We start from the raw sequence: 218,504 nt of genomic DNA, 5'->3' as shown, positions 1-218,504 counted from the left end.
ATGACGATGGTACAGGACGATTACACGATGACACTGGAAATGAAGTAGCAGTTCTTGACATGGAGGTCGACGACGACCTTTTTCCTTTGGGCGAGATAACTGAATATAGACAATATCTCGATCTGAAGCCAACCGAGAAAGCTCCCAAACAACGCAAGGCACCTAAACGAGAGATAATTGAGGCAAGTCCTTCTCAAATAGCTACCGATAAAGGGGGTAATCCGGGAACTTATAGATCTTACAAGGATGAGGACAAGGAAGCTCTTTTTTTTTTAATTTATGAAAAAGGATGTAGCGTCCGTAGTGCCGCATCAAAATTAAATATACCTCCCACGACTGCTCGCAACTGGCTTAAAAAAGAAGAAGAGAACAACAATGTTGAAGTAACTGGAAGAAAACCTGGCAGCGGTAGACCAGCAGGAAGACCAACTGTTTTCAATGATGAACATGAAGGATATTTGACTGAGCTGATTGACAACAAGCCTGATATTGTGCTGGACGAAATGATGGAAAGCTTGACGACTCAGTTTATTGATCTTGACATTTCTAAGTCTGGTTTGCATAGATTTGTGACCGAAAAGTGCAATATCAGTTTGAAAAGAGCACATTTTCATTCAGTGGAACGAAATAGCCCAGCAAAACTTGAGGAAAGATATGAATGGGTCAAGAAATGGCAGGACACTGACAAGGATTATATGAGCAATTGTGTATTTGTGGATGAAGCAGCATTTCATATCAACATGAAACGCTCTTTTGCTTGGTCAAAAAAAGGTACTAGAGCAGTTGTGCAGGTTCCAAAAACAAGAGCTAGAATGACAACTATACTTGGTGCTGTATCTAGTCTCGGCGTTGTAAATATGAGAGTTAAGCGTCCAAAAGCGGTAGCTCCTCAAAAGAAAAGGAAAGCAAATGGGGGTGTAGTGAATTCTGCCAATGTGAAAGGGAGAGGTGGTACTGTTACAGGCCACTACTTTAACTTTATTGCCAGTACATTGGATGTTATGGACCAGCATGATGAGTTTAAGGGGCATTACATCATTATGGATAATGCACCCATTCATACAAATAAGGATATACAGCTGTATATTGAGGGCAGGGGTTACGGTTGCATTTATCTTCCGCCCTATTCACCTGAGCTCAATCCCATTGAACAATTTTGGTCAGTGTGTAAGAGTAAGCTCAAAAGAGAGACGCTTTTAAGTGAAGAGACCTTGACCTCCAGAATTCAAGATGCCTGCAACAGAGTTCTCTTGAGTGATTTAAAAGGATTCTGTAGGTATTCTGTCTCCAAGTTCAGCGATTGTATCGAGCGTAAACCTTTATAATGCATTCACAATTTGGTGCACTTGGCTCACCCTCAATCTGTTCCATTTTGGCTGCTCACATCGAACAAAATATATTGAGATCTTAAATAGGAGATGTACTAATATAGACAAGCGCCGTTTTTTTAAATTTTTTTTTTTTTTTTTTGAAGGTCAACCTTTTTCCAAAACCGGTTTTTTAAAAAAATATAAAAAATAAAAATAAATGTTATCCTGGAACTAGTGCAATTCGATTTTACTAAAATATCGGCAAGATTTTTTTTTTCTTTTGTTCCTGTTTTACCTTTTCTTTTTTCGTTTTCTCTGTTTCGATTTAATTTCTCAATGAATTCTCAAACTCGCCAACAAATTTTTCTCCTCTTCGAAATGTTAAGACAACAACAAACTGTTCTTTATGCACTTAGTGAAAGCATTGCAGCCGAGAACCAAGAAATTGTAGACTTGTTGCACCTTACTGTCAGTAATGTGCATTTGCTTAGAGAACAGCAATTGCAGTACTACTTTTTTGCTGCCGATTTCTCGAGTGAATTTGGAATGGCTATTACTTCCTTGCCTTTGTTTATGACCGGGGCAATTATCACCAGAACGCGAACTGTCGGTGTGGGTGCCACAAGAGTGTCTGAAAGATACACTTTTTGGGAGGTACAACATCCCAACCTCAACGACGACGACGAAAACCAAGTAGATAGCTTCCGTGCTACATATCGAATGGGAAGGGACTCTTTCAATTGGCTTGTCAACAGGTTGTCTACCCATCCCGAATTTGATTTCAAGACACCAAACCACGTTCCTATCTACATCCAGATAGCTACCTGTCTTTTGAGACTGGCCAATTGCCATCTTGGATATAGAAACATGTATGTCCTGTATGGTGTTTCGTATGGCAGCTATACCAATTTCACGAGGCGTACGGTGAAGGCCATCAAGGATGTGCTTGGCTATATGATCGATTGGCCTACCAATTCAGCCATGGTAGGTGCTATATCTGCTGGATTCAACAAAGGTCCTGGTGTGAGTATTCCTGATGCAATTGGTGCTATTGATGGAAAAAACTTCACCATTCATAAGCCAACTCCAGCTGCTTATGGAGCAGGGTTCCGTGACAGAAAAACAACTACACCATTAAACTTACCGCTGTTTGTGACGATACATGTAGGTTTACTTACATTCGTGTAGGAGACTCTGGTAATAATGACCAATATAAATATGAGAGTTGGAAGCTAATTTACTTTTAATACACTAGGCAGAAGTCATGACGCCTCAGCCTATAATTCCAGTGATCTCAGCCGGAAGATTATGAACAATCCTGGGCATTACTTCCCTAATGGATCTTATCTTCTCGGTGATTCGGCCTATCCGTCCAGTGCCAATTTAATTACACCATTCCCTGAAAGTGAATGTCTCCGGGATCCTCGCAAGAGATTATTCAACTATTCCCATTCAGCCAGAAGAATGGCTATTGAAAGAACTTTTGGTCAGTTCGTTCATCGGTGGAGATTTACACAATTCCACATTTACGTGTATGATCAATTGGATATCAATGATATCATCGGGTCGTGTGCTATTCTACACAATACATGTAAGGCAAGAGGGGAGCTAGGTTTCGATGGTGTGGTTCTTGAGCCTGCTGGTCTTGTAGTTGGAGAGCAGGGTGATACAAGTGCTATAGGTAATAGTGCCCACATGCGCATCTTTAATGCAGCTTTTCCTTAAATATGTTAAGTATTAAATTATTTTTAAAAAAAAAACCAAATTTATTATTGAAAAAAAAAAAGCCAATTATATTTTAGTCGATGTTATGAGGTTTATATTCATCGGACGAAGGATAAGTGATTTCAAGCAAGTCTGACGGAACAGGAGAAACCGTCGTGACATTGCCATCGATCGTCATGTCATTGGCAGAGGGGGTGGAGGCAGTGTTGTTGGGGAGGGTGCTGTTGACGACGATGTTGCTGGTGTTGGTGTTGTTGGCGTCGGTGTTGTTGGCGTCGGTGATGTTGTAGGCACTGGTGCTGCTGGCAGAAGGACTGTTGAACTGATAGTCATAGGCTGCAGGAATACCATTGACATCAGGGCGGAAGTAGTGGCTGGTGTTGTTGGTGTAATGGTAGCTACCGTTTTCGAACGCATTGTAGCTGGTGGCGTTGTTGTTGCTGGTGCTACGGCTGCTGCTGCTACCATTGTTGTTGTTGGCACCGTCGATGTTGTGGTAGGTGCTACGGCTGCTGCTGCTACCATTGTTGTTGTTGGCACCGTCGACGTTGTTGTAGGCGCCATTGTTGTTGTTGTTGGCACCGTTGTTGTTGTTGTTGTTGTTGTTGTTGTTGTTGCTTGGGCAGAAATCCCCTCTCATTACCATCAGCATCTGGCGCTGGATATCCAGACTGGCCTGCATCTGATCAGCGATGCGAGACTGCACCTGGTCCCGTCTCTCCATGGACTCCAACGTCTGACCAAAAAACGCTGTCGAACGAGCAAGGTAATTATTGAACGTTCTACGCTCAGGCTCTCCACGCACAAAACGACGTGCCTCAATCTCATTCATCGAGGTCACCAGATGCTCGATCGTTCGGTTGACCGCTCTACTTCTACTGGCAGCCCCACGAGTCACACCCTCCTCAGCACCATCGTCTTCGACGGATCTTCCTCGTCTAGCACCGACAGCTTCACCACGATTATCGACCGTCTCTCCAGCAAGAGAGGTATACACAGTGGGTGGGATCACGGTGGGCATCTCACTGGTGGCGTTCTCCATCGCATCATGGTAAGCCCAGTTTTCAATTGGTGCCGTACCAGTCGCATTCAACCTGTCATTTCGATGTCTGAAGGCAGCACAGAGAGCAGACCACTTAGACTTCAATGCACTCAAAGGTCTTCTTCCATTGGTGCTGGTGTTGGTGTTGAATGAGTGCAACATGACACGGTACAACTCATTTCGTTCAGCTAAAGTACCAGTAGACTCCAACCGGTTGTTGTAACTAGCATACAACTCAATCAGAGCAAAGGTGCTGGCAGAATTCCAGTTGGAGCGAGTGTAGCTCAGATCTGGAACATCATCAGTGGCATCAGCAGTGGCATCAGCAGTGGCATCAGCAGTGGCATCAGCAGTGGCATCAGCAGTGACAGTAGCAGTGGCAGTAGCAGTGGCAGCAGGTACAGCAGGGGCAACAGGGGCAGCAGCAGGAACGACGACAGGAACCTCTTCTTCTTCTGAGACGGTAGTAGCATGCGAGCGGTTGCTACCAGAGGCTACACCATTAGGTGTCACTTCAATGAATTGGAAATTGATAGGGTTGTTGTTGTTGTTTTGGTTGTTCATTTTAGAAAAAATTAAGGTAAGGAAACAGTAATAAAAATTTTAATTTGTTTTTTGGCATTTTAGTAGTCCATTTTAGGACCGTTTATTTCTGGAGGCTTCACATTCGATGCCCACAGATTTTTTCATTTTTAAGCAGTAAATTAATAATAAAAAAATATGGGCAACATTATTTTTCACAGAATTCAATTTAGGAAAAAAAAATTTATAAAAAAAAAATTTTTAAAAAAAAAAATTTTTAAAAAAAAAAAAAAAAAAAAAAAAAAACGGAGCTTGTCCATATTAGTACATCTCCTATTTAAGATCTCAATATATTTTGTTCGATGTGAGCAGCCTTTATTAAGAATTTTTAAGCCTTTTTTTTTATATATCTGAACCAATTTTATTTTTGTAAATAAACCTATTTTATTTCGGACTTTGAAGCAATTTTTTTTCTCTCAATGAACCTAATTTTTTTCGAAAAGTGCGCCAATAATTTCGGGAAATAGTGTATTATCCGGTCTGATATAAGTGTTACGCTTAGTTATAGATATTTAAGTAGAGTAGTAAAAGAGTTATCGTTTTATTGAATGATTGATCTGACATATTTATAACTATCTAAAAGCAGTCACGACAATATCAAGATCAGACCCCGACATTCCGAAAAAAAAGGCTTGTGTGACATACCTGGGGGGGAGGGAGGAAAGATTTTTTTTTTTGGCGGTAGCCAAAAAAAAAAAAAAAACGAGAATGCTACAACTAAAAAAAATAGAAAAAGAATGCTACAAGAATCAATAAACCAAAATATTTATTTTTTAATCTATTGCTGGGAAAAAATAATTTACATTGCACACATTCTATTTAATGATAATTGCATGAATGATATTTATTCAACTGTTAACAAAAAGGTTGAAGGCATAGGGTTTAAAGCATAAGGTATTGTAAGAAGCATAAATTAAAGGCATGAATTTGAAAGCATAAGTCGATAGGTTACTTGCATGTGTGATATAATATTTTGATCCATAGCCTAGATTGACTTAAATATTTGTACATTTTGTTCGGTTCATATTTCCTGGACACTGCTCGCGCTTGCAAATTTGACAGACCCTTACTCTTTTGGCACGTTTTATAGGAGGATCATTTTGTACTGTTGTTAATTGTGCTGGCTGAATTGACCGATATGTCTGTTCCTAAATTAGATAGTAAAATTAGTATAAAATAGTCTTGCTGATGGTGATTACTCTTACAGTAGGAGAACTTACAGATCTGTAATTATATGGGGTATAAAAAATTGGAGGAGAAACAGTAACTTGTTGTTGTTGCTGTTGCTGTTGATGTTGCTGTTGCTGTTGCTGTTGTTGTTGCTGTTGCTGTTGTTGTTGTTGTTGTTGTTGTTGTTGTTGTTGTTGTTGTTGTTGTTGTTGTTGTTGTTGTTGTTGTTGTTGTTGTTGTGTTGTTGTTGTTGTTGTTGTTGTTGTTGTTGTTGTTGTTGTTGTTGTTGTTGTTGTTGTTGTTGTTGTTGTTGATTTGAAAGATAATTTGAATTAGCATTTTGTTGAGGTATCATTGGATTAAATACGAAATTAGGGATAATTTGGTGAGGTTGATTGTATACAACGTTTAAAGTATTTAAGGAATTGACGGGTATGAGACTTGTTAAACTTTCTGCATCGGCATCTGAAGATAAACGATGAGAGAAATTGTGTTGGATTGCTGCAGAGGCATTAGGGATTATGTGAGGCCTCTCTGGGACCTGTACCCGTATGCATGCAGTGGTGTTTGTTTCTTCGATGGTGGACTTTATGGTGTTGAGTAAGGTTTCGAATGTACTTCTGGACTCAGAAACATCCCTAAACTTTTTCCATTGGCTATAATATAGTTTCAAATGCTCTGGTGTCTTATAAAATATAGTCGTTCCATTTACTGCAGGTTCATTACCATTTGTTTTTGGAGAGTTCCAATTAATAGCGATACTTTTGAAATTAGGCATGGAGCCAGAGCGCGAGTGATGGTCGAGTAGCATTTTGTGGAACATGGCCTTTTCCTCGTTCGTTATGATTGGAAGGACTGCATACAATGCTTGTTGTAAATTAGCAATGTATTTAAATCTTGCAAATTTGACACGCAATGTTGAAGCCACTGTATGAAAAAAAATGTCTTGTATGGTAGGAATAGTTGGATCATATTCTAAGTCATTATTTGAGGCGTTACAATTGCGGCCTAAAATAGAATTGTCAATTTTGTTTTTCGAGCGAGTTAAAAACAAACTTACATTTGTCAATACGCAACTGTTCCATCACATCATTTGGAAAAGGGCATATACCAAAACCTTCATCGGATCCACGGTACTGAGCTGAATTTAATCCAATTGCGATCTGTTCAAATTCTGTTGGAAGTTCTAGCAGAAGTCGCTTTTCATGTATCATTTGAGTCAACCAAGGATCATAATGTGAACGGTAATTACGAAGATACCTATTAGCTGTACCAACCTAAATGATGGTAGTATGCTTAATATTTTAGCTACATAATATAGGCCAAAAATTTTCATTAACACTTACGTCTAAATTATGTCTCATGCGGAATTCTGTTAGAGCGCTATCCGTTAAAGCAGGTCCAGCACCATATGACCCAAATTTTTTTATGATATGCCTATGAATACCCCCTTCAAGCGAGTTTGTTCCACGTAAACAATGGTATTTTGTAAGACCATGTCTATCTAACCCCATGGTTATGTAAAGAACAACATCTGGGGGATCAGATATGTGGCCCAAATTTACAGAATGCAAAATATTGGCGGCTTGGTTCCACGCAACCTTATCAAACAGACAACTTCCAGATACGGAGCATTTCAACGGGCCAAAAGTGATGAACAATGTTTTTAGCTGGGCAAATAAAGTTGACGGCTCTCTGACATTTCTTTTGACACGCTTCCATATCCACTCAGGGTTGCACTTGAGTTTCTCGTCCCAAGTTGTATTTAATTCTTCAATTAACACCTTTTCAACCCGATCTTTGTCTTCGGCATCCAGGATTAGCAAGGTATCTCGAAACCTTCTGGAAAAGTCAAGACGTAAGCCATGATTGGATGGTGTCTTGATAAGATCCATTAGATGAAACACATCTTTTATGACTCGACTAAAAACTCGATTGGTTTGTGGAGCAGCATTCAAATTTTTTATGGGCATAATGTGTTGGTAGCCGTACTCAAAATTGTCCCGATCAACACCAGATATACAATCATCAAACGTATTTCTCATAGCTTCCAAAATAGGAATATCTCCATTATCTTGCAGATCTAATGAATCATCTTGATTTTCTAAAATATCGCTGTCTTGCGTAATCGCGGTATCTTCTGGGCCAGTGCCATTGATTATCGAATTTACATAATCTTCAGATTCTGTCTCTAGATCAGCCTTCAAAAGTGGCAGTTTAAAAGGGACCGGAAGATACGAAGCCAACGGTTTACCATAATTTGTACCTTTGCGAGGTGTCTTTGCAATTCCACGGGGTATATATCCAGGTGCTGATACATGTAAAATGGTGACTATAACTCGACTTGCAGCTGAGTATTCAGATGTTAGATGGAAATGTTCCCTGTCTTCATCTATTTGCTCATCTACTCTGCCAAGTGCAACATAACTATTTGTGTCCCTCGGTCTAAATCTCACATAGGTTCCAGGTACAACAATACTCCTGAAAGAAAGACGTGTACCAACTTCTGGTATCAATACAGCTTTTTCGTAGATCTTTAAAGATGCCCAAGCATCTATGGCAGCGTATTTTTTTTGAACTTCTGACAAACAGGGTACACTCCAGTCTCCGAGCCTTTCATCTTTGTTAAGCCTATACCCCAGTACTTTTGATGAAATTTCAGACAAACTGAGTTTGCCATGCTCAATCAAATTTCTGCGTTTGCAAAACATTCCAAGTTCCAGAGGCGACTCACAAGTTACACCAGTAAATGACCTTTTAATGCGATTCAAATCACCAGAAACTTGCTTTCCAACTTTCAAGATATCTTTGTTCTTTAAAAGGTCTAGTAAGGATACAGGCAAAGTATTCCAGATATGGGTGACATGGAGAATGATGACCTCTTCACCATACGCAATTTGTATAGTATCAATTCCGTTGCTCGAGCTGTTATTTTCCCCACTGTAAGTCCATTCACAGTCAAATCCTACAGCCTTTACATTGTTACAGTCCAACGCAATTCTTCTATTTAAGTCCGCAATGCAGTTGTCCATCTCTTGAAATTGTCTCAAGTATTTAATTTCTACGGAAGCAGGCAAATCCATCTCCGGGTATGTTTCTATATTGGCATTGGATTCATTTCCATATCTTTGCTCTTGAACGCCTGCAGTCAAAGATGGGATGACACTTTCAAGAAAACGTCTATCTGCACGGACGTCATCTGTAAAAAAAACCGCAGGCAGTTCATGGCCATACATGTTATAGGCTTCCATCATCTTATCGAATGACCATTTGAGATAGGAGTGGGACTTTGATGGCACAAGTGACATTAAGCGAATTTCTTCGTATTCATTCACTACTGTATACAATGCTGTAAACGCACTAGATTTGTCAATCTTTGCAATGTGGTTTACTAAAATTGAAGGTTTCAATTAGGCATACATATACTTAACAATATATATTAAATGGATCACTTACCTATTTTAAAGGAATGGTCACCACGGATAATTTTTCCACCTGTTAACATAAGCATCTTATTCATATAAGGTTTCCATTTTTCAATGATGCTTGTGTATAAGGTTCTGAAATAAGTAGCCGTAGGCACATATCCAGCATAGGCCAATTGATTATCAAATGAAGAGAACGGAGAGTATACAATAGGTTGTGTAGAAAAAAATGCAGAAACACCTTTACTTTCTTTTTCTTTTCTAAGGAGCATGCTATTCAGATAAACCAGCTCCAATCTGTCATGCTCAAGCATATGTAGCTCCCTGATAATTTTTGAGAAACGCTTTGGACCCACCGAGTTTTGGACACAAGGTCGAAGGAGATCAGCAACCTGGCGAGATACAGCTCCTTTGTGAGTTAAAATTGCGGGAAAAGCTTCTTGTAAAGCAATAGGAAGCTGTTTAACAAATTCTGGGTCATGAGCGCTAAACGATTTCTTGCATCCATAACACGAATATCTGTATGACATGATGTAAAAACATCTTAAGTATAAGGGTATATATATTGTTAGTATATTTAAATAGAAGTAATGATTTTATTATGCAACAAATACCTTGTGATACCGACAGCACGTCTAGCATGTGGATCTTTATAATAACCCTTAGACCCAATCTTTCCAGAACAATGATCGGACGTGCATTTAAGATCACTAAACCCGTTTTCTAAAAGATGATGGGGTTGCCATAAAAATATGTCAGGTTTATACAATTCGTTGAGAGGGGTTCTTTGTTGTAATGCAAAGTAAGTATCCATGGGACGGATCCAAAAAGTTTTTGCCAAATATGGGGGTGGGATAGCTGATTTTGTCAAATCAGATTGCACCTTTTCGAAATACTTGAATAAAACACTGTTTTTTTCAATACTGTCTTGAAATTGTTCGCTTTCTAATTTAGCATCAGTACCATCATCTTCTTCTGAATCACTTTCAATTGAAATTTGGTCCTTCAATAAAGGGCCATTGTTATCAGGGTTGGAGATCTCAAACAAATCGTCAGCAATGGGTGCAGGCATTTCAACTTGTTCCATAGTACACTTTAGTCATTAAAAGAACGAAGGATTAATACAAAAAATTGCTAAATACAAAAAGGACTTACGTCTTGATCGTCGTAGTATAACTCATTTTGTTGAGAAGGACCAGGGACTGTAGAATTGGAACCACTGCTGAAAAAACTTGTGATTGAATTCTGTGTTCCAGGCGTTGCACTTTGTCTGTCCACAGATTTTCCTTTGTTCTTGTTAACTTTGTTTTTATTGGATTGTTTAACCATAAGTAAATTTAAAAGTAACTGGTAAAAGAAAGAAAAGCATATGTTAAGCTTCTTTACAATATATCCCATAAAGATTCCATATTGGGGATTATTCCTAATGCCATATTTCTTATTAAAGTTTGCAAACTGTGCATTAGCTCGTGAATTTATTAACCATCCATTGCACAGACAATTTATTAAATATGATCAATAGTTTATACTAAATTTTTAACATCAAAGCTTCATACTTTATGATCTGCATGCGGCATTATACACACAAACATTAAAACCATAAATGGGAATATGAAGGACAACTACAGAATTTTGAATTACAGCCTTTGGATTCAAAATGTATTGGCCGATATGTTTAATAACAGCCTTTGGATCAGAAATATATTGGCTGCTGAATATCAATTTGTAAATTCAATATCCAATCAATGAAGGATCCAAAGGTCTGAGTAACCCCCAGGTATGTTATTGTCGGGTCTGATCTTAAGTTGTGTAAGATATATATAAAAGTAGAGTAGTAGATAAAAGATGATCTTTATTGTTTTGTAGAATTATGAAATATATATTAATATGGTTTGTACTCCGACAACACCCCCTTCCCAAATAAGCTCCATAGTAAATTTTTTTTTTTTTTTTACGATTTGTCTTTTGCTCGGGCTATTCGAGGTATATACCAGGCTTTATCAATAGGTTTGCCGTCGTATTTTACTATATGGAGTCTATCCGTGTGGACCCATGATGAATATACTTTTCCATCCACCTCTTGGATTTGGTATGTATTGTAATCGAGATTCTTTTTCAATACTTTGTACGGGCCCATCCAGTTAAATTCTAGTCCTTTCTTGTTTTCATGCCTTAACATCACATAATCATCAATTTGAAATTCTTGAGCCAAACTACTTTTCATTTTTTGGTCCCAATTGGCTTTATCTTTTTCAGCCTGCAGTTTCATTTTTTCTTGCGCTTGGAATCGTTCCTCTCTTAGAATCCTGATGCGTGATAAAGTATCCTCCGCTATCAATTCTGGATCTTCTTCCGTCATAGGTTCCATAAATGGCCGTTTTGCATCACCTGGAAGGACAGGATCGATGCCATAAGTCATGAAGAATGGGCTGAGACCTGTAGTGGCATGTTTTCGGATCCGACAAGAAAAAAGAGCTGTATCTACAAATTCGTCCCAACTATGTACTTCACCTTTGACGTACTTGGTGATCATGTGTTTAAATGTTTGATTCAGTCTTTCACACTTAGAGTTGGTGCGTGGATGAAAGGCGCTGGTAAAGATATGCTTGGATTTGATCTTCTTCATATACTGGTTGAGAATCTTGGACATAAAGTTAGCTCCGCGATCACTCACCAATTCGACTGGACAGGAAAATCGCATAACTATCTCTTCATATAGAAATTTGACAATTTCATCAGCCGTTGCATTTTGGAGAGCTCGAGCAATTGGCCAATTGGTACTATAATCTACTGCCATTATAATCCATCGATTACCATTTTTTGTTGTTGGAAGTTCGCCTATAAAATCGATATGCCATCGATGAAAAGGAGGAGGTACTTCTAACGGCTTCATTGGAGCATGGTGAATATTTGATTCCTTTCGAGAGTGTAATTGGCATTCTGGACATTGAGATAACCATAGTGTAACATCATTGTAAGAGTTGTGTAACTAGGTACTAGGTACTTATACCTAGACCAAGCACATAATAATAAAACTCAGTTTATAACCTATCTTATTCCGCTACCTCTTACATTGGTGGAGTAGCTTAAATAGCGTTTATTGTCTTAAAAACAACCTTGATAATAATCAAATAAAATCAGCTTACTGTTAATTCTTGTCGATCATGTCTTATTCTAATGGAGGGGATCAACCTCATAATCCATGGAGCCTCGATTATAATCAGATCGTAGCTACCGAAAGAAGTAACGACGCCGAGATTCAACACATTCAGTATCAAGCACAACAATTAAAGATGCAATTTGATCATGAAATGGATGCATTACGTTTATCCAGTGTCGAACAATTACGTCAGTCTAACATGAACCATCAGACACAAATTGACAGTATGCGAAAGGAAGTGGAAGGAAGAGAAAGTCGACTGGAAACCACCCATCTTCAACAATTTGAAAATCTTAAAATATTTTATGATAGGCAACTTGCTCAACAAAAAGAGTTTTATGAGCAACTGACCACAAAAATTGATGAAAGAACCGAAAAATTGGAAGATAGAGTTTCGAAATTGCAACATTCATTGGAAATAGCTCACCAACAGCAAAATCGAAATGAGGCAACCATCGTACTTTTGGAGACTCAACTTAAAGAAATGACTACTCGTAGTGAAGATCTGTATGAACGTGCAGAAGGTCTGAATCGGGAAGTTGATAACCTTCAGCTCACTTGTGATACATTGAGAGCTGAAAATCGAAAGCTTAATGAACAAATCAAGCTTGGATTTCCTATTACTGAAGACGCAATTGTAACCAGAACGGATATTGAAAGGGCTACACAAGCATCAACACCATTCTCGAAGGAAAAAATTGTAGGGGAATATCACCGAGGTAACGAATCTTCACACCTGGAACAACATTCTATCAGTACGCATGGTTCACGCATGGAGGAGGATGTTAAATCAGAGAGATTCGAATCTGTCAACAACAGTTGGGATAACCAATCCGTAGGTTCAGCTACACCATCGGTGGTATCACAAGCAAGACATCTGGCAACAATGGCATCAGCCAATCGTGTCAACACAGGTCGGGCATCAGTGGTTAGAAACACGCAATCGCGTAACAAACACCCGACACCAGCTTTTTACGGCACGAATAAGCCTACTTCACAAGAATGGCTATCACAATTTCGTAAAGTAATTTTATATCATCAATATAACAATGAGGAATGCTTAGCTGAGTTTATAATGGCTATGCAGGGTCACGCAAACTCGTGGTGGGAAGCACAACCGGACACAGTCACCAAAAACTTTGAAGCGTTGATAATCGCATTTGAAAAGTTTTATGGTGGATCTAAGGCTTCGATGGCTCGATCCATTGCTACCCTCAAAACCTTAGCACAGAACAAGGAATCCATGGCTACTTTTGGCCCACGTATCATGAATTTGATTTCGACTGTCGCACAGGGCAATGAAGAATTGAAACTTAGTTTCTTTTACTCCGCGGTAGATTCCAAGGTCGCTGATACGGTAATGTCCACTAGACCATCTTCTTTGGTGGAGGCCGTGAATGTAGCTATTGAATTGGAACAAGGCCTTTTGTACAAGAATGGATCATCAGCTCATAGAACAGCTCCAACTACTAAGGTCGACTGGGCTCCAATGACTTCAGAAAACGGGGTAGATATGATGGATGTCGACGTAAATGCGCAATATCGTCATCGCTCGTCCAATCACAAGGACAAGAACTCTTCAGGTTTGAAATGTCATGTGTGCGATAAATCTAATCACGTAATGAAAGATTGTTTCGTACTTCGGGATGCCAAGGCTATGGCTAAGGAGAAGCAAGATAATAAGAAGGACAAGAGTCACCATTCCAAGAAAAAATCGAAAGAGCCTACTAAATCATCACATGCTCAACAAGCCGTTCCCATAGCGAGTAAGGATATTAGTCCAATTACGGATGAGAGTGATGAACTAGACATAGATATTACTGATAATTATTTTTATTTTTTACATCAAAATAATCAAGAAAGTTTGGACCCACTTCGAAATGACAACCTCATCCCAAGTATCGCAGGAGGTATGTCCGATGTAACCAATTTTGTTTTGGAAGCCACAACATCAACAAGTCCATCTGGTGATAAAATGAAAACAAATGTTCTGATTGATACAGGTGCTAATATCAGTACCATCACGCAAAAAGAAGCCGAACGACTATCATTGCAGTTCAGTGAAGCAGCACCCTTGAGAATTATTTACGGTAATGGATCAAGTGGATTATCGAAACAAGCCGTGTGGATGCCATGTTCAATTCAAGGTATGGACTTAGGTGGATTCTTTTTACGTGTTGTAAATACGCAGAACTTGACAACTATCTTGGGTATGGACTGGTTATTACAGATGGGATTACTTTTGGACCCGCTGTATAAACAACTAATCCCACGATCAAGTGTATCGGTCAACACACAAACTACTGGTAACGAATTTGAGGGAATACCAGGTGAAATTACGAACATTTTACTTCTATATCCTGACCTTTACAATGAAACCAATATCCAAAGTATCACGAATGCACCAATTGTTCATCACATTGACACAGGCGATAGTAACCCAATTGTATCTCGAAGTAGACGTTATTCGCCAAAAGAAAACGAAGCAATTGAAGCAGATGTCAAGAAGATGCTAGAGATGAACGTTATTAGAAAAAGTAACTCACCATGGAGTTCCAACCCGGTAGTAGTGCCAAAACCTGATGGAAGTACTCGTTTTTGTACGAATTTCAGACCGTTGAATGCTATTACCAAGAAGGATAAGTACCCGTTACCACGAATGGAAGAGCTTCTGGACCGGTTAGGAGGGGCTACGTGTTTTACTAGTATCGACCTTAAATCGGCTTATTGGCAACTATCGATTGCTGAAAAGGATAAATGCAAGACAGCGTTTCGAACAAGCAGTGGACTATACGAGTATAACTGTTTGGCGTTTGGTTTGACAAATAGTCCTGCTACGTTTGCTCGCTTTTTGAATACATTATTACAAAGCGTAACAGAATTCACTATTATTTATCTAGATGATATTTTAATCTTTTCGACCTCACGAGAAGAAAACATCCGTCAAGTTCAAGAAGTTTTAAGAATTTTAGCTCACTGGAACTTGAAGATAAACCTCAAGAAATGTCAATTTTTGGTGCCAGAACTGAAATTCCTTGGATTCATAGTATCTGCAACTGGTGTTCGAAGTAATCCTGTCAAAACACTACCCATACAGAATTGGCCTCAACCATCCAATGTAAAGGAATTACAGCAGTTTTTAGGTATTTGTACCTTTTACCACAAATTCATTGACAATTTGGCAGAAATGGCCGCCCCACTATACCAACTATTGAAGAAAAATGTTCCGTGGGATTTTACTGACAAGCGTAATAAAGTATTTCAACAGCTGAAAGATCGACTGATCAAACTACCGGAGTTAGCTTATCCACAAGTCAACTTGCCGTACGATTTGCATTGCGATGGGAGTAATTTTGCTGTGGGGGCGTGCTTAGTCCAACAAGGTCGTCCGATTGCTTTTGCAAGTTCCACTTTGAATGCTGCTCAGCAAAACTACACCACAACGGAAAAGGAATGCTATGCTGTTGTCTGGTCTTTGAAATATTTTCATTGTTATGTCCATGGAGCCACGCTGAACATTTACACTGATCATGCTGCACTGAAGTCGATTCTAGCCACCAAAGATCCTAAAGGTCGTATCGCTCGTTGGATTGTTGACATTTGGTGTTATGAATTCAACCTGTTTCATAGAAAAGGTAGTGAACATCTCGATGCCGACGCATTATCCCGAATCCGGGTGACGAATGAGGAAGGCGGATATGTGGGATCGGTAAATCAACAAAACGAATCTCCGGCCGATCAACTTCAAGCACAACAACACGAAGACCCAAAAATTAAGGCAATATTGGATCAAGATACACCTATTGAATTACCATTTGTAATCAACGGTGGAGTGTTATGCCACGCCAAGAAGAACAAGCCGAAAGTGCTGGTCATCCCTAGAACAATGGTCCCAAAATTCCTAGAGGCAATACATTGTAACCCCTCAAGTGGACATATGGGTAGGGACAAGACGCTTGCCAAAGCTCAAGCTAATGGTTGGTGGTGGAACATGCGAAGCGATGTTTTGGAGTTTATTAAGAATTGTCAGAAGTGCAAGATGTTCAAAACACCCACACACAAGTACAAGAAGATGACGAGCATTGAAGTAGGTTACCCTATGGAGAAATGGGCTGCAGATATTGCGATTCTGCCAGAATCAACATCAGGAAAGAGATACCTGTTAGTACTCATGGACTATTTTACAAAATGGACAGTAACTGCAGCATTGGAATCGTTTGATACCAAATCGGTCGCCGATGTCTTAATTTTCTCGGTCATCCTTGTATTTGGAAAACCTGGCCAATGGATAACAGATAATGGTAAAAACTTTATATCTGAAGCTATGAAAACAGTGTGTCAGCGTATGGGTATCAAGAAGGTCGATACAAGTGTAGAACATCCGCAATCCGATGGATTAATTGAAAGAATGAATCGTACCATCAAAGCATCTCTATCACTATATTGCGAAGCAAATCCACAAGCATGGGATTTATATTTACCTTTTGTCACGTTTAGTATTAATACTTCAGTACAGAAATCAACCGGATATACTCCTTTTCAAGCTATGTTTGGTCGTCAAGCGGTACTGCCAGCATTAGAAGATTTTCCAAGATTATCATCAAAGGGTTATCAGGCTGAAGAATGGATCGCATACTTAAATCACTATATTCCTATCATTCATGAGGATATCAAAATTAATATTCAAAAAAGCCAAGAAAATCAGCAGAAATATTACAACCGAAACAGAAAAGAAAAAGGGAAATTTGTTGTTGGGGACGAAGTTATCAAAATCAAGATGAAAGATAATTGGAAATTTAGTGAACCTAAATTTTCCGGCCCGTGGAGGATAGTAAAGGAAACCAACAAAAATGGTGATGCCTTTTTATTAGAACTGATTGATAACTCAAAAGCCAAAAGAAGAATTATCAAGACAACAACTGCAAACATTAAAGACATCTATAAAGTTTGAATTAGATATTATATAGAGCGTTTATTAGTATAGTTTAGAAAGTCCTTTTATAAGGGGGACAATGTAAGAGTTGTGTAACTAGGTACTAGGTACTTATACCTAGACCAAGCACATAATAATAAAACTCAGTTTATAACCTATCTTATTCCGCTACCTCTTACAATCATGTAGCATTTTTGGCCACCAAAATCTTGATTTCATCAGTTGGTATACAGTAGCTTTTCCTTGATGCCCAAATCCTTTATGGAAATCCTCTACCAAGTCTACTCTTCGTTTGAATGGTATAAACTTTACTAGTTTCTCTTTGTTGTCATTTACTAACTTTTTCCACACATGTTGATCCCGTATAACAAATTCATGTTGCTTCTTCGACAATTGTTCTTTTAATGATTCAGGCCACATATTAGCATCTTTAAAATAAAGAAGGGGCCAATCTTGTAAAGAATCAGCAATTGACACACCATCCGATTCCGAGGAAGTATTTGATGTGATAGCTGCTACCGTTTCGGCCGGCTCATATAGGAAGCGAGGTTCCATTGATTCGGGGTTAGGTATACAATCTGGACCATCACGGCGACTGAGCAAATCCGGAACAATATTATCAATTCCTTTCTTGTATAAAATTTTTGGGGAGTACAGACTTAACTCTGTCATCCATCGTACCAAACGGGGTGAGACTTTGGATGTATCTTGATATGTTTTAAGTGGCTCATGATCAGTGAACACTTCATAATCGTTTCCATCGATAAAACAGCGCCATGTTCTCAAAGCATGCAGTATAGATAAACATTCACGTTCTTGAACAGAATATTTTCTTTCCTCCTTGCTGAATTTTCTTGATTCATATGCTACTGGTTTCCATTCATGATTGGATTTAGGATCCTGTTGTAGAAGAACCATTCCAGCTGCAAAGTCACTAGCGTCACATTCAATTCGCCAAGGTAAAGTCATGCAAGGATTCAGTAATGTTGGTGCAGAGGACATCAAAGTCTTGATAGTTTCAAACGATTTCTCGCATTCACTTGTCCATTCAATATTACGAAGCTTGTGACCATTTCCTTTCGTTAGATCAGTAATGGGTGTCGCGATAGAAGCAAAATTAGGTAAAAATGCTTTATAGAATTGACATAAACCAATAAATTGACGCACTTCTTGCACATTGGAAGGACGGGGCCAAGTAGTAATAGCTTCGGTCTTTTTCTTGGCCGGGCGTACGCCAGTATTAGCAATAACATCATGACCTAGAAATGTAACCTCTTTACGATTAAATTTACACTTTGCTTTGTTGACTACTAATCCAGCATCATCCAGTTTCTTTAATATCATATCCACATGTTTCTTGTGTAATGCCACATCATTTCCTTTTGTAAAAATTAAGATATCGTCAATGTATAATAAGCATATTACATCGATGTAATCTTTAAGAATAACATTTAACATTTTCTGAAACTGAGCTCCACTGTTTCGTAATCCAAAAGGAATTACTTTCCATTTAAATTGCCCGTATCTGGTATTGATAGTTGTTTTTTCTGAGTCGGACTCTGTCAGACGTTGTTGATGGAAGCCACTTTGAAGATCCAATGTCGTGAAGAAATTGCTACCGTGTAACATCGATAGACATTCATCAATCCGAGGGATGGGAATACGATGACTGATACTTAGTTTGTTCACTAATCTAAAATCACATACCATTCTTAGCTTTTTATCATCTGCTCGTTTCACAAAAAGAACTGGCGATCCATAGGGAGATGATGTTGGTTCTATCAATCCTTGCTTCAATAATGTATCTAATTGTCGGCGAAGTTCTTGTAGTTCTACTGGGCTCATCCGGTAAGGAGGCCTAGATTCGGGCACTGTACCTGGTTTGAAAACGATCATATCTTCCACCGTGCTTCTTAATGGAGGTAAACTGTCAATAACTCCCTTGAAAACACTTGGATACTTAACTGAAAATTCTTTGCACCATTCTTGATCTGTTGTCAATACTGTAGGGTCTAGGTTTAAGTTCATTGCTGATTTATCATCAACGAGCACAGCTAAATCATCAGTTGTAGAAATTGCCGAAATGTCAATTAAGTAGCATTCTTCAACGTTTTTCTTTTTAAATAGATTGTCGAGTTGTTTAGCCGAAATCAAAAAATCAAGCTCAGCGGGCTCAAAAACTGGTACTGTTGTATCTCCTTTGAAATCATTGCCCCTTATTTCTTTCGACTCCAGTTCTATGCTATGGGTATTTTTGGCAGATAATTGAAGTAATTGAACAGGTAAAGGATGAATTATAGTTAGTTTTTCAGGATCGTTACGAACTTTTATAGTCCATGTCCCATTAAACCAATCAGGTATCGGCTGTACTTGAGCTAACCATGCTCTACCTAAGATAACGTCAAATTTTGTATCAAATACATATGCTTGAATACGGTCAGTGTAACTATTTAAAGAAATAGAAAATTCCGCTATAGATTCGATGAATGTTTGCTGTCCATTGGCTGTTTCTACAGATTGTCCATTCTGAGTACGAATTGTTTTGGAAACAAAAGGCAGCATGTTAGAGTGTACATAGTTTGCGCTTGCTCCGGAATCAATCAATACCTTACAAGGGTGACCATTGATTAATATACGATACAGAGGTAATTTGTATTGAATATTATTGGCATTTATTAAAAACTCTACATCCTTTTTGATTGTTTGTGAATCCACTGATAATGGCTCAACAAAAGATGATGAAGATGGCATCAAACTATATAACACAGAAGACGGGGTTGTATAAGATGATGATAATTTGGATTGAGTTTTATTTGACTGATCATTTGATTTACTAGAATGATTATTAGGACCAGCGGCTACTGGTTTATGCTGTGGCTGATAATCATATTCCTCATAGCTATCGTCATAATCCGATTCCATATAATAAGAGTCATGTTGTTGCTGAGTTGGACAGTTAAACTGTAAATGCCCAAACTGACCACAGCTCCAACAATCACGAGTTTCTGTTGATGAAGAATAGTTATCAGAATTACCGTTATATCCTCCTCGTGCGACTCCATAAAAACCACCACGACCTCTAAAGCCTCCACGACCACGCATGCCACCACGGTTACCACGAAAGGTACTGCTACCTCCCCGAGAGTGGCTGCCACGACTGCCTCGAGAACTGTTACCACGATAAGTTCCTCTACCTCTAGATCTATTATCATGTGAATTACGAACGTAATTCAGAACATCACGTAACACAGAAAGATCCATTGGGTCATCAATATAATCGGTACTACTGGTATTATTATTTCCATTTGATGTATTAAATTGAAAGTTGGTATTTTCCATGCGAGATGATTCAAAAGTTTGAGCTGCTTGTATAGCTTCATTAAGAGACGGGGGGCGTTCATTTCTGTATAAGCTACGAATCTGAGCACGTACGTCCTTACTTTTTAGACCTCGTGTAAATTTATCGACTGCTTCGTCATCCGTCATTCTTGGAATACCTAATCTTATAGTTAGGAATTCTTTGATATAGTCTGCAATAGTTGTCTTTTGTACGAGCGAGTGTAATTGTTCACGAAGTTGTATGACCGTATTGGTTGGACGAAACTGATTAATAATATATTGCTTCAGACTGGTCCAAGTAGTAGGCGCATTAGTATCCGAGTCATTAAGGTTGCGTAACCATATTGCAGCCATATCGATAAGTAGTGTTTTTGCGAATCGGTATGTCTTTTGATCATCCCATCCTCGAAATTCCTTGTAATCATCGACTGATGAAATCCAATTGTCAATTTTAAATCTATCCCTGTCGCCATTGTATTTAAAAGGCTTAGAGTAGAAATCTTGTTCGTCTTCTCGATCATGATTGTTTGTTTCAAGTGCTCGGGCAATGCCACTTTGGATTGCATCAGCTATTATTTTTCCAATAGCAGTATCGGTATTATTGTCTGCCATATTGATTTCGTCTTGTTGTTGAGATAATGTTGTGTCTTCTGTAATGTTTGATGCTGTCCCTGTAAATTCTTCTATATATTTTTCGACTAGACGGGTTGTAATTTTGTTCCAGTGTGCTTCTCTTGCTGCAGTTGATGGTATTCTTACAGGATTATCGGTTGCTGAAGTTTCTCGTAACGCTTTGTATAGTGTATGGTATTGAACAGGTAAATTAAACTGAACACGTTCTTCTATTTCAAATTTTCTTTGGTAATCGGTATACTTCTCCATAAACTAATAGTTCTGTCTTATTTCACTTTAATCGTATGTGTTGATACGTAATTATAAAGTGTGTGAAAAAAAAAGAAAACTGGTGCTACCAGATGTCGGGTCTGATCTTAAGTTGTGTAAGATATATATAAAAGTAGAGTAGTAGATAAAAGATGATCTTTATTGTTTTGTAGAATTATGAAATATATATTAATATGGTTTGTACTCCGACAGGATTTTATTTTTTTTTTATTTTTTTTGCATTTCTTGGAAAAGATGTTTTGCATCAGACATGATAGAGAAGAAGGGGAATTTATCGTATACACTTTTTTTTTGGATTTTAGAACTCTTGTATTTTTTTTTTTTCTTTCCGGCTAATTCAAAAGAAGAGAGGTAGAAAATGCAATCTTACAGAAAAAGAAAAAAATTGATTTCAAGACTTTTATTCATAGTACTGATAATCTTTCATTCTTAGATAATATGTATACAGTATGTATGCTTTAATTTTGGTGTATCGTTTAAAGTTTAGAGTTATAACTACATGTTGATAATTAGTATATCGTTATCTACTAAACTCACTCCTTTGTAATCAGAGGGATGGGGGGCTGTGTTTGTTGGATGTATCACTAATGTATTTTTAAAAAAGTCTAGTGGACTAAAGAAACGGGAGGGCGTTTTTTTTTTTTTTGTGTTTTATCCGTTAAGACGTTTTGCCATCAAAAGACAGAAACGTGACATCAATTCTGGCAGTTCCATTATCATGGCTATTATTCATGTGCTTTGTCCTCATATACAAATAATGCTGCAACAAAAAGGTAGTCGGGGCACTGCTTTTCTTTTTAAAAGGTTATAGGTTGCGGCGTTGGGAGAGAATGAGGAGGAGGGGGTGGGGCAATAAAAGCCTGCTGACAGGACTATTATTAAGGGAATTCTATACTAGCTATTATTTACGTTCATAACAGTTGTTACACGCTACTTTTTATCACATGAAAAGATCCCCCATTTATATGTAAAACAGATGCATTGGTTATAAAACATTGAAGTGGCAAATTGCGCTGGGGGAAAGGGGGCTAAATCTATTTTGGCTTTTGGGTATAAATATAATATTAATTACGCTTTGCAAGGTGTTATAATACAATAGATTGATATCATTTTTTCTGTAATGCAACTTGGTGATACAATTTTTTTGTTAATGAAACAACTGTCTGTGCGATATTTATGATTATCTTTCGTAAATGACGGAAGAAAGTTTTATAATGTGTACTTGATCAATGTTTTTTCTTTTAAAAGTTATAAACTTGACAAGGGAGTGACATTCCATTTTTTTTTTTTTTTTTCAAAAAAAATTTAATAATTTGGTTTTAGGTTACAATCCTTGTGAATTTCTGACTGCATTGTACTTCAATTTGACGTATTTTGAGATACAATTGAGCAAATGCTATTACCGTAGTCATAGTGAACCTAAAATAATGTGCATTACACCAAAAATAATTCGCTTTTTTCTTATAGCTCTGACATCTCAAGATTTTAAATAACGTAGAAGATCAGAAATAAGATAACCCAAAAAAAAAAAAAAAACTTTATGGTTTCTGTTATCAGTCAAGCAAAACGTAATCAAAGAGAATATTGCATGTCTAGTGTTACGTTTCAATATATAAATTCAAATCCCAACATGAATGCATGACACATTATTTTATGCCTGGGGAGGCGAGTTCATGTAAAAAAAAACTTTTTTTTTATCCAAGCAATAATAAGTAGGTTTCATCGCGATAAAAGAAAAGCATGCATAATGTATCTCTTGTATATATGATTGGTTCAGGTTCGAGTTAAAAAAGCTCGTTATCTTGACGATTCATCCCATACTGAAAGTGAGAGTCCTGTACCTGTAAACAATTCGGGATGCATTATTTATCTTGTCCTCAGGACAAAAGTGTACAGATCTGAGCGTTTAGATGACGTACGTATATAAAAAGTTAATTGGTCTTTAATGTTAACTGTTAATAAGGGGGTGGGAGGGAAAAGGGGGGGGTAGGTATTATAATTAAATATGGGAAGAGATGGTACTCTGACCAGCTCATTTGATTTATCAGATGTCTCTTCCGATAACCCCATTGGTTGGAAAAATACCAAATTATTGTTCAATTCCCGCTTTTAGATTCTCACACAAAAAAGGCTTTGATATTTAAATATCTTTTTTATTATTCTTCTTTTTTATTTTATTTCTTACCTTTTTATTAACATATTATGACAAGTACAGATAATAGCCACTTCAAGCTGAAGAACCCAACAGAGTATCATTTACTGGCATCATCTCAAACAATAGCCGAGCCGCAGCACTTTTTACAGGACGATTTTTCAGACTGTTTTACAACACAAGGCCATTTTTTATCACCGTCGCCAACGCTTCATGATTTCGAGGACACGGAATCCTTTGTGAATGGATCGTCTATTGGTAATATGATGATTCATCAAGCACAGCCATTTTTTGGTGCCAATCAAGAGTCACCTTCTGATTATAGCTCTTCTACCGATTTTCTTTCTCACCCACAACCTTCTTCCTTTTTGATGGACTTTCATCAACAACCGTTTTCTGCTCCTGCTCATATGGGTTATAGTAATCCTCTATTGTCTTCTTCTTCAAGTCATATTAATATGGCGGCTTATCACCAACCGCCTGAGCCACGTAGTCTGGAAGAGTACGAATCTATTCAAATAAAGTAAGTTGTTGTTATGATTATGAAACGTTTTAAGAAAAAAAAAAAATTAATTAAATTGCATTAGCCACCAACTGATTTCAGAAAAAAAGCGCCGCAGAAGAGAATCTCATAACGCAGGTATGTAGATGGCATGTTTTTTGATGGTTTATAAGTGAACTGACAACAAAACTTCTTTTTTTAATATATATAGTGGAGAGAAGAAGGAGGGAAAATATTAATGATCGCATACAAGAATTAGGCACGATGTTGCCTGAAATCATGCTTGAAGAACTAGCTAGTAGTGTAAATATAAATGGCGGCAACAACAATAAACCTAATAAGGGAGCCATTTTAAGAAAATCAGTAGATCACATCCGTATTCTACAACAAGAAGTGACCAATCATAAATTGCGTATATATGAATTGGAAAGACAACTGGCTAGTTTCTCTTTATAAGAACAGAAATTCATTACTATCATATATCCCCCCCCCCCCAACAACCCCCTTTTCCTCTATTCTTTTTTTTTTTCTTCCCACTGTACATATTTACTAAATAAAGTTATTTTAACTCTTCTTGGCGACTTTTTTTTACTGTGAAGAAACTCTTGGATGATTTTTCAATACACCTCCCCCACTCTTTCTCTCTCGGCATCTTTTTATAACTCATAACTTCTCGGGCTGTTTTGCATAAAACAACAATTATCATCGTTAACCCGCACTTTTTTTTTCTTTAAATAATCAGATGACTTTTCATCTTTTTTTATTCAAATATTTTAGCACAGCATATCACATCCATCTGTACATTTCACAAAGAGGTCATTTGTGAGAGATGTAAAAAAAAAAAAATTCTATTGTTCCAATATCGTACGACCCGAAACTTTCTTTTTTCTCAAAATGCTTTTGCATGAATTGAAAAGAGCCCTATTTGTTTTTCATGTATAAAAGAGATGGAGTAACCTTTCACAAGAAACGTTTCTCACAAGTTAAGGCATTTAAAATGTGTGTGTTTATCAATATTTTTTTTTTTAAAAAAAAAAAAAAAATTAAGGCACGATAATAGAATGACATAACCTGCATGTATTACTAAGCAGTTCCTGATTGTTTTTTTTAAAAGTGAGACCTTTCAGTAACGTAGTACGTTATTTTTAAAAGGCCAAAAAAAGAGTCATCTATTTTTGGCCTTGTGATTATACAAAAAACACTGAGGCATCTTTTTTAATAAACGCGGATAAAATAGGCTCCCCTTTTCACCTGCTCCTCAAGAAAATAAGATGGATGTATATCTAGCGTCCCTTATCCTTTTAACTGACCATTATTAAACATGCGGGGTGTCTGAAACGTTTTGGATACCTTGCCTGTATGATTTCGGCTGCACCACAGACACATCACGTGGACCATGCTGCTTGGGGACAGGAGGAGTGCTCAATGTCAATTTCGTGTTCCCTTTCTCTATTAATTTTTTTTTTTTTTTATTTATTTAAACATAAAAAAAAAAGAGATGGTGTCTAATTCTTTTGTCAAACGGTTTCGAAAGTTAGATGCGTATGCAAAGACCTTGGATGATTTTCGCGTACGAACAGCCACGGGTGGAACTGGTAAACAGATGAATATATTTTTCAATGTAGCAACGCAATCGTTTATTTAAACTCATGGGCATTTAGTTACCATGATTAGTGGATTCACCATTGCTGCCTTGATCTTGTTTGAAGTGGTTCGATACTTGACACCTGTGATGCAGTCCGAGATTATGGTTGATGGTGGTATTCAGGTAATCATACTTAAAACAGTATACTTGCGTATACTAAAACTCGTTACTTTATAGGAAAAACTGCCTATTGCCCTGGATATTACGTTCCCTCATATTCCTTGTTACAGTAAGGCAACAGCAAAAAAAGAAAAAAAAGAGAGTGCAGGTATTGACATGGAGTTATAGTTCTTAGTTTAGATGTAATGGATGAAAGTGGAGAACATGTTGGAGATTATGACCACGATGTTTATAAGGAAAGACTTGACTCAAGCGGAAGAGCTATTGTCAAAGCTAAATCAGAAGGTAATTCCCAATAAGCAGCAGGAACGACAAGAAAAAAAAAAAAAGTTAATTTTTTTTTATAATTGGACTCTATGAATAGATTTGAGTAACAAGGCAGCAAAATTGGCATTAAAGCATCAAGGGGAAATGCCAAGTGAGTACTGTGGATCATGTTACGGTGCCCATTTTAAGGACGAAGAGAATTCATGTTGTAATACGTGTGAGGATGTTCAACGTGCGTACACAGATCAAGGATGGGTCCCCGATACGGATACATTTGAACAATGTATTAGAGAGGGATGGAAGGAAAAGACCAAGCTTCAATCAAGAGAAGGCTGTAGAATGCACGGTACCTTGTCTGTTAAAAAAGTGCGTGGTAATGTTCATTTCTCTGCTGGTAGAGCTTTTAGTCATGGCAGCTCTCATATTCATGATATGAGCTCATTTATCAATAACGGCGACGGACAAAACTTTATGCATACCATCAAACAATTGGAATTTGGATCTCATGAATATAACACACAAAAGCAAAAACGTACAAAAGCAAGTGATATCATCAATCCTTTGGATAATACCAATTGGGGAACCACACAGAGTAAGAACCATTTTTATGATTATTTTCAACGGATGGAAGGGTGACTAACATTTAAATTTTGAGCAGCTGCTATGATGTATCAGTACTTCTTGAAGATTGTACCCACCGAGTTTGCATTTTTAAACGGTAAAGAAGTACGAACATTCCAATACTCTGTGAGTAAACAGGATCAGTTTATACGTCAGAACACCGGTGGACTCCCTGGTGTGTTCTTCATGCTTGATCATTCTCCTATGCGTATCATTTACTCTGAGACACGACCCACTTTTGGCAGTTTGCTGACTAGTATTTGTGCAATTATTGGTGGCATTTTTAGTGTTGCAAGTATTGTGGACAGTGTCCTTTACAGGGCAGATAAAATTACAGCCCAAAGAAAGGCCATGTAGGAGTAACCAATAAAAATATATATATATATTGTGTAACTCGTGTGAAAAATAGGCTGTTGTAACGAAATCACCCGCTCTTTCCGAGTGATCCATTATTTTTTTGTGTTTTTGTTTGTCCACTATTTACATTGATGCACAGACAATGACTGTTGCCTAAAAGTAAAACATCGTACGTGTTTATTTTTGTAACATAATTTGGGTGTGCATTAAAAAAAAAAAAAAAAAAGAGAGGGAAAAAAGAAGGCTGATTGAATTAAACTTTTTATTATAAAGTGGTCGGATAAAAACGTCATGAGGTTTTTTTGTGACATGTGAGAGTGGCCTTACATTTTTCAATCGTGGCATGGTGCTTCGTCTTTAAAAAAAAAAAAAAAAAAGATATATATATATGCTGCGTTATTTCTTTTCTTGGTTCTGGTTTCTTTTTTTGTTTACCTTTTTACCGAAATAATTTTCTGCCCTACTTTAATATGTCTGTAACCAAAGTTCACGCTCGCCAGATTTTTGATTCCCGTGGAAACCCAACTGTTGAAGTAGAGATCACTACTGCCAAGGGCATTTTCCGTGCTGATGTTCCTTCTGGAGCATCCACTGGTATTCATGAAGCTCTTGAACTTCGTGATCTTATCAAGACTGATTATCTTGGCAAAGGTAAAAAAAAAATTAAATTATCACCAGAGCACTTTTATGAGGAATTTAGTCATCCAACATTAATTATAGGTGTCCTCAAGGCCGTCGAAAACGTTACTCAAATTATTGGTCCTGCTCTTATCGCTTCAGGACTCAATGTCGTCGACCAAAAAGCCATTGACAACTTCCTTTTAGAACTCGATGGAACAGCCAACAAGAGCAAGCTTGGAGCCAACGCTATTTTAGGTGTCTCTCTCGCTGTGGCTAAAGCTGGTGCTGTTGAGAAGGGAGTTCCCCTCTTTGTTCATTTCGCCGATTTGGCTGGCTCAAAGAAACCTTTTGTTATGCCCGTTCCTTCCTTTAATGTTATCAACGGTGGTTCCCACGCTGGTAACAAGTTGGCTATGCAAGAATTTATGATTATGCCCACAGGCGCTTCCTCCTTCTCTGAAGCCATGAAAATTGGTACTGAAGTCTATCATACCTTGAAGAGTGTTATCAAGGACAAATATGGTCAAGATGCTACCAACGTTGGTGATGAAGGTGGTTTTGCCCCCAACATTCAGGATAACCGTGAAGGTCTCGAATTGTTAGTGACCGCCATTGAAAAGGCGGGTTATACTGGCAAAGTCAAGATTGCCATGGATTGTGCTGCTAGTGAATTTTATGTTGATGGAAAATATGATTTGGACTTTAAGAATCCCAACTCCAACCCTGCTGATCGCATTACCGGTCAAGAACTCTCTGAACTTTATAAGTCTTTTGCTGATAATTATCCAGGTAAGCTCTTTCTTCTTTTTTTATATATATATATGGTTTAGACTGTGAGTTGTTAAAAACAAAAGAAATATATTAGTGGTTTCTATCGAAGATGCTTTTGATCAAGACGATTGGGAGAACTGGTCTCATCTTTTGGAAAACTCTGATTTCCAATTAGTTGGTGACGATTTGACTGTCACCAACCCCAAGCGTATCGTTACTGCTATCGAAAAGAAGGCATGTAACGCCCTTTTGCTCAAGGTCAACCAAATCGGTACTGTTACTGAATCGATTCAAGCTGCTTTAGATTCTCAAGCTGCTGGTTGGGGTGTGATGGTCAGCCATCGTTCCGGCGAGACAGAAGATTCCGTAAGTCTTTTTATAGTATAGAATGCCATAACAACCCGGGCTAACATTTTCTATTCTCTAGACAATTGCTGATCTTGTTGTAGGTCTTCGTACTGGTCAAATCAAGACTGGTGCTCCCTGCAGAAGTGAAAGATTAGCAAAGTTGAATCAATTGCTTCGTATCGAAGAGGAATTGGGAAGCAACGCTATCTATGCTGGTGAGAACTTCCGCAAGGCCCACGAATTATAATTTTCTGTCATATCTCTCTTTTTATGATATGCCTTTTAACACACACACACACACACACACACACACACACACACACATACACACACATACACACATACAAAAACACGCGCGCGTATATACACATCAAAAAAACATTACTCAAAAACAAAAGCACATCAAAAACATCATATAAGATGTGAAAAAAATTTACAAAAAAAAAAAAAAAAAAATTATATTTACTTCCTTATCCCCCATTTCACTCTTAAAAAAAGAGTCAAAAAAGTGATTGCTACTTTTGTAAATAATAAACTATATTGTCGGATCTGTATACATTTTACTATTTTCCCCACTTTTTTTTTTATAATTGAATGTGACATCAATGCGGAGGTAGAATGGCCATTTTGCTGCTTATTTATCGGAGTGTCTTTGACTTTGTTCTCGGAACACAACTACCCGGGATCTACCTCATTTACGCGACCCTTATTTTCTATTTGCATATGAAAGATGACGGGTAAAAGGTCTTCACTATATTCCACAACTATCACGTAAAGATCTATTTAGTTAGTAGCACGTCGAGTGATAGGTAATGTTATAGATTCTCGGTGATAAATTCAAAACCGGGTGTAATAGAAAAAAAATGATCCATCTCTATTGGCATGTGAATTCACATATTTTTTTTTAGAACTACTAAAATGAAGCACTATTTTTTAATATGTATTTCGTGCTACCATGGATTTTCTTACTTGTCAAAAGCAAAAGTCTTATTACTATAAGCGTGGGAATTACATTGCAAGTAGACGTCCCTCACCCCCCTCCCCTTTTTTTTTCTATAAAAAAACATTTCCTACCATAAAAACTTAGTTAATAAAGTAATTGTCAAGCAAAATTGTAAAGCCATCCAAACCCATGGTTTGTAGGCTAAAATCAACGTTCATTTGTACTCTGATGTGTCCTTGTTGGGTATAGGCATGCTTAAAGTGGATGTCAATTTATTCCCCATTCTTTCCAAGGAGAGATGAAAGTGCGGCCACTAGTAGGTGGATCGTTCTTGAGTATACGGAAGGGGGGGGGGAGTATGGAGAATTGCAGTGCATTATGATAAATTAACTCTATATTTACATGATGCCTCAAAACAACAAACAACCATGTTAGATATTTAACTAATGAAGATAGTTAGAATACAATCTATTTTATTTCTTTATCCACCGACATGGCATTGAGGAAGTACGTAAGCTATCTAAATGTACTGTTATCGACGTTACATATAAGACGAATTCACTCAAAAATGGTGTTTTCGAACTTTGTTGTTGCTGCAAGTGTTCGTAGGCTAGGATATACTCAACAAGGCTAATGTGAAATCACCTTTAAGAGTATCCTCTTGGTCAACACTGTACGTGCTTTAAGTGTGAATGAATGAGTATTAGAATTGCTATTGACCTATTACGGCTACAAGTAGTACTTGTCTTGCTGCACTTTTTTTTTTGTGCAGTAGAGACAACGCTGTTCTTTGAATAAGGAGCATTCATACTCTATAATTTATAACGGTAATCACAAAAAGGTCCCAACTTGGAAGAATTGCTCTTTAGAGAAAAGGTGAATTGCTGACAAGGTATTCCTTTTTACTTTTTACTTTTCAGACTGTTTTTAATGCTACAAGTAGGCAAGAGCAGTCACTGTCCTGGCCCAAAAGAATGCATCAATAAAAGCTGCGAAGGCTTTCCATGGACCAAATATAGTTCACATTAACTAGGGCATAAAAGGTCTATGGGTGTTGTTTAAAGTGCAGCGTTGATGTTGCTTGACATGTCTTCGGACATCAAGTCTTTTAGTTGTAGGAAGAATAGCACAAAAAAAAATCTGCTTCTCAGAACAAAGAAAGAATATGGACTTTATTATAAAAAAGATAAAACAATCATAGTAAACTACAAGTGCTCCTCCTAGTTGCCAGCTATAAACAGTTGGTTTAACAGGTCAGACCACGAGAAGGTGGAAGCACGATCCTGACCCAAAAATGCTGGGTAAGCCCCTCAAGTCATAAGCCAGCGATGCTGGGAGAACCTGATTTTAGTTCAACCCCCATGCTGCCTGCCCACAATACACAGCATGAGAATCAACAGGACCAAATACCCCTTTACACCATTTATGGGGATGGTGCTTTTTACACCGGCAGCTGAGTCGTAGCAGCCGCGCCTGGACGAGCCTTTGGCTTTAAGGCGAACATTCCGTGTAGATGGAGATAGCTGTCCAAAAGAATGTCCATCTTTGGCTGCCTATAGAATACAATATCTCTAGTGTAGACGTAAACAAGGCAAAAGCACTTACAAGATGCATTCGGCGATTAAACTTCTTACTGCCATTCAGAATGACCAAGAGCGTGTAGACTGGCTTCAAACGGCTGCGACCATCCACCTTCTTTTAACGCGCTCCTAAACCCACCTTTCGGAGGGAGGAGTATGATACTAGTTTAATAGGAAATTCTTGGAACTAGGGTTACAAACCCAAGTCAGATGCAATCCGCATGAAGCGATACAGACAAAAGTCAAAGACCATTGCCTAGCAACTTTGACAACCAACAGACTCCTCTAACGTAAACCGATTGGGAAATAATACGGCCTTTGGATCACTACCCGATGTATTCAAGTAACGAAGACTTACCCGAAAAGTATACATGGTCCGAAGACCAAAGAGGAAAGAAAAATGCGGGGAAAGTTCCCCTCCTTTTATGCAATAAAAAAAAAAAAATTGTGACTTTTTTTTGCTGCATTGCGAAGCAAGCGCGTGATGATTGGCTAAACTTGTTCCTGTTTACGATTATTTTGCATTTGCGGATTCACCAAACAATAGCGAACCTTTTATACCATCAATTGTTGCTAAAAAGCTCTATCGCAAACAAACTTGACCAGTATCAAAAATAGGGGGGGGGGGGGCTCATTAAGTATTTTCATTTTCTCAAGAATTCTTTTCTCATCCTTGATTGGATGATCAGGATAAAAAATAATAATTTTTGGCTAAATGGAAATAGTTAATGAACCCCTAGTGCGATTAAAAAGTACAAGGTAAATCTGATTTAGACTTAAGACAATAGTTAATTTAAACCAAAGCTTTTTTTTAGAGCCGTAATGCAGTATATAGTGCCTTCAATAAAAGTTATACAGATTTCAGGAAAAGCGAAACTGTTTTCGAAGATGCCGTTTATATTGGAACGCTGGGTTCTCATGAGGCAGCAGCATTTATTTACGCGAAGAGTCGACAGGCGTCTTTAAAGAAGTGCAAGACTATAAGAAAGAGAGTGAGTACTTGAAACTTTTTTTTTATTTATTCAAACTAACTCATAACCTGATAGATTAAAGCGACCGCTACTACAGAAGATGATGCTCACGTTTTTTCTATTAACAATCAATCATCTGGCGGGGAGTTTAGTATTGTCAGCCATTTAAATGAAGGGGAGTGCACAATTTAAGCTGTAAGTGTGTTTGTTTTCGAAAAAAAAAAGACGGACCAAGGAACACACAGGTTTTTGCAGAAGTGAAGGCAGATTACCAAAAGAATAACGCGCATAAAACCCACAGTGATTTCTCAGGTTTGGTTTACTCTAGAGGTCAGTGACTTAAGCAGGTTAAAATGACTTATGGGTTCGATGATTACACAGTCGCCTTGGACAGTGCCATGTAAGATTGGCTTTATTTGCAAGCCATGGATACGATAATAATTAAAGTGAATGGATACTAGTACTATAGGCAATAGGTAAAGTAACTAAACAGCTTCCATTATGATTTCCACTTAGCTCTTTCTCTTCCCCAATTTAGGATTGAACATAACAGCCTGCGGTTGTACTGTTGCAGCTAATAATAATGATATGGTTTGCTGTCAAGCAGGATTGGATCTTTCCTATAAATACTCTTCTTTTTTTATACAAAAATAAATGATGACAAAAACAAGACGGTCTGCCCTTATTGAGGGAAATGTCTAGAACTCCGTATTTTTTCCAAACGTAGTTTTTAGAATCACGTGAAGGTCTACACGTCAATTGAAATGCCATATCGTCTAAACTTCATAGGATGATCGATTTCTGTTTTCCATAAAATCTGCTTCACTGTCATTACAAGCTACTACTGGAACGCAGATATATAACTACCAAGTTTTGATTTGCTTGGGGGGAGTTGCATATGTTTCTATTTTAAGTAAAGGCTCAAACATTATGAAAGATGAAACAAGCAATTAAATCATCCTGACATAAGCTTGTTTATCAGCCTATAAATAAAGCTGGTTCACACACTATATTCTTCTCCTTTTCTTTTCCCTTAACATACTTCTTTTATCGTATGAAAGTAACCGATCACGTAAAAAGGTTAGTTTAGTAGTGACTCTTGTTTCTTTCAAAAGATGTTAAATCGAAAAAGATATTATAGAGGTATTGCAGCTGCGGCTAGTCTTTGCTATAGGAGGGCGACCTCCTAAGCAGGGCTCTTGAGTTTTTTTTGGAACTCATAGGCTGTGAATAACAGTGGTTTGCACTGTGAATGGCTGTGTTCATACTGGCCTGCTGGTCTTAGCCAGAATTGCTGTAAGTAGTACAAGAAAAATTCGTTTGAAGAAAATACGGAGGTCTAGACATTTCCCTTATTGATTCATCTGCGTCCTTATCAGCAGAAAAAACATTGTACAATAATGCACTTAAGAAAGCAGGATTAAGAAAGCTAAGAGAAGAAGTAGTAAATTTATATATCTAAACACAATATAAGACAAACTTTTTTTATCTAACAATCTACTTTGATATGTCAATTAGGTATCAGGAGAGGTAAACCCTATCTAAATGTATTGACAAACTCGCGTACTGATATTTTTTGGTGATGCAGCGAACTAGAAGGCAAAAAAAAGGCGGCCCATTCCAAAAATACCGATACTTTGCTGGGTATTTATTAATATACATACTAGGCTCTCCCTACAGATGTATTAACTATTTGTATTTTGTAGTTTATTAAAAAATAGTATCGTTTTAACTTCAAGTTCATCAATCAAAATAAATAGTGGTCAAAATATCAAGAAAATTGCTAGTCAATTCAAAAAGGTCATTTTCACATGATATAAAATGATCTCTGGTGACTAATAAAACCTCTGCTTTTACATATAGATCAGGACTTCGAATAAACTTGGTGATGTTATAGATACTGTTAAAAACTATAAGCCAAACAACATTCAAGAGAAAGTAATTCGAAATATATATCTTCACATGTAAGTTAATCCAAAGTTATAAATATTAAGGGTATTCAATTGCCGTATTTTCGACGAATAAATAATTCAGCCAATCATATTTTTTTTTATGATTGGCTGATTTTTTTATTCCTCGAAAATACGGCAATTGAATATCCTTATTTTAAAGCTCTTATTAAAAATATTTCCGCTTAGTCTTGACATGCACATGGATCGTCCATGGGTCTTCTCAAAGCATTTTATAGAGATGTATTCGGAAGCAGATTACCAGTATAAATTTTGGAGTTACGTATTTGAATCGTTTTTAGGAAAAAAGCAAGATATTTTATTGCGATGGTAAATATCTTATTGAGACTTTATGCAGCTTATTCTTCGTCTAACTGTTTTTAGGGGCGACACCATTAGCGATAGTTGTAAAAAAGCCGGTCATAAGTTTAAGTTGGATTTGCGGTTGGTGATGATTCGAAATGATGAAAATATAGTAGAAAGCGTTTGTTTAAATGCTGATTTTCGAAATTTCAGGCGGGTTTCCAAGGTTTACGTAATACTTTTTACACTGTAAATAGCAGTAAATAGCTGGGATCAGACTATAAATGGCTGTACTAGACAGATGGCCAAGAAAGCAACAGTAAAAAAGATATACAAAGACAAGCTTGAGTCCGTAATTGCATCAAAGTGTCATCTTAACACTTTTATCAAAGAAGTACCGTATATCCATGCCCGAGATGTTCCTGATATCAAGATACCCATAATCCAAGTAGCTGGCTTCAGTGGAAAACTCTCTGTTTTGAGTTTACCTAAGAAAAAAGAGTACCAACTGGAGGATGTTTCTTCTTTTTGTTTTCCTAAGTCGTTCCGGCAAATTAAAACAGGATATTTGGAAAATTTGATTAATGTTCTATCTACAATTGAGGTAAGAGGATGGACAAGACAACCAGTAATTTGCATTATCTAATACTACCACTTTTTCTTTTTTAGGATTTATTGGATGATCTTCGTAAGATTTATTACGATAATAATTCCAGTACTGATAACGATATCGAGAACATCTTGACTGAAGTAAATCAAACGAAAAAGTTCAATTACAATGCTTGGGCAACAAAATGAGGGATTGTAGATGAATCTGGAAAATGATTGTTTTGACCAGAACTGGTAGAAAAAATGGGGGAATTTATTTTCGAAAGGCTGGGCAAATTGATTTCAAACATCTAGTCAAACAGTTTCGTTTTCCTGGGGAATTTGATCTGACACAAGTGTCAAAAATTATTCGAAAAAATGGGCAGGGTTTTCAAAAATTAGGTAAATTGAGAGTGGAAGCACAGTATATTCTCTTCTCATATCTCACTGTATTATTATCGATTTACATTTATTTGTCTTATCCATATATTTTATCGTCTAAGATCACTTCTTATTTATTCTTAATAAATAATAAATCTAATTTGACAACTAAAAGTCTGGTGCTTACTATGACAATTGTTGTATAATAATAATCGTCTCTTTTTAAATCTAAATCCGTACTATCACTGGGTAGATTTTCTATATCACCCAATCCCTCCCTATCCCATATCCCATATTATATACCATTAACATTATGGATTATTATTACCACTTAGTAGATGGGATATTTTATAATGCAATTACCCTTCTTGTCAATCAAGTACTTTACTCTCTTTTACTTCTAACCAAGCTGATATGCATTTGTGCGCGGTTTAAATACTTTTATGCGTTGTAAGAGTCTTGGTCCTTTGGACTGAAAGATCTTGTGCTCCAAGACATTTTAAGATTGTCAGAGACTTCAAAAGAAAAAAGAATTGCAGTGCACCAAATCTTTTTAGTGAGTGCACCAATGATTTCCGGAATTAGTATGGATAGGGCTTGAGGGGAAAATGATTAAAAAAAAAAAAACGAAAAGAGATAGATCTTTCTTTATATTTTTTAACGTTCCATGTTTCTTTTTCTTTTTTCTACACGTTTTAATTACAAGTTCTCCAGGCAAAAGATCTAATCGGCATGCTGGGTATTTCATCCAATCAAATTTCATTATTTAACACATAGTTACCATAGACACCTCATTTGTTGCCATGTGTGACTGCCTGTGAACACCTTTTACATTCTCGTGGTACCTAATTTAAACCGCTTATTGCAGGAAATGCTACCCACGTTTTGACCAGAAGCCAATTGATTTGATTAGGGACTCAAGATACCCTTTACCCGTATTTTTATTTTTTTTTATTTTTTTTTACCCCTCAGCCCTGAGATGGATATTGAAAGAGATTGTTGCTTTTTTTATAACCCTTTACTTTCTTTTTTTTTTATTGTTTTTGGTATTCTTGCTATTAAAACAGGATGGATTTATCAACCTTTCAGTTAGTTGATGCAATCAATGATATGGACATGTTGAGAAATCTATCGGATCAACAGCAACCAGAGCCATATTCTCACCGACAACCATCTAATAACAATAGCAACAATGCATATGATCAGCTACAAGGAGACATCGACCTATTGTTTCAACCGGATCAAATAAATTCGTCTCCACAGAATATAAATTCGTATGTTACTTACAAGAATATGAATATGAGTCAGTCCAACAAAATGATGGTATCGCCACGTTATAACCAACACCAAAACAGCTATTTTGATCAAGAGGTATATAATAATAATAGTAGTAGAAAAAATCATAATGATGAAAGTATGTATATCATGTTTATTGTTTTTCTTTTCTCTTTTTTTTTTCTTCTTGTCCTCCTTAGGATATTCTTACGCCTCTTATATCACCAGCTATGACTCCTTCGTTTGGTTATCAAGTCCATCATCAAAAGAACCATCATTCATCAGTCAATTTTAATAACAATAATAGCAGTAACAATGATATGGATTTTTCTCCACTTTCGTCGCCTGCCATTTTGCCTCAGACGGATCGCCATGGAAATCACCATCATCAGGCATCTCGTACTTCATTTCAAGATCAGCTGGCTTCATCAGTTGGTCACAACAATAGCAGAAATCCTAACGGAGATTCGTATAAAAACATGTCGGCGAATCAAATATGCGAGCAATACGAGCAGCTTGAACATGCTAAACTGTTGATCACTCAAAAGCTTTCCGAACTTCAAAAGTCTCAGCAGCAATTCAGTCATTATGATGACCAAGGTTATCAAAGAAACTTGCTACCTTCAGAATCAAATTCATCCAAGGATTCGGAGGTTTCTCAGTCAAAAACAAATGGTAATTACTTTTTTTTTAAGTACACTATGGCCATTTTAAGATAAAATAAAATAATGACTTAAAACATATAATAGGTACATCCATGGTAAAACAAAAAATGAATGGCGATCACATGTCAATCCACCATTTAAGTGTCATGTCGAGACCCAGCTCACCCAACAAGTCCCCTCTGTTGGAACCAGCTACGCCTGCATCTTTGATGAACATCAAAATGAGCAGCAGTAACTCGTCCAAACTCCAGTTCTCTTCTAGCGGAAGAAGCCAACCATTTTACTCGAAACCAACTTCCAATATTACGAATAATTCTACATCGACTATGAACTTTAACACCTTGCCAATCTCTGCTCCGAATAACAGCAACGGACATGTATTTCAATCTCCCATTTTGAACACGGATCCTATTCACGAAAATAATACTTTGAATCTTTCCCCAACAATGACTCCTACCAATACCATGAACAATCATCATCCTGTTCCTTTATCTCCTCTTGCTCTTCATCCTCGTGGTATGAAATCACGCACTTCCTCCACTCTTAAAGAAAAGCACGGTTCACGCACTTTGAAAAAACAGCGAAGAGAATCAGCCGATTCAAAAACTTCCAACGGTATTCATGCTTCACCTCGTGCTTTGAAACCTCTGCTAATCAGTCCCACATTAAATCCCGGTATCAAGCCTCTGCCCAATAGCATTATACCTACCCGCTCTGTCCAGTCTGTTGAGGATGCGGAGCGGATCCTAGCTACCCGATCTAATTACCAGAATCTAATGGAAGGAAAAGGAGCTGCATTAGGTATCGCATTTTCTACTCAGATTAAAAGTGGGTTAGAAGTGCGAAGAACTGCTCACAAGGCAGCAGAACAAAAGCGTCGTGATTCTTTGAAGGAATGGTTTGACAGATTACGCTGTGAGGTAGAAGACGGATATGTCAAGCGACAAAAAACTCTGATGTCGCAAGTGATCAAAGCTCAAGAATTAGAGAAAAATCACGGCCATAAATCGACAAGTAATACCACAGATGAAGAAGCTGAAGAACTGACACCAGTTGATGGGAGCGCAATGAAACCTCTTTCAAAAGTGCTTCTTCTTCAATATGCTTATGAGTATATTTCTTCTCTTAAAAGTACTTTACAGGAAAGGGATTCAACGATAGAGAGTCTTCTGTCTGGTGAATTTGGAGCCAACAAAATCAGCGGCGGAGGAATCAAAAGAAGACAAGAAAACGAAGATGATAGTATGGGTGAAGATACAGATAATGATAATGTTACCAATGGTAGTTTCTGAAATTTTTCTTTACCCAACAATCTAAGCCGACATGATATTACTACCAGTTACGATTAATACCTTTGCCTACCCATTCATTCTCAAATTATGCTCAATTTATTTTGCACTATGCCACTATGCTTTATCTCAAATTCTAAACCTTAACGCCTTACTTTTTAGTATAACTGGTCTACAATCTACCTATCTACTTTTACACATTTTATCATAACATCATTTCTTTTTAATTACTCAGAAAAAATCTACATACACATATATACATTAACATACACTCTTGAATACCAAATATATACAGACCCCCACTTTTTTTGCCACGCTAATTTTTACTATTTACATATCACCACAGGCTATACAAATAAATTTGATATATACACACTATATATCCAGCCTATAATCTACTTGACATTTAATAGCAACCCAGCACTGAAACATAAGCCATTAACTGATCAAGATATTAATGTCTACTTCCAATCCACGCTCCCATCTGATCTTCCCGGATAACAATCTATTTCAATCCTTCCTTATAAAAAGGATCCCCTTTTCCATTTAATAAAAAGATATCTAGTTTTAGTCTCAAATAATTTAACCGTTTATTTCTTGGAATATTTCATTTTTTTATTTGAATTCTTATAAGTTATCTTTTTATTAATTTTTTTTTTATGTCTACAACCGACCCTACTGTTCTCACTACCTATTGTACCCCTGCTCTTGCTCCTGCTACTTCTCTGATAAACCCTGCCACCGGAAGGCTTCAAGACATATCTGACCAAGGCGATACGGAGATGAAAGACTGTACGTCTACAGCAATTGGTGCTAATGATTCCCAAAGCGCTTTGTATTGCTTGTACGATTCTGGTGCTCCTGAATCAGCTATCACTGCTCCTCACATGCAGGAACTTACACAACGTGCCATGCACATAAAAAATAATCAATTTGATGTTCATCAACATCCTTCCTCTCAACGTTCGCCTCCCAGGAGCCACATTGACGAAGCTCACACTCTTACGTCTCCTTTCGTCCAAGACGAGGACGTTTCATCTCCCCAATTAGTCCACAATAAGTCTAACATTACCATTAATGATGAGCCTGCTCCTCTCAACGATTCTACAAATTCTATCATTATTCCTGTCACTATTCAGGGCTATAAATGTTGGGCCTACGTCGACTCTGGTTCCAATTTCTCCTCTCTAAAGCCTTCTTTAGCTTCCAAATTGGGCATGACACCCTCCTTACCAAAACTTATTATACCACATACGACATCTTTGTCACAATCTAAAAGTCATACTATTTCTTTGGGCGATGCTAATAGCTCCATCGAGCGTATTGGTTTTATTGACAACGTTCATCTATTCTATAATAATCTTAACATCCATCATACCTTCGAAGTTTTTAATCTGAATAGTGAAGCTGATGTTTGCATTGGTACCGACCTTATGTCTAAAATGAACATTAACATCACTGGGCTCACTACTACATGGGACGAAAATAGTTTACCTACAATCGAGGACCCTATTGACCCATTACCCAACACACCTACATACGAATATTACGGTTCTATCACAGAACGATCCACATTCTTACAATCACTGGAGATCGTATTACATTCTAATGCTTCCATCGATCCTAAATCGGTTTGTACAGTACCTAACTCGGAAGTTACACTCCATTTCCCTGAGAACACAGTCATCTTCCGTAAACAATATCCATTACCCTTAGCCTATAAGTCTAAACTAAACGAACAAATTGAGGCTTGGCTCGAGGAAGAAACTATTACTTTAGCCGACGCTAACACACCTCATAATAATCCCATTCTTTTCGCAAAGAAGCGAGACATTGCAGGTAATTACGGCTCTGAAGTCAGAATCTGTGCCGACATGCGATTCCTCAATCAACATCTCATCGCCTCTAAATCTGATGCGTTCAGCTTACCTCGCATAGATGAGATCCATGAACAATTATCACATTGCTCCATTTTTACAGTTCTTGATTTAAAAAGCTGCTTTACTCGTTTTGCCATTGCTAAAGAATCCCAGCCATTCACAGCCTTCACCACACACACGGGACAATACGTCTTTCGAAAATGTTGTTTCGGCATAAAAACAGTACCATCATTTGTTCAGCGCATTATTTCCAATCTCTTTCGTGATTTGCCTACAGTCTTTGCCTACATTGATGATATCACAATCGGTACCCACACAACTGATCTAGTCGCACACGCCACTCTCGTCAAAGAGGTCATTACTCGACTGAATCAAGCAGGTCTAATTCTCCAATCCAAAAAATGCCATTTTCTCCTCACATCTTTAACCTTGCTGGGCTTCCGTCTCAGTTCCAAAGGTCTCCAGATCGACAGCAGTAAAATTTGTAACCTGGATCAACTTCCACCGATTACCAACAACAAAGCTCTTATGCGAGTACTTGGATTGTTTAATTTTTTCGACGACACATTCCTAATTACGCTTCCATATCCGCTCCATTGGATAAGCTTCGTAGCATTAGTGACAAACGGATCTTTGCACAGACATGGAACTCCACTCACGACTCAGCCTACACCGCTTTAAAATATGCTATCACGCATGCTCCGGTCATTTCAGTCATGGATACATCCTTACCCCTGCGTGTCAACACGGATGCTAGTAACTATGCTATTGGTGGCTTCGTATGGCAGCTTGATCGACAGAATATTGTTCGCTTCCTCGGTTTCGCTTCACGGTCCAAAACAGCTAGTGAACGTAACTACAGCGTCAATAAATCTGAATGCCTCGCCATCGCCTACATGTTTCAACGCTATCACTCATGGCTACATTTAACTCCCTTTCTCCTCTTCACGGACCATTACAGCCTCACGTTCCTTCATTCTCAACGATACTGTTCACCTCTACTTCAGAACTGGTACACCACCATCTACTCTAAGAATTTTGAAATCATCTACATTCGAGGTTCCGAAAATTATCTTGCTGACATGCTCAGTCGTCTATTCGCTTCCCCAGAAGTTGAACGTCAGATGGACAATCACGCTGAAGCTAAACAAGCTAAGTTATTTAACAAACAACAACACACAAAACAGAGGGGGGCGGTAGAGAAATCCACCCAATTTTCTTCTACGTCACACGACGACAACGAATCCAATCGCATTCTTGTACAACGCGCATCGGAACTAGCCGACCCTATGGTGCCTCCACCTGATCAACGTCGTGCTATCATCGAACGTCACCATCTCAAGGGACATTTTGGCATCAATGCTATCGAATCCGCCATACGCGACGAACATATTAACTGGGTGAACTTACGAAAAGACATCATCGAAGTTGTAGGTGAATGTCTAACTTGCCTTGCCTTCAATTGGTCGAAAACCGGATACCATCCTCCTAAACAGATCTTACCCACTGCACCAGGCCATCATGCGGTCTGTGATTTAGGTACACTTAATATCACATCCGACGCCGGCAATAACTTCATCATGGTCTATGTCGATCTCTTCACACGTTTCACAATCCTTCGTGCCTTGCCTGACAAGGAAGCATCTACCATCGCTAACGAACTCAAAAGCATCTTTGCCTTATTTGGTGTGGTCAAAGTTCTCCAGACAGATCGCGGCCTCGAGTTTACCAACCACTTAGTAGCTCAAATGACTCAACAATTGGGCATTGACCATCGTCTTAGTTTAGCATACACACCTAACTCCAACGGTACCAATGAAAGTTTCGTACATATCACTAAACGTACTTTAATCAAAAAGCTACAAGGCGCGAAACAGCAATGGGACACTCTCCTTGACGCCACACAGTTAGAGATGAACCTCAAGGTTTCTCGTTTACACCACTCTACACCCTTTGCGGTTATGTTCAATCGACGAGCTAATGATTTCGAAAATTACACTAACGTTGACCCTAACTGGGATAATTCAGTCATTACTCCTGAACTTGTTTCTGCTCAATATCACAAAGTTAACGAATTCCTTATTCCTGCTTTATCAAAACGTATACAATTGACACAGGAAAAAGATAATGCACGATTCCTCAAACATCATCATATCATTCACAAGAAATTTCCTATTGGTCGACAGGTCATGATACGAAATGTCATGAAAACAGGCAAAACCGATCCTAATTTCATCGGTCCTTTCACTATCCGTAACTACACCACCAATGGTTCCTACGTCCTAGTCGATCAAGCCAATAATCTCCTCTCTCGTGACGTCCCTACATCCCATATTAAACTTCTTAAAGTCAATAGTACCACAACGGATTTCGAAGAGGATGATACCGACTTCCAAGAGGTTCAAAGTATTATCAACCACAAAGGAACCAATCCTACTAATTATATGTACCTTGTACGATGGAAAGATCAATCCGACGAGGAAGATACATGGGAACCTGCACACCATTTTCCTGACAAATTACACATCGAACGCTACTGGGCACGTCGTCAGGCCATTACCTCTTCAGGAACTATTCGATTGCCTCAGACTGTAAATATGCGACATATTCCTAATCGTCAAGAACGCTACGATCATAAGCGAGCTCGCAATAATGCACATCACATTACCAAAGTTGACCATAGCACTTCAACACAAGCCATTCCAATCAATCACACAACTTCTCGCCAAGAAAGGTACAATTTACACAAATCTCGCCGTCATCAACGACGTGCAGCCAACAATAGTTAGACACTCAAAGTGATGTATCTTTTTCCCTTTTTTATTTTTTTCCCTCTTGGAGGTTTTTAAGGTTTTTCTGATACATCGTATACTTTGCCCCTTCCCCTTTCTTTTTACACTTTACCACAATTTTTTTTTCTTTTTCTATTTTTTTCAAGATTTGTTTCTTGATTTAAACGGAACTTTTTTTTTTCCCTTCTCTTCACTTCATGTTATCCCGGCTACAATCATATCTATCGAGTACAACCCTTCTGCATTTCAGGATTACAAAATCGGTTCTCACCATTTTTCTCTCATATCCTTTACAATCAAAAAATGCTGCTCCAATTTGGGGGGAGGTAATGATATATACACACTATATATCCAGCCTATAATCTACTTGACATTTAATAGCAACCCAGCACTGAAACATAAGCCATTAACTGATCAAGATATTAATGTCTACTTCCAATCCACGCTCCCATCTGATCTTCCCGGATAACAATCTATTTCAATCCTTCCTTATAAAAAGGATCCCCTTTTCCATTTAATAAAAAGATATCTAGTTTTAGTCTCAAATAATTTAACCGTTTATTTCTTGGAATATTTCAAAATTTTACCAATACCTTTTTCGTTAAATGCAACCTAATTTTGTCAAATAAAAAAAAAAAAAATAAGAGTCGGAGGAATAATCATAGAAAAATCTAACTTTTCGAGCTGTAGAAACTGGTAAATCCATATCTTCATTTTTTAAGGTTCTTAGATCGTAATCGCTACCTATGGTGTGTAATGCTCAAACCACTGGCATGTTGACATGACAAAGCATGTCAGGGATTTTTGAAGCTCAGGGCCGAAAAATTCAATTTTTTTTTTGTGACTTGCTGTAGTGACAAGCAACAAGAAGCACAGAAAAAAAAAAGTGTGAAGGGTTAATTTGTTTTCTTATAAGACCACCGAAAAAAAAAAAAAGTTTATTTTGGATAAAGCTTTCTTTTTTAAATAATTGAAATAAATAAGAAAAAGAAAGAAAGAGAATTCCGAAATAACTTACAACACTCGAGGACTACATATTGACACATATATAAAGGATGCAGGCATCCACTACTAAACTCAATGTCGAGAGTAATACACATGACATGTTCATAGAGCAACCTGAATTGGACAATGCACCAACCCCATCCACCGAACTTGGACCTAACGAGTCTTACTATCCATATATTCCTTACGTTCTCGACCCTCAACACGAAGACAATATTTCTATCGATATGATCAAATTATATCAAGTATGAAACATGAGACAAAAATACAGCTTTGTAGGGCCAAGACACTGATCGTATAATATAGGAACTTTTACCCAACAAGGAAAGTCACGATAGACGTATTAAATTCGTCAAACTGATGGACAAATTGATGAATAATGAATGGCCAGACCATGACATCAAAGCTCATGTTTTTGGGTTAGTTGGATTTTTTTATTTATTTTTTTGGAAACGCACCAAAAATAAGAAATTCTAAAACTGTTTAAAAATCTAGGTCTTCAGTCAATGAACTTGGAACAGTTTCTTCAGATATAGATCTATGCATCACAACACCTTGGAATGGTCTTCGCAACGTCAAAACACTAGCAAAATTATTTCGAAAATGTAAGGGAGGAACTTGATTTTTTTAAAGGGTTTCGCGGTTTAATCATGATTTATTTTTACAACTTAGGTGGTATGCAGCATGTTGTGTGTGTTCCTCGTGCAAAAGTCCCAATTGTTCGTTTATTTGATCCGGAACTGTAAGCTCAATTTTTTTTTTTTTTTTTAAATCGCAGATCTCACCCGTTCTTATACTTTTATTTGCTTATTAGCCAACTTTCGTGTGACATCAACGTAAACAACACATTAGCGCTTCAAAACACAAAGATGATTAAAACCTACGTCGCACTCGATTGTCGTGTTAGGCCGCTCATCATGATTGTAAAACATTGGACAAAACAAAGATCAATAAACGATGCTGGTAAGAGACATTTTTTGTGGGAGCATACATGAAAATCGTATCATTGAACATCTGCTTAAAACATATTATATAAACGAAAACCAGCTAATGGAGGTACACTATCATCTTATACCTGGACTTGTATGATTATCAACTTTTTACAACAACGTCAACCACCTATTTTACCAGTACTGCATGATATCGAAAGCGAGGATAAAGATGATGCCTATTTCTTTGACAATGTGGAAAAATTAAAAGGATTTAGTTCAGCCAATCAAGAAAGTTTAGGGGGTCTATTGTTTGCATTCTTTCGACGATTTTCTGTAGAGTTCGATTACGATCACCAGGTGGTATCCGTGCGACAAGGGCGCTATTTATCCAAAGTTGAAAAGGGCTGGGACACGGGCAGAAATAAGCAGAGTCTCTGTGTAGAGGAGCCATTTAATGTCGGTCGGAATTTGGGAAATTCAGCAGATATCGCATCCGTGCAAGGATTACGTTGTGAATTCCAAAGATTTTTAGAGATGTTAATAGCTGGAGAAGATTTAGAAACGATTTGTACACCCTATCAACCACTATCAATCAGTTCTATTATCAGTAACAATGAAATACCCGCTAATATAAACGGCAACAGTAATACACTGACATTGACCTTGCCAGCCGAAAATCGTACCTCCTCTTTCTTTTTACCAATCCATCCTTATTCTGACTATTCATCCTCCTCCTCTTCTTCTTCCAACACAGCACATCCCTACGATCGTCGAAGAAGTATGGTGGACGGCATATGTTCTTACCCTTCTCCGATCCTACTGGACGATTTAAATAATTCGCCTTATCCAACCCATTCCACATCTTACACGTATCGTGCTCCACCCATCTCCAAACCTCACACATCATCATTTAATACTTTCCATCCTCGATTCAGTTCGCCACAAGCGTTAGATACAATCCTGCGAGTTAGAAACACAAGACATGGCAGTCATCCATTACCCCCCGTACCCTCCACTTTACTATCCATGTTGAATATCAGTGCGAATCATGGGACAGACCAGTCTGTCGATAAAATCTTTGCTAGATATCACAGAAAGCAACAATCTAATCAGACCACTTCACCTCCTCAAAAATCCACTGACGGAAAGAGTGCGAAAAAGACATCAACAATGGGACCCAATAATAGAAGGAAACCAGTGAATAACAATCGCCATAATCATCATCATCACCATGACAACAGTAGGAGGTTACCCAGACGTCGATCGAGCGGAATGGATTGGCCTACCATTAGTACGAGTTCTTCTACACCAACAGCAAGAGAAAAGGGAAAATTGACCGAATCGTCTTCAGATGAACCTCAACGTTCGCGTCGTTGGTCTACTACGAAGAAACAACAGATGTTAAATCAGGAAGAACCGAAAAAGACATTAGCAGAGATTGTCAAAATTGCTACACCACCCATTCAACAAAAATCTTCGCCTATATCTTCCCCTGTGCCCAGTCCAAGTAGTACATCGAATAATAAAAACAACAGACATAGGAGACAAAGAAACAACAATAAATCTTTGTCCACTACCACTACCACCACCGCCAGTAATAGTAAACCAAAAAAGAAAAATAATAGTAGCAACAGTAAACCTCCTCGTGCCTAAGTAAAAAAAAAAAGAAGCTAATAGATTGTACATAAAAACCCTTTATATAACATGCAACAGATCACCTCATCCCCCCCTCCACCCTCTCCTCGAAAAGAAAAAATTAAACTCAATAGGAGCTGCTTATATTACGTGGCGATATCATAAATATATAAAACCAAAAAAAAAAAGTCTAGAGATCATTTGTAAAAAAATAAAATAAAAACCCAACAACTTATTTGATCAGTAAATACATATCCAGACTACATATAATACCCCATAATGCGAAATAAAGCTGTATATTCCTTTACGTCACCTTGAATCTTATATTGCATGAAAGAATTTTTATTTTTTTTAAAAAAAAAAAAAAACGTTCAGAGTTCATTGGTTTGACTATCATGCAATAGTGCATAAAACTTGTTATACGGTTGCTTTTGCAGGTGTTATTTAACCAACTTCAGGCGATCAATGAGTTATTATATTTAACTACATACTAACATCATGGTATATCATTTCAGTTTGACTGGTACGTTAAATCGGGATGCCATCTTTTTAAGGAACTTTCCGTGAAATAAACTTAAACCAAGAATACGGATAGACCCCCTAGCATGTTATGTAATATGCTAAATCCAAAAATAGTATTTTAAATCTAACAACTCTTAATATCTTATCATTACGTAAATGGTCATAATGGGACACATAAAAAACTTGATTTATAAACATAAAAAAAAAAAATCTTTTACATTCAATTTTTTCTTTCTCTCTTTGCTTTCTAACATGGATAATAAGATTATGCAGGCTCTTTCTTCAGAAAATAAACGAGCTATAACCGTAATTGGCTTTGCCATAGGGCTTTTATACACATCCTACACATTAGTCGAACTATCCAATAAGAAGAAAAGAATAAGATCATCAAGAGAAATCCCGGTCCCAAAATCTGGTTATCCTGTTGTTGGCCATATGTTTTCCTTGGGTGATCTTCCGTCAACAACTGTACATGCTTGGCATCAGGAACTTGGTCCCATTATTCAGCTCAATATGGGTGTCCAGACTTGGATCATGGTAGCCGATCCCGTATTGGCTCATAAAATTATGGTTGTCAATGGTACTAAATCGTCTTTTAGACCATATTCTCATTTTTCGTATTATATTCATGGAAAAGAAGGAAAGTAAGTGATAAATAATATAGCCCTCCCCCCTCCCCTACATGGGTTGTATGATATAACTGACGCAGTAAAATTATAGAGGTATCGGGTTTGCTCAACCTAATGAGGTGCTTAAAAGAACAAGATCTGAAGGTAAGACGCATTTACACCCAAAAAGGAAAAGGAGGGAACCAGTATTTCTAAGACTTTTATATCTAGTTCAAGCTGTTTTGGCACCCAAGCAAATTGAGACCTATATGGATAATATCAACAGGGAGTCCCATGAGTTAATTGATCAGTTGCTGAAGGAGACAACAAAAGAAGGCGGTGTTTACCCATTTGAACTACTAAAATGGTTTACCATGAATACCATTATGTTGGTTTGCTTTGGTAAACGATTTGAAACTGCTGAGCATCCTGAATTCCAAACCTTTTCGGAGATTGTGGAAAATTCAATCAAGAACCTGGCTACGGAGAGTGATTTAGCAAACTTCTTACCTTCTTTGTCCTTCTTGGATTACTTTAGTGGTACAAGATCAAAATACACAAAATACTTTGAAACTATCCGCGATCCTCTTTATCTCAAGACCGTTCATGAGGCTATTCATGCCAATGTGCCAAACTTGATCAAGTCGATCAAAGAAAACGGTGCCAATTGGACAGATGACGAGTACATAGCATTTTTGTGTAAATTGAATGTTTTTTTTTATGCATTACCTGAAACGGATTGACTAATTTTATCCTGTTTTACTCTTTTTGAAAAAAAAGCGGATGTACTTGTTGCAGGAACGGATACAGTGGCTGTCAGCTTATTATGGAACATGAACCTCATGTGTCACTATCCAGACTGTCAGAAAACTGCATCAGATGAAGTGGATAATTTCATACGTAATCATGGCAGACTTCCCCGTTTTAGTGAAAGAACCGAACTACCGTATATTATTTCTGTGATGAAGGAGTGTTTACGATTTAAACCAACTACACAATTTGGATTACCACATGCTGTTGTTGAAGACCGTAAGTTTAAGTGACAGTACATGGGTATTATGTTATGTGAACTCAGTCTCTTTTTTTTTTCTATTTTAAATATAGTTGAGGTAGATGGTTACGTTATTCCTAAGGGTGCCTCTATACGAGGAAGCATGCACAGTCTCCACAGATCTTCAAAATATGATAATCCCAATTTATTCTTTCCCGAACGCTACATGAACGATCTTAAAACAATGCATTCGCTTCAAAATAGTGGGCCCGAAGAGCGGGATCAATTTAACTTTGGATGGGGAAGGTATAAAGTTTGTCAAAATCAATTTAGCTTTTATTCAACTAATGTTTTTACCGTGTACATATATAGACGCAGTTGCCCTGGTTCTTATTTAGCTGAAGCAGAAATGTTTTCTGCCTTCGTTCGAATTCTTGCTGGATGTACCGTAGAGCCTCCATCTGAGGGAATGCCTGGTGTGGATGAAGCAGCAAATGCTGGTCTTCATTTCTTACCGGTTCCCTGTAAACTTCGATTTATCAAACGCAAAAATTCCCCTCTGTATGTAATATAGGCTTTGCTTAAATTAGCGACATATCAACCATATTGTTTTGTATTTCTCTCTTTTTTTTCTTTGTTTTGATGAGGAAGAAAAAAATATTAAACTATACAATTTGATATCAGAGCCTTTACTAAAGAGATTTCTCATTTCATTGTTACTCATTACAATCAAAAATCAATTTGCACTTGGTTTTTTTTTTTTTTTTTTTTTTTTTTTTTTTTTTTTTTTTTTTTTTTTTTTCGCTGAGGGAGATTCTTTGTTCTCACCCTTAATTTTGTGTATCCACTTCACCTGCAATGGTTAGCTATATTCCACTGATTTCTGTTTTCCTAAGAACCAATGTCTTGTATTTCTTCCAATAACATTAAATATGACGAGCTTATAGATATGTTCAGGTTATGACAATGGAGCGATATTCTCATTTTTACGGTATTTATACTAGTACTGTATACGGGTTAATTTTTTTTTGATCTGTTAGTGAAGCTTTGCAGATGATACAGATATAACACTATAATGTAAATTCCTTACATCCCACAAAGTACAACTCATATAAATACTTGAGAATACATCTATTCCAGTTGTTAAATGGCGCAAAGCTCTATCCCATCAACCAATTAAACTGAAGAAAAAGGTGTATTCCAACATTCATGCAAGTGAGTAGTAATTCTTTGGTAAATAAAAAATAATGACGCCCCGCACGTTTTAAATGAAGTGAGGCAGTTTATCATGTTGGACTGTATGACCAAAAACAAAGCAGTACTGCGCATGTATGTTAATTAACTAAGCAAACAATTTCGCACAAAGATACAAGTGTCATTTTGTTTTTGTTTTTTTAAAAAGAAGGGGTATAAATGTTTATTATTTCATTGTGAACGGCACTGGCATTGGTAATAAAAAGGGGCGTTTGACTTGAAATTGAACTTGGATGCCATCTGGGTGAGAACAATACACTTTCATATCACTCAATGATGTACCATAGAAAGCAAGACCTCCACCACCTACACATTCTCCAGAAAAGCCACTCTCTGCCACTCCGTCACCAAAATTAAATACAAGCTATATTTATCCACAAACTTCTTAGACGTGTGTGATTATTATTTTACACACTTATTTACCTTGAAGTTGACATGAGACTTTTTATTACCGCGTGGATTACACTCACTGTTATCGTAAGGACAACATTCTTTTCCACCATGTCCAATTGTTTTCTTAAAGGAGACGCTATGTGAAATAGATATTATTAGCACTCCATTTGAAAGAATTATAGCTATCATGACGAGTTACTCTGAGGGAGCTGATTCTTCTTCGACATAAACACTTGAATTTTCATTATCTAGGTAATTGTATACACAATAAGCTTGAACGAGTTGCAGCCAAACCAGTAGCACGGCCAATGATGTTACACACATGAATCTAAAAGTCATTTTTTATTTTTATTATTAAATGATTATGATGGGCAAAAAAAAAAAGAGAGACTTATTTATATGATATTTATACCACTCAAAAGGCAATTTATGATAGATTTCTTTGTCGCGACACTATTTCTTTATTATTTGATTGTGAGATCATGTTTTCAATTATTATTTATTTTTGCATTTCGGTTACAAAGAATTAGATTTAATAAAGGGGTTTGGCTCAATATATATGTGCTTATAAACGAAAATGCACGATCATTACAGCAGGGAATAGCTTTCATACGCATAATCTGTATTTTTTTTTTTATCAGAGCCACGTTTTGTATTTATATGAGTCTTTTGTTGTTTTTGGTTTATTTTTATTTTATGTAAGATATATGTATGGTATGTCTCGGTTGCTAGTCAAGGCAGTACTTTTTTTTATTTCTGTCATATATGTGTAAGTGTTGATTCTTGTCTCCGCAAGTTTATTCCAGATATTGGATGTTTCAAGTGATCTGTTTTGTAAATTGTGGTATAATGCTGGAAGAGGATAGCTGCTTTTTTTTCAATTCAATAGGTGTGTAGTGGTCATCGTGTAATACGAAGCTGACAGGTTTATTCTCGTTTAGAATGCAATTTGGAAGGATGGTGATGCACTCCTTCTTTAAAAAAAATAAACTGGGCGGCTGTACACATCAGCAATCAGATAACCTGTGCTTACATTAATAAGTATGATAGCAATAAAATTCGGTTATTTTAATCATAATTACTCGTGCTTCCCATTATCTTCCATTTGTCCTTGTTGCATTTGCCCATTACAGAGAGAATAACTGATTCCAAAAGCAGCTTATATTCCGAAACGGAACCAGCAAAGCAATGGAATAATCTATCAATCCAGTCTTTGCTCCATTGCATTGATGAATGGATAACCAAATATGTTTGTGCTTTATGCGGCATCAACAGTGAACACTTCGGGGCATTGACAAATGCTGTTCACTGCACTAACATGGGCAAAGAACAAATGGGTCAACCTTCCATTTTCCTCATACTTGTTTGACAAGGTATAGCCCTTCTCTTTCAAGTTTCGAATGAAGGGATTCATGTGGTACTGATTTTCACCTTCGTTAAAGGCCCGTCTCAACAGTACACGTTGGTTTGTGATGTCTTTTGCAATCACTTTCGTCTTTGAGCACTGGACGTTGTTTACGGCCGCAACAATGGCGGATGTTTTGGCGTTTGCAACGTGCATCTCTTCAATCGTACGTTGATGTTCATAATGAAGCTCACGGTTGTTGACAAGACATAATTTTTCTTCGCCTGCCAACATGTCATGATTATGGACTTTGTTGTGGCTTTTAACGATACAACGATCTCCATTCTTTTTAGGCAAAACTACTCTGATTAAAAATTCGCAAGTTCCGGTCACTGTAACCTTAACTCTTTTGTGAGAGTTCTTGGTACGAACAGCTCCACACTTGTAGCTAAATACACTGGCGTAACAAACAAACAAAAAAGGCTGACCTTTTAGCATGTCCAACGGGAGAACTGTCCCAGTTGAATAACTGAAAACTATAAACGGCTGCATCATCAGGTCAAGCCTCTTCAAATTCCCCGGCAGAGGCAGGCGTATCACCTACGGTGGGAAAAGGTGTAGTTTCGAAAGCAGCAATTAACGTTATAAAAGTTCTTTCCAAGGAAGAAAAAATTTATTTACTTTATTACGTAACCAAAGAGGCTTTAAAAGTTAAGTTTACACATACATCTGAAAATAAAAGAGTATTTCTACTCGCATAATTTATTTCAATTAGTTTTGAACATACGTGTAATCTTAACTGGATGATCGATTTGATTTTTTTCACAGAAACACGGACAAACCATTACCAAGTTCAGCATTACATTTATAAAGCTACAGGTAATTATATAAAGGAACCTGCTTGATTAAGAAGGCAATTACTTCAACCGCTTCAAAAGGCAAAAGTCAAGAAAAAAATGAGGGTTCATATTTAGCAGAGTCTCTCAAGCAAAACGTATGTAATTTGAAAGATGGAATGGGAGCTGAAAATTCGAGAAAGAGCTTTAATAACAGGAGGAATACAGAAGTCAGTTGTTTCTTTATTGGTAATATGACACTAGTTTCAATGACAAGACATGCTGTGTATTTGTTTACATACGTGTCATGTAAAAAGATACAGGGGGTTTGCAGTAAATAGGTCATGATTTGTTTATCATTCAATACAAAGTAAGGAGCATAATAAATTATCATCACAATTTAAAAAATCAATAACGCATGTATGTTTTGCTGAAAAAAACAATTACTTTTTTGGGCAAGGCTGGAGACAGACTTTTCGATATTACCTTTGTATGATGATCTATCAGTATTTACCGCTCTGGGTTTCTTCTCTTACTACAGTCAAGCATGCATGCGTTATGAATTAAATATAATATGATTTTTTTAAGGGCCTCCTGTCTGCTAGGTGCTATTCGTGTCTTGAAAATTCTATGATTTTCGGTACTGGAAAACTTTGTTATCATCCTTTTGCAGGACAGCTCTATAAGCACTTGTACTGAAATCTGTATCATTTCTTATCACTACTCATTATTGTAAACTTCATCATTATATCAATCCCTATAAATTGCGCATTATGCACTACTCAAATCACCTATATTCTTTTGTTATTAACCGAATACGACTCAAAACCAGTGAGTAATTTTTGGATATCATTAAGCGCGAAGAATAATGGCAAGTCTCCCAACAACCAGGGAAAGTGGACGTGGGCGATTTCCTTGAACGTGTATAAACCCTTTGCAAGTATTTGAGTGAGATAAAATGTCAGCCATTGAATCCTGTAAATATTATAACGCGTTGAGCTATTTTCTCTTCTTTCTCTTTTCAGACAACTTGCCATATATTTGAACAGCGATGGTACCTTTAATTTTGTGAACATCAATTGCATTTTTAGTAGATATCATCAAACGAAGAGTGTCCAACCATAGAAGCTTATTGCAGGAGCTTTGTTGGATTTTAATTTGACTCCACACGGGAAAACTTACCAGGTCCAGATATAATAAGGATTGACAGATTGTAAGTTCTTTCTAGATTCTATGGGCGGTAGTGCTTGGCCGTACTTTTAGTTCGTGGAGAGATTTTTCTGGTTAATTCCGAAAACAAACGAGATCTTATTCTACTAAATAGCAAGAACAATTTTTGGTTTCACCAAACCCTAAACTACTTCCAAAGGCTAATTCGGGGGAGGTTTCATTCATTACGGAGTCAGGTTGGGAATTGTCATTTTCATTCAGTTTTGCATCTGTCCAACGGAGATGAGTAAGTCGTTGGGATCACTAAGCAAATAAGAAAGCATTTGTGCTTTTCAATAATGTTGATAACGGGATTTTGGTATTTCTTGAATAGACGACTGTCGTTGATATCTTTAAAGATATATAATTCATTATTCATCTGTTCTTCGTCGATAAAGTTTTTCCTGATATTGGTCAAATAATTATGTATTCCCTGAAGTGTTAATTTGATAAGTCCTATCGGTTTACTTGGACCACAAGAGGCGGCAGAGACAGTAAAAGAGACAGCAGTGGCAGTAGGAGTAGCATCAGTAGAGCTTGAGGGACCCTCATCGTTACTAGGGCTGGATAATTCAGACGGCAGACTGTCGGCTGTCTGAGATATAGTCTTAAAAACATAAGATTGCATAGATTCAATTCGTTTATCGGTCACTTCATTAATCAACCTCGTAGAGCCCCAAGCCAATTTTGAGAAGAATGACAAAGTCCGTCCGTTTTTGCATATAGTCTGCGCTTGATGTCCATGTTTTATATTCGGTAATGAAGATTAGCCTTGGAATGGTAGTGATCGCCTAATATTTTTCCAAATTTTTGCTGTGTCATATTTCTATCAGGACAGTCCCAGTGTGCAATATACTCTTTAAACGTAAGAGAACCTCCATTATCAAGGCACCATTTGGCGTCGTTAGGAACCAGTCTCTCTTCTTTTTAGGAGGAGGCATTTATATTGATAATGAGGCTATTTCAAAGAGCAGAGGTACCATACCATGGTGCATATTAAAAAATTACCGCAATGAAGCGAAGGTATGTTTAAAAAAGACTCATTTATAATTGATAGAAAGAGCATCTCACGAATTTTTAAAGCTTGAAAAACCGTCACGTTAAATTCTGTATGAGGAAAGTTTCATTCCGGTAAAACAAAACAGGGTTACACCAATACCGAGACCCATAAATACGTGTGTATTTTTGGGATTTTATTTATAGAAACAAGAGAAAAAAATAAAATAGTCCAGACATTTATCTGCAGGGAGTTAAGAAGACAAAGAAGCGGATTTTTGGTGTAAGGATTCTTCTGTTCACTTTTTTTTTTTCTGATGATACATGTGAAACAGAAAAGTGGCATGGTTGTTTAGATAAACCGGGGAGAAAGCACTCTATTTGTGTCACTATTAAAATTTCTATTCGGGGAAGAAACACGCGATACCAGGCATGTCCTTTCTTATTTGATAACAAAAAACCCCTTGTTTTTATGAATGAGAGGGGGTCGATAGAGCATCACATAGCGTCTAAAACAAGGACACAAAAAAATAGTTCTCTTCTTTTTTTTTTTTTGTTGGGTCTGTTTGAGCCGAGGTGCTCGATTTGAATTTTTTTTTTTTTTTTTTTTTTTTTTTTATATAAATAGGTAGTGGAACAGGTTTTTGTTTTTTTATCTCTTTTATTCACTTACTCTTTATTTTATAAATATGGCTGACGACACTGCACCTAAATCCATTCCTCCTGCTGATGCCAAAGCAGCTGTTGTTGAAGCTGAAAAGAAATCCAAGAAGCCCATCCGTCAAGTATGTACAAATAAATGATTTTTAAAAATGGTTTAAAGTATATTAAAGTGGATGTTTAGGCTGTTGGAGCTATTGTTGTTGACACAACAACCAACAAAGTATTGATGCTTTCCAGTCGTAAGCAAGAGGGAGCCCATCGTCTCCCCCGTGGTAACTGTGACGAAAATGAAACCCCTGAACAAGCCGTGGTTCGTGTTCTTCACGATGAAGCTGGTGTTGAAGTGAAGGAAGTCACTGCCAGAGTAGGTACTTACACAGAAGCAAATAAGAAGGGTAAAATTGTGGGTCATCATTGGATTTTTGAAGTAAAGGATCCTGTTCTTCTTGATACTTGGCCTGCATTGGATCGTAAGCGTGTCTGGGTAAGTCTTTTTTATTTATTTATTTATTTGTTTTTATTAAAGAGAGAATCTGACATTCATTTTGTGTGTAGTTTACCATCGAGGAAGCCATTGCTGCATCTGCCGATCGTCATATCTCTCGCTTAGCACTCCATAACTGTTCTTTAAACCATTAATTCTCTTGTTATTCTTTTCTTTTGCATCTTTTTTTTTACTTTTAGCATCCCCCCCTCCTTTTTTATTCTATTCCCCTCAACCCCACATACAAATTGTTTTAAAAATGATAAAACTTAACAGCAATAATAATTTCGAATATGATAGTGTCATACATTTTCGAAATTAAAGTGGCGCTTGGCTTAAAAAAAAAAGAGATTGACGGTTTGTTATGATTGTCGTGATATGCTTCATCAAATTATCATTAATTAAAGGGGGGGGATCATGCCAATCCATGATAAATATTATACGGGAATGCATAAAAAAAAAAGTCATAAGCCCACAGAAAGGTTCCCTTATTATCATTGAATGCAACATGCAAATCCATTGCCAGATATTTCGTTTCTCGTTCGTATTCATGATATCAATAAGCGTCTTGTTCGAACATATTCTTTACCAATTCCAGATAAATCAATTCAAACGACATGCAAATATAGAACGTAAAGAAACCCACTGATGAACTTTATAAAAAAAAAATCTTTCCTATATGTCCTATGTATTGACCAAGGTTGTCATTTCAAATGATTGAGTAAGATACGGTTTATTCGCTACGATGGAAAGGGCTTCCTCCAATGTAAACTAATAAAAGATAGTTAATAACTTTTTCCCCACTCAATAAAAAAAAACTTATTTACCCATCTTCTGTCTCTCTTCTTTCTGGCAGGCCACTTTTTTATTAATTCATCGATTTGCAGCTCATAGATTTTGATGTGTGATTTAGGTCTTCCCTTCTTTGAACATTCATAAAATGATCCAACAAGTCCTACAATCTGTCCTCGTACTCCCACTATTTCCATGAATAATCTTTTCTTTATATCTTTTTTTTTTCCGTCTTTACCTTGTTCGTATGTTTCTCGATGGACGTCAGCCTCCTGGTTTATATAGCTATCCACATCACACTTTGCCTATACATACGTTAAGTTAAGAATGACTTGGTCTTGAAGTTGAACGAATACTTACTGGGACCCATTTCTTCTCTTCATCTTTTAGACTCGCTGTGAACATGACTCGTTTTGTACGAGGATCTGTGGGTAAAATATACACAATCTAAGTACATTTTATCACCTGTTAAATTTAGAAGGAAAAAAAAAAGGACAGAGAAGGGTGCATGTGGATCTTACTTGTCTCAAGTCATCTTCGTCAATATCGTCAAACGAAGGTCTTGGTTCATGTTGGTCTGGTTCATTAGACATCATTATTTAAAAGGTTGTATGGAGAGAAAAATGAGAGAGAAAAGAAAAAGAGTTCAGCACTTTATGTGTTACTTGAAAAGGGGGGGCGGTGGGACTGGCGTTCCTGCAATGCGAATTTGCCCGTTCCATGACCCGGTAACTTTCACTATTAAAAGATATCTAATTTCCATCATGGGGAGGTAATATTTCCTCTACTTGTGTAATGCACCATGCAAACATGAAGGTAAGGGGTGTTCGAGTAGCATTTTCTCTTTCCCCCCCCCCCATCCCAACTCCTGTTGTCTAGTGGTCATAACCCTTGATCATCACACTTCTGTGGTTCCTAACTGCATCTTTTTTCGTAAAATCCCGGCAATATAATATTTTTGGTAGTTCAGATCCATTGAATATCGACACTTCTCAACGGATGCATATTCACACACTCATAAATCAGAATGATGCTATTGTACTGTAAAGCATAGGCACAACCCAACAGGATGATTCATGAGAGCATCCATGTCTAATAAATAAGGTTTTCTTGGTATCCTTGCTCTCTGAATCGAGCATTTGCTTTTATTTGTTACTGGCATTTTAATATTAATAATAATGATTACGGAAGACATGCCAACCATTATAAATCTATCAATCATTTTAAGACCGCCTTTTTTTCAATTGCAACCATTATGTACACATCGACGTTGAAACCCCTCCCAATCTTTGTACTTTAGAGGGAAAACCCCAGGAGTAAATTAAATCATCAATTAGGTGCTGTAAATCAACAAGAAAGTGCTTATGCAAGCATGGAAACACCCCTCTTTTTAAGACGTCGTAAAATTTCAATTTGAAGACACACGCATTGTTCATAAAAATACCTCTTTCAAAGAAAACTGTGATATTAAATAGAGAACTCTTTTTATAGTATGTATATGGCTCTTTCAGTTAAGACGAACGTCTGTGTTAATATAGTATTACACACTCTATCAAGGATAAGAACAACACACACAAAAAAAAACCCTCGTGAGTAACTGTGTATGTATAAATAAAAGTGCGTCGTGTATCTTAAGCCATGTTGTATGAAGGCTCAAGCAAAAAAAAAAGACCGGAAAACAGAAAGCTCATATTCAAGTTATGATAAGGGGTAGTAATGAATGAATAGGGCCCTTCATTTTTACGGTGATCATCTTTAATATGTCCGTATGAAGGGTTTGTTTTGATTTATACCGATGTTGATGGAATATAAACAAATCATTCACAAAAATTTATTAGGGGCGTTTCCCAGACGACTATACGGTTAATCCCAAAAACATTTCTCATGTGAATTTCATAAGCCCTAAACTTACATGAAAATCGATACTGCACCCAGCAGATCCCGAGTTACTGGTTTGAGAAACGTTTCTTGTGTTGCCAACTCATTAAAGCCAAATATTCTACTAAAAATATTAATTTATTGTCATCCTTCCCTTCGCTTGCTCGTCCTTGTCAATTATTTCAAGAAGGAAAATAATATAAATGTCATACACACGCGATACTAAATGAGATACTCAACATTGTTGCTAAAAAAAACCCACGTTAACATGATAGAAGAAATACTGAAGCAACTGAAGAAAAAGTTACAAAACATTTTGCCTCTTTGGCTAAACATTTCTTTTCAGATAGTTTGGTAATACGTGTATGTATCTTTTGATAAATAATGCATTTCAGATCTTTTTTTTTCTCTGCATCGCTTTCAAAAGTTCATGGGCTGCAAGTTTGAGTTAATATCCAAAACCCTCGATTCTCAAAGTAATAGAGCCCAAAGCATGGCTAATTTTATGGTACATTTCTCCGTGATTGACCACAATCAAACCACTAAGTAATAATAACGACTACATCTATTTCATATCTACAACTTCAGACCCTTCCTTTCAACGAAAAAAAATTACTGACCAATCATAAATCTTCCACGTGGATATCACGTGACATACAATTTTGTGATATTATGGTACTTCTATGTTTTATACTTCAGAGATACCATCTGATGGGGGGTTGGCGCAATTGGCAGCGCGTTGGATTCCAAATCCAGAGGTCAGGAGTTCGACTCTCTTACTCCTCATCTTTTTTTGTTGATTTTTACTTCTAGTCGGAGTACGAACGTACAGATATATGTCGTGACTGCTTTTAGATAATTATAAATATGTCAGATCAATCCTTCAATAAAACAATAACTCTTTTACTACTCTACTTAAATATCTATAACTAAGCTTAACACTTATATCAGACCCGACATTTGGTAGCACCAGATTCTTTTTATTTTTATTTTATTGTATACCTTTGTATACAGGATTTATGGATAGACAGAAATTTTTAAATCAATTTGAAATCGAAGAACGAATTGAATCAGGACTAGATATTGACAAACGTGCTGGTTATAACAAGTTAAGAATCACTCACAAGAAAGACATCTTACCTGGAGAAAGACTCAAATCGACTACTGCAAGAGAATCACATTGGGATACATTAGCAAAACCTCTAATTGATAAATATAATTTGGAAATAAGAAGCTGCAATAAAATGAATGATATAGAAATGAACAACGATAACAACAATACAGATATGAACAACTTAGCTGCAGCATTAAAAGAAATCGTCAATTTGGTTCAGAGCAACAATAACAATAATAATAACCAGGACTTGGATCTCATTAACAAACCAACCAAGTACAATGGAACTAGGGACCCTTTCGTCATTGATAACTGGATTCGCTCTATCGAAGATTACAGAGATTACAAGGACTGGACTGGCTCCCAAACTTTCAAGTTTGCTAAAACCTTACTTACTGAGATGGCTTCCGTATGGTTCAGAAATTTAGAAGCCTCTGAGTCCGCTCCTGATAATTGGTTGTCCCTGAAATCCCGTATTCTGGTATGTTTCAAACCTCTCAACTCAGCTCAGATTTTTCGAGATAAACTGGAAGAATTGCAACAACGAACGAATATTTCCAATTATATTCAAGACTTTATGAATCTGAAACTGGGAATTCCTAGAATGACCGACGATGAAGCGGTTGCGAAATTTATCCGTGGACTTAAAAGTAAAGATGCCAGAATCCAACTGCGCAGTCTTTACCGTGGTGATCAATGTCCATCAATGGATGAGGTTATTCAAGCGGCGTACACTTTTGAGTCGGCTCGGAATGAACATGGAGTTTTACCGTCAATTCCGTCATTTGCATCCGATTCGTCTATGCCTGAACCGATGGATCTTTCGGTCACTATTGCCCGTGAAGTACTAAACTATATGAATAATAATGGTGGTCGTGGTGGTTCTCGTGGTTTTCGTGGTGGTTACCGAGGTTCCCGTGGTGGTTCGTATGGCTCTTCTCGTGGTGGTTCGTATGGTTCTTCTCGTGGTGGTTCTTTTGGCCCTCCTCGCGGTGGTTTTCGTGGTGGTTTTCGCGGTGGTTTCCGTGGTGGTATGCATGGTGGTGAAAGCCGTTCTTGCTATAATTGTGGTATGGTGGGTCATCTTCAGTACAATTGTCGACGAGGTAATGCTGAATTAAACTACATGAACGATTCAAATGACTACTATTATGACAACGATGGTTATTACCCTCACAATGGTTACCATCATCCTCAAGAACAACAACATCAGCAAGGTTCTAACCCAATGCAAGGCAACCCTCCCCCCAGTAATAGTTTAAATAGCCATAATAATAAAGATTCTTCTTCTGCCCAGTATTCGAATGATTCATTATTATTGTACTCTCTGTTACCGTCTTCTGCCTCGTTTGTTAAGCCATTGAATGTCAGTCAGGCGATTATACAAAAGGATATTGATTTCTTGCTTCATGCCGAAAATATTCAAAACAAATTGCCGTTATATCGAATTCTTGTCAATGGTCATCCATGTATTGTTTTGATTGATTCCGGTGCAAGTGCAAATTATGTCAACCCTAGATTATTGCCTTTTGTGTCGAATGTTAAACCAACTGTCCAAGGTCAAATTGTCGAAACAGCAAATGGTCAACAAACGGGAATCAATTCTATTGCCTCTTTTTCTATTGCTCTAGGTGGTTATACTGATAGAATCGAAGCATATGTTTTCGCTACAAAATTTGATGTCATCTTAGGTCGATCCTGGTTATCTCAAGTGCAACCCATTCCTGATTGGTTCTCTGGACAATGGAAAATCCGTGTAGGTAACAACCCTAATCAAGTCACTATAATCAATCCATTGCAATTGCATATGGTTCAATCAATAGCTGAAGTAGCTCAGGTTCCAGATATAACAAATGATACTGCTGCTCCTCTTGATATGGATTTTATGATTACTGCTAAACAATTGGATCGGTTACTTAAAAAGGGTAAAGTAGATGAATGTTATTTGATAGATCTGTCAAAAATGGATGAACAACATGATCTGTTGGTCATGGTAAATACTCCAGTTTCTGGTATGGTACAACAATCAGCCGAAGAAATTACAAACCAAGAATGGATTGATGAATTTGCTGCTGCTTACCCGACGGTGTTTAAAGGTGTTATTGATAGCCTACCGCCTATGCGTGATTCTGTCGAAGACATGATTGTTTTAGATCCTAACGTTAAAATTGATGCTAAACCTCCTTATAAAATGAGTCCTTTAGAACTGCGTGAACTGAAACGTCAATTGGACACTTTGCTTAAACAAGGTTTACTGGAGCCAACTTCATCACAATATGGTACCCCTGTGCTTTTTGTAAAAAGTCCAGCTGCCGTCGCGGGACAACCGCCCAAATTACGTATGGTGTGTGATTTTCGATCTGTCAACAAGGATACAATTTCTCAGCGGATACCTGTACCTCGAATCGATGAATGTCTTGAACAATTACATGGTGCTCAGTATTTTAGTTCGATTGATTTACAAAGTGGTTTCCATCAACAACGATTAACCGAGAGCGACTCCGAAAAAACAACCATTACTACCAGATATGGTCAATTTCGTTGGAAAGTTATCCCATTTGGTCTCAAGAATAGTGGTGCTCAGTTTATGAAAATGATGAATTCTGTGTTACATGAATACATTGATAAAATCTGCATAGTATATATTGATGATGTTTTAATCTTCACGAAGGAAAAAGATATAAATGTTCATAAACAACATGTACATATGGTAATGAAAAAGTTGGCAGATGCTGGTCTCGTGGTCAATCGAAACAAGTGCAAATTCAATCGCAAACAACTTACATTTCTCGGCTATGACATTATCGCTAATGCTGGTATCAGCCCTTCGAAACGAAAGGTGGAAGCTATTCTTTCTTGGCCTACTCCCAAAACGGTTCAGGATATTCGAAAGTTTATTGGTATGTGTCAGTATTATAAATGTTTCTTGCCTTCTTTTGCTGGTGTCGCTTCTCCCATTACTGACCTTACAAGAGGTGGTGGCCATAAGCAACGAGGTATTAACTGGACTATGGAATGTCAAGCTGCATTTGAACAAATTAAGAAAATGATTACATCTGCTCCGGTATTACTTACGCCTTGTATGACAAATCGATGGCGCATCGAATGTGATAGTTCGGATTATATGTGTGGTGGTGTTCTACTTCAAGAGGATCCCAATGATGACAACAAATGGAAGCCTGTAGCCTACGAGTCTCACAAATTTAGTACTCCGGAAAGAACATACCCAGCTCAGGAACGTGAATATTTGGCTATCTTACATTGTCTTCGTACATGGCGCTGCTTCATCGATGGTAATGATTATGAAGTTTACACTGACCATTTACCTCTGAAGTATTACAATGACTCTGCCAAAATTTCTCCTAGACTTGAACGATGGATGGCTGAACTAAGCCAGTACTCTCCGAAAATCATTTACAAAAAAGGTATCGAGCAAATAGTACCGGACAGCTTAAGTCGAAAAGAAGGCCCTGATTGCGTTCCCAATGATAAATCTTTTGAACCTCGCTATCTATACGACTCACCTGAAACTTGTGCTGCAATTATCTCTGAAAAGACCCGCCAGTTTGATGATCCACTGATTACAGATCCACTTCAAGATTGGCCGTTATTCTATTTTCATGATGAAGATTCTTGGCCTGCTAATCTCAAAAAGCATTTGACTCAACAACAAAGCAAGTTTGTCGCCAAAGATAGTCATATCTGGAAGAAGTTAATTAATTCCGTTGATTCTATTGAGAACATGGTCAAGTTTATTCCGTTCAAACGAAGAGCTGATTTAGTGGAAGACTTTCACAGAGGTTTTGGTCATCAAGGAAAACTCACTGTTACTCAATTGATGAAAACAAGATTTTGGTGGCCGAAAATGGCAGGTGATATATCTAACTGGTTGTCTCAATGTCCTGAATGTCAATTGCATTCTCGAAAAGAAAAAGATATCCATCATGCTCCTATGAAACCTTTGGAGGTGCCTCCACCATTTTCTCGCTGGCATTTGGATTTCATTGGTGAATTACCACTTACAAAGAATGGTAATAAATGGATAATTATGGCTGTCGATTACAATACAAATTGGCCTATTGCGAAAGCTCTTCCGTTTGCTACAGCTGCTGAAATAGTCAAGTTTATCTATGAAGAAATAGTCATGCGTTTTTCTTGTCCCGTGGAGATTATAACAGACCGTGGGGCTAATTTCATGTCCAAGATTTTGAAACAGTATATGCAGAAGCTTAAAACTCATCACATTTTTACCAGCGCATTTCATCCTCGTACAAACTCGAAATGTGAGCGCCTCAATCAAACTTTCAAACACATGTTAACAAAGTATGTTAAAGGTGAAGTTCACAGCTGGGACGAATTTATGGAAACTGCTCTCTTTGCTTGTCGAGTCCGTAAGCATGCTACTACTGGTCTTAGTCCTTTCTATATGACGTATGGCGTTGATCCAGTCCTACCAGGTGATCCACTCCGCCCATTTATGGACCCACTTACGGAAGAAGACCCAGAATTAATAGCTGAAGATGCTCTTACACATTTACGCTATCTTCGAGAAAATCGATTCCAAGCTGAAGATAGACTAAGAATCCAAGCTGACAAAGACAAACAAAAATGGGATAGTGCATTGAAAGGCAACAAGACACAAGAGTTCAAGATTGATGATTATGTGATGCTCAGACATGAAAGTAAGAAAGGACTTGAATTCAACTGGATGGGTCCATATCAAGTTTTAAAATGCAACATGGATTTCAACACGTATCAAATTAAAGAAGTTGATGGCAAAATATACTCCTCTTGGGTTCACACGGACCGGTTACATCCAGTTAAATACGACGGTTCCCCAATCGACAAATCTTGGTATATCCCTCGCACTGCTAGAGCAAAGGATAAAATTATGAATTCATAATTTTTTCCCGTACATGAAGCTCTTTTTGGGAAGGGGGTATTGTCGTGACTGCTTTTAGATAATTATAAATATGTCAGATCAATCCTTCAATAAAACAATAACTCTTTTACTACTCTACTTAAATATCTATAACTAAGCTTAACACTTATATCAGACCCGACATATATTTTTTATCGATTTTCTTGATTTGTGAGTTGACACTAGGTAAATGGGCATGAGATGCAGCTGCACTGCGTGACCAATATTATTTATTTATGCGAGAAAAGATATCTTTTATTATTAATATGCAAAGATCAAAAAATATAAAATATAGTTGAAATTACGATGCTCTCGCGCAGCATCCTTCTTCATACGCTTTGACCTTTTTTTGGGATTGTCGGCTTAAACCTTCTTGCTGGCTTGATTCATTTGTTCCACTTCTATATGAACAGTGGTATTGGCCCGATAGTTTATTAACTATACAAAAAATAAACAACATCTTTATTTTCTACCTTTTCTATATAGCACGTATTACTTATCAATAAATCAGACCACGATAAGTCTTTGAGACTTTCTGTCATTGTTATGATAGTTATTACGATATTTTAACCTATGAAATAAATGTAGAGTAGATAAAAGCTCCTTTGTTAAATCGAATTGTTGATTCTATATTGGCGTAATAAAAAATAATGATATAAAAATTAATAATGTATTAGGTATGGATGTGAACAATTCCGGGCACATAGTTGGTATATTGTATATCTAAATCTGGAAAAAAAAAAAAAAAAAAAAAAAAAAAAAAAAAAAAAAAAAAAAAAAAAAAAACAAAACGGAAATGCCGTATGCTAAAACTGTTCTAGAGAGAGCTGTATATATGTATAATTGGCTAAGCGTAATAAGACTGGAGCTCGTATATCTACCGTTACATTTTTTAACGAGTGGTCTTGGGACCTGTTAATTGTCACTGCGAAAAGATTTTTTTTTTTTTTTGCAGTAAACTGTTTCCTAGTCGGTGCAATAAGAGAACCTGACCTGCTAAGGTTGACAATAGGTAGATCTGGATATACGTTCTGTTTGGCCAGAACCGTTTAAAAGTTTGACTTTCACTATCCTTCTCAACGTCGGATAATCTCGTTGTGTGGAAGTTTTTCTATATAAACGATACAATAAAATTATTCTTGGAACAAATAAATAGAACCGTATTCAAACAGAAATAATCAAATTAGTTAAAATAGACACATAACATGGGGTGGTACATTGGGTTATTACAGAGCTTCTTTGAAAGTATATTGCGACAGAGATGTGCTTTTTTTCACTTACAAGTCAAATAAGACAGTGGCATACATGCTTAAAGCTGTATTAGACAAATTTTGGACTGCCAAGTTTTTGGCTCGATCATCTGATTTAATGGACTTGTATTACAAAAAGAGAGGTATTAGTGATAAAAGTAACATGAAGACATTACATAGGCAACGTCATTGACAAATTGGGCCTCATCTTTACTAGCTTTTTTTGAAAACCGCGTTGATTTTAAATAATTTTATCAGTGATCTTCCATTATAATAATAGAATCAAAGCAGTAATTGACAACATCATCAGATTGATTCAAGAGATATACACGATTTACAGCCATTTTTCTCGGTGACAATGAGTATTGTACTGTACAAAAACTTTTTTGTAGCATTGAGTTCGGAACTGAGAAATTTTTTTTTCTGGCCCAAGTTCACTTTCTCAACAATCCACTATAAATGCAGATGGTAAGAATCTGTTTCTAGAGAAAATTTTGGTTTGCTTTTGATGTACGTACTATGGGCAATTAAACTGTTATCATCGTTCTCTGATTCTTCAATCTACACGTAAAGATACGAAAAAAGTACTTGTAGACCTCGATATGGGATGTGCTTTCACTGTCTCAAACATGTATGGACAAAATTGTTTTCAATCCCATTATACAATTCAAGTCTTTTTACAAACATACCTGCTTGTCCTTTGTAAAATAAAATAAAATATCGTACTCAATTTAAGCAATAGTTGAGTAAAAAGCAAAAGCTGTCAAATCTAATTTAACAGAAAGACTTGCACACAAAAAAACTGACGGCTAAAATCATGTGAAAAAAAAAAGATGATAAAAATGGGTGTTTTCACTAATTGTCAATGCAACAGCTGAGTCTGCATAATAAAGTTAATGTAACCAGAATTCAATCTAATTAAAATCGAATATCACTTGCTTGATCACCTTTATTAGCGTACTTTTTTGATAAAGACTCTAAAAGAGTACTAAATGGTATCCCTTGCATCTAAAAATACACATCATCACAAACCCATTTAATCCATTCTTGTTTTTAACTGATTGAATAGTATTTTTTTTTAAAACACTTAAACATCCATTTATCGATTAAATATAATTCACATTGAATCAATTGACAATTTTGTTTTCGAAGTATTGCTAGACAGCAAGCTTCCTATAAATATGAATACATATTAAATGCTTCGAGTTACATACTGGGTTTAATCATTCCCGGATCTCTAAATTTAATGTTATGATTTTGATTAAACGCCCCCAAAAACCTGGGGAATCTGAAGTGTAGGTGGTCATGAGAATCCATCAGGGCAAAAAGTGTAATACATTTTATTTTGGGGGGAATCAAAGACATCTTTTTGTAGTCTCAGAAATTATTCTTGGTATGGCTACTACTCCTCCATTTGGCATCCAAAAATGTCCTTCAAAAAAAGGTAAAATAATAATAGAGCACCATCTCATCAATGTGATTACTGTACCCTCATCAATGATACGCTTCAAGATAACTGCAAGCCAACATAATCATTTTGCCTCATTCTAAAGTATAAGAACTTTAAAGTAGTATCATGAGTTTTGATATGAATAGATTTACCAACTATGTCTATCATAACAAATTCATCGGCTTTTTTTGATGAGCTCCCCCATTTTCTTTGACTCCTTTCTGATTCTATTTAAATTATCTTTTTGCATTAATCACTGGTGTAATTGAGACTATATTCACTCAATCCTGTGAATTGCACTTTATTAGTCATATTGCACATAGTTTTATTTTAGTTAAAAAAAAAAAAAGGCTGATTTAGCTCAGTTGATATATCTCTTATTGGTAAAAATACGTACAGTCTATGTAAATAGCTCTAGACCTCATGAACAAGGTTTTTTTTTTATGGTTGACCTTATGAATAGGTCAGTAAATCAATTGCATTATATAATGCATCCCATTGCTGTATTTAACAAGGTTACAATACCAATTCAATTCGGGAGTCTACACAAAGAATATCCCTCCCATGTCATATTATTGGTGTCTGATAAAATGTATTCTAATTAAATTTGTAATACAATCGTTATCAAACTTTTTTTTTTTTTTTTTTTTTTTTTCATTTAAATTTGAATGCAGCAAAAGTGTGTTGGTCGTGCGCTTATTCACCCGCGGTGGATATATATATTTATATCAGATGTCAAAGGTCACAAGACACCCTCTTAAAAAGTTGACATTTGAATTTAAATTAAAAATACCCAAAAAAAAAAAAAAAAAAGGCCCATCATTCTCAAATGAGTCAATTGAATGAGTTAACTCTGGGCAGTTTATGTTTTTTTTTTAAGAAAAAAGGCATTAAAAATGGAAGGGAGGAATTTTTTTTTTCCCCACATTGCCGCGGATATGCATCCCTTCAAAAACCTTAACACTACTGATTATCGATCAAACAAAGCGCGCGCCCCTTTTACGGAACAAAATAAAACCTTTTTTTTTTAATAGATAAAAGTGTAATGTCATTGATATAAGCAAATGTCACCAAAATGTTACAATCTACAAAATTCATATGTAAAAAATGACTTCCTCCATTACTTATCTAGATTCAAAAAAAAAAAAAAAAAAAAGTAAGCAGCTGATATCCATGCATTATGTGAGATTTTCCTTTGTACACGTGTCAATTCAATTTTATTTTTAATTTTTTGAGTATTTGACTACAATTTCTCCCTTTCCACTTGTCATAAAATGAATGCAAGAAGCAAAAAAAGTAATTTGTTTGAAAACCATGAACTGGGTAAAAAAGCGGTTTAGGATCATGGGTCTTAACCAGAAAAAAATTCCATTGAAAAAATTATATATACCAATTTTGGCAACCTTCAATGTTTTTAATTGGTTAAATACCAATTTTTTTTTTTTCCTTGGATTTATCATTGATTGTGACTATTTCAACATCATTTCTAATACTTTTTTCCCCTGAAAAATAAAAAGGATTTTTTTTATTTCCTTTCCTTTTCTTTCTCCATTTTTTTTTTTTTTTTTTTTTTTTTTATATATATACATACACATAAAAAATGACGAGAAATTCAGCTGCGTTAGAGGAGCATACCAGTGCATGGTCAAAAGCACGTCGTTCCAACATTGGCGTGGCCTCGGTGGTTGCCCTTACATTATTTACGTAAGCATGAAAAAAAAAAAACCCTTCACTTTTATATATATATTTTAACCTTTCCTGTGTAGTGACATGCTCGTCTATGGCGTTGTTATACCTTGTTTACCTATTCTTGTCATTGATCGATTAAAGGGAGATTCCACCATGGTTGGATTTTTATTTGGATGTTACGGTATGGATTTCCTTTTCTTTCTCCACCAATTACTGTTTATTTATATGTTTATGACTCTTTTTTTAGCGTTTGGTTTACTTTTAGCAACTCCTGTGTTTGCAATCTTATCAGACCGTTATCAAAATAGAAGATATCCGATGATGGGTGGCATGTTAGGATTAGTTGTTTCAACACTCGCCTTTGCCGTTGCAGATACCTATCCCTTATTAGTTTTAGCTCGTGTTGCTCAAGGTGTTGCGGGTGGTGCCTCTTGGTAAGAAAAAAACAAAAAAGAAAAGAAAGAAAATTTTTCATAGATTATACTTGGCTGATCTTGAAAAAAAAAACATTACATAATAGGACGATTGGTTTAGGATTGTTAGCAGATGTATTCCCCACAAAGAGTTTAGGCGTCGTTATGGGAACTGTGTTAACATCGCATACGGTGGGTTTCGCTATTGGTCCTGCAGTAGGAGGATTTCTTTATGAGTATGGAGGATTCGCTGCTCCCTTTCTCTTTTGTGCTGCCTTTGCCGTGCTCAACTTTTTCGCCATTGTTTGGTTGGCGGAGCCCAAACATGAACATATCGAGGAAACCTCAGATCACGTCTCGCGCGCTCAAGAAGACATCGAGGATGAAAGTACCCCTTTAATCAACTCTAAAAAACCCAAAGTAAAGCTCACCATGATCAGTCTTCTCAAAAATTGGCGTATCCTGTCCTGTGTCTTGTGTGTCACCGTCAGTGCTTCCGTTTTCGCTGGTATCGAGCCTGCCTTACCCATTCATTTACAAGATAATTTCAATGCATCCGCATCTACCATTGGTCGTAAGTTCGATGATACATCCCCCCCTTTTTTCTTTTAGTCTACTCGTCTCCCTTCATACTCACTTTTTTTTTTATTAGTGATTTTTGTTGCCATGGTCATTCCTGCTTTCCTTGCTCCTGTCATCGGTCACATTTCTGACAAGGTATTTGTTATCCCCCCCCCCCTTTTTTTTTCCGGCGGCAGTAGGAATAGAACACATGAACTCATATCTCTTTCTTTAGATTGGTAGACAAGCAATTATTGCTACAGGTATGGTCTTAATGGCTGTTGCTTCACCTTTAGTAGCCCTCAACTATTCATCCATCTACTACATTATTCCTCCTCTTATGGTATTCGGACTTTCCAGTCCTGTCACACTGACACCTATTCTTCCAGAAATGGGAGAAACTGTGCATGAAATGGTAAAAAAAAAAAAAAAAAAAAAAAGAGAGCCTCAGTTAAACATGAAAATCGGACTCACCTTCCCCTCCTCTTTTTTTCTTCTTCTGGGAATATAATAGGGTGGCGCTGCCTATGCTCAAGGTAAGATAAAATTGAAAAGGGAGGCATGGGATGGTTAATAATTTTTATTTTTTATTTTGTAGTGTATGCATTATACAATATGGCGTATTCGATTGGTATGTTTGTTGGTCCTGTTGTTGCAGGATTGATCATGTCTGCTTCTGGTTTTGAGACATTGATGATTGTATTTGCTACCGCTCTTCTTCTCTGTTCTCCCATCATGTTGAATTGGGCTGCCGTCTATAGAAAGGTCATTTCATTCTTTTCCAAGTAACCCATCTTTAAAAAACAGAAAAACCAAATAAATAAACAAATGTACATACTATTATTATTGGGGTGGTGGGTGGTGGGGGTATATATTAAAATGAAAAAGAAAAAGGGAGGAAGGGGGGGGGTTTCTACTGGTACAATGGTGACGATTTTTCAGCAGGCAAGAGATGAAAGCCAGATTCTTTTAATGCAGTAATGACATCTTTTGCCAATTCAAACATGAGGAAATACACAGCTCCTGATGGACCCGCTTTGAGTAAACCAGGTACAATCCCTTTATATAATGCCCACACGCCTTCGTTACGTACAATCTTCTTCATACACCCCATCACAGAATCATGATCCGCATAACTTGGAATTGTTGATACCACATACGCTTGTAAATGAGGTCCCTGCACTTGCAATCGTTTTCGAACCACATCTAACGGAAATACACCCGTTTTACTAATAATCCCTGCAAGTGATCCACATATCATATCGTCTGTCCTCTTGTGATTTTCTGAAATCACTTTTTTTACCTATCATTTTTTTTTTTAAATTACAGCTTTCAGATATAAGCAGCTAAAGTTTTTTTTTTTTTATACCTTGAGTGTTTGGAGCATGGAACATAGACCTTCATAACTGAAAAACATCAAGCCCATATACGGCATAATTTGTGTAATGGACGGACCCAAACCACGGTAAAAACCACGGATGCCTTCCTTTTCGTATATATCGGATACAGCATGAGCCATACTATTGTAAACCTAACTTTACCCTATCAGTTCGATGTGTTCGTCCCCGCCCCTAGCAACGAGAGGCATCCCCCTCTCCTCCCTCTTTTCTTTTATACCTTTGTCTCTCCCTGCATTGCAAACCGAGTCCGCAATAAATCAAACGGGTACGTTGTAGCCGTAGCAAAACTACCAGCCAACATACCGGAAATAAACGGCTTCACCGAAGGTACAATCCTGTCTTCCTATACAAAATTTACACCAAAAGACATTTTTTTTTTTTAGTTGATTTTTTAGCATAATTTTTTTTTTTTTTTTTTTATATTACGGTTTTGAGAAATGCATCCAAATAATAATACGCATAGAATTGAGATGCACCGTACGTCACGTACAGATATTCCGCTGCCACATTCCCTTTAAATAATCCCTGCCCCCCCAAAATAAGATTGCGGTTAACCACGATGTAGACTAGGATTCCCACATTTTTTTTTTTACCCTGATACCCTCTTCGGCTAAAATGGTCTTAAACGCTTGGGCAATGCCAGAATATTTCACTGTACTTTTCACAGCGTTTCCACCATTCATTGAAAATACTCGCTTTACGTTAGATTCGGGTTGCACTTGTAGTCTAATCTTGACAACGTCTAAAGGAGAGATGGCCATTCTGTTTTTCACAAAGAAAAAAAGAGTCAGATACAAGACTTGAAAAAAAGATTTCTTCTTATTACCTAGTTGTAAGACCCGCAAAACCACCACAGACTGCAGTTTCAGTGGCGTTGAGTTTTGAGGAGGTGACATGAGAAGACATGGTGTATATATGTATATGTAAAAAAAAAAAAAAAAAAAAAAAGATAGAAAAGAGAGGGAAACTGGGGGGAAAAAAAAAATATGAATTTCACCCCGCCTTTTTTTTTTTTTTTTTTGTGAGAGAAAAAAAGAACCAATGGAAACCTCAACATCAGCATTACTCTGCTTAAAAAAAAAAAAAAAAACGTCCCCATAACAACGATGGAATTGTATTTTTGTAACATGCATAAGACACAATCTCAAATGATCAAAATTAAAAAAGGAACAAACCCCACTCTAGTGACAGATGACAGATATCCTATATATAAATGGGTTGTTGAAGGAGGGGCGGTAAATGAAATTTTAAAGAAAAAATCATTCTCTCTGTTACAAACAGGGGCTGTTCCTAATACAACGCAAAAAAACTGCATGACATAGACACTGTCTCTACACAATAGCGTCATTCAACTCCTTCTTTAGTATGTATGCAACCTGTGTTGACAAGCTTAGAAAGTAGAAAAATATATACAGTGGCTTTTTTTTTTTTTTTTTTTTTTTTTTTTCTTGGGAAGCTGTGACTCTATTTTCCACCCAAAAAAAAAAAGAGGAGAGGGCCTTGTTCCACTTTCTACCCCCTACCTTGTTTTTGTGTATTTCCACTCTCCCTCACACGCATCTTTAAACAATGGCAACAGCATTCCGTCAGGGCCTTAGTACGTATTCATAAGCAAGAGAAAAACGACACACTACCTACAAGAAACTAACATTATTATTATTATTTTTAAAAAAAAAGACAAGGTGTATTTACCCAACATTGTTTTTAAAATGGTACGAGCACCCAATCTTCAACCTAACCAAGTGGCCTTCCGTGTCCCACCCAGCTGTAACAAGTTTGACATTCATTCGTACTTGACCAACATTTATGGTGTGGATGTCCAAGAAGTGCGTACCATGAATTATGCAACTGAACATAAAAAGGCACGTAACGGCAAGATGGAAGTGAAATCAGCTTCTTACAAGAAGGCTATTGTGACCCTGAACGAGACATTCCATTGGCCTAAGGACCCCGAGTGGTGCAAGTTGGACCAGGAACAAGGTAAACTTGGTTCCAAGGCAGCTGGTCGTAAATTAAAGGGATGGCGTTTCAGAGGTACCGAGGAGGAAAGATCCAAGTTGAAGAACGTCAATGATCAAATTCAAGCAAGAATGGAAGCTGAGCATAAGCAGAAATAAATCATCATCCCCCCGCCAGCCATTAAAAATTATCATGTAAATAAAATACTTTAGAAATGTGAAGCATCATCTATATATATATATATATCTATACACACTCACTATATAAGAAAGAAATTCCTACACCTTCCTATATTTATTTGTACTTTGTACCCTGTCAAAAAAAAAAATGCATTGCACTAGGAGTCAAAGATTCTCTTATCAATGTCACTTTTTTTTTTTCTTTTTTGGACGTAAACTGCAAAACAGTAATAACCCCTTATACCCCAAATGGGGAAATGATAGCTTGTATAAGCTTACTAAACTTGTGTGTCAAGTAGCACTTGAAGGGAGGGACAGTTAAACATAAGCGCTGATTCATGTTGTACTCTATCAAAGTACACTATAAAAAATAATGTTTTAGCATGTCACATAAGTGAAAAAAAAAAAGGCTAGTTTTAATCACCTTTATAAGCAGTGCTATCTATATACAAAGGGAAGCTATTAAGAAATATACAATAAAGAGGTTTTAAAGATCCAATTCTTTCAATAGATAACGACTAACGGAAAAAGAGTGAGTCAGATGATAGCATCTTATTGTCCCCCACTTCAATTTTTTTTTTTTTTTTTTTTTTTTTTTTTTACCGACTCTTACCGCTTTACAAGACACACACACCCTGTTTACATCCTTTTGTTTTGTCATTGTAGCTCTCTCCAGCAAATCGCAGGGAAATTGAAAACTCAGACAATGAATTTTTCCGATTGGGCGTATAGGGAGAGCAATTTTTACCAAGTTTACTAGACCACTAGAAAGTTAAAATATAGTTTAAAAAATATATATATATTTTTTTCCCGTCTATCCCCCTCTCATTCTACAGACACACAGACATGTGTGAGAGAAGAGTACATAAGCAGTATAATTCCCATGTGTGTAAATTACTTTACTAGAAATGTAACACTAGATCATTATATAATCCAGTTATATAATATATTTTCTTTATTGTATTTTTTTTTTATACCGGAAAAAAAGAAAAGGGGGGGCTACACGAAGATCCCCCCCCCCCCTCCTTCCCCGCAGAACCCATTTTCAGCTTCGCTGGGTCCCAGTGGAGTAGCTATAGTGTAACACGGTAATTTTATAGGGCGGGCTGTCTAAAATAATATGCCCCCCCATTGGTTTATTTTCCCTCTACACGGGTCTGTGCTGCAAAAAAAAAAAAAAAAAAAAAAAAAATGGTCCCTGAACTGTGGGGTAAGAATTTATTCAACTCCCAATTTTAGTTAAAAAAGAATGGGATATGTTCTAAACTGTGTAAAATAAAAAAATCATTCGATGAATACAAATAACAAAATGAGCTTTGTTTTTATTTTAATTTTTTTTTTTTTTTTTTGGAATCGTGAGTTATTTACATAGTGAAAGAGGGGGAAAAATATTTACGTGCAAATGTTTGTTTGTGAGGGGAAATGCTAATTAATTAGTGAATAATGTTTTAAAAGAAGGAAGTGTGAAATTATTTTGATTTGAATAATAATGGGATTCAAATAAAGAAGGCATGAATGCATCTTTAAAAGAAGGTAAAGAAATAGATTTTTCTGGTAAATGATGAGCGACGGTATACTGAGGTGTGGGGGATAGACATTCAGGCGAAGAATGAGAGGATGCATCGGATACGCGTCGTGTCAAATGGGGCACTTCACCTACAGTAATAACACTGGATGCATTGGAATCAAGGAGCTGTAGCATTCTCTCCTTGTCTGTCACTTCTTCTCTCGTCACTCGAATCCCATGATGTGTATCAATATGACGCACAAGCTGCCCCTTTCTCCAAAAGCTCTTGAAACATCCTGCTGCAAGACAATGGTGTAATTCAGATGAATTTAACGAGGAAGCTCTGTTCTCTCGTACGCGACGTTGCTGTGCCTGCATCTTTTTCATGAGCTCTATATCGGTATTGGAGGTACAGGAAAGACGCAAAACGGAACAATGTTGTTGTTGACGCATATAATCTTCTTCTTCCGATGGAACGTATTGTTTGCTTGACTTTCGTTTACGACGTACTGTCACTGCACATGATGAATTATGCACACGGATATGCCGTTGTAGTTCATCCGATCGAGCAAATCGTTTATCGCAGTGCTCGAATATGCATCCATGAGGTTTCTCTCCCGTGTGCGTTCTTACGTGTCGAACCTTGTGCTCTAACCGATAAAAAGATTTATCGCAAAAATCGCACTTGTAATGTCGAATTTCATTTAGTGTATTGATATAGTCATTCATATTTCTTCCTTTAAAAAAGTGTGTGTGTGTGTGTGTGAGAGAGAGAGAGAGAGAGAGAAAAAATCGTACCTTTTTTTTTTTGTCTCCCCCCACCCCTACTATTTATATTTATTTCAGCAATTAAAACCGGGACGAATCCAAGGCGGGAAATATTTTTTTTTTTATATATAATATATAATCCGGGATGCCTTATAAATTTACAATCATCTAATAAACAAATTGTTTCATAATCCCTTTTTTTCATCTTGACAGTAAACAAAAAAAAGTCAATTTTTTTTTAATCCTTATCATGCAAAAAAAATAAATTATAAGAGCAGTTCTTTTTTGTTTGCCCTTTCTTTATACTCATCCTTCTTTTTTTGCTTTGCGCGCGGCCATTTAACCCTGAGAAAAAAAAAAAAAAAAACTGGAAATGGAAAAAAGCGGGGAAAGGGTTTTTATTCCGTCTCTCTCCCCCCCCCCCTTTTTAAAGTATTTTAGGGTCCCAAACTACTGTGTGCGTCTAAAAAAGTTTTTCTCCCCTCCTCAATTGCCCATGTCATACATGACAAATGTGTTATCTAATAGAAACCTATTTCTATCCCGCTTCTTTCCAGTCCAATGACACACCCCTTCTATTGTTTATTTATTTTTTAAAAAATATAAAAAATACCCGATTAGGAAATACTTGTAAAAGCTTTTCATTGGAATTTCCCTGAAAAAAAAAAAGAGGGGGCGGGGACAAGGGGGGCTATTATGTAAGTTATGGGATTGAACAAGATAATGATACCTCTTTTTTATATAATGAGTCAAAAGAAACATAGAAAGTATAAATTAAATGTTTTTTTTTTATATATATATACAAAAAATTATAAATTAGTGAGCATGAATAAAGAAGTACTAAATTTAAAGGTAACCATAGACTTACAAACATAGAATTTCTATTGACCTTTTTCTTATTTAGATTATTATTCTCGGTAACAGTGGGTAACCCTTTTTTTTTTTTTTTTTTTTTTTTTTTTTTTACAAGAACACTCATTTTTTTTTAAAAAATATCTATAGTGTAGGAAAAACTGCCTTGATCAACAGATACACAAAGAACAAGTTTGTACCTCAAGCCAATGTCACTATCGGATCCGACTTTCTCTGTAAACTTCTAACAGTCAATGATCAACTACTCAATCTTCAGGTAGCTGCTTTCCCTTAAAAATTTCCTTTCTTTCCCCCCATTGACTTTTATTCTCTTTTAGATCTGGGACACATTTGGACAGGAAAAACACAATGCCCTCTCGGGTGCCTATTATCGTAATGCAGATTGTTGTATCCTCGTGTGTGATTTAAATGATAAATCAAGCAGTGATATGTTGGATCAATGGTACGCTACGTTGATCGGAAGCACGTGTGAGAAGAGTGCAGGTCCCATCCCTATTGTTGTTGTCGGTAACAAGATCGATGTTGATCTAAAAAAGAGAAGGGTACCCTCATACTGACTGAAAAAAAAAAAAGACTTTCTAAAAAAACTAAAACTAAAACTTAGGTCACCATGGATCATATAATGAAATCCTTTGATGACAATACACCGTAAACGTTTTTTTTTTTTTTTGTAGGAAAAAAAAAAAAAAGATAAATTAACACCCGTCCTTCTCATTTTTTTTAGATGCTATGAAACATCTGCAAAAGATTCAATTAATGTGGACGAATTATTCTTTACTGTCGCAAAGAAAGCATTAGAGCAACACAGAAATGATGAAGCCTTTTCATCAAGGTAAAAATCAATGAATGTGACATGATTTGCCTCACTTCTTATCCTAATAACCTTTTAATTTTTTTGTTTCAGTACAATAGATAACCTCATAAAAATTATGGAAACAGATGAAAAACTATTTAGCCAAAAGGGAAAAAACAAGAGTAATTGTACTTGTTAAAGTTTCATTTCTATATACTTGATTAAAAGAGAAAAAAAAAATTATTGACAGAAAAAAAAAATTATGCAGACTTATTCATTTAGGTGCTCCTCCATGATTTACACCCTGTCATTTTTTACACTTGTTCCAGTAATTAGGCTTCAATCGCCTGTCAAATAATGTATGACAGTGAACACTTTCTTTTCTTTTTGTAGGGAGGTCTTATTACCAGATAATTCTTTCTTTCAGTTTTTGCAGACTGTGTATATAAAAAGGAGAAAAAAAAAGTTATCTAGTAGAATTTAGACAATGCATTGAAATGGTCATGTTAGAGCATTCCCAACCGTGGATTAGATTAATGGATTATATCAGATCTAATACAATTTTTAATTAAAAGCATTCCCAACCGTGCATTAATTTTTTATTAGATTTAATTATTTTTCTACTTTTCATTACATATTGCTTAAATCTGAACAATAAATAATCCAAAAAAAAAAAATCATTATTTTTCTTTCCACACATAAATTTTTCAAATTTTACAAGTAAAAATGCCAACTGATCCTCTCAAGCGCAAGTCATCACCAAACTGGACTACCAAAGAAGATATGCAGCTGTGTCTATCATGGATTGCCATATCTAAAGATGGAATCGTTGGAAATGGACAAAAAATGGCCACCCTTTGGGCTGGTATCAGGAACAACTTTCGTGAGAACTTTGCAACGAATCAAGCCGCTGTATTGGTAGATCGTGACGACGATAGCTTTTATACCAGATGGAAAACCATCCAAAAACTGGTTTTAAAGTACACTTCTTTCTTTGACCAGGTTCAAAACGGTCCTTCTCCCAGTGGCTCTGGGCCCAACGAAATGGTAAGTAATATTTATTATGATTGTTTATAATGTAAATTTATCGATTACTTACCAACCAATCAATCAAAATAGATTGACAGAGCAGACGTGCTCTTCGAAAAAGACGTTGGTAAGCGATTTAATTTGCGGCACTGCTGGAAAATTCTTCGGGCAGAACCAAAGTTCAAGTCGATGCTTGAGGTTTCTGCCATCAAAGCCAAAGGAAAGCGAAAGGCAACAAATTCTTCAGCTGTGGAAGATGACGTTGACGAGGTCCGACCTATTGGTCGCAAGAAAGAGAAACGTTTGGCAAGCGGCGAAGGCTCAAAAGCCGCAAGTGAAAGTAGAAGTGCCAAGAACATCGAGCTTTTGCTTGAATGCAACAGGGAAAGGATAAGATTGTTACAGATGACAAGAGAAGACGAAATTATGAAAAAGGACATATACAGCGTAGATGATCTTGACTATCGTGAATTACTGATCGTACAGAAGAAGAGAATTTTGGCTCGGATGTGGGAAGAAGAACGTCGTCTTCAAAAGGAAAGTGAATCATCTTTGCTGAGAGAAGCCGAAAAAGACGAAGATGGGAGTAACGTGGAGGTACCAGAAGAAGTAAGCGAAGAAGTAAGAGAAGAAGTAGAAGTAGGGGGAGAAGAAGTTGGGGAAGAAGAAGAGGTAGACGAAGAGGTAGATTAAGAGTTACAAAATTCGGTATAAGATCTATAAAATAAAAATTAGTTTATATTTAAAGAAAGAAAATACATTTTGAAGTGGATTAAAAAATCGATTGAACTTTGGAAATAGCTACAACTATTGTCCAAGATCGAAGGAATGATTGTTCATCCATCGCTTCGCTGATTATTGATTGGTATAAATACTTAATACTTTTACCAGTGTTTTCAAAATTAGATAAAAGTTTCAACTTTGTTCTTTGTTTATTTTCTTTCATATATGTTTGTATGTATGTATTAAGTTTTTATTAATTTACGGCATATGTAACTACATGTTACCTTTCCTTTGCCATAAATGTTCAATTAAATCTTTTTGTAATTGGCTGTGGGTATGGGGATCTCTAATCGAGAAGTACTGTTCAACGAATTCATCAAATGTTAACTCCTCCCGAGATGATGAAGGTGTGGCAGAATGAGGAGTATAAATCAATTCAAGACCTTGCCCGCGTTCATTTTCCACTATTTTGTTGTGCAGAATGATGCAAGAGTTCATCACAGTTTCTATATCCCTCTTTTTAAACATCCGAGCTGGTCTTTGAACCATGGCGAATCTTGCTTGGAGAACACCAAACGCACGCTCTACATCTTTTCGTGTTGCCTCTTGCCCTGTTGCAAAATACTACGTTAAAGTCTTGTGTTAATATCAAAATAACCAAGTTTAGCTTCAGATAATATATGTGTACCTTCGATTTGGCTGTTTGCGGGTTAGGGATGGTTTTTACCAAAGTTGCGTACTTTGGGTAAATACCATCCGCCAGGTAATACCCCTTCGTGTAGGTATTGCCATTCACCTCAAACCTGACATCGGGGGTTACACCTTTTGCCAGGTCTGCAAACACAGGAGACCGATTGATGACATTAATGTCATTAAGTGACCCAGGGAGTCCGAAGAACGCATGCCAGATCCAGAGGTCATGTGAGGCTACGGCCTCCAGAATTACAGAGGGCCTCTTGCTCTTGCCGGTATACTGGCCATGTAAAGCTGTCGGGCAATTCTTCCACTCCCAGTGCATACAGTCAATTGATCCAAGCATGCCGGGGAATCCTCTCTCTTCTCCAACACGCAACAAACGGTCAACATCTTCCTGGTTGGGTGAACGGAGGTATTCCTCACCGAATACCTCGACAGTCGCCTTGCAGAACCGCTTCAGACATACCATGGCTGTAGAGTCGGCCATACGAAGGTATTCATCAACTGTATCTGCTGCTGATCCATACGCCAACTGTCTTATCGCAGCTGTTACTTTCTGCAAAGTGGACAACCCCAAATGGTTCGCTGCATCCACCTTTTGTTCAAAATAGCTATCATGGTTTTTTATAGCTTCAGCAATTTCCAAGAAGAGGTCGCGCTTCATTCGAAATCTTCTACGGAACATTTCATCGGAATAGACCGGAGTCTCGGAAAAGTAATCTCTCATAAGAGTATCGTGGCCTTCAATGTGTCCACGATCGATATAAGTGCGTCCCATAACGGAACCTTTTTGGGGTTGTACTTCCTCTTCTACTTCGACAGTATTCAACTCTTCGAACAAAACGTCTTCCATCATAGCATCCAATAATTCATCTTCTAAATATTCTGAGCAGTTGTACATTTTAAATAATAAGTTTGTAGTAAATAAGATAAATGTAAAAAAAATTCAGACAAGTTACAGAAAATAATAAAATATAATCATTTTTTTGGTTAATTAAACGTTTATGTGGGATTTATTAAAAATAATCCTTTTTTTTAATCCACGGTTGGGTGTAAAAAAATTACGCACATCTAAACCTTAAAAATTGAGCCAGATTTAATTAAAAAAATAATCCACGGTTGGGAATGCTCTTATGGGATCAGTCTATTCTCTACTTATTATTATCTATTAGTCACGTTTAAACAATGAGTGACTGATATCTTCAATCAGTTAATTCATTGCCCCCTTTCTTTGGGTCCATTATCTGCATTTATATTAATTTTTTTCTTTCTTTTTGTACAGGACAGATCCTCCACAGGTAACAATGACAATCAAAGGACTTCATGTCATCTGAAAAATGCGAATTTATCACTGATTGATGAGGAGATTGTCTTCACTGGTCGAGAGAAGCGCCATTGCAGACAATTCAGTTTGTATTTATTTCTCACTAACAATAAGGAGGCATACAAGATGATAACTTGCTACTTATTAAATACTTGAGTATTTATGCAGCGCCTTTTTTTTTTAAAGGGATGTTGACTTTTAAATATGGTTTAGAAGGGGAACATTCAAAAAACTCTCATCATGGAAAAGAAATAACCAGAAGGCACTCTTTTACCTGACGTTCAAGCGTTTGTTGCGGAAAAAAGAAAGTCACTTTTTTTTTTTTTTTTGTATAAAAGGAGGGTACTTTCCCCGCCCTTTTTTTTTTTCTCTCTTTTATCTCTTTGGCCTTCGTGGCCACATTTTTTTTTTTCGGTAAGTCTTCGTTACTTGAATACATCGGGACAGTGTTTCAAAAACCGTAGTATGCTTTAATCGGTAACGTGAGTGGAGTCTGCTGGTTGTTAAAAATCGCTAGGCAGTCAAGGGTTTTGCTGTGCATCGCGTGAGTGGGATCATTACTTTTTGCTTGAATCGGTTCATTCGGATTTGCCATCTGACTTGGGGTTTTCTAATCCTTTGTTCCAGTTACTTTTTACTAAACTAGTATCACACTACTCCCTTTTGATAGCCTTCCACCGGACGGCGGGTGGATTCAGGAGCGAGTTAAAAGACGGTGGATGGTCGTATACGTTTGAAAACCACAGTCTACACGCACTTTGGTCATTCTAAATGACAGTTTTAGTTACCCGAATGGCATCTTGTACGTTGCTTTTTTTTTGGGCCTTGTTTTACTTCCGCGCTAGAATTATTGCAATTCGATAGGCAGCCAAAAAGTATGGGCATCCTTTTGGACAGCCTCTGGTGTTAGGGGGGAGTATTCTTTAAAAATGCTTGCATAATAATTGCAAGTACACTTTATCACTTCTAAAGCGTCTCTCAAAAAGATTTTTTGTTTGTTTGTTTTGAGGCTTGTGATTATATCAGACTCCTTTTTAAAGGACTCTCTCATAATTGACACTATTGACAAACAGTATACTCAAAAGGGATAGAAAGTCAGTCTCTACTGTATTCTTTTGCAACACTGATGGAGTCTCAGTCAAAAATCGTCCATGACAACGTCTTTTTTTTCCCCAGGATTTTTCCTCTGGTTATACTGTGACATTTTGAAGTTATCCTTCATTTCAACACCATGAGTGAATCCGGAAAAAAAGTATTTGGATGGACAGTTCCTTATCGTTCATGTCTTGTTTAGTCAATGTATATATAAAACTGTGTTCTCATAAAAAAAAGCAGTCTTGACGTTTTTTTTTCTGGGACAAACGCGGTTTTCACGCGCTCTTTCTCTCCCCTCTTTTCTAGAAAAAAAAAAAAAGCTCTCTTTCACACCTTTTATATATTGATTACCCAACATGAGTACTGCCATGGATATCGATGCACCCAATGTGAGTGAATCCAATTCAGAAACCTCGGACTTTTACGCCCCTTGGTAAATAACCTACGCTTCACTATTTAACACACAAGACATTAACCTCCCCCCCTTTTTTTTCATTGAAACAGGCTCGAAAAGTACAGACCAAGAGTATTGGACGATATTGTTGGTAACGAAGATATCGTTTCTCGCTTAAAAGTTATTTCAAGAGACGGTAATGTGCCAAACATTCTCCTCGTTGTAAGTCTCATGTCACTCTATATATATATATAAACCTGACATCTTATTTCTTCTCATATGAAAGGGTATGTCTGGTATCGGTAAAACCACCAGTATTCTGTGTTTAGCTGCTGAATTACTCGGTCCTTCCTATAAAGACGCCGTACTTGAATTAAATGCATCCGACGACAGGTAAACAACTCAAAGTGGCCCCCCCTTTTTTTTTATGTACTAAATACGGCAGATAAATAACGTCTTATAAAGATCGATCGACACAGTCAGAGACAATATTAAGAAATTCGCACAAAAGAAAGTGACGTTACCACCTGGAAAGCACAAGATCATTATTTTAGATGAAGCCGATAGTATGACGGGAGGTGCACAACAAGCTCTCCGTCGAACCATGGAACTTTACACAAATACCACACGATTTGCTTTAGCCTGTAACGAATCCAGTAAAATCATTGAACCACTTCAATCGCGTTGTGCCGTCTTACGATATGAAAAGTTGACAGATGAGCAGGTCTTGCATCGTTTATTACAAATCTGTGAGAAAGAGAACGTGAGTGTTCCCGTACTTTTTTCTTTTATGACAGCTGAAAAGACTTAAAAACATTTCAATTATTATTATTTTTAGGTCCAATATAACGATGAAGGCTTAGAGGCTATTATCTTTACAGCGGATGGCGATATGCGACAAGCCATCAACAATTTACAGGCCACCCATTTTGGCTCTGATTTTGTCAATGAAGAAAACGTCTTCAAGATCTGTGACCAACCTCATCCTGCCATTGTCAAGGAAATTCTCGATAGTTGCTCTCGTTGTGAGATTGATAAAGCCGTTGGTCTGATGAAGAAGCTGTTTTATTCGGGTTATGCAGCCGTGGATATCGTCACTACCTTTTTCCGGGTTGCTAAATCCTATGTTGATATGGACGAACAGTTTCGTTTGGATTGTATGAAACCCATTGGTGAAACAAACTTGAAGGTGAATAAGGGGTATATTTCTTTATTACAACTTGAGGGTATGTTGGCCGATATTTGTATGGTCTCTCCAGCCTTTGCCACCTTGTAATTTAATAATCATAATAATAATAATAATAATAAAAAAAAAAAAAAATGATTTTTTATTGTTTCAATCAATCGGAATGAAGGTCATGTTTAGACCATTTGGGAAGTACTTTTGTTGTCATCGACTTGCCTCTTTCACCCCTAAATGATTATACACATGAAAGTTTCAGTTAAAAATCTTTTTCTGTTATAAAACAAGTTCTCTATTATTTACTTGATTAATCGCTTGGTAATATCCTCCAAATTTAAACCCAAGTAATCCACAATGAAATCACCAATCTCTGTATTCTCATGGTTTCCTCTTAGGGTCTCTGTTTGATGACCATACGCATACAAGTTGACATCCACCGCCGTGTGACCCATCGTTGTCCACTAAATAATAATAATAAAGTTTTTAGTTTCAACCTATTTTTGTCCCGCAGTGTAATAGCATTTATTATTACCCCAATTTGAGCGCGTTTGCTGACCAAATCGGAAAGAATCACAATGAAAAACTCTACACCTGTACCACTACTTTTCCATGCCCATAAATGAGCTAATTCTTCCTCTGTGGTATCCTTAATTCCCAGTCCTTGTTCAATAATCGTATACAGCAGGTATTCTTTTGTATCGGTCTTTTCTCGTACCGCTTTCGCCCACATGAAACCCAACACCTCTGACGAATTACGAACCTGGTCTAATACTTGAGGATTCCTGAAGAAGAAGAGGACAACCCCCATTAGCCCCTTCTCAAAAAATAAAATAAAAATAAAACACAATTTTTTTTTTTTTTTTTTTTTTTTTTGTTACCATTCGTATTCAGGATACGTGTCAGTGGTTTGTCTTCCCACCGTAAGTCCACCTGTTTCATGATCACTGGTTGAGATGACGACCGTACCAGGATTCTCCGCTGCAAACTTTAATACAGCCTTTACAGTTTCTTGGTATTCCCAAATCTCGTGAAAATGCGCTGCAGGATCATTACTGATAAAATAGATGTCTTTTAGATAAAACACTCTTTTCAAAAAAAATTTTTTTTTGTTAGAGGTCACCTACTTGTGACCAGCCATGTCAATTCGACTTCCTTCCACCATCAAGAAAAACCCATGCTTCTTGCTCGATTTCTTGAGAATGGCTAGCGCCTTTTGTGTCATTTCTGGGAGAGATGGCTGGATCGATGGATCATTATCAATGGCATAATCCATATGCTTTTAATTGTACGTGTGAGAAAAAGAGAGAGAAAGAGAGAGAGAGGGGAAGAAACTTACATCGTTGGCAAATAAACCCAACAAGGGTAACTTGGCATGTTCATCTAAATCATCAAACGCTTCACGACTTGACTTGACCTGCCATCCAAAATCCTCCTTAGCCTTTGTCAGCAAATCCAGTTCATCCGTTCGACAACTCCCTTCTGTCGCGTTGCTCAAAAAATGACAGAGACCTCCACCAAACATCAGATCTACTGTCCTTCCTAGTGTCGTATAACCCACCTGTTGCTCTGCAATCGTGTTCTCCCAATCGCGCCAATTCACATGCGCCGAAAATGACGCGGGCGTAGCATGCGTGATACGAGATTTGACGACCAAGCCTGTCTTCATATGACGATGAAGCTTTGCAGATTCTAAAACGGTACCACAAGGAACTTTCTGCGGATCCACTATTTATATATATATAAACAAACAAAATGAGTCATTCTTTCCTGATTCATAAGTTTCCCATCGCCTTTTTTTTTTTTTACCTCCAATTGCTCCGTTGTAGGATTTGAGGGCGCAAGCAAAGGCAGTGGCTCCAGCAGCACTATCGGTAATTAAACTCGAACTGCTCTGGGTACGACTTTGTCCCACCATGATCTTGTCCAGTGGAAAGACCGCTTTGACAGGTAAATCTTCTTTCCAACTGTAATACTGTCGTGCAAATGTTTCTGAAGCAGGACCAAACCCATCACTCACCATCATGATCACGTTCCGTCTAGGCTCTACCTTCTCTATCAGTCTCTCTTTTTTTTTTGATATACTAAAAAAGATGGATCTTTTTTTACCTTTCTTGAAGCTCTGCACAGACACCAAAATTATTCCCGCAACGCAAAAAAGCGAATACAACAAGAACCGTCCATATTGACGTTGTTTCTAGCAATGGAAAATTAAGGTACAACACACTCACTTTTTTTTCTTTTTTTTTTTTTTTACCTTGGGTAAAAGTGTCTCTTCATCCTCGTTCTTTTCAAAAAACTTGCTTCTCATTTTTTATTTTTTTTAGGAAGAATAAAAAAAGATAGATACAAAAAAAAAAAAAACGTAAACTCTATTTATGCCGTTTTTTTAAAAGTCAACTGTCAATCTTTTTTTAAACGGGGTCACAAGACGTCAAATTTAGGATGAAATCATACCCTTAAAAGAAAATACATGAGAAAACTCCTTAAATCACTCAATTTACACCTACAAACCCCCTTTCATCATTAGTTTTTTTTAAATAAATAAAAAAATAAATTACAATTCTTCTTTTTTTTTATCTGCTTTTTTTTTTCTTTTCTTTATAAAAAAAAAATGAATAACGCTTGGGACAACGATCCTACTTGGGAAAGTAACAAACAAGAGGTTCCATCACATGATCTTCATGCATCCGGTGCAAGTATCGATATCCCTCCAATAACACCACCACCAGCAGCAGCAGTCACTGTAGAAGAAGAACAGCAGCAGCATCGTAACCCAAGTCTGTCTCGATGTCTCATTCGATCCTGGCAGTGTTTGGCTTCCATTGCTGCATTAGGGTTTCAAGTTGGTGCAACATCGGTACAATCACACACACACTTTCCCCGCTCTTATCATTTTTTTATTCACTTTTTCTCTTATTATAGTTCTCTGGTGAGGAAATACCGTTTGGTAAAGCAGGTCTATTATACTATGGTCACGTCATCTGTTGTCTGTCCATCCTCTGGAGCGCATTCAATATCTTTGTCTATCTCACCAGACGTTTCGGTACAGGCCATAAAATCAAACGCTTTCTTTCCACCTTGTTTGATCTGACCTTGACAGCCTTATTTGGTGTCTGTGTCTTTTATGAAATCGCAACCTATCGTTGTAAACCAGGCATGCACAACGGATGGTAAAAAAAAAAAAAAAAAAAAAAAAAAACCCTTTTTTGTTGTTGTTGTTGTTGTAGTAGTAGACACTCACTCTACTTTTAGGTGTGATTTTTATAACACTGGCATCTTTTTTCTTATGTCGCTGTTCCTGACATACACTGTACATGCATTATGGGACTTGTTTGGAGCCATGGATTGCCTTCGACGCTAATTTTTTCCAGTGGGATAAAAAAAACAGACTTTATAATATGTAAAAAAGAAGAAAAAAAAAATGTATTCGAATATATGAAATAAAGAAAATAATAATAATAATAATAATAGTATGAACAAAAAGAAAGGGGGGGGGGGGAGGGGGATGAGGGAGGAAAAGGGTTTCTTTTTTTTTTATAGGGAGGTTTTTTCTTATATATTAATGACCATACATTTCTTCAAAATAAGGTGCTAAACGACCTCGATCCACTGTGGCAATATAATAATGACCTCCATTATTCGTCCAACTCACAGCCTCTGAGTAATATTCAAACTCTTCCACTCGTAAAATAGATTCGGGCATATTCAGAGTACGCTGGTTGATCTTGTGGTGTTTGGGCACAAATGACTTTAATGAAATAATCCGTGTACCTTCCTTCAAATCCAAAAACAGTTGCGCTAAAGCTTGATTTGTAGCCGCATCAAACGCATAATTGTTCACTAAAAGTACATCCGATCGTTTCAGTGTCGCATACAAATCGTTAGCCGCCACATCTAAGAAATCTCCGTGCCTGAAATGGATTTTACCCGTAGGAAGACGCCAAGCCCTAATCATATTTAGTGTATGTGTGATTAGTTTACCTCTGACACATTTTTTTTTCATATATATATAAAAACTCACTTCATGCGCGCCGCATATTCCTTCAACTGTCGCTTGGCAAATTTACACGGTGTCTCCATAATTTCAATACCATACGCCTCACATCCTGTCTGTGCTGCTACTTGAAGTACCACGTTGCCTATACCACACCCCAAATCCATAAACACACTTTTTGAATTCACACCAGTTTTCGAAATAAAGTCTTTTACTAAAATAGGGTTGATCTCTCCATACACGTTATTCGAAAAGGCTATTGAAAAAAAAAAAAAAATTCCATTTGTTAGTTTACCTTCCTCTTTCTATCATCCTTTTTCCTCTCTCTCTCTTTCTTTACCTTGGTAATTGTTCAGGGCATCCGATTGACGAGCCACCGTACGACTATAGACCTGAAAAAGAATATGACAAGCTAAATCATAATTGGGATGACACATGGCCTTGGCATTCTTGCTAATGACCCCTTCCGCTTTCAAACGTCGCATCACCTTGTTGAAATCTTTGACGGCTTGTGAGAACCCGGCACTGCTACGTCGATTACGGTATTTGGTCAGATTGCGCATAATCCCATGCGACTGATTGCCAAGCAGTTTTTGTTGTTCACCCGGTAAAAGATAACAATCGTAAATAAATTCACAGGTACGCATTAGGTCCGTAATGGGGTTGTATTCATCCTTGTCTTCTTCTTCCTCTTCGTTGCTTTTACCCGTGGTATTTTTTAATACTGGCTTTAATAAAAGAAAGCTTTTTTTTTTTTTTTTATAAAAAAGGAAAGGAGGGTTATTAGTCTATGAAAGGTACTTAAACAGAAAAAAAAAAAAGATACCTACTTTTCAGGCTCAATAGAACCAGGATACTCCAACACAACACGCAAATTCTTTTCTTTGGTGGTAGGAGCGGTTTGACCAGGACTATCGGCATCGGTTTCTGTAAAATCTAACAACAACAACAACAAAAAAGTTAGCCATCGCTTCTTCTTTCTTTTTTTAACATGTCTTTCTTTTGTTTTTTTTTACCAAGAGGGACTTACATGGCCTATATTGACTTATCTCTGCTTGTACAATGCGATCGGAATGCGTAATGGATTTACCAGGTTTCACTATGGGTGCCTTTTCTCTACTAATTTTCTTATCTCGAGGATTCTCAACCGAACTAGACAGTCTTCTTTTTGTACTGTTAACATCGGCTTTCGTCGATTCTCCACTCTTTTTCTCTGTCTCCACCACTGGCTGTGATTGAGCTTGGGCTGCCTGTGCTGCTTCCGCTTCCGCTGCTGTTGCTGCTGCTGCTGCTGCTGCTGCTTGGGCGGCTTTGGCAGCAGCGGCCGCAGCAGCTAGTTTGCTAGCCATAACTTTCTTGGGTGGTAACGTCACCGTTTGTTTATTCTGGTCCTTTTCAACAAGAAGGTGACTTCTGTCTTCCGTCTTTGAAGAGTCTATGGTTGTCATTTTGGCTTTGTTATTTTTTTTTTGCTGTATTCAAATTTTTTTAAAAAAGAAAACAAAAAAAAGGGAGAGAAAAAAAGTGAGTGTTTGCAACCCCCCTCAATTGGGCATAGGCGGACATTGAACATGCGGTCTGGGACGTCGTTTTTTTTTTTGTAAACCAATTGATGTAGAGATAGATTTTTGACATGAATAGGGGAGTTACTGAAAGACCACTTTTGTTAAATCAACAGGTTAAAAAAAAAAAAAAATCTGGCAGCTTTTATCCCGTAGTAACATGTTTTCCTTAATGAATGGTTATTTTATGAAAAAAAAAAAAAAAAAAAATCAAAAATAACGAAAAAAAAAGAAAATGATTATAAAGACATCATGTTATTGTAGTTAGGACCATTTGGACGCGCTTGTTGCTGCATTTGCATTTGCATTTGCAATTGATATTGTTGTTGTTGTAATTGTAATTGCTGTAATGCTTGAGGTGATTGATGTTGCTGTTGCATTTGTTGTTGTTGTAGTTGTTGATGCTGATGTTGTTGTGGATGCTGATGACGTTGATTGCCGTTTAAAAACATGGCAGGATGACCCCCACCTGCCAACTGCTGTTGAAGTTGAGCTGGTGTAATAATACTAGCAATTGCATTTGCTTTACTGATACGTTTCGCCATCTCTTGTCGAATGAATAATACTTTTCTCTTGAAAGCTCCCTGATCTTGTTCCAATTGACGTTTTTCTTTTTCCAACTGAATCTTTTGTTCCTCCACCATACTTTCTAAACCCCCATAATGACTCGCTTGTTGTTGATATTGAGTCAGTTTATGTCGGATCAATGTATTGGTCAATTCACATAAATCTGATTCTTCTGTTTCACTCTTTACAGATTTCATCATCTCCATCTCTTCCTTTGACTCTTCCGATCCTTCCTCCCTTTTGATACCCGTTCCATGCACAGCAGGCACAATTTGGAATGTCTGGATATCTCCAGCCGCTGCTGCCACTTGTGGCTCCACCGAGGATGCCAAAAATGCCACCGCTGCCATAATCGGATTCTCACGATGCGGCTGTGCATCATACTGAAGCAAACCCAATTTCTCTACCTCCACATCATGAAATGGATCGTTCATCGGCAGTTGAAGGTAATGCAGGATACATTCATCATGTGTACGCGTTCCTACATGATTTGACACCTTTTCCCAATCATCACCAAATAGACCCAATCCTTCCTTCAACAATGACTCCTCTTCCTCTTCCCATACATCATCCACTTTGACCTCATTCAATCGTTCCACACGGAATCGTCCATTCCCGCATTCACGTGGATATTTGCCTGCCATAAAACACGGCTTGCAAATGTAAAAATCAGGTACCGTTGTACTACAGTATTGCTCTCCTTCACATTTTGTGCCACAACTAGAACATGTTTGTGCTCGCTTCTCTTTCTTGTCATCGTAATCAATCTCCACTCGCGTCTCCTTCTCTTCTTCCTCCTCCTCTTCCTTTTGTTTGTACTCGGCTTCCTCTGAAGGTTGATCAATCACCACTTTATATTGACTATCAAAAGGTGGGCTTAGCGATGACAATTTTGCCTCTGGATCAACCTATAGGTGATATATATATATATATATAAAAACTTATGAGCAAACATTCCAACCTCCCCCTGGGTGTCTGTTAAGAAACATTTACCTGATAGTTAATCAATCCCCACTGTTCCAAAAACGAATGCACGCGAAGAATAGCACACACATCACCCGTTAAATTGCGTCTACAAGCTGTAATGGTGAGATACTCAATAGGGTTCATACGATAGGTATTGATCATGAAATCACGGTATTCCTTGTACACTGTAGGTGTCTTGGATTTATTGCGATCATTAAAGAACTCGGGTAACGCTTTTGACTCAATACGATTCACCGTCGTGATATCAAACCATGCAGCGTACGAAGGAATGATAATATCATGCGTCTGTAATGACACATAACGTTGTGGGTCTTCCTCCGGTAAAGGAATCGATGCAAGATCTACCGGTAAAAGATTGGCGGCAAGATCCACCGCTGTTGTTGTTGTTGTTGTTGTTGTTGTTGCTGTGGGTGGTTCCACTTTGATAGCTTCCTCTGTCATTTCCTCCCCTTTTCCATGTTGTTTGGCCTTCTTGGTCATGTTCTCCACCACAGTCATATCTTGCACAGGAACAGATCGCTTCTTCATACGCACTCCCTGTGGGTAGTGGTAATCCGAGGGTAACATCCATTCATTGTATTTATAACTGTCGATCACCCAAGTGGCTTTCACATGCCATGGACCCAATGCATCCTCATGAGGCTTCTGTTGTTGTTGTTGTTGGCCTTGGGGTAATTCGTCTACCATGCGGTTGTAAGATTCAGGTAAGCCAATATAGTGAATCAATGACCTTCCATTCTTTTGTTCTTGGATATAATAGAGAGGGTGCTCTGTGTTAAATACTGGGTCTTCGTCATGATACACAATATGAGTTGCATCCGACGTATCCTCCACTACACGACCTAAGAGAATAAGATGTTCAGTGTCCCGCACCCCTCCTTTTTTTTTTTCAACTCGTTTTATTATTTATTTATTTTAGTTACCACCCAACGATTGAACCATGTGAGCCCATGAGTTCATTTTCACTGTCGGAATATGTTCATCAAATGCAACGACGGGAGGTAGATAATAACCGTCCTGTTGTAATTGGAGTGCAATGACGTTGACGAGTTGAAGGTATATGTCTTTTTCTTCTGGTGCGTCGAATTGCCAGTCGCTCATGTCCTTGTCGGATTGAAAGATGTAGGCAGTTTTGAGGATGGTGTAGAGTGGGGAAGGTTTAGCGAGAAGTTCGACTTGAAAGAAACGAGTCGGTATACGTGTGGGGACATGGCGCGTGGCGGTCAAGGCATCCTGTTGAAATTGAAGAAACCTGGCTGTAAAATAAGCTAATTCGGGTGCGGTGAAGGTGGCATCCACTCCCACTGCACTTAGCTCTTGTCGCAAATCAGGTAGTATCGCATCAAAATAGGAAATCGTGCTGGGTTGTTCATAGAAATTAAAATCAATCTGTGGTGCTTGTATAGTCATCATTAAAAAAAAATAATATAAAAAAAACGCGCTTTTCTTCTTTCTTTCTTTTTCTTTTTTTTTTTTTTAAAAAACAAAAAGAAAAAAATTTAAAAAGAAATAAACAGGCCCTTGTTCTCTCTCTAATTTTTTTTTTTTTTTTATTTTTTTTTTTTTTTTTTTTTTTCTGCTTTTCCCTTTTATTCGTCACCCACCAGAAAAAAAAAAAAAAAAAAACTTGCTCGTTACACGTGATTCGGACAACGAATAAGTACGTTTTTTTTTTTTTACAAGCCAAGCAAGTAAATGGTGCCTTGTCAAAGATAGAGTGCTTCTGGTGAGCAAATGAACCAACTCAATAAGGAAACATGTTTACAGATATTCATATCTAGAGGATAGCAACACGTTACCAAAAATCTCATTTGTTTCAATTTCCGTAACAATCTATCTACTAGATCCGCTACTGCCCCTTTATATTTAAAGTTTTTCTTTACATCATACCAATCGAGAGGAATAGAAAAACGCCTCTAGAATTTTATGCTGTAGAATATATGAGCAAAACAATGTCATATAGCATGATGCTGAACCTAGCAGAAATAAAGTGTCCATCATGAGTATAAGAAATGATAAAAACTCCATCCCCTTTTTCTTTTTTTTTTTTCATGTCTGGTCATGCTGCTATAGCAACGGCCAGTTGTTTACAACAGATGAACTCTCTTGGGATTCCAGTTAATAAAAATACTTGTAAATTAAAGCAAATGACTGTTTTTTTTTCAAAGAAAAAAATAGGGCGTTGCGTAATCCAAGTCTTGGGATATGTTTCGTTCATGACAGATCACCAATAATTTAATACCGCAAATAAAAAAAAAAAAAAAAAAAAGGGAAGGAATATACAATATAAGTGTGACAGAGAAAAGTGCAAAAGAAAAAACCAGATTTGAAATCTACATAATGTCCCAAAGATCCTCAAAAGCACAACATACTTTACCACATGCAACAGAAGCTGATAACGCGAAACTTGAAATACCTGCGATTTTTTTTTTTTGGTTGGTTGGTTGGTCAGGATCATAGCCTCTCCCCCCCCCCCTTCCCTTACACCCCCTTTTTCACTCTATTTACCTATTTTTTCGTCTACATATTCATCCGCAAAAGTATCAGGTCCTTTGGCCATAGCACCAACAGATACCACCACGGGTTTCCCCTCAGGAACATCCTTGAAATATTTGTATAAACGGACTTGAGGTGCATTCCACGAAAGAGCTGCCAAAAAAAAAAAAGGGATAGTGTTAATCAAACAATACAAAAAAAAAAAAAAATCTGACAAGACAAACACACGTACCAATCTTTTTAGCATCTTTGGGTAAATACTGAGAGACAGGAGGTGGCACGATTTCTAAAAGCTTTGTATTGCCTTCAATATCACCCGAAATACTACCTCTTTCTAATAATTGAACTATAAAGGTGGGGAATACGTTAAATAAACAAAGGTTTCTTGACACAGTCTATCCCTTTTTTTACCCATTAATCCTGAAAAACGCTTGATCGTTCTTGGTATACGGCATGCAGGATTGATACGAATCACTACACCTTTAGCAGTGTGAATATATACCTAAATAGTTTGGGTCAATCATCACGTCTTCCCCCCCTCTATCGAAAAAAAAAAAAAGGATGGACTTACTTCTAAATGACCTGATTTGTTCAAGGGACTATCCAACAAGGTCAAAAGACACTTATAGAGGTGAACTAACGGTTTTAGTCATAACAAAACAATGACATCTTTGCGTGTCTCTATCCTACCTGGTGAACAATATCTGGTCTGGCATCGGCAATATCTCTACCCAGTCTTTTTAAAATAGATTGATGTTCATCACAATTTAATAACTGCATTTTACTTTCTGGACGGTATTGGTGTAAGCGGGCGGCTTCCAAAGAGGCGTTTTCAAGCACAACAACTACTTTACGACTTTGAGGTTGAACAGGTTGTCCTTGTGTAGGGGCTTCATGCCATGAGGAATCTTCTGACATTGTATATGGTTGAAAGGGAAGTTTTTCAAAAAAAAAAAAAAAAGTTTTTTGTGTTGTGTTTGGGCCACTATTTAGAAAGAAAAAAAAAAAAAAAAAAGATGCGAGATGTTCAAATTGGAAATAACAGTCCCTTTACCTTTCAAGGGAGATCATCTGTACCCTCCCCTCAACACTTGATTATTGGTGTAGTATTGTGTGATCTCCCCCATCTTTTATTTTGATGATGCCCGCTTTCAACACCAGACGCCACTCTCTCTTTTTTTTTTATAGTATATTTTTTTCTTTTTGAATAAAAAGCTGCAAGTGTGTGTTTTGTTTACATTTATCCTGCTGTGTTTTAAACAGAGTGTTATACATCGTTGCAAAATAATCGTGGTCGTTTTTAGTGCTGTTTTTGCTTTTCTTTTTTTTTTTTTTTTTTTTTTTTTTAATTTACATCGCCGCTGTTTGTTGATCTTGTTTTGAGCCTCAGTGGTAGAAATAAAAAAAAAAAGTAGAAAAGTAGATTGCACCCCTATTTTACAATTATGCAGTACCTTATGATATGAAACAAATCATAAAAAAAGAACAGGTACAATCTACATTTCTACTTTTGAATATTTGTTTCAAAACTGACTATTCTTCGTGTGTGTACAAAAAAAAAAAAAAGATGGTGCGACTCTTCTGTTAAAAATTGATCATAAAAATTAAGAACGTTTTGCTAGATTGTAAAGAAGGAAGTATTTTTATATATATATAAAAAAAAAAAGAAATTGTATTTTATATTCATATCTAATTTATTAGCATTTTTCTTTTGACTTTTTTTAACCCCCAAAACAAGAGACGAGTTCTAAAAAATGCATTTTTGTAGGCCAATAAGATGAGTGAAATCTTTGCCATCCATCTCTTTTTTTTTTTAATAGATGATTTGTACTCAACCGTCTTCTTCTAACATGCTGTCATTTTAAAGCCTATCAATTGGGCCATCATTCTTCCTCTTTACGTATTTACATCTCCTATCTCAAAATAGCTTGTAACATGCTGAGTGACATTGGATTGAAATGGGTTAAGAGGATCCCTCCTAGATACCCGATTCCATATTGGATACTTTTCCTGCATAAGGCATACGAATCATATTCTGTTCTTATTTACGAACACTTGAATCCGAATCAGGTTTATAATATCGATGGCACTGTTAAGCAATCATATCCACAGCGAGAGGAGGTTTTCATTCGTTTTGTACAATGAAACCTAGACAGCAAATAAATAAAAAAAAAAATGGAGAGCAAGTATAATCCCGACGCATTTTATTTCATATAATCTACAGCTATATAACTTTTATTTAAATATACAGGAGTTAGCACTATAATTAGATACTGTGGCATGTATTAGTAGTAATGTTGAGGATACAGTAGAAAACAAGAGATTGGCACTTGACAATAGGTGCTCTCAAGGTAAAATTCGAAAAGCCGGTGGACCCCTTTTTTGGGTGTGAACGGATTTTTTTAAATTGAACAAAAAAATAATTTCATCGATCAGGTGATGCCGTGACGGTTCTTCACTTTCAAATTTACTAAAAGACCTAACGTGATTTTATTAATAAAAAAACGGAATATTCCTTTTCGCTTATCTTTATTTTTTTTTAAAGTACCTATTTACCATGAACCCAATTGACGAAACTTTTTTCGATATAATGCAAGAGCAACTTTGGATGGGAAATGGTGCTGACCGTTTTGAAGACGAAGATCAATACTTCGATGCCGTGATGGAAGAAATCATTAGAATTGACGAAGAGTTCGATTTAGAAGAGGAAATGCTTGAACAAGAGGTTGCCATTGCCGAAGAGAACATTATTGCCGACTATGCTCGTCTTGAAGGCAACTATGACGTTTATTCCTTGTTCCAACTTTGGGTCAGAGAAACAATTTTGCATGCAACCACTTTAATCAACTATGACATCTTTTATTACATCTTCATAAGCAACCCTGGGATGATGACCCGAGAATCGCACAGAAGGGTTGTTAGAACCGAGCGTATGGACACGTACGAAACATACTGGACGATAAAACATCCCAACTTGAACGACGATCGTAACAGCCGCCATAGCTATAGAGCTCATTATCGAGTCAACAAGTCGACCTTCGAGTGGCTCGTCAATCGTTTGAGTAGATGTGCTGCTTATCTTGGGTCAATTCTGCGAGGTGGTTACTCTGTAGAAGTGCAAGTTGCGTGCGTGCTTTGGAGATTTGCTAACACGCATTTTGGTTATCGAATTGCCGAAACTCATCTTGGAGTAACTGCCGGATCATTCAATAATTTCACTAACCGATTTATTGATGCCATGTTGGAGATTACTCCCGAACTTATAACATGGCCCATCGAAGATAGACAGAGAGCTTTGAACAATGCTCGTGAGTTTGCAGAACTTGGTGAACCTGGTGCTACGAGACTTTCTGGTGTACTCGGTGCAATTGATGGCAAGCTGGTTGTGATCCAAAAACCAGCAATAAATGGAAACGCTTATGTCGATAGAAAGAGTCATGCATCCATGAATTTGATGGCAATTTGTGATGCCCGTACTCGGTTTATGTACGTAAAAACTGGGCATTCCGGTAAGTTCATGTGGAAGGATAAAAAAATGATACAGCAGCTTACCGTTTGTTATTATATTAAGGCAGAAACCATGATGCCAGAGTATTCACAAGCAGCGTGATTTATCACAAAATTTTGTTGGATGCGGCCAGATGGTGTCCTGCAAACACTTATATTTTGGGAGGTAAGTTCATTAATTATTTTAAGGTATACAAAGCATTAACGATGAGACCTAGATTCGGCTTACCCTTTGCTGCCAAATCTCATTGTTCCATTCCATGGCCGACGTGAAAGCACTGCGGAAGAAAAAATTTTCAATGCAACCTTTTCTAGTTCTCGAATTAAAATTGAACATGCATTTGGTGGGCTCACGTCCAGGTGGAGATTCCTTTGGAAGCACTTGTATATGCTCAGCGTTGATAGAATGGCTAAAACCATCATATCTTGCTGTGGTTTGCACAACGTTTGTGTAAACCAAAATGATATCGAAGAGGCAATTTTGGATGGAAACTTGGATTTTGAGGGATTTGTTGAGGCAGACCGTAGAAACCAATTTGAAAATGAAGTGAACTTCGAACCTCCGCTTCCTTTCCTCGGTACCGATACTACCATTGATGCTGCAGGTATGCGCCGTATTAAGGCAATGTCTATCTTAAGAAGAAACAACATCATGAGGGGAACAGATAGACTTGCTTAGTTTTCAAAAGGTTTTATTATATTAAATATATTTTTTATTTAATTATTGTTGTCAGTAGAAGATGAACCAAGATTGGTATCACTATCGCCTCTTCGAATTGCTGCAAATCTATTCATAATAGTCTCCATATCAGAGATACGTTTACGTCTATCCTCTTCCAAATCGGCCTCTCGTCTACTTCTTGATTCTTCTAGCAGTCGATATCTCTCTCTGGACTCTTGTCGTCTTCTTGTTTGCATATCTTCCAATGCAGTCTGTCGATTACGACTGACCCTTTGCAACATACTGTCAAGGTCACGAATTCTTTGCTCCCTTTCTTCCCGTTGTACCGCTGCCATTCGATCCATCATCTCTACACCGAGTTGGCGGGCATGTGCCATATGCTCCTCTGACAACTGACGAGCAGCCTCGATGGGATCAAAAGTTGACGAAGACTGCTCACCAGAAGTTCGATTATTTCTCGAAGTGCGGGTTGATCTTGGTGGAGGTGGTGCGGATGTAGGTGGAGGTGGAGGTGGTGCGGATGTAGGTGGAGGTGGAGATGGTGCGGATGTTTGTTGAGGTGGAGGTGCGGATGTTTGATGAGGTGGAGGTGATGCGGATGAATATGGAGGTGGAGGTGGTGCGGATGTATATCGAGGTGGGGGCGTTGCGCCTGTCGATGCTGGTGGTACTGCGGATGCTGATGTTGGTGTTGGTGTTGGTGGTTCGGTTGCTGGTGTTGAGGTTGGTGTTGGTGGTTCGGTTGCTGGTGTTGAGGTTGGTGGTGGTGCGGATGTAGGTGGAGGTGGTGGTGCGGATGAGGGTGTTGATGGTGGTGCAGGTGCAGGTGCTGTTGATGATGATGGTACTGAAGATCCTTCAGTGGGGTATCGATCGGCCAAAGCTTTTTGGATCACAAGTTGATCGACTTCCGTAGGTGTCAAGTACGTAGTTTCGGGACCATCGGATCCAATGGCATCCATTAAATCAACGTCGTTTGATCTTCTATATGATCGAATGCCATTCTCCTCCATGTTGACGCTTTCGTAAATTACCTCAGGTTGGATGCTAGGATCATCCTGAGTGATCTTGGCAATTTCTTCATAGTATGGTATGTCTGGGACAGTTCCACCAACTCCTGTTTCTCTTGCTGCATTTCTGGCTCTGGTGAATCTGGCTTTCATGTCTTTCCACTTGCGTTGCATACTGAGATGCGTGACATTTGCTATAAAAGCCCTGACTGCATCGGTGTTTGCATATTCAGCCATCTTTTCTTTCAAGAGAGCTGCCGAATGAACCCAGATAAACTGTTTCAAGGCAGTATCTCCTCTTCTCAACAAGTGATTGTAGGTGCCTGCCATGATCTCAAGAAGGATACAAATTGCAACCTCAGGCCATACGTTGTATGGACGTGAAGGCCCATTGTCATCTTCGACATTAGCGTTGTTGTTCTCAGCTTGGGCATTGCTGTTGTTGACAGGAGTGGTATTGTGCTGAACAGTAGGTTCAACAAACACAAAGGTGCCAGCGTGTCTGCCACGTCCGCGTCTACCTCCACGTCCATTTCCACGACCACGTCCGCGACCACGTACGTTGTTGGGTGTGTTGTTATTTGCTTCAGTGTTGTTCATAGTAAGGTAAGTGATAAAAAGTAGTAATAAAGTAAAAGGGAGGAAAAAAATAAAAATAAAAAAATGTGGATTTAAAAACTTTTGTTATTTTATCATTTCCTTTTCAAGCGAATAATTTTGAATGTACCATGACTTTGATCAGATTTTTATTTCCACCCATATATGTATGTGTGTTATTTTGCCCATTTTTAGATCGCTTTTTCAAGCACTTCTTTTACTATTTTTGTAGAAAAACTGGGCAATTTATTTTCGGTTTCCGATCTTGAGAGCACCTAATTTAGAAATGTTGCTTAAAGATATCCACATCGAAAGCAGAAATTTATAGCCAGCCATCAATGCACAATTGGAATCCCAAGCTGCTGCAAAAAATAGCCCGAGGCTCAAAATTCTTTGATGGACCATGGTAGCTTAAAACCTCTTTAAATCTTTTACAAAATGACAACAAGTCTCTTTTGACAAATTTCCCCCTATACTGAAAAAAGATCGTATTCTTGTACAATAGCCTAGTCATTGATGATGAGGATTTAGTCAAGGTGTTTGCTAAGAATGGTACGTTGGATGACTTGATGTATGTCTTGAATAAGTTCATAAAGGAAAAAAGAGGATGGAATATGGTGGAAGAGGCTTTGAGTACTATTCATACCATGCTTACCGGATCAAATACGCCCGCTTTCCATGTATTAAAGCAAAGTGTTCAACAAGCTAAACAGATATAAGGTGCTGAGAATCTAATTTTAGTTGATTTCAAACGGAAAGCCCCCTTTTTTTTGTTGTTTTTACTATCATCTTTTATTTCTCAACAACTTTTTCTCAACATCTTCTTTTTCTCAACATCTTTTATTTCTCAACAACTTTTTCTCAACATCTTCTTTTTCTCAACATCTTTTATTTCTCAACATCTTTGTAAGACTAAACTTGACCGCAAGGTGACCATGCCTACATTTGGTGTAATACTGGATGTACAGCTAGTTTAGCTTGGTGGTTAATGACTTGGGTGCTATCCTTGCACCGACAAAAACCCCCCCATTGCGGTTGTTTTTTATCGAACAGTTTCTTTGGCCTTTTGGTTGTCATTTCTGCCAATATTGCTTACAGCCCTAAAGATGTTAAGATGGATTGAACTTGACCGAAAGGTGACCATGCCCCGCTTGTTGAAGGACTTAGAAAGACAAGCCCTCTGCTAGTTCAACTTGATAGAGAATGATCCTTAGCTGACCCCCCTCTTTGCAGTAGTTTCAAACGCTTCTTAGAGCCCATTGTGTCGTCATTCCTATCAATATTGCCATCTTTTTTTTTTAAAAAACAACTTCATTATGTCTTTTGTACGATTAAAAAACTTTGCTTTCTGGGACTCGATCGATAAGTTTTTTTTTATTGTAGCCTGATTGTGTAAATATACTAACATATAGTTTTAGGCCAGCAACAGCGTCGTGTGTCTTACTAGTATAGACATTTCACTGAATTATAGATGGTTTTAAGAACAAGAAACTAGTCATCTAATAGTAACACTGACAACAATGATTTAACAGTCTCCAGCAGGCCATCTACAAACGCCTTAAGGTCCCTCGTGCTCTTTATCAATTTACCCTTGTTTTGAATTAAAACGTGATTAATAAAATAATTTTTAATAAAACAATCAAAGTATGTGGAATTATAAAGTTTAGCAGCCATCTTAGAGTCAGTATCCTAGATTTAACAAGCTCGTTTAGCCTGAAGCAGTTTTACAGCATTTTTAAGTTATATTGGTCATTTTCTTGGAATATGACTGTATCACTTTCTGGAATCAGCGGTTCTCACTTGTCAGTAGTTTACATTGAGGTATTAAACTGCAACACATACCGAGTAAGAGCCTATGCTTATTTAGTAAAGAAAGAGGGTGCACTTCAGATACCTTTTCCAATTATCTTATTGTGACAGTATTTATAGAGTGCAATCGTAAATAGATAGAGGATATTCCTGCTCTGTCTTCAGAAGCGAGCCATCATGATAACTAAATACAATAGCTACACGGCCAATTGAACAGGTGCCAAGACAATAAGGGAAACATATGTACCATCCCAAAGAGTATTTCTGTGCTATTACTAAAAGGTTGAGGAACTTCTTTTTATACAACTGGTATTATATGCTTGGTACAGGAACGATGTGATAATTTCATAAAAGGTATTTATAGTAGGGATGAATAGAACATAGAGTACTGTAATAAAAAATTATGAATATAATGAATATTAATAGTGAAATACTATGAATACGGTGGACAATAATACTAAAAAAAAGTGTGGCTACAATGGATAATAATAATAAAAAGATTTGGATGCGATGGGTGGTAAAAATAATAACAATAACTCGTTATAAAAACAGTATGAACAATAGCTGAAATAAAGAAGGTATACGTGCTATTAATGGCTCAGGACAACAGGGCATTTTCTCTTTCTGTCTTTTGATATACATACGATTTTTTTTGCATCAATGATAGTATCCATATGACTCTCTGATATCAAGTTATTGATCAGTTCAAAGCTATTTTCATAGTATTGTAAAACCGGCATCATATCACTGACGTTTGCAAAGTATGACATAATTTCTGTGAGGTCCTTTGGTAAAGTAATTGAACAAATCTCCATCATTACATAGAAACTTTTGGATAATAAAGTAGAAATAGAGAAGGTAACCTGCATACCAATTACTTGTATTCCTATAAAACCTTTATACTTATTATGGTTGATAGATTCCATAGATAAGGAGCCAATTCGGAAAAGGTCCATCAAGCACATGTAAACATCATCCTTTCTATCCTCGCCTTTGACTTCTCCTACCAACACTGGTCCAACCCAATTCGAATGTTCAAGAACATTTCCACCAAAGTCAGGTTGTTTGCTATTTGATTCTAACACTTCTGCCATGACTTCAAATGGGAAGCATCTATTAAAGTAATTCACCTTACTTTTTTAGAATGGCGTGTACTACAAGTTTACATAAGCTTTAGTTTCGGTACGGTAGCACTGCATAGCATCGGAAAAGCCCGGTTGTTACAAATTTAACCTATAATTTACACATAAACATGAGCAAAAAAAAAAAAGAAACTTTCGTAACGTGCATATGAATGCTAATTTACCAATGCAAGTGACTTCTTTTGTCAGGATTATTAAATATAGGTGAAAGAACGGGATTAGCATAGGAACATCCAGCTTGATTTTCGTTAATAAGACCGTTAAACTTGTACTTGGGGAGGATTTCAAGAAGATTACGGATGCCTATTACAATCATGTCATCATAATTCTTGCAATCATCATCTGAAAGTACGTCGTTCAGTTTTTTGGCAGCTTTTGTCATTGTGATTGTCTATGATTTTGTATCCTACCAGACGATAAGCTAATTGATACACGAATTGTTTAAATATACCTACCTTCAGAATTTTTTCAATTCTTACTTTGACATCAGTGTGAATATCTGCTGAATCTATTGTACCAAAGATTTGCTTGATCTCATGCCGAATCGATAGAATACATGCTTCATTGAATATACTTGAAACTAATAGACTTGCTTGACCAGGTTTGATAAGTAAAATGTTATTTATAGCCAATAATTCTTGAATATCAGACTCAAGGAAACAACCTTTTTCTTCGATCTGCTTGGCTGCTTTCAATTGATATTTCTTGAATAATTCACCAACATTGACGTTGTCAATTTTATATTTGTTCTCATCAGCATACGTATAATTATCCAAGCTGATATTAGCATGGTTATCATTATCCTGTAATTTCAAAAATATATACATTGGTTAGACTGATACTGTATTTCTAGTGTTTACAAAAGTGGTACTTGCATCAGGTGTATCTCTATGACTATCCTCGGCTGCAGCTCCTGGTGTAGGCAATATTACGTTTTCATCAGCTAGTTGTTAAATAAATATTGAGAATAATCATGTATCGATACATTTTTTAAGCTTACATTGTTTCACCTATGAAAGAATAAAATTTGTTAAGATCAAGCAGACTAGGAAAGAAATAAAAGATCATACCAATAGGCGTAACTTTTTAACATTTGCTATACTTGTTATTGTACTATTATTGCTGTTTTCTACATTGACATGTAGGTTTGGTGATGGTGCACTATTGTTTTGTCGACAAAACTCTTGGAAATTTAAGTTCTTTTTGCTCGAGTCAGTACAAGAGTGTAAAACGTTATTTGTTACGAGTAAAATTCAATAACTTCAATTTTTTGTTTTGACGACCAAGCTTCTTTTGAATCTTGCGAGGTGTTCTTGAATCTTTACGTATTGATCGAATGGATTTTCGGTAACAAGTGTTAGCCTCAACAAACTGCTTTTTTGACAACGGATCCCTTGAGTTTTTTATTAGCTCATCAACAAACAAAGTGAAAGACCACGCGTTGGATCCTCGTGTTTTAAAGAATTCATGCCACCAACACACCAAAAGTCTTCTCAATTGCCATTCTTGTAGCAGAGTGTACGTGATTAAACGTACATTTACGTTCATCCACCAGACATTGACTCTCCGGGTAAGGAGTGATTAGATTCACACCTAAAGGGTAGGCCGAGTCAGCAACCAAGAAGGTACGGCCAGGGAAGTCAGTTGCGGGATCTTCCAGAAAATCCGAATAAACCTTACTCGATTTAAATGCTGCAGCATCATGAGTACGACCTTAACAAAATATTAACGTGTATTAGACCTCTTTGATTTTAATCACATATTCTATTGATAGATTACCTGAGTCACCTACACGAATGTAGGTGAATCGCAAGTCAGAGTCACATACAGCAGTAAGATTGATCAAGTTTCTTGCGATCCAAAAAAAATGCACCGAATTCCTTGGGAGAAGGCATGTGAATCTTGAAATTCTTGCCATCCATAGCACCGATGACATTGTTCAACCTATCCCCAGTTTCACTCCCAAAACCAAAGGCTTCATCAGGGTTGGTAGGCCAGGCCACAAAATGAACCAACGCTCCCTTGATTGCTTCGAGTGTTCTTACGGTAAAGTTTCTAAAACTACCAGCAGAAATACCCAAATGCATATACGCGAGGCGATATCCGATATGGCAATTAGCCAAGCAAAGTAACGTCGATGCGATCTGAATATAGATGGGAATGGTATTGGGGGCGGTCAGATCAAAGGCCGGACGGTTCGAGAGCTGGTTGACCAGATGAACAAAGGCACGCTTGCTCATGCGGTAATTCGCCCGATAACTCTTCGTCTGGTTTTCATCGTCGTCCGTAAGGTGTGGGTGCTCCACTTTCCAGAAATGATATCGTCGGGTTCTTCTTTCACCGTTGACTATAATTACAGTTCGCGTTCGGTGAACGCGTTCGCCAAAAAAAAAAAAAAAAAAAAAAAAGGGCAAGCTGGTGATTTCCATACCATACTGACTGTGGTAATCGCTTGTAATAAAATTGTATTGAAGACGTTCGGCCATGTAAAGTTCTTCAGGAGAATGAAGAAGGTCGTCGAATTCATCAATAGAACGGTGAAACTCTTTGATTTCTTCTTCAAGTTTCCAATATTCACAGGTAAGTTGATCAAAGTGTTATTGCCATCTAGACATGTCACTAGCGAGTTGGAGTTGGAGTTGGTTCATTTTAAGATAAATTTATGGGGAAGAAGCGGAAGGAATAAAATTAAAAACAAAAGTTACGGACAGACACTTTAGCGGAAATGTCTAGACCTCCGTATTTTTTTTTATACTACTTACAGAAATTCTGGCCAGAAGACCAGCAGGCCAGTATGTTTGCACCTATTTAAAATGCATCCCTGCTATTCACAGTTCGTGAGTTCCAAAAACTCAAGAACTCTGCCTAGGAGGTCGCCCTCCTATAGCAAAGACTAGTCACAGCCGCAATATCCCAATATATCTTTTTCAATTTAGCTTCTTTTCAAAGAAACAAGAGTCGCTACTAAACAAACCTTTTTACGTGATCAATTACTTTCATACGATAAAAGAAGTATGTTAAGGGAAAAGAAAAGGAGAAGAATAAAGTGTGTGAACCAGCTTTATGTATAGATAAACAAGCTTATGTCAGGATGATTTTATTTGTCTATTTTATCATCCATAATGTTTGAGCCTTTACTTAAAATAGAAACATTGGCAAAATTTCCCAAGCAAGTCAGAGCTTGGTAATTGTCTATCTGCGTTCCAATAGTAGCTTGTAATGACAGTGAAGCAGATTTTATGGAAAACAGAAATCGATCATCCCATGAAGTTTAGATGATATGGCATGTCAATCGACGTGTAGACCATCGCGTGATTCTAAAAAATACGTTTGAAAAAAATACGGAGCTCTAGACATTGCCCACTTTAGCACTTTTTGGAAAAAATCTTAATAATCATCCAAAATGGGCTATTAAACAGGGGTATTCTTGGCGCACCTGCTGGCGCACCCAAATCGGGCTTTAAAGTATAATTCTTACGTAATATATTCATTTTGGGTGCGCGAAAGCAGTGTACCGAGCTATTACATAATATTTTTATTTTATGTGCGCGGAATGAGTGCGTCAAGAAAGGGACAACGTATTTGTACTATATTTTATAAGCAACAGTACTTTGCTCAAGGAGGTCCCTTCTTTTAATTTTAGTCCTATTTACATCTACCAAAAAAATGGACATTTTTGAAGTAACAGAATAAAGTAATCGCGAATGGTCGAAACCTTTGGAATCGTAAGTACTTTTACTATTATTGTGCATTCGCGTTCCATTGCCGATGAGTATGAAAGAAAGCATAACATGGTATTCGTTACTGTTGGATTAAAGCTAAAAAGCAATGACATCTTTTTAGTTTAAAAGCAGTTTGGTGAAAACAAAGTAGCCGAACAGTAAAATATGTATTGCTAATTGTTAATCTTTATCATAAGCATGCTATGAAGGAATAACTTGATCTATGTGAAACTGATTATATGCGTCAATCTTATAAGATTTCAAATAAATATAATGGTGGGACCTGTGATTTTTAAAGAAGGCCTTATTGTATTTAAGTAAGACATAAATACCATCTGCCATAGCGCATGCTTCGTTAGACGCACCCATTCCGCGCACATAAAATAAAAATATTATGTAATAGCTCGGTACACTGCTTTCGCGCACCCAAAATGAATATATTACGTAAGAATTATACTTTAAAGCCCGATTTGGGTGCGCCAGCAGGTGCGCCAAGAATACCCCTAATTATACGCGCACCATACTTTTTGCTTGAAAAAAAAATCTCGCGCACCATACTTTTCTGTGCCGGTCAATTAATAAAGTCCGGATCGGACCAAAAATAATTTTTGCACATAGGATTTTTTTCTAGCGCACCATGTTGTTTTTTTCGCTGGCGCACTATGTTTTTTTTTCGCTGGCTTCCCTGGCGCACCATACTTTTTTTTCGCTGGCGCCAGCAAAAATTATTTTTGGTCCGACCCGGAATTTATTAATTGACCGGCACAGAAAAGTATGGTGCGCGCGTATAATTAGCCAAAAAAAATGTCCCAAATTTGGACGATTAAAATTTTTTTTGTGTGCTTGAGAGGGGCCTTACCTGAGAATTCAAAATGGTTCCAAAAAGGTGTTATTTGTGTCCCCAATATTTTTAGCCAGATCAAGAGTATTTACTCTAATGATGGGCCAAAATCTAAAACCCATGCAGTACGATACAGCAATTTTCTCCAGGAAGCCATAAACATCTTACAAGATATTCAGCGTGATTGAATACAAGAAAAAAAAAAAGGCTCAGATATGGATTTTTATTACGCAATTGTCATCCCTACGGATTGGGAGTATGAAACAAGAGAGGAATTATTTCGGCCTCTCTTAATAAGAGCTGGTCCCATTCGTGGGAATGATAATTTATTCGCCCTTTCTTGGGCATTGAAGTATTGGCTTGAAGCATGGTCGTTTCGTCATTAAGCTCAAGACAAAAATCAATTATTGTTCATGATGTGCTACTCGCTGCATTCTTCTTCTTCTTCAGCAGCCCTAAAATATGTGTCCACTTCTACATCACTAAAAAGAACACGAATGATACTTTATATCCTTTTTTCGGCCTCATTTTCTTCTCCATACTCTGTTTCTTGTCATGAACGACAAACACACCAGATATATCATCATTGTCGTTTATCGACTCCTCTTTTTCTTTCCTCAATCTGAGATGTATCACCATCCCATCGGATTCCCTCTTCGTCATTTGACAGTTGTATATATCCTTCATCTTCCGTCTGTATCCTCTTATTCTCCCTTTTCCTCTACAGTTGCATCATCTTTATTTGTAACCGTGACTTTTCGCCTTTTTCGCTAAATTCCTAGCGGATTTACATCTGGCATAGGGCTCATAAAATCGATGGTGTTTATCCATCATGGCCATGATGGATACATGTTTCAATCACTCGCCTGCAATAATGCGTTTACTAGACTATGCAAGCGTCACTTTCATCAACGATTTAGTGGTAGTTCTCTTTTTGAAGTTATCAACTGTATGTGCAAATATATTATGCTGTTCGAGACAGAAAAAAACTAAAGATGTAAAAGTTATTTCAGTGGCCGTGAATGCTACAGACAAAAATGCCTTGTCTGAATAAGCCGCTGCTATTCGCCGAGGCGTTGTTCAGATTGATCCCGAACTTTACGACATTAAAGTACAAGAAACCATTTTGGGTAAAGACGATGCTGCCCGTAGATATGAAACGTAGTAATAAAAATAAAAAAAGACAAATCGTTTGTAGATACATAAAAGATCTACTAATGCGATATATTGTTAAATACTGTGGTACGTATTAATAATCCAAAGGATACAGTAAAGAACAAAGACATCACGCTTGAAAACTTAAAAATGCTGATTGAAGGTATCGATAACGCCCTTAACGTTCAAACCATGGAGTAATGACCTGCCATTATCGCAGATAATGGGAGTCTCCAGCTACTGTAAAAAATAACCCCGAGAATCAGAAGGCCATGATGAACAATAGTGAGTTAAAACCTCTTTTAAACCTTTTACAAGATGACTACAAGTTTGTCCGTAACAACATTCAATACACCATCTCGAGTTTTCTCAAGCATCTTTAAGAGAGCGTGAAAGCCTTCAAGTCCGTGGATAACTTTGTTACTTTGCATATTATTTCTCAAGTCTTTCCTGACAGTAATCCCCCATGTTAATAAAGGTCGCGTTCTTGTACATTTGTACGGTCATTGATGATGAGGAGTTGGCCAAGGCGTTTTCTAAGGATGGTACGTTAGATGACATGATATATAATGTCTTGAATAAGTTCACAAAGGATGGAGAGGATGAGGATATGGTAGAAAAGGCCTTGAGTACTATTCATACCATACCAGATCAAATACTCCCGCTTCCGGTGTATTAAAGCAAAGAGTATGACAAGCTAAACAGAAATAAGGTGCTGAGAATATAACTTTAGTTGATTCCGAATGAAATGGTTGTAATAATAAAAAGCCCCCTTTTTTGTATATATATCCACTAAAACCTTTGAAAACAAAAGTATGCAGAAGGAAATATAAGTGTATACTGTTTCGGCCAAATGTTTTCCTTGAAAGGTGTAATCAAATGAGCCCCTTATTAAAAGGACTTTTATGTGTCACATAATGCTATTGTGTTACAAAAACAGAAAGACGAGTGTTCTCGTTATATTTATCTTTTGTAAGATTTCATTTTCGTGTTAAGGGAGAATAACCAAAATGGAAGATCTATATGACTATTCTCTACATAAATACTGTATTTATTTAGGTAAGTAACATGTATTTTGCATTTCGAGTATGCTTACTCCATGTAGATTTTGATTATGAAAACATCGTGTCTGACATTACGCCCATTAACAAGGAAGGCAGTAAAAAGATTAAAGGGTAAGTCAACATCGAAACACCGTATTGTACTTTTTTTTTAAACAGAGACCATGCTTTTCATCTATAACAAAAGAAGTGGCGAGGTGACACACAGGGCTTCGCTTTTGTACGATACTGACACCGAAACCGTTATAGCCAGAGGTGACTTAGTTGAGAATTCAGAAGAGCTCCAAGAAGGTGTTATTTTTGTTTCCAATATTTTTAGCGAGCTCAAGAGTAGCTATTCTGGGTTTAATCCAAAATCTGACACTCATGCGGTACGATACAAGAATTTTCTTCAGGAAGCCATAAACATGTTACAAGAAATTCAGCACCACTGGAAACAAGAAGAGGAGGGTTCAGACATGGACTTTTATTATGCGATTATTATGCCTACGAATTGGGAGTATGTAACAAGAGAAGAATTATTTCGGCCTCTCTTGATAAAAGCTGGTCTCATTCATGGGAATGATGGTCAGGGAAGATTGATTTTTTTCTCAAAACTAGAATCAACTTTTCAATCTATGCAGGAAAATCCTGATATTTTGCGTGGTGTAGATATAAAACATGGTGATCAGTACGTTATATGCACACTAGATTATAGAGGTGAATTTTTTGTCACCCTTGACTTGGTTTCAGCTCAATATCCTGTTTTTTCAGTAGCAGGAGGCAAGTGGGTCCCACAATTATTGAGACAGGTCATATTTACAATACCATTTGGACTGAAGGAATGGCGAGTGTCACTAATCGCATGTCTGAAAACCCGTTGTGGTAATACAGTATCATTAGAAATTATTGACATATTGCTTGAGGAATTCAATGTATATTTCGATCATGTTAAATTGGCAGTAAGGGACGGATTGAATCTGTTAGGAAAAGTGTTAATTTTTTTAGGATCCAAATTCTATGCCTCGACTCATTTTTCCAGACCACCCATTTCAAAAAGTTAAAGCCCTCTACGATAATCGATACGGTTTAAAAGCAGAGGAAATCCATACTATTCAATTAATTACATTAGATCATATATATGAAAGCTTCTTGGGTGGTCCTGTCGAAAAAGAATTTCAAATTCAAATGAAAATGTTTTATAACACGAGCATTTTAAAAGTCAAATACATGTGCATTTTTGTCACAGACCACATCACAACCAGAGGTATTTTAGGATGGCCATTATTATTCATCAGAAATTGGTGTTGGACGTTTAGCAAAGAGCAAAAAAACTTTTTCAAATTAATCGCGGTTTACAATAAAAAATCTCTGAGTCTCCCTCTCGATACACTACTGAGACCTAGCCAAGCAAGCGGAATAAAGAGTCTGATAGCAAATCAAATGCAAGTATTTAACATGCGCAGAGACCCGATTATACTATCTAAGGATACAACAATTGAACATCTCGAAAGCTGTTCAAATCCTATAATTTTTATCAATATAGGTAAATAGACTCCATTTTATTATCTGATGCGTGCTTACCTGGTTTTGTTATTAAACAGATATGTCTCCTACACAAACCAGGACTGATGTTACATGCTTGGATGAAAATAGACAGGCTAAGCAAACAAAAACTTTTGACTGGTAATTGTCATAAGGCACAGTATAACTTTTATGAAAGAATCCAATCTCAGTTTTGTTTAAATGTATAATTTAGCGATATGAAACCGTTAGATAGCTTCATCACCTACTCAGAAGTATACCAAAGGCCAATGCTTCACATTGACCAGAGGTAAAAAGTGGTTCAGGAGGGGGTTTTTCAAGTATCGATTCTAAATTGTTTATTATTTAGATTGAAGCTTTATTTAGAAAAGATTTTTGGTGATTACATTAAATTATTCTCAACTTCTAACACACAAAGCATGACGAGAAGAATACTATTAAAGCTGGCATCCAAACTACTTGACCTAATTTCAGATGAAATGCAAAAGAGGTTGAAATCAAGTAAAAATCCCCTGAAGGAGATCAGAAACTTATTTATTCATTCAAATCCAAACTTATTCCAAAACCTTGTGGAAAACTTTAAAATGGATGATCTTTTTACGTCGAATGATGAATTTTGTGCTGTGGATAACGATTTATTCACTACCTATCATCCAGGCTATATATTTTTTTTTACAATTACATACCTATACAATTTCAACAAGACGTTAGAAGAGAAACTAGAAAATATGGTAGGAAGTAATTGGCAAAGCAACAATATCTGGTATGGTGTCTCTATTGATAAGAATTTATTGGATACGGTATTCGGCTCAATAAAAAAATTGGAAAAGTCATTCTTTGCTTGTGGAATCCTCCAAAAGGACGACAATCGTCGAAGAGCAAAATTTTGTACTCGTGGCGAGGAGATTTTACCAGCTATTCAACGAATGCTAGTGGATTTGGAGTTTAAAATTAAGTCTTACTTTGTAGTTGCACAGGTATTTTCAAAGCATATTCAACTCACTCTCCATCAAGTTGTTATATTGGCATCCTCTGAAAAAGATGCAGCTTCCATTATTGTTCAGGATGAAATTTTGTACATCGATGATGTATATGATAACCTGTGTAAGATACTTTGGAGTTGCATGCAAACACATTGCCAAGTTAATTCTTGCGCCACACACAAGAACATGCACAGTGTGCAGTATGACTTATGTGATTTCCAAGCATATAGTGATGTTACTCAAAATTTGAGGCGATCTGTTGTTGAACTTGTAAGCCAGAATCAATTAATCATATTTATTTAGTAACCCATAATGTTAATAGTTAGAAATGAACAAAACCAGCATGGACATGAATTCCAAAATACAGCTGAACATTAACAGCAAATGTGCTTGCAGTATCAGTATTTTTCTTCGTGACATTATTGAGGTGGCTCTTATGTCAGTTATAGAAAATGTAGCAACAATTATAGCAGCTTCTTTGACCAACAAAAGATTATTTGGAAACTATGTGGCGAACTATATTTTTGTGTCTGGAGATCCGTTCAATCTATCCTATGGTTCAAAGACCCACACCACATATACCATGTTATTACAGAAATCAATTGATAACGCTGTACAGTTTAAAGAAAAAGATACAATATCATTCGCATTGGGAGTATCACTTTACCAATTGCTTCAGCTAGTGAAACACACCAAGCCATATATGTTCGAACATTTCATTTTCGGAAGGTTGTGTCAAGTATCAAGTGAAACATATGCTCTGCGGATTAAACAACGTTACTTAGAGAGGTATCTTCCTTTCATTGCAATTAGCCGTGATGATGATATCAAAAATACTATGAGGGGGGATAGCAGTTACGTAGTATTTATTCAAAAAGGGAAGCCAGTTTCAACAAAGAGCTTTATAATTCAGTATCAGTTGATGGTCTCATCTCCACGTCTGGGTAACGTCATTACTGTTATTATTATTCATCCTTTGTACTGATATATTATTCCTCAATTTGGATATCGATAAATGTTTTAGATATTATTCAACTAGATAGCTCCAAAAATGCTGTTCCAAAAAAGTATTCGGTAATAGATGGTAACGCTACTGGTACAACGTATGTAATGTACACCAATCTGGTAAATACAGGGAGTTCAAACATGGTGGTGGAATGTAAGCAAATTAAGTATAATTTATCGCTCAAAGTATCAAGTGTGTGTAAGGGCTTATATTATATGAACTATGATTTTCCTTACCGTTTCCTGAATATTATCGAGCCACTAACACTCGTCTACATGTAAACATATAACAAAATAAACTGCTACAATAGATAATATCATAAATATACTATGCAAATATACAGCTCTCTTTTTTTTTACGAAGAGAAAAATATAAGGCATGTTGTATTAAAGCTTCATGAAAAGGGGTAGGATTTAATTTGAAGGGATCTGACCAATAAATTACAAGTTCAACTGAGAAGAAGGATAGTAGTAAAATCATATTCCCAAAAGGATGGTGTAATCTGCCACACAGGAGGTTATGCAAAAATGATAGAAGAACGCAAATTTAACCTGGCTATTTGGCTATGGCTCCTCTTAGGGCCCTGATTGTGATCCTACTATCAAACACCTTTGGGTCAGCGCTCGACGATATGGAAGGTATTATCTAAGATTTGCCGTTGTCAATATGCTATGGATACCAAAGATGGAACTACAGTTTTATTTTTTCTGATCTGTAATAAAATGTTTTCTAAACTGCGGTCCAACATAACTACTTGGGCGTCAACATGACATATTAAACGAATTACAATGTTCGACATCAAAAACTAAAATGTTGTAAAGCTGTATAAGCTTTATTTGTAATATTTGATTGCTGCTATACATAAAAGAGAGGTGGAATATCAAAACGCTGAAATTCGTAAGCAGCATGCATTTTTATGGTTTGACGAGCTTTGAATCAACTGCTAAACTTTTGGCCCTTCTCTTTATTTGAAAGTTGGAAGTAAAGGTTAAAGTTTAGACTAAATTACGCCCATAAATAAAACAAGCTTTCAAAGTGTTGTATTAAAATAACCAGGCTTCTAAAAAATTTATACGATGCCACCTTGTTATCACGCAGAGTATACCATAGCCCCAGTTATTTTAGACTCTAAATGGCTTGCCTTAATCCTTGATTGTCCGAGACATTAAACGTTCGCTATCACATTCCACAAATTCAACATTTTATCCTTTAAAAGACACGGTCTTTTCGTACCAAATTAAAGAATTCGGATACTCCTCAGTCTAAAAATAGATAGATCAACCTAATAAACTCAGTAAAATGCTACTCTCATACTAGTTTGAAACTTGTTTTTTATTATTATTATGATTATTGTTTTTTTTTGGGCTGAATTCATTAACAAACAGAATTTAGAAGAACGCAAATGTAATGAATTTTAAAAGCAAGATAGGGTGAGAATTATTCCAAGGATAAAAATTGCATGGCCATAAACATGTTTAATAAATCCACACCTAGGATGTGCTCTGCAGCAATCTCGGATCCATTCATGAGAGCTTCTCTTTGCAATCTTTTCGCGTATTCAACATCTCGTCTGACAAAGGTACCTCTCAGATAATACAAGCTAAGTAAAAACTGACCGTCACCATATCCGTATTTGGCAGACTTTTGAAACCATTCGAACGCCTTTCTGTCATCACGTCTTATGTGTTTGTGTCCTACCATGTAATAGACTCCCAGTATGCAAGCCGCCAACCCATCTTTTTTCTCCGCTGCTTTCGTATACATGTTAAAGGCTCGTTTACAGTCCTGTTTGATGCCATAACCTCCAGAGTCGTAAATACATCCCATAATAAGGTACATGCCCGCCGATTGATTCATTTCCAATGAACGTTCTGCGTAGTTTAAGGCCTTCTTAAAGTTCTTATCCACCAAGACTCCATCCCTAAAAATAACTGCCAACATCGCCAAGGCATCCGGGTGTCCAGCATTGGCTGCTTTTTCAAAGCATTGCATTGCGACATAGTAATCTTGATCATCTGAAAAGTGCATCAAACCGATAAGGTAACATCCATGGCGACGACACGATTCCTTGGCCGCCGTAAACCAGAAGATAGCTTTCTTGGGGTCCTCATCTTCTCCTAGCCAACAGATTTTTCCTTGAGTCACACCGTAAAACTTAATTGTGGTAAATTTACAATTTAGACCGGGACCGGAGGTTGCGGTCCAATTTTAGCTAATTACCTCTACCAGAGGTCCAAGTAACATTTAGACTTGGACCGCAAAATCAAAAAAACGCAAATCTCATAAAAATTGTAAAAAATTGTTATATAAAGATAATATGTTATATTGGAAGTTGTGTTATGAAAAAAAAATGATAAATATGTTCCTTGGTGATGGCAAAGATGATGTTTGAAGAAAATACTGTTATTTTGTGTGACACAATGAAGCGATAATTTTTTTTTTCGGATGTTGAAAAGCCTTTACTACATTCAAAAAAAAAAAGAAAAAAAAATAGCTCTTTACTCCAGAGTCCCAATCTTTCCGGCAGAACTTGACATGTCTTTCGCAAACGCATCACCAGTTTTGATGACATACTTGTATGCTGAATTGTCTGAGGAATTCAGCAATCCAACAGAAGATACAATATCCCTGGCGTCAAATACAACGAATTTTTGCTCGCTATCACCAAAGAGCTGAATCCGTGGGATAGACTTTGAGATAGGAGACACGCCATGTGTTTTTGCCAATTCACCATACACATAATGGGACCCTGATTCATTGGCGGAGAATTGGAAACGGAAAAAGAACAGAATCTTACAAACGAACCAGTTTTTAACTGGCACGAATAGACTAAATTTGAAGAGTGTCAATAAATGCAATACGGCGATAGCAAAAACATATACTTACTTGTTCTTATGTATCGCTTCGAACATGACGAATTCACCACCACGAGAGCACGATGTATTCTTCTTCTTGTACAACTCCGAAATGTAGACTTGATTTTCATGGAATAACCTTGTCGAAATTCGAAGGTGTTGTTGTTGATGAAACGGCAATACAACTCGTTGCCTCATGCCAGTCAGCCTTGTCATACAACCCATCAACGCACGACACCAAGAGATTGTGCGATACAGACCACAAATGAGGACATCCGAAGAACTCTGCAAGAGCACACCAACCTTAGTAAAAGAATCATCAAAAGGGGACCAGAGTTGAGGATAGGTGGCATCTTGAGGATGCTGCTCGAAGTTCTTCTCGTTGCTGTCAGGGGATGCCGTTAACGCAGAGAAGTCAAAAATACCGGATGCATTGAAGAATTTAAATATTTCCTTGGTTTCCATAATGTTGCCAGCATTAATACCAGGATGAAGAGAAGACCGGATACGTTTTTTGTATGTACCAATCGACCGTTCAAGGGACCTAGCAGAATAACACCGCAATGGACTATAGAAGTTGGTTAGTATATGATCGAATAAGGATTAAGTAATTAGTAGCTTACCCCATTCTTCGGATCATGTAAGGTATGTGGTGAAGCTGATGGAGAGTTTCTCTGTGCCTGGTACGGATTCTGTCCAATCTCCCCACCCCTCTCCCTCTCCATCTCCATCTCCTCGCCTGTCTGCATCTGTCTGCTTGTCACCTGCTTCTTCACCTCCACCCCCTGAGCCATCTACTTCGTCTTCAAAGATTGACCAAAGAGCTGAAAAAAGGGCCGCAAAAAAGGCAGCAACCAAACGGGCAAGGGATGAGTTGATAATAGAAGGACGCTCTCGTAGCAAAACTAAGCCTTAATCCGCATTGGGTTTTAATTTTTTTGTTAAATAATCTAGTTTTTTTTTTTTTTTTTTTTTTCTTTCCTTTCTTTTTCTAAAACTTTTTTTTTTTTTCAAAAATTATAGTAAGTACCTCAAAACATCACATCCTCATATAACTAACTGAAAAGCTATTAGATATATTGTTATATATCGTACTGGCTTTTATGGCTTAACTTACCACTGCATTCTTTCGCGTACATGGTTGCTGTCCACTCTAAATACATGATTGTCACCTAAAGCGAGTAAGCCTTTTTTAAAATACTGAAAACCGTGTTTATATATTTTAACTCTATTTTATAGTTCTTCACAGCTCAGCTAAGGGTACTTCATGTGATTGTCAACTACAATGTGAGTATCAAAGGTAAGTCATATATCTAGCTTGTTATCACTTCTGCATCTGGTAGTCTCCGTATGCAACCAGGACAACCAACACTATATTATGTATGGTATCTGTTTGTTGTCATCCTCACACTACACAGTATCCATTTAAACAGGCGTTTCGTAGTTTTTATACGTGTATAAACCATTCATAAATTATTTCGTTATAAAATAAAAACCAATATAAACATTATTTTTGCCCCTCATATTCTATTATTTCCAATGTTATTTTTTGTAAAACCCATTTAATATTGCAAGGGTCAATAGCCCTAGTTTAATATACATTTAAAGAATATCCTCCAATACCATCTCGTTAAATAATAAGGTTATGATGTTTTCATTCGTTAGAAACTGGAAGTAGCGGTCGGTTTTCATGCGTACATGGACCGCGACCGCTAGTTCAGGTACAAATTAATTACCGCGACCGCTGGTCGAGGTACAAAATAATTACCGCGACCGCTGGTTCAGGTACAAAATTATGTACCTCGACCTCTGGTCTAATTTTTTCGCGGTCCAAATTATACTTCGACCGGAAAAAAAATTTGCGGTGTCAATTGGCAGACGCCCTTGAGATAGGGAGCACCTGTCATGGAATACCAAAACATGGCCTCGATACGGCTTTTATTTTGAGTGTCTGTGGATGCCTCTTGATACAAGTTAAAACCAGAAACATCACCATCTTCAACATCGGGGGAAACATCATACTCATCCAACAATTGTTTGGCTTTCAGATCAACTTTGAGGCGGAATCTTTTGTTGTTAAAGAGGTAAACGACCAAATCTTCAGACTCATACGTCTCATTGTCACATCCATTTAATTTGTTATCAGCCTGAACCGCTTTATTAAACCAAGTGGTGGCCTTCTTATAATCCTTTTCAACGCCTAGACCTCCATAATAGACAAGACCGACAGCCGCTTGAGCAGAGTTCCATCCTCCTTCAGCCGCAAGAGTTAGCCATTCGATTGCTTCCTCCTTCTTTTGCTCAGATCCAGCTTCGCCCGTTAATAGCATCACACCGACATAGTACTGTCCGATCGGGTTCTTCCATTTAGTGGCAACCTTCTTGAAGTAATCAAATGCCTTTCTTGTATTTCTTGTCACTCCGTTAAACCCCATATAATAAATAGAGGCACTGAGTAAAAGAGCACACTCATTATCTCCCTTGGCTGATTTCTCAAAGCATTTGAGCGCATTGATATACCCATTGTGATTGAAATGATTGATTCCTTTCAGCATTTGTTTGCTCCCTTGCTCAGGAAGCTCTAGTTTTTTTTTTGGGGGCACATTTTCGTTAGTCAATTGTATCCATCACAAAAACATTCACTATTTTACCTCCTTTCTCGTACTCTATTTGCATTCTTTGGAAATAGATGCCTTGTATGAGGGAAAAAAAAAAAAGAAAAAAAAAACAGAAAAATTTATCTGATGAAAGGCGTTATACCTTATGACGTGAGATTTTTGCATGATTTGTCACAGATTAATTAACCACCAGTTTCAAAAGGGAGGGCGTTTTTTTCTTTTGTATAACAGACGTCCTCGATGAAAAAAGTAAACGATCTCAGTGAGCACAACCTTTAATAAAAAGTACAAGTGTAAATGTTCTCTCTTTGACATCGTACTCCTAAACAAATCAATTGAATTTAAGGCTTTTAAAAGAACCTTGAAGGCAAGATCTTGACTGAGTTACCCCACCCGAAAAGTTAAAACACATAAATTAGCATAAATCAAAACATTTACATAAGCTATATTCTAACAGATTTAATCAATATCTCTCCAATCAACTGCTGGGTCTCAAAACAAACATCTAGCAGCCAATGCAACAAAACATCGGGCTAAAACATCAAACATTGGAGAGAGATCAGCAAATAGCATGAAAAGACTCTATCCCCCAGAGCAAGAACGTGTTTTTTTAAGAGTGACACTGAGTAACCCTTGTGTCAATAAAACATTTCCGTCTACGCATCGCTCTTTTACGCGACCTGAACAAGAAGGTAAAAATTTTAAAAAAAACACATCCCTTCTCTATCCCTTAATCCACGTAAATCTATCTCTCTCTATTTTTTTTTTTTTTTCAAATCGAATCCAGGTACCCTATTCGTTTATTATTTCTTTCTTTTTTAGCATATTTTCTATCGTTTCGAATTGGGGGGGAATAAAAATCTAAGCAGTAGGCTTCTCCTTTTCGAACTTGGCACCAGGAATATTGGCAGGATGGAAAATACGCTATAATGGAACATGATGAGATACTTCTTCTCATTAACATTCTTATTTAAAGGCACTTTACCTGAGCATCAGCATAAGCAACACCGAAACCCCAACCAGTGGCAATGGCAATGGGCCAAGTACGCTCTACACAAAATAAAAAAAAAGCATCAATCAATCCATTCCTGCTTTCCTTTTTTCATTCAACACTTACTCTTAAACAATAAAGCAGATGCGACAATGCCCACACTTAAACCAAGTCCGGTCTTGACAACAAAGTTGGAGATGGTACGATCCCACTAATACAACAAGTTCAGTTTTCTCAACCAATCTCTCTTTTCTTTCACACGATCAAACCTTTTGTGCTAAAATATCTTCACTGGGAATCTTGTTTTCGATGGACATGGTTTCAATGACTGGATTAAAAAAGATAAAAAAAGAAGAGACTTCAAAAACCACACACACACAATCGAGGTGTAAAAAAAAACCATAGTACCCCCCGCACCTCCCCCACGACTCTTTTCAATCTCCGGCAGAAACACTGATTGTGACGTCTCATTAAACCCTTTGTTTTTTCTTTTTTTTTATTCTTTTTCCTTTTCTCTTCTACTCTCTCTACTCTTTCTCTATTTGCATACATATGAGTCATCAAAAACTAACAAAGAAACAAATAAAACTAGGTAAGTGTATGAAAGAAGGGAGGAAAAAAAAAAAAAGGGAAATACATTGATTTAATGTATCTTACAGCGTTCAAAGATCATGATATCAACGAGACGGGACATTTGAACAGCGATTATCTATTTAAGGCATTATTATCATTGAACTTACCCGTGGAACCATCCGACATGACAGATTTATTTGAATGCGTAGGCCGGGAAAAGGAAAAAAGAGTAGCTATCGACGATTTTCTCGATATCGTGACTGAACTCAAGGTAAATCTCATTTGATACTAAAATCATAGATATCACACTAAAAAGCAAAAGCGAACCCCCCAAACAATGTAGGGTGGAGAAGAGATGCTAGCCGAGGATTACCTTATGGAAGATACGCAATCATCTGATCTTGCATTCAGCATGCTGCGTGATCCTGCAGTCAATGGCATCACCTTGGAAAGCTTACTTAGAGTATGTTCAACACAGGAGGACGCTTGGACAACGCAACAAATCATCGAAATGATGAATGAAGCTGACCTCAACCACGACGGCATGATCGATTCCAATGAGTTTAAAATCATTTGCAAGAAAGCAGGCTTATAAAATCTCCCTTTTCTCTCTCTATTTATAAAAAATTATACCCTAGCAACAATATCAATAATAATAATAAAAAAAACGCTTTATCATTTATTCAACTTAATAATGATGGACTTCACTAGCGATACGACCACGAACGATGGGAGGCTCGGATCCAGGCACATAAATATCGGACCAGAACTCATCCAGTTTAGGCTCAGGAGATGCCTCTGCTTCCTTTTGCGCAGCATCCACTTCCTTCTTCGTTTGCTTATCCATCTCCTTCAATTCGGCTTCCGTAGCCACCCCATGGTCCACAATGCGTTTCTTCAACAGCGTAATCGGGTCAGATGTCGCTCTTACATTCTGTACTTCTTCTCGTGTACGATAAGTCGTTCCAGGATCAGACATCGAATGTCCGCCGTAACGATACGTAGCCACTTCCATTACCAACGGTCCTTTACCAGACACCGTGTAATCCTTGGCCCATTGTACAGCTTGCTTTACCGCGAAAACATCCATACCATTCACCTATATATATATATCCATAAAAGATGAGTTAAGTCTTCAAACAAACAAAACAAAAAAATGACAAAAAATTCAAACTTTACACGAATACCAGGAATATAATCACCACGCTTGTAATACTCAGTGGAGGCAGACGAACGTTCAGCTGAGGTACCCATACCGTACTTATTGTTCTCACAGACAAAGATGATGGGGAGATCCCATAGCTTGGCCATATTGTATGCCTCAAACACCTGTCCTTGGTTAGACGCACCATCGCCATACATGGCCAACGTCGTGAAGGGATGATCCAGGTATTTTTGAGCAAATGCAACACCCGCACCTAACGGAACTTGGGCTCCCACAATACCATTACCACCATAAAAGTTCTTTGCGTACATGTGCATCGAGCCTCCTTTACCCTTGGAAATACCATCCGCACGTCCTACCAGTTCAGCCAAAATCGATTTGGCACTACCGCCACGCTCAAGTACAATACCGTGACAACGGTAGGCCGTGATGATGTGGTCGTCTGGTGTAATACCAGCTTCCATACCAGTAGCCACTGCTTCCTATACTAGATGCATTAGACAAAAAAAGAATCTTTTTTCATATATAAATATTTATGCAATGTGTTCACATACTCCGCCGTTCGATAAATGGCAAAAACCACGAATCTTTTTAGCCTTATAAAGACCATCAGCCGCCATCTCAAGACGACGAATGAGGTTCATGTTCTTGTAAAGTTTGAGCATCTCCTCCTTGTTCGTCTCCACTTCTAAACTGGGGGCTTCCACGTTATACGTTTGGAAGGAGGTCTCTGGTAAAGTAAGGTGGATCGATTGGGACCCACCACCGGATGAATTGGCCATACCAACTTTAGCACTGCTAGAAAGAGCACGCTACCATAAAAAAAAAAATTAATATCAAGAGGAGGGTTAACGCGCCTTTTTTTCTATACACTTTACCACAGCAGTGAATGATGTGTTTGCTTTAACAAACAAACGAGTAGAAAGCATCTTTTAATGAAAGGCAGAAAAGATGAAAAAAAAAAAAAGATAAACGGATAAGAAGAAAAAAAAATTAGCGTCATTCTTTTTGTTTTAATCAACAAAATCGGAGGGAAAACCGTGCATTTGGATTGGATGTGCTACTCCCTAATCAAGCACGATCTAAGACACTATTTAGGCTTGTGCTTCTTTTTTTTTTTTATTATTATTATTGTTGTCATCTTATTATGTATTCATTTTTCTCTCTCTCTCTTTTTAAAAATGATTTTGTTGTACCTCCTCCCACCCCAAAAAAAGAAATATGGAGCATTGGTAACAAAAAAGAAGCATTATTTTTGATGTGTGCAACCTTGTGTAGCCTGAGACTTTTTTTAATCTAAAAAAAAAAAAAAAAACTGCTATCAATTTTTAAACCGCGTTCATCTGCAAAAGAATTTATTCTATTTTTTATATATGCGTGAACTACGATTTGATAGTCGACTTTGACTTGGATTTTAACACATTCTCTTCAAACGGACAAAGCAGATCACTAGGATCAAATGTTCCCACCGTTCTCGGACACACCGACACCTTCTCATGCCAATCCGCCCCTACTTGATCTAAATCCCCCATGGTGCTCATACGTCCCCATAGATCCAGGATAGGCAACTGTCTAAACATCGGTAAATGGTGGTCCGGCAACTGCTCCAGTATCAAATCCTGTTGCATCAACGGTACCAGAAACTCCATCACTTTACTCTGCGTACGACCATTCCCTTTTACATGCGTACCATACTCCAAATGGTTGGTCGAAAAGGACTGGAATCCTTCAAAATTGGGATACACCATCACATACCCTCGCAGATACACCAATTCAATAAAGTACTTCTTCCACGACTTTTTCCATCGCGTGGATCGACTGTTCGGTACTGTCACATTATGATATCCGGGCCATTCTTCCTTGGCAATACGTTCCGTTAAATAAGTATGAAACTCTCGCCAATGCTCTGGAAAATAAACTGCTCCCCAGCTACAAGGCACTGGCGTCGCATAAGGCGATCTTCGTGCATATCCACCTTCCTCCAACACTTTTTCCGGCCCAAACGGTCTTCTTCCTTCCGGTAAAAGCTCCAGGTTACGTGGCGAATATAAACTCACCCCATAGATATGCTGATGTGCTTCTTTCTCTTTTGGACTGTATCGGTACTTGAGAATATTATATTTGGTCCAAGCGTAGAACAAGGGAGATAATTCAATATCGTCTTCCAAAAGAACCCCGTAATGGTCATTGTCACTAGGGTACCAAGATTCTACAATAGCAGGCATCAACCCGCCTTTACGAATACGATGACGTACTTTCTTTTCACCGTGTTGCCACATAAAGTCCTGCACAAGTCCACGTGTCACATTGTCAGACGATTGCTCTAAATGAATCACAAGCTCCACTGTCTCGTCACCAAGATAAAACGCCCCATTGGTTGATTCCAATAACCGTGTCAGTGACACCGGACGTCGATCGGTGATCACAACCAGTTCCATCTTCATCGTATTCCAATCTATAAACGTGTACAAAAAAAAAATGATGTTAGAAACATGATATTCTAAAATGACAAGTGTTTATAAAAAATAAAAAAAAAAAAAACTTTACGTTTCAAGGCTTCGATAGGGAGATCCGATATCCACAGTGAATGCTCCACCTGAGCAGGAGGTAAATTAATTGTGGTGATCCCCTGTACACCACTCACAGTCTGCACACTTCGATAAAAATAGGAATCTTCATTCTGCTTCAGTTGGATCAAAACGTGTGCTCCCAAATATTCCAGTAACCGTGTCACGGGGTTCACAAACTTGAACGAATCAAACTCCTTATCCACCCCATTGTTATAGGCTGTAGTCAAATCATGCACCATCCATGTTTCCAACTTCTTTGCACAATTGGACATCATTTCGCTAAACCGATATCGTGTCAACCCGTTTGTCAAAATGACGTGCACTTGTATGCCGCTTTCTTCTTCTCCTCCTCCACGCATCCATTGACACGTGAGTGAAAACATGGCCTCCGCATCTTCTTCACCGTTCAACAATAACACCAGTCGGTTTGTATTTTCCGCCATCTTTTGCTCATCCACCACGTGTGGCAATACCGAATGAAAGGAAGAAGCACGAAGTGTCTGCACCCAGCTTGAACAAAACGACGGTGTCGTCATTGTTTTCCATCGTGAAGGGATCGCCATCGATGAGATATTAGCACGATACAAAAGCGAGCTACTGATAAAATACCCAAGCGGTAAATCCAACACATGTGCATCCACTTCCTGACGTAATAGTTGCACCCACGATGTACGCAACATCCACGACCCATGAATCATATCCACTTTACGCACGCGTTCAATCGTATTCGAATGAAAACATTCAAGTTGGTTACGGTTCGCTTGCAATAGACCTGCTTGATATCCTACCACCGTCGACCCGTATTCATTCGTCTTTAATAACCCATAAGTGTAATAGAGATATTCCTTGGCAGGTATCACATTGGGTTCCATCACCCACGTATATTCTGTATTCACGTACGAACTCGTCTGTGTCAACCAAGCTGCATCTCGTACATAATAAAACTCTCGCTTGTACACCGTCGTCGATTGAATCAACGTGATCGGAATCGCACTCGATCTTATCACTGGCTCCAATACATTGACCATACTGTTCTCACTAAACAAGATATAGATACATTTAGGCTGGATCGTTTGAGATAAAATTGCACGGATCTGTCGAAGCACCGTCTCTTCCGTCGCCTGTATCACTACCGTCACATCTACCACCACCATCGCTGCTGCCGCTGTCGCTGCTGCTTGGTTTGACACCTTGCCAGCTTGAAATGCCTGTACCGTCTGATTCATGGGCCACAATAAGCGCTCGATCTCTTTACCGTTATGACCACCATGTTGTTGCTGGATGCTTGTGAAAGCTGTAGCAGATAAGGTATCGCTGCTAATGATCGTTTGTTGTTGCGTAAATGCAATAGGGGTATATTTTCCACTTTTATTGTTAGAGGAAAGGCTACTGGAGTTTTCATTGGTATAACTATAAAGAAAATACGTCCAGAAACATAGAAAGACGGTGGCTATAAATGACCAGCATAGACGTGTCACCTTTCTTTGAGAAAATAGGCTTTTCAATAAAACGCCTGTCATTTTTATACACACACAAAAGAAGAAATAGAAAAAAAAAAAGAGAGAAAAGGAGGGCTTTTGTTAAAGAAAAAAAAAAAAAAAAAAAGAAATAGATTTTACGGAGAAGAGATTATATTTATACAAATTGACGTGCATATATTTTCTTTAATAATAAACACTCTCGGTTATGCACCATCATAATTATTAAGGGGAGAAAATAAGGGGAGATAGAAAAAAGGGAGTGTAAGTCGTTTTACTATTTTTATATGTACATTGTTGTTTAAAAAAGTATTAAGGGGAGGACGGGGGGGGGGGTATTACTGAGTGGTAGGTACTCTAGATAAGGTATGGGTTACTTCATGTTTCGTGCTATTTCTATAATACATGAATTGTCCAAAGATAATTGCGTCTAAAAATAAAGTCCCAAAACTACCCGCCACGTACGGAAGTGACTCGAACAAGCTCTTACGAGTATGTCCAGGATGAAGTAGGATACTGATGGCATACGTCATATTCCCTGAAACTGCAAAGCTAAACAACCATAAAGAAAGTCCTTGCGTAGAGTGTCGCTTATGATTTTTATGGATCTGCGGTATACGAGACACTAAATAAAACGTAGTACACATCCAAGCCAATAACCAACCCGCCGTCACGGGGGATTCCAATCCCAGTGCATCCCCTCCCTTTTGGGTAGTCATAGTCGTCGTCAAGGTCGATCCCAAGCCTAATTTACATCCGAATAATAATAATCCCATCAAAGCTGTTGTCGTCTTATTTTTATCTGTTGATCCATACTGACTCACGGTCAAGATATCCTCTCTCGTCTTTGTCATCACAAGTGATGTCTCCTCATCGTGATTCTCAACCATAGTCATCAAGGCTTCCTTCACAACTTGATCCCCTTTTCCGAAATAGAAATATTGATAAAGTAGAATCAGATCCGTGGCCACAAAATACATGGCTAAATAGGTTTGAAATGGCAACTGGTGATTCAATACACAGCTAAACATATTTCCAAGATCACCTAATAATCCCTTTCTTTATCAGTCTACTTTTTCTGGAATTTTTTTTTTTTTTTTTTAAAAACATCTATTTACCAGCTAACCAAAAGTACAGTAAATACAATGATAAACCATCGGCAGAACCGGATTTGTAATTATCCATCATTTGACTACCATGAATAATAATTGTTATAAAAAAAAAAGAAAAAACTATACACATGAAAGAATGAATGAATTCAACTTACGGTACTTGGGCATTTAGCCAACAGAAGATAGATAACAGACCAAAAAACATACTGAAAGCATCTTGATATCCGTAAACACATGAACCAAAGATAGACTGTATATATAAGGGGAGGGGGGGATGTTGATTAGTTTTTCTCCTTGACAGATTAGGTGTTTTTCAACCCCCGTTCAATTTAAACAAAATACTTGCATAGATCCACGGTATATAAGGCACCTGATTTTCCCCAACAACACACTCCATATAAAAATATATATATAAAAAAAAATTAGCAGAAAAAAAAAAGATGAGAAAAGAAAGAAAAAAAAATAAAAAATATTCTGTATTGGGATCATGAAGAAGAAAGAAAAAAAAAAAATATTTTACATACAAATCCAATCAGCAATCACTTTTTAAAAATTTCCTTTTCAAGAGCAAAGGGGACACTTTTTTCGTTTTAGAAAAAGAAAAAACAGTAATGTAAAACCCTCGCGTCGTTCATATTTTTGTTTATGTGTGTAAACAACTACATCATTCTATTTATGTAAATATTTAGACATAAATGATATCTTTATTCATCACGAACTGTATCAAACATTTCATTTATCGGCTACACCAAATTTTTCTTTCTATGTGTAACTCCAAACAGAAAATCTCTCTCTTTTCTGTACCACCCCTTCTCTCTTTTTGACTTAATTTGCTCAAAAACCTATTCTTTTGGCCTTTTCCATGGATACTTAACCCCCACCCGTATCTCACTTAAAAAAAAAAGGGGGATTGGAATCTCGGTGTAGTAAAGTGTACGGTTATGCACCCGAACGTCGCACTATCACCCAATTATAATGATATTCTCTCTCTCTCTCTCTTCAAAAAAAAAAAAAAAAAAAAAAAAAGTGATGAGATTTGTGTGCGACTGCTGCCCTTCTTTTTTACTGAAAGAGTAACGTAATACTTGTGTTACCCGTTGCATATCTCTTTTTAAATAAAATCATCAGCTTCCTGTATAGATGATCTCCAACTACCCCTGAATTAAGAAAACTCACTCTTAAAAAGGGACATCTTTGTTCAATAGATAGATACTTGGTTTTCTTTTCTCCAGCGATATAAACACCTATCGTATGCATGGATACATAAGCTACTGCAAAATGATAAAGCACTCTTCAAGAATATGCTACAAGGAGAGAACGCATTCTACTACAGCCCTTTTTATCCCCTAAGTCCCCGCCGCCCAATTTTTTTTTTTTTTTGTTTGTTAACTATTCAAATTGGGTTAAATAGAAAACCAAAAAAAAAAAAGCAGGTTTTACCCTAAAAGAAGTTTCAACCTATCCTGAAATTAATTTGAAACGCTACCTATTGGATGGATGCGATCATAACGGAACCACCCCACGCAGGATTAAAAAAAAACAAAAGGATTCTGAAACACGCATAAAGCTCCGTTTTTTTTTTTTTTTTTTTTTTTTGTCGTTCCGCAACATGTTAGGCTGCTTTCTCATTGAACGGTTCCTTTCTCCGTTTCGTTGTCAAGATGCTATAAATGGCAGTCCACTGATCTTAGGCGTTGAGATCACTTCATGCAAAACAATACAGTGCCTCTGAACAAAAAAAAAAAGTAACAGAGCTATCATTATCGGCTGATATATCTTGATCAATAATACACACACACACACACACACACACAAATTATTTCCATTCATAACTCAGGTAGTAGCCACATTTCATATTTCAACATGATTTTCACACTATTCAAATCACAAGATAAACAATTAAAATTTAGGCAGTGTCAATGCATTGCACTGTACTTGGACACAAATTTTTTCCGTCTCTTCTTTTTATCCTGTCAGGTTGAAGGGGGACAGAGGTTTTACCTTATGCATTCTAATAAATGATTAGGCTTGCCTTTTTTTTGTTGTTATTGATGTTGTTGGAACTGTCAGATTTCGGCAGTTCTCTACATAGTCCCTTAAATGATCAATTACTTATTTCTGGTTCAACATGAAAAAGGCTCTATGGCCTTTTACATTATTATTATTCCGGTTGGTATGCAATTAAAAAAAGACCACACCCCGAATGCAGTAATCTTTCACACTTTTGCTATACAAAAAAAAAAAAAAAAAAAAAAAAAAAAAAACTCTTAAAAACTCTTAAATAATGGCAATAAGGGTGTCTTAATAACGACGAGCACACCAGCAGCAGCAACCATTTACATTTACATAAACCGTTCCCATTGTACCTAGTTTCTTCAAGCTGGATGACAGAATGCATCCGATCACTCACATCCCTGTGGCTAAAACATAAGGACCACTTGGGTGAAAAGCTTTTTTTTTGGGGGGGTGATACTAGACAGCCACAGAGCAATCTATAGAACTGCAAAGCATCCTCATCTACAAAAGACGAATTATACAGTGTAAACAGTCCCCACCACTACATATTCAAGGTGATTTGGCTGATATCTTGACGGAAAATTTATTTTTCACTGTGTAGACAAAAGGTCGCTCTCAAATGGGCTCCCATTTATTTCAAAAGCTTTCAAATTCATTATGTCAAATTTTTATTTTGATAATCATGATTTAAATAAGAAGTCATCGTAGTGATTGTCCATAGAGTGAAAATGTTTTTAGCCCCCCCCCCTCCCTTCTTTACAAGGATGATATGTATTGTCGTGTTGAATAATACGACTAAATGACGTGCCCTGTTATTTCCTTTGCTTAAGATGTAAGTGCCTCATACAATCCTTCTCACTGTCAAACAACGATTTAAAATCTACTTATTTTTACTAACAGCATCAACTCCCTTTCAGGAGGCTTTCATCTGACACCGTCTAACAGGTGAGTAGTTGCTTTTGAAGGATTTCTTCATCGTTCCATAGCGTCTTGCAAAGTGGGGAAGATATCATCTGGCTTTTGCATGCATTTCCACTAGAGAGTTGTTGAAGCCCCCCTCATCAATCAATTTCTAAAAAAAAAGGTGTATCCTTATTTCGTCCCTTTTTTTGATTACATAATAAATCCTCTTGAAAAAAAGAAGGGGGGACGCGCCTTTTTTTTTTGGGAGGAGGGGGGATGGGATCCACTCATATTTCTTCAAAATTTGTTCACCCAGCAACCGAGTCCGTAGCGGTCGAAAATAAACTACATTGATTTTTTCATGTCTTCAGCCTTAGAGGTTTTTTTTTTTTGACTCTTTAACAGGTACTCCGGGACGTTTTCGTGATGAAAATCATTATAAATTTCCTTGTTCATTGCAGTTGGGATGGGTTTACGGTTGTAAATGACAGTTTAGGTGTTCATTTGGTTTTAAAAAGTTTAGAAGAAGAAACGAAAAATAAAAGAACGAAAAAGAAATTTTTATACTACTTCTAGTGATTTTCCGACATTTAATCTGGTATCAATTATTTCAGTGGGAGTTTTCGTGCAACCGCTGCTGATGCTCTTATGTCTCTTACCTTTTCTTTCTGTCCCTTCAGAATATCTTTGAAGATGAAGCGAGTGGAGATGCTTTGCGTTGAATGTCATCCCTTTTTCACAGTTGTAATTTAGAATTTCAATCATTGTATTAAATACTATGCCCATAGTCGCTTTTATCAATCCCAAAAAAAAAAGCAACTCTAAATCCAAAAAAAAAAAGTCTGGAAGGATATGCCCAATCGTCTAAGCATAATAGCCAATGCAAAGGGTGGCGGTTCCAACGAAAAAAAAAAAAAAATTTCTGGTGTGTGTTGCCGTCTAAACGAGACTTTCTCCGGAAAAAACCTAAAGCTCTAGATACTATTTTAAGCTTCTCTGAAAATAAATCTAAACAAAGATTTACATACTTGGTTGCTCAACATAGAAATATCTAGTGTTTGTCGATTATGTAACGCGTAATTCGTTTCGTTATGCTCCAAACGAGCTAATAATTCGTCCTCTTTGTTGAGTTTTTCTTCAAGTGTATTAATATAGTTCTCGTAAGTACGTATAGTAGCGTATAATTAAAGATTTTGGGACATTTTATGTTAAAAAGTGTATAACAAAAGAGAAAAAGGCAAATAAAGTAGGAAAATGGTGATAAAGTGCGTTTACAAAAGCGGCAGTGTGTGATTACACATATGACGTGATATTCATACTCCGAATGTGTAAATTGGGAAAAAGTAATGCCCATACCTCTCTCTAATAATAACTCGGGATTACTAATAGAGTGATAAATGATTGGATCAAACCTTTTATCTTAAATTTTTTTTTTTTTTTATATGCTAAGACTGAGTCATAAAAAAGTGACTCTTTTTTGCATGACGGGGATTAATTGTTAAAAAAAAAAGTTCAGGGCACGCCCAACCCTGTCACAAAAAAAAAATAAATAAAAACAATATAAATACAAAAAATAAAATTACTAAATAAAAATTTTTTTTTACAGAGTGGAACCATATAAACTACTTTTTTTTACAGAGTGGAACCTCTTATAGTAATCCTCAAACAAAATGTCAAGAACCTTACTTTCCCGTCGCCTATTTTCAACCACAGTGTCAAGACATAACTATGCAGCTAACTTGGTCTCTCCCCATAACAACATCCTCAAGTCTGTTGACCCTTCCCACAAGTTCTATGACTTTAGAAGTGATACCGTCACTGCCCCTACAGATGAAATGTTTGACCTCATGAAGTCTGCTTCTCGTTCCGATGATGTCTTTCAAGTAAGTTTTTTGTTTAATAAACAAGTACAACTTTTTTAATATTAATCACCTGAGTAGGAAGACAAGTCTGTCAACGACCTCCAAGACTATATGGCCGAAGTCACCGGTCATGAAGCCGCTCTTTTCTGTGCCAGTGGTACCATGACCAACCAGTTGGCTCTGAACACTCATTTAATTACCCCTCCTCATACCGTCGCTTGCGACTCTCGTGCTCATGTCTTTCTGTGGGAAGCCGGTGGTATTGCTGTTCATTCTCGTGCCTCTGTCTCTCCCATCATTGCCTCCAACGGTATCCATATCACCTCAGACGAAATCGAGTCTAACTTGATCGGAAGAGATATCTATTCTGCTCCCACTCGTGTAGTCTCACTCGAAAACACTTTAAACGGTATGATCTTTCCTCTCGAGGAGATGGCCAAGGTCTCCACCATGGCTCGTAACCGTGGTTTAGCGATGCATTTAGATGGTGCCCGTCTCTGGAATGCTTCTGAAGAAACCGGTGTCTCTCTTAAAGAATACGGAAAACTCTTTGATTCCATGTCCCTTTGTCTCTCCAAGGGTGTTGGTGCTCCCATCGGTTCTATCGTCGTCGGTAGTGCGGATTTTATTGACCGTGTTCGTTACAACCGTAAACTCTTTGGTGGTGGTTGGAGACAAGCTGGTTTCATGGCCGTCGCTGCTCAATACGGTATTGATCACATCGTCCCCACCATGAAGGAAACCCACAAACTTGCCAAGTATTTGGCTGATCAACTCGTCGCTATGGGTATCGACCTCCAAATCCCTTGTCACACCAGCATGGTCTTCATCGATACCACACGCGCTGGTCTTCAAGTCGAACGTGATCTCATTCCCGCTTTGGCTGAACGTAACATCAAGTTGGGTGGTATGGGAAATAAGGCTCGTATCGTCTTGCATCATCAAATCGATCGTCAAGGTGTAGACTCTCTTTTAGAGGTCGTACGTAACGCAATTACTTTACGTCAACAACAAGATGAGGATACTTTACGGCTTGCTTCAAGCGTCTCTGCCTAGAAAAAAAAAGTATACCCCCCCCTCTCATCTTCATTAAGTATCATTTAAAATCATCTCATGTACTTTACATATTCAGTACTTCTCACGCATCCTCACCCCACCTTCTTAATATTATCTCTTAAATAAATATAAACTTTCCTATCAATGCACATAAGTAATTCTTAATTTACGGGTATTTAATAACTGTCTGCATTGGAACCAATAAATATAAGCCTCACAAGATGTCACATTCCCCCCACATCGATAACTACGCGTAAAAGTATTACATTGTTTAGGGTTATGCATCACGATGACAACATGACACACATGCAATTCATATCTCTTGCAGACGAAAATCCAAACTCTTATTATAAGCCACATCTAATAGATTTTAAATCTGCATGTATCAAAAAAGAGACAATGTGAGGCCATATTATAATAATAAACCTAGTAAGGATTTTATGCCTCCTCCCCCCCCCCCCTTTTTTTTTATTTATTACATAGATGGGTCAATGGACACCCATGATGAAAGCCATTTTTAGGTCTCTTTCTTTTCAATAGGCATAAATACCTTTTTTGTTTTACATTTCTTTTTTCTTTACCACGAACCGATATGAATGACAAATGTATTTCATTGTAGTAATAGATCATCCTAGTGACACAAAGTCCACCCTTCCTCTTTTTTTTTCACGTGTATTACACCCTACAATTAATGCAAACCAAAAAAAAAAAAAAGAACTTTTTTAACTTCTTTACAACATGATTCCCAATGCTTTGAAATGGTTGGGCATCGGTCTTATTACTTCCTATGTTATGGGAAGTTTCAGAACTCCCTTAACTTTGGACTCTCTCTCCGTTAAACCTTTCCATCTCTATTCTCCTGATTTCTACCCTAACGGTAGTTATTTGGAATTACCTCAAGGTACTATGCGTTATTGGAAATTTGGTAATGAAGATGGCAATCGTGTTGTCTTGGTGCATGGCATTACCACAGGTTCCTCTGTGTACGATCGTTTAGCCCGAGATTTAGTACGCATAAAAAATAAAAGAACTGGTTTCCTTTCTTTAAAAAAAAAAGGGGGGGGGGAGGAGCAGGATGACTAAATAAAAACATGATATAATAGGCAAATGATGGTCACCATGTCCTAGTGTATGACCTTTGGGGAAGAGGTTATTCTCAAGCTCCTCCTACCGTCTACAACGAAGCCCTGTATACTTCTCAATTAGCCATGTTGTTGCAAAAGGTTGGATGGGATAACGCTGATATCATTGGTGTTTCTCTAGGCGGTAACGATTAAACAAAAAAAAAAAAAAAAAAAAAAAAACCAACAAACGGCTTTTTGTGTCTGACATTTGTTCTATTAGGGGCCATTGCTACATCTTTTACTTCCTTTTATCCAGAAATGGTCAATAAATTAGTCTTAATCGCCCCTGCAGGTTTACAAACACGCGATGACATGCCTCTCATTGCTAAATTTTTGGCTTTACCTTTTGTCCACCAGTTCTTGATGAACCAACCTTACATTCGTCCTATCCTCGTACACGCCGTAGAAAAATACAGTCGTTCCACGCGTGTCGTCGAAAATGGTCTGGATCCCGAAACAGAAGCCATCATCCAAAAAATCACTAAAATCGCTACTTACCAGTTTGTCAATCATCCTGGTTTCTTTAGAGCTTTCATCGGTACGGCCGTTGAATACCCTTTCACTGGTCTGTCCCCCAGATACAAGACCGTGGGTAAGCTAACTGATCTATCCGTTTTAATCATCTGGGGTGACCAAGATACGGTAAAAAAAAAAAAAAAACCAGCAACAACAATTAAAATTGTCATTAACATTTTTTTTTTTCATGACGCATATAGACTGTCCCTTTCAAGCGTCATAAAGAAGCACAAGCGTTCATTCCCAACTCCAAATTAATCGTCTATAAAGGAAGAGGTCATGATGTCTTGATCACGCGTTGGAGATCTGTCAATAAAGATATCGAGACCTTTCTTCAAGCATCATAATAATAAAACTTCTCTCTCTCTCCTCTTTTTTTTTACATTTTGTAATCTAAAAGAAAAGATGCCAACCTTTTTATTATTGACTGCAAGGTTTACTAAGTAACTCATAATCGAATAAACGTGCCTTAGAACGTGGCAAACAAGCACCAGGAGAGATCTCATCCAATTCAAATCTAAATAACCCCAACATAGATGAATAAAACCCTCCCACACAGACAAACCCCACCCCTCCCTTTTTTATTTTTACCCTAATTTCTTTGTATAGAACCGAAACGCACCTTCATTGGCTATATATACATACGCACATTCATCCGCACATATCAGTCTCTCTTCCTCCTGTAGAATCCTTCCCCACTTACATTTAAACACCGTCAACATCACCTTATCCATCTTCCAATGACATCCAACACGATCCAACAGATGCATTAAAAACTCACCTAGTCCTCGACCTCTTGCTGAAGCCATCAATTGAATCTCATAACAATAAGCACAATTTGCCATTACATCATCGTCCATGGTTTCCTCCTGTACCATTTGAAACATGAGAAATCCTTTACGATCGTTCACATCCGTAGCTGACCGTGCTACCAAGTACCTCGCTTGAGGTGCCAACATCTCTTGTCGCTTTTCCGCTTCGTTCCATCCTCCTTGAGATGATTCGTACATGGACAACATGTTCTTTTTGACGAGATCCATAGTCCATGCAAGCACATCCGAAGGTAGATCCGTTACTGAATAATAATCGATGACTACGTCTATATCTTGACTACAATAGGGAGGGTATATTTTAACAACAAGAGGCGATGGGTTGTTAACGGTAAGGTTTTTTTTTTTTTTTTTTTACTTTTGATATCGAATCGGTGTCTCTAGAAATTGAACCAAACAGGGTTCCTTATTCACTCTATCAAGAAGGCTATCCGGTACAGTCTATTCACAAAAAAGAGAGAGAAAGAGAGAAAGAGAGCTAAACATATTAACCCCAACTGTCACTCTTTTTCACTTCTTACCTCTCCAAAAGGCATAATGTCAAAAAAAAAAAAAAAAGGATACAAGAAACAAAAAAGCCCTATTTTAAAAAAATGAAGGGACGTTTTTATATGTATTTTAAAAAAAAAGAGTTCCCCCCGGTCACAACTAGCTTTATTAGCAATCATAATACGGTCTAGTTTCTTTTATGATTCAATATCTCGAGTGTCTATTCACATAAAATGAATTCCTTTATGAGTCTCGTTCTACTATGATATACAAATTAGGAAACTGGGTTTTCTAAAGTAATGTTTGCTGGAGCCAGTGGGATATGTGTTATTTTTAAAACCCACAACTTAAATGCGTTTCATTCCCAAGTAAAAGAATATCCCCTTCTTCCACCTCGAACCAGAACTGTCAAGATCATGAGTTCATAAAGCAGCATAACTCGTGCTCACAAAAAAAAAAAAAAAAAAAAAAAAAAAAAACGTGACTGAGTTTTTACACCCGCACTTTATATACGCTCGCGCTTGTTAGTGGGCCAATTCACAACAACAAAAAAGTAACACCAACCTACTTTTTTTTTTTTTTTTATTTCCCATCATCTGTATTAAAAAAAAAGGATGGCCACCATGTATTTACAACCTGAAGTGACCACTTCTAACGACGGTGACCGTATTCTATGTAAAGAGCATAGTCAAGAACAATGCGGTCCATGTCAAGTAGACTGGACAGAACATAACTTATTAGCTGCCACTTTAAAGCACGTCAAGGACCTTCCTCCTCCTAACGCTCCTAACCCAACACGCAATGCTCAAGTCACACGTCTCAAGGACGAAGGCAACAAGTATTTTAAACAAGCCAATTATCCCGAAGCCATCCGTTTTTATACCATGGCCGTCGACCTCTCTTGGTCTCGTCCTCTTTGGGAACCATTGGCTTTCCAATACGTACGAGAAGAACTCGCTCCCGTCCTCTCCAATCGTTCCGCCGCTTATCTCGCTCAAAAGCAATATGTCGAAGCTTACGTTGACGCTGATACCGTCACTCGTCTCAAGCGTGAATGGAGTAAAGGTTGGTTCAGAAAGGGAAAAGCTTTGGTCGGTCTCGCTCGTCCCGCTGAAGCCGCTGAGGCCTTTCAAACAGGTTTACGTTTCGATCATGAAAGTGAGGAACTTGTCAAGGCTTTAGCTGAAATTGGACAATAAAAAAAGAAAAAAAAAAAAAAAAAACGGAAATAATTTTTTATTTTTTGTGTGATATAAAAATGCTATACAAAGGGGTGTTGTTGTTGTTGTTGTTATGTGTTGTTGTTGTTGTTATGTGAGAGAGAGAGATTTTTCTTTTTCTTAATATATATATAAAAAAAAAAAAAACCTTATCTGCGCAAAGGTTCTTGATTTCTAACAACCTCGCTTTGCAACTTGGACACTTCCTGAATTTTGTTCTGTAAATCAATCGAATGCGTATCAATCCATTGTAAAGAAGACAAATGAGAGTTGAGGATCTGTACAATTTGACCTACAACATCATCATCGTTCTCATCCGTCGTTGAGAGCTGTTGAGAACTACCCATCTTGTTAATCTCTTCCACCATCACATTCAAATTACGGTTCACATCATCCAACTGAGCATTCAAACTCTCAGCCATACCATACGCTCTCTCTCTTTGAACATCCGCAGGTTGCATCGGTTGTTGCAAGTTACTCTCATCAAACACTTCCATGATTTGTTTCTCATACGTGTCAAGAATCGCGTTTAATTCTTCCTGTTGCGTGTTGATGTATTCCAGGTTTTGATCAATCTCGCGTTGAGTTACCTCCACCTTGGTCACATTCTCATGCAAGCTAGTAATCTTTTTTTTAAAAAATCCTATCATTAGTCTCTTTCTCTCATTTCTTTTTTAAAAAAAAGTGCGCTCGCTCTACCTTGTTTCCGTTCTCAATCAATTGTTGATCCCATTTGGCCACTTGGTTCGCTTGCTTATGGAAATCCTTTGTTTGTTTCTCCAATTCCTTTGTCCATAAATTAAGAATATCTTCCATACTCTTGTTTTTTAATGTAGAAGGTGTAGGCACAGAAACTGTCTTGCCAGCTGTCCCAGCAGCAGCAGCACCAGCAGTAGCAGCACCAGTACCAGTACCAGTAGTAGTACCAGTGGCAGCACCTGTACTAGCAGCAGTAGTACCAGCAGCTTGGGTTGTATTAGCTACTCATAATAAATGTCAGTTTTTTTTTTTTTCTTTTCTCTCTCTTTCTCTTCCTTTTTATATCTGTCTATATCTATCTGTACCATCGGTCTTTTGTCCAAATCCTCCAAATCCTCCAATGGTAGGTGCACTTGTCGTACTAGAGGCAGGTGTAGCGCCAAATGAAAGTGTAGGCTTAGCAGTAGTTGTAGCTCCAAATCCTGTACTAGGAGCAGCGGTAGGAGCAGGCGTACCAAATCCTGTAGCAGGTGTACTCGTCGTACTCGTTCCAAATCCTCCAAATCCTCCCGTTGTAGCCGCAGCAGCAGGAGTACTAGCAGGTGTAGACGTAGCAGCAGCAGCTCCACCAAATCCTCCGAATCCACCCGTTGTAGTAGTAGTAGCAGCAGCAGGTGTAGCAGGCTTAGCTCCAAATCCTCCAAATCCACCTGTGGTAGCGGGAGCAGCACTAGCAGCGGGTGTAGCAGCAGCAGCTCCAAATCCTCCAAATCCACCTGTAGTAGCGGCGGGAGCGGCACTAGCAGCGGGTGCAGCAGCAGCAGCTCCAAATCCACCGAAACCACCTGTAGTAGCGGCGGGAGCAGCACTAGCAGCGGGAGCACCAAATCCACCAAATCCACCTGTTGCAGGAGCAGCACTGGCAGCGGGAGCAGCAGCACCAAATCCACCGAAACCACCTGTGGTAGCGGCGGGAGTAGCACTAGCAGCGGGAGCACCAAATCCACCAAATCCACCTGTTGCAGGAGCAGCACTGGCAGCAGGAGCAGCAGCGCCAAATCCTCCAAAACCACCTGTGGTAGCAGCGGGAGCAGCAGCAGGTTGACCAAATCCTCCAAATCCACCTGTTGCAGGAGCAGCACTGGCAGCAGGAGCAGCAGCGCCAAAGCCTCCAAATCCACCTGTGGTAGCAGCAGGAGCCGCACTAGCTCCACCACCAAAACCACCAAAACCACCTGTAGTGGCAGCAGGAGCACCAAAAGCGCCGGTTGCAGCAGGTTGACCGAATCCACCTGTAGCAGCAGGAGCGGGTGCTAGTAAGAATGGATGAATGTTAAAAAGGTTGTCATGCTCAATCATTTATATATATATATAAAAAAAAGACGTACTGGGTGTGCCAAAACCACCGAATCCACCCGTAGCGGGTTTGTTCGCATTAGTGTTACCGAAATTGAAAGCTATTTAAAGAATTAAAAAAAAAAGGGGGGAAGGAAATATTAACTCTCTCTAGTTGTGGCGTAGTGGTGGTAGTGGATGCTATCATTACCCATTGGTTATTTTTCAATGATTCAAAAAAAATAAAATGAGAGAAAAAAGAAGAAAAAAAAAAAAAAAACGCGTTTATTCAAAAAATAATAAATAGATTAATTTTTTTGTGACGTCGTCACGATATTTTATTTCAGTGGAGAAGAATGCAAGAGTGTAGTTTTGGATAGGAGAGAATCAATGGACATGAGATGACGTGTGGTAATGCGAAAAGAGGGTTTATCATAGGCTTTGCAGACACATTTTTGATGGATTTGACGTTTGATACGTTGTTCTCGACATGCATCGCATTGACTGATCGGTCGCCCTTTCCTTCGCACCATCATTAAATTTCGTTCTGTGTGATCACACCGTGAGGATCGATGGCCCTACACTTTGGGTATTAGTTTTTTTTTTTTTTTTTGAGCTATTTAATTTTTTTGTGTATTTGTTACCTTTATACATTCTATGTTTAAATAATGTTAGTTTCTACTTTCTTTTTTTGTTTCTCATTAAGGCCCTGTAATACATTACTTTGACAAGCATACTTTATATTATCAATCACAATCATTTTATATATATATATCTAAAGAAGGGAACAACGAAAAAAAAAAGAGAGGGGGGGGAAGTGTTTGTGGTAAGGCGTTTTTATAATGATTAAAAAAAAAAAAAAAAAGAGCTCAGATCATAAAAATAGCGCAATTAAATAATAATAATAATAATAAAAAAGCCGCTCTTTTTTTTTTTTTTCTGTAATTGTAAAAAAACGAGGCAGTTTTGCGATATGATTTACCCCTCATGACATTTCATTTCGTCACCGGAAATTGCTTTTATGGTAAAAAACAACTTTTTTTTTTTTGTCAGCTCATGGTGTGTGTCTCTCTTTCTCCTGCATGAATCAAGATTTCCCTCTCTCTCTTTTCCCCCCTTTATTCAATGACCGTTTTTTCTGTTTATCAATAATTTTTTTCTTTTTCGTTCTTCCAATAAAAACTTCAATATGGACTCGCCTCAACACCAGGCACCTTTTAAAAAATCAGACTTTACGTTTGACCATGACTTTAACCAAATCATTGATCTCTTATTGCATGGTCATAATCAAGACGCCGTTGGGAAAGCAGTGGCTCATCTCCAAGACAAATTCACGCATGCTAAACAAGTCCTTCAATCTTTACCAGGACTTCAATATTCTCAACAAGAACAAGAACGTATCCTTGCTCAAGAAATACACGTACTCGAACGAAAAAAACAACAACTCGCTGCATTTAAACATCTCTTACCCTCTGCAAAATAAAATTATATGTTACACACCAAAAAAGGCATTTTTGCGGCCTATACTATATATTTTTGTTTGTTTGTTAGATTATTAAATTACCTCGGATGTTGTACGTGTGTACAACACTTGTCAATTCGGACATGCTACATCACCCATGTGTTGAGATATATTTCCATCCCAAGCGTGAGTTTTTTTTTTTTTTACTTGTTGAGCCATTTTATCTTTGTGTGGGTATTGTTATGAGAGATTTTAATTATTCACTCAATAAGAGGGAGGGTATACTATCTATGTACAAAATAATTTATCGGTAATCAGGGTCGTAAGCCCGCTTGAAACAACAAGTCCATCATACGTTTACTCAATGTCATGTGTTTACATACACGTTGGACGCCAGGTCGATTGGGATCTGCATGATACTGGTTCAAAAGGACTTGTAACACATCCATCGAACCATACTTTAAGCACATTTGTAAGGCCAAACCATCCTTACTATTCACATCATCTACCCCTTTCAACCACACCTCTACCGCCTCTACATATCCATAGCGACAACCTTCTTTCAATAACCAATCTCCATTCCATGTCACATCGACACCCGCCTTTACCAACATGTTCATACTCTCCACATCTCGATTAAAAAACGCCGCTTGCATGCATGCATTGTTATTCACTTGTGCATTCGCACCTGCATTCAACAACAGTCCAACCATACCCGTATATCCTTTATACACCGCATTGAGTAAAGCTGCCTCTCCATACGCATGGACATTGCCTCCATGACTCAATATAAATTTCACCATCTCGTCTTGACCAGCATGACTCGCATTTCTTAATAACCGTTCTTCATCATGATGGACATCACACCCTTTGGCCATCAAGTATTTCACCGTCGTCAACTGTCCTTCTCCCTGCGCCACAGACAACAAACTGTTTCCTAGAGCCACTAGATCCACATACCTTGCCAACAGATCCAACACACCCGTTGCCCCCTTCATCGCTGCGATATGCGCATAATGAATCAATAAACGATCCTCTTCCTCCATCACCCCTTCCACAATCCAACTCGCTAGCTCGAGAACGTTCCCTTCACAAGCGTACGTAAACAACCAATCATCCACGACGGGTACCTTTCTGTACCGTAATAAATGTTCCACTACGCTCAGTGTCACCATCTTACGTTTCATGGCTCGTTTACTCAATACATTGGATCGTCCGTATCGGTACAATAGATATTGTGCTCGTACTGTCACGGACTGTCCCAACTCCCAGAATTGTTTGCATACCGTCACAAGGGACGCATTCTGTGCCAGTATAAATATTCGCATTTGTAATTCTACGGGTAATTGGAGTAACCGATTCTTTCCTTTTTCTTGCCATCGCTCCCCATGCATCGGGGGGTTGTCTCTCTGTGTGTGTAAAAATAAGAAAGAAGGGAATTCAATTTCTTTTTTTTTTGGGTGTGCAAAAAAAAAAAAAAGTGTGACTTGAGATGGGTAACGCATTAACTGGCATTGAATCACACCATCCCTTTGTCTAAAAAAAAAAGGCCATTGTCTTCTTTTAATTTGTCACACACGTGTGACTTTTTTAAAAAAAAAGGGCCAAGCAAACAGTAAATTCTCTCTCTCTTTTTTTTTAACTATTATTTCAAAAAGATGGCATTATTTTCACAATCAAGGAACTGTTGTTTCATGGTCCCTATTAAAACAGGTAAAAATATAGTCCACCGCTCTTTTTCACTGTGAACACTTTCTTACAACTAAAAAAAAACCTTCAACTTATTAGGTATTTACCTTATCACAATTATCGGTCTTGTACGTTTTATTTATCAGATATAACACCTTTCCCCCCTCAGCAGCCACTCTCACACTTCTTCTATTAATTATTAGATCAATAAACTATCTGGATTCTACGGCCTCATCTCTCTCGATTACAGTCAACCTCTCATCGTTTGCATTCATGTCTATTCCGTATTGGCTTTAGCCTCATTTTCTGCTGGCCTTTACGCCATTCACAACGTAAAACATAAAAGACCCCCCCCCCTCCAAGGAGTCATATAAATATATATATATACTTACAGTACATTATAGGACAAGTACAGTTGGATCCGTTCTTTTACCTTCTTTTACTGGGCAGACTTTCTCGTCAGTACAACCACCACCATCTATCTCGCTTTGCAATGGTTCCTTTACACAGACCATAGTTTACCCGAATTAGCCGATAAACCCGACGAGACCCAACAACACGACGATACCTTTCGTGCAGAGAGTATTGTCAGCATCGTCATTCTCTGCCTTTTACGTCTCACCCATGTAAGCCTTACATAAACTTAACACACACACACAAACAAAACTTAACCTGTTGTCTTTTTTTTTTTAGTTCTATTTCGCCTTTGTTCTGACAAACTACTACTTTTCTTTGGGCCAATCACATTACTCCAAAGTCACGGCCGCCGTGGATGAAGAGTTACATTTCGCTGGTTATGATGAATTGGATGAGGATGATGATGATACAAGTCCATTAGCCGGCAAAAGACAATAATATCCCCCACTTCCCTACTTCCTCTCTCTCTTTTTTATTAATATCAATCTAAAACATGTACACACACATCATTTGTTTATTTCTTTTTTTCTTTTTTTACATTTGGTTCAATTGTCTAGAAAGAAAAAGAGTCAATTAAAAAAAAATGGTACAAGACAACAACGGGGGTGATTTCAAACCTTTTATAAAGACTCATGACATTAGCAACGAAAGCTTCTAAATGGAAAATATCTTTACTACCCAAACGCAAACGATGCTCCTAAAAAGAAAGAATAACAGTGAATACGGGATTGTAAATTGCATCCCCCTTTGTTAAAGAAAAACGTACGTGGAAAGCGGCCTTCTCGATAATCTTTAGCTTCATAGGTTCATCCACCTTTTGGATCAAGAAAAAGGCCAATCGTTTCAAAATCACGGTTGATTGAATACACTTGGTAATGATATCATAAAAATGGCTTCGCACCAACAATAATCGAGCAGGTGATTGTTCTGCTAAAATTAAATCGGCCACTCTCGAAATCGCCATTTCCCAGTCCAAATTCTCGGGTCGTGTAATGGATGTCAAATCCGGGCTTTTGGGGCGGGAACATTTGTTAAATACCCCCCTTTTTTTTTCTAATAATGATAAAAAAACCACTTACTGTCTCACGGCTGTGCTTTCCAAGGATAACAAGGCGGCACGCATATTTCTTTCGGCATGCTCAGCAATATTCATTGCCAACTCACGGGGAAGTTCAAATCCTTCCTTCTTGGCCACTTCTCCCAATACGCGTACCACCTCATTCACTTCGGGTCTTCCTACACGCATTAACAAACATCGTGATCGCACAGGTGCAATGATCTTACTCAAACTGTTGCAACAAAGAATCAATCGCATCGTCGACGTGTATTTCTCCATCGTACGACGAAGGGCCGCTTGCGCTTCTCGTGTCAATTCATCCGCTTGGTCAATAATCACGACTACATCCATAACAACGGGTTCTTTTAGTTTCTCCTTCCTTTCTTTCTGCCTTTTTTTTTTTTTTTTTTTTTTTTTTTTTTTTTTTTTTTTTTTTTTACTATTTTACCCTTGAATTGATGCTTAGCATTCGAATCAATTTGTTGAGATTGCGCAATACTCTTGATAACATCTTGAACAATGACGCGATCATACATGCCTAAATCACTGCATTCCCCCAACGTTAGCATCCACAGAAAGAAAGGAGGGTCCCTTTTCTTTTTCTTTTTCTTATTTTACCTTGGGTTCAACTCCAAGTGAAAATTACTAGATACAACAGTAAACAACATTTTACGATTCGAACTAGACACAAATTGACGCTGATCCACTTTAAGCTAGAAACATTGAGAGGGGGTTAGGACTTTATGTTTAAAACAGTAAAGTTTTTTTTTTTTTTTTTTTTTTTTTTTTGTACTTTATCCACAGAAGGTCCATAAATCTCTCTCAAGATGGCTGTAATACGTGTCTTTTTACCAGCTCCAGAAGGTCCATAAAACAACATGTGAGGAAAGTTGTCTGAATTAGCCTATATTGACATGAGTATCTACTTTTTTTTTTTTCCTTCTTTTTAAAAATACCCACCAGCTTCTTTAAATGGTGAGATAAATCCTCATGGTATGAAAGTTGATCCAATGTCTTGGGTTTGTATTTATCTGCCCAAAGACTCATTAGGTGTATATTTGCTTTAGAGACGTTTATTAGTGTGTATATATAAAAAAAAAAAGAAAAACAAAAAAAACAAGAATAATAATAAAAAAAAAAAAAAAAAATTCGCGTTCATAATTAAGGGCGCGTTTTTTTGAGTTTTAGACCTCCCCCCAGTCACGCTAAATGCCACTCTCCCTTATTATTATTTTTTTTTTCTTTATGGACGAAAGTCTATATTTTTTTCATAAAAAAGAATAAGCTACATAGAAAAAGAAAAAAGAACTCTTATTTTTTAGCATCCACTTTTTCAAGATAAATCTTTTTTTTTTTTTTCAGTTTTATACCTTTAATGGATTAAATCGACGTACAATTCTCGTTGGAATATAAGAGACAGCCCCAGGTCTCGTCCATTTCACTTCTGCAAAATATGTACTAGATCCACAATGAAAAACATTTTCAATCACCTCAATATCTTGCCATGTCATTCCCACTGGAGGTTCCGCTGTCAATTGTGCAGCTTGAATATCCTCCAATTTACGTCGTTTCTCCATATCCAACATGGCCGCAGATGGCGTAGGTCGTTTCTTGGGCGTCACTTGTGCATGTGTCCCTTTTCCTTTGCCTCCTCCTCCTCCCCCTCCTCCCACCGTCTTCCCTGTCGTTGTCTTTGCTGTTGTTGTTGACGATGTGGTTGTTGTTGACGATGTGGTTGCTGTTGACGATGTGGTTGCTTTGTTATTGGTTGCCCATGATACCAAAGAACCTTGTGTATTAGGTTTTTTATCATGTGTCCCATTTCGAAAAGAGCTTAACGTGAAAGGTTGTTTATTCCAATACTCTAGAACAAGTCCTTTTGAAAAACTAAAAAGGATACGTCAACTCACAAAAAAAAAAAAAATCACCAAACTCTCATGGATACTTACATGTTGTGTTCTTTTTCCCAGGAATTAGACTCATGACCATAGTCTTTCCACTTGATTAAATATTCCACTTGATTCTTTTAATGGTGTTAATATCCCCCCATGGTCCACCTTTCCCCCCAAATTCCTTTTTTTTTTTTTGTACCTTGTTGTGGGCAGAACGTCGATGACCCATGAGTTTTTCTACTTCATATACTTCGTCTTCCTCAATGGGTATAACTTCTTTCTTACTTCCCATTATATAAAAAAAAAAATACTATGGATGGGGGAAACCTGCAAACCACAAAAAAAAAAAAAAAAATCACAAAAAAAATAATTATGAAATCGAGTCACGACCCAAATTAAAAAATCTGTTCTATGAACCTTCCTTTTCATAGTTTTACTCCTCCCTTCTATACGTCCTACCACAGCCCATTAAAAAAAAAAAAAGCAAGAACCATCATGTACCCGACATTAACAGCAGCTGGTAACATGCGACGTGTTTACAACAAGAAGAATTCCCCGCAAGACACACTTGATTACATTACACGACAGGAGGAACTTAGAAGAACCACCATCCAAAAAGCAAAACATGTCGGCATTACCATCCTAATTCGAGGAACCGATCCCACTCATACCTCTCCCATTACAAAGGAAGAAACAATGGCTGGTAGACCAGAACCCTCACTTGAACAACCACTTTCCCCAGACACCATGTTTGATACTGAACCCATCGCTTCTCCAGACCACGACGAAATCGATGAATTTTTCAATACCGTGTCAGAAGAAGCCTATTCTCAATACAGTCAGTACGGTTATTCAAGTGGTCCTTCCTAATTTTTTTTTTTTTTTTTTTTTTTGCATGAAAATAAAAAAAACTGTGGAAAAAAAGGATGACGTAGTCTTCCCGCGGTGGGGCAACGCTTTTTTTTTTTTCAAGCGCCTTGCTTGCGGGAGACAGGGTAGGAGATTTAAAAAAAATTGTTGTTTTTATGTTTTGATTTTTTTTTTTTTTTTTGGCTTTTTTACTCCAAAACTTTTAATAAAACAAACCCCTCTCTCTTTTTATTAAAAAAAATGTCCTCTCTTGCAGCTGCTCATCGTTTGCAAGTTCAATCACTTTACAAGCGTTCTTTAAAGCTTTCTCTTGATTGGTACATTCAACGTGACTTATGGCGTCAAAAAGCTTTAGCCATCAGAGCTCAATTCGAACAAAATAAACATGTCACCAACCCCAAGGATATTCAAGTCCTCCTTCAAAACACAGAGAAAGAACTTCAAGAATGGGCTCACCCCGATCCCTATAAATGTAACAACATATCCTCATTCCTCTTTTCTTATTTACTAACTCTTTTTTTTTTCTTTTTCTGCAGTCCCCATGGGTCCCGAAGGTACCAAATGGGAACGTAACCTTCCTCCTATCGTTGTAAGTTTCACTCTACCCACTTGTCAATAGGAATCTTTATTTTTTATATTCATCCTCTTTTTTTTTTTATCTAGGCTGACTCTTCTGCTCACCACCACTAAATTTTTTGTTATCAAATTTAAAAAAAATAAAAAGATTTTATACACAACACATGCAACCCTCGAGATATTATATACTACTTCAAAAAAAAAAGAATCAGAATTCGTCCTGTGAATACATGTAGCACTTATTTTTTTTTGCATATATATTATCTAGCTTGGCTTGATAAACACTCTCTTTGTGTTCAAAAGGGGCAAATGACAGAAAGTCCGGTCCGGCCGCCACACACACACACACACACATCTTCATTTTCACAATGATAAGCGTTTATCTCTTTTTTTTCTTTTTTTTCCCCCAGCATGTCTTTTGCTTCTTCTCGACTCGATACCGTGAAACAACATTTAAAGGTAAAACGCTTCTTTCTTTCTTTCTCCTTCTCAGTCTAAAATATATATCCACTAGCCAAACATGTCTTATAAAAGCCCTATTACTTGTCACGTACTGATCGCTTCTCTCGGTACACCTGGACAACATATTGACGTCAAGATTGAAAAATTAGATACCACAGGATTCACCACGCTTTCAACCTCGTAACGTATTCTGTCCTTATATATTTATAGATCACCCTCTCATCCTCTACCCCCTACCCCTTTTACAGTCAAACAAATAGTGATGGTCGTTGTCCTACTTTACTACCTGAAGGTTACCAACCTGAAAAAGGCATCTATCGCGTTACTTTCCAAACAAAAGAGTATTTCTCTAAAATAGGTCAAGATTGTTTCTACCCTTATGTTCAGGTTCGTCCTTATTCACTACACATACTGTCACCTATAGACTCATCCCCCTTTTTTTCTAATAGATTGTATTTGAACTCGCAAATCCAGATCAACATTATCATATCCCCTTATTAATCAGTCCTTATTCTTATACTACTTATCGTGGAAGTTAAAAAAATAAACTATGTTTCCACACCCGGGGGGGGGAAGGGTATATTTTCATGTGTGTAACATGTCTAGAAAATATACCCCCCCTTTTTATTTTTTGCAATCAAGATGGTATAGAATCACCAAGGGGACTTTTTTTTTTGTGGGAGATGAGACAATTTAATAGAGAGAGAGAGAGAGAGGCAGATCCTCACGAAATGAAATAGAGCTTATGAACAAGGATTTGTCTTACCATAGGGCTACAGTACTTTGTGGATTTATGATGGACTTTTCTTTCTTCTAAACACAAAAAAAGAAAAGAGTAAATATCCTACTTACTCCATTAGACTTTAGTATACTCTATTCATGGCTATCACATCTCATTTACTTTGGTTTGTTTCGAAAGCTGTTTGACTTTTGAATGTTCAACTACTAGTTACATTCTCTAACATCTTACCAAAAAAAAACCATGGAGCCTACGTCGTGATTTCTATACATTTTATCCATCAAACATTTCCGCACGCTCTTTTTTTTTTTTTTGATCTTTTTGTTACATGTTTTATATTTCGCAACGTGTTCTTTGAAGATACAATGTTTTAAACTACTCTTTTTCACTCTTTATTTTATATGACAACATGTCAGTCTAAACATTTAAATTCCATTAAAGGCAGTATGTGATTAGCTAAGATAATTCACTCAACCCCATTCAAATGAGCAAAGGGGTTTCTTCTTCCTTTACCGACTTTTCATCAGTTAACGGCTTAGTCACTCACATTGGAACAACGGGGCATTCAGTCACTTACCATTATCCCACTGGCATAATTTTCACCAAAAACACAGGCGCTGCCCCCCCCCCCAATATCTATTATTTTCATTCTCCGCTGTACATTTTTATTTTTCGTTTTCCTGAAACGATTTGATCAAAAATGAGATTTTATAGTTTTCCTGTCAAAGTAAAGTCCGTGGATATTAAAATTTGTATAAGGTGGTCTTATACACAAAATGCGTAGAAAACTTAGGTGTATCTTTTGGTATACTTTGCAGACCAATTCTTTAAGTAAAAACAATACTTTGTCTAACAAAAACTGTTTTTTTAATTATGCGCTGAATATAATTTTTCCAATAATAAAACTGCTCTAAAAACAAAACCAGCGTAAAAGGCATTCAATTTGGTTTATAGTTACTTAAGAACACTTTTTATCAAACTTGCAGGAAGGGTATGCAAATGGTGCATTTGTAAAATTTGTGATTTTCCTCGAGGTATACTCTTTGTGTTTTGGCCGATTTTAGGTGTTTTGAAAAAAATTATAAAATCAAAATCTAATAATCGGATATGATATTTTTGATAATTCTGAGCATTTTTTGGCTTGGAAGGATGTACGGAAACGATACTTTACTATATGAAAAATTCAATTCAAAACAGCCTGTTAGGCGGAAAAGGGCCAAGAAAGAATAAATAATCAATATTGGGAATAACATCTACTGGTTTTTTAATGATGGGAACATGCAATCATATTGGGCGCATCTTTTTCATTACTTAATACCTTAATTGATGTTTTGTATTTCAGAACTTTTACTTAGCGGGTGACGTTTTCACTAAAATCGTTTATGTCTCGGAAAAGAAACGGAATTGGGACACCAAATTGATTGCCGGGAGTGAAAACAGTGATATAAATTGCAAAAATGGTGACTCGTGAACTGTATTCATCTATTTTTCAAGAAGATGTCGTATTTGACACCTGATTCCACGGATATAATTACTTCTTAACTTGTCACCCAATAATAATACATATATCTTACATATTAAAAGCACCTTACTGCGAATACATTCCTATTGGTTCGCAGCGGTGAGACGCACAGCATAAACAACAGTCTATTTATTACTTTAAGTTATATGACAAAGAGACTATTATTCAAGCTAGTAACTCAATGAACAAGAAAAGACGAATCGAATGGTTTTTTTTAATATAGTAATAATAATATACCTTCTTTTTTTTTATTTAAAAAAAAAGAGAGAACTGCAAATTCACAAAGCTTATGTATGAAATTGCTAAAGCTGTTTTTGTTGTTATTGGTTTAAATATAAGCGAGTGTTAATGGCTCAATGATATTCAGGGAACGATTAAAAGGAAAATCATGATTGTTATAATCATGGCCCATACACCCTCTTGATACTTTGATAGATAAATTATGGCTGATCTGTCTACATTCTACCACCATTCCTGTGACTTTATTATGATCCAATTCGGTACATATACGATATTCTGTACCAGCAACCAACTCGTCTAACATGTCATATTGTTTCGGAACAGCATGTTTGGAGCTATCTAATTGAATAAATTCTTAAAATTTATCGAATAATAGTCTGTTAGTACAAAAGACAAAGAATAAGCACGGCAATAAGCTTACCGAAATCTGGATTCATAAAATATTCTTGCTGTTGAATCAGAAATGCTTTGGTTGAAACTGGCTTTCCTTTTTGAATAAATACAAAGTAACTACCATCTCCTTTTAAGATATTTTTGATATCGCCATAACGGTCTATTCGGAAGAAAGGAAAATACGAAAACGTATTTAATTCTTTAACTCGCAGCGCATATGACTCGCTTGATACTTGACACAACGTCCCGTTGATGAAATTTCCATACATAAATGGTTTGGTGTGTGTTACAAGCTCTAGCAATTGCCAAAGTGATTCTCCCAATACGAATGTCATTGTATCTTTTTCTTTGAAACATACAGCATCGTCAATCGCTTTCTGCAATAACATGCTATATGTGGTGTGGATCTTTGAACCATAGGATAGATTGAACGGATCTCCAGTTACAAAAATATGATTGGCCACATAGTTTCCAAATAAATTTTTGTTGGTTAAAGAAGCCGCTATAATTGTTGCCATATTTTCTATGACTGGTATGAAGGCTACTTCTACAATGTCACGTAGAAATATACTGATACTACAATCACATTTGCTGTCAATATCTAACCGTATGCTCGAATTCATGTCCACGCTTGCTTTATTCATCTCCAACTACCAACATATTGGGTTACTAAATAAACATGATTAATTAATTCTGGCTTACAAGTTTAGCAACACATGGTTTCAGATTTCGAAAAAATTTGCAACATTCTTCCAAAGAGCATAAATCATATTGTACGTCGTTTATGTCCTTGTGTGTGGCGCAATATTTAACTTCCCAATTTGATTGCATGCTCCTATGCAGCGCCTTACATAGGTTATAATATACATCTTCCAAATAAATTATTTTATCTTGAATAACAATAGAAGCAGCATCTTCTTTAGAGGATGGCAGTAAAACAACTTGATGAAGAGCGAGTTGAATATGTTTTGGAAAAACTTGTGCAACTACAAAGTAAGACTTGATCTTAAACTCCAAATCCACTAGCTTATGTTGAATAGCAGGTAGAATCTCCTCACCACGAGTACAGAATTTAGCTCTTCGAAGATTGTTGCCCTTTTGGAGTATTCCACTTGCAAAGAATAACTTTTCCAATTTTTTTATGGAGCCGAATACAGTATCCAATAAATTCTTATCAATAGAGACACCATACCAGATATTGTTGCTTCGCCAATTACTTCCTACTATATTTTCTAGTTCATCCTCTAACAGCTTGTTGAGACTATGCAGGTATGCGATCTTAAAAAAAAAGATATAACCAGGATGACAGGTAGTGAATAAATCGTAGTCGTGTTCAAAGTATTCATAACGCGAAATAAAAAAATCATCCATTTGAACATTTTCCGTAAGTTTTTTAAATAGGTCTGGTTTTGATGAGACAAATAGCTTTCTAATCTCTTTCAGCGGATTTTTACTTGTTGCTATCCTACAGTAATTTCTTGAAAGACTCGTTTGAACTTTTCGTGGAACTTGATCAAGTAATTCTGATACTGATTCTGGTTTTGATTCCGATTCGCGTATTGTATTTCTCGTCATGCTTTCTTCACTACGATGTGATAATAATCTAAGATAGCCACCGAAAATCCTTTCTAAACATAGCTTTAGACTAAATAATGAACAATTTAGAATAGGTACTTAAAAAAACCTTCTTGAACCATCTTTCACCTGTTTTCAATGCGGATTGTTGGTCTTTCGTATAAATCTGCATATTTGATAAAGCTATCTAATGACTTCATGTTTCTAAATTATACAACGAAACAAAATTTAGACTGGATTCTTTCATAAAAGTTATATTATGCCCTATGTCATTTACAAATCAAAAGTCTGTGTCTGTCTAAACCGTCCATTTCTATTCCAGTATGTAAGAATAGTCTTTGTTTGTGTTAGAGATATGTCTGGTCAGTTATGAATAAAGGTGAGTAAGCATCAGACAATAAAATGATGTCCACTTACCAATATTGATAAAAACAATAGGCTTAGAATAGTTTTCAGACTGTCCAATTGCTGTATCCATCGGTAGTATAACTGGGTTTCTGCGCACGTTAAAGACTTGTATTTGGTGTGTTATTAGTTCCAAAATTCCAGAACATTGAAATGAGGTATATTTGAAGGCTTTACTGTCTAGGATTAATGCGTAGGACTGTTTTTGTTCGCGATATGTTCCTGACCATCTTTGAATTGATTTAAGCAGTGTTCTCGAATAATTACGTTTCTCGGCTTGTTCTGTGTAAAATATGACCATCGACCTGGTTTTTATATTGGTTGCTCCCTCGAGCAATGTATCCATTTGATTATTTAATATTTCATCAGCAAGACCAAAAAAGTTTTCAAATATATCCCTATAAGTGATTGATTGTATAGCATTGATTTCTCTATCTTTCAAGTCATATTTCTTATCAAAAAGAAGTTGTAATTCATGAAAAGGTTTAAGTGTTAAACTTAATTGATATGGGCTCTACAAAATAAAATATTTTTTAAGAACATTTTTCTTGACAGATTTCAATTTGTCTATTTCTTACGTCAGGTATCGGCTCCTTAGACAGTTTAGTGACTTTAACAAGTATTGCGTCTATAATTTCCAATGGTATTATATTACCGCAAAGCTTTTCCAAATACGTTATTAGTGACGATTGTAACTCCTTTGCTTCAAATGATATCGTAAATTGAGCCTGTTTCAATGATTGTAGAACCCACTTGCTTTCTGTCACTATGAAAGCAGGGTATTGTACCTTTACCAATTCCAAATTCACACAAAATGTGTCTTGATAATCCAGTGTGCACATAATGTACTGATCACCAGGCTTTATTTCCACATCGCGCAAGAGATCGGGACTTTCCTGCATATGGCGAAAAATTGGTTCTATTTTTGAAAAGAAAATTAATCTACCCTGACCATCCTTCCCATGAATAAGGCCAGCTTTTACGAAGAGAGGCCGAAAGAATTCTTCTCCTGTTTCATGCTCCCAATTTGTAGGGATAATGACTGCGTAATAAAAATCCAAATCTGAGCTTGTTTTGTCTTGTTTCCAATGGTGCCGAATTTTTTGTAACATGTTTATGGCTTCCTGGAGAAAATTTTCAAATCGCACCGCAGGAGGAAAATATTCCTGTCCGTTTTTAGAATAACTACTCTTGAGATAGCTGAAAATATTGGGGACGTAAACTACGTTTTCTGGGAGCTCTTCATTCCAGCCAACTTTGTCTTTCACAGTTTCGGTGTCAGTATTGTATAAAAGTGAGGCCTTGTATTTCACTCCGTCACTCCTTTTTTTTTTAAAAAAAAAAAAATACAATCTCTGTCAAAAAAAAAGTTTATTGTGTTTCGATATTGACTTACTCTTGAGCCTCATTACTTTCACCCTTGTAAATGGCCACAATGTTAGACCTGATGGTGTCATAGCCAAAGTCTATGCGAAGTAAGTATCCCCAAATATAAAGTATTTGCTACATACCTATGGTAATACAATATTTATGTCGAGAGTAGTCATATAGTTCTTCCATTTTCTTTATTCCCCTCCGACACGAAAGTGAAAGCTGCCAAAGGATAAATATGACGGGAGCACGCGTCTTTCCTCCAGGAAATCTTGTTGTAACACAGCGGTTTATGTGACAATTAAAAGTCGGGTAGACTTTATAAAAAGGGGTGAGTTCTGAAGGCGTATTCAACTACACCCTCCCGGGAAAATATTTCACCGAAAAGCATACTCACTTCTATTTCCTTCTATATTTGATTTCAAAAGTTTTAATTAGATATGTTTCCAAAGAGGCTTTTCTATTATTACAAGTAGCCTTTTCATTCGGAATCAGCTTAAGTTAATTTTTTAGTACCCTATTTCTGTTTAGCTTACCGAACATTTTGCTTTGATACATCGAAAGCGGGTGTTTATATTTGATCTGGTAATCACGGTTGAATCGTACGCAAAGCTTTTTCTACTATATCCTCATCCTCTTCCTCCTTTGTAAACTTATTTAAGACATACATCAAGTCATCTAACGTACCATCCTTAGCAAACGCCATGGACAACTCATCATCATCAATGATAATAATATTGTACAAAAACACGAACTCTTTTAGCATGGTGGTATCTGTTAAGGGAGACTTGAGAATGGTATGCAAAATGGCAAAGCCATCCAAGGCCTCGAAGGCTTCCGCACCTTCTTAAGGATAAAGCATGAGATAGGGTATCGAGTCTTTTTACGGACGGACTTGTCATCATCTTACAAAAGACTTAAAAGACGTTTTAACTCACCATTGTCCGTCAAGACCTTTTAATCCTCGGGGTTATTTTGTAGAGCTGAGCCACAGACCATTCTTTAAGCTATTCATTCAATGAACAAGAAGAGGCGAATCAAATAGTTTTTTTTTTCATGTTTCGTAATAATAACTCTACTCTTCATTTTATTTTTTTGAAGTAGGTTAATTCAGTTTTATTAAAGGGAAGTCATATGTGTTTAGCTATGTATCAGTTCTAGATCTGGTTTACTTTCACATACTATCAGAACAGCCAGACTGATTATGTACACGTTGCTTGGTTGTAGTGATGTTGTTTTGTCAGCCGTCTATCACGCGTTGTATGCTGATAAAAGCGTCATTTTATAGTTCTCATATGTGTATAGATTACTTATGGATTACCTGAGGACTGTAAAATTTAAGTTAAGACATAGTTATGGAATAGGGTCTCAAAATCTGCAATTTGATTAACATGGTTATTATGGGCAAATTTCGATGGGCAAAAGGAGAAAATATATTTATATTTATATGTGAATAAAAGCAGTGAATGTACGAACGCCAAATTAATAATTGTGGAATTCAAGTTAAGGGGCGTTTTGTCATTTGTGCTATAAACATTATTCCGTTCAGCTGAACATTCGAACATTCAATCATTTAGCGCAAATTACTGTAGCTACAGGAAAAGGTTATGTAAGAAAAAAAAAAAGACTCATTTGAAGATGAATGTCTTTATATAAGCTCTCGTAAGCTGAGTAAATGAAATTAATCTTTCGATATTTCTGCGTGTAATGTAGAAAAGCTGTACACTAGACCATTAAAGTAACCCAGACTATTTGTTGTTTCTGTTTCACATGTGTTCCAGTTACTAATTCAAAAAAAAAAAAATCCTACTTTTCGGTACTCTTGTGTAAGGATTTTAGCAGTAACATTGTTCTTTAAATCCCATGATATATCGTGTCTTCTGCTACTAATGTCACAATAATCATAATAATAATAATAACAATAATAATGAAGAATGTACTATGTATTCGGTACGTTTTTATGAATAGAACTTGTTCAGGAGACTGTTTCTTTAGTATAAAAAGAAAGCTGTGAACAATAACAATGTGTGATGTCGCGGGATGGAAGGTAATGTGCGTTATTGTACAACGATAGATTAGGTGTTTATGATGAAAAATGACCTACCGTAGGTAAGATGATGAATATAAACAAGCCTTTATGTACAGCCTGTAGTTTTTAAGGAAAAATAGTTTGACGCGTTTTATTTGACCTATTTTTGCTAGAGCCATACTATCTGTGAGGGAGATCTTTGGTCATACCATCGATAATGCAGGCAAAGTTAATCATACTAAGTAAAAAACCGCAAATGCATAGTAGTGGGATATAAACAAATGCGAAATAACAAGTAGATCTGGGAATGACTTAAATAGCTTCCCAGATGGGATTCTGTTGTAAGAGAATGACAGGTTTGTTTTCTAACTCGATGATTAAAGAAGCCTAACAAGGGTAAGTCTATAATTAAAGTATTGACAGCGATATGTTTAAACCCAGACGAACGTGTGCCTCATGTGCAGGCTGTAACAAACAAGTTACCATACCCTATCAGGTGGCAAGAAGACAAAATAAAATAGAGTTACCACCAAATAATCGATCATCCAACCCTATGGTGTATTCTATAAATCTCTTTGTTCTTGATCACTGTGACACAAGAGATTTGTATTAAACACAAAGTATACCATTTTCTATATTATTGGTTGGACATATTTTTTTATATCATCCGACTGTAAATAGTGCACAAGAAAAAAAAAAAAACTTATTTATTAATGTCCCTTCTTTTTTTTTTATTCCCCTTTTTTCTTCTTCTTTCTATTAATTTCTTTATTATTATTTTTATACTACCCCTGACTACCTTTCTTTTTATTTGTTAATCATAATAAAAATGTCTGATAGTCCAGCACCCAGTGTAAAAAGTAGAATGTCTTCGTTAGCAGCAGCTGGTCTCGCTGGTGCAGCCGGAGCTCCTCCACCTATTAAAAGAGCTACCTCTACTGCCTCTAAGACGCCCATTACGAAATCTACTGCTCCATCGACCAAAGCAGCTACGGCATCGACCAAACCCACTGTTCGTACTAGTGTGGGTTCTACTGCTACCAAGCCCAGCAGCCCAATTCGGGCTTCCAAAACGCCTGGTATTACACCGGCTACGAGAACACCTTCTACACGAGGAACAGTAACTCCAGGCGTGGCCAGAAGAGCTTCTGTCACCTCGACTACTTCTACCACACCTAGTTTAACAAGAAAGTCGACTGTTCCCTCCACAACAAGTCGTGCCCCCTCGACATCCACCGTTCCTGTAAATGGCAGAAAAGCAACCTCACCTACCGCTTCCACCACTCGCACCAGATCCGTGATTGGCTCTTCACCCAATACAGCTACGCCACCTACGGTTCGTAGAACTGGATCAGTTGCCTCTGCTACTTCTGCGAGATCAAGCACTGCATCTACCACCACAAGAAGTCCTGTCAACGGCTCCACCGCAACCACTAAATCAGCTGAGCTTTTGGCGGAGTTAAAGACTTTGAAGGAAAAGGTAATATAGTCAATTTAAACCGCTTTTTTTATAGGGTTTGTACTGAAAAGGTTATATTTACAGAATGAGGAAATGGAAAATTTATTATCTGAGAAGCAAGCGTTAATTGATTCAAAGGAATCTGATTTAATTGAATTAAAGGCAAGATTGGAAAAGGTTGAGACCGGACTTGCAACCCCTGAGGAATCATTACCGCTCGAGGTGATTAGTGAAGAAAAGGCAAGCGAAAAAGACAGCGCTGAAGATGAAGAGAAGGAGGAGGGGGAGCAAGTGGATCCTGTCGAAGAAGATAAGAAGGATGAGGAAATTGAATTATTAAAGGAACAAATTCAAGCCGCCGAAAAAGCTCGCGACGAAGCTATTGAAAAGTCAAAGGAAACCATCACTTTAATGGAGGAAGAACGAGTGAGCTTAACAAGACAGCAAGAAGAGGCTGAAATGGTTTTGAGAGATAATATGGAGAATTTGAGAGAAAAGTTGGAGGCTGAAAAGCAAGAGCTTTCGAGTCGTATTTTGGAAAAGGAGAATGAAATGTTCAGATTGAGAAAGGACATGGATGAGCTTCGTGACAACATTCAGGTAACATAGAAACAAAGATTACAGTACGAAGAATCAGGAACTAAAAAAAATGTCATGTAGGACATGCACAAGTCTCATCAAACCAGATTAACAGGATTGAACAATCAACTCAATGAACAACATAGCACTCAAATTAGCGTTCTGAAGGAAGATTACGAGACCCAGCTTAAAGGATTGCAAGAAACCTTAACCAAGTTACAGGAGCCTAATCTCGAAGCTGAAAAAATCGTTCAAGAACAAAAAGAAGAACTATTATCTAAAATACAAGAATTAGAATCTCTTTCTTTAGAATCCAAGACCGGATTCGAACAAGAAATTTCCGAGTTAAAATCACAAGCCAGTGCTCAAATCGAAGAACTTGTTGCCACTCATCAAAATCAATTGCGTGACATTGAGGCCTCTTTAAAGGTATATCATATATAAAACGTGTGCTGTTATCAATCATACTCATGTTTATAAATATGTAGGAAGAAATTGCTTCTCTCAAGCTTGCTCACGAAACCGAGCTTGAAAACTTAAAGGCGATCCATAAAACGGAAGTGGAACAGGTTCAAGCCGTCATCAATGAAACTGAGATTAAAAAGATTCGTCAAGAAGCAGAGGTAAAAAAAAAAATCAGTGTATAGTAAAAGAAAAATCAAAGACTGACGACAACATAGGATCTTTACCGTGATCAATTTGAGAAGGATTTGGCTGAAGCTAAAACGGGACACGAAGCCCTTATTGTTGCTGCTAAAGAAGAACAGGATCGTATAAAGCAGGAGATTGAAGCTTTGTCTACAAATCATCAAGAGGAAAAGGACGCTTTAAAGTTACAACACGAGAAACTTATTGAGGAGATGAAGGAGAGTGAGAAGGTGAGTAACGACATATTTTGGTTGCAAATAAGTTGTCTAATGCGACTTTCTAGATTCGTATCGAGGAGGAATACAAGTTGAAATTGTCTCAGCTTGAAGAATCACACTCAACAATTTTGGAGCAACATAGTTCTCAATCTAAGAGTGATATTGAGTCAAGCATTGCAGCTTTGAAGGAAGAGCACGAACAAGCGCTTGCTGATCTTGCCGAAACTCATGCTGTCAATATTAAGGAAGTAAAGAACACCACTGTTGCGAATGCACGTTCTGAGACTGAACGTCAATTACGTGAAGAGTTCGAGTTACAGATCGAACAATTATCGTCAAGCCATAATCAGGCTATCGATCAACTTCAGACACATCATTCTAGCCGCATGGAACAACTCGAATCTGAATTGAAGTCTGAAATCGATAAACAAGCTGCTATTGCACTTGAGCATCAAACGAAATTGGATGGTCTCTTATCCGAGCGTGATGGTCATTTAACAAGCATTCAAAAGGATATGGAAGACGCGCTCAAAAATGTGCACCAAGCCGAGGTTGCCCGTATCATTACTGAAAATGAGTCTAAAATGAACGAATTGAAGCGTGAACATATTCTTCAACGTGACCAGGAAAAGGAAGCTGCCGAGGAGAAACATAAGTTAGTTCTTGCAGAACTGGCAACGACTCATGCTACTTTGCTTGCCACCTTAGAGGGAAAGCATCAAGCTGATTTGGTACAAGCTCGTGTACAGTTACAAGGTGACTTGACTGGACAAACAAGCCAAGAAATTCAAAGTTTAAATGAAAAGTTTGCCCTCCAATTAAAGGATGTCCAGGAGAAGCATGAGGCTGAAATTGCTGCTCTTCAAGCTGCTAACGAAAAACTTGAAGCTGAACATGCTGACGCTTTTGTTGAATTAAAGACAGCTCACCAAAGTCAATTAGAGAAGGCTGAGGAGCAATTGAAGGCCAGTACCTCGAACACTGAATTGATCGATACTTTTGAAAAGAAAATCCAAGATTTGAAAGAAGCACACGCAAAAGAGTTGGCCCAGCTTACACAAGATCATGATAAACAATGCCAAGAATGGCAGGCTACTAACACCTCAATCATGGATATTGAAAAGTCTCATGCTGACGCCCTCGATAAGCTTGGAAAAGAACACATTACTGAACTGCAAGAGCATAAAGACTTGAGTGAAAAAACTCTGCAGGAAGCCCTTGAAAAATTGGAGAATGCACATAAGGCTATCCTTAGCGAGGAGTTGTCCAATTTGAATGCCAAACACCAAGAAGAACTCAAGGTACTAGGCGAAGAACAGACCAACAAAATTGCAGAGATTGAAAAGGCGCATGTTTTGGCACTTGGTTTACTCCAAACTGAATTAGCTCTTAAGACGGAAGCTCTTGAATCAGCTCAGGATCTTTCCAAGAAGAGCATTGAAAAGCAAACCCAAGATCATCAGTTGGCTTTGGAAAAATTGGAAGAAGCCCACAAGGAAAAACTTGATAACTTTTTGCAGCAAATTGAGACTTTGAAGAATTCTGGCAATGGAGAAATCACCGACATTGTTAACAAGTATGAAAAAGAAATGACTGAACTGAAAGAAAAGCATGGACAAGAAATTTCCAAACTTCAAGTCACGCATGAGCAAATGACACAGGACCACGACTTATTACGTGAAGAAACCATCGAAAAGTTAACAGAGGCACACAAGATTGCGATTGAGACATTGGAAAATGAACACAAAAAGGTTGCACAGGATCAGGAACATAATTCCCACAACGAGTTCAAGTTACGAACTGAAACTTTGACTGAAACACATGCGCAGGAAAAGAAAACATGGGAGGAAAAGCAACAGAAGGAAGTCTCCGATTTGAAGACTGAACATGCCGTAGCATTGGCCGCTTTAATGCAATCTTTAGAACTTGCAAAGAAGGAGCATGAAAGTGACATTCAAAACTTAAAGGACGAACACGAGCTTATCCTTAATCAGTTGGCCTCCACTCATACAAGCTCCGTTGAAGCCATCCAAAGTAGCCATATTGAAACTATGAAAGAGATTGAATCCAGAACAATCGGTGACACTGAAAAAATAAAGGTAACTAGCTGTGTAACCCAATACCAAGAAATAACTCATGATCTAAAAAAATTTCTGTAACTTTTTTTTTCTTTAAATAGGGTGATATTAAATCAAATTATGATTCTCTTTTGGAAGATTTGAAGCGCACACATGATGCTACTATCCAAGACTTAAAGAAGGAGTTTGAAGAGAGTAACCAAAAGCTGATCAGTAAAATGGGACTTCAATCTGAAAATATTAGATCCCAAGTTGAGGTAAAAAAAAGCATATTCTATATTTATCATTTGTGTCCGACCAATGGCGTGGGGGATTGTGTCATTGTGTGTAACTATTACTAAAGAAACCATCTTACTATTTATAGGCCGAATTAGCTGAAGATTATGAATCACAAATTAACCAATTGTTATCTGAACATACTAAAGCTAAACAAGCATTGGAAGCAGAGATCAAAGAAGCCATTGCCTTGGGTGAGTCGCAAAAGGCACAAGCGGACAGTGAAAAGGCTACCTTGGAAGCCCAGTATCGGGAAAAGCTTGTCGCCATGGAAACTGAGCACCAGGCTGTTATCAATAACCATGCCAAGAGTAACGACGACGCCACTGAGAGAATGCAGAAAGAAATCGATACAGTGCAATTAAGCTGGCAACAAGCTCAACAGCAGCTGATTTCAAAATTGCAGAATGAGCATGAAGTAGCTATCCAAACACTCCAGAGCCAACATCAAGCTGCCATCGAATTGTTAGAATCGAAATTGACAGCTGCAATAGATGAATCGACTGCATTGAAGTTAAAAGCTGAGGTATTTTACAGAAAATTATAATCATGTGAAAAGAAATTAACTTAAAATTTTTCATTAGGCCGAAAGCGAAAAGGAACAAAGTTACCATAATGAGCAGAAATCCGTGCGTGAGCAGGCAAAATCAGCACATGAGGAAGCATTGAAAAATAAAGAAAAGGAACTTGAACAGATGACCGAACAATTTAATCAGCTCAAGAATGACTTAAAGAAAAACTCGGATGTTGATGCTGCCACCGCTGAGGAATTACGTACTCTCCAAATTGCGTATGAGAAAATGATTACCGCTAAAGATAAAGAAATCAAGGAGGTCGAAGAACGTCTTGAAGAAATGGTTGGCTCTGATAATAGCCGTATCAAAAATGAGGTAAGATATATTTCAAACTTTTTTGATTTCTTGCTATGATTTTTGACACCCTTAGGAAGACAGAGGATGAAAACCGGGTCCAAGCCATTGTATCTCAGCATCAAAAGGAAATTAAAGTACTTCAAACTCAATTCCAGCAAATGCTTGACTTAAAAGACAAGGAGCTTGAAGGCTTCTCATATCGTTTAAAGACTGTTACAACCTCACAGCAAAAAGATCTCGAAAGGTTAAGTGATGATTACCGACAAAAGTTCTCAAGCTTAGATTTGGAATGTCAAAAGAAGGAAGAAAGCTTGAAGTCAAAAGCGCTTGAAATGCGATGGATGGCTGCTGAATTTGAAAGCTCTGAGGTAAGTTTTTTTCAGATAAAGTTTGTTTCTTTTTTTTTCTTTCGCTTTCGCGCTTTTATTTGTGTTGGTTACTGTTTAGTAACATTTATGGTTTTTTATAGGCTAAATTGAAAGACCAGGGCACAAAACTCCAGAATTTGGAAAATGACAATGCTAAACTCCGACAGGAAGCTGAACAATACAAGGAAGAAAATGACCAAATGCTTAGGCAAGTATATTACCTACAAATGCTATAAGAAATATACCCTTATTTTATTATATTAAAAAATATATAACTGCATAATGGCGTCTAATTTTTCTTTACTTGTACTCAATAGATTAATTCACCAACTTCAATCTGAAATGCATCATATTCGTTAAACAATATTGGAGACAGAATAATAATACCGCACGTGTCTGAATCTATTTATAATCCAATCAAAAATACCAATTTACAAAAATATAAACCTTGAATCCATTTTTACTTTTTTATATTTTTTTCTTTTTTTTTTTTTTCTTACTCCTTTCTTTTTTTTTTTTTTTTTTTTTTTTTTTTTACGTCTGTTTTTAAAAAAATTGAAATGAACACCCATAAAAAGCCTTCTACACCAAATGATATACCTCTAAAACGTACACGAGCAAAAAGAAGTTGTGACTTCTGCCGAAAACGCAAAGCAAGATGTGATGCAGACCACACAATACCTTGTACGAACTGCAAAGCAGTAAAGTATTAGTGATATCACCTTTTATATAATTTTCGCACTAACTTTTTATTTTGACGTTAAATAGTGGGGATTCAATTGCGAATTTTTAACAGTTCGGAAAAAAAGAGGACCCCCCAGTGTGTGAGAATTACCGCTTACAAAACGATTACGAGTACAAAAGAACTGATTATCCTTTTAGTTATGTAGAAAACCTAGAAACAAGATGTAAAAAGATGGAATCGTTGCTAACTACTTTAACGAAATCATCAATGAAAGAAATTGAACGAAACGACTTTCGGGCAGAGTCTTATTTATCAAGAAACAAAATCGATTACCAGCAAGAGGATATGGATGACGATGTTTCATCAATCGAAGACGACGATGATTCGATCTACAGTAACCAGCATAGTCATAACGATGTGGATGACGACGTCGACACTATATCGAATAATATGGAAGAAACGTTAGCTAATCTTAATCTGGAAGATTACGATTCCATAAAATATACTGGACATTCAGCCGGTCTCCAGTTACTCGACGAAAATTTATTTAAATCCAAATCATATGTCCAATTACCCGGAAGAGAAGATGTTGCACTACGTCTTATGTCACAGAATGAACTATTAGTTGTACGCTCAGACCGTTCTTCTTCAGGAAAAAATACCAGAATGGATGTTGGCTTTTCATTATCAAGTACCATTTTCGATGAAAAAAAAACGACTAATTCTTGGAATTTGGGCCCTATTTCGAAAGACCTGCCTATAAATTCAGTCATCGAAAAAGCGATCAAATTGTAAGTAAATATGTTATTAAAATATGCAATACCATGCAGCCATCTAACCCTGTTCTTCTTCATGTATGCAACCTGTTTTCGCTTTCTGTTTTATTTATTTGTACAAATATAGATATTTTAGCCATATCCATACATTTTTACCAATAGTCAATAGAACAAGATTCGAAGCACATGATATGAAATCGCCAAATGTACTTGTACAAGCTGTATTAGCTGTTGCTTTCAAATTTGCATCACGCCATTTTCCAAAGCTTTTTAGTAAGAAGGCAGCCTTGTTCGCTGACGTTTATTTCAAGAAAGTAATGCTTCGTTTACAAGATTCAACTTGCGCTAGATTAAGGCATGTCCAAGCTGCTCTACTCATGACTCTTTATCTGGATATGGAGGAAATGGATGTCGAATCAATGCAATGGTATACTCTGGGGAAAGCAATCCGAATGGCTCAAGATATTGGTTTGCATCGTTCCTGTTCTAACTGGAATTTACCTCCCTCGGAAATTGAGACTAGGCATCGTGTTTTCTATGCCTGTTATATACTAGATCGTCTTATGGGGGCAAGAGCCGGTAAACCACTTACTATTTTAGATCGTGATTTTGACACCGATTTACCTGTTCCGTATGAAGTTTATGATGATATTTCCATCAAACAAGGCCCGTCGATATATCACTCTTTTATCAGTCTAATTAAATTATCTGAAATTCTCGGCCGTGTCCTGAAGGCTCTTTATGCTCCCAAATCAAAACATTCCAATTCGAATGCAGGTTTGGATGACCCTACTATTCTTGCAGTCTTTGACCGCCGACTGAAAAACTGGAAAGCTTCGTTAGACCAGTCTGAAGACGGAACACAAATATCCCAAGCCCAAAAAGGTAAATATACACATTTATAGAAAACAAATATTGATTGGACAGTACTAATGTCACCTTTTTTTTTTTTTTTTTAAAAAAACAATAGTTAATTTACTATTATTATACTACACTGTTATGCTGCTATTGCATAGACCTTTTATTGAATTTTCTGCACTTTCCGATACAACAAGTAATGCTAATGTGATACATGGGTCGGTAGACTTGGATACCTTAGCCAAAGATTCTCGGCAAGCCTGTGAAAATGCAGCGTCCAATATATCCGTGATTGTTCGACAAAAACAATCACTTATGGCAGATCCAGATTCCTATGCACCCTTCTGTTTACCGACTTGTTTTGTTTATTCCATGTTTCAATCATCATTAATCCATCTTGCGATCGTGATAAAAAACAGAGACTCGCTGAGAAGACTTCGATTGCTCCAAAGATCAATAGGATTGTTAAAACAACACGAAGAATTGAGTTCTGGAAAACGTGCACACAATATATTGATCATGCTGGTTACTATCAATGGAATCAATCTTGACAATTTACTTGAGAATGATACAACAAAGGAAGAAGATATGGCTTCTATCTTTGAGGATGGCCTGGCTCGTAGTCCACCGTCGCCCATTCCCGCAAAAAACCACAATGAGTTACAATTCTCAACAAGGCTATCCAACACACAACAAATGCAAGCTCCTCAACAAATACAAACAATGAATCGCAACGCAATGATTCCAGGCTGTGAAGATAATATGCCCAAATCATCCTGGTACCAGCGCATGATGAATACGAGCATTATTGGTGGTATAACACCTGATTTACATGAAGAAGCGAATTCGTCTTCTCAAACGCTGGAACAATTATTACCCTATGCTCCCGATATAAATCCCCCTCATCATCAACACACCCGCACCAATTCTAATACTAACGTATATCAACATACTCGTAGCGACTCCAATAATACTCTGTATAATCAACAGCAAAACGATATACCAAATTATCATAACAATCCAGCTTATTATGACCTAGCCGCGCCTTCCCTGCAACAACCTAATCATGTACGAAAACATACTAAGAGGATAGAAAGTTATGACAGGCCAAACATATTTGGCGATGCTGGAGAGGATATGCATGTTATTCAAGCTGAAAACGGCAATCCGACTTACCAGAATGGTCCTACATTGTTATCTCATTCACATACCACTCATTTTCAAAGGAATGGTGTAACACCTCTCCATCAGACACCGTTACCGTTTACAGCCTCCTATGGGAATATGAATCCCACGTTGAATAATGGTCATAATGATACTTCTGCAGCCAACTCTTACCCTATCAGCTACCTGCCTCCATCCAGCCTGAATTGGAGCGATTGGGGTGTGTATTTAGGCCAACAAAATCCATCAATACCAACGACATCACCTGAAAATAATCACCACTAAAATATATGTGTATGTATAGAAACAAAATAATCTTATAACCAACACCATCCTATTTCCTTTTTATGCCTATGAAAAAATTATCCCACCCACCACCATGTAAAAAATAATCCTCCTCTTTACTGTAATTAAAAATTTATATATCTACTTATCAATTAGTTTTTTTGGACTGGAAAAGTATCCTGATTTGTTTGTTTTTCATTTTTTTTAAGGTTAGGTATAAGGTACGATGGTTGTTTTGTTTTTAATACTCGCTCAAAAAAATAGCAGAATGCATCATGAACTCATTGCGTCAAATAAATTGTACAGCTCAAGTGACTTGTGATGGGTTTTGGAAAATAGTCACTGTGATTGAGCTAATCCTAATTATTAAGTATCTTGTTGTCGTTCTGTCGTTGGTGCTGGCATTGAAGGGCGGAAAATAAATATTGATGACGAAGTGATATCATCATGTTTGGAGTGGTTTAGTCCAGGCACAAAAAAAGGGGCAAAAAAAAGGTACCGGCGTAAATTTGGGGTCAATCTTTTCTTCCAAAAATATTGCACAAACATTTTTCAGATGTCCTGTAACTTCATAAGAACAGTGGATACTGAAGGAGTGTGTTTTCCTAAGATGATTTGAAAATTACCTTGTTGGGTTACACTTGGAACGTTAGAAGGTGACAAGTGTAATATGTCTCTTAAGACAACCAGTGCAGAGAAAAGAATTAAGCCAACATTAATAGCCTCCTTATTATTACGATTGATTTTATTGACATCAGTTCTGTGCCTTCTTAGACGGTTGAGTTTATAACAAACGAATGATTCTTGCTAAAGGCCTCTGTTGTAACATTTTGGCATTTAATGATTGTCTTTAAATTTGTGTTTTGTACTATAAGTAATCTTATTGACAACATTGGGAATGACATAGAGAGTCTTTAGTGACATAAACATCATCGCCCTGATAGTTCAAAATGGTAAACCTAATGATTGATTTAAAAAAGTGTGATGCTAAGTCTATAAGAAAAACGACGGATTATACTGATGTTAAGAATCAGATAATCCTGCAAACATTATGTAAGGTATGAGCTGAGCAGTAATCTTTCAATCTATTATCAAATAAATATTAGTCAGGGGGATCAGCTACATCAAGTGACAAGAGAACGGCTATGTTCGGAATATATAATTCCGGCCTGTCAGATTTTGCTACTTTATAAAGAAACAAGCGAGCTAACGTGCGTGTTTTAAGTATAAGTCGTATGATCATTCATGCTAACGTGTTGTGGTAATTATTTTATTATTAATGATCTATGATATTCTTAGATTTTCGAATCCTGCTCGTCTATATAAAACGCCATCCTTAAAGTGGTCACTTAAAAGCCAGCTACACACGGTGCTCGGTCAAAGCTTAAAAACCGGGCCATACCCGAGTACAGGAATTGTGTAATTTTTAACGACATGAAGAACACACTTGATTTTAATAGACTATGATAACCTATGGTTTATAGATATAAATGAAATGGGATGTTCTATATACACCTTTAATAAAGTTAGAATATTCTTGGTAAAACATGCGATGGTGTCTAAATAACTAAACAATACGTCTCAAAACAAAGTATTACGGTTATTCAATATGATCACATGAGGCTGTACCTTTTTCTTGATTGGTCAATGTTTTTATGCGATTTTCTGTTTTTTTTTTGATGGATGTCACAAGACGCGATACAAAGCTTTTTTATTATTATTTATTGGTAAACTGAACATTAAGTGTGAATGGAAGATCTAGCACAATCGGTACCAAACATGCGGCTTACTGATCAGAAACAAATTACAAAAAACACCGAGTCAAAGGGCAGCGTAGAACGCGTAACAAGTGTCACTCAAAAATCTAATAGTTTGCTTCCTTCACCTTCAAATTACAGCGTCGAGGTGAAAGAGATAGAAGAAAAGCTTAAAAAGCTCACTATTTTAAGCAGTAGTAAAAAGAAACACTTACTTACTGAAGAGAGACAACATGTCAAAACTGCTTTAGACACATTACCTGCTCAGTCAAATACGGAATTTAACGTCTTTGTTGAATGTTCATTAGGTATTGTTATTCTTTTTTTATATTTTTTTTTACTACCTAGCGTTAATATATATGTATATATATGAAAATTAGCTCTGGAACCACTCAGTTTGTCAGATAGTGAATCGTCGGAAACACCTCTTTCGGATTCATACGATAAGTCCTCGGGCTTTGAAGATCAGAGTCACGTCAGATTGGAGACTACTGAAGGTATAAATATTGATGTTATCCCATCTCACACTTGAAAATTGACAGCGCAGTACTATATTTAGAGAAGAACGAAACTGGATGTATTCAAGAGCTGCCTAATATTATAATCACGGATCCATACACATCCCAGACGACAGATATAGCTAAAGATAAAAATACCATTCAAGCAACATTTATATATGAGGATCAGTCTTACGGTCAGCAAAAAGAAACATACGCTTCCGCTTCAAGTAATACATATACCATAGAGGATTGTCACACAAATATTACAGAGATAACGGGAGATGACATTCAAATGGACAATTATGCGAAAAGTATAGGCAGTGATCTTATTCAAGAGACTCGTAAAAACCGAGAATACTACTGTGATATTTGCAAGACAACTACCCCCACCGAGGATATTTATAAAAAACATCTTGTGAATGAGCACGAAATAATTCCAGAACCGTTTATAGTTTCGGGGAAGGCCCAAATGGACAATTCTATTGTAAATAGAAGTAGAGTGGAAAAATCAAGAGAAAATGGGGCCGGAGATAGAAGTTCCGTTGGCGATATTTACTGTGCCTTATGTCAGCGACATTATATGGACAAAAATTATCTTAGAATACATGCACAAGCCGTTCACCCCAAAGAATTCATCGAGTGGACACAAATGAACTTCCAGAAGCCAACTTATCGCGGTAATTCAAATACAATTTACAAATGTGTCAAATGTGATAGCAAATTAGAAGGGATCACATCTTTACAGCGTCACTATCTCGATGTCCATGAAACACCATTAAAAGTAGTCTATCCAACAGATAAATTGTATGTTGAAGACACTGAAAAAGAGATGAATTTACTGAGTGCTCTTTACGACATTTATGGTCCTATCTTTGGGTCAGAAACTACTCATCAGCCTGTCCTTGACGATTTACAAATTCATTGCCGTGTTTGCTCGAAAAAATTTGAGAATCCTGGAGATTATGTTGATCATAACTTGACACCCCATGATGACGCTCCGGCTTCTCCTATAAAGCATACTCTGGATGTGCTCAGATTTACGGACTCCCTTAAAACAGACATCGATTTGGACAATGTGGTATATGACGACAAGGATCCGGATTTTTACTGTAGCTTATGTGATATAAAATGTGACAAATCAGCGGCTTTCGCAGATCACAAGCGCTCTAACATACATCTGCACAATTCGAGCTATAAAATATCAGAACCACCTAATTTTAATCCATTATTTTACTATTGCAACATTTGTAATCGAGGCTATGATACCGAAAATAGTATACTTAATCATGTCAAATACAATCATGCAAATGCACAGATGTTATCAAAAAATCAAACGCATATTAATCCAGTATTCATTCTTCCAAAAGTTGAATCAAAAACTATCGAAAACGAACTGGATCATAGATCAGTAGTGATACGTAATACCATAAAAGCCATTATGAATAAGCCAATGAAGGAATGCAATGCAATTTCAGAAATTACCTGTGGTGTGTGTGACACATTACAGACAACTACGTCTCGTCTACGATCGCACATGGAAAAAAAGCACAACTTCGAACAATGTACAGAAATGTTGTTCTATTGTTATATTTGTCTCATTGATTGTAGAAAAGAGTCTATATTCAGTGTTCATATTGCAACACGGAAACACATGAAAGCAGCATTAAGACCAGAGAATCGGTTGATCAATGTGCATCAAGTTTCAATCGACTATACCGACAATGAAAGGGATTATTGCGAGGTATGTAGGACAGCCTTTCAAAATCCTCGCCTTTACATGAATCATAAAGCAACTATAAATCACCAAATTAATTATCTGATATCTACATCGCAACATGCACCCTCTTCTGAACCAACCCAGGATGCTTTAGTCTTATGGAATCGGTATATGAATATTGTAAGAACGCATCGTACTAGACTTGCTACTCCAGGTCAGCTAGAATTTAATTGTAATATTTGCCGTATATCATTTACATCTTCAATGCATTCCCTGCTTCACTTAGCCACTCGCCTTCACAAAACGAATTGCATGACAGAAATCATAGAAACTAGTAACTCCGATGAAGAAACGGATACAGATACTTGTAATACCGAAGAAGAAACTGGTCAAGAAGCTTGTGATCTTGAAGAAGTAACGAATAAAGAAGTTTGTAATACCGAAGAAGTAACGAATAAAGCTTGTTATACCGAGGAAGAAAATGGTCAAGAAGCCCGTAATCTTCAAGAATTAATGGATAAAGAAGCACAAACCCAAGACATTAATAGCAAGCAATCACAGTCGAAGGATATCACGTATTCAAAATCAAATGTCCGTGAAGTTCTTCCGAATTTTTACTGCAAAGCATGTGACAAACCGTTTAAATTCCTGAGTCAATTCCAAAGTCATTCTATCACACGAGGACACAGACAGGCATTGCGTAATAATACTTTGCCAGATAATACAAAAGTTTCAAACGATACAGAAGTTTTCAATGATACGGAAAATTTTGACGACGATGGATCTGACTATTGTAATGAATTTGATTCCAACAGTGTTTTGTCACAATATGAAGAGATTCTCCCTGAAAACAGTTTTGATAATAGCTATGATTGCAAACTATGCAATGTCTCGTATAGTGAACCCTACTTATTGGCAGATCATTTATCAACTCCAAATCACAAGCGATTTTTGGAAAGCACCATTTATCGTGATGAAGTTCGCAAAGCAGAACGGGATATTGCTGATAACACGCACTGCGGTCCAAGCATTTTTAGCCCAGGTGGATTTAAAGATTTGGCCATTGGTCGGCAGGAATATCAAACTTCAACACATACATCAGCTGAAAAATTAAATAATGTTTTTCAACTTACATTCAACATGGAAAAAGAGAAAGCAATGCCAATCAGCTCTGTAGCCAATTATCATTGTGAATTGTGTGATGTGTCATTCTATTCAGCCAATGTTTTAACTAATCATCTGTTAACAAAGGACCACAAAGAGAAAATGAATTCCACAACGTCGGTTGAAGAGAGTACAGTCTTCCCGTTAACAAGAATGGCTGAACCTCAAAACATACCAGAGAATTTCAGTACTGTTGAACCCTTGGCGAAATGTAAAGTAATTAGGGAGAATAAGAATACAGAGCCAAAGATCAAAAATACGACCATACCATTTGATTTGGATTTACACTGTGATTCTTGTGACAAGACATTCACCACTAAACACAGCTCACTTATGCATTTTTTCAAGATGCATAAGTCCTATTATCCAGACTTATCACCCAAAAATCAGCCTCAACGCAAACTCAATGCTGTCGCGCTACACAAACACAATATCATGCCGGACCAAAATAACCCGAAACTTTTTTGCAGAGCATGTAGAAAAATATTTAACAATAAAGGTAATTTTAGATTACACCTCATGTCAAAACACAAGATGAATCTGAACGAAGACAATCTTCCTGGAAACAACCTTAATATTGTGCTAAACGCACATACAATAAAAATCATCGGTAATCCAAAATTATATAAATTGTCCAAATTTGGAACTCTGACACATTGAATACAATGGAAGAGCCGATAGAAAATATTATTAGAAATCATTGAAGCAATCTGTCGGCGACAAGCGTACCCTTGAATTCATGTAGAATTCAACAGTCAAATAAAGTAACAAGGACTTATAATCGTACCTATCGTACCATTGTTTTTTTTATATACTTTATATTTTTTTATCAAATCAGAAGTAATTGATTTGTAACATTTTTTACGATTATCCTGAATTTTTTTGAAGATGACTCTTGAAGAAAAAGGAAAATCCAGAGCAGAGGGGACAGACAAGTCGGCCGAAATGAACACGGGAGATCCCATGGAAGGGATTGAAGTAGTCAATGAAATCACGTCTGCTGTCAAGGAAGTACAAATTTACAACACTCCACCTAAAACAACAAAGGGAAAGGAGGTAACAATTAAACAACGTATGCAGAGCTACAAGGAGTACCAAGTAAAGATTCGTGATCGTATGATGAACTTAATGGACATCCAGCCAGCATCTTCTTTAATCGAAAAGGAAATCAACGAACATCGGTTAAAACTTGAGGAGGTGACAAATCGGATTTTAACTTTGGAGAGGAGTATGAACCTAGTAGAAACACCAAAAGGAACAAGTGAATCTAAGTGGGCCAGACAGGACAAACAACGCATCAGATCCAGCGAAATCCCAAAATTACAATTAACAACATTAAATGAGCATCCATATCCTACAAAAGAGAAGTACAACTCAATCGACCACTTTATCCACGAGTTTGAAACAACCATCGGAATTTACGCGAAGATAGAAGAAATGTGGAAAGATTCAATTCAAGTAGCAGTACCATTCCTATATAAGACGTGGCTCAAGGAATCAGTATTAACATGCGAATCTTGGGAGAAAGCTAGAGAAGTTATTATGAAGAAGTTTGGGGACTTCCAGTCCAAGGATATGAACAGCTTACGCTTATTTGACTTACACATGAAGCCGCACCAATCCATCGTACAGTACACCAATGAATTCATCAACCTTGCTGCTGCCGCTGACATCCAGAAAGATGACAAGATGATAGTGCTCCTATTTAGATCACACTTGTATGAGCCATGTAAACCATTGATATTTTCGTCCATGGAGGGTAAGCGTCTGGTGGACGAGGAGTATGAGTTCACTATTGACAAGATATGTGACATCGGCCGGGAGATCTTTGGGGATGAACCAGTTGGGGAAAGTGCTCGTTTGGTGACAAATAAGGTAAATTCACCGGTAAAACGTCGACGTGATAGTGCATCAGTAGAATGGCAACAGTATGGGGCGAAGAAAACTAAAGGATGTCCGAAACATGGGGGTGAAAAGGCTAACCACACTGTCGAAGAATGTCGAAGTCAAGACGTAAAGAAGAATAAATTTTTGGGCAGTAAGAACATTCCATTCAAGGCCACGGGTAACAACATGAAGGGACAACCCTGCCGGTACTGTAAAAAGGAATGGCACCATGGTCACACCTGTAAAGAATATTACGAACACAAGAATAACCGTACTGTTTTGGCTCTTCGTCGGGAGGACGATGAAGATGATCAAGGGCCAAAGACCTCAAATATCAAAGAGGCTATGGAAATAGATGCGTATGAATGTAAGTATAATATGCAAAGGAAAGAAAGAAATCCATTAAAATTGACATTGACTCCTATCATTATTAGAGAGCAAAAAGTAATAGCAAGAATAGACACGGGATCGGATATCTCATGCATAAATAAATCAATTTTAGACAGTAAATTCAATAAAGAAATAAAAATTTCCAAAATAAATGGGTCTCTTAATTATCTTTCACTTGACAATAATAAGGAAAATATTAAAGTAAAACGAATTGGAATAACAGAACCTTTAAGAGTTCGTTATATTAATGATTTAAATTTCGATTTTGCTTTTGAAGTAGTAGAGTTTAGCAGTGTAATGGAATCCCAATTTGATGTATTATTAGGTCTCGATATCTTGAGTAAATTACGGATATCATTGTCGGGAGTTGCCTATTGTTACCCCGATGAGGAAAGAACAGAAGCACAATTTCGGAATGTAAACTTTGACACGCAGAACAAATATGATCCGGAAAATGCTAATTATGGTACGGACAAGGAGCGAAAGATATTTTTAGAAGAAATACATGGGGCCACCGAGGCAAATAAAAATATACCAAAAGGATCGTTTTGCACGATGCCTGAGGCACTCATTCGCATCCCTCTAAAAACACAAACAGATAACATGTATATCAAGCAGTATCCGTTAGTGTACCATCAAATACCAGAAATACAAAGACAGATTAATGAATGGGTAAATGAGGGGATAGTATACGAAAGCATGCCCAGCTCGAAGTATAACACACCATTGTTAGCTGTAGGAAAAAAGGATGACCAAACTGGGCAATTAACCAAAATAAGAGTGTGTATGGACCTTCGAAGAATCAATTCCAATATTGATGACTCTAAAACGGACAAATATGTGATCCCGGATATGGAACAAATGTTTGCCGAAGTAAGTGCACCGGGAAGAGTCTACACGAAAATTGATTTAAAGAATGCGTATTTTTCATTTCCAGTTGACAGTGAATCACAAGAAATCTTAAGCTTTACATTCAAAAATAAGACTTACAGATGGAAAGGATGCTGCTTTGGATTATCATTCATATCACAACAATACTCACGAGTAATTGCGCAACTTTTCCAAGGGATGGAAGGCGTACGAAATTACATCGATGATCTGTGCATATATTCGGCGCCAGAAGATCACGCGGAAATTGTTAAGGCTGTAATTGAGAAATTAACCTCGGTTAATCTTCGCATCAACTTTGACAAGTGCTCGTTTCTTCAAACTTCGATATATTTGCTAGGATTTATTGTTGGCCCCGGAATCAAAAAAATTGATACGAGGCGATTGTGCAATATTGACGACTGGAAAACACCCAGAAATAGTCGTGACGTTAGACATATTATGGGCATTGTATCACATCTGAGAGAGTTCGTTCCCTTAATGGGAAGAATATCCTATTCAATCAACGCACTCCGGAACTGTAGTGAAAAGAATAAGCCATTTATATGGACTACACAACAAGACGAGGCATTGAAATCGCTGAAAACATGGCTTACATCCAGTACGATTTTGCACACCATCGACATGACCAAGCGTATATATATAGAAACTGATGCATCACATTATGCGTATGGAGTGTTAATCTCGCAACGCGATGAGCTCGGCAGATCTCTATACATTACATTTGCCAGTAAAACGTTTGGCAAACATGAAATGGCATGGTCCGTAAATCGAAAGGAAACATATGCAATTGTATATGCCTTTCAGAAATACAGGTCCATTCTTTGGGGACACCCTGACATCGTTGTATTAACTGATCACAGAAGTCTGGTATTCATGAACACAGCTACGCACTTGTGCCGAACGCTGCAAAATTACATGGACATTCTCAGTGAATTCAAATATCGAGTCGAGTATATCCCAGGATTTTCCAACACATTTCCTGATATATTAAGTCGCTTATACCCCCCAGAAGTCGAGGATCAAATTTTGAGGGAGGATGAAGAGAAGAAAATTATGAAGTTAGAACGTATGATCTTGCAAAGAAGACTACCGACTGATAAGATCAATCAAAAGATTGCAAAAGATCAATTCATTCATAAAAAAGAAATATACAGTAAAGATAAAAATTTGAACGTATTAGCTGTAAGACTAAACAGTAAAGAATACAAAGAAACAACAACTGAATACATAGCTCCACCCATAAATGAAAGAAGTAAATTATTAAGTGAAACTCATGCAATGGGACACTTTGGATCAGAAAGTATGGTACAACAATTACATGCTCAAGGTATACACTGGAATGGTATATTTAAAGACAGTAAAGAATACGTACAAACATGCATCGATTGTGCACGAAACAACATCGCAAAGAAAGGTTATCATCCATTGAGACCTGTGGTCAGTGCAGATCCATTTACATTCTTAGCTCTTGATTTAGCAGGTCCATTTTCCGTTACAGAGAATAATAACATATATATCCTGGTAATGGTCGACTTATGCACCAAGTACATAATTGCAAGACCACTGAAAAATAAACAAAGTAACACAGTGGCAAAGGCGATAATGAATGTACTAGGAGACTATGGCATACCAATAAATCTTATGTGGGTAACAGACAACGGCCGCGATTTCTCGAATGCTTTGATGAACTCGATCACAAATGCATTAGGTATTGAACATCGTTTTTCGACACCATATCATCCAAGGGGAAATGGTGCAGCAGAAAATGCCGTAAAGGTGATCGTTTCCACACTCCGCAAATTATTAGGCAATGACACGAATAAATGGGATGAAATGTTACCCATCGCACAATTATGCTGCAATTATAAAATACGTAATCGAACCGCTAGTAGCCCATTTTCATTGATGTATGCGAGACAGTTGATAACTCCCAAAGATTACACTGATCCGTCCAGAACAATCCCAAGAAAATTGGCGACAGAAGAGGATTTGATCAAACGAGCTGAAATAATGGCATCGGTTGTATTTCCCGCTATTGAAGAAAGAACACGGAAAATAGTTGAGGAACAAAGTAAGAAGTTTAACAAAAAGCATTACCTCATTGACATTCCTAACGACACAACCGTTATGGTAAAGTTACCAAATAGAGCAACCAAGTTATCACCGCTATACGAGGGACCATTTACAGTTGTACGAAAGACAATGGGTGGCACTTATGTATTGAAGGATGAAATGAACGAGTTGTTACATCGTGATTATGTTCCGTCAGAGTTGAAAATTGTAAATATTGACGAGTCAGGAATAGAAGACGAGTTATTCGAAGTTGACGAGATTCGTGATCACAGAGAAGACAAAGAAGGCAATCGCGAATATTTAGTAAAGTGGAAAGGTTACGGAGAGCGAGAGAACTCATGGTTACAAGCATCAGCATTCTCATCGCCAGACACGATCCGCAAATATTGGGTAAAAGTACGTGAGCTTGAAAGACTAGAACAAGAAAGAAAGAATGAGTTAGTTCAACGCTCAGAGAAAGTTAGCAAACGACAAGAAAAGCATACAAAGATTATAACTGATAACAAAAGAAATACAAGATCTAATAAGGAGACAATACATAAAGAACTTCCCGCTAAGAAAAGACGTAGCAATCGAGATAGATAAATTTTTAAAAAAAAAAAAAAAAAATATGTAAATAGATATACCCACAGGAACAAGTCACAAAAATATGCATACAAAAAAAAAAAAAAAAAAAAAAAAAATCATGTAGCTAGGATGAGGACATACTATGAAAAATGCTGAAATAGGAAGCATACCTATCATCGATCAACTAACGTTGAATCTAGAGGGAGGACATGTGCTAAACGCACATACAATAAAAATCATCGGTAATCCAAAATTATATAAATTGTCCAAATTTGGAACTCTGACACATTGAATACAATGGAAGAGCCGATAGAAAATATTATTAGAAATCATTGAAGCAATCTGTCGGCGACAAGCGTACCCTTGAATTCATGTAGAATTCAACAGTCAAATAAAGTAACAAGGACTTATAATCGTACCTATCGTACCATTGTTTTTTTTATATACTTTATATTTTTTTATCAAATCAGAAGTAATTGATTTGTAACAAATATGACGGAATACCAGGCTCACACCATCTCTCAAGACGTAAGGAAATTTTATTGTGTTGAATGTGATAAATCATACCTTACAAGAGGAAGATATCTTTTACACTTGGGAAACATACACAATTGTGATGAAAACGGTAAACAACTTAACGGAATCCGAGTTAGATTTAGATTACGTACCATCGAAGCAGAGAAAAATTCTGCAACCGTTAACGATCGAATACACTTAGAATCAAATAACATGGCTATAAATGGGGATAGCAATGCGGGAAATTGTAATACTGTACCGGATAAAGTGGATAGATTTGAGCAAGATACCCAAACCTCGTATTGTACTAAATGCGACAGGCGATATCAACTTATATCTTCTTATAAACGGCATTGTAAAATGAAGCATTCTGACAGAAAGATACAGTCTAAAACCACCGATGGAGACAAATATTGCGCCATATGCGCCAAGCAATTCAAGCATCACTCTGCGTATATGAAGCACTGTATGGTTAAACATAGTTCGTATCAGAGGCCGTTGACTCGTGGGCGTCTTTTAAAGAAAGGTAGAAGTCTAGAAACCTCGGAACAGCACACTGTCATTCACAAAGACCTTACAGGTTTATACTGCGATAAATGTGACACAAAGTACATATCTCAAAGATTGTACACCAAGCATGTCAGTATCAGGCATTCTGAGGTAAATATCAATACCGAGATTGACAGATATTTATACTGTATCAAATGCGACAAGGAGTACAGTTCCATATTTTGGTACAATCAGCACCTTAATAGAAAGCATGCAAGCAAAAATGGAACACTTGATAATGGCAAAGTTGTTCGAGACCAATCCGCTACTATTATTGATAAATCTGTCGATGCAAAATTAAACTATTGCGAGACGTGCAACATACAATTTTCAAGTCCTTACACATATTATTATCACCGTAATACCAAACACGCAAATGAAATTAAACGTCGTGTATACATCCAGAAGTATTGCGAAGAATGCAACAAACAATTTTCAACTCAATTGCGTTATCATAATCACTGTAATAGAAAACACAAAGATAAGATCAAACTTATGCTTCGTACCAAAGCTCCCGTTGCGAAATCAACATATTGCAAGAAATGTAACATACACTTTGCAAATCCACGTAGGCTCTATTACCACCGTAGAACCATACACCTAAATGAAGCCAAACCTTTTTCAAATAACAAACGTACACCGGATCATTCTGCTACAAGTACTCCAGTTGCTACGGGATCAAATCACTGCAATAAATGCAATAAGAACTTCAGAAATAAAAGGCTGTACGTGGTCCATTGTAATAACCTACATCCTGCTATAGTAGCTGCAAACTCCAGTAAAAACCGTAATGTACATAATCAGCCAGTTACCAACAAAGCTCCAGCCAGCGTCGAATTTGATAATCAATCAAATGAAGCTGTTACTTCGACGCAGATATCAGATGTCAAGCTTAGCAACTCCAAATCCTTTATTTCCTGCTGTATTTGTAACTGTCAGTACATAAGCTCAAGACTTTACGAAAATCACCCATGCTTTACAAAACCTTTGGGTCCAACTAAAAGAAAGCGCGGACGCCCAGTTAAAAATACGATATTAAAAACATATTGCTCCATCTGCGAAGTTGACTACGAAGATCATCATAAATACAACGCACACCTGTTTTTGCTTCATGAGAAGACATTAAAAGATGGATCAATTTTGCTAAGCAATTTAGTGGTGGGGGATAAAGAATCTATCTTGACATGTCAGTCATGCAATCATACATATGGAACGACTTTTCATTATAATAGCCATATCGTTAAATTCCACAACCAATTATATCAAAACCAAACCATATCGCATGAAAAAAACAACCACAAACACCCTTTATATTGCTTCAGCTGCAAGCATGATTACGATAGCTATGCCAGCTTTAACACCCATTTATACGATATGCATCATGTTTCAAAACCCAAATTAATAGAGATGTCACGGAAGGCGAGTGAAAGAGTGCGAAATGACGATACGGATTGTAACGCTAGAACTATGGCTGGAGAAAAGGTATTATCTTTGCCAGTTACAATTACTCAACCCGGTTATACACCAGCTCATGATGGCAGAACTCTTAGAAAACGTACGAGAATGAATTATGTTAGTTGTGTGCAAGATTTGGATGTCGAGTTGTAATGTAAGCTACAGTATGTCAATATTTTTACGTTCCAAAAAATGTCAATTGACACAATTTACTGATTATACCTGGGACTTGCAGTGTTAACTATGCAAACTTTTTTATAGATGAAAGGCTCACAGTTACTAAAATATTTTTTTAAAGTCCTGCAATAAAATGACAATTTGCAGAATTATCTTTTTATCGGACATTTCTTTTTCTGTGATCCCTTCATTGTTGTACCATATGCTTTTTTATACGAGCATTGTTACGCACACTTAATTGTTACATGGAAGGGTACCATAGAAGGAGATTTATTTTCTTAATGAAAAATACCTGTTGTAAGACGCATATACATATATCACATATATAGAAGAAGCGTAGTGCAAAGTATAAAATTAATTCCAGAATGTAAATATTGATTGACCGGTATAGATGGTATCAAAAATATATTTTGCTACCTGCAAGGTTTTAAAAGCGCCTGGTTCTTGGTATTTTCCGCACTGTAAGAAGCTCCAACAGTGCATATTGTCCCGAAATGAATTTTTGTGTTGCGTGACTTTTTTTTTTCTTCAGCAAAGTTTATCGTGCGTCACTTTAAAATGAACGATGAGGCAGATAAACACACTTTTTTTTTTCTACAATACCAATTTATATACTGTCATGTCGATTTTCCAAAACATCCTAACTGCCCTTACAGAACCAATTAATGTGAGGAAAAGAGGACGACCAAGGAAGAATACCAGACGTAGACAAAGTATGAACAATAAAAAACTTAATGAACCAATTAGTTCTCCTGCTGCGCAAAGTCCAGCAGACATTGGAGAAACAATTGTCGAGCCACCAGATCACGAAGAAAACGAGGCTGCACCACCTCCTAGTAATACACCAGATCAGAACAACTCAACCACAATCAGAGAAGAATCCGTTCCAATCAAAATTGAACCTGTCAGTGATGACTACTTCTTAAGTCATTCAAGAATTGTTAACAACAATCCTTATCTTTATAAAGGTAATGGCGAGTGCACATACAACTATTTTATTATGAAAAGCGTGTTTTAAATATATATTTTTTTTTTTTTTTTTTTTTTTTTGATAATATTATTATTTAGATTATAACAACGTCTACCAAATCATCAATTCAGACGAGGGTTTGTGCTGTAGCGCATGTATGAAGCCTTGCTCGATTGTAGATTTCTACAACCATATCGCTAAAGACCATAAAATGCCACCAACGGAAATAGCCTGGGGTAGTTTCTTTACACCTGTATTATTACCAGTAAACCACAAAGAGTTTCCAACAAAACCAGCGGAACCTCTTTATAACTATACCCCTTATCCTGAACTCGAAGAAGGTAAAGATAAACCCAACCCATGTGCCGTGGCAGCCAAACTGGATGCCTTAAAGGAGAATTCAACAGAGGCCATGGAGGACAATACAATGGAGGCCATGGAGGACAATACAATGGAGGCCATGGAGGACAATACAATGGATGCCTTGGAAAATTCAATGGAACCAGCAGCTGAATTGCCTGCATTAATTGAAATTGAAACACCAATACCTGCCAGAATCCAAACACCAATGCCTACCGAAATCGAGGCACCTACCGGAATCGAAACACCAATGGCTACTGAAATCGAAACACCAATGCCTATGGAAATCGAAAACCCAGTCGTTGCCGAAGTCGTAACACCAGTCGTTGCCGGTATCGAAACACCAGTGATTATGGAGGTCGAAACACCAGTGGTCGCTGAAGTCGAAACACCAATGAATACCCAAACTAAGCCATCAAGATATTATTGTCAAATCTGTAATATGTCCTATGTAAGGTTAGGATATCTGAAGCGACATCTCTTCGACAAGCATAATATCGCACATTCGCCAATCAGACAGACTGACACACGACGACGACATTCTTTGAATCGTCCCGATAAGGTCAAGGAAGCCAATTTGACATCAACCTCCCAAACCGCACCCTCTTCCTCCCAAACCGCACCCTCTTCCTCCCAAACCGCACCCTCTTCCTCCCAAACCGCACCCTCTTCCTCCCAAACCGCACCCTCTTCCTCACAACCCAACTTGGATCTACCGAATGAAGATGACCCTGATTTCTACTGTCGTGTTTGCGATCGAAAATGTATCACCGGCCAAGCTTTTCGTATCCATATCCGCAGGGTCCACAATGTTAAACTTCGACATGATTCAATCAGAACATATCGAAATCCAGGCATAACTCCTGATCCGCATGATCCGAATTTAGAATGTGGTGCCTGTGAGAGACAATTCGCAAACGGCAGGACGTACTTTACTCACCTAAAATTCGTACACGACATGAGCTTCAGTGTGGAGGAGGCAAGACAGATAAAAGCCATCGAGTTACACCCCACCAAGAGAAGGATCGCAATTTATAACCCTCGTAGGCAGTGCGTGGAAAATATTATTCCTGACCAGACTGATCCGCTCAACTATTGTGGAGCCTGTGACCGAAAGTATTCAATAAGCACACCTCGGCATTATATAGACATTCATGGTTTTGTGTCTCAGCATGGCCCCGGATACAGATGTGTATTATGCGCAGAACAATTGGAGACCAGGGAGGATTACGGCAATCATCTTAAACGTACCCACCGAAAGAAGTTGGCGGATAGGGCAACCGTCGATGATTTCAAATGTCGATTATGTGCCACAGAATTCACAAGAAAAGTTGATCTATCAAACCATCTGGTGGCTATTCACGGATTAAATCCAACTTTTAAGCACACATTTACATCCGACAAAGTTCGTTCTGCATGCATGTATTGTAATGAGGTAGAATTAAATGCATGCGCCTTAGGAATACATATTATATCCAAGCATGGCGTTCCATTCGTATACGATCAAGTTAATTACTGTTGTAACTTGTGTGGTGAAAAAAGCCGTTCTGAAATCAAGTACAGGGAACATTTAGTTCTTACTCATAGAATCGGTAGATTCCCAGATGAAGAAGGTATCGATATTCACAACAGAGCGAAACCCTACGGTAAAAATGTTATGATTGGTTTTCACGATGAGACGGAAAAATCTATGGGAAGAAAGTTAAACAAAAGAAAACTATCGGATGAAGATCAATCTTACAGGCCATCAAAACGACCAGATATTAAGGGACTCGATCCAATTAATTTGAGAAGGAAGGCAACCTCAAGTCGTCATTCAAAAACAACAAATAACACCATTGATCTCTCAGCAACCCATTGTCAGATTTGCGATCTCACCTTCAACACAAATGTTCACTATCGATTGCATTGTTACAAATACCATTAGGAATAAACAATTTATTATATTGTATTACTTTTTTCGTATTCTTCAATTATGGCCTTAAGGCCAAAACTTTCTTCACAAACAAAGTGCGCGTCTTTCTTTTTTAAAAAATACTTCGGAGTTGCAAATAAAAAGCTGTCTGAAAGTGTTCAAACTTCAGACGAATCAAAATTTACTTTACCTTTTTCAGACGGTAATTCAGATTTAGTGTTGGACTTTTTTTTTTTCTTACCTGTAGGCATCTTTAAGCCATCGCCGGTGAGGGCGTGGCAACCACATTGGAGGTGGTGCTTTGTCTTTTAAAGACATCGGGTCGGCCATCGCCTCTCCAAATTGAAGTGGCAATGATGTACATGTTTTTTGTAGCCATAACGTCACGATTCCAACGAATATTGCATTTTTTGCAGAAGAATATTTGATGAATTGGTCGGCTGCCCATTCCACTTTTATGCTTTAAGTTTTCTAGACTGCTTTCTAGGCAGTTATTGCAGATCTAAGAAAGAAATGATATCTTATTAGTAATTACATGTATAGACGCGTATATTTTTCACCTTCGATGTTTTATATTCATTTATGTCAAGTAGCAATAATTCTCCGTAGTAACTGTCTGTTTATCATCTCAGAGACACCATGCCTATTCCTACAGATCTTTACGTGATTTTTATTCTTAAGACCGTCCTCAAAAATTATCAATGGCGTCTTACTTTTGCCACCCTCCTCAAATTTCTCTGTGGTTTTAAAGAAAGAATAAATTAGAAGAGGAACAATATCCATGCGTATGTGAGTAACGCCTAGAAGCGCTCTTTCCTTGTCTTGAGCTGGCTTGAGGGGTGTTGCTTTGATACTTTGCAGCCGTTTTACTTCTTTTTCTCTTGTTTTTTCTTGTCTTCTTCCGTCGTCCCTTACTGTACTTCTTTGATCCGTTAATTAGGATATTAACAGCATCCTAGAGGGCACGCTGTTTTCCAATGTAATTACACCATTTGACTCTTGCTGTCTGAAAATTGTAAAAACCAAATAGTGTGTCCTTATGTTGCATCATGTATTTCACATGCGTAATATATTTATCAGTAACTGCTGACTTTACAGAAGGTATATTTGTCTCGATTGTTTGCACACCTTGTTCTTTCTTCCTGTCTTGCTCCAACTTCAGATGATTAGTACTTCCATTCGTGTTGTAATATTCGGCAGATGATAGCCGCCTAACATCCGTGTTACCATGAAATGACACAAAAACATCTTTCCTGTTGGGATCAACTGTGCAAGGTCTAAAATAACGATCTATTTCTTCAATATTGGAAATCATGTAGCTTCAAAGAAGTTTCATTTACAAGAGACTCTGCGTATCTCTTTCGGCAAAAGCAAATCCTACAAGTGTACCCGTCTGTGTACAGGCTATTAATAAACATCTTTCCTTTTCGTTAAGGTAAATTTTATAATTTTTCAAAGCTATACAAGTTGAAAATTAGCATGTTTATTTGTTGCTAAAAATGTATGTACCTGCGTATTTATGTTTAATTTAGCAAAATTAACACGGGCAAAAAAAGATCTTTGGGTGAATTCAAAAACCGTTTTTTCCTCTAACCGTTCCATTGAAACCGTCGGAAACACACCAATCAAATTTTGGCTATCTATTTTGGATTCGGGAATAGACTGAAGAGACGAGGCGGCTGGAAATTTCCTTTTACGCCGTTGTTGTCGTTGTTGTTTTTTTCTTACTTTCTTCTTTTTTCTTGGGTCTTTTATTCACTTGATCAGTCTTGTCTGATTATTCTTGCGGGATGATTTGAATTTGGGAGACAGGAACAGGTAGTGTAGCTTCCACAAGCAGGGATTCATATTTCTCCAGAATGTGCTTAAATACTGGCATAATGCTGAATGGAGCATTACTTAGAGTTGCATTTATCGCAGGAAATGCTGGTATACAATTCTTCATCTCCAATGTCAATGGGTTTAAAAACGTATGAATTTTTTCTTGCTATTCACTGTTAAAAGAAGCGGAAATATTGTCAGCATTGATGGCTCCTGCTCCTGGAGAAACCACTACATTGAGCACATGATCATATACTATAAGCTTTACTACGGGCATTTTTATGTCTTTTTACAAAGTTAATAATTGATGTCAAGTTTTTAATATATATTTAACAAGATTTTACACTTACATGAAATGCTTGACAGATCATGTATATAAATAGTTTGCAATGATATTTTTCGAAGCTCTCTATATAATAGTTGTTATAAAAAGTAGCTATAGATTCACAAGCGGATGAAACTACTTGGTTGTGAAGAGTTAAACTGTCTTTATCAACTGTCAAGTTGATGCCTTCAACACCGTTAAGCTCATCCCATACTTCTGTAAGGTGGGGAATAAGTGGATATTGTGACTGGAATTTTTGGACTGATAAATTTTGGTAAATCACTCTACACACTGTATACTAAAAGTTTTGTTTTAATAGATTAGGTAAACTGTTTGGATGTTTTAAAACATAAAAGTCAACAAAAAGCTGAGCATTGTAGGCGACTTTTCGCAAAAACATAAATTTTTTTCAACCGCCGTCTTATTCGTATTGTCGTCTACTGAAGACATAAAATGACTTAAAAGGTGTGGAAACAGTATATCTTTGATTTTGAGAATCCAGATTTTGTTGAATCAATCCTTTCACTGTATAGCCATAATTTATGCTTTCTCTGGACCTAGCAGATGCATGACCATTTTGACCGCAGGACTTACGTACTAGATTCGATGTACTTGGAACAATAAATTTCTAAATTCTTTTGCATCACTTTTTGCCTTTTTCTCTTCTGGAGTATCTTTTCTTTTTACGCCTTTGAGAAGATTTAGTTATTAAAACACATTACAGAAGGCTTTTATATTACCTTTCTTTCTTTTACTTGGTTTGTTAATGGTTTTACTAGCAGTTTCCTGTTGTTGGCTTTCATATTTTTTCAACTTTTTCGTTTGCCAAAAAGCTTCAATTTCTGGATAAATTGGTGTACGCCTCCCGTTTTGAATATAAGATAGAGAAGGACATAATTGCTGTTTAAGTCGATTTTCCACTTCCACTTTTTATACCGTTTCGTACTTCCCTTTCAACGAAAAACAGGAAGATCTCCATAAAGAATGGTTGGTTAATAAATGCGAAGAGCTCAAAATTATTGTCGTCTTCAAGTTCCTTGAGAAATATGTATTTCAGAATGAATATGTATGGGCAGTGATATTGTTTACAGTATCTAGTATTTGACTGTCGCTTGAATATATTTTGGTTTGACATCTATATCTAGAGGTAGCTTAACAGACATAATTTGTGCAGTTGGCTAGAATACAATTAGAAAAGTTAAACCACATAGATAAAACCGTTTAAATTTCATTAATGCATATTAAGTTTGCATCCTTAGTAGACATTCTTTAAGCAATTACAATCGAAAGACAAACAGAAGAAAGAGTTTATCATGTCAAAAATAGATCAAAATTATCAAGACATTCACGTGTTGTTTAAGGCAAACTTTAAAAACCGACAATGTTTACTTCTATATATATTAGGGGTATTCAATCATGAAAATAAAATAAAATAAAAAATTAAATAAAAAATAAAGGTCCAATAAGATTTTAATTTTAAGAGGATGCAAAAACGTCCTGCTAAAAATTCTATAAAAATAAAAATTCATGGACTTTCTATTGGCTTATTTTAATTTTATTTTTTACTTTTATTTTATTGGTATGATTGAATACCCCTATTATTGTAAAAGCATTTTTTCGCGGTAATTCTAAAGTTATATCGAAACCTGACTTACCATTTAGAAGATACTTCAGCATCTACTCAAATTATTATAACTCGGCATCTAAATTAAACTAAAAAAATGTCTGAACTTGTCTATTTTTCATTCTTGTTTCGTCTAAAAAAGATAAATTGAACATCTAGAAATTAATTCTGATTTGTCCAAAACAATACTATGATTGCCTGATTTTCGAGTATAAAAACAGTAGTTAATCGAGGACTCTAAAGTAGAGGATATAGAAAACATGATACGACTATTGGTGACAGCTGGCTCAGCAATTACGAGCATTCACAAAGCAATAAGCCTGAAAAAATAATGTAGAGTGGATAATAATAATGAGGTCGATAACATTGAGAATGACATACCAATAAGAGGTAATAAGACTTTGTTTTAGGGGGATGCGATACCTTATATCAGTGACAAATGTGATTTGAAGATGGAACCAGGAGAAAATCCTACTGCTGCATCCTTATTGATGGGTAAAGACACATTATTTTTAGCATTCCCACAAATATCTGGAGGCCAAATATTGACACTCATGCATAATAATAAATTATTGTCTTATGCCTGCCCAACTACGTCTTCGGTAAGAAGTGTGGATCGTCGTGCAGTATGAACGGACTACCTGTTTTACATGCATAAGAAAAGACTTTTACTGAGTTTAGTTGGTGGTGCTTTTGCTTTTCACTACGGCTGGGTTAAAAATATATGTAAATTTATCTATAGATACTTATTGTAGTATGTGGATTTTCGAAAATTTTATTGTTCCTTCAAATTTGGGCTTTTTAAAGTTTGCTATTAAAATCCCAATTGCGTGTTCAGATGAAATAAAAAAGTTGCGAGGCTAACCAGAGTATATTTTAAAAAATAAATAAGGGTTTCTAGGTAGACCATGAAATAAAAATGTGCCTCATATAACAATAATGGTTTTCAATCAACGAAATAAGCCTCTCCAATGAAGAAGGTGAAATAATGCATCCCGATTTGCCTGTATGTTTTAACGTGGTACAATATTTTAAGTAATCGATATAAAAAAATGAAACTAGAAAAGGGTATTTAGCGTCATACGAAATTAAATATACTCGTGGTGATACATTGTTTAGAGAACAATGGTAACATTTTTGTTGGACACGATAATTCAGGTATCACAACACATTTTTTTTTTGTTTGTCCAACATGGAATCGTTCTTCAAAAAAAAAAAAAAAAAAAAAAAAAAAAAAAAAAAAAAAAAAAAAAAAAAAAAAAAAAAAAAAGTGCGCTGACTTTTCGTATTTATTTAAATCGTGACTTTGTAGGATGTCAATACAATAGACTGTGTGTCAAACCCGGTATCGATGGTTTGTGTGGTATATAGACACAAAATGTCACGCGGATCAGTCACTGGCCCATATAATATAGGTATGTCTCTTCGTTTTTTATTTTTTTAAAGAGCCCGTAAAATCGGCTATTGTACTGTCATGTCCGAGCAGTTTCTAGTTTGATCCCAATTATGGGAATCATCCTTAGCTAGCAGCATTTGAGCTTTAATTTTGTATTGTTTTATTATTTATAGAATGTTATGTAACAATTGTGTTTGATCACTTAAGCAATTGATAGATTTTGAATTTCCCATTCAATTACATGCTAAAACCACTTTTCTGATTATATTGGTTGACAGCAGAAGATCTAAAAAGTCGATCATATCATCAAGGAGATGGAGGCATATGTACGCTTTTGGCATATTATTATCTCATACTACAAAGAAAAAAAACCGACTTGAAGCACCGATATTAATTGTTTACAGATAACTACTGTAAACTGTCCATTAAATATCGCATTCCATAAGAATCCATATTATAAATACCATACAATTAAACATAAATATTGACAGCTTGAAAGATAGCGATTTACAAACTGGGTATCTCTTCTTAAAAAGAAACGTTATAAATTGACAATATTAATTAAAACGTCGCTCCGGTGAAATTATTGTCCTTCAAACAAAACAAAAAAAAAATCACGGAAATGAATTGAGTAACCGGATAAATGTAATTATATAATAAGTATTGGCAAAATATATCTCGCAACAATAATGACAAGCCACTTTTTTACTTTGAAATACGTATGATAGATCTTTTAAGAAAGAATTGTGTTAGTCCAAGCATAATGGGATGTTTTATGAAACTCAAAATATTGAATTGTTCGATATGAGTTATTTAGTTTACGTGTTGCAAGATGTTAAACCATTACTGTTAATTTACTAGTAACGGCAACTGCTGATCAGCAGTCAGCTGTTGTTGGTAGACAACATAATCGTAAAGTAAGATAACAATGGTCATTTATCAAAGTGATATGACAGTTGATCTAGGTAAAAAAGCATATTCGGAAGGACTGATACTATTTCTTTTGATTTTTTATTAAAAAAATATGTTATCTTTATTTTTATATGTATCTATACATGATCGATACCTCCCCCACTTGAACGATGTTCTTGGTCTATCTGAATTCATTGATATTACATGTTGGATCATATGATGATCACCCGCACTTAGGAAATATTGCGGACAAAGCAAAGCAAAAAATAACTGATCATTTGACACCGACGAAAAGCTACAATACAATAGATATCGTTCTTTACACGAAAGCATATTAGTATCATTTTTTTTTATATAAAAAAACTTTTAAAATAGACCGCATGGTAACAAGAAGGGCGCTTGGATCAAGTATATAAAGATCATATTACCTGTTTTGGAATCCATCTATCTATATTGAAAATGTTTTATCCTTCTGCAAATAGCGAATTAAATCCAGTTGAAGTCAACACGTAATGGGCGCGCACGTTCAAATTAAAAAACCCTGTATGACAAACTGTTTTTTTTCAAAAGGAGGTATGACAAACTGTTACTTAAAATGACACGCATAAATTTGAATACAGCTCATTAGCAATATTGGTTGAGTTTAATTGGATGAGGCGGAAATTTAAAAAAAGGATCTGATAAAACATTATAGATCTAAAATCAAAGAATACACAAACAAGCCTAAAAATCCTGCATTAAAAAAAGATAAGATGAAGATCGGCATAGGAAGATATATAAAAAAGAGCAATAGAAAGTGTGATATATCATGCCACACATTTGTTTTTTTTTTCTCTGTGTATTTTGATCAAACCACAAAAATCACTGGATTTGCTCTTGTACTACTTTGCTCTTCCAGAATATGAGAAAAGAACAATGAGAAACCGTACTGAATGTTACTTTCACATTTTACTTGAACCTCAGCAAAATGAACACCACTGAATCTGTATCCTGGTATGAAAGCTAGCTTGAAATGATTTATACTTTTTTATATTAAAATCTACTACTGATCTATTGATCCTCTTCGTCTTAACTTCTCTCGCTAATTTAATACCACCATGTTATAAAATCCTTTTGAACTCGGATAAAAGCGGGGAGAAAAAAAAAAGAAAGAACATGACGATAATATAGAGGCGGAGATACACTTATAAAGTATTAAGTTTATACCACAGGGGGGGGGGGCCTCATGATAAGTACTTGGAACTTATCAGATTCGCTGTCACAACTTAAAAACTATAAATAAAACAATCTGATAAAACCCCACTTCCTCTTTTTTTTACACCTATTTTTTTTTTGTGTTTTTTTTCATTTCCCATAATCATGAGTGCCAACCAAACCTCCACCCCTGTAAAGAAGGGAGATGCTTGCCCTTTTATCTTGTCTGATAATGAACCCAAGGAAACTCTCATCAGGTAAAGAATACCACAATAAAATAAAGAAGACCATTCATTAATTTTTTTTTTTTTTGTTAACTAGTGAAAATGACTCAAAAAATGGTTGGTTTCCCTTACCCCTCCCCCCCCCAAAATTTTTTTTTGGGACACTTGACTAACATTTGTCATCATAAATAGCTACCTGTCCTTTTGATAAGGCAAAGGAGGATGCCAAAGACATGATGCACCAAAACGGCGAGCTCAAGACAGGTATGTGTGAAATTAATTCTATGAACCCTTTCAAGTGTTAATTGAATTGTGATTTAGAATACGAAGTCAAGATCAACTCTTTAAACCGTCTCTTACCCGAAACTCAACAAAAGAAGGGCCAAGAGTTCCTTTCTGATCCCCAACTTGCTTTTGCCATGAAGGAAGGCACTAAAGTTGTTCATACTGCTGCTGAAGACAGCATCTTTACCAAGTAATTATTTTTATTTTTTTGAAAAAAAAAACCATTAAAAGTCCTGTTACTAACTACATTACTGCTAGGCGTTTCCTCAGTGGTGCTATCACCAAGGATGAGTATGGTAGATACATCAACTCTTTGTACTTTGTTTACAAGTAAGTTTAGAGTACTTTCTTTCCTGGTACTTCTCTGGCCTTTGACTAATCATCTGCTTATTTTCTAGGACCATGGAAAGATTGTTAACTCAGTACAAGGACCATCCAACTATCCAAATGGTATACTTCCCTTACGAACTTAACCGTGAAAAGGCTTTGCTCAAAGGTAAATTTCTAGATACAACGACAGCTAAATAATAAAATAGAACAATTCACTAACCTACAATAGATATTGAGTACTATTATGGTAAAGACCGTGTTGCCGAGTTAACTAGTGATAGCAACATTACACCTGCTGTTCAATCCTACATTAAGACCTTGCAAGATGCTGCTGACAAGAACCCATCTCTTTTGATTGCCCACAGTTACTCCCGCTATCTTGGTGATCTCAGTGGTAATATATATGAAAAAGAAACAACTTGTATTTCTATTATACTAATCTATAAATTATTTGCAATCAGGTGGTCAAATCTTAGCCAAGCGTTTAAAGAAATATGTTCTTAAAATCGACGTTACTGATGCTGCCTGGGATTCTTATCATGGTCTTGAGTTCTACAACTTTGATCACATTGCAAACAATAACGAGTTCAAGAACCTTTATCGTCAGCGTTTGGATGGTGCCCGCGTTACACAATACACCAAAGGTATCTATTTGTTCAATTCGCTCTTTTTATTAATAATTGTACGCGTAATACACATACTAAATTGCTCCATAAAAAAATAGATTTGATCATCGCTGAAGCCATTTATTCTTTTGAATTAAACATTGCTTTGTTCGATGAAATCCAAGCCCTTTCTGAAGCCAAGAAGTTGCATGCTACCTTAAACGACAATGACACTTACACCGTTGCTTCTGAACGTAGTGTAAGCAAGTATGCTCCCTCTGCTGATTGGTTTGTAGGTTTTGCTACTGGCGCCTTGACTCTCGCCGTAGGTTTATCTGTCTACAACCGTATCTCTGAAAGATTGTAATCTTTTACCTATACAACAACCAAAAAAACACCCTTATTTATTCGTCAAACCCCCCTTATTTATTGCTTTCAATTTTATTTCTAAACTAATAAATATTTTAAGCCGAACATCATAACACAAAAAAAATAAGACTTTGTATTTTCGAAGTGTCGCCATAAAGCTTAAATATTCGATTTCTAGTTCACCATGACGGGGGATGGGGACAATATAGATAATATACCTTGTACAATTAAAAATGTGTCATCTTTATTTAAACGAATCTCCATAGATTCGAGCTACGCAAGGACAACCAATCATGCAATGCCATTGAAATATTATTAGCCGTAGGGCCATAAACACCTAAAGAAAATGGCAATTCTGACATGGACGATACATTATATATTTCCAATATCAAGGCACCAATTGGACTCAAAGTTTGTCCCATACGTGGTAACGATCTATCCCAAGCGACATCTTCCGAAAGCATTTGGAAAAGTTGGTCGATACGACGACCCAAGATATGGGGATTGACAAGCCTTTTGACAAATTCCCCAAGATAAAATTCAAACTGCTGTTTAAATCTTGGCACTTGCATCAAACGAGGCATAAGCGCACGAGTTTGGAAACCCGGAAATAGGGTGTAGTCTTTACCCATCGTCAAGCTGATATTATAGCCACCAACACCCATGGTGGTATCGAAATCTTGTTCGCTGAAAACCATGCGATTGTGTTGAATATCTTGAAAGAGTATAAAATTGTTGGCCATACCAAAGTACCCATCAGAACTAGAAATCACAATTTCAAGTGCTAGCCCACGTAGAAAACTATCCACATCCATTTTATCTGTCCAAAGCGGCACTACTGAATTATCTACAGGCTTGCTTGGTTGGCTTTGAATAAACTTTGTCAAATCCATGATACAGGCAAAGTTGGCCTTGTTTCCATCCGATGGCTTGACTTTCACAGAGTATTGACCAGCGCTGTAAGCGCTCAGATCACTTCCTAGATAGGACAAAGAAGAAGTAGCGTCTTCATGCTTGGCCTTATTGAGAATATTCAACAACTGAGTTTGATTTTTCAAGGCGTGAGGAGGCTTTTCTTGAATTGTGTTTCGTTGACCAGTATTGATATCAGCGATGTATAAGGCGCCGTGTTTGTAATCCTTAGATCCATGACCAAAAACATTTTTGACCCAATCTCCCTTTATATGTTCTGTAAGACCAAAGAGTCCAATGGCTTTGTCATTGATGTAAACACGGACATAACTGTGACCTGAACTAGGGAGTCCAACGGCTTCAGTTATGGCGTAACCCAAACTATCTCTCATGTAGGACAGATCATATGCCATTGCTTTTAGCTTTATTCTACGGTACCCATAAAGATCTTGTGTTTTAGCAAGCTTTAATTTGTAAGAGAGCTTATCCATATTACGAGTGGACATACCAGAAACCGATAGTGTGATTTCCTTAAATACTCTGATGTCTCTTGAACTGGTATAATTGCAATAATTAGAAATTGTTCAGCAATAAAAAAAAAGAATGATCGTAGAAAAAGAAATTGCAACAGTGAGGAGTTTTACCTGATATAGGCCATATTTAACTTGACATGCACTGTTTTGTCATCCTGGTGATGATGCATGTAATCAATTCCAGTTTGATTACCGTATAAATGAATCGTAGGAATCTCGTTCTCTATATGCAAATTAGATTGAATACGATCCATAATATTGAGGGGTGGTAAGAGTGTAGGTAATCTGGTCAAGTTGTGATAGCTGTTCCAGGATCGACCATAATAATCGTTTGTTATGATATTGGCAGAAGGACAAGGCCGAGTGAAGTTCTCAATGTCTAATACTTGGTGACTGGAAATAATTGCATACCTGTATCCGGTATTAGATATGGGAGCTTGACCACGATGGAGTAAAGGGGTGGCTTCATTATTATTGCTTAAAGGATACACTTGATCATCCACAATGACGCCGAGGTTTTGATTTTTAGAGATAAGAGAGATTACACTGTATTGGATACTACTACTATAGACAGATGTTACAAAACCAAGTACTAGAAAAGGAAAGACTGTTTACAAAAGAAGTAAGTGCGATTAAAATATATATTATTGATTTAGACTTATTAAGTTTACCAGTTGAAATCTTCATCCGGATCTGAAAAATAAAGAAAGAGTGAGCGCGAATCGGGGCGCTTTTGTCGATTTTATAGCATTTATTTTCGTCACTTTATAAAAAAAATCAGGTATTAGAGACCTGCATAATGACAATGCATACCTGATAACATTGACGAGCATTGGCCGATTGTAGGCGAATCTTCCCTCTTTCAAAAAAAAAAAAAAAAAAAAAAAAAAAAAAAAAGAACAGAAAAATAAATCCTAAGTTGCGTTGGATGATGTACGCTTGGTAACGGGATGATTCCAGAAACATTGTTTTAATGTAAAAGTTGGATTAAACGTTTTTCTAAAGCTCACCCATAGTTGTTAAAATCAAATATGCAAGGATACTACACCACATGCTCGTTCTTATATTTTGTATACAGCAATTGATAAATTCATATTAATCTTAAGGGGGTTGTTTTCATACTGTCATAAATCAGTTAAGAATAGTTGGAGGATTTCGAGATACAGTCTTACAATAGCATTGGATATTTGAAGAAACAGTTACTACATGTATTTATATTCACCACACAGCAAACTAAAAAGACGTTTTATATTTATATTTAAACGACGCTATCCATATTTAAAAAGGGTTGTACCATCTATGCAGGGATAACCCACTTATTCAGTGTTATAAAAAAAACTTTGTTGTAAACAGTTTGTCAACAAACTGCAATAACAAACAGAATATTTATCATGGATAACGCAATGGTGCTGACTCTACGCTGAATTATCCAAATTAAATTTCGCTCCCATACATGTCTACGCGGTAACAAAATAACTTGAACAACTTTTTTTCCACAAAGTGAGCTGGTTTGATACGACGGTGCGGGTTAACAAGCTTATTGACAAATTTACAAAACTTAGAACTGGAGAGACAGCCTGATGCACATTTGAAAACTTGGGAAAATGAGGGGGGGGGGTTCTTAATTAAATATCATATCATGCGTTTTCTTTTTAGACAAACGTCTACATAAGTGGGAAGCATATAACCTGCAAATTCAATATTAGTTCTTATGAGCAGATGAATACTTTTTTTTTAACATTTGTATATGCTATAACCTGTTAGACTCCAGTCTTAGAACAAATATAATCCATTGTCTCATAAAGCTAAAATATTCCATTCTGGATTAATCATAGCAGAAATATATAAGTAATATACCGTGTATAATTTAAAATGAATCATGTTTTATTTAACAGATTTGAGCTACGCAAGGATAACCAATCATATAATGCCATCAAGATATTGTCAGTCATGGGCCCGTAAACACCTAAAGAAAATGTCACTTCGGAGATGGACGACACATTATACTTTTTTTCCATCAAAGCACCCACTGGACCCAAAGATTGTCCCATACGCGGCAACGACTTATCCCAAGCAACATCTTCCGAGAGCATTTGGAAAAGCTGGTCAATACGACGACCCAAGATTTGAGGATTGACAAGCTCCTTGACAAATTTGTTGACATACATTTCAAACTGCTGTTTGAATCTTGGGACTTGCATCAAACGGGGGATAAGAACACGGGTCTGGAATCCCGGAAATTGCGTATAGTCTTGATCTACCATCAAACTGATATTATATGTACCGCTACCCATGATTGAATCAAAATCTTGTTCACTAAAAACCATGCGATTGTGTTGTATATCTTGGAAGAGTATAAAATTGTTGGCCATACCAAGGTACCCATCAAAACTTGAAACTACAATTTCAAATGCTAATCCACGTAGTAAGCTATCCACATCCATTTTATCATTCCAAAGCGGTACAACTGAATTATTTGCAGGCTTGTTTGGTTGGCTCTGAATAAATTTGATCAGGTCCATAATACAGGTAAAGTCGGCCTTGTCTCCATCCGATGGTTTGACTTTCACAGAGTATTGTCCTGCGCTGTAAGCGCTCAGTTCACTTCCAAGATAGGACAAGGAAGAAGTGGAGTTTTTGTACCTGACTTCATTAATGTCAACAAACGACTGAGACGGCTTTGTTTGAGTTGTGTTTCCTTTATAAGCTTGTATATTGGCAATGAATAAAGCGCCGTGTTTGTAATTTTTAGATCCATGGCCAAAAACTTTCTTGACCCAATCTCCCTTTATATGTTCGGTGAGACCAAAGAGCCCAATGGCTTGGTCATTGATGTAAACACGGACATAACTGTGACCTGAACTAGGTAGTCCAATTGATTCAGTAATAGCGTAACCCAAATTCTCTCTCATGTAGGACATATCTAAAGCCATTGCCTTTAACTTTATTCTACGATATCCATAGAGATCTTGGTTTTTTGCAAGTTTTACTTTGTAAGAGAGCTTATTCATATTACGAGTAAACATACCAGAAATTGATAAAGTGATGTTCTTAAATACTTTAACGTCTTTTGGACTGATATATGTTTAAACAGGTTAGAAAAAATAAAAATAAAAAAAGACTGATTTTACCTGATATAAGCCATATTCAATTCAACACGCATCGCTCTGTCAGTCTGTTGATGATGCATATTATCAATTTCGGTTTTGTTACCGTATAAATGAATTGTCGGAATCTCGTTATCTATATGCAAACTGGATTGGATGCGATCCATGATATCGAGGGGTGGTAAGAGTGTAGGTAGTTTGGTCAAGTTGTGATAGCTGTTCCAAGATCGACCATAATAATCATTTTTTTGGATATTGTCAGAAGAGCAATGTCGAGTGAAATTCTCGACGTCTAACACTTGGTGTCTGGAAAGAATTGCATACCTGTATCCGGTACTAGATATGGGAGCTTGACCACGATGGAGTAAAGGGGTGGCTTCATTATTATTGCTTAAAGGATACATCTGATCATCCACAATGACGCCGAGGTTTTGATTTTTAGAGATGAGAGATATAACACTGTATTGGATACCACTGCTATAGGCAGAGGTTACCAAACCAAGTATCAGAAAAGGTAAGACTGTTTAAAAAAGAGGTAAGTGCGATTGAAATACACATTTGATTTAGACTTATCAAATCTACCTGTTAAAATCTTCATCCGGATCTGAAAAAAAAAGAAAGAGTGAGTGTGAATTGGGTCGCTTTTGTTGATTTATAGCAGTTATTCTCGTCACTTTATAAAAAAAAAGTATATATCAGCGACCCGCATAATGACAATGTATACCTGATAACATTGACTAGTATCCGGCTTATATTTAGTGATTTACACTCTTTCAAGAAAAGGAGCAGAAATAGTCTTTAAGTTGTTCGCTTGATAATGGGGATGATCGCTAGATACATTGTTTCGAGGTAAAAAACGAATTATAAGTTGCTCCAAAATCCAACAAAAGCTGTTCCAAAGTTGCTCCAAAGTTCAAGCTTAATTTTTACAAAGTTGTCGCCTGAGAAATATACCTCGTATGCATTTGTGTAAGTACAAGTATATTTACCATTGGAGTCACAGTAATTGATAAATTCATATTGATTGAAAAGAGTTTTTTTGTTTTTGTTTTTTTTTCACGCTGGTTTGTAGCAGAATATTGGGATGTAGTCCGACAAATAACATGACATTGCATCTTCGAGAAGAAAAAAGAAAACGCTTTTATTACATGCATGCATATCACCTCTCACCAGACTGAAAGATGCGTTATATATTTTAATCAACGTAATCGATATTTATTATGTGTCACCACCCCCTTTTATTATTATTGAAAGAGTTGAGCTATCTACGCAAGAACAACCCAATTATCCAGTGCTGTTTAAAAACTGTATGTCAATAAACTGCTATAGCAAAGGGAGTATTTGTCATGGATGGCAAATAGAAGTTGGCCCTCCACCAAATCATCTAAATTAGATTTAACATTTGTCCCTTTACATATCTACCTGCTGACGAAGCTGACTAAAATAACGTTTTTATAAAGTGAGCTACTCTGATACTGACAAGCTTATTGACAAATTTTATAAGACAGAGAATTTAAAATCGTAGCGAAGTCCGATGCATATTGTGAAAGCTAGGGAAATGTGGGGGTGTAATATTCTTCATTCCATAGCATATAACTTGTTTTTTTGGTGAACTAAAAATGGTAAACGTAAAACCTGTCAATTCAATGCTAGTTTTAATGAACAGATGAATTTTCATTTCTTTTTCACTTTTGTAAATGTGAAAATACGTATGTTAGCAATATACGTAACCAGTTTTTTTTAGCTCAATTGGTGTATCTAATAAGTCGCATATTTTAAACAGAAAGTAAACAGTGCTACAAACCTGTTAAATTCCGACCCGAGAACAAACATGATCGACCCTGTTACCGAACAACATAACTCAAAAAACAGGACTTTGTATTTTTAATTATCCTATCAGGCTCAAACATCCGATTATGGGTTAATCATAACATAACAATATGGGCAATATACAGTGTACAATAAAAACAGTGTCATACTTTATTTAACGGATTCGAGCTACGCAAGGACAACCAATCCTGCAATGCCATTGAAATGTTATTAACCGTGGGGCCATAAACGCCTAAAGAAAGTGGCAATTCTGACATGGACGATACATTATATATTTCCAATTTCACGGCATCGATCGGACTCAAAAACTGTCTCACACGCGGTAAAGACTTATCCCAAACGACATCTTCCGAAAGCATTTGAAAAAGTTGGTCGATACGACGACCCAAGATATGGGGATTGACAAGCTTTTTGACAAATTCCCCAAGATAAAATTCAAACTGCTGTTTAAATCTTGGGACTTGCATTAAGCGAGGCATGAGAGCACGAGTTTGGAAACCCGGAAATTGGGTGTAGTCTTCACCTACCGCCAAGCTGATATTATATCCACCGATACCCATGATTGTATCGAAATCTTGTTCACTGAAAACCATGCGATTGTGCTGCGTATCCTGAAAGAGTATAAAATTGTTGGCCATGCCAAAGTACCCGTCCGAATTTGAAATCACGATTTCAAGTGCTAATCCACGTAGAAAACTATCTACATTCATTTTATGGGTCCAAAGCGGCACAACGGTATTATTCACAGGTGTGGTTGGTTGGCTTTGAATAAATTTGGTCAAGTCCATAATACAGGTAAAGTCGGCCTTGTTTCCATCCGATGGTTTGACTCTCACAGAATATTCTCCAGCACTGTAAGCGCTTAAATCACTTCCAAGATAGGACAAGGAAGAAGTGGCGTTTTCATGATTGACTTTATTGAGGATTTTAGACAGCTGAGTTTTTAAAACCTGAAAAGGCTGCTCTTCAGTAGTAGCGTTTCCTTGACCAGTTCTGATATTTGCAGTGTATAAAGCGCCGTGTTTGTAATCTTTAGAACCATGGCCAAAAACATTCTTGACCCAATCTCCCTTTATATGTTCGGTTAAACCAAAGAGTCCAATGGCTCGGTCATTGATGTAAACACGAACATAACTGTGACCTGAACTAGGCAATCCAATGGATTCAGTAATGGTGTAACCCAAACTGTCTCTCATGTAGGACAGATCGAAAGCCATTGCTTTTAGCTTTATTCTACGGTACCCATAAAGATCTTGTGTCTTGGCAAGCTTTACTTTGTAGGAGAGCTTATCTGTCTTACGAGTGGACATACCAGAAACCGATAGTGTGATGTTCTTAAATACTTTAATGTCTTTTGAACTGATATATATTTAAACAGGTTAGCAAAAAAAAAAAAAAGAAAAAAAAAAGGGAGCCCGGCTCAAAATAGTATTTTACCTGATATAAACCATATGCAATTCAATACGCACCGTTCTTTCAAGCTGATGATGATGCATATAATCAATTTCGGTTTGGTTGCCGTATAAGTGAATAGTAGGAATCTCGTTCTCTATATGCAAATCCGATTGAATACGATCCATGATATCGAGGGGTGGTAAGAGCGTAGGTAATCTGGTCAAGTTGTGATAGCTGTTCCAAGATCGACCATAATAATCATTTGTTTGGATGTTGCTGGAAGGACAAGGTCGAGTGAAGTTCTCGATGTCTAACACTTGGTGACTAGAAAGAATTGTATACCTGTATCCTGTATTAGATATGGGAGCTTTACCACGATGAAGTAAAGGTGTCGCTTCATTGCTATTACTTAAATAATACACTTGATCATCCACAATAACGCCGAGGTTTTGATTTTTAGGGATGAGAGAGATAACACTGTATTGGATACTACTGCTATAGGCAGAAGATACCAAACCAAGTATTAGAAAAGGAAAGACTGCTTACAAAAGAAGTAAGTGCTATTGAAATGTACATTTGATTTAGACTTATCAAATCTACCTATTAAAATCTTCATCCAGATCTGAAAAATAAAGAAAGAGTGAGTGTGAATCGGGTCGCTTTTGCTAATTTTATAGCAGTTATTTTTGTCACTTTATAAAAAAACAGCATATATTAGAGGTTTGCATAATGACAATGCATACTTGATAACATTGACGAATATTGGTCGATTGTAAGTGAGTCTATCCTCATTCAAAAAAAAAGAAAAAAAAAAGAAAAAATTAAGTTGCATCGGATGATGTACGCTTGGTAATGGGGATAATGTCAGAAACATTGTTTTAAGATAAAAGACGAATTAAACATTTTTTCTAAAGGTCAACCGTAGTTGTTAAAATTAAATACGCAAGAATACTACATCACATGTTCGGTCTTATTTTTTTATACAGCAGTTGATAAATTCATATTAACCGCAAGGGGACTGATTTCATAATGTCATGAATCAGTTAAGAATAACCGCAGAATATCCAGATACAGCCTTACAGTAACATTGGATGTTCGAAAAAAAAATTATAACATGTATTTATATTCAAAAGACGTAATACACATTTAAAATGGGTTGTGCTATCTATGCAGGGATAACCCACTCATTTAGTGCTATCTAAAAACTTTTTTTTGTAAACAGTCTGTCAGCAAACTGCAATAATCAACGGCATACTAGTCTTGGATAACACAATGGTGTTGACCCTCCGCTGAATCATCTAATTTAAATTTCGCTCCCATACATGTCTACGTGGTAACAAATTATCTTAAACAACTTTTTTCCCCTAAAGTGAGCTGTGGATTGATGCGACCATGTGGAATAACTAATTTAGAGAACTTAGAACTGCAGAGAGACCCTGATGCACATTTGAAAACTTGGGGGGTTCTTAATTAAATATCATATAATGTGTTTTTTTGAAAGATTTAAGAAGTGGGAAGCTTATAAACTGTCAACTCAATGCCAGTCTCATTTTAAAGCTTAAAATTTCGATTTTGGATTAATCATAACAAAACAATAGAGGTACTACACCATGTAACTATCAAAACTATATCATGTTTTATTTAAACAGATTTGAGCTACGCAAGGACAACCAATCATGCAATGCCATTATATTATTATTAGCCGTGGGACCATACACGCCTAAAGAAAGTGGCAATTCCGACATGGACGATACATTATATACTTTCAATATCATCCCACCAATTGGACTCAAGCTTTGTCCCATACGTGGTAAAGACCTATCCCAAGCCACATCTTCCGAAAGCATTTGAAAAAGTTGGTCAATACGACGGCCCAAGATACGGGAATTTACAAGTTCCTTGACAAATGTGTTGACATATATTTCAAACTGTTGTTTAAATCTTGGCACTTGCATCAAACGAGGCATAAGCGCACGGGTTTGGAAACCCGGAAATTGGGTATAATCTTTACCCACTCTCATACTGATATTATAACCACCCACACCCATGGTCATATCGAAATCTTGTGCACTAAAAACCATGCGATTGTGTTGCATGTCTTTAAAAAGCATAAAATTGTTGGCCAAGCCAAAGTACCCATCACAATTCGAAATGACAATTTCAAGTGCTAACCCACGCAGAAAGCTATCCACATCCATCTTATCTGTCCAAAGCGGTACTACTGAATTATCTACAGGTGTAGTTGGTTGGCTTTGTATAAACTTTGTCAAGTCCATAATACAAGTGAAGTCAGCCTTGTCTCCATCCGATGGCTTGACTTTCATAGAATATTGTCCTGCACTGTAAGCCCTCACATCACTCCCAAGATAGAACAAGGAAGAAGTAGCATTTTCATTCTTGACTTTATTAATAGCATTCAAGGACCGGGTTTGATTTTTTAAAGGGACGGGCGGAGGCCTTTTTTGTGTTGCGTTTCCTTGACCAGCATTGATATTCCCAATGTAGAGGGCACCGTGTTTGTAATCCTTGGATCCATGGCCAAAAACATTCTTGACCCAATCTCCCTTTATATGTTCGGTTAAACCAAAAAGTCCAATGGCTCGTTCATTGATGTAAGCACGAACATAACTGTGACCTGAACTAGGCAATCCAATGGATTCAGTAATGGAGTAGCCCAAACTGTCTCTCATGTAGGACATATCTAAATTCATTGCTTTTAGCTTGATCCTACGGTACCCGTAAAGATCTTGGCTTTTAGCAAGCTTTACTTTGTAAGAGAGCTTATCTATTTTCCGAGTAGATATACCAGAAACCGATAATGTGATGTCCTTAAATATTTTGACGTCTTTTGGACTGATACATATTTTAAACAAGTTAGAAAAAAAAAAAAGTACACAAAACAGTATTTTTACCTGATATAAGCCATATTCAATTTAATACGTACTGTTTTGTTAACCTGATTATGATGCATATAATCAATTTCATTTTGGTTACCGTATAAATGAATTGTTGGAATTTCGTTCTCGATATGCAAATCGGATTGAATACGATCCATGATATCGAGGGGTGGTAAGAGCGTAGGTAATCTGGTCAAATTGTGATAGCTGTTCCAAGATCGACCATAATAATCGTTTGCTTGGATGTTGTCAGAAGAGCAAGGCCGAGTGAAGTTTTCGGTGTCCAACACTTGGTGGCTGGAAAGAATCGCATACTTGTATCCGGTACTACATATGGGAGCTTTACCACGATGGAGTAAAGGTGTCGCTTCATTGGTATTGCTTAAAGGATACACTTGATCATCGACAATGACGCCGAGGTTTTGATTTTTAGAGATGAGAGAGATAACACTGTATTGAATACTACTGCCAGAAACAAAGGTTGCGAAACCAAGTGTTAGAAAAGAAAAGACTTTTTTTTTACAAAAGAAGTTAGTTCGATTAAAAATATACATTTGATTTAGACTTATCAAGTTTTGTACCTGTTGAAATCTTCATCCAGATCTGAAAAAATAGAGAAAAGAGAGTGTGAATTAGGAGCTCGTCTTTCTTAATTTTATAGCAATTGTTTTCGTCACTTTATAATATAAAATACGAGATCAGAGGTACGCATGATGAAAATCCATACCTGAAAATATCGACCGATAATTTCAGTAAATCCCCCCCTCTTTCAGGAAAAAGGAATTGAATGGCGTAAGCTTGGTGATAAAATACAGCTTTCGAGAAGTTAAAAAACGAATGGCTTATATTACATGCATGCATATTACATCTTTAAAGACCAAAAAAAAAAAAAAAAAAAAAGAAGACGCTTTATGTATTTTAATCGATGTCGAAAATGTGCCACCCATTGTTTTTAGTGAAAAGAATAAAGCTATCAATTCCGAGACAACACACTCATTCAATGCTATCTAAATACTTTGTTATAAACTGTTTTTCAACAAACTGCACAATAAAAAGCCTGCCATATTCGTGATTGTTGACACATTGTACAGACCCTCCACCGAACCATTATTTTGTTCATCTATATGTCTACTTGGTAACATATTAGCTGGAGCAACCCCCCCCTAAATGAGCTAGTTCAATACAACGATGCTGACTGGCAAGCTTATTGACAAATTTGTTTAAGCAGAAAACTTCAAACTGCAGGGGAAGAGTTCGATGCACATTTGTAAAAAATATTATAAAAAAAAAAGGAGAGAGAGAGAGAGAGTCTTCAATAACATTTAAATCATGCGTCGTCCTTTTTAGTTGAATAAATGGGAAACTTATAACCTGTCACTTCCAACGCTGAGTGCGTATCGACAGCTGCATTTATCTTTTCTTATTTTTTTTTTTTTTGACATGTACATTGTAATGTAAAAATCAACTTAAATAGTGGATGCTTGGTGATCTCAGGAGGCAGGAGTGAAAGGTGATTTTTATTTACATAACTCATAATGTGGCATCAGAGTGTCACAGAATAGATCTACATTTTATTTCATTCTTATTTAGCTCATGTCAATCCCTTCTTCAATTCATTTTATTTTTGATGTTCTATCTGAATAAACTACAAAAAGTTTCACTTGAGTCATCACGCTTCCAAGCACACGACGTCTGTATAAATGCGTCCCGCCACTAGTTAAGCATCCCAAATAATTTTTTTAGGTAATCAGTCAAAAAAAAAAAAAAAAAAAAAAAAAGGAATATGTATAGTATGCATTTACACATGTATAAAAAGCAATTTATATGGCATTTTTTAGTACAAGATAGTGTTGAGCAAATCATCAGAGGTATTGTATCAGCTAAATGGGGAAGGATATATTTGAATTTTAGATTAAATTTCGCAAACATTCCAATTTCTGACGAAAAAAGGAATTACGGTCTTGAAAGTGTGCATCCTGTCTATGAATAAAGTCCATCAGATCTCGCTTTGCGCTCTCTACATTTCTTTTTTTTTTCAAAAAGTAGGTTAGCTTCTCTCTCTCTCTCTCTCTCTCCTCTTCACATTGTACCGTTTAAATTCTGTAACATCATTGACATATCTTTCAAATTCAGTTCTAAGCTCTTTAGTCCCACACGTCAGCTTCTATAATGAAAAAGAAAGGGGGAGCGGAAAAAAAACACAAACAAACCTTCGATAGCATGATCGAATGTGGGTTCTTCTCCTTGGGTCTTATTGGATGGATCCATCACATGTTCTTCATCAATAATTTCAAAGGACGGAGGAGGAGGAGGAGGAGCAGGTTGACTGGATTTATGATACAATGCATCCTGACTATTTTCTTGAGACGCATGATCTCTTGTCGTTTCTTGTACAGAAGACATGTCGTCACTACAGGGTAAAGGTAAGTTTTTTTTTTAAAAAAAAAAGGATAACTCCCTGTGTATATTTGGACCCTACTCTTCCATTAGAAACCTTTCGAAATCGTCACTGAATATGCCATTGGCATTGTTCTCTGGCAAGTTAATAGGTGGTGTACGAGGCATTTTCTTGACAGGATAGAAAGAAGAAAAAAAAAGGAAGAGAATTGATCACATTTTATCTAAATGATTGACTTTTTTTTTTTGTGACAGACAGACAGACAGATGAAAAGTTTTGCGTCATAAAATATATTTTACAGTGTACTTATGTGCATTAACACAGGCGCATAGATTTTAAATAAACTACGAATACGTATTCCACTTTTTATCATTATTATATTTTTGTAGAGTTTCAAAACTTTCTTCTTTGTAAGCGGTTAAAGAACTATGTGTGTATACATTTCTCCCGCCTTTATAGATATATAATATTTATTTTGTCCTAGAGAAGGAATCTCCAAAGAATCATACCTACAAAGGTAAAAAGCAGTACAAGTTGAGTACATCTTTCTGCTTCAGCCAGGACACCGCCTAGTACATGCAACTGATTTTCTCTCAACGCCAAAGTTCTTTTTGAAATAAATAAATAAATGGTGTTATTGACACATCCATTCCATTTACACATTAGACTTACTTTTTAACTTGCTGCAAGTGTTCTTTTACCAGTATGAGTGATACATCCTCACTAAGTAAAAAAAAACCCCCATCACACTTTAGTTTAAAATAAATCTCCTCACTCAGCAACCCTCTTTTTTTTTTATATATATATATATACCTTTTTTCTGATTTATGATTCGATGGATCCTCTGGAGGACGGTTTGAAAGTTGTAATTGTAAATATTTATTCGCCAATCGTGATTCTAGTAAAGCTTCCTTGATCCCTCGTTCATGGTTTGCAGCAGAAGCGTCAATCAAATCATCCAGAGGACGCGTGACAGTAGATAACATGATATCGAGAGTTTCCGTTGTATCTTCTATCGGGAACTGACATTGAGAGCATTGACGAGATAAAGGGATCCATTTGATTGAGCTAACAACGACTTTTTATGTGAGTAGTTATAAAAATCACGAATGATTGAATAGAAGGGGGTACCATGATTTGTGAAAGACATGTCCACAGGGAAAAGAAACAAGAGCATCATGACTGAGATACAAGGATTCATTACACAATGTACATACATAATCCATTGGGGTTGGGGGGCGTAAAAAAAAAAAAAAAAGAAAGAGAAAAAAAAAAACAAGGAGAGGGGAAGGGGATGTTTTATATATAAGCTGTAAGATTATGTCAAGTCTTTTTATTTGTAACACAATCCAAGTTCTTCCAGAACGGTAGGAGACAAGATATCTTGTATCTCCACTGCCACCATCTCCTTTTGAAAGGTCTGACCAAAACTCTGTACAAAATCAGGTATCACCTCCTCTACCGTCACATGGCGACCCGTTTCCTGTGACAAGGAAGTCACTTTTTTATCCACAAGACCACAGGCCACAATCTGTTCAAACCACTTCAAATCCACATCACAATTCAACGCTAAACCATGACTACTCACATATCTCTGCAAGTGGACACCCAAAGCCGCTATCTTTTTCTCTTGACCTACCCACACCCCCGTATGTTCCGTCGTGTTGGTCTCCACATCGTATTTTTTACACGTCTCTATCACACTCTTCTCCAGTCGAGACACAAAACATTTCACACTAAGTCCGTAATCACGAATGTCAAGTATCGGGTAAGCCATCATTTGTCCAGGTCCATGAAACGTCAATTCGCCTCCTCGCATCGTCTCGAAATAATCAGCTCCCAAGGCTTTTAAACGTTCCGCATCTTGATGATCTCGTATACGACGTCCAGCCGTAAACGTCGGTGGGTGTTGTAACAAGCAAAGAATATCGGACGGCGCATCCGTCTTCCATGTCCCTTGCGTAATACCATGGCGTCTAGCCACTAAATGGGCTTGTAATTGCGAGGCTACCTTGTACTTGAGTACAGGTAATTTTAAATACCCCATGGGTTTTCCATTGCTAACCACCGATCCACACACTTTGTTCATTTGTATATATATATATATATATAAAAAGGGGAGGGGGGGGTTTATTTCAATTTTTTTTTTTCGTTCTTTTTTTATATCTTATAAAGGGAGGGAGTTATGGTTTAGGTTTTTTATTGGCCAATCTTTCTGGCTCTTCATAATTGCGTTTCTTGTCCCTACGTTAAAAAAAAAGGTTAAAAAAAAAAAAAAAAGAAAAAGGTCAAATAAAAAAAAAAAAAAAAAGGACTTACAATTCAGGTTTGAGAGGGGATGGCCTGTAGTCGCGTGGACCTGACTGTGTATTGGTAGTGTTCGTGGTGGTGGTATTGGAAGGAAGAGGCCAATGAAATGCATGGGTCGGTCCATTAGGATGATGAGTGACGGGTGTATTTGAAAAATTTAAAGGACTAGGGATTTCATTCTGTTGATAAAATTCGGGATAAAAACTAGACGGTGAAGGTAAACTTTGTGCAAATTGGGAAGGTAAAGCAGAAGGTGGACCTGCCTCCACCACCGCCGCTGTCGATGTCGGTCGATAAAATGGCTGTTGCTGTTGCTGCGGCTGTTGTTGTTGTTGTTGTAGAGGTGGTGGAGGTGGTAAAGGTGGAGGTGGTAATGACTCTTCCTTTATACTACTCGTGGTAGACGAAACAGACGATTGATGTCGATGTTGACGTATAGGTTGTTCAGGTGTATCGGGAATTTGAACACGTAATTTAGGTTTCTTACCGTTGCTTATATTACTATGCGTTGACATGGCAGGACTCGTTGCCATATTGGGCGATGACACCTGGCTCGTATATTGTAGTGAGGTTTGTCGACTGTGAGCAGATGGTTGAGGAGACACCGAGGGTACAGGATAACTAGGCTGCTGTTGCTGTTGTGGTTGTTGTGGCGGCAGCTGTATGGGTTGATATTGTGGATGATGATGATATTGATGTTGCTGTATATTATATTGGGGTGATGGATGTGGTTGTTGTTGTTGCGGGTGGTGCGGGTGGTGTTGAGACGACGGTGGTGGTTGTCCCTATTTAAAACAAAAAAGTGTGAAATGAACGCCCTCTATGTAAAAATTAAACTATTTATTTATTTACTTACCATCATGTACATGGGCTGTGGCGTTTGTTGTTGTTGTTGTTGTTGTTGTTGTGGTGGCATGCCATACATTTCATAAGCACCTCCGTTCATCTGTTGTCCGTACCTCATTTGTTGTTGTTGTTGTGGATAATACATGACGCCTTGTTGTTGTTGCTGATGATGTTGTTGCTGTTGTTGTTGTGAAGAAGGCGGAGGAGGGGGAGGTATGTAAGACATGACGGGTGCTTTATGATTGACTTGAGTAGGTACAGTGACTGTAGGCATATTTTTCTTCATCATGAGCATGTGTTGTTCTATCTCTTCTTCTTCCTCCTCCTCTTCTTCCTTGACTGATTCATCACCATCAGCGGCGGCGTTACTATGACTGATGAACTACATAAAAAAAAAAAAAAAGGGAAATCGAATTTAATCACTGTATAAAAGAGTGAGATGTGTGCGTGTGGGGGGTTTTTTTGCTTACGTCCCCGTTGGACTTGCTCTCGTGAGGTTCGTTGTATTCGGTGTATTTCATCAAAATCTTATCAATATCTGTACTTGCGTATTGAACGAGTTTCCCGTTATTATTAAAGATAATCAAGGCGATTTCACAATCACATAACACGGATAATTCGTACGCCTTCTTCATTAATCCATGTTTTCTCTTTAAAAACGTAACCTATCTTACCCCCTTTTAGACTCTTTTTTTTCCTTGTTTTTTTTACTATTTTTTTATATACCTGTCGGTTGCGATCATCTTTAATGCCTTGAATCTTGATCTTTTTACGTCCCATGGTGGTTTCAACAACAACAAAAAAAAAACTACACTGTCTATGCTTTTTTTTTAAAGCTTTTTATTCAAATACGACTGTAACTTGGGTCTTTCTTTTTTTTTCAAAAAAACTGACCGAGAAAAAAAAAAGTGTAGAAATAAAAAAAGTAAAGAGAAAAAAGAGAGAGAGAGAGAGACAAATAAAAAGGAGGGGGGGGGGGGAGTTTGGGGGGTGTTCAAAAAAGAAAAGGGGGGCAACCACAAAAAAAAAAAAAAAAAAAGATGGGAAAAATAAAGCGGAGTTTGTATCTAAAAAAAGACACACCTTTCCCCCCCTCTTTTTAATATGAAAATATGGGGATTCTAACCCAGGGTGGAGCGTTTACCAACACCTTTTTCTCCTTCCCCTGATGGTAATTCACCCGTACGACCTGTGACAAATTCATTATAAATGAGACCTAAACGATGTGATTCTTCTGCTGTAATAGAAGGTCGTGTAGAACGTAATGATTTATCCAAAAAGGCTCGTGTAATTTCAGCTTCCTCTTGTTGTTGTTGGGGATGTTCATCCATCAAACTGGTTGTATTTTCATCTTTCTTTTGCCCCTTCTTTTTAATCATTGCCAACTACATCATTCCATGTGAGTCTTACTGTAAAATAACAAAAAAAAAAAATACACATTTACCCGCTGTGCGATCTGACTCTTTTCAGCCGATGTCAAGGGAACACCCGATGACACTTGGTTACTGACAAACGTGGACTGTTGGGTCTTACCATCTTGTTCTTTTTCTTTAAAACTCGACATATCAATCGTACCATGAATAGCACTCAGATGCGCATTATAAAGAAATCCTTGTAAATCGGCTCCCGAAAACCCTTCCGTCTTTTCGGCATAATCCTTTAAATCCACATTCGACGCCAATTTCATTTTTAACCCCAGTGCCTGCAAAATCTAATCTCTCATATACTTCATCAGTCCCCTCTCTCTGTTTCCTTTGTAGGATGCGTCATAAACCTTACCTCCAGACGCTCGTTTACATTGGGTAATCCACATAGTAACGCTTTATCAAGTCGACCAGGACGAAGTAAAGCAGGATCAATAAGATCAGGGCGACTGCAGAGCAAAAAAAAAAAAAAACTTAGTATTTTCCTCCCTTTCTCTCTCTCTCTCATTTTTTTTTACCTGGTGGCTGCAAGTACATAGACTCCATCTAACCCTTCCGCACCGTCCATTTGTGTCAACATTTGATTCACTACACGATCCGTGACACCCGTACTATCATGACCTCTATTTAAACAGTTCGACATTAAATTCCTTTTTTCCTCTTGTGTGTACAGTAAGAGCCTTTTTTTTCTTTTTACCTGCGTGGGGCAATAGAATCAAATTCATCAAAAAATAAAACACAGGGTTTAGCAGCTTGAGCACGTTCAAAGAGATCACGCACAGACTTTTCACTTGCTCCAATGTACTTGTTTAAAATCTCTGGACCCTTCACACTAATGAAATTCAATCCACATTCCTTGGCCACCGCTGAAGCTAATAAAGTTTTGCCACATCCTGGGTATCCATACAGCAGCAATCTACCATCCCATTTTATAAGTTCATCCTATTTCTCACTTTTTCATATACTCTTCCACAGCACTTACCCAGATCGCAGTCGTAAGGGACATTGTGCAAATACTGCAGCATATTTCGTAGGCCATTCCAAGGTTTCTAATAACGCTTTTCGTGTCTCATTCAAACCTATAAGACAAAAAAAAAAAAAAAAATTAAAAAAAAACCATCCCCCCGCATACAAAAAAAAATAGTTACCGCCAATGTCCGACCAATGCACACCCGAACTTTGTAACTTGATACCACGTAAAGAAGAAGGAACAAACCCTTGTCTAGCCATAGAAAAATCTTCTTGCTTCAATAGTAACTGACTCGTATTACATTTGATACTTCGTACCGCTCCTTCATGTACCGTACGTTCCAAAAACGCCTTGATATCCGCCGCCAAAAATCCTTCAGTTTCAGAAGCAACCGAGACAAGATCGATCAGGGGTAGACTCTTTTTTAACACATCTGGTCCACTACTCATCACAGCCTCCATGATCTACTTTATCCGTGCTTAGTTTTTTAGAAATATCATCTATAAATCTTTTTTTTTACCAGTTTGCGTTCGTCTCGATTAGGCGGTTGTAAATGATGCAAGTCACTAAACAAATGATGTGTGATCAAGGCAGGATGAATGGATTGTTGTTGTTGAGCTGTTGCCACCAAAAGAATGGCATGTCTTTGACAAGCCAAGGAAGCCATACGTACAAATAATTCAGCTACATGTCGGCTCTTACTTGAATCTGCATGTTCTACTTCTGCTGGCATCAAACGATCTAGGTCGTTAAAGAACACCACGGTGGGTCCATGCCAAGCCGCTTCGTCCAATTTTTGTGAAATCATCTCCTTTAACACAGGAACACGTTCATCCGCATATTCAGCACATTGAATCTCTATCGTGTAAATCGCATGTTTGTCCATCTCAGACAAGATGTTGTGAATAAGCGCTGTTTTACCAGCACCATGAGCACCGGTCAAAAGAATGCCACCAGACCGTGGGACGCAAAGTGTACCCTTGAGTTCACGTTGAGAGAGGTTAGCCAAGGTATACTGTTGGATTTTCTTCAACAAGGTATCCACCCCACCCATCGTGACGGGTTGGATACGTGGTGTAGGTGTAGGGAACGAACGCGTGGAGACCGGCTCACCGAATTCAATGGTGGGTTTCTCACCTCGTGTCAATACAGTCCATCCATCATTATTTGTTTCCGTCTTTATTGAACTACCACCTGAAAATAAACCCTTTTTCGCACCAAGCGATAATTGGAAATGCTCCTCCTTTTTTTCGCCTACCGTCAACGTTATTAATAATCCTTCACTCAATACCATGTCTTCCTTTCCATGTTGATCCAACCAGTCTATTTTATACATTTTAGTCCTATTTCTTCTTCCATTTCTCTTTCGAAAAAAAAAATCCCTCCCTTCCATTACCTCTCATAGCTGTAGTGCAATCTGCCTCAAATGTCAATTTCTGCTGACTTTTTTTTATATATATACGAGGGGTTAATTTCACATGTCAACCCTTCCCAGTAAACCTTTTTTTTTTTTTTTGTGGTTACCTTTCTAAACCTAATTTAATTGTCTGCGTTGAATTGATAAATCTCTTTAAAATAATAGATCCCACTGGACTTTTCTTGATGGCCGAAGTAGACAACCTAACATATAAAAACCATCAGTCATCACTTTTCCTCCATCTACCTTTTTTTCTCTCTCTCTCTTTACTTGACAATATCAAAATCCTTTAATCCCAGCGTCATTTTTAAAACAGCGCCCACCATGACATGACCCAAAGGCACAGACTCATGCACAACCAATGTAGCAAACACAGCACTTGTTTCCTCTTCCGTCTCATGTTCGGTATCGTTTCCTGTTGAAACCTTGGATCGACGTTGAAAAGCGGGTACCAGTTTCTTTAGACGTACATGGGACACACCTTTCAACGCACCCACTGATTCGGGATGCACCAAGACTTGTAAATCGTCCATGGTGTCACCCGGACTTGTTCTTAATGCCACTGCCTTTTGTACCTTGACTTCTTCCTTCACCACGGTCGCTTGTCTACGTACTTTAGGTGCCACCACCACTTGAGATAGGTTGGAGAGTTTAGCAAACGGTACGTTCGGATCCAACTCACCCGCTACCACAAGACGTACCAAGGTCTTTCCATGAATCCACACACAAATCACTTGCTCGGTATAGACCACGCGTAACTGGGACAAGAGGTTTTCCTCCACATGTTGCGCATGAAGTTCTAAAATCTCCCAATCGTCTTCTGTATAAGGCTCCACAGACACGGAGAGACAATCAGGTACACCTTTACAGAAATCCACAGAGACCTTTTGTCCGTCTTGTAAACCTATTGCAAGACCCACTTGGGGGTCCATTTCAAGCACATCGAGCTTATTATTTTGTGCTGTAAATACGGCATGGGGTGGTAACGCTTTGGAAGCTTCACCAGACCAACCAAAGTAATGTCGTTTCGTATTCGTTTGGATTTCTAAAATGACGTTTTGTGGTAACTAGCATAGGTTCGCGCGGGGTGAATAAAGAACTTCCCTCCCCACATACTTATTTTTCTTTTTCTTTTTTTTTACCTTGTTCTGGTCAAGAAGTGCGCTCACCCATTTAGAAGGTAAATTGACAAGACAAGACCGAATAGGTGTAAACTGAACAATAAGTGGTTTAGGCATAGTTTAAAGAAAAAAAAAAATCCGTGGAAGGAGGGGGGGGGAGGCGATTTAAGGGGTTAGCTTGTTCCATCTCCGCAAAGAGTTGCAATTTGTCATGCCAAATGATCCATTTTTTCACACGGGGAAAAAAAAAAGAAGTGGATGTTATTCGCTTTTCTCAGGGACAGCCAAAAGTGCACGTAGTCGCAACGTAAGATGTGTGATTTGGGATGTACGCAGAATTACAAAGTTTAAAGACCAAATGAGAAGCTGAAAGTAAGCTATAACACACACATGACTGGTTTACCATATGCTGGTTATAATAAATTCTATCTAGTTCAAGAAGATAGGTTAAATTGACCTCTAGGTGTCTATTAAAGTATCATCATCAATATTACGACTACGCGCACCATGGCTGTCCCGAAGAAAAGCAAAGATAATATGGCACGTCAAAACAAGCCGAGAAGATTGGGTGGGTCCCAATCTATTTTATTGGGCACAGGATTTTAAAGACTAAAAATCCACTTGCAGATGAGGGCTTTATAAGTTGAGGGAGACTCTGTAGATGTGGGCAAGCTGAAAATAAAAGTAACCTTTAAAAAAAAAAGATCACGTGATTTAAGAAAAGACAGTAGGGCCCTATGGCCATAGGTGTGGTTATTTGTCTCAAATCTGATTTAATTAATGGGATTTTTTGGGAGCGCCGTAGGCGCTTCCAAAAAAAAACTTATCCTGTATAATCTCATTTTTAACAGGACTACATTGAATATAAATAAAGGTTTAAAACTGATAGTTTATTACATTGTTTGAGAAGTACAAAAATTTCTATTCATCTTGCCCTTGCATGAAGAGCTGTTACACTTCTTACATGTCCTTGGTTTTCTTTCTTTCGGTGGAAGAATGTAAAAATTTCCGCGATTTGTAGTAGTAATAGCGGTAGTAGTTGCAGACGTAAAATTATTTTGCAATCGAGGAATTTGCATTCTAGGACTATTATGAGGCTGTTGGAATGCGAAAGAACTACTACTGTCGATTGGTGTCATAAGGGTTGGAGCAATGATTCTAGCTGGCCTGGTAATGTGGGGAGTTCGCAAAGAGCTGATAATAACAGGAACATTCAGATCATTACTGATAACGTTACTGCTAAATTCACTTGACCCCAAATGGGTGAAAGTATTGGGTCTTTGAGCATTTACCAAACGTGATTCATGTCGAATGTTGCTACGCATCATATCACACTGAGCCTGGTTAACCAAAATGGTATCTCTGTATTTACTGTCATCCTTTTTTTTGTTGTAATATAATATAAGGTGTTCAGGACACTTGTAAAATATAGAGACACCATCTACTCTTTCAGACCATGCTTTACATATTGCTACCCAGGTGAAATAATTGTTTAGATTTTGAGCCGAGAAATGATTATTGACAAGTTCATTGTACAATTTATACTCCTCATATGTGTGTACGGGAGTCAATGCAAATCTAATTCCTTGTCTACTAGCCAGATAATGATACTTATTGTACTTGGTTGATCTCAATGCATCTGAAAATACTTGCGGATTCGTGTTGTTATGTGGCATAAAATTCAACATCAGCATCTTTACGGTAGGCAGTTTTACTGCAACAAGCGAGCTCACTTCCAAAACATCTACAATATTGTTAGTTACCAGTAATCAACTTAAGAAAAAACTTAATTATAAAACTGCGACTAATTACCTTGGGTCAATACTTGTAAATTAAAATCTTTTCCGTCATTGATAAGTTTTCTTCCTTGTGACAATAATCCAGAATCTTGTCTCAAAGGTAAGAGGTAACTGAAAGTATCTATAACCTCCTGAGAAACAGGGCATATTCCAAATTGTTCGTTGGAATCAACAAGATGGTGAGAGTTACCGTAAGAGTCAGCATATGAAGGAATAAATTCTTGATCAACATCAGCACGTAACGTATTCAGAGCTTGAACAAGCCATGGGTTATAATGGCTTCGATGCTCGATATTGAATCTATTTCTGCTTCCAACCTAGTTATATACTTAATTAAGTACTCACTGAATCAAATTTTGTAGCTCTGGACTTACAGAAATGTTGTGGCGCAGACGATAGTCAGCGAGAGCACAATCAGCCAAAAATGGACCTGCATTGAAAGAACTAAACTTTCGAATAATATTTTGGTGGATACCACCTTCAACGGAGTTTGTGCCTCTCGTACAACGATACACAGGCAATCCGCGCGAATCTCTTTTGACCAAATAGTAGAATGAAATTCCAGGAGGATCGCTGGCATGGCCTTTTCTGATTGCCTCCAAAACGGCTTTGGCTTGCTTCCAGCCCTGTCTGTCAAAAAGCGGGAATCCTGTAACAGCGCACTTAATGTGGCCGTAAACATTGAAAAGATTATCGACCACTGGCAAAAGAACATCAGGACTTGGTACGTATCTACGTACTCGCTTGAGTACCCAGTCCGGCTTGATTAACATTGCCTTGTCCCAAGTAATGTCTACTGATTCAAGATATTCTTCTACGGCTCTCTTGTCCTCTTCATCGTAAAGGAATATTGCATCCCTTAGAACTCGAGCAAACTCCTTAGACAAACCATGTCTCTTTGATACTTTTATCATATCCATTAAATGGAATATGTCTTTTAAAACACGAGTCGGAAGAGTGTTCGACATATTGTCATCGTTGCTTTCTTCTTGATCGATATTGACATCCAAAAGTGTATCAACGTCAGTATTGTTATTTTGCTCTACAAAGTTGTAAATTTCTTCATCATCCCTATCATCCTTTCTTCATCCTCACTTTGATCATCAACTACCATATCCAAATCTGCTTAAAACAAATATTATGATGAATAAAAAAAATCTATATAAATAAATCTACCTACCAACTAAAATAGGAATATCATCACTAATAATTTGAGCCTGGTTGAAATTATTAATAGGCGTATCTTCAGAATTCTGTGAGGATGACAGCGGTACTTCAGTAGAAGGTGGTTTTGCTGACTTCAGCCTTAACTGCTTGATATCAATAACAATTTTAGTCGATGTTCCATTGTCAACACATTTTTTTCCAAAACTTCTAAACTACACTTTTCCGTTTCGAAACCATGAACCATAGAAAAAGGATTGACGATAGTAGCCGGTACCATTATATCCGTGATCTCGATAATAGCAATATTTCTTTTTCTGAACTTTCTTTGTCTTTCCTGAATAGTTGCAGAACCTATATAAGAACAGTTAATTATGATATAACAACTTTAGATGCGATTAATTAATACCTTCAATGTTGTTACTATTCCATTGGACCGTATCTTTGGAGCAAATGGATCCACGTGCCAAAATTGTTTTTGATGACCCAGCATGAACACTCACAAATGTCCCAACTTGTGGCTCACCTACAATTGCCAATCCAATTGTTGGTAAATGTTTTACCTTTTCATATATTTCCAACGAAACGTACGCATCAGCAGCAGCATACTTTATTTGATCCTCGCTGAGGCGCGCTTCCTCCCAATTTCCAGACCGGATACGATCATCCTTGTTCAATTGTCGACTGAGAACAGCCTTGCAAACGTCGGCTAGACTCAAATTAGCCCGGGCGAATAACATCCTTGTCCTTGCAAAGAGTGCTAATTTCCAAAGAGCCAAGACAAACAAAATCACCATGAAAATCTCGTTGGATCTTTTTAAAATCACCGCCGATTGACTTTCCAATTTTTGTTATGGACCTTGTCAACAGAAGAGTTTTCAAAGATGCAGGAAGAACTTTTAAACCAGAAGTGGGATCGACATCGAAATGTTTAGTCTGAATGATGAAAACCTTTTTCTGATAAGCAATTTGTATAATGGCAACTTTTCCTTGATAAGACGGTCTGATGGTATAATACCACTCGCAATCAAAACCAATATTTACTCTGGTTCTTCTATCATGAATATCATTTAAAATTGTTTGCATAAAAAAGTCAATGGAATCAATGCTACTTAAACATTCAACTGTAACATCCGAAGGGATTTCATACACGGGTAGTTCGTGTTCTTGATCAGCTACTTCGACCGTTACATCATCAACATGTTTCACATCAATTATCAAGGAAGGGAAAATGTCTTCAAAGAGCTTCTGATCGCCAACGACATTGTCTGTAAAAACTATTTTTGGCATGGTATGACCATATAGCTCGTACGACCTCTTGAGAGCGCACAACAATGGTTTGACATGTGCGTGACCTTTTGTCGGTACAAAAGCCATTGCACGTACTTCTTCATACTCGTTGCAAACGGTATACAATGCTTGGAATACAGGCTTACCACCAACTTTGGCTATCTTTTTGATAATTTTAAAAGAATGGTCTACCTTAAGAATTTCACCATCCTTTACCATGGTCTCACGTTCCATTTTTGAGCGCAGCAAAGTAATGAATGATGTGTACACATGGCTGATATACTTGGAGCTAGGACATACGCCACCATATCTCATTTTATCGCTGTATGCGGAAAACTTTTCGACTGTTGAGGAGCCAAAAAATCCGTGAATAGTGCTGTTATTAAAATATTTAACGGCGTCCAAGTACTGTAACTCCAAGGTGTCATGTTTAAGATGATGCAGCTCTTCTAAAATCTTACTCATACGATGAGGTCCAATTGAATTCTGAAAAAGTGCTCTCATAAAATTCATGAGCATCTTTGAAATGCCTGATTTATGGGTAATAAATGCGGGAAAATCAGCTTGGCATCTCAAAGGTAATTGCCTAACAATCGAGTCGTCGTAGCCGTTAAAAGTATGCTTTGGAGATCCAGGTGGTGCACTGCAGACATATCGTTTTGACATAAGATAATATGAACTAAAAATGAAATTCAATTAAAACATTTTCTCCTCATAATTACTACCAGATCACTTACTCTTCGAAATCAATTATTTTTCGGGCACGAGTCTTGGTGTTAAACCCATTCGATTTAATTTCACAATTGCATTTTTGGCATTTCAATTTTTCTTGGGCATTCATGAAATATTCAGGAAGCCATAAGAAAACCCGAGGGATGTACAAATTGTTGACATCCGAACTTTCTTTAAGTGAGAAAGACGGCATGGGTTGGTAGATCCAGAAAGTTTTATTTCGGTATAGGTAGTGATGGTTTTTCAATTGTACAGCCTTTATATTCTTCCTGGAGTCTTCTTAAATATTTATTGATGACACTTTCCTCATTCGAGTCAGTATCGTCACTGTTATTGTTGCTTCCAAAAAAATATTATCACTATTTTCATCATCATCATTGTCATCATCATCAACTTCGTCTTCGCTATCAACGTCAAGCAAATCGTCATCCATTTCCTCGTCAAACTATATTGAAATAATTAAGATATTTTATTCTACTAATCCCAAAAAAAAAACTTTTATTACCTTGACTCATCTTGCTGAACCTGGTCAATCAAATAATTGGTGGAATTGTCATTATTTTGATCTTCAATCATTTCAGGTGAAAGTTGCATATTTGACATTACTGATCCAATCCCTATTTGATCATTGTTACTGCCACTTGCAGTCTCCGATATCTTAAATTAACGTCAATAATAAATCCCATATAAAAAGAGTATAAGACTCACATCAGAAACTTTTGATCGATCTATAGAGGTAAAATTGCTTAAGGTAGTCTGTACAGTTCTAATGGTGTCTCGCATTTTAAAAGGTCTTCCTACACCAATAGTTCCTGGTTGGTTCTTTTGGCCTGAAGGTCTACCTCTCTTTTTATGTGTCAGTCCTCAAGAGAACGCTTTCGGATTCAGTAG

The 218,504-nt window shown here is 37.2% G+C and overlaps 65 protein-coding genes and 1 non-coding gene across 66 annotated transcripts, besides 1 other annotated feature; 33 read left to right on the top strand and 33 right to left on the bottom strand.

Annotated features, from left to right (window-relative positions):
- Nucleotides 1-12,418: 12,418 nt before the first annotated feature.
- Nucleotides 12,419-14,193, top strand: EV154DRAFT_499125 (uncharacterized protein; the record flags this gene model as incomplete). Its single annotated transcript, XM_051600440.1, has 1 exon — nt 12,419-14,193. A coding segment is annotated over one exon (1,775 nt), but the record flags the coding sequence as incomplete, so codon positions are not given.
- A 9,446-nt stretch (nt 14,194-23,639) lies between these two features.
- Nucleotides 23,640-24,816, top strand: EV154DRAFT_600163 (helix-loop-helix DNA-binding domain-containing protein). Its single transcript, XM_051607153.1, has 4 exons — nt 23,640-23,720; nt 23,775-24,264; nt 24,329-24,381; nt 24,455-24,816. Exons 2-4 carry the CDS (start codon nt 23,792-23,794, stop codon nt 24,697-24,699), a joined length of 771 nt encoding a protein of 256 aa, XP_051460701.1. The 5' UTR covers nt 23,640-23,720; nt 23,775-23,791; the 3' UTR covers nt 24,700-24,816.
- A 473-nt stretch (nt 24,817-25,289) lies between these two features.
- Nucleotides 25,290-27,479, top strand: EV154DRAFT_499121 (endoplasmic reticulum vesicle transporter-domain-containing protein). Its single transcript, XM_051600439.1, has 6 exons — nt 25,290-25,838; nt 25,905-26,011; nt 26,066-26,117; nt 26,177-26,293; nt 26,373-26,867; nt 26,934-27,479. Exons 1-6 carry the CDS (start codon nt 25,742-25,744, stop codon nt 27,251-27,253), a joined length of 1,188 nt encoding a protein of 395 aa, XP_051460700.1. The 5' UTR covers nt 25,290-25,741; the 3' UTR covers nt 27,254-27,479.
- A 130-nt stretch (nt 27,480-27,609) lies between these two features.
- EV154DRAFT_459676 (enolase) lies at nt 27,610-29,240 on the top strand (the record flags this gene model as incomplete). Its single annotated transcript, XM_051597493.1, has 4 exons — nt 27,610-27,904; nt 27,974-28,663; nt 28,740-29,011; nt 29,073-29,240. Exons 1-4 carry the CDS (start codon nt 27,724-27,726, stop codon nt 29,238-29,240), a joined length of 1,311 nt encoding a protein of 436 aa, XP_051460699.1. The 5' UTR covers nt 27,610-27,723.
- Nucleotides 29,241-34,677: 5,437 nt separating this feature from the next.
- On the top strand, nt 34,678-35,537 carry EV154DRAFT_560511 (uncharacterized protein; the record flags this gene model as incomplete). Its single annotated transcript, XM_051605617.1, has 5 exons — nt 34,678-34,766; nt 34,821-34,971; nt 35,037-35,058; nt 35,132-35,343; nt 35,409-35,537. 5 exons carry the CDS (start codon nt 34,678-34,680, stop codon nt 35,535-35,537), a joined length of 603 nt encoding a protein of 200 aa, XP_051460698.1.
- Nucleotides 35,538-37,211: 1,674 nt separating this feature from the next.
- EV154DRAFT_438513 (uncharacterized protein) lies at nt 37,212-38,826 on the top strand (the record flags this gene model as incomplete). The annotated part of the gene is made up of 4 exons (XM_051596882.1): nt 37,212-37,382; nt 37,449-37,583; nt 37,733-38,025; nt 38,230-38,826. Coding segments are annotated over 4 exons (1,196 nt in total), but the record flags the coding sequence as incomplete, so codon positions are not given.
- A 5,683-nt stretch (nt 38,827-44,509) lies between these two features.
- Nucleotides 44,510-47,407, top strand: EV154DRAFT_499089 (uncharacterized protein). Its single transcript, XM_051600438.1, has 6 exons — nt 44,510-44,859; nt 44,921-45,033; nt 45,110-45,219; nt 45,287-45,356; nt 45,429-45,577; nt 45,662-47,407. The coding sequence occupies exons 1-6, from the start codon at nt 44,665-44,667 to the stop codon at nt 47,197-47,199; spliced, it is 2,175 nt and encodes a 724-aa protein (XP_051460696.1). The 5' UTR covers nt 44,510-44,664; the 3' UTR covers nt 47,200-47,407.
- A 526-nt stretch (nt 47,408-47,933) lies between these two features.
- Nucleotides 47,934-49,951, top strand: EV154DRAFT_438509 (cytochrome P450). The gene is made up of 6 exons (XM_051596881.1): nt 47,934-48,347; nt 48,424-48,476; nt 48,543-49,010; nt 49,092-49,340; nt 49,416-49,608; nt 49,675-49,951. Exons 1-6 carry the CDS (start codon nt 47,956-47,958, stop codon nt 49,874-49,876), a joined length of 1,557 nt encoding a protein of 518 aa, XP_051460695.1. The 5' UTR covers nt 47,934-47,955; the 3' UTR covers nt 49,877-49,951.
- Nucleotides 49,952-50,722: 771 nt separating this feature from the next.
- EV154DRAFT_478526 (uncharacterized protein) lies at nt 50,723-51,288 on the bottom strand (the record flags this gene model as incomplete). Its single annotated transcript, XM_051598192.1, has 3 exons — nt 50,723-50,920; nt 50,980-51,085; nt 51,149-51,288. 3 exons carry the CDS (start codon nt 51,286-51,288, stop codon nt 50,723-50,725), a joined length of 444 nt encoding a protein of 147 aa, XP_051460694.1.
- A 3,265-nt stretch (nt 51,289-54,553) lies between these two features.
- Nucleotides 54,554-54,967: a sequence feature (Protein overlapping with rRNA (EV154DRAFT_97597, KAI7894278.1) was converted to a misc_feature.).
- Nucleotides 54,968-56,024: 1,057 nt separating this feature from the next.
- Nucleotides 56,025-56,637, top strand: EV154DRAFT_560505 (uncharacterized protein; the record flags this gene model as incomplete). Its single annotated transcript, XM_051605616.1, has 3 exons — nt 56,025-56,120; nt 56,180-56,482; nt 56,554-56,637. The coding sequence occupies 3 exons, from the start codon at nt 56,025-56,027 to the stop codon at nt 56,635-56,637; spliced, it is 483 nt and encodes a 160-aa protein (XP_051460693.1).
- Nucleotides 56,638-57,148: 511 nt separating this feature from the next.
- On the bottom strand, nt 57,149-58,088 carry EV154DRAFT_97530 (uncharacterized protein). Its single transcript, XM_051607873.1, has 5 exons — nt 57,796-58,088; nt 57,635-57,721; nt 57,513-57,579; nt 57,310-57,461; nt 57,149-57,253 (listed from the first exon to the last, which is right to left on the bottom strand). Exons 1-5 carry the CDS (start codon nt 57,868-57,870, stop codon nt 57,167-57,169), a joined length of 468 nt encoding a protein of 155 aa, XP_051460692.1. The 5' UTR covers nt 57,871-58,088; the 3' UTR covers nt 57,149-57,166.
- Nucleotides 58,089-59,865: 1,777 nt separating this feature from the next.
- EV154DRAFT_t28 lies at nt 59,866-59,938 on the top strand. The gene has a single exon. It is a non-coding gene; the product is annotated as a tRNA-Trp (tRNA).
- A 9,489-nt stretch (nt 59,939-69,427) lies between these two features.
- EV154DRAFT_459666 (major facilitator superfamily domain-containing protein) lies at nt 69,428-71,397 on the top strand. Its single transcript, XM_051597492.1, has 8 exons — nt 69,428-69,591; nt 69,654-69,757; nt 69,824-70,010; nt 70,097-70,563; nt 70,642-70,706; nt 70,786-70,965; nt 71,065-71,086; nt 71,149-71,397. The coding sequence occupies exons 1-8, from the start codon at nt 69,488-69,490 to the stop codon at nt 71,337-71,339; spliced, it is 1,320 nt and encodes a 439-aa protein (XP_051460691.1). The 5' UTR covers nt 69,428-69,487; the 3' UTR covers nt 71,340-71,397.
- On the bottom strand, nt 71,398-72,898 carry EV154DRAFT_499071 (mitochondrial carrier domain-containing protein). The gene is made up of 6 exons (XM_051600437.1): nt 72,777-72,898; nt 72,544-72,712; nt 72,377-72,475; nt 72,168-72,293; nt 71,920-72,081; nt 71,398-71,853 (listed from the first exon to the last, which is right to left on the bottom strand). The coding sequence occupies exons 1-6, from the start codon at nt 72,854-72,856 to the stop codon at nt 71,464-71,466; spliced, it is 1,026 nt and encodes a 341-aa protein (XP_051460690.1). The 5' UTR covers nt 72,857-72,898; the 3' UTR covers nt 71,398-71,463.
- A 505-nt stretch (nt 72,899-73,403) lies between these two features.
- EV154DRAFT_499068 (ribosomal protein L23-domain-containing protein) lies at nt 73,404-74,163 on the top strand. The gene has a single exon (XM_051600436.1). The coding sequence runs from the start codon at nt 73,660-73,662 to the stop codon at nt 74,065-74,067; it is 408 nt and encodes a 135-aa protein (XP_051460689.1). The 5' UTR covers nt 73,404-73,659; the 3' UTR covers nt 74,068-74,163.
- Nucleotides 74,164-75,437: 1,274 nt separating this feature from the next.
- On the bottom strand, nt 75,438-76,342 carry EV154DRAFT_499065 (uncharacterized protein). The gene has a single exon (XM_051600435.1). The coding sequence runs from the start codon at nt 76,322-76,324 to the stop codon at nt 75,518-75,520; it is 807 nt and encodes a 268-aa protein (XP_051460688.1). The 5' UTR covers nt 76,325-76,342; the 3' UTR covers nt 75,438-75,517.
- Nucleotides 76,343-76,943: 601 nt separating this feature from the next.
- Nucleotides 76,944-78,228, top strand: EV154DRAFT_549218 (P-loop containing nucleoside triphosphate hydrolase protein; the record flags this gene model as incomplete). Its single annotated transcript, XM_051604857.1, has 8 exons — nt 76,944-77,061; nt 77,184-77,215; nt 77,268-77,290; nt 77,366-77,492; nt 77,554-77,778; nt 77,841-77,884; nt 77,961-78,068; nt 78,141-78,228. Exons 2-8 carry the CDS (start codon nt 77,189-77,191, stop codon nt 78,226-78,228), a joined length of 642 nt encoding a protein of 213 aa, XP_051460687.1. The 5' UTR covers nt 76,944-77,061; nt 77,184-77,188.
- A 4,824-nt stretch (nt 78,229-83,052) lies between these two features.
- On the top strand, nt 83,053-84,627 carry EV154DRAFT_97366 (P-loop containing nucleoside triphosphate hydrolase protein). The gene is made up of 5 exons (XM_051607872.1): nt 83,053-83,329; nt 83,401-83,512; nt 83,577-83,683; nt 83,756-84,053; nt 84,129-84,627. Exons 1-5 carry the CDS (start codon nt 83,253-83,255, stop codon nt 84,564-84,566), a joined length of 1,032 nt encoding a protein of 343 aa, XP_051460686.1. The 5' UTR covers nt 83,053-83,252; the 3' UTR covers nt 84,567-84,627.
- EV154DRAFT_600147 (alkaline-phosphatase-like protein) lies at nt 84,597-86,801 on the bottom strand. Its single transcript, XM_051607152.1, has 9 exons — nt 86,728-86,801; nt 86,580-86,667; nt 86,280-86,516; nt 85,810-86,198; nt 85,598-85,749; nt 85,352-85,525; nt 85,006-85,255; nt 84,777-84,934; nt 84,597-84,703 (listed from the first exon to the last, which is right to left on the bottom strand). The coding sequence occupies exons 1-9, from the start codon at nt 86,779-86,781 to the stop codon at nt 84,631-84,633; spliced, it is 1,575 nt and encodes a 524-aa protein (XP_051460685.1). The 5' UTR covers nt 86,782-86,801; the 3' UTR covers nt 84,597-84,630.
- A 255-nt stretch (nt 86,802-87,056) lies between these two features.
- On the top strand, nt 87,057-87,885 carry EV154DRAFT_499055 (uncharacterized protein). The gene is made up of 3 exons (XM_051600434.1): nt 87,057-87,330; nt 87,396-87,643; nt 87,726-87,885. Exons 1-3 carry the CDS (start codon nt 87,085-87,087, stop codon nt 87,832-87,834), a joined length of 603 nt encoding a protein of 200 aa, XP_051460684.1. The 5' UTR covers nt 87,057-87,084; the 3' UTR covers nt 87,835-87,885.
- A 16-nt stretch (nt 87,886-87,901) lies between these two features.
- On the bottom strand, nt 87,902-90,017 carry EV154DRAFT_600145 (histone methylation protein DOT1-domain-containing protein). The gene is made up of 5 exons (XM_051607151.1): nt 89,498-90,017; nt 89,298-89,403; nt 88,808-89,211; nt 88,495-88,723; nt 87,902-88,420 (listed from the first exon to the last, which is right to left on the bottom strand). The coding sequence occupies exons 1-5, from the start codon at nt 89,913-89,915 to the stop codon at nt 88,033-88,035; spliced, it is 1,545 nt and encodes a 514-aa protein (XP_051460683.1). The 5' UTR covers nt 89,916-90,017; the 3' UTR covers nt 87,902-88,032.
- Nucleotides 90,018-90,268: 251 nt separating this feature from the next.
- Nucleotides 90,269-92,024, bottom strand: EV154DRAFT_415461 (uncharacterized protein; the record flags this gene model as incomplete). Its single annotated transcript, XM_051595668.1, has 4 exons — nt 90,269-90,814; nt 90,857-91,177; nt 91,370-91,504; nt 91,590-92,024. The coding sequence occupies 4 exons, from the start codon at nt 92,022-92,024 to the stop codon at nt 90,269-90,271; spliced, it is 1,437 nt and encodes a 478-aa protein (XP_051460682.1).
- A 1,439-nt stretch (nt 92,025-93,463) lies between these two features.
- On the top strand, nt 93,464-93,964 carry EV154DRAFT_499052 (uncharacterized protein). Its single transcript, XM_051600433.1, has one exon. It carries the CDS (start codon nt 93,596-93,598, stop codon nt 93,815-93,817), a length of 222 nt encoding a protein of 73 aa, XP_051460681.1. The 5' UTR covers nt 93,464-93,595; the 3' UTR covers nt 93,818-93,964.
- On the bottom strand, nt 93,464-94,997 carry EV154DRAFT_579224 (Alpha/beta knot methyltransferase; the record flags this gene model as incomplete). Its single annotated transcript, XM_051606580.1, has 5 exons — nt 93,464-93,999; nt 94,092-94,232; nt 94,312-94,425; nt 94,491-94,581; nt 94,770-94,997. The coding sequence occupies 5 exons, from the start codon at nt 94,995-94,997 to the stop codon at nt 93,917-93,919; spliced, it is 657 nt and encodes a 218-aa protein (XP_051460680.1). The 3' UTR covers nt 93,464-93,916.
- Nucleotides 94,998-99,116: 4,119 nt separating this feature from the next.
- EV154DRAFT_499042 (uncharacterized protein) lies at nt 99,117-99,920 on the bottom strand (the record flags this gene model as incomplete). The annotated part of the gene is made up of 1 exon (XM_051600432.1): nt 99,117-99,920. A coding segment is annotated over exon 1 (762 nt), but the record flags the coding sequence as incomplete, so codon positions are not given.
- Nucleotides 99,921-101,366: 1,446 nt separating this feature from the next.
- Nucleotides 101,367-103,894, bottom strand: EV154DRAFT_478510 (uncharacterized protein; the record flags this gene model as incomplete). Its single annotated transcript, XM_051598191.1, has 6 exons — nt 101,367-101,465; nt 102,329-102,818; nt 102,991-103,217; nt 103,306-103,629; nt 103,687-103,769; nt 103,837-103,894. The coding sequence occupies 6 exons, from the start codon at nt 103,892-103,894 to the stop codon at nt 101,367-101,369; spliced, it is 1,281 nt and encodes a 426-aa protein (XP_051460678.1).
- Nucleotides 103,895-109,010: 5,116 nt separating this feature from the next.
- EV154DRAFT_478509 (uncharacterized protein) lies at nt 109,011-113,399 on the top strand (the record flags this gene model as incomplete). The annotated part of the gene is made up of 9 exons (XM_051598190.1): nt 109,011-109,214; nt 109,604-109,719; nt 109,793-110,546; nt 110,593-111,130; nt 111,189-111,270; nt 111,344-111,418; nt 111,479-112,382; nt 112,435-113,056; nt 113,137-113,399. The coding sequence occupies 9 exons, from the start codon at nt 109,011-109,013 to the stop codon at nt 113,397-113,399; spliced, it is 3,558 nt and encodes a 1,185-aa protein (XP_051460677.1).
- A 1,156-nt stretch (nt 113,400-114,555) lies between these two features.
- EV154DRAFT_560485 (uncharacterized protein) lies at nt 114,556-115,362 on the bottom strand (the record flags this gene model as incomplete). Its single annotated transcript, XM_051605615.1, has 2 exons — nt 114,556-115,272; nt 115,339-115,362. The coding sequence occupies 2 exons, from the start codon at nt 115,360-115,362 to the stop codon at nt 114,556-114,558; spliced, it is 741 nt and encodes a 246-aa protein (XP_051460676.1).
- A 158-nt stretch (nt 115,363-115,520) lies between these two features.
- Nucleotides 115,521-116,813, bottom strand: EV154DRAFT_499025 (uncharacterized protein; the record flags this gene model as incomplete). The annotated part of the gene is made up of 2 exons (XM_051600431.1): nt 115,521-116,541; nt 116,597-116,813. Coding segments are annotated over 2 exons (564 nt in total), but the record flags the coding sequence as incomplete, so codon positions are not given.
- A 995-nt stretch (nt 116,814-117,808) lies between these two features.
- EV154DRAFT_560483 (uncharacterized protein) lies at nt 117,809-118,528 on the bottom strand (the record flags this gene model as incomplete). The annotated part of the gene is made up of 1 exon (XM_051605614.1): nt 117,809-118,528. The coding sequence occupies one exon, from the start codon at nt 118,526-118,528 to the stop codon at nt 117,809-117,811; it is 720 nt and encodes a 239-aa protein (XP_051460674.1).
- Nucleotides 118,529-119,353: 825 nt separating this feature from the next.
- On the bottom strand, nt 119,354-119,970 carry EV154DRAFT_499023 (uncharacterized protein). The gene is made up of 4 exons (XM_051600430.1): nt 119,852-119,970; nt 119,709-119,793; nt 119,577-119,641; nt 119,354-119,515 (listed from the first exon to the last, which is right to left on the bottom strand). Exons 1-4 carry the CDS (start codon nt 119,897-119,899, stop codon nt 119,453-119,455), a joined length of 261 nt encoding a protein of 86 aa, XP_051460673.1. The 5' UTR covers nt 119,900-119,970; the 3' UTR covers nt 119,354-119,452.
- A 142-nt stretch (nt 119,971-120,112) lies between these two features.
- EV154DRAFT_499022 (uncharacterized protein) lies at nt 120,113-120,837 on the top strand. Its single transcript, XM_051600429.1, has 3 exons — nt 120,113-120,174; nt 120,242-120,426; nt 120,499-120,837. Exons 1-3 carry the CDS (start codon nt 120,135-120,137, stop codon nt 120,748-120,750), a joined length of 477 nt encoding a protein of 158 aa, XP_051460672.1. The 5' UTR covers nt 120,113-120,134; the 3' UTR covers nt 120,751-120,837.
- Nucleotides 120,823-122,287, bottom strand: EV154DRAFT_499020 (dehydrogenase E1 component-domain-containing protein). The gene is made up of 4 exons (XM_051600428.1): nt 122,199-122,287; nt 121,875-122,132; nt 121,335-121,802; nt 120,823-121,254 (listed from the first exon to the last, which is right to left on the bottom strand). Exons 1-4 carry the CDS (start codon nt 122,247-122,249, stop codon nt 120,844-120,846), a joined length of 1,188 nt encoding a protein of 395 aa, XP_051460671.1. The 5' UTR covers nt 122,250-122,287; the 3' UTR covers nt 120,823-120,843.
- A 415-nt stretch (nt 122,288-122,702) lies between these two features.
- On the bottom strand, nt 122,703-124,129 carry EV154DRAFT_415340 (uncharacterized protein; the record flags this gene model as incomplete). Its single annotated transcript, XM_051595658.1, has 2 exons — nt 122,703-123,775; nt 123,868-124,129. The coding sequence occupies 2 exons, from the start codon at nt 124,127-124,129 to the stop codon at nt 122,703-122,705; spliced, it is 1,335 nt and encodes a 444-aa protein (XP_051460670.1).
- A 1,379-nt stretch (nt 124,130-125,508) lies between these two features.
- EV154DRAFT_499017 (PQ loop repeat-domain-containing protein) lies at nt 125,509-126,974 on the bottom strand. Its single transcript, XM_051600427.1, has 4 exons — nt 126,827-126,974; nt 126,636-126,730; nt 126,487-126,560; nt 125,509-126,413 (listed from the first exon to the last, which is right to left on the bottom strand). The coding sequence occupies exons 1-4, from the start codon at nt 126,875-126,877 to the stop codon at nt 125,707-125,709; spliced, it is 927 nt and encodes a 308-aa protein (XP_051460669.1). The 5' UTR covers nt 126,878-126,974; the 3' UTR covers nt 125,509-125,706.
- A 3,993-nt stretch (nt 126,975-130,967) lies between these two features.
- On the top strand, nt 130,968-132,466 carry EV154DRAFT_438466 (pyridoxal phosphate-dependent transferase). The gene is made up of 2 exons (XM_051596880.1): nt 130,968-131,282; nt 131,340-132,466. Exons 1-2 carry the CDS (start codon nt 131,070-131,072, stop codon nt 132,315-132,317), a joined length of 1,191 nt encoding a protein of 396 aa, XP_051460668.1. The 5' UTR covers nt 130,968-131,069; the 3' UTR covers nt 132,318-132,466.
- A 570-nt stretch (nt 132,467-133,036) lies between these two features.
- EV154DRAFT_499012 (Alpha/Beta hydrolase protein) lies at nt 133,037-134,587 on the top strand. Its single transcript, XM_051600426.1, has 4 exons — nt 133,037-133,325; nt 133,421-133,583; nt 133,662-134,083; nt 134,158-134,587. Exons 1-4 carry the CDS (start codon nt 133,056-133,058, stop codon nt 134,302-134,304), a joined length of 1,002 nt encoding a protein of 333 aa, XP_051460667.1. The 5' UTR covers nt 133,037-133,055; the 3' UTR covers nt 134,305-134,587.
- Nucleotides 134,378-134,916, bottom strand: EV154DRAFT_536665 (uncharacterized protein; the record flags this gene model as incomplete). Its single annotated transcript, XM_051604154.1, has 3 exons — nt 134,378-134,474; nt 134,549-134,588; nt 134,661-134,916. 3 exons carry the CDS (start codon nt 134,914-134,916, stop codon nt 134,378-134,380), a joined length of 393 nt encoding a protein of 130 aa, XP_051460666.1.
- A 928-nt stretch (nt 134,917-135,844) lies between these two features.
- EV154DRAFT_499003 (uncharacterized protein) lies at nt 135,845-136,499 on the top strand. Its single transcript, XM_051600425.1, has one exon. It carries the CDS (start codon nt 135,891-135,893, stop codon nt 136,473-136,475), a length of 585 nt encoding a protein of 194 aa, XP_051460665.1. The 5' UTR covers nt 135,845-135,890; the 3' UTR covers nt 136,476-136,499.
- Nucleotides 136,500-136,645: 146 nt separating this feature from the next.
- Nucleotides 136,646-137,312, bottom strand: EV154DRAFT_415346 (Nsp1-like C-terminal region-domain-containing protein; the record flags this gene model as incomplete). The annotated part of the gene is made up of 2 exons (XM_051595659.1): nt 136,646-137,122; nt 137,196-137,312. The coding sequence occupies 2 exons, from the start codon at nt 137,310-137,312 to the stop codon at nt 136,646-136,648; spliced, it is 594 nt and encodes a 197-aa protein (XP_051460664.1).
- A 1,487-nt stretch (nt 137,313-138,799) lies between these two features.
- EV154DRAFT_499000 (copper fist DNA binding domain-containing protein) lies at nt 138,800-139,395 on the bottom strand. Its single transcript, XM_051600424.1, has 3 exons — nt 139,254-139,395; nt 139,175-139,185; nt 138,800-139,108 (listed from the first exon to the last, which is right to left on the bottom strand). Exons 1-3 carry the CDS (start codon nt 139,288-139,290, stop codon nt 138,869-138,871), a joined length of 288 nt encoding a protein of 95 aa, XP_051460663.1. The 5' UTR covers nt 139,291-139,395; the 3' UTR covers nt 138,800-138,868.
- Nucleotides 139,396-139,719: 324 nt separating this feature from the next.
- Nucleotides 139,720-140,013, top strand: EV154DRAFT_415423 (uncharacterized protein; the record flags this gene model as incomplete). The annotated part of the gene is made up of 1 exon (XM_051595664.1): nt 139,720-140,013. One exon carries the CDS (start codon nt 139,720-139,722, stop codon nt 140,011-140,013), a length of 294 nt encoding a protein of 97 aa, XP_051460662.1.
- A 293-nt stretch (nt 140,014-140,306) lies between these two features.
- On the bottom strand, nt 140,307-141,038 carry EV154DRAFT_415400 (ankyrin repeat-containing domain protein; the record flags this gene model as incomplete). Its single annotated transcript, XM_051595663.1, has 1 exon — nt 140,307-141,038. The coding sequence occupies one exon, from the start codon at nt 141,036-141,038 to the stop codon at nt 140,307-140,309; it is 732 nt and encodes a 243-aa protein (XP_051460661.1).
- Nucleotides 141,039-142,115: 1,077 nt separating this feature from the next.
- Nucleotides 142,116-142,536, top strand: EV154DRAFT_415355 (uncharacterized protein; the record flags this gene model as incomplete). Its single annotated transcript, XM_051595660.1, has 2 exons — nt 142,116-142,307; nt 142,375-142,536. Coding segments are annotated over 2 exons (354 nt in total), but the record flags the coding sequence as incomplete, so codon positions are not given.
- A 115-nt stretch (nt 142,537-142,651) lies between these two features.
- EV154DRAFT_415369 (DNA clamp loader) lies at nt 142,652-144,202 on the bottom strand (the record flags this gene model as incomplete). Its single annotated transcript, XM_051595662.1, has 7 exons — nt 142,652-142,795; nt 142,865-143,108; nt 143,178-143,496; nt 143,604-143,701; nt 143,774-143,868; nt 143,949-144,059; nt 144,116-144,202. The coding sequence occupies 7 exons, from the start codon at nt 144,200-144,202 to the stop codon at nt 142,652-142,654; spliced, it is 1,098 nt and encodes a 365-aa protein (XP_051460659.1).
- Nucleotides 144,203-144,223: 21 nt separating this feature from the next.
- EV154DRAFT_549197 (uncharacterized protein) lies at nt 144,224-145,402 on the bottom strand. The gene is made up of 4 exons (XM_051604856.1): nt 145,247-145,402; nt 145,105-145,178; nt 144,526-145,042; nt 144,224-144,440 (listed from the first exon to the last, which is right to left on the bottom strand). The coding sequence occupies exons 1-4, from the start codon at nt 145,337-145,339 to the stop codon at nt 144,399-144,401; spliced, it is 726 nt and encodes a 241-aa protein (XP_051460658.1). The 5' UTR covers nt 145,340-145,402; the 3' UTR covers nt 144,224-144,398.
- A 679-nt stretch (nt 145,403-146,081) lies between these two features.
- Nucleotides 146,082-146,658, top strand: EV154DRAFT_498990 (uncharacterized protein). Its single transcript, XM_051600423.1, has 3 exons — nt 146,082-146,389; nt 146,454-146,506; nt 146,581-146,658. Exons 1-3 carry the CDS (start codon nt 146,158-146,160, stop codon nt 146,605-146,607), a joined length of 312 nt encoding a protein of 103 aa, XP_051460657.1. The 5' UTR covers nt 146,082-146,157; the 3' UTR covers nt 146,608-146,658.
- Nucleotides 146,659-147,013: 355 nt separating this feature from the next.
- On the top strand, nt 147,014-147,494 carry EV154DRAFT_415324 (hydroxyisourate hydrolase; the record flags this gene model as incomplete). Its single annotated transcript, XM_051595657.1, has 3 exons — nt 147,014-147,135; nt 147,204-147,342; nt 147,405-147,494. 3 exons carry the CDS (start codon nt 147,014-147,016, stop codon nt 147,492-147,494), a joined length of 351 nt encoding a protein of 116 aa, XP_051460656.1.
- Nucleotides 147,495-149,482: 1,988 nt separating this feature from the next.
- On the bottom strand, nt 149,483-150,416 carry EV154DRAFT_498989 (uncharacterized protein). Its single transcript, XM_051600422.1, has 2 exons — nt 149,878-150,416; nt 149,483-149,810 (listed from the first exon to the last, which is right to left on the bottom strand). The coding sequence occupies exons 1-2, from the start codon at nt 150,365-150,367 to the stop codon at nt 149,545-149,547; spliced, it is 756 nt and encodes a 251-aa protein (XP_051460655.1). The 5' UTR covers nt 150,368-150,416; the 3' UTR covers nt 149,483-149,544.
- A 3,373-nt stretch (nt 150,417-153,789) lies between these two features.
- EV154DRAFT_560465 (uncharacterized protein) lies at nt 153,790-154,141 on the bottom strand (the record flags this gene model as incomplete). The annotated part of the gene is made up of 2 exons (XM_051605613.1): nt 153,790-154,046; nt 154,135-154,141. 2 exons carry the CDS (start codon nt 154,139-154,141, stop codon nt 153,790-153,792), a joined length of 264 nt encoding a protein of 87 aa, XP_051460654.1.
- A 1,814-nt stretch (nt 154,142-155,955) lies between these two features.
- Nucleotides 155,956-157,759, top strand: EV154DRAFT_96754 (uncharacterized protein). The gene is made up of 4 exons (XM_051607871.1): nt 155,956-156,709; nt 156,773-157,288; nt 157,383-157,696; nt 157,756-157,759. Exons 1-3 carry the CDS (start codon nt 156,059-156,061, stop codon nt 157,386-157,388), a joined length of 1,173 nt encoding a protein of 390 aa, XP_051460653.1. The 5' UTR covers nt 155,956-156,058; the 3' UTR covers nt 157,389-157,696; nt 157,756-157,759.
- Nucleotides 157,760-158,192: 433 nt separating this feature from the next.
- On the top strand, nt 158,193-160,524 carry EV154DRAFT_96747 (uncharacterized protein). The gene has a single exon (XM_051607870.1). It carries the CDS (start codon nt 158,520-158,522, stop codon nt 160,290-160,292), a length of 1,773 nt encoding a protein of 590 aa, XP_051460652.1. The 5' UTR covers nt 158,193-158,519; the 3' UTR covers nt 160,293-160,524.
- A 297-nt stretch (nt 160,525-160,821) lies between these two features.
- On the top strand, nt 160,822-161,963 carry EV154DRAFT_415323 (uncharacterized protein; the record flags this gene model as incomplete). Its single annotated transcript, XM_051595656.1, has 4 exons — nt 160,822-160,952; nt 161,095-161,377; nt 161,443-161,727; nt 161,829-161,963. 4 exons carry the CDS (start codon nt 160,822-160,824, stop codon nt 161,961-161,963), a joined length of 834 nt encoding a protein of 277 aa, XP_051460651.1.
- A 276-nt stretch (nt 161,964-162,239) lies between these two features.
- On the top strand, nt 162,240-165,849 carry EV154DRAFT_498979 (fungal-specific transcription factor domain-containing protein). The gene is made up of 4 exons (XM_051600421.1): nt 162,240-162,428; nt 162,496-163,203; nt 163,316-164,073; nt 164,159-165,849. Exons 2-4 carry the CDS (start codon nt 162,644-162,646, stop codon nt 165,493-165,495), a joined length of 2,655 nt encoding a protein of 884 aa, XP_051460650.1. The 5' UTR covers nt 162,240-162,428; nt 162,496-162,643; the 3' UTR covers nt 165,496-165,849.
- Nucleotides 165,850-167,191: 1,342 nt separating this feature from the next.
- On the top strand, nt 167,192-171,408 carry EV154DRAFT_498975 (uncharacterized protein). Its single transcript, XM_051600420.1, has 3 exons — nt 167,192-167,560; nt 167,633-167,749; nt 167,812-171,408. Exons 1-3 carry the CDS (start codon nt 167,245-167,247, stop codon nt 171,291-171,293), a joined length of 3,915 nt encoding a protein of 1,304 aa, XP_051460649.1. The 5' UTR covers nt 167,192-167,244; the 3' UTR covers nt 171,294-171,408.
- Nucleotides 171,409-176,933: 5,525 nt separating this feature from the next.
- On the top strand, nt 176,934-179,114 carry EV154DRAFT_600120 (uncharacterized protein; the record flags this gene model as incomplete). The annotated part of the gene is made up of 1 exon (XM_051607150.1): nt 176,934-179,114. One exon carries the CDS (start codon nt 176,934-176,936, stop codon nt 179,112-179,114), a length of 2,181 nt encoding a protein of 726 aa, XP_051460648.1.
- A 613-nt stretch (nt 179,115-179,727) lies between these two features.
- EV154DRAFT_600119 (uncharacterized protein) lies at nt 179,728-182,567 on the top strand. Its single transcript, XM_051607149.1, has 2 exons — nt 179,728-180,106; nt 180,207-182,567. The coding sequence occupies exons 1-2, from the start codon at nt 179,758-179,760 to the stop codon at nt 182,393-182,395; spliced, it is 2,538 nt and encodes an 845-aa protein (XP_051460647.1). The 5' UTR covers nt 179,728-179,757; the 3' UTR covers nt 182,396-182,567.
- A 1,525-nt stretch (nt 182,568-184,092) lies between these two features.
- Nucleotides 184,093-185,332, bottom strand: EV154DRAFT_579180 (uncharacterized protein; the record flags this gene model as incomplete). Its single annotated transcript, XM_051606579.1, has 3 exons — nt 184,093-184,370; nt 184,555-184,827; nt 185,270-185,332. 3 exons carry the CDS (start codon nt 185,330-185,332, stop codon nt 184,161-184,163), a joined length of 546 nt encoding a protein of 181 aa, XP_051460646.1. The 3' UTR covers nt 184,093-184,160.
- Nucleotides 185,333-189,806: 4,474 nt separating this feature from the next.
- Nucleotides 189,807-191,592, top strand: EV154DRAFT_438436 (heme oxygenase-domain-containing protein). The gene is made up of 9 exons (XM_051596879.1): nt 189,807-189,912; nt 189,977-189,996; nt 190,072-190,143; nt 190,201-190,354; nt 190,423-190,494; nt 190,563-190,660; nt 190,724-190,888; nt 190,956-191,138; nt 191,219-191,592. Exons 1-9 carry the CDS (start codon nt 189,821-189,823, stop codon nt 191,464-191,466), a joined length of 1,104 nt encoding a protein of 367 aa, XP_051460645.1. The 5' UTR covers nt 189,807-189,820; the 3' UTR covers nt 191,467-191,592.
- A 53-nt stretch (nt 191,593-191,645) lies between these two features.
- EV154DRAFT_498960 (coth protein-domain-containing protein) lies at nt 191,646-193,602 on the bottom strand (the record flags this gene model as incomplete). Its single annotated transcript, XM_051600419.1, has 3 exons — nt 191,646-192,935; nt 193,025-193,520; nt 193,585-193,602. Coding segments are annotated over 3 exons (1,733 nt in total), but the record flags the coding sequence as incomplete, so codon positions are not given.
- Nucleotides 193,603-194,790: 1,188 nt separating this feature from the next.
- EV154DRAFT_579176 (coth protein-domain-containing protein) lies at nt 194,791-196,618 on the bottom strand (the record flags this gene model as incomplete). The annotated part of the gene is made up of 3 exons (XM_051606578.1): nt 194,791-195,988; nt 196,045-196,540; nt 196,603-196,618. The coding sequence occupies 3 exons, from the start codon at nt 196,616-196,618 to the stop codon at nt 194,791-194,793; spliced, it is 1,710 nt and encodes a 569-aa protein (XP_051460643.1).
- Nucleotides 196,619-197,993: 1,375 nt separating this feature from the next.
- Nucleotides 197,994-199,861, bottom strand: EV154DRAFT_579175 (coth protein-domain-containing protein; the record flags this gene model as incomplete). Its single annotated transcript, XM_051606577.1, has 3 exons — nt 197,994-199,209; nt 199,288-199,783; nt 199,846-199,861. 3 exons carry the CDS (start codon nt 199,859-199,861, stop codon nt 197,994-197,996), a joined length of 1,728 nt encoding a protein of 575 aa, XP_051460642.1.
- A 1,018-nt stretch (nt 199,862-200,879) lies between these two features.
- On the bottom strand, nt 200,880-202,741 carry EV154DRAFT_96572 (coth protein-domain-containing protein; the record flags this gene model as incomplete). The annotated part of the gene is made up of 3 exons (XM_051607869.1): nt 200,880-202,098; nt 202,158-202,653; nt 202,724-202,741. Coding segments are annotated over 3 exons (1,730 nt in total), but the record flags the coding sequence as incomplete, so codon positions are not given.
- A 2,279-nt stretch (nt 202,742-205,020) lies between these two features.
- On the bottom strand, nt 205,021-206,587 carry EV154DRAFT_478477 (uncharacterized protein; the record flags this gene model as incomplete). Its single annotated transcript, XM_051598189.1, has 4 exons — nt 205,021-205,147; nt 205,213-205,263; nt 205,354-205,618; nt 205,885-206,587. The coding sequence occupies 4 exons, from the start codon at nt 206,585-206,587 to the stop codon at nt 205,021-205,023; spliced, it is 1,146 nt and encodes a 381-aa protein (XP_051460640.1).
- A 45-nt stretch (nt 206,588-206,632) lies between these two features.
- Nucleotides 206,633-208,627, bottom strand: EV154DRAFT_498953 (uncharacterized protein). Its single transcript, XM_051600418.1, has 5 exons — nt 208,423-208,627; nt 208,167-208,361; nt 207,707-208,078; nt 206,860-207,635; nt 206,633-206,784 (listed from the first exon to the last, which is right to left on the bottom strand). The coding sequence occupies exons 1-5, from the start codon at nt 208,474-208,476 to the stop codon at nt 206,724-206,726; spliced, it is 1,458 nt and encodes a 485-aa protein (XP_051460639.1). The 5' UTR covers nt 208,477-208,627; the 3' UTR covers nt 206,633-206,723.
- Nucleotides 208,628-208,672: 45 nt separating this feature from the next.
- EV154DRAFT_498951 (P-loop containing nucleoside triphosphate hydrolase protein) lies at nt 208,673-212,791 on the bottom strand. Its single transcript, XM_051600417.1, has 12 exons — nt 212,650-212,791; nt 211,778-212,574; nt 211,615-211,710; nt 211,487-211,533; nt 210,611-211,413; nt 210,269-210,554; nt 210,103-210,199; nt 209,818-210,036; nt 209,639-209,743; nt 209,476-209,569; nt 209,141-209,407; nt 208,673-209,081 (listed from the first exon to the last, which is right to left on the bottom strand). The coding sequence occupies exons 1-12, from the start codon at nt 212,743-212,745 to the stop codon at nt 208,818-208,820; spliced, it is 3,171 nt and encodes a 1,056-aa protein (XP_051460638.1). The 5' UTR covers nt 212,746-212,791; the 3' UTR covers nt 208,673-208,817.
- Between the last annotated feature and the right edge of the window lie 5,713 nt (nt 212,792-218,504).

This window comes from Mucor mucedo, assembly GCF_025094135.1.
Source record: "Mucor mucedo strain NRRL 3635 chromosome Unknown EV154scaffold_18, whole genome shotgun sequence".
Lineage (NCBI taxonomy): Eukaryota > Fungi > Mucoromycota > Mucoromycetes > Mucorales > Mucoraceae > Mucor > Mucor mucedo.
Note: the sequence above shows the minus strand (reverse complement) of the source record. Positions and strands in the feature narration are given on the sequence as shown.

What these genes read in the sequence shown, in the direction of transcription:
- EV154DRAFT_438509 (XM_051596881.1), top strand. Translation starts at nt 47,956, where the DNA reads ATGGATAATAAGATTATGCAGGCTCTTTCTTCAGAAAATAAACGAGCT. An exon ending in ATTCATGGAAAAGAAGGAAA is followed by an intron (nt 48,348 to 48,423) that starts GTAAGTGATAAA and finishes GTAAAATTATAG; the next exon opens with AGGTATCGGGTTTGCTCAAC. An exon ending in TAAAAGAACAAGATCTGAAG is followed by an intron (nt 48,477 to 48,542) that starts GTAAGACGCATT and finishes TTTTATATCTAG; the next exon opens with TTCAAGCTGTTTTGGCACCC.
- EV154DRAFT_498979 (XM_051600421.1), top strand. Translation starts at nt 162,644, where the DNA reads ATGGAATCGTTGCTAACTACTTTAACGAAATCATCAATGAAAGAAATT. An exon ending in ATCGAAAAAGCGATCAAATT is followed by an intron (nt 163,204 to 163,315) that starts GTAAGTAAATAT and finishes GTACAAATATAG; the next exon opens with ATATTTTAGCCATATCCATA. An exon ending in AATATCCCAAGCCCAAAAAG is followed by an intron (nt 164,074 to 164,158) that starts GTAAATATACAC and finishes AAAAAACAATAG; the next exon opens with TTAATTTACTATTATTATAC.
- EV154DRAFT_499055 (XM_051600434.1), top strand. Translation starts at nt 87,085, where the DNA reads ATGAATAACGCTTGGGACAACGATCCTACTTGGGAAAGTAACAAACAA. An exon ending in TTCAAGTTGGTGCAACATCG is followed by an intron (nt 87,331 to 87,395) that starts GTACAATCACAC and finishes CTCTTATTATAG; the next exon opens with TTCTCTGGTGAGGAAATACC. An exon ending in CCAGGCATGCACAACGGATG is followed by an intron (nt 87,644 to 87,725) that starts GTAAAAAAAAAA and finishes CTCTACTTTTAG; the next exon opens with GTGTGATTTTTATAACACTG.
- EV154DRAFT_499068 (XM_051600436.1), top strand. Translation starts at nt 73,660, where the DNA reads ATGGTACGAGCACCCAATCTTCAACCTAACCAAGTGGCCTTCCGTGTC.
- EV154DRAFT_499012 (XM_051600426.1), top strand. Translation starts at nt 133,056, where the DNA reads ATGATTCCCAATGCTTTGAAATGGTTGGGCATCGGTCTTATTACTTCC. An exon ending in ATCGTTTAGCCCGAGATTTA is followed by an intron (nt 133,326 to 133,420) that starts GTACGCATAAAA and finishes ATGATATAATAG; the next exon opens with GCAAATGATGGTCACCATGT. An exon ending in TCTGGGGTGACCAAGATACG is followed by an intron (nt 134,084 to 134,157) that starts GTAAAAAAAAAA and finishes TGACGCATATAG; the next exon opens with ACTGTCCCTTTCAAGCGTCA.
- EV154DRAFT_499052 (XM_051600433.1), top strand. Translation starts at nt 93,596, where the DNA reads ATGATAAAAACTCCATCCCCTTTTTCTTTTTTTTTTTTCATGTCTGGT.
- EV154DRAFT_499017 (XM_051600427.1), bottom strand. Translation starts at nt 126,877, where the DNA reads ATGGAGTGTGTTGTTGGGGAAAATCAGGTGCCTTATATACCGTGGATC. An exon ending in TGGCTAAATGCCCAAGTACC is followed by an intron (nt 126,561 to 126,635) that starts GTAAGTTGAATT and finishes TATTCATGGTAG; the next exon opens with TCAAATGATGGATAATTACA. An exon ending in ACTGTACTTTTGGTTAGCTG is followed by an intron (nt 126,414 to 126,486) that starts GTAAATAGATGT and finishes AGGGATTATTAG; the next exon opens with GTGATCTTGGAAATATGTTT.
- EV154DRAFT_600145 (XM_051607151.1), bottom strand. Translation starts at nt 89,915, where the DNA reads ATGACAACCATAGACTCTTCAAAGACGGAAGACAGAAGTCACCTTCTT. An exon ending in GATAAGTCAATATAGGCCAT is followed by an intron (nt 89,404 to 89,497) that starts GTAAGTCCCTCT and finishes TGTTGTTGTTAG; the next exon opens with ATTTTACAGAAACCGATGCC. An exon ending in GAATATGCGGCGCGCATGAA is followed by an intron (nt 88,421 to 88,494) that starts GTGAGTTTTTAT and finishes AAATATGATTAG; the next exon opens with GGCTTGGCGTCTTCCTACGG.
- EV154DRAFT_499065 (XM_051600435.1), bottom strand. Translation starts at nt 76,324, where the DNA reads ATGAATGACTATATCAATACACTAAATGAAATTCGACATTACAAGTGC.
- EV154DRAFT_438466 (XM_051596880.1), top strand. Translation starts at nt 131,070, where the DNA reads ATGTCAAGAACCTTACTTTCCCGTCGCCTATTTTCAACCACAGTGTCA. An exon ending in GTTCCGATGATGTCTTTCAA is followed by an intron (nt 131,283 to 131,339) that starts GTAAGTTTTTTG and finishes TCACCTGAGTAG; the next exon opens with GAAGACAAGTCTGTCAACGA.
- EV154DRAFT_499089 (XM_051600438.1), top strand. Translation starts at nt 44,665, where the DNA reads ATGCAGGCATCCACTACTAAACTCAATGTCGAGAGTAATACACATGAC. An exon ending in AGCAAAATTATTTCGAAAAT is followed by an intron (nt 45,220 to 45,286) that starts GTAAGGGAGGAA and finishes TTTACAACTTAG; the next exon opens with GTGGTATGCAGCATGTTGTG. An exon ending in AAGATCAATAAACGATGCTG is followed by an intron (nt 45,578 to 45,661) that starts GTAAGAGACATT and finishes AACGAAAACCAG; the next exon opens with CTAATGGAGGTACACTATCA.
- EV154DRAFT_498975 (XM_051600420.1), top strand. Translation starts at nt 167,245, where the DNA reads ATGGAAGATCTAGCACAATCGGTACCAAACATGCGGCTTACTGATCAG. An exon ending in CTTTGTTGAATGTTCATTAG is followed by an intron (nt 167,561 to 167,632) that starts GTATTGTTATTC and finishes TATGAAAATTAG; the next exon opens with CTCTGGAACCACTCAGTTTG. An exon ending in CAGATTGGAGACTACTGAAG is followed by an intron (nt 167,750 to 167,811) that starts GTATAAATATTG and finishes TACTATATTTAG; the next exon opens with AGAAGAACGAAACTGGATGT.
- EV154DRAFT_499020 (XM_051600428.1), bottom strand. Translation starts at nt 122,249, where the DNA reads ATGCTTTCTACTCGTTTGTTTGTTAAAGCAAACACATCATTCACTGCT. An exon ending in ACACATCATTCACTGCTGTG is followed by an intron (nt 122,133 to 122,198) that starts GTAAAGTGTATA and finishes TTTTTATGGTAG; the next exon opens with CGTGCTCTTTCTAGCAGTGC. An exon ending in ATTATATTCCTGGTATTCGT is followed by an intron (nt 121,255 to 121,334) that starts GTAAAGTTTGAA and finishes ATATATATATAG; the next exon opens with GTGAATGGTATGGATGTTTT.
- EV154DRAFT_97530 (XM_051607873.1), bottom strand. Translation starts at nt 57,870, where the DNA reads ATGATGTCTAATGAACCAGACCAACATGAACCAAGACCTTCGTTTGAC. An exon ending in ACGAAGATGACTTGAGACAA is followed by an intron (nt 57,722 to 57,795) that starts GTAAGATCCACA and finishes AAATGTACTTAG; the next exon opens with ATTGTGTATATTTTACCCAC. An exon ending in AGAAGAGAGACAGAAGATGG is followed by an intron (nt 57,254 to 57,309) that starts GTAAATAAGTTT and finishes ATCTTTTATTAG; the next exon opens with TTTACATTGGAGGAAGCCCT.
- EV154DRAFT_600147 (XM_051607152.1), bottom strand. Translation starts at nt 86,781, where the DNA reads ATGAGAAGCAAGTTTTTTGAAAAGAACGAGGATGAAGAGACACTTTTA. An exon ending in ACGTATCCTGAATACGAATG is followed by an intron (nt 85,256 to 85,351) that starts GTAACAAAAAAA and finishes CTTCTTCTTCAG; the next exon opens with GAATCCTCAAGTATTAGACC. An exon ending in ATTACCAAGCGATTAATCAA is followed by an intron (nt 84,704 to 84,776) that starts GTAAATAATAGA and finishes ATAATCATTTAG; the next exon opens with GGGTGAAAGAGGCAAGTCGA.
- EV154DRAFT_499023 (XM_051600430.1), bottom strand. Translation starts at nt 119,899, where the DNA reads ATGTCCATCGAAAACAAGATTCCCAGTGAAGATATTTTAGCACAAAAG. An exon ending in ATCTGCTTTATTGTTTAAGA is followed by an intron (nt 119,642 to 119,708) that starts GTAAGTGTTGAA and finishes TATTTTGTGTAG; the next exon opens with AGCGTACTTGGCCCATTGCC. An exon ending in TTGCTTATGCTGATGCTCAG is followed by an intron (nt 119,516 to 119,576) that starts GTAAAGTGCCTT and finishes GTTCCATTATAG; the next exon opens with CGTATTTTCCATCCTGCCAA.
- EV154DRAFT_499071 (XM_051600437.1), bottom strand. Translation starts at nt 72,856, where the DNA reads ATGTCTTCTCATGTCACCTCCTCAAAACTCAACGCCACTGAAACTGCA. An exon ending in TTTGCGGGTCTTACAACTAG is followed by an intron (nt 72,713 to 72,776) that starts GTAATAAGAAGA and finishes TGTGAAAAACAG; the next exon opens with AATGGCCATCTCTCCTTTAG. An exon ending in CCATGCTCCAAACACTCAAG is followed by an intron (nt 71,854 to 71,919) that starts GTATAAAAAAAA and finishes AAAAAATGATAG; the next exon opens with GTAAAAAAAGTGATTTCAGA.
- EV154DRAFT_459666 (XM_051597492.1), top strand. Translation starts at nt 69,488, where the DNA reads ATGACGAGAAATTCAGCTGCGTTAGAGGAGCATACCAGTGCATGGTCA. An exon ending in TCGGTCACATTTCTGACAAG is followed by an intron (nt 70,707 to 70,785) that starts GTATTTGTTATC and finishes CTCTTTCTTTAG; the next exon opens with ATTGGTAGACAAGCAATTAT. An exon ending in GAGAAACTGTGCATGAAATG is followed by an intron (nt 70,966 to 71,064) that starts GTAAAAAAAAAA and finishes GGAATATAATAG; the next exon opens with GGTGGCGCTGCCTATGCTCA.
- EV154DRAFT_498990 (XM_051600423.1), top strand. Translation starts at nt 146,158, where the DNA reads ATGTCCTCTCTTGCAGCTGCTCATCGTTTGCAAGTTCAATCACTTTAC. An exon ending in TCACCCCGATCCCTATAAAT is followed by an intron (nt 146,390 to 146,453) that starts GTAACAACATAT and finishes CTTTTTCTGCAG; the next exon opens with TCCCCATGGGTCCCGAAGGT. An exon ending in GTAACCTTCCTCCTATCGTT is followed by an intron (nt 146,507 to 146,580) that starts GTAAGTTTCACT and finishes TTTTTTATCTAG; the next exon opens with GCTGACTCTTCTGCTCACCA.
- EV154DRAFT_499121 (XM_051600439.1), top strand. Translation starts at nt 25,742, where the DNA reads ATGGTGTCTAATTCTTTTGTCAAACGGTTTCGAAAGTTAGATGCGTAT. An exon ending in TGGTTGATGGTGGTATTCAG is followed by an intron (nt 26,012 to 26,065) that starts GTAATCATACTT and finishes GTTACTTTATAG; the next exon opens with GAAAAACTGCCTATTGCCCT. An exon ending in TGTCAAAGCTAAATCAGAAG is followed by an intron (nt 26,294 to 26,372) that starts GTAATTCCCAAT and finishes CTCTATGAATAG; the next exon opens with ATTTGAGTAACAAGGCAGCA.
- EV154DRAFT_498953 (XM_051600418.1), bottom strand. Translation starts at nt 208,476, where the DNA reads ATGGGACGTAAAAAGATCAAGATTCAAGGCATTAAAGATGATCGCAAC. An exon ending in AGAGCAAGTCCAACGGGGAC is followed by an intron (nt 208,079 to 208,166) that starts GTAAGCAAAAAA and finishes TTTTTTATGTAG; the next exon opens with TTCATCAGTCATAGTAACGC. An exon ending in CACAGCCCATGTACATGATG is followed by an intron (nt 207,636 to 207,706) that starts GTAAGTAAATAA and finishes TGTTTTAAATAG; the next exon opens with GGACAACCACCACCGTCGTC.
- EV154DRAFT_499000 (XM_051600424.1), bottom strand. Translation starts at nt 139,290, where the DNA reads ATGATTGTGATTGATAATATAAAGTATGCTTGTCAAA.
- EV154DRAFT_498989 (XM_051600422.1), bottom strand. Translation starts at nt 150,367, where the DNA reads ATGGCAACAATTATAGCGGCTTCTTTAACCAACAAAAATTTATTTGGA. An exon ending in TTTTATGAATCCAGATTTCG is followed by an intron (nt 149,811 to 149,877) that starts GTAAGCTTATTG and finishes ATAAATTTTAAG; the next exon opens with AATTTATTCAATTAGATAGC.
- EV154DRAFT_499022 (XM_051600429.1), top strand. Translation starts at nt 120,135, where the DNA reads ATGAGTCATCAAAAACTAACAAAGAAACAAATAAAACTAG. An exon ending in AAAGAAACAAATAAAACTAG is followed by an intron (nt 120,175 to 120,241) that starts GTAAGTGTATGA and finishes TGTATCTTACAG; the next exon opens with CGTTCAAAGATCATGATATC. An exon ending in ATATCGTGACTGAACTCAAG is followed by an intron (nt 120,427 to 120,498) that starts GTAAATCTCATT and finishes CAAACAATGTAG; the next exon opens with GGTGGAGAAGAGATGCTAGC.
- EV154DRAFT_499003 (XM_051600425.1), top strand. Translation starts at nt 135,891, where the DNA reads ATGGCCACCATGTATTTACAACCTGAAGTGACCACTTCTAACGACGGT.
- EV154DRAFT_96754 (XM_051607871.1), top strand. Translation starts at nt 156,059, where the DNA reads ATGTCTGATAGTCCAGCACCCAGTGTAAAAAGTAGAATGTCTTCGTTA. An exon ending in TAAAGACTTTGAAGGAAAAG is followed by an intron (nt 156,710 to 156,772) that starts GTAATATAGTCA and finishes TTATATTTACAG; the next exon opens with AATGAGGAAATGGAAAATTT.
- EV154DRAFT_498951 (XM_051600417.1), bottom strand. Translation starts at nt 212,745, where the DNA reads ATGCCTAAACCACTTATTGTTCAGTTTACACCTATTCGGTCTTGTCTT. An exon ending in GCATTGGTCGGACATTGGCG is followed by an intron (nt 210,200 to 210,268) that starts GTAACTATTTTT and finishes TTTGTCTTATAG; the next exon opens with GTTTGAATGAGACACGAAAA. An exon ending in AGAGTCAGATCGCACAGCGG is followed by an intron (nt 209,082 to 209,140) that starts GTAAATGTGTAT and finishes GGAATGATGTAG; the next exon opens with TTGGCAATGATTAAAAAGAA.
- EV154DRAFT_600163 (XM_051607153.1), top strand. Translation starts at nt 23,792, where the DNA reads ATGACAAGTACAGATAATAGCCACTTCAAGCTGAAGAACCCAACAGAG. An exon ending in TACGAATCTATTCAAATAAA is followed by an intron (nt 24,265 to 24,328) that starts GTAAGTTGTTGT and finishes AAATTGCATTAG; the next exon opens with CCACCAACTGATTTCAGAAA. An exon ending in AAGAGAATCTCATAACGCAG is followed by an intron (nt 24,382 to 24,454) that starts GTATGTAGATGG and finishes TAATATATATAG; the next exon opens with TGGAGAGAAGAAGGAGGGAA.
- EV154DRAFT_97366 (XM_051607872.1), top strand. Translation starts at nt 83,253, where the DNA reads ATGAGTACTGCCATGGATATCGATGCACCCAATGTGAGTGAATCCAAT. An exon ending in TGCCAAACATTCTCCTCGTT is followed by an intron (nt 83,513 to 83,576) that starts GTAAGTCTCATG and finishes CTCATATGAAAG; the next exon opens with GGTATGTCTGGTATCGGTAA. An exon ending in AAATCTGTGAGAAAGAGAAC is followed by an intron (nt 84,054 to 84,128) that starts GTGAGTGTTCCC and finishes TATTATTTTTAG; the next exon opens with GTCCAATATAACGATGAAGG.
- EV154DRAFT_96747 (XM_051607870.1), top strand. Translation starts at nt 158,520, where the DNA reads ATGGAACAACTCGAATCTGAATTGAAGTCTGAAATCGATAAACAAGCT.
- EV154DRAFT_438436 (XM_051596879.1), top strand. Translation starts at nt 189,821, where the DNA reads ATGAGTGCCAACCAAACCTCCACCCCTGTAAAGAAGGGAGATGCTTGC. An exon ending in TGAAAATGACTCAAAAAATG is followed by an intron (nt 189,997 to 190,071) that starts GTTGGTTTCCCT and finishes CATCATAAATAG; the next exon opens with CTACCTGTCCTTTTGATAAG. An exon ending in TGAAAAGGCTTTGCTCAAAG is followed by an intron (nt 190,661 to 190,723) that starts GTAAATTTCTAG and finishes AACCTACAATAG; the next exon opens with ATATTGAGTACTATTATGGT.
- EV154DRAFT_549197 (XM_051604856.1), bottom strand. Translation starts at nt 145,339, where the DNA reads ATGGGAAGTAAGAAAGAAGTTATACCCATTGAGGAAGACGAAGTATAT. An exon ending in GACGTTCTGCCCACAACAAG is followed by an intron (nt 145,179 to 145,246) that starts GTACAAAAAAAA and finishes CACCATTAAAAG; the next exon opens with AATCAAGTGGAATATTTAAT. An exon ending in TGGGAAAAAGAACACAACAT is followed by an intron (nt 145,043 to 145,104) that starts GTAAGTATCCAT and finishes TATCCTTTTTAG; the next exon opens with TTTTTCAAAAGGACTTGTTC.
- EV154DRAFT_600119 (XM_051607149.1), top strand. Translation starts at nt 179,758, where the DNA reads ATGTCGATTTTCCAAAACATCCTAACTGCCCTTACAGAACCAATTAAT. An exon ending in CAATCCTTATCTTTATAAAG is followed by an intron (nt 180,107 to 180,206) that starts GTAATGGCGAGT and finishes ATTATTATTTAG; the next exon opens with ATTATAACAACGTCTACCAA.